Genomic DNA, 288,358 nt, shown 5'->3' with positions numbered 1-288,358 from the left:
TCTCCTTCGACACGAAAAGGGAGAATTCTTGGTACTGTTTTGTTTGTCTTGACCATAATGGTGATCGCAGTAGTAGCTTGGACTATAGAACAATTGTTTCCTGTACGAGAACACCTACTGCCCACCACTCCAAGCCCATCTGAACATTTTCATTTTACTTTGCCTTATCATGAAGAGAGACATAGACAGACTTATTTGAATAACAGTTTTATTCAGATTTTGCATCATACTCACAACATGACCAACACATCAAATTGTTGGGTATGTGGAATGTTGCCCGGACATCAGAAGAGGGGAGGAACTCCACTCATTCCTCTCCCGTTTTCTCATAATGGTTCTTGCAATGCTTGGTACACTCTTCTTTTCACTTTACGATGGCCAACGAAAGGTGGACTACTCTTTCGATTGAACAAGATATGTTTCAATGACAAAGATGGTTATCCACAAGCTGAAGGAACTAAATTTGAATGGGAAGAATATCGTCCGGACAATGTTTCTGCACCTCGTGTCTATACGAATCAAAGACTTATAAATGTAACGAGCTTACATGTGATAACGGTTATTGATACAAAAGCAGATCTTTGTATTAGAAATAAAGGTACAATCCCTGTAGGCCGCAGCAAATGTAATATTACACTTACCTTTGATACGCCAAATGGAATTGCATTTGTAGCTTCACGTAATACATATTTCATTTGTGGAAATAAGGGATACCATCGTCTGCCATTGGGATGGTTAGGAACATGTTACATAGCTTTTGTATTGCCACCTGTATTTATTGCTCCTCCTATGTATCACAATGATTACGTTCTGTATCATGATTTCGTTCTAAACAGAGTTAAAAGAACATTAGATCTTGATGGAATAGACCAAACTGATACCACTTTACAGCAATATGTAGATTTCAATTTGGGTTTATTTTCATTTGTAGGAGCTGCACTGAATAGCAGAAAGATAAGGCGGCTTACACGTGTGGTGGAAGCCGTCGCTAATGAAGCTGCCTCTGCTTTAGGGAATATTACTGAAGAATTGCAAATTACCAGAATTGTGACGCTCCAGAACCGGATGGTTCTAGACGTGATACTAGCTGATCGGGGCGGAGCATGCCGCATTATCGGAAGTAGTTGCTGTGTGTATGTGCCAGATAATTCACCTTCCGTGTATGATTCAATTACGAAACTGCATAAGATAGCTGCTGAGATCCACCCAGAAAATGGAACATGGACCTTTTCTGGTTGGTTCTGGACCCTACTCAGTACTTGGGGTTGGAAATTATTAACCATTCTATGTATTTTCATTGGAGTATTGTTTTCCCTTTGTTTATGTATTCAATGTGGCCCAACATTATGTTCTGTATGTATTACAGCCTGTATCCCATCCAAACGTGCTATTATTAAGCAAGAGAGACTGGTCAACGATGAAGTGCTGAAAATAATGGCCGTCAATATTGATGATGAGAATCCTGATTACGTTCGTTATGAGGTAGCTTTTGCTAAACGCTAAAAGGGCTGTCTGTCGTGTTTTGGCAGCTCCTGAGTTAGCGTTTAGCACAGCTACACGGCCTTTTTAGTTAACTTGACCAAAACGAACGGGGGCCATTTTGAATCCTTCTGGCTTCCATGTTATATGAACACGCTGCCTCGTGGTCAGTGTGCCCTTTCATCCTTTCTCGATACCCATGGTCATCTATTCTGCTCGGCAACAGGCTATTTTTAGTACTGGTCAAGCGCACATGCGCACTATGCATCAACTGGTCATTTTTTAGGAATGTTAGCACAAACTGACCAGTGCTACTGAACTCCTCCCACATGCTGGCTGTGTTCCAAAAATGACCTTATATGTACCTAAAATGTGTAACTTGTAAACGCCTACCTTTTTATTGCCATTAAACTGTATAAAAGAGGTCGCGCACCGATGTTCGGTGTGCTACTTCTTACATTGCCGAAGGGTGCTGTAGGAATATACCACCACCCCATGGGGTCCTAATAAACTTGTCTTTTGCATTTTCCAGTGTCCGTGCCAACTTCTATACTAAGGTGTTCGTGAGTTTAGCAGAGTATGTAGGCCTGATTTGAACCCAACACCACAGCATCATCGGCTCCAGGTGTTGCACCTACGTGACAGACAACTCGCCTTCAGTCTACAAAGCAATCGAACACCTCCACAGACTGTCCTCAGAGGTTCACCAGGAACAGGAAAGATGGTCGCTTGGAAGCTGGCTTTGGGACACTTTGAAGGACTGGGGATGGAGGTTGTTTACATTTATATTGATACCAATCATGATACTGTGTGGGTGTTGCTTAGGTATTCAATGTTTGCCACCTTTGTGTTCACTCATTTCCAACTGTACGTGCCCTAAGACTTTGGACTTTAAAACTGAGCACATGAGTCCCCTCTACGAGATAGAAGTACGTGGTCTTATGGGGATCGATCCGAATTGACAAGCTGGCGAGACATGTTAAAAGGGAGGACTGTGGAATTTTAGTTCGTGAACTGAACATCATCTGCGCCATCTTGCCCCTTCCTCAGACTCACGTATGAACATACACGACAGCCATTTTAGGTACCATGGTCTCCCCGTTCACGATCGCTCATCAGCGCACTTCCTTGACCCTGCAATCATCCCCCATGCACCCTGGCTGCCCCCGCTCTCACATGCGCAAGTCATGAAGTCTCCCCTTCCACATGACTCTGTCTCTGAGAATCACACCCCGCGCCTGACCAACACCTCCTTTCCTTCCATGAATACCCCTCTTTTGATAAACCCTTCCTCTACGCTCGATTGTCCACACCAATCCTTCCTTTCATGAATATCTCTCCTTTGATGACCCCTTCCTCTGAGCCTAATTGTCTACACGGACCGCTGGTCATCCCTTAGCCTGAGGATACAGTTTATTGCCCACTACTGTATGCACTCGCCCCTCTTCAAAGGAGCTACTATTGATCACGACCTCCCCACCCCCTGAGATTCGATCAGGCGCACACATTCCAAAGGAATCGGCAGAACACTCAGCTGCGTGATAGCCCCCTCCTATTGTATGAGGGGTAAGGGCCTCTACTGTAGCCATGTGTTGAAATGGGCCGGATCTGGGGGGGGGTACCGGGGATGTCATCTTCATACTTCACAATGTCTTTATTGTAATAAAGAGTGTTCACATGTCTTAAACTAGTGTATAAAAGACCAGGCCTCAGAGAGGCTAAAGAGAGCACCTCGAGACGATGCCTTGTTGTCCGATCTGACGTGTTCTGCTCTGTTCGAATAAAACTTGTTTCCTGTCTTCCTGTCTCCAGCGCCTGCCTCTTTATTTGATAACTCGTAATGGTATCAGAGGCGTTTAACGCCGGGCAAAATTAACTTAAAAGCATCGACTGAATCGCCTGACCATTTTTGTATTTGATTTTTATCAATGGGGAATTAGTCCCTGTTTCTGAGGTGCATTTTTGCCATTGGCTTACATAGGCGGCCTGCAAGGCAGCTGTATTGCGTGTTTTGGGAAGCTGTAGGGGGTGTTCTAGATTTTTGGAGTGGGTTTAGGGGCCTTGGAGCACTGCTGGGAATGTCTAATTTTGTCTCAAAATAGCAGTTTGGTCGTAGGTTGAGAGGAAAGGGGAATTAGGCCCTGTTTCTGAGGTGTTTTTTTGCCATTGGATACATTGGCGGCCTGCAAGGTAGCTGTATTGCGTGTTTTTGGGAAGCTATTGTGGAGAAGTGTGGCTCAGGGGTTAGAGGCGGCAGACCCGGAAGCTGAGATCGGTCCTGGACCAGGGTTCAATTCCCCGCCTCGGCGGGTCTTGGGCTAAAAATTCCACGGACTCGATAATTCTCGCCCCGGTGCCTCCTCGACTCACGGGTTCACACTCTGCGACTCTGGGCAACAGCTTGCTTAATCTCCACAACGGCCCCTCGCGGTGGGATGCCTGACTTTAACTTTGTGGATACCCTGCTATCTCACAGGGGAATATTAGGAAGAGTTCCCTAATGCAAGCGCCGGGAAACCCACTGCGGGTAGCTGTGCGCTATATAAGCTCAACTACATTTACATTTACATTTACATATTTGGGGCTGTTCTAGATTTTTGGGAGTGGGTTTAGGGGTGTGGGAGCACTGCTAGGAAGGTCTCATTTTGTGTCAAAATAGCAGTTTGGGCGTAGGTTGAGGGAAATGGGGAATTAGGCCCTGTTTCTGAGGTGCATTTTTGCCATTGGCTTACTTTGGTGGCCTGCAAGGTAGCTGTATTGCGTGTTTTTGGGTGGCTATTTGGGGGTGATCTAGATTTTTGGGAGTGGGTTTAGGGGTCTGGGAGCACTGCTGGGAAGTTCTAATTTTGTGTCAAAATAGCAGTTTGGGCGTAGGTTGAGGGGAAAGGGGAATTAGGCCCTGTTTCTGAGGTGCATTTTTGCCATTGGCTTACATTGGCAGCCTGCAAGGTAAATGTATTGTGTGTTTTTGGGAAGCTATTTGGGGGTGTTCTAGATCTTTGGGAGTGGGTTTAGGGGTCTGGGAGCACTGCTGGGAAGGTCTAATTTTATGTCAAAATAGCAGTTTGGGCGTAGGTTGAGGGGAAAGGGGAATTAGGCCCTGTTTCTGAGGTGCATTTTTGCCATTGGCTTACATAGGCGGCCCGCAAGGCAGCTGTATTGTGTGTTTTGGGAACCTGTTTGGGGGTGTTCTAGATTTTTGGAGTGGGTTTAGGGGTCTGGGAGTACTGCTGGGAACGTCTAATCTTGTCTCAAAATAGCAGTTTGATTGAAGGTTGAGGGGAAAAGGGAATTAGTCCCTGTTTCTTAGGTGCATTTTGACCATTGGCTTACATTGGCGGCCTGCAAAGTTGCTGTATTGCGTGTTTTTGGGAAGCTATTTAGGGGTGTTCTATATTTCTGGGAGTGGGTTTAGGGGCCTGGGACACTGCTGGGAAGGTCTAATTTTGTGTCAAAATAGCACTTTGGGCGTAAGTTGAGGGGAAAGGGGAATTAGGCCCTGTTTCTGAGGTGCATTTTTGCCATTGGCTTACATTGGCGGCCTGCAAGGTACCTGTATTGCGTGTTTTTGAAAAGAAATTTGGGGGTGTTCTAGATTGTTGGGAGTGGGTTTAGGGGCCTTGGAGCACTGCTGGGAATGTCTAATTTTGTCTCAAAATATCAGTTTGGGCGTAGGTTGACGGGAAAGGTGAATTAGGCCTTGTTTCTGAGGTGCATTTTTGCCATTGGCTTACATTGGCGGGTGGCAAGGTAGCAGTATTGCGTGTTTTTGGTGGGCAATTTGGGGGTGTTCTAGATTGTTGGGAGTGGGTTTAGGGGCCTGGGAGCACTGCTGGGAAGGTCTAATTTTGTCTCAAAATAGCAGTTCGGGCGTAGGTTGAGGGGAAAGGGGAATTAGGCCCTGTTTCTGAGGTGCATTTTTGCCTTTGGATTGTATTGGCGGCCTGCAAGGTAGCTGTATTGCGTGTTTTTGGAAGCTATTTGGGGTTGTTCTAGATTTTTGGGAGTGGGTTTAGGGGTCTGGAAGAACTGCTGGGAAGGTCTAATGTTGTGCCTAAATATCAGTTTGGTCATAGGTTGAGGGGGAAAGGGGAATTAGTCCCTGTTTCTGAGGTGCATTTGTGCCATTGGCTTACATTGGCGGCCTGCAAGACAGCTGTATTGCGTGTTTTGGGAAGCTGTTTGGGGGTGTTCTAGATTTTTGGGAGTGGGTTTAGGGGTCTGGGAGCTATGCTGGGAAGGTCTAATTTTGTCTCAAAATAGCAGTTTGGTTGTAGGTTGAGGGAAAAAGGGAATTAGTCCCTGTTTCTGAGGTGCATTTTGGCCATTGGCTTACATTGGCGGCCTGCAAAGTAGCTGTATTGTGTGTTTTTGGGAAGCTATTTGGGGGTGTTGTAGATTTTTGGGAGTGGGTTTAGGGGTGTGAGAGCACTGCTGGGAATGTCTCATTTTGTGTCAAAATAGCAGTTTGGCCGTAGAATGAGGGGAAAGGGGAATTAGGCCCTGTTTCTGAGGTGCATTTTTGCCATTGGCTTACTTTGGTGGCCTGCAAGGTAAATGTATTGTGTGTTTTTGGGAAGCTATTTGGGGGTGTTCTAGATTTTTGGGAGTGGGTTTAGGGGTCTGGGAGCACTGCTGGGAAGGTCTAATTTTGTGTCAAAATAGCAGTTTGGGCGTAGGTTGAGGGGAAAGGTGAATTAGGCCTTGTTTCTGAGGTGCATTGTTGCCATTGGCTTACATTGGCGGCCTGCAAGGTAGCAGTATAGCGTGTTTTTGGGTGGCTATTCGGGGGTGATCTAGATTTTTGGGAGTGGGTTTAGGGGTCTGGGAGCACTGCTGGGAAGGTCTAATTTTGTGTCAAAATAGCAGTTTGGGCGTAGGTTGAGGGGAAAGGGGAATTAGTCCCTGTTTCTGAGGAGCATTTTTGCCATTGGCTCATATTGGCGGCCTGCAAGACAGCTGTATTGCGTGTTTTGGGAAGCTGTTTGGGGGTGTTCTAGATTTTTGGGAGTGGGTTTAGGGGTGTGAGAGCACTGCTGGGAAGGTCTCATTTTGTGTCAAAATAGCAGTTTGGCCGTAGATTGAGGGGAAAGGGGAATTAGGCCCTGTTTCTGAGGTGCATTTTTGCCATTGGCTTACATTGGCAGCCTGCAAGGTAAATGTATTGTGTGTTTTTGGGAAGCTATTTGGGGGTGTTCTAGATTTTTGGGAGTGGGTTTAGGGGTCTGGGAGCACTGCTGGGAAGGTCTAATTTTGTGTCAAAATAGCAGTTTGGGCATAGGTTGAGGGGAAAGGTGAATTAGGCCTTGTTTCTGAGGTGCATTGTTGCCATTGGCTTACATTGGCGGCCTGCAAGGTAGCAGTATTGCGTGTTTTTGGTGAGCAATTTGGGGGTGTTCTAGATTGTTGGGAGTGGGTTTAGGGGTCTGGGAGCACTGCTGGGAAGGTCTAATTTTGTGTCAAAATAGCAGTTTGGTCGTAGGTTGAGAGGAAAGGGGAATTAGGCCCTGTTTCTGAGGTGTTTTTTTGCCATTGGATACATTGGCGGCCTGCAAGGTAGCTGTATTGCGTGTTTTTGGGAAGCTATTTGGGGGTGTTCTAGATTTTTGGGAGTGGGTTTAGGGGTGTGAGAGCACTGCTGGGAAGGTCTCATTTTGTGTCAAAATAGCAGTTTGGCCGTAGATTGAGGGGAAAGGGGAATTAGGCCCTGTTTCTGAGGTGCATTTTTGCCATTGGCTTACTTTGGTGGCCCGCAAGGTAAATGTATTGTGTGTTTTTGGGAAGCTATTTGGGGGTGTTCTAGATTTTTGGGAGTGGGTTTAGGGGTCTGGGAGCACTGCTGAGAAGGTCTAATTTTGTGTCAAAATAGCAGTTTGGGCGTAGGTTGAGGGGAAAGGGGAATTAGGCTTTGTTTCTGAGGTGCATTGTTGCCATTGGCTTACATTGGCGGCCTGCAAGGTAGCAGTATTGCGTGTTTTTGGTGAGCAATTTGGGGGTGTTCTAGATTGTTGGGAGTGGGTTTAGGGGTCTGGGAGCACTGCTGGGAAGGTCTAATTTTGTGTCAAAATAGCAGTTTGGGCGTAGGTTGAGGGGAAAGGTGAATTAGGCCTTGTTTCTGAGGTGCATTGTTGCCATTGGCTTACATTGGCGGCCTGCAAGGTAGCAGTATTGCGCGTTTTTGGTGGGCAATTTGGGGGTGTTCTAGATTGTTGGGAGTGGGTTTAGGGGCCTGGGAGCACTGCTTGGAAGGTCTAATTTTGTGTCAAAATAGCAGTTTGGGCGTTGGTTGAGGGGAAAGGGGAATTAGGCCTTGTTTCTGAGGTGCATTGTTGCCATTGGCTTACATTGGCGGCCTGCAAGGTAGCAGTATTGCGTGTTTTTGGTGAACAATTTGGGGGTGTTCTAGATTGTTGGGAGTGGGTTTAGGGGTCTGGGAGCACTGCTGGGAAGGTCTAATTTTGTGTCAAAATAGCAGTTTGGTCGTAGGTTGAGAGGAAAGGGGAATTAGGCCCTGTTTCTGAGGTGTTTTTTTGCCATTGGATACATTGGCGGCCTGCAAGGTAGCTGTATTGCGTGTTTTTGGGAAGCTATTTGGGGGTGTTCTAGATTTTTGGGAGTGGGTTTAGGGGTGTGGGAGCACTGCTGGGAAGGTCTCATTTTCTGTCAAAATAGCAGTTTGGGCGTAGGTTGAGGGAAAACGGGAATTAGGCCCTGTTTCGGAGGTGCATTTTTGCCATTGGCTTACTTTTTTGGCCTGCAAGGTAGCTGTATTGCGTGTTTTTGGGTGGCTATTTGGGAGTGATCTAGATTTTTGGGAGTGGGTTTAGGGGTCTGGGAGCACTGCTGGGAAGGTCTAATTTTGTGTCAAAATAGCAGTTTGGGCGTAGGTGGCCGGGAAAGGGGAATTATACCCTGTTTCTGAGGTGCATTTTTGTCATTGGCTTACATTGGCAGCCTGCAAGGTAAATGTATTGTGTGTATTTGGGAAGCTATTTGGGGGTGTTCTAGATCTTTGGGAGTGGGTTTAGGGGTCTGGGAGCACTGCTGGGAAGGTCTAATTTTGTGTCAAAATAGCAGTTCGGGCGTAGGTTGAGGGGAAAGGGGAATTAGGCCCTGTTTCTGAGGTGCATTTCTGCCTTTGGCTTACATAGGCGGCCTGTAAGGCAGCTGTATTACGTGTTTTGGGAAGATGTTTGGGGGTGTTCTAGATTTTTGGAGTGGGTTTAGGGGTCTGGGAGTACTGCTGGGAACATCTAATCTTGTCTCAAAATAGCAGTTTGATTGAAGGTTGAGGGGAAAAGGGAATTAGTCCCTGTTTCTGAGGTGCATTTTGACCATTGGCTTACATTGGCGGCCTGCAAAGTAGCTGTATTGCGTGTTTTTGGGAAGCTGTTTAGGGGTGTTCTATATTTCTGGGAGTGGGTTTAGGGGCCTGGGGCACTGCTGGGAATGTCTAATTTTGTCTCAAAATATCAGTTTGGCCGTAGGTTGAGGGGAAAGGTGAATTAGGCCCTGTTTCTGAGGTGCATTTTTGCCATTGTCTTACATTGGCGGCCTGCACGGTAGCTGCATTGCATGTTGTTGGGAAGCTATTTGTGGGTGTTCGAGATTTCTGGGAGAGGGTTTAGGGGTCTGGGAGCACTGCTGGGAAGGTCTAATTTTGTGTCAAAATAGCAGTTTGGGCATAGGTTGAGGGGAAAGGGGACTTAAGCCTTGTTTCTGAGGTGCATTTTTGCCATTGGCTTACATTGGCGGCTTGCAAGGTAGCAGTATTGCGTGTTTTTGGTGGGCAATTTGGGGGTGTTCTAGATTGTTGGGAGTGGGTTTAGGGGCCTGGGAGCACTGCTGGGAACGTCTAATTTTGTCTCAAAATAGCAGTTCGGGCGTAGGTTGAGGGGAAAAGGGAATGAGTCCCTGTTTCCGAGGTGCATTTTGGCCATTGGCTTACATTGGCGGCCTGCAAAGTAGCTGTATTGCGTGTTTTTGGGAAGCTATTTGGGGGTGTTCTAGATTTTTGGGAGTGGGTTTAGGGGTGTGAGAGCACTGCTGGGAAGGTCTCATTTTGTGTCAAAATAGCAGTTTGGCCGTAGAATGAGGGGTAAGGGGAATTAGGCCCTGTTTCTGAGGTGCATTTTTGCCATTGGCTTACTTTGGTGGCCCGCAAGGTAAATGTATTCTGTGTTTTTGGGAAGCTATTTGGGGATGTTCTAGATTTTTGGGAGTGGGTTTAGGGGTCTGGGAGCACTGCTGGGAAGGTCTAATTTTGTGTCAAAATAGCAGTTTGGGCGTAGGTTGAGGGGAAAGGTGAATTAGGCCTTGTTTCTGAGGTGCATTGTTGCCATTGGCTTACATTGGCAGCCTGCAAGGTAGCAGTATTGCGTGTTTTTGGTGGGCAATTTGGGGGTGTTCTAGATTGTTGGGAGTGGGTTTAGGGGCCTGGGAGCACTGCTTTGAAGGTCTAATTTTGTGTCAAAATAGCAGTTTGGGCGTAGGTTGAGGGGAAAGGGGAATTAGGCCTTGTTTCTGAGGTGCATTGTTGCCATTGGCTTACATTGGCGGCCTGCAAGGTAGCAGTATTGCGTGTTTTTGGTGAGCAATTTGGGGGTGTTCTAGATTGTTGGGAGTGGGTTTAGCGGTCTGGGAGCACTGCTGGGATGGTCTAATTTTGTGTCAAAATAGCAGTTTGGTCGTAGGTTGAGAGGAAAGGGGAATTAGGCCCTGTTTCTGAGGTGTTTTTTTGCCATTGGATACATTTGCGGCCTGCAAGGTAGCTGTATTGCGTGTTTTTGGGAAGCTATTTGGGGGTGTTCTAGATTTTTGGGAGTGGGTTTAGGGGTGTGGCAGCACTGCTGGGAAGGTCTCATTTTGTGTCAAAATAGCAGTTTGGCCGTAGGTTGAGGGGAAAGGGGAATAAGGCCCTGTTTCTGAGGTGCATTTTTGCCATTGGCTTACTTTGGTGGCCTGCAAGGTAACTGTATTGCGTGTTTTTGGGTGGCTATTTGGGGGTGATCTAGATTTTTGGGAGTGGGTTTAGGGGTGTGAGAGCACTTCTGGGAAGGTCTCATTTTGTGTCAAAATAGCAGTTTGGGCATAGGTTGCCGGGAAAGGGGAATTAGGCCTTGTTTCTGAGGTGCATTTTTCCCTTTGGCTTACATTGGCAGCCTGCAAGGTAAATGTATTGTGTGTTTTTGGGAAGCTATTTGGGGGTGTTCTAGATTTTTGGAGTGGATTTGGGGTCTGGGAGTACTGCTGGGAACGTCTAATCTTGTCTCAAAATAGCAGTTTGATTGAAGGTTGAGGGGAAAAGGGAATTAGTCCCTGTTTCTGAGGTGCATTTTGACCATTGGCTTACATTGGCGGCCTGCAAAGTAGCTGTATTGCGTGTTTTTGGGAAGCTGTTTAGGGGTGTTCTATATTTCTGGGAGTGGGTTTAGGGGCCTGGGGCACTGCTGGGAAGGTCTAATTTTGTGTCAAAATAGCACTTTGGGCGTAAGTTGAGGGGAAAGGGGAATTAGGCCCTGTTTCTGAGGTACATTTTTGCCATTGGCTTACATTGGCGGCCTGCAAGGTACCTGTATTGCGTGTTTTTGAGAAGCTATTTGGGGGTGTTCTAGATTGTTGGGAGTGGGTTTAGGGGCCTTGGAGCACTGCTGGGAATGTCTAATTTTGTCTCAAAATATCAGTTTGGCCGTAGGTTGAGGGGAAAGGTGAATTAGGCCCTGTTTCTGAGGTGCATTTTTGCCATTGTCTTACATTGGCGGCCTGCACGGTAGCTGCATTGCATGTTGTTGGGAAGCTATTTGTGGGTGTTCTAGATTTCTGGGAGAGGGTTTAGGGGTCTGGGAGCACTGCTGGGAAGGTCTAATTTTGTGTCAAAATAGCAGTTTGGGCATAGGTTGAGAGGAAAGGGGAATTAGGCCTTGTTTCCGAGGTGCATTTTTGCCATTGGCTTACATTGGCGGCTTGCAAGGTAGCAGTATTGCGTGTTTTTGGTGGGCAATTTGGGGGTGTTCTAGATTGTTGGGAGTGGGTTTAGGGGCCTGGGAACACTGCTGGGAAGGTCTAATTTTGTCTCAAAATAGCAGTTCGGGCGTAGGTTGAGGGGAAAAGGGAATTAGTCCCTGTTTCTGAGGTGCATTTTGGCCATTGGCTTACATTGGCGGCCTGCAAAGTAGCTGTATTGCGTGTTTTTGGGAAGCTATTTGGGGGTGTTCTGGATTTTTGGGAGTGGGTTTAGGGGTGTGAGAGCACTGCTGGGAAGGTCTCATTTTGTGTCAAAATAGCAGTTTGGCCGTAGAATAAGGGGAAAGGGGAATTAGGCCCTATTTCTGAGGTGCATTTTTGCCATTGGCTTACTTTGGTGGCCCGCAAGGTAAATGTATTGTGTGTTTTTGGGAAGCTATTTGGGGGTGTTCTAGATTTTTGGGAGTGGGTTTAGGGGTCTGGGAGCACTGCTGGGAAGGTCTAATTTTGTGTCAAAATAGCAGTTTGGGCGTAGGTTGAGGGGAAAGGTGAATTAGGCCTTGTTTGTGAGGTGCATTGTTGCCATTGGCTTACATTGGCAGCCTGCAAGGTAGCAGTATTGCATGTTTTTGGTGGGCAATTTGGGGGTGTTCTAGATTGTTGGGAGTGGGTTTAGGCACCTGGGAGCACTGCTTTGAAGGTCTAATTTTGTGTCAAAATAGCAGTTTGGGCGTAGGTTGAGGGGAAAGGGGAATTAGGCCTTGTTTCTGAGGTGCATTGTTGCCATTGGCTTACATTGGCGGCCTGCAAGGTAGCAGTATTGCTTTTTTTTGGTGTGCAATTTGGGGGTGTTCTAGATTGTTGGGAGTGGGTTTAGCGGTCTGGGAGCACTGCTGGGAAGGTCTAATTTTGTGTCAAAATAGCAGTTTGGTCGTAGGTTGAGAGGAAAGGGAAATTAGGCCCTGTTTCTGAGGTGTTTTTTTGCCATTGGATACATTGGCGGCCTACAAGGTAGCTGTATTGCGTGTTTTTGGGAAGCTATTTGGGGGTGTTCTAGATTTTTGGGTTTGGGTTTAGGGGTGTGGGAGCACTGCTGGGAAGGTCTCATTTTGTGTCAAAATAGCAGTTTGGCCGTAGGTTGAGGGGAAAGGGGAATAAGGCCCTGTTTCTGAGGTGCATTTTTGCCATTGGCATACTTTGGTGGCCTGCAAGGTAACTGTATTGCGTGTTTTTAGTGGCTATTTGGGGGTGATCTAGATTTTTGGGAGTGGGTTTAGGGGTCTGGGAGCACTGCTGGGAAGGTCTAATTTTGTGTCAAAATAGCAGTTTGGGCGTAGGTTGAGGGGAAAGGGGAATTAGTCCCTGTTTCTGAGATGCATTTTTGCCATTGGCTTATATTGGCGGCCTGCAAGACAGCTGTATTGCGTGTTTTGGGAAGCTGTTTGGGGCTGTTCTAGATTTTTGGGAGTGGGTTTAAGGGTGTGAGAGCACTGCTGGGAAGGTCTCATTTTGTGTCAAAATAGCAGTTTGGCCGTAGATTGAGGGGAAAGGGGAATTAGGCCCTGTTTCTGAGGTGCATTTTTGCCATTGGCTTACTTTGGTGGCCCACAAGGTAGCTGTATTGCGTGTTTTTGGGGGGCTATTTGGGGATGATCTAGATATTTGGGAGTGGCTTTAGGGGTCTGGGAGCACTGCTTGGAAGGTCTAATTTTGTGTCAAAATAGCAGTTTGGGCGTAGGTTGCCGGGAAAGGGGAATTAGGCCTTGTTTCTGAGGTGCATTTTTCCCATTGGCTTACATTGGCAGCCTGCAAGGTAAATGTATTGTGTGTTTTTGGGAAGCTATTTGGGGGTGTTCTAGATTTTTGGGAGTGGGTTTAGTGGTCTGGGAGCACTGCTGGGAAGGTCTAATTTTGTGTCAAAATAGCAGTTTAGGCGTAGGTTGAGGGGAAAGGTGAATTAGGCCTTGTTTCTGAGGTGCATTGTTGCCATTGGCTTACATCGGCGGCCTGCAAGGTAGCAGTATTGCGTGTTTTTGTTGAGCAATTTGGGGGTGTTCTAGATTGTTGGGAGTGGGTTTAGGGGTCTGGGAGCACTGCTGGGAAGGTCTAATATTGTGTCAAAATAGCAGTTTGGTCGTAGGTTGAGAGGAAAGGGGAATTAGGCCCTGTTTCTGAGGTGTTTTTTTGCCATTGGATACATTGGCGGCCTGCAAGGTAGCTGTATTGCGTGTTTTTGGGAAGCTATTTGGGGGTGATCTAGATTTTTGGGAGTGGGTTTAGGGGTCTGGGAGCACTGCTGGGAAGTTCTAATTTTGTGTCAAAATAGCAGTTTGGGCGTAGGTTGAGGGGAAAGGGGAATTAGGCCCTGTTTCTGAGGTGCATTTTTGCCTTTGGCTTACTTTGGTGGCCCGCAAGGTAAATGTATTGTGTGTTTTTGGGAAGCTATTTGGGGGTGTCCTAGATTTTTGGGAGTGGGTTTAGGGGTCTGGGAGCACTGCTGGGAAGGTCTAATTTTGTGTCAAAATAGCAGTTTGGGCGTAGGTTGAGGGGAAAGGTGAATTAGGCCTTGTTTGTGAGGTGCATTGTTGCCATTGGCTTACATTGGCAGCCTGCAAGGTAGCAGTATTGCATGTTTTTGGTGGGCAATTTGGGGGTGTTCTAGATTGTTGGGAGTGGGTTTAGGGGCCTGGGAGCACTGCTTTGAAGGTCTAATTTTGTGTCAAAATAGCAGTTTGGGCGTAGGTTGAGGGGAAAGGGGAATTAGGCCTTGTTTCTGTGGTGCATTGTTGCCATTGGCTTACATTGGCGGCCTGCAAGGTAGCAGTATTGCGTGTTTTTGGTGTGCAATTTGGGGGTGTTCTAGATTGTTGGGAGTGGGTTTAGCGGTCTGGGAGCACTGCTGGGAAGGTCTAATTTTGTGTCAAAATAGCAGTTTGGTCGTAGGTTGAGAGGAAAGGGGAATTAGGCCCTGTTTCTGAGGTGTTTTTTTGCCATTGGATACATATGCGGCCTGCAAGGTGGCTGTATTACGTGTTTTGGGAAGATTTTTGGAGTGGGTTTAGGGGTCTGGGAGTACTGCTGGGAACGTATAATCTTGTTTCAAAATAGCAGTTTGATTGAAGGTTGAGGGGAAAAGGGAATTAGTCCCTGTTTCTGAGGTGCATTTTGACCATTGGCTTACATTGGCGGCCTGCAAAGTAGCTGTATTGCGTGTTTTTGGGAAGCTGTTTAGGGGTGTTCTATATTTCTGGGAGTGAGTTTAGGGGCCTGGGGAACTGCTGGGAAGGTCTAATTTTGTGTCAAAATAGCACTTTGGGCGTAAGTTGAGGGGAAAGGGGAATTAGGCCCTATTTCTGAGGTGCATTTTTGCCATTGGCTTACATTGGCGGCCTGCAAGGTACCTGTATTGCGTGTTTTTGAGAAGCTATTTGGGGGTGTTATAGATTGTTGGGAGTGGGTTTAGGGGCCTTGGAGCACTGCTGGGAATGTCTAATTTTGTCTCAAAATATCAGTTTGGCCGTAGGTTGAGGGGAAAGGTGAATTAGGCCCTGTTTCTGAGGTGCATTTTTGCCATTATCTTACATTGGCGGCCTGCACGGTAGCTGCATTGCATGTTGTTGGGAAGCTATTTGTGGGTGTTTTAGATTTCTGGGAGAGGGTTTAGGGGTCTGAGAGCACTGCTGGGAAGGTCTAATTTTGTTTCAAAATAGCAGTTTGGGCATAGGTTGAGGGGAAAGGGGAATTAGGCCTTGTTTCTGAGGTGCATTTTTGCCATTGGCTTACATTGGCGGCTTGCAAGGTAGCAGTATTGCGTGTTTTTGGTGGGCAATTTGGGGGTGTTCTAGATTGTTGGGAGTGGGTTTAGGGGCCTGGGAGCACTGCTGGGAAGGTCTAAATTTTGTCTCAAAATAGCAGTTCGGGCGTAGGTTGAGGGGAAAAGGTAATTAGTCCCTGTTTCTGAGGTGTTTTTTTGCCATTGGATACATTTGCGGCCTGCAAGGTATCTGTATTGCGTGTTTTTGGGAAGCTATTTGGGGGTGTTCTAGATTTTTGGGAGTGGGTTTAGGGGTGTGGGAGCATTGCTGGTAAGGTCTAATTTTGTGTCAAAATAGCAGTTTGGTCGTAGGTTGAGAGGAAAGGGGAATTAGGCCCTGTTTCTGAGGTGTTTTTTTGCCATTGGATACATTTGCGGCCTGCAAGGTAACTGTATTGCGGGTTTTTGGGTGGCTATTTGGGGGTGATCTAGATTTTTGGGAGTGGGTTTAGGGGTCTGGGAGCACTGCTGGGAAGGTCTAATTTTGTGTCAAAATAGCAGTTTGGGCGTAGGTTGAGGGGAAAGTGGAATTAGTCCCTGTTTCTGAGGTGCATTTTTGCCTTTGGCTTATATTGGCGGCCTGCAAGACAGCTGTATTACGTGTTTTGGGAAGCTGTTTGGGGGTGTTCTAGATTTTTGGGAGTGGGTTTAGGGGTGTGAGAGCACTGCTGGGAAGGTCTCATTTTGTGTCAAAATAGCAGTTTGGCCGTAGATTGAGGGAAAAGGGGAATTAGGCCCTGTTTCTGAGGTGCATTTTTGCCATTGGCTTACTTTGGTGGCCCGCAAGGTAGCTGTATTGCGTGTTTTTGGGGGGCTATTTGGGGATGATCTAGATATTTGGGAGTGGGTTTAGGGGTCTGGGAGCACTGCTGGAAAGGTCTAATTTTGTGTCAAAATAGCAGTTTGGGCGTAGGTTGCCGGGAAAGGGGAATTAGGCCTTGTTTCTGAGGTGCATTTTTCCCATTGGCTTACATTGGCGGCCTGCAAGGTACCTGTATTGCGTGTTTTTGAGAAGCTATTTGGGGGTGTTCTAGATTGTTGGGAGTGGGTTTAGGGGACTTGGAGCACTGCTGGGAATGTCTAATTTTGTCTCAAAATATCAGTTTGGCCGTAGGTTGAGGGGAAAGGTGAATTAGGCCCTGTTTCTGAGGTGCATTTTTGCCATTGTCTTACATTGGCGGCCTGCAAGGTAGCTGCATTGCATGTTGTTGGGAAGCTATTTGTGGGTGTTCTAGATTTCTGGGAGAGGGTTTAGGGGTCTGGGAGCGCTGCTGGGAAGGTCTGATTTTATGTCAAAATAGCAGTTTGGCCGTAGATTGAGGGGAAAGGGGAATTAGGCCTTGTTTCTGAGGTGCATTTTTGCCATTGGCTTACATTGGCGGCCTGCAAGGCAGCTGTATTGCCTGTTTTGGGAAGCTATTTGGGGGTGTTCCAGATTTTTGGGAGTGGGTTTAGGGGTGTGGGAGCACTGCTGGGAAGGTCTCATTTTGTGTCAAAATATCAGTTTGGTCCTAGGTTGAGGGGAAAGGGGAATTAGGCCCTGTTTCTGAGGTGCTTTTATGCCATTGGCTTACATTGGTGGCCTGCAAGGTAGCTGTGTTGCGTGTTTGTGGGAAGCTATTTGGGGGTATTCTAGATATTTGGGAGTGGGTTTAGGCATCTGGGAGCACTGCTGGGAAGGTCTAATTTTGTGTCAAAATAGCAGTTTGGCCATAGGTTGAGGGGAAAGGGGAATTAGGCCCTGTTTCTGAGGTGTATTTTTGCCATTGGCTTACATTGGCGGCCTGCAAGGTAGCTGTATTGCATTTTTTTGGGGAAGCTATTTGGGGGTGTTCTAGATTTCTGGGAGTGGGCTTAGGGGTCTGGGAGCAGTGCTGGGAAGGTCTAATTTTGTGTCAAAATAGCAATTTGCCGCTCGCTTCTCATTGTGTCCGTGACTCTGCCTGTGACCCACCATCGCCCTGCTGAACTGCGAGGAAAGGCGTTTTTGGTAAAGGGCGACTGAAAGGCTGCTGTAACAGGGGCTGGGACTGCGAGACCCAGGGTTCCGCGCAGGATCATCATAGCGCACCTGGAGTCTCTTCCCGCCCCTGCTCCTCCCTGATTGGCTGACCGGCTGTTTTAACTCCTCGCGGCCCCCGCTTCGCGGGAGCCGCTCGCTTCTCATTGTGTCCGTGACTCTGCCTGTGACCCACCATCGCCCTGCTGAACTGCGAGGAAAGGCGTTTTTGGTAAAGGGCCACTGAAAGGCTGCTGTAACAGGGGCTGGGACTGCAAGACCCAGGGTTCCGCTCAGGATCATCATAGCGCACCTGGAGTCTCTTCCCGCCCCTGCTCCTCCCTGATTGGCTGACCGGCTGTTTTAACTCCTCGCGGCCCCCGCTTCGCGGGAGCCGCTCGCTTCTCATTGTGTGCGTGACTCTGCCTGTGACCCACCATCGCCCTGCTGAACTGCGAGGAAAGGCGTTTTTGGTAAAGGGCGACTGAAAGGCTGCTGTAACAGGGGCTGGGACTGCGAGACCCAGGGTTCCGCGCAGGATCATCATAGCGCACTGGAGTCTCTTCCCGCCCCTTGCTCCTCCTATAAAAACGTACCACTGACGCATAGCGGGACACGTGTGCGGGACGCCGGACGAAGCCCGGACAAAGGGCGGACAGTCTAAGACAGTCCAAGACTGGCCACGACTGGACTGGGCCAGGACTCTATCATCTATTGTGCTGTGAGTTAGCCGCCTTCTCGTTTAGTTGTTATAACTGTTTACGTTCCTAAAACCTGATAATCCTGCTATTGAAAAGAAATTTTTCTTCCGTCTTAGGTTTGAGTGGTTCTGATATGTCGAGGCAGAAGACCCCAATCACCCCTGCCAATACAATGGACAATTATTTAGTCCAAGTGGTGACAAAAATTAACAGTGTACGAAGGTCTTCCCTGGGGCTTAGCGACTCACCACCATGTGCGCAACTAGTAGGCTCTCCACCATTTGCCCAACTAGTAGACCTTGGTGCAAGCCAATTGGACTCAGCCGAAATAAATGTCATTGATTTGCATGAGGAAGAGACCAATGATTGTATAGCGCTAAATGTTTCTTTGGCATCTATTGTTCCACAACTCGATACAAATGTCGACTCACTGATTGGGGATGAGTTAAACATATCTTGTAATGAGCCAGGGATAGACAAGGAAAGCATCTCTCCCCCAATGCCTGTACCTGCACCAAGAGTAACAAGAGGGTCTACAAAAGCCCCCCCCAAAAGAGAAGGACTTAGGTCTAGCAGGAATAAACCAACAAATCCACCTAGAAATAAACACAAGAGCTCCTCAGAAGGGATAGGGGAGGAAGGGAATGGCAATAATGGATGGGATGACATGTTATCGAGTAAGTTCATGGGCATGTTGGAATCCAAGATATCTCGGTTAATCAAACCACTCATATCTAAAATAGATCATTTAACTGATAAAGTTAACAAATTGGAGACCCTCCTAAAAACAACAAATGATAGTGTGGGAGAGATACCGAACCTGGTTCTAAATAAAATTGATGAAAAGCGAGTTTTGGGAAACACAGTAGGGGGAAATATCCCTGAAGGAATAGAAGATATTCCAGTTCCTATTCAACCAACTAGTACCAGACCTAGCAATGTCCCTAGCAACTATATAACCCTAGATCCTTTGCAAAACCAAGGGAATACCTTATCCCCCGACTCTAACACTGAAACAAGTCCTATGGAATTAATTGTAGAAGCTTCACCATTAATATTAGTACTTGCCAATGTCCCACCTCTAAAAACAGGCCAGGGTGAGTCGCCAGATTCCTTATTAAACAAAGCTTCGCAGTGGTTGAGTAATAACATGCATATATCTCCCCGGGGAAAAGAAAAGCTTTTAGACGACTTGCTATCAGCGAGACGGGTAAAGTGGATAGGGACTAAACCGAAGAAATTCGCAGGTGATTGCGTGGTATTAAACCTTAAGGGCCCTGAGGTACTACCGGACATTTTGCATAACATTTTCCCTCCACAACGTAGAACGGCTGAAATAATTCCGCTAATGTTAGATTTTTTCTATACTAGAAGAGGTCTTGTAGCCAAGCCAAGTATACTGAGTACTAAGTGGTCAGTAGTGGGAAATAGAAGGGCCAGGGTAGATCCCACCTGTGATTGGGGACTAAACATGGTAAATCGCTACTCGGCTTTATCTGATTTAAATGAATGCGACTGACTCGCAAGTTATGAACCTGTCTCTTTTAGAAAACAGACAATTCCAAATAATGAAAGAGCAGAAAATATGAGTTGTACCCAGCCAAATAACCGGAAAATAGGCTCTAGGGAACCCCACATTTTTGTCCAGGGAGGGACAAAGTTAGAACTTAAAAGTATAAACAGAGTCAGTAAGGCAAATGAAAATAAAATAATATTGATGGATGGTGAAACACCAACTGCTGAATGCGAGGCACCTATAAATAATGCTGAGAAATGTCAGGTGTCACAGCACCAAGAGACATTACTACTGTCCCTTGTCTCATGGAATATAGCAGGCCTAGCAAATAAAATATCTACTCCAGAGTGGGGGGATTTCATTGACCAATATGATATAATTATGTTACAAGAAACTTGGTCATCGACCCCAACATTTCGCCAGGGGTATCTAAACTTCCATATGCCAGCAACTAGAAATCGTGTGGGGCGCCCCTCAGGAGGCTTGCTAATCTGGATACGACAGTCATTGAATTGTTCTATAAAACAAAGATCTGTACCATCAAGTGATATCATAACACTGGATATCAATTGGGGAAATGGCCACAAACTTGTCTTGTATAATATTTATGCCAGGGGAGTTGGTAGTGGCAAATCTTCAGAGGCTGTAACAATTGTAGACCAGAATATTGAAATGATAACAGCAAAATCCCATGTGATAGTAGGCGGAGACTTAAACGCCACTTTTGAACCCCTAGGTGAAGAGGATAGGATCCTATCTGAGGAGGAGGATGCCAAGTGAGGCATACCCCAGCTAGAGGTGCCTGTTATTAAAAAATGGAGCTCAGTGGCAATCCAGCTAAAGAGTCTCTGTTTAGCAAAAGGTTTAAGAGCAGTAAACGGGCGTTCGCCCTCTGATTTAGAGGGGAATAATACGTTTGATAATGGTCGAGCAGCTAGCAGAATTGACTATTTACTATTGGATGTAAGGGCTTGGAGTAAAATGGTAGATATGGTTGTGAAAAAGAGATTAGAAAGCGATCATAACCCCTTATGCCTGACCCTTCACCCTTATAATGAGAGTACAGTGTCTACTAATAAAAATGAAATGATCACGCAAGATGTGGTTTGTTCAAACAATCAACGACATTTGAAATGGAGAATGTTACTAGAAGATGTTGCAAAACTTGAGACTCTCAAAAAAGTAGTAGTCGACCAAGTAAACAACATCAAGTCCCATTGTGGAAAGTCTAACTTCCAAAATTACATGATGGAGGCCCACAAAAATCTCTTTTGTAACATTCAAAGTTTTTTTATTAAAACAGTAGATTCTAGTAAAACTAAAAAGGAGCAACCCAGGCAAGGGTGGTATGATAAGAGCTGTAGGCTGGCACGATCTAACTTAAGTACAGAATTGAGAAGAGGCAATGCCATAGCAGTAAGGAGGGCTAGGGATAATTATAGACAGACCCAGAAACAGGCTAGGAAACGCTGGGATGAGGAATGCTGGCAGGACTTGAAGGAGGCCTGTGTTGCTAAGGACTCCAAGCGCTTTTGGTCCCTGGTAAAATGGGAAAGGGGAGGGATAGCTGCCCAGCCACAAAACTACGTTGCTAAATGTAAATGGACTGAATTTTTCCAACCACAGTATGCTCGAAACCCAGCCTATATCTCCATTAAACCTCCGCCACCTGTCTTTTTTAAGCATCAAATATTTAGTGAAATGGATGTTAGCAAAGCATTAGACTGTATAGCGGGGGGAAAAGCCCCGGGTATGGATGGAATCCCGGCTGATGTATTTTTATCAGACCGGAAATCCTGGTGTACCTATTTTGAAATGCTGGCTAATGCTGTGGCGATGGGAGGGGAGGTACCTGCATCATGGAAGGGAGCAGAAATTGTCCCCATATTTAAAAAAGGGGACAAAACTCTAGCTAAAAATTATAGACCCATCAGTCTAATTGACACAGCCCAAAAACTGATGGGGTGCTTAGTCCAAAACAAACTGCAGCAATGGATTGATGAAAGGGATATATTGTCACCATATCAGGCAGGATTTCGACCCCTGACTAGTAGTGTTGACCAAGTCTTATACTTCATAGCTATCTATTGGAGAAATGTCGCACTAAAAAAGGGGTCATTGTATGCTGTGTTTGTGGATCTAAAAGTAGCGTTTGATCTGGTCCCTAGAGAAAAATTGTGGCAGACCCTGGCCGATGTAGGATTAAGCCAGGAACTCCTCACCCTCTTAGTTCGCCTCCATGAAAATAATTTTGCCAAGATTAGGTGGGGCAAGCAGGGGGAAGTTACAGACCCGTTCCCAGTGGAACGAGGGGTAAGACAAGGATGTGTCATAGCACCAACATTATTTTCAATTTACATAAATGGCATAGTCGACCATCTAAAGAAACTTTCAAGTGATGCGCCAATTATAGCAGGCTCTCGTGTCCCCGTCCTTATGTTTGCGGACGACACGCTTTTACTCTCATGCACGCCGAGCGGTCTCCAAAAAGTGGTAGACGCCTTTGGAGAATTCAGTGATAAAAGGGGTCTTGAACTGAATACCACGAAAACTAAATTTATGTGTTTATATCAACATTCCACTTTTAAAGGTGTAATAAAATACAAAGGCACCCCCCTAGAGAAAGTGGATGCTTTTTCCTACTTAGGTATCATCCTACAGGGGAATATGAAGTGGAATTCTCACATAAATACGACAGTTTTGAAGTTCAACCAGCTCGCGGGCGCAGTTGCTTTAAAACATCGAGCCTCGCTAACTAAGCCAGTAAATTGTGCGCTTGAAATTTATAATATGAAAGTATTGAGTGCCTGCCTATATGGTTCTGAATTGTGGGGGCTCTCAAACTTGGGAGAGCTGGCACGTGCAGAAAATAGATTCTTGCGAGGGCTTGTAATGGTCCCCCAAAGCACACCCACAATTCCACTGAAATTGGACCTTGGCAGGAAAAATATTGAGGATATTGCCAGGCTACGGCCACTTTTATATTGGAGACGCTTGATGGTGACCCCAGAGCTAAATCATTATGCTTTGGCCCTGGCAGACGTTGTTAAGTTCGATCGCTTTCATTGCATTGAATGGCTAAAAGATCTGCGGGGACTTCTTGTAAAGTTAAAACTGGACCATTTATGGGGCTCTAATGATGTGGCCAGTTTTCCTACAAAAGCACAACTGAAAGAATTATATTGGGAAATGGTGTATACAACAATGTTCTGTAGTGGATCCCAATCAAAATTGTCATCTCGTTTTTTAGATATAAAAATGTATCCGGTATGTGAACTATATTGGGATATAATTGAACGACCATATGACAGGAAGCTATATTTTCAGTTCCGTATAGGAACATTAACTGTGAATGCGTTCAAGAAACACTGGTCCCCATTGTGGGATGAACATTGTTATTTTTGTAAAGACCAAGTAGAGCACATCTCCCATTTGTTATTCTGTTGCCCATTGTATACCAGCCCTAGGCGTAAATGGCTAAAACCAGTGTGCCTAAACATTGGTACCCGCAGTCAATCGATAGCCCTTAGAATATTGGAATCCGATTGTTCAGCTCCATTTGTAGTTGCCATAGCAAAATTTCTTGCCTGGGCTTGGGTAATCCGCACTCGTACTCTTACGTCAAATATAGTAAAGTGAAATATGGCTGCTAATATAAATCTTCCATGTCAAATGAATTACCACTTCTAAAAATAATTGTCTTATGAATTTTGGAAAAATGTATTTGTATCCTTTTGTATAGCATTCGACTGTCAATGGTTAATACGTGTTTTAGGATGTATTTTTAGATATAGTATTTATTGTATTAGGGTTAGGAGGATGCTTTTATGACAAATGTCGAATAAAGCTTTGAAATTTGATTTGCATTTATTTGGGGAAGCTATTTGGGGGTGTTCTAGATTTCTGGGAGTGGGCTTAGGGGTCTGGGAGCAGTGCTGGGAAGGTCTACTTTTGTGTCAAAATAGCAATTTGGTCGTAGGTTGAGGGGAAAGGGGAATTAGGCCCTGTTTCTGAGGTGCTTTTATGCCATTGGCTTACATTGGTGGCCTGCAAGGTAGCTGTATTGCGTGTTTGTGGGAAGCTATTTGGGGGTATTCTAGATATTTGGGAGTGGGTTTAGGCATCTGGGAGCACTGCTGGGAAGGTCTCATTTTGTGTCAAAATAGCAGTTTGGCCGTAGGTTGAGGGGAAAGGGGAATTAGGCCCTGTTTCTGAGGTGTATTTTTGCCATTGGCTTACATTGGCTTACATTGGCGGCCTGCAAGGTAGCTGTATTGCATTTTTTTGGGGAAGCTATTTGGGGGTGTTCTAGATTTCTGGGAGTGGGCTTAGGGGTCTGGGAGCAGGTGCTGGGAAGGTCTAATTTTGAGCCAAAATAGCAATTTGGTCGTAGGTTGAGGGGAAAGGGGAATTAGGCCCATTTTCTGAGGTGCATTTGTGCCATTGGCTTACATTGGCGCCCTACAAGGTAGCAGTATTGCGTGTTTTTGGGAAGCTATTTAGGGGTGTTCTTGATTTCTGGGAGATGGTTTAGGGGTCTGGAGCACTGCTGGGAAGGTCTAATTTTGTGTCAAAATAGCAGTTTGGTTGAAGGTTGAGGGGAAAAGGGAATTAGTCCCTGTTTCTGAGGTGCATTTTGACCATTGGCTTACATTGTCGGCCTGCAAAGTAGCTTGTTTGCGTGTTTTTGGGAAGCTATTTAGGGGTGTTCTAGATTGTTGGGAGTGGGTTTAGGGGCCTGGGAGCACTGCTGGGAAGGTCTAATTTTGTGTCAAAATAGCAGTTTGGGCGTAGGTTGAGGGGAAAGGGGAATTAGGCCTTGTTTCTGAGGTGCATTGTTGCCATTGGCTTACATTGGCGGCCTGCAAGGTAGCAGTATTGCGTGTTTTTGGTGAGCAATTTGGGGTGTCCTAGATTGTTGGGAGTGGGTTTAGGGGTCTGGAAGCACTGCTGGGAAGGTCTAATTTTGTGTCAAAATAGCAGTTTGGTCGTAGGTTGAGAGGAAAAGGGAATTAGGCCCTGTTTCTGAGGTGTATTTTTGCCATTGGCTTACATTGGCGGCCTGCAAGGTAGCTGTATTGCATTGTTTTTAGAAGCTATTTGGGGGTGTTCTAGATTTCTGGGAGTGGGCTTAGGGGTCTGGGAGCAGTGCTGGGAAGGTCTACTTTTGTGTCAAAATAGCAATTTGGTCGTAGGTTGAGGGGAAAGGGGAATTAGGCCCTGTTTCTGAGGTGCTTTTATGCCATTGGCTTACATTGGTGGCCTGCAAGGTAGCTGTATTGCGTGTTTGTGGGAAGCTATTTGGGGGTGTTCTAGATTTTTGGGAGTGGGTTTAGGGGTCTGGGAGCACTGCTGGGAAGGTCTCATTTTGTGTCAAAATAGCAGTTTGGCCGTAGGTTGAGGGGAAAGGGGAATTAGGCCCTGTTTCTGAGGTGTATTTTTGCCATTGGCTTACATTGGCGGCCTGCAAGGTAGCTGTATTGCATTTTTTGGGGGAAGCTTTTTGGGGGTGTTCTAGATTTCTGGGAGTGGGCTTAGGGGTCTGGGAGCAGTGCTGGGAAGGTCTAATTTTGTGTCAAAATAGCAATTTGGTCGTAGGTTGAGGGGAAAGGGAAATTAGGCCCATTTTCTGAGGTGCATTTGTGCCATTGGCTTACATTGGCGCCCTACAAGGTAGCAGTATTGCGTGTTTTTCGGGAAGCTATTTAGGGGTGTTCTTGATTTCTGGGAGATGGTTTAGGGGTCTGGAGCACTGCTGGGAAGGTCTAGTTTTGTGTCAAAATAGCAGTTTGGTTGAAGGTTGAGGGGAAAAGGGAATTAGTCCCTGTTTCTGAAGTGCATTTTGACCATTGGCTTACATTGTCGGCCTGCAAAGTAGCTTGTTTGCGTGTTTTTGGGAAGCTATTTAGGGGTGTTCTAGATTTCTGGGAGTGGGTTTAGGGGTCTGGGAGCACTGCTGGGAAGGTCTAATTTTGTGTCACAATAGAAATTTGGGCGTAAGTTGAGGGGAAAGGGGAATTAGGCCCTGTTTCTGAGGTGCATTTTTGCCATTGGCTTACATTGGCGCCCTACAATGTAGCAGTATTGCGTGTTTTTGGGCAGCTATTTGGGGGTGTTCTAGATTTTTGGGAGTGGGTTTAGGGGTCTGGAGCACTGCTGGGAAGGTCTAATTTTGTGTCAAAATAGCAGTTTGGGCGTAGGTTGAGGGGAAAGGGGAAGTAGGCCTTGTTTCTGAGGTGCATGTTTGCCATTGGCTTACATTGGCGGTCTGCAGGGTAGCAGTATTGCGTATTTTTGGTGGGCACTTTGGGGGTGTTCTAGATTGTTGGGAGTGGGTTTAGGGGCCTGGGGGCACTGCAGGGAAGTTCTAATTTTGTCTCAAAATAGCAGTTTGGCCGTAGGTTGAGGGGAAAGGGGAATTAGGCCCTGTTTCTGAGGTGCATTTTTGCCATTGGCTTACATTGGCGGCCTGCAAGGTAGCTGTATTGCGTGTTTTTGAGAAGCTATTTGGGGGTGTTCTAGATTGTTGGGAGTGGGTTTAGGGGTCTGGGAGCACTGCTGGGAAGGTCTAATTGTGTGTCAAAATAGCAGTTTGGTCGTAGGTTGAGGGAAAAGGGGAATTAGGGCTTGTTTCTGAGGTGCTTTTTTGCCATTGGCTTACATTGGCGGCCTACAAGGTAGCTGTATTGCGTGTTTTTGGGAAGCTATTTGGGGGTGTTCTATTTTTATTTTTTTATTTATTTTTAGTGTTTTCTATAGCGCGAACATGACCCTGCACAGGGTATCAGAGCGCTTTACAATAGCATATAAACAACATTCTTAACTTTACATGTTACTAGCCATAGGTGATTACGTATTAGCAAATCCGTAAGAGCTAACATAACCAAAAAGTTCACATATAGATTTCTATAAAGTCTTTGGAACTTAAATGAGATAAAAACTAGTATAACATTTCAACCTAGTACAGTGAGTTGCTTGTGTGGAAATTCTACCCGCCAGGCAGAATGAAATAAAAGAAGTACAGTTATAAGGATTTAAGGGAGAAATTTCCTCATATAAAACGATTTTGCTTCCTTTTTAAATTTTGCGATGGTTGGAATTCTTCTCAACTCCGGGGGGAGGGCGTTCCAAATTCTCGGTGCCGCCCCTGAGAATGCTCGGTCATAAGTTCTTTTCTTATGGAAGCGCGCCGGTTTCAGTAGTAGATCAGCATTGCTCCTGGAGGAACGGGACCCTCCCGACAACGTGAGTTTCTTGGCGAGGTAGACTGGATATTTGTTGTGAATTGCTTTGTGTGTGACACATGCCAGCTTGAACTGGATTCGTGCTTCGAAAGGAAGCCAGTTGAGAGCTTTCAAGTGGGGGGAGATATGGTCAACTTTTTTGGATCCCGCTATGAGTCTTGTGGCTGCATTAAGGCATGCTTTCAATGGGGCTGTTGAGATCTTAGGGAGCCCGGCTAAGGTTGTGCAACCGTATTCAATCCTTGAGATGACCAATGCCTGAACTGCTGTTTTGAGGTCTGCTTTGTTTAAGAAAGGCTTTAGTTTTCTTAAGTAGCTTAAGTGGAACCTGGCGTTTTTTGCCATTGTGTTGATATGTACAGACATATTAAGGTTTTTGTCCAGAGTGATACCCAGAGATTTAGTTGACTCCACAATCTTCGGAGTGCACTTTAGAGCTGTGATGAGGTTGGACCATTCTAGATTGTTGGGAGTGGGTTTAGGGGTATGGAAGCACTGCTGGGAAGGTCTAATTTTGTGTTAAAATAGCAGTTTGGTCGTAGGTTGAGAGGAAAGGGGAATTAGGCCCTGTTTCTGAGGTGTTTTTTTGCCATTGGATACATTGGCGGCCTGCAAGGTAGCTGTATTGCGTGTTTTTAGGAAGCTATTTGGGGGTGTTCTAGATTTTTGGGAGTGGGTTTAGGGGTGTGGGAGCACTGCTGGGAAGGTCTCATCTTGTGTCAAAATATCAGTTTGGTCCTAGGTTCAGGGGAAAGGGGAATTAGGCCCTGTTTCTGAGGTGCTTTTATGCCATTGGCTTACATTGGTGGCCTGCAAGGTAGCTGTATTGCGTGTTTGTGGGAAGCTATTTGGGGGTATTCTAGATATTTGGGAGTGGGTTTAGGCATCTGGGAGCACTGCTGGGAAGGTCTAATTTTGTGTCAAAATAGCAGTTTGGCCATAGGTTGAGGGGAAAGGTGAATTAGGCCCTGTTTCTGAGGTGCATTTGTGCCATTGGCTTACATTGGCGCCCTACAAGGTAGCAGTATTGCGTGTTTTTGGGAAGCTATTTAGGGGTGTTCTAGATTTCTGGGAGTGGCTTTAGGGGTCTGGAGCACTGCTGGGAAGGTCTAATTTTGTGTCAAAATAGCAATTTGGGCGTAAGTTGAGGGGAAAGGGGAATTAGGCGCTGTTTCTGAGGTGCATTTTGACCATTGGCTTACATTGTCGGCCTGCAAAGTAGCTGTATTGTGTGTTTTTGGGAAGCTATTTGGGAATGTTCTAGATTTTTGGGAGTGGGTTTAGGGGTCTGGACCACTGCTGGGAAGGTCTAATTTTATGTCAAAATAGCAGTTTGGGCGTAGGTTGAGGGGAAAGGTGAATTAGGCCTTGTTTCTAAGGTACATTGTTGCCATAGGCTTATATTGGCGGCCTGCAAGGTAGCAGTATTGCGTGTTTTTGGTGGGCAATTTGGGGGTGTTCTAGATTGTTGGGAGTGGGTTTAGGGGCCTGGGAGCACTGCTGGGAAGGTCTAATTTTGTGTCAAAATAGCAGTTTGGGCGTAGGTTGAGGGGAAAGGTGAATTAGGCCTTGTTTCTGAGGTGCATTGTTGCCATTGGCTTACATTGGCGGCCTGCAAGGTAGCAGTATTGCGTGTTTTTGGTGAGCAATTTGGGGGTGTTCTAGATTGTTGGGAGTGGGTTTAGGGGTCTGGAAGCACTGCTGGGAAGGTCTAATTTTGTGTCAAAATAGCAGTTTGGTCGTAGGTTAAGGGTAAAGGGGAATTAGGCCCTGTTTCTGAGGTGCATTTTTGCCATTGGCTTACATTGGTGGCCTGCAAGGTAGCGGTATTGCGTGTTTTTGGGAAGCTATTTGGGGGTGTTCTAGATTTTTGGGAGTGGGTTTAGGGGTCTGGGAGCACTGCTGGGAATGTCTAATTTTGTGTCAAAATAGCTGTTTGGTCGTACGTTGAGGGGAGAGAGGAATTAGCCCCTGTTTCTGAGGTGCATTTTTGCCATTGGCTTACATTGGTGGCCTGCAAGGTAGCTGTATTGCGTGTTTTTGGGAAGCTATTTGGGGGTGCTATAGATTTTTGGGAGTGGGTTTAGGGGTCTGGGAGCACTGCTGGGAAGGTCTAATTTTGTGTCAAAATAGCATTTTGGGCGTAGGTTGAGGGGAAAGGTGAATTAGGCCTTGTTTCTGAGGTGCATTGTTGCCATTGGCTTACATTGGCGGCCTGCAAGGTAGCAATATTGCGTGTTTTTGGTGAGCAATTTTGGGGTGTTCTAGATTGTTGGGAGTGGGTTTAGGGGTCTGGAAGCACTGCTGGGAAGGTCTCATTTTGTGTCAAAATAGCAGTTTGGTCGTAGGTTGAGAGGAAAGGGGAATTAGGCCCTGTTTCTGGGGTGTTTTTTTGCCATTGGATACATTGGCGGCCTGCAAGGTAGCTGTATTGCGTGTTTTTAGGAAGCTATTTGGGGGTGTTCTAGATTTTTGGGAGTGGGTTTAGGGGTCTGGGAGCACTGCTGGGAAGTTCTAATTTTGTGTCAAAATATCAGTTTGGTCCTAGGTTGAGGGGAAAGGGGAATTAGGCCCTGTTTCTGAGGTGCTTTTATGCCATTGGCTTACATTGGTGGCCTGCAAGGTAGCTGTATTGCGTGTTTGTGGGAAGCTATTTGGGGGTATTCTAGATATTTGGGAGTGGGTCTAGGGGCCTGGGAGCACTGCTGGGAAGGTCTAATTTTGTGTCAAAATAGCAGTTTGGGCGTAGGTTGAGGGGAAAGGTGAATTAGGCCTTGTTTCTGAGGTGCATTGTTGCCATTGGCTTACATTGGCGGCCTGCAAGGTAGCAGTATTGCGTGTTTTTGGTGAGCAATTTGGGGGTGTTCTAGATTGTTGGGAGTGGGTTTAGGGGTCTGGAAGCACTGCTGGGAAGGTCTAATTTTGTGTCAAAATAGCAGTTTGGTCGTAGGTTAAGGGTAAAGGGGAATTAGGCCCTGTTTCTGAGGTGCATTTTTGCCATTGGCTTACATTGGTGGCCTGCAAGGTAGCTGTATTGCGTGTTTTTGGGAAGCTATTTGGGGGTGTTCTAGATTTTTGGGAGTGGGTTTAGGGGTCTGGGAGCACTGCTGGGAAGGTCTAATTTTGTGTCAAAATAGCTGTTTGGTCGTACGTTGAGGGGAGAGCGGAATTAGCCCCTGTTTCTGAGGTGCATTTTTGCCATTGGCTTACATTGGTGGCCTGCAAGGTAGCTGTATTGCGTGTTTTTGGGAAGCTATTTGGGGGTGCTATAGATTTTTGGGAGTGGGTTTAGGGGTCTGGGAGCACTGCTGGGAAGGTCTAATTTTGTGTCAAAATAGCATTTTGGGCGTAGGTTGAGGGGAAAGGTGAATTAGGCCTTGTTTCTGAGGTGCATTGTTGCCATTGGCTTACATTGGCGGCCTGCAAGGTAGCTGTATTGCGTGTTTTTGGTGAGCAATTTGGGGGTGTTCTAGATTGTTGGGAGTGGGTTTAGGGGTCTGGAAGCACTGCTGGGAAGGTCTCATTTTGTGTCAAAATAGCAGTTTGGTCGTAGGTTGAGAGGAAAGGGGAATTAGGCCCTGTTTCTGGGGTGTTTTTTTGCCATTGGATACATTGGCGGCCTGCAAGGTAGCTGTATTGCGTGTTTTTAGGAAGCTATTTGGGGGTGTTCTAGATTTTTGGGAGTGGGTTTAGGGGTGTGGGAGCACTGCTGAGAAGTTCTAATTTTGTGTCAAAATATCAGTTTGGTCCTAGGTAGAGGGGAAAGGGGAATTAGGCCCTGTTTCTGAGGTGTATTTTTGCCATTGGCTTACATTGGCGGCCTGCAAGGTAGCTGTATTGCATTTTTTTGGGGAAGCTATTTGGGGGTGTTCTAGATTTCTGGGAGTGGGCTTAGGGGTCTGGGAGCAGTGCTGGGAAGGTCTAATTTTGTGTCAAAATAGCAATTTGGTCGTAGGTTGAGGGGAAAGGGGAATTAGGCCCTGTTTCTGAGGTGCATTTGTGCCATTGGCTTACATTGGCGCCCTACAAGGTAGCAGTATTGCGTGTTTTTGGGAAGCTATTTAGGGGTGTTCTAGATTTTTGGGAGTGGGTTTAGGCGTCTGGGAGCACTGCTGGGAAGGTCTCATTTTATGTCAAAATAGCAGTTTGGCCGTAGGTTGAGGGGAAAGGGGAATTAGGCCCTGTTTCTGAGGTGTATCTTTGCCATTGGCTTACATTGGCGGCCTGCAAGGTAGCTGTATTGCATTTTTTTGGGGAAGCTATTTGGGGGTGTTCTAGATTTCTGGGAGTGGGCTTAGGGGTCTGGGAGCAGTGCTGGGAAGGTCTAATTTTGTGTCAAAATAGCAATTTGGTCGTAGGTTGAGGGGAAAGGGGAATTAGGCCCTATTTCTGAGGTGCATTTGTGCCATTGGCTTACATTGGCGCCCTACAAGGTAGCAGTATTGCGTGTTTTTGGGAAGCTATTTAGGGGTGTTCTAGATTCCTGGGAGTGGGTTTAGGGGTCTGGAGCTCTGCTGGGAAGGTCTAATTTTGTGTCAAAATAGCAATTTGGGCGTAGGTTGAGGGGAAAGGTGAATTAGGCCTTGTTTCTAAGGTACATTGTTGCTATTGGCTTACATTGGCGGCCTGCAAGGTAGCAGTATTGCGTGTTTTTGGTGGGCAATTTGGGGGTGTTCTAGATATTTGGGAGTGGGTTTAGGCGTCTGGGAGCACTGCTGGGAAGGTCTAATTTTGTGTCAAAAGAGCAGTTTGGCCATAGGTTGAGGGGAAAGGGGAATTAGGCCCTGTTTCTAAGGTGTATTTTTGCCATTGGCTTACATTGGCGGCCTGCAAGGTAGCTGTATTGCATTTTTTTGGGGAAGCTATTTGGGGGTGTTCTAGATTTCTGGGAGTGGGCTTAGGGGTCTGGGAGCAGTGCTGGGAAGGCCTAATTTTGTGTCAAAATAGCAATGTGGTCGTAGGTTGAGGGGAAAGGGGAATTAGGCCCTGTTTCTGAGGTGCATTTGTGCCATTGGCTTACATTGGCGCCCTACAAGGTAGCAGTATTGCGTGTTTTTGGGAAGCTATTTAGGGGTGTACTAGATTTCTGGGAGCGGCTTTAGGGGTCTGGAGCACTGCTGGGAAGGTCTAATTTTGTGTCAAAATAGCAATTTGGGCGTAAGTTGAGGGGAAAGGGGAATTAGGCCCTGTTTCTGAGGTGCATTTTGACCAGTGGCTTACATTGTCGGCCTGCAAAGTAGCTTGTTTGCGTGTTTTTGGGAAGCTATTTAGGGGTGTTCTAGATTTCTGGGAGTGGGTTTAGGGGTCTGGGAGCACTGCTGGGAAGGTCTAATTTTGTGTCAAAATAGAAATTTGGGCGTAAGTTGAGGGGAAAGGGGAATTAGGCCCTGTTTCTGAGGTGCATTTTTGCCATTGGCTTACATTGGCGCCCTACAAGGTAGCAGTATTGCGTGTTTTAGGGAAGCTATTTGGGGGTGTTCTAGATTTTTGGGAGTGGGTTTAGTGGTCTGGAGCACTGCTGGGAAGGTCTAATTGTGTGTCAAAATAGCAGTTTGGGCGTAGGTTGAGGGGAAAGGGTAAGTAGGCCTTGTTTCTGAGGTGCATTTTTGCCATTGGCTTACATTGGCGGTCTGCAAGGTAGCAGTATTGCGTATTTTTGGTGGGCACTTTGGGGGTGTTCTAGATTGTTGGGAGTGGATTAAGGGGCCTGAGAGCACTGCTGGGAAGGTCTAATTTTGTCTCAAAATAGCAGTTTGGCCATAGGTTGAGGGGAAAGGGGAATTAGGCCCTGTTTCTGAGGTGCATTTTTGCCATTGGCTTACATTGGCGGCTTGCAAGGTAGCTGTATTGCGTGTTATTGAGAAGCTATTTGGGGGTGTTCTAGATTGTTGGGAGTGGGTTTAGGGGCCTGGGAGCACTGCTGGGAAGGTGTAATTGTTTGTCAAAATAGCAGTTTGGTCGTAGGTTGAGGGAAAAGGGGAATTAGGGCGTGTTTCTGAGGTGCTTTTTTGCCATTGGCTTACATTGGCGGCCTGCAAGGTAGCTGTATTGCGTGTTTTTGGGAGGCTATTTGGGGGTGTTCTAGATTTTTGGGAATTGGTTTAGGGGTCTGGGAGCTCTGCTGGGAAGGTCTAATTTTGTGTCAAAATAGCAGGTAGCTGTATTGCGTGTTTGTGGGAAGCTATTTGGGGGTATTCTAGATATTTGGGAGTGGGTTTAGGCGTCTGGGAGCACTGCTGGGAAGGTCTCATTTTGTGTCAAAATAGCAATTTGGTCGTAGGTTGAGGGGAAAGGGGAATTAGGCCCTGCTTCTGAGGTCATTTGTGCCATTGGCTTACATTGGCGCCCCACAAGGTAGCAGTATTGCGTGTTTTTGGGAAGCTATTTAGGGGTGTTCTAGATTTCTGGGAGTGGGTTTAGGGGTCTGGAGCTCTGCTGGGAAGGTCTAATTTTGTGTCAAAATAGCAGTTTGGTTGAAGGTTGAGGGGAAAAGGGAATTAGTCCCTGTTTCTGAGGTGCATTTTGACCATTGGCTTACATTGTCGGCCTGCAAAGTAGCTGTATTGCGTGTTTTTGGGAAGCTATTTAGGGGTGTTCTAGATTTCTGAGAGTGGGTTTAGGGGTCTGGGAGCACTGCTGGGAAAGTCTAATTTTGTGTCAAAATAGCAGTTTGGTCGTAGGTTGAGGGGAAAGGGGAATTAGGGCCTGTTTCTGAGGTGCTTTTTTGCCATTGGCTTACATTGGCGGCCTGCAAGGTACCTGTATTGCGTGTTTTTGGGAAGCTATTTGGGGGTGTTCTAGATTTTTGGGAGTGGGTTTACGGGTCTGGGAGCACTGCTGGGAAGGTCTAATTGTGTGTCAAAATAGCAGTTTGGGCGTAGGTTGAGGGGAAAGGGGAATTATTCCCTGTTTCTGAGGTGCATTTTTGCCGTTGGCTTACATAGGCGGCCTGCAAGGCAGCTGTATTGCATGTTTTGGGAAGCTGTTTGGGGGTGTTCTAGATTTTTGGAGTGGGTTTAGGGGTCTGGGAGTACTGCTGGGAAGGTCTAATCTTGTCTCAAAATAGCAGTTTCATTGAAGGTTGAGGGGAAAAGGGAATTAGTCCCTGTTTCCGAGGTGCATTTTGACCATTGGCTTACATTGGCGGCCTGCAAAGTAACTGTATTGCGTGTTTTAGGGAAACTGATTACGGGTGTTCTAGATTTCTGGGAGTGGGTTTAGGGGTCTGGGGCACTGCTGGGAAGGTCTAATCTTGTGTCAAAGTAGCAATTTGGGCGTAAGTTGAGGGGAAAAGGGAATTAGTCCCTGTTTCTGAGGTGCATTTTGACCATTGGCTTACATTGGCGGCCTGCAAGGTACCTGTATTTCGTGTTTTTGAGAAGCTATTTGAGGGTGTTCTAGATTGTTGCAAGTGGGTTTAGGGGCCTGGGAGCACTGCTGGAAAAGTCTAATTTTGTCTCAAAATATCAGTTTGGGCGTAGGTTGAGGGGAAAGGGGAATTAGGCCCTGTTTCTGAAGCGCTGTTTTTCCATTGGATACATTGGCGGCCTAAAGGTAGCTGTATTGCGTGTTTTTGGGAAGCTATTTGGGGGTGTTCTAGATTTTTGGGAATGGGTTTAGGGGTCTGGGAGCAATACTGAGAAGGTCTAATTTTGTGTCAAAAAAGCAGTTTGGTCGTAGGTTAAGGGTAAAGGGGAATTATTCCCTGTTTCTGAGGTGCATTTTTGCCATTGGCTTACATTGGCGGCCTGCAAGGTAGCTGTATTGCGTGTTTTTGGGAAGCTATTTGGTGGTGTTCTAGATTTTTGGGAATGGGTTTAGGGGTCTGGAAGCACTGCTGGGAATGAGTAATTTTGTCTCAATATATCAGTTTAGGCGTAGGTTGAGGGGAAAGGTGAATTAGGCCCTGTTTCTGAGGTGCATTTTTGCCATTGGCTTACATTTGCCGCCTGCAAGGCAGCTGTATTGCGTGTTTTGGGAAGCTGTTTGGGGGTGTTCTAGATCTTTGGAGTGGGTTTAGGGGTCTGGGAGTACTTCTGGGAAGCTCTAATCTTGTCTCAAAATAGCAGTTTGATTGAAGGTTGAGGGGAAAAGGGAATTAGTCCCTGTTTCTGAGGTGCATTTTGACCATTGGCTTACATTTGCGGCCTGCAAGGTAGCTGTATTGCGTGTTTTTGGGAAGCTATTTGGGGGTGCTCTAGATTTTTGGGAGTGGGTTTAGGGGTCTGGGAGCACTGCTGGGAAGGTCTAATTTTGTGTCAAAATAGAAGTTTAGTCGTAGGTTGAGGGGAAAAGGGAATTAGGGCCTGTTTCTGAGCTGCTTTTTTGCAATTGGCTTGCATTGGTGGCGTGCAAGGTAGCTGTATTGCGTGTTTTTGGAAGCTATTTGGGGTTGTTCTAGATTTTTTGGAGTTTGTTTAGGGGTCTGGGACCACTGCTGGGAAGGTCAAATTTTGTGTTTAAATAGCAGTTTGGTCGTAGGTTGAGGGGAAAGGGGAATTAGTCCCTGTTTCTGAGGTGCATTTTTGCCACTGGCTTACATTGGCGGCCTGCAAGGCAGCTGTATTGCGTGTTTTGGGAAGCTGTTTGGGGGTGTTCTAGATTTTTGGGAGTGGGTTTAGGGGTCTTGGATTACTGCTGGGAAGGTCTAATCATGTCTCAAAATAGCAGTTTGCTTGAAGGTTGTGGGGAAAAGGGAATTAGTCTCTGTTTCTGAGGTGCATTTTGACTATTGGCTTACATTGGCGGCCTGCAAAGTACCTGTATTGCGTGTTTTTGGGAAACTATTTACGGGTGTTCTAGATTTCTGGGAGTGGGTTTAGGGGTCTGGGAGCACTGCTGGGAAGGTCTAATTTTGTGTCAAAATAGCAGTTTTGGCGTAAGTTGAGGAGAAAGGGGAATCAGGCCCTGCTTCTGAGGTGCATTTTTGCCATTGGCTTACATTGGCGGCCTGCAAGTTACCTGTATTGCGTGTTTTTGATAAGCTATCTGGGGGTGTTCTAGATTTTGGGAGTGGGTTTAGGGGTCTGGAAGCACTGCTGCGAACGTCTAATTTTGTGTTTAAATAGCAGTTTTGGCGTAGGTTTAGGGGAAAGGGGAATTAGGCCCTGTTTCTGAGGTGCATTTTTGCCATTGGCTTACATAGGCGGCCTGCAAGGCAGCTGTATTGCGTGTTTTGGGAAGCTGTTTGGGGGTGTTCTACATTTTTGGAGTGGGTTTAGGGGTCTGGGAGTACTGCTGGGAAGGTCTAATCTTGTCTCAAAATAGCAGTTTGATTGAAGGTTGAGGGGAAAAGGGAATTAGTCCCTGTTTCTGAGGTGCATTTTGACCATTGGCTTACATTGGCGGCCTGCAAAGTAGCTGTATTGCGTGTTTTTGGGAAGCTATTTAGGGGTGTTCTAGATTTCTGGGAGTGGGTTTAGGGGTCTGGGGGCACTGCTGGGAAGGTCTAATTTTGTGTCAAAACAGCAATTTGGGCGTACGTTGAGGGGAAAGGGGAATTAGGCCCTGTTTCTGAGGTGCATTTTTGCCATTGGCTTACATTGGCGGCCTGCAAGGTACCTGTATTGCGTGTTTTTGAGAAGCTATTTGGGGGTGTTCTAGATTGTTGCGAGTGGGTTTAGGGGCCTTGGAGCACTGCTGGGAATGTCTAATTTTGTCTCAAAATATCGGTTTGGGAGTAGGTTGAGGAGAAAGGTGAATTAGGCCCTGTTTCTGAGGTGCATTTTTGCCTTTGGCTTACATTGGCGTCCTGCAAGGTAGCTGTATTGCGTGTTTTTGGGAAGCTATTTGGGGGTGTTCTAGATTTTTGGGAGTGGGTTTAGGGGTCTGGGAGCACTGCTGGGAAGGTCTAATTTTGTGTCAAAATAGCAGTTTGGGCGTAGGTTGAGGGGAAAGGGGAATTAGGCCCTGTTTCTGAGGTGCATTTTTGCCATTGGCTTACATAGGCGGCCTGCAAGGCAGCTGTATTGCGTGTTTTGGGAAGCTGTTTGGGGGTGTTCTAGATTTTTGGAGTGGGTTTAGGGGTCTGGGAGTACTGCTGGGAAGGTCTAATCTTGTCTCAAAATAGCAGTTTGATTGAAGGTTGAGGGGAAAAGGAAATTAGTCCCTGTTTCTGAGGTGCATTTTGAACATTTGCTTACATTGGCGGCCTGCAAAGTAGGTGTATTGCGTGTTTTGGTAAGCTATTTAGGGGTGTTCTAGATTTCTGGGAGTGGGTTTAGGGGCCTGGGGGCACTGCTGGGAAGGTCTAATTTTGTGTCAAAATAGCAATTTGGGCGTAAGTTGAGGTGAAAGGGGAATTAGGCCCTGTTTCTGAGGCGCTTTTTTTGCCATTGGATACATTGGCGGCCTGCAAGGTAGCTGTATTGCGTGTTCTTGGGAAGCTATTTGGGTGTGTTCTAGATTTTTGGGAGTTGGTTTAGGGGTCTGGGAGCACTGCTCGGAAGGTCTAATTTTTTGTCAAAATAGCAGTTTGGCCGTAGATTGAGGGGAAAGGGGAATTAGGCCCTGTTTCTGAGGTGCATTTTTGCTATTGGCTTACTTTGGTGGCCTGCAAGGTAAATGTATTGTGTGTTTTTGGGAAGCTATTTGGGGGTGTTCTAGATTTTTAGGAGTTGGTTTAGGGGTCTGGGAGCACTGCTGGGAAGGTCTTATATTGTGTCAAAATAGCAGTTTGGTCGTAGGTTGAGGGGAAAGGGGAATTAGGCCCTGTTTCTGATGTGCATTTTTGCCATTGGCTTACATTGGCGCCCTGCAAGGTAGCAGTGTTGCGTGTTTTTGGGAAGCTATTTGGGGGTGTTCTAGACATTTTGGGAGTGGGTTTAGGGGTCTGGAGCACTGCTGGGAAGGTCTAAAATAGCAGTTTGGGCGTAGGTTGAGGGGAAAGGGGAATTAGGCCTTGTTTCTGAGGTGCATTTTTGCCATTGGCTTACATTGGCGGCTTGCAAGGTAGCAGTATTGCGTGTTTTTGGTGAGCAATTTGGGGGTGGTCTAGATTGTTGGGAGTGGGTTTAGGGGCCTGGGAGCACTGCTGGGAAGGTCTAAAATAGCAGTTTGGTCGTAGGTTGAGGGGAAAGGTGCATTAGGCCCTGTTTCTGAGGTGCATTTTTGCCATTGGCTTACGTTTGCAAGCCGCTCCCAGCAGCTCTCCCAGACCCCTAAACCCACTCCCAAAAATCTAGAGCAACCCCAAATAGCTTCCAAAAACACGCAATACAGCTACCTTGTAGGCCACCAATGTAAGCCAATGGCAAAAAAGCACCTCAGAAACAGGGACTAATTCCCCTTTCCCCTCAACCTACGACCAAACTGATATTTTGACACAAAATTAGACCTTCCCAGCAGTGCTCCCAGACCCGTAAACCCACTCCCAAAAATCTAGAGCACCCCCAAATAGCTTCCCAAAAACACGTAGGTGTGTTATGGCCAGCTTCCAGGTGCTGTGCTTCCACAGTATCTTCTCCATGTCTCCTTGTAGGTGTCAATGGCCTGCTTCCGCAGTATCTTCTTCATGTCTCCTCGTAGGTGTCTATGGCCTGCTTCCAGGTGCTGTTCTTTCGCAGGATCTTGTCCATGTCTGCCCGGTGAAGAGCCCTCATCCTGGCAACTTGATTGCGGAGTAGAAGACGAGGTGATAGCAGTCTCGGTTCGCGTCGCTGGTGCTGAAGCCCCCCGTGGCTCTGGGGGTCCCCGCTCTCAGGATGGAGCTCAGCTTCTCTCAACCCCCAGCGGCGCTTTCCTGCTCTTGGGATTTATTTTGATTTCTTTGTAGTAGCCCAATCGCTGCTGCCCCCGATGGCCAGGTGTTTTCTTGATGTACCAGGAGATCCTTTCCAGAGGAGGCGAATCCATGACAGACTGCTCTCCCACTTGCAATACTTTACATTATGATGATTTGAACTTTGCTGAGTTTTTTTATTGTTTCTTTCCTTTAACTGAGCGTTGCACTCTGATTTATTAACTAATTGATATTGAATGCATGTACCGGCTCCCATGTTCTGTCCTCCACCCCATATCCCTTCCACTCTACCAGATATTGCACCTTCCCTCTTACTATCCTAGAATCAAGAAGCACTTGTACCTCACATTCCTCCTGACCGTCTATCTCTACAGGAGGCGGACGTTCAGGTATCCCCATACTGGAGGGACATGGTTGCAACAGGGAGACATGAAAGACTGGATGGATATGCCAACTTTCTGGTAATGATATCCTCATAGCCACGGGGTTAATCACTTCTTCTATTCCATAGGGACCGATGTATCTGAGTTTCAGTTTTTTCACCCCTTTTACCTGAACAGAAAATCAAAAACCCCGCCAGAGCGAATTAGGAGGTCCCACTGGGGGATCCTTGCATAGAGGTAACAAGAGACTAGGGACACCTGTCTGAGCAATGCGAATATGAATAGAAAACTCAGGCCACTGTTCTAGAAAAATACATATGTTTTATTTACAGTACATCAAAGGGATACATTCTAGGTAGGCATAAAATCATGGAGTTTCCTAGGTGCAAGGGTTTATGGAAAGCACGAAATTACAGATCCCACATACTCCCTCAGTGACTCCAGGCAAACATTCACTATCACTGCTTCAGACATTCAGATCATTCATACTCCAATCTAACATGAACTCATGGCAGTCTAGGGAAAAATGATATTAAATAATAACCACTAGAGGTTGTAATAGAGGTATGGAGGCGAACAGCGGTAGATGGTGTATTGGAACTTGTGCTGCATAAGTGCCATCCATGAGAGTTGCGCCAACGCGCGTTTCGATGCTGAGCCTAATGGGGCTGCATCTTCATCAGGGCGAAGGAGACCAGGAGGGGCAGGGGACTAGGCACTGATGGATACACTGTGGGTAAAAAGGATAGATTTAAGATGCTGTATAGTTAGAGTTAATCATCAGACATTGCTAAACATTTTTAAAAAAACACATCACATGGAAACTTTTTCTAAGTCTGACTAAGAGAGCCGAGTACTTAGTTTGTATAAATAGCAGCCTTGATATATCAGAAGATAGTTCATTTCAAGTTTTTTTATCATACACATTATTCACTCCAATAGGGAACATTTCGCTTCTCAGACAGGTGGGCGTCACTTGGGGGGATATCCAAAGTAGATTCAAGAAAAGTGTGTTCACCAATCCACACATAGATTCAAACAACCAAATCACACATTCAGGATCATGGATACACCACGGGCAGTGGCGGGCACTAGCACATACAGTGAGATGGGGGAAATAAGAGTTATTATTAGCTTAAGGATGATAGTTAAAAGATGCAAGATACAGGGGTGAATTAAAATTAAAATTACCTATTTAAGGGATGTGCTTATGGAAAGCTTGCTATTGCAATGGTAACTTCAGTAGGCTCGGGCCGACCGGGTGGGGTCCATGGCGGTCCTATCAAAAAGGTAGGGGATATCAGAAAGGCTGAGTTCGAATAAGAGACCGACCAGGTCAGATTTCCATCAGGGGTTGGCCTTTCATTTTACCTGATAAGCATATGGAGGCACTCCGCTAGGCAAACTCAGAAGGTATCGTCAGTACGGTCGTGCACGAGGGGTCCTGCAAATCAAGGAAGGACCTCAGATTAATTAGATGCACATCATACATGTATAGTGGATGAATTGGCATAGTATCAGGTTTCAGGGTGGGGGAATGATCGGAAATCGGGGTGACCGGTAAAAGGAGGGTTTTGGTTGATGGCCGCAAAACCATACGATGATGTCCTCGCTGAGTTTACCGAATCCTGAAAACGTCGTTAGTACCCCTGATTTAGAGAAAATACACCAGCGTTGCAAGATTGGTAATGCAGTTGCTAGCTCCAATATGTCAATTTACCTGATGGATGGGGCAGCGGGGAGCGTCGCGGGACGGGGTCTCTACAGCGCTCCGAACTGGCGGGACGGGTCGAGGATAGGGGGATCAAACTAGAGGTCCTGGAACAGATAAAGGAAACTCTGGTGTATATACGTGAAAATTACATGTCAGGAGGATGGGCATAAGCACTCCAGTCTAAGGTGCTCCAATACCTGCAAATTGCGAACTAGGCAGAGTCGTCTCCAGCTAGCGCGTAGGTAATCGGGGTTCAAAGAGTCGCGGATGGAAACCTATAGTGGAGGGAGAGCCTTAGGTTAATAAATCAGTTCCACAGTTAAGGTCACGTCTAGAGCTGTCATCTAGCTTACCTCATACGAGAGCGTGCAACGCGGACCGCAGGCCGGCTTCTTCTGTGGGTCCCAGGGGTGCAGGGACACGCGGGTCCGGACCAAGGGCATAAATGAGGAAGCGGATGGTATGGTAGAACATAGGAGCGCTCTGCTGGGGGGTGATCGAGGTTCACAGGATCGCGGATGGGGTCCTGTATAGAGGGAGAGCCTTAGGTTAATAGATGTGTTCCACGGCAAAGGTGCCGGTCACATCTGCTGCTATCATCTGGCTTACCTCATGGGCGGGCGAGCATCGTGGACCGCGGTGCGGCGTCTTCAGTGGGTCCCGGGAAAGTAAGGACAGGATGATCCGGTCGATAGGCTTAAATAGGGAGGCGGCCGGTAAGATTGGGCACAGGTGTGCTCGGCTGGATTGTCGGCACTACCGCGGATCAGAGAGGTTAGATCGGCGGCCATGTTGGAACGGGTAGGTTCGTTCCGGAGATGAAGTCCCGAAACGAGCGAAGCAGGGAGGTGTGGCAGTTCCGATAGGGCAGGGGTGGGTCTCTTATGTCAACACAGTGCTGAAGTCTCTGAATCCCACTGATACGTATTGGTAGGAGAGAAGGGTGGCTCAAAAAGGAAAAAACGCCCGGAAATCGGTTTAGAGGTCATAGAAACAGAACGATAAAAGCCAAGGTTTTAAATTTATAATGAAGATGAGAAAACCTAGGACACATCACGAGTATTAAACAAAACCCCGAGGTGGTGAATTTATTAAAGGAAGAGGAGTAGTCTAGGGTATATAAAGAAACAAACCGTGAACATCCATTATACATCGTCATGGTCATAGTCAGAGGACCTCCTAACGTGAAGTTCAAGGAGCTGCATCTGCAAATATAGGGGTCGGCGGATAGCTGTTCCGGCCCCTTATAGGATGGCATTTTGCCAAGGGCATTCCTCATTGTTGCCTTTGGACACAGAGTTGAACATAAAGATCCAAAACACTTCTCTTTTTTTGCGGAGGTTCACTGGATCAATTCCGGTCTTTGCCTCAATTTTCTTCAGAATGAACCATCGGAGATCTTTTTCCGTGTGGTTCTGACTCAGCCAGTGGGTGACCAGGGGTGCAGATGTTTTCTGATTTCTGATATTGGACTTATGTTCCCCAATTCTCAGGCGACATTCGCGCCCGGTTTCTCCAACATATGGGAGATTGCACGGACATAGGATGATGTAGACCACATTCGCCGTCCTGCAGTTAGTCATTTTTTTGTTCCTAGCTACCGATATGGTTCGTTCAGTGGTGGTAACTGATTCACCAACTATGGCGTGGGGACACGCTTGGCATGAGCCACACTTATGATTGCCATAAATGGGGTCCAAGTTGGTAATGGATTTCTGAATTCTGTTGGGATTTTCCAATATCTTTCCTCTAACCAGATGATTTCTCAGGTTCCTGTTCCTTTTGAATGCGAATATTGGTCGTCTGAGAGGGGGACGGTCCTTCTCCAGATTGAGTAGATGCCAGCTCGAGTTGACGATCTGCCGAATTTTGTGGTTCATGTTGCTGTGACGAGTCACATACACCAATTGTTCCAAGGAGTCAGATTCCTTCGCTGCGAACATTGCTTTTCGATTGGCATACCTTGCCCTTTTGAATAACTCTCTAACCAATTTTCTTGGATAGCCGCGGTGTATTAATTTTTCTTTCAGGATATCAGCCTGAAGAAGGTAATCACAAACATTGGTGCAGTTCCTTCTGATGCGGAGGAATTGGCTGTATGGGATGCTGTCTCGTTGGTTCCTGGGGTGAAAACTGGAGTATTGAAGCAAGGTGTTTCTGGCTGTAGGCTTGGTGTATAATGATACCTTAAGATGGTTATCCTGGTGTTCAACCCATAGGTCCAAAAATTCAATCCTCTCGGAGCTGAAATGAGTGGTGAATCGTAAATTGGGGTCGGCTGCATTTAACCATGCTATGAATTCCTCCAGGGAGGTGTGGTCCCCTTCCCAAATTAGGAAAATGTCGTAAATGAAGCGACGCCATCCCCGGACATTCTCATAGAATGGGGCCACTTCATTGAAAATATTTGTGCGCTTGAATTCTCCCATGTACAGACAAGCTATACTCGGGGCACAGCTAGCCCCTATACTGACTCCAGTAGTTTGTTTGAATAGGGACTTGTTAAATTCAAAATAGTTCTCATGCAGGACTAATTCAAGACATTGTAAGATGAATTCAGAGTTGGTTATGTCGGGTTTGGTGCTTAGGATATTTTCGATCGTTTCATATGCCCCTCTTTGGGGGATATTCGAGTAGAGCGATTCAACATCGAGGGTAACCAGAAGTTCTCGATTCGGAAAAAAGTCAGTTCCTTCCACCAAATTAATGAAGTGTCCTGTATCTTTCACATAGGACTTGAGCCCCGTAACCATCGGTTGGAGAAATTTGTCTATATACTTAGACAGGGGCTCAGTTGCCGATCCGATGGTGAATACTATAGGTCGCAGGGGGGGTCCTCGCAGTTCTTGTGGGTTTTGGGGACCCCATAGATAATGGGTATCCTAGTATGAGTTGGTGTGAGGAATTCAGCCTCCGCCTCGCAGATCCAATTGCGGTCCACCGCGTGAGTGACTATGCTAACTATCTTTTGCTTAAGGGTGGATTCAGGATTTCTGGTAATCTTCTGGTAATGTCCAGATAGACTGAGAAGGTCATTCATCTTTTCGATGTAGTTGGTTGTTTCAAACATGACAATGCCCCCGCCTTTATCACAAGGCTTGATGGTGATATTATTGTCATCTTTTAGTTCTCTGAGTATTACATCTTCATCATGGTGGAGATTGGACTCTGGCATGGGGACATATTTGATCATTTTCTCCACCTTGGACATCACAGTTTTTTCAAAAATGTCAATCTCAGGTCCCAGCATGTCGAGGGAGGGGGTAAAGGTAGATGGAGGTTTCAAACCAGATCTGTTCTCAGAGTCCCTGTTGTTGGGTTTATCTAGAAAGAATTTTTTTAGGCGAATCTTTCTGAAGAAAAGGTGTAGATCTTTGGTGAATTCGAACTTATCGAAGTTGGCAGCAGGTATAAATGAGAGACCCCGGGTCAATAGATCTATGGCCATCGGGTTAACTTCTTTTTTGGTGAGGTTGAACACCGGGATCCCTTTTATGTTTTCCAATATTGATGGCTGCGGGTTTGGACATACATTTGGGGTTGTCCTCGTCCCGTGCGGTAATTCCTGGTGTGTTGTCCCCCCGGTGGTTGACGTTGATTGCCCCGGCGATTCCCTAAAAAATGATTCTGAGGGTTGCCACGTTCATATCCTCCATTTCTGTTAGTTCGGTTGGTACTGTACCCTTGATCGTAGTTAGGGTTATATTGATCTTGGTTTTCCCCTTCTGAGTCCGTGGTATCTGAAAAGGTGGTGACCCTTTTGTGACCCCATCCAGGGGCTAAGGTTCGGGAGTTTCCATCCTCCTGGACAGAGTAATAACCAGGGGATAAGTAAGGATAGGCTCGTTCTTGGGTGTACATTCGAATGTCCTTGCGGAGTTTGTCGGTTTTTCTCTTTAGTAAATACTCCGTGAAGGAGTCCAGCTCCTGATGTATTTCCTCAAGTTTGCTTTTGCCCAGATCGTTTCATATGCCCCTTCTTTGGGGGATATTCGAGTAGAGCGATTAAATCTATCCTTTTTACCCACAGTGTATCCATCAGTGCCTAGTCCCCTGCCCCTCCTGGTCTCCTTTGCCCTGATGAAGATGCAGCCCCATTAGGCTCAGCATCGAAACGCGCGTTGGCGCAACTCTCATGGATGGCACTTATGCAGCACAAGTTCCAATACACCATCTACCGCTGTTCGCCTCCATACCTCTATTACAACCTCTAGTGGTTATTATTTAATATCATTTTTCCCTAGACTGCCATGAGTTCATGTTAGATTGGAGTATGAATGATCTGAATGTCTGAAGCAGTGATAGTGAATGTATGCCTGGAGTCACTGAGGGAGTATGTGGGATCTGTAATTTCGTGCTTTCTATAAACCCTTGCACCTAGGAAACTCCATGATTTTATGCCTACCTAGAATGTATCCCTTTGATGTACTGTAAATAAAACATATGTATTTTTCTAGAACAGTGGCCTGAATTTTCTATTCATATTCGCATTGCTCAGACAGGTGTCCCTAGTCTCTTGTTACCTCTATGCAAGGATCCCCCAGTGGGACCTCCTAATTTGCTCTGGCGGGGTTTTTGATTTTCTGTTCAGTTACATTTCTTCCCCATTTCCTGCCAGCATTATAAAGTCCCCCCGGGGAACCCCCTTCTATCTCCATTTTTCACCCCTTTTAGTCGTATGTTTTTGGTAGCTAACCAAACCTTGTCTCCTACATGGTAAATGGGTTCTGGAGACCTCTTTTTGTCTGCATAGATTTTCTGTGTTTGCTGGGCCGTGAGAAGATGTTTTTTAGCATCTAGTAAGACAGCTTTGAGATGAGCGTGGTGTTCTTGTATGCTAGGATGCTTAGTGTGAATAGGCCATTCAAAGGGGAGCATGTTAGGATGGTATCCATTCAAGCAAAAAAAAGGCGAACATCCCAGCGTTGTGTGTTCTGAGTTATTGTACGTGATTTCTGCTGTCCATAACAAGGGATACCAGTCTGAAGAATTCTGGAGTGTGAAACAGCGGAGGTATTGTTCTAACGTTTGGTTCAGGCGTTCTGTTTTCCCATCAGTTTGAGGATGGTAACTACTCGATAGTCTGGCATCAATGTGCATGGTTTCACAAAGGGCCTTCCAGAAACGGGATATGAATTGGGAACCTCGATCCGTGATCAAGACATTCGGGATTCCGTGCAACCTAATCACGTTCTGCAGAAACACCAAAGCCAGTTCAAAGGATGTAGGTAACCGTTTGAGGGGTATAAAGTGTCCCATTTTGGATAGATGGTCTATGACCACTAAAATGGTGGTATACCCTTCACATGGTGGCATCTCTACGATGAAATCCATCGATAACGTGTGCCAAGGTTTAGGGGTTAAAGGAGGCCCGTAGGTTTGTTGTGATTGGATTTTTCTTGTGCACATACCGCACAGTTCTGTAAGTATGTTGAAGTGTCTTTTCTCAACGTGGGCCACCAAAAGGACCGTTCAATGTTGGCTATGGTTTTATATCTACCCAGGTGTCCTCCCACTGTTGAGTCATGTGCCCATGCCAGCACCTGGTTTTGTAGGAGTCTGTTGGGGAGATATAGCGCTAGGTAGTGGTAAAGTAAGTCCTCCTTTTTCGTACGGCATGTCGGTAGCTCCAATATCCAAGCATCGTGATCAATCCCTGCTACGGCCACTTTTAAATCCTCAATGAAGTCCTGGGGAGTGATCAAGGCTGTCGATGAGGTAGGAAAACATGTTTCAGGAAGGATAGAGTGGGGATCAGGATTTTCTGGTAGTGACAGGTTTTCGGGATCTTGAAGGCGAGACAACGCATCAGCCTTGCCGTTCTGTGGTCCGGGTTTATACTTTATAATGAAATCATAGTCAGAAAAGAAAAGAGTCTATCTCAACTGACGAGGTGTTAAAGCCTTTGCAGTTTTCAAAAATAGTAGATTGCGATGATCAGTGTAGATCTCTATGACGTGATGTGGTCCCAGAAGATAATGCCTCCACTCCTCGCACCCTCTCTTTATTGTGAGGAGCTCCTTGTCTGTTATCGAGTAATTTACTTCGCTCTGGGTAAGTTTTTTCGAGTAATAAGCCACCGGGTGTATCTGTCCTGTATTAGGACGGCGCGGATACAATACACCTCCTAGAGCGTATTGTGAGGCGTCGGTTTCCATAATGAACGGAAGGCGAGGATCTGGGTGTCGAAGAATGGGAGCTTGGATGAATCGTTCCTTGAGTATCGTAAATGACTCCTCGCCGCTTTCCCCCACTGGAAAGGTGTATTCTTTCGTAACAGGCTGGAGATGGGGTGAATGATTTTTGAGAAGTCCTTGATATAACGCCTGTAATAATTGTCGAACCTCAGGAAGCTTTGGATTGATTTTACATTTTGGGGTGTTTTCCATTGGGTGATAGCCTCCACCTTGCCCGTTTCCATCTGGAATCCCTGTGCATTTATAACATATCCCAAGAAGGCCACCTCTTGTACATGGAACAAGCACTTTTCCAATTTAGCATAGAGGGAGTGTATTCGGAGTCGTTCCAGGATGGTTTTTACATGAAGAACATGCTCTTGTAAACTGGATGAATAAACAAGTATATCATCGATGTACACTATGCATATTGTCTCGAGCAAGCCCCGGAGCACTTCATCCATAAGGTATTGAAAGGCTGCCGGGGCGTTGCAGAGTCCGAAAGGCATTACTCTGTACTCGAATAATCCGAACTTTGTTCGGAAGGCGGTTTTCCACTCATCGCCGTGTTTGACACGTACCAGATGATAGGCCCCTCGTAGGTCTAGTTTGGTGAAATAACGAGCCCCTTTTAGTTGGTCAAGTAAAACAGGTATCAAAGGCAAAGGGTTGCGATTCTTTACGGTGATCCGGTTGATTGCTCTGTAATCAATGCAGTTGCGTAACTCGTCGCAGTCCTTCTTCGAAATAAAGAAGAGAGGCGAGGAAGCCAGGAAAGAAGAGTGTCTTATGAAGCCTGAAGCAAGGTTCTCATCTAGATAGTTTCGTAGGTAATGCGTCTCTGGTTCCGTTAGGGCAGGGTTTCCCAAACTGTGGTCCGCGGACCCCCAGGGGTCCCTGACACATTCCCAGGGGGTCCGCAGGCTGCAGTTTTAAAAGCACTGCAAAGTATATTGTTTAATTAGCTGTTTTCAAAGAACAATAAAAGTGTCAAGATTACCACAGTGATTCATTTCTCTGCTGGAGAGACATGAGAGTTGTGTCCAGTGGCAGCTGTGACTGAACTAATGTAGCACAGAGGGTTAATATGCCTACTGCATAGAACGTGTACCATGCCTTTTAAAAAACAGTATTTGATATGCATAGGTCAGTGGGTTACTGCTTTTGTCAGAGATTATTTTGTTACAGTGCACTTCACAATCGTAATCTAGCACAGTGACAAAAATCTGTCATCAAACAGCTGCATGCAAACTGCAAGGTACAAGTTAGTGACTTGTGTTTTTTCTCAGTCTTTCAGTATCCTGATGCTTCTAAAAAGGTTTATTTGGGTGGAAATACATTTTTATTGTTAAAGTCAATGCTAACCACTGTGTTATGTTCTGAATCCTGAGTTTGTGCTTCTCCAGACCAGCATTCTTTGAGTTTGTGCTTCTCCAGACCAGCCTCCTTGGCTTAACAACACACTCCACTACTTCAGAGACGCAGGGCTGCACCATATTTACAAGAATATGGTTCAGCCCTGCGTTTCTCCTGCGCTGGCGCTACACTTAACAGGGGAACATTGTTTATGTACAGGAAGGTCCCCCTTCCTGCAAATAAACAATCTTGAAATGTAATTTTGTCACTTCTATCTGTGCTGCTTAATGCAGCACACATGTAAGTTACAAAATGTAATTTTTTTTAAAGATTGTTGATGTGCAGGAAGGGTTGCCTTCCTGAACCTAAACAATCCAAGGTATTTTGCAAAAATAAGGAGAAATTAAGCATTTCTCCTTGTTTCGCCAAGTTAAGACCAGGTTTTCCCTGGTCTTACTTTTGGCGCTGCTTCCCATTTATGCTGCTCTTGTAATTAGGGGATAGCGTCAAAATCAATGGATATTGCAGGGGAAACGCCCACCGCAACACCCGCTGCCCACCCCTTTCACGCTAATCATTTTTGTGAAAGGGGGTCTTATTTATAAGGAACTGTTAAGCCACGTTAAGTGGCTTAACGTTGCCTTGTAAATAAGGCAAAGCCCCTATCACCACGGGAACGTCTCAAAAAGTGATGTTCCCATGGTGATAGGGGCTTGTAAATATGCGCCTAAAATCATTAGTAATTCGAGTATTTGTTTTGTGTGCACGTGTGTTAATTTTTTTTGAATTACTGTTTTAATGTTTGAAATTTAAATCCTACAAATTGCTTGGGGGTCCCCGGCTTCCAGTGGTGACTCAATGGGGGTCCTCAGGAGTCAAAAGTTTGGGAACCGCTGCGTTAGGGCATAAACCCGACTGCAGGGAATTTCTGCCCTGGGAATAAGATCGATAAGGCAGTCATAGACTCGATGCGGTGGTAGTTGCGTAGCCTTCTGTTTATCAAAGATACTCTGGTACTCCTCATAGTCACTAGGCAATGAAGTAGTGCAACAATAATCAGGAGTATTACACGTGGTGCTAGAAGGAAGGCCTGAGAATCCTCGAGGAGAGTAGCCGGTACCGTGTCCTGTTTGATGCAGTGTTCTCTGCAATACTGGGAATTCAATACCACTGTGCGAGCCACCCACCCTACCACAGGATCATGTAAGGTAAGCCAGGGCATTCCTAATATGAGGCTAAATTAGGGGCGTCTATGACGTTGAATTGTATCTGTTCGAGATGGTTTTCACCGAATCGCATCAAGAGTGGGACGGTATGGTACGTAACAGGCCCAGATGTCAGTGCTGTTCCATCTACTGCACGTACGTTAGTTGGGGCCTTTTTCTTCTCCCATGCAATGCCGATGGTTTTGGAATAGTGTAGATCAATGAAGTTACTCGTGGCCCCGGAGTCCAGAAAGGCTGTCACAGCTATGGTTTGGTCATTGCTCGTTTGCAAGAAGACGCTCACAGTTATATGGGCGACTGCAGTCTGTAACGTATTGGCAATCATAGATGAGATCGTAGTTTTGTGGCCTATCGAATCAGGGATCCCTTTCTGACTCAGGCCTAGTAGTTTTACGACAATTCTTTGGTTCCTATGGATGCTTGTCCTCGAGGGGTGGTACCTTTATCAGGCAACTGAGCACGGGCACGGCATTCTCGAATGAAGTGGCCTCCTTTTCCACAATAAAGGCACAACTTAATTTTCCTCCTTCTCTCTCTTTCCTCCGAGGTAAGAGGCCCTCTGATCCCCCCTATCTGCATGGGTTCAGGTTGCCGGGATACATCTTCTGTCGGGGGCTTAGGTCTGGGGAGGAAGTACCGGGTTTCTCCCTTGGATCGGTCTCCTTTTCTTTCTTGAACCCTATGATCAAGTTGGACTGTTAAGTCGATCAGTTTTTCGCAATACCACTTGCGAAAGGACGTCTTTCAGTTCGCCCCTCAACCCCTGGTAAAAGAGAGAGGCCCTTTTTTCCTGTGGCCAGTCAGTTTCCACAATCAACCGGTTGAATGTGGTAATGTAGGTAAGTAGGTCTTGAGACCCCAGTCTGAGAGTCATCAATTCCCGATCCAGGGTGAGCATGTGGGATTTCCGGGCAAAAAGTTTTTCATTTCTAAACAGAAACCGGGGAAATCGTGCAACACTGGATCATTGCATTCCATCAAGGGGATAGTCCAGCTCGCAGCATTACCGCCCATATAGGACATCATAAACGTGGTTTTAGCGGCGTTGTCCTGAAACACTGCAGGCTTGCAGAGGAAATGTAAACGGCCTTGGTTTAAGAACGTCTCGCACTTCTTGGGTCTCCGTAGACTCGCTCGGGAGGGGCTAAGGGTATCCCTGTGTTTTGGATGACATGTACAGTGGCAACAGAGTCAGGCGGTAAAGGTGGGGTAGAAGTGGTAGTGAAAAAGCCCCCCATAGGTGTAGAAGCTTGGGCTTGTGTGGTAGGTGTAGGAGGCGGCAAAGTTGCTTCTCTGATATAAGACCCCCTACCCTGCCTAGATATTCCTGCCACTTCCCTTCTCAAAGTGCCCATTTCTTTCCTTAATTCCTGATTTTCTAAACGGGAGGTTTGGACCTCCTGCTGCAGAGCGGTTAAGCTCTCCAGTAAAGAAGCCAAGACCACATTGGTGTCCATCGTTCAGGCTGGACGTCTTCCTTGGGCTCGACAATCTGTCACAGTTGTCAGCAGCTCCAGGCAAGATGTACGCCACTAACCTGTCTATCACAGCCAGCAGGACCGATGTCGTGAAGAGAAGCCCCCTTCTTACCCTAGACACTCCCCTTCCCTCAACGTAATTAAAACACTGTGGAAACAGGCAGTCCCCAAGGGAAAAGGGAAGTGGATAAAATAATAAAGATGTCCTGTTGCCTCACAGGTCTGGTGAAGAGCGCTGGCTTGTTGTCTGGGACTCTGCATGTAAGATAAGGCAGAAAGACAGTAAGACACACAGAATACATGCACACATGAAGATCAACACCTTGAGGTCATATGCGAACACACTTACATCCCAGTCCTGGAGTTTTTATCGTAAAAGAATCTCAGCAGGAAAGCTAGGTAAAAAAGGCTTCAAATGTTCATCCTGATACAGCGCCCTTAAGAGTCAGATAATGTTTCAGAACAATGTAATGAGATTAACGGCTCTATTCCGTCATAGAACACGAAGGCAGGTTAGCTCACACCTGTGGCCCCTAGCAAGCGCAGCCGATACTAGAACCAGAAACGTGCAGCGCGGTACATAAATGGGGAAAACAAACACAAGGGAGCTACTCCTCTGTTACTTATCCCAAATGTCTCGGTCTTCCAAAAACAACCTGGGCAGAAGACCGGCAAAGCACACAGAGACACGGAGCCCCTATCTGCGGGCTGCTCCGTGGTTTCGAATCCCAAATGTCTCGGTCTCAAATGAAATCAGGGCGGAAGACCGGCAACGCACACTAGACGCGGAGCCCCTAGCTGCGGGCTGCTCCGCTGTTGATTGTGCGAAGGTACGGTTGGTTTCAGGGCAGACGGGATGGCGCCAGAAAACACGCAAGACCTGAATCTGCGGGCGTATCCGTGAATATTCACCCAACAGCTGTAATCTCCCCCACGCTGTTTCCGAGAGGAGAGCTCAGACAGGAGCGGTGTGCCACTCTCGGAACAGCGATTACCTGTCTTGAAGCTCTGTCACTCGCTGGCCATGGCGTCCTCCGGAATAGCAAGCAGGCATGGTGCAGTCTCAGGGGAACGTAGAAACGGTCTGCATTCCTCCAGTGGGGAAGCACCATCCGCTAAGCAGCTGCAGGATCGGATTGTCGAGCACCGTGTTTTTACTGAGGCGGTGCTATATGGCAAACAGGGAGGGGTCAGCTGTTTGCTTCCGGGTGAAGCACCTCTAAGCCTTCTGGGATTGGTAGTTCTCTGGGGGTATCGACGGATTCTCATAGGCACACTCAAACCAGAGAAGGGTGTTGGGTGTCTGGTACTCGCTTTAACCCTTCCACCTCTCTGCAAGCTAGCGATTGCGACAGGTTGCTGGCGCTGGGCGCGGTCGGGCTTGCCTTAGGCGTGCCTTGGGCGCGTCAGCGGTGCGTCCGCTGAGCGGCCTCCATATGAGCGGATGTGGGAGGGAGGAGAAGCTGGGAGGCGGGAACGGGGCGGCAAATGGGATTGCAGGGGGGCGGGCCGCAGGGACGCAGCAGCGGGAAAAATGGGTGGGGGCCGAAGGAGCACTGGGCACAGGAAGAAAAAACAAGTTTAGGCAAGAAAGCAAGTACAGGCACAGAGGAATAAAAACAAATCTGGGCAAGAAAACAAGTACAGGCACAGAGTAATAAAAACAAGTCTGGGCAAGAAAACAAGTACAGGCACAGAGGAATAAAAACAAGTCTGGGCAAGAAAGCAAGTACAAGCACAGAGGAATAAAAACAAGTCTGGGCAAGAAAGCAAGTACAGGCACAGAGGAATAAAAACAAGTCTGGGCAAGAAAGCAAGTACAGGCACAGAGGAATAAAAACAAGTCTGGGCAAGAAAACAAGTACAGGCACAGAGGAATAAAAACAAGTCTGGGCAAGAAAGCAAGTACAGGCACAGAGGAATAAAAACAAGTCTGGGCAAGAAAGCAAGTACAGGCACAGAGGAATAAAAACAAGTCTGGGCAAGAAAGCAAGTACAGGCACAGGGGAATAAAAACAAGTCTGGGCAAGAAAGCAAGTTAGGCAAAGGGGAAAATACAAGATTAGGCAAAAACAATGCAGGCAGAGCCATGCAGCAGCATGGGGAGCGACCTGCCTGCAACCTCTCCATAATGCATCACTTTATTTCTACTTAGGGAACCACCCCTTGAACTGTTGTGGCCTGTAAGTCCCCCGATAAAAAAGGACCCAAGTACTGGCCCTACTTATCGGCTGGCCAAGATGCTGCAGTCGCCATCCTTTCAAAATTATTGAAAAAAAATAGTCTGGGTCTTCCCCACTCAACTATCGTTGTAAGACTACAAAGGAAAGGGTGGTGGGGCCTCTCTGGGGTCCAAGAGCCTCTGTGATTTTGTCCATAGCTGCACCATGAGTTTGACTCTGCCCTGTGAGTACGTGTTGTAGTTTGCCCCGATCTTCTTCGACCACTGTCAGGTAGCGCTCCATCACTTTTCCCAGATGTTCCTGGTTTTCCGCCATTTTTGCTAGGGCAGCCTCCATGGGGCCTTTCAATCCCACTTCTGACACCACTTGTGGGAGGGCAGGTTTGATAAACAGGCGAGGAGGCTGTATGTATTTGCCAAAAGGACGATTTTTATTGTCAATAGTAGAAGTGGTATGTTGTTCAGGATGTTTTTCTGCTTGTTCCTCTTCCGATGTGATCTTGGTTGGGCTTGATGGGGATTCAGAGGTCGATGTTCTTGGCTCCTCTTCTTCGTTGTCAAGGTTGTCTCCCCGGAGGCTCATAAGAGAGGAAAAGAGGGAGCCGTCAGACACAGGTTTTTAAAAGTCAATCTGTATTTTATACCCATCACCACACCTTGAAATGCTCACCGGTTTTCTCTTTATGTGCTGGTTGGGGGGGGAATCTTTATACAGTACGTATGGGACCTTTTAGTGCTCGGTCTAACAGAGTGCCTTGAAAAAGAATCGCAATACGAAATGAGACTCGTTATCTGTAACGCTGGTTAAATAGAGTAATTGCAAATATAAAATGAGGCTCGTTATCTGTTACGTTGGGTAAATAGAGTAATTGGAAATAAGAAATGAGACTCGTTATCTGTTACACTAGGTAAATAGAATGCCACCTGTTCAGGCAACCAATATATGTGAGCGTACAACACATGGGCACTTTCAAAACAGAACCCCTAGTTCCTTGCCCGTATCCCTTTCCGTGTTAGACACCCGCTTCCCTCGTACCCACTCCCTGGTCCCTCGAGACACTATCACTCCTCTCCTGAGTTGCTGCCGCTCTCCAACATCCTCCGGCGGACACCACCACTCCTCGCACCACCGCTCGTCCGGTTCTGCGCCTCCTTCTCCCAGGGCGTCCTCGTTCCTTGGGTCTCCTTCGGTCGTCTGCTTGCTGGGTCCGTCTTCTTCCTTGCGCTCTCCCAAAACTGTTCCTGCTGCTCCCGCACCATAGTCTGAAACCCCTCCTGTTCGTATACTCCTCCTTTCATTGGGCTCCGACAAGGTCTTCATGTCGACGTCTCGCTGTGGACAGACAGGATAGGGGAATGGATTTTGTAGTTCTTCGTAGTCCTGCATGTCCCGAACATGAAAAGTAGTACGGGCTCTAAGGGAAAGGTCCTCCCATGGTGGCACACTGGCGAGCCCCTCCTGTTTTTCTCACATCCCCCTTCCCTTGCTGTCCTTCTACTAGGATTCTGTTCTTGGGGAAACCTATACAGTAGTATTCAACATTTCCTTGTTCGCTTCCTTTTCTGCGTCTTGTTTGGAACCGGTATGGTTGCAGGGAAAGAAACCATCTGAGGACTCTCTCATTGTGGCCTTTGATCCTGACTATCCAATCTAGGGGGGGCGTGATCGGTATGTAAGGTGAACTCCCGACCTTCAAGATGATAGCGCAAGGTGTCTATGGCACATTTAATGGCTAGTGCTTCTTTTTCTATAGTGGCATAATTCATTTCTCTTGGGAAACGTTTGCGGCTGATATATAGGATTGTTTTTTCCCCTAGGGGTGTCTCTTGTGGTAAGACAGCTCCTAGTCCCTGATCTGAGGCATCTCTTTGAAGGACAAAGGGGAAGGAATAGTCTGGACTAGCAAATTCAGTTTTCGAAGTCAGTGATGTTTTCAGGGACTCAAAGGCCTGTATTATATCCAAATGAGGATGTTTGAGTACATTTTCGGTTTTGACATTTTTTTGGAGCAGATTAGTCAAAGGGGCTGCCATTTGTGGGAAACTAGGGATAAACTGGAGGTAATATCCGAGCTACCCTAGAAAAGCTCGTAGATCCTTCTTGGATCGGGGTGAGGGTATTGCAGTTTGTTTAGAAAATTGTGGTCTTATAACCCCCTCCCCTAATAGATATCCAAGGTATCAAACGGTCTGGGCTGCTAGTTGGATTTTAGCTTGATTTATCTTGAGACTGTTTCGTCCTAAGGTCTGCACTACTCTGGAGAGATGCAACAGGTGCTGTTCCTAGGTATCGCTATAGGTGATTATATCATCAATATATGCGCCTGGGTATTTCTCATGGGGTTGCAATACTACATTCATAGCTCTCTGAAACCTTGCTGGCGCCCCATGTAACCCAAAGGGTAGCACCTTAAATATAACCCACCTTGATATAACCCATCCGGGGTAGAAAATGCTGTTTTTTCCCTTTCCTGTTTTCTGAGGGGCACCTACCAATATCCTTTGCATAAATCTAAGGTACTGATATATTTAGCTATGCCTATTCTCTCGACCATTTCATTCACCCTGGGAAGGGGATAGGTGTCAAATTTTGAGATTTTATTGACTTCTCTGAAGCCGATGCAAAATCGCACCGATCCATCTGGCTTTCACACAAGAGCAATGGGTGAATTCCACTCACTCATAGAGGGTTCAATTTTATTCATTTGAAACATCTTTTGGATTTCTTCTCTTATGGTCTGCCAGTGCCGACGAGCCTCAGGAATACGGTAGGGTCTCAGGCGAACCTGTTTCCCCGGAGATGTTTTTATAACATGTTCAATGAGTGTGGTCCTGCCAGGAGAGGTAGAAAAGGTATCCTAAAGGTGTCACAATACTTGTGATCGACTGCTTCGTAGTACAGGACTGAGATCTGGATCTATACATCGGTCAAACAAGGGAGTCTGTACTTCCGCCATGCTTACGGACACCTGCAAGGGACCCTCCCTAGCAAATTAATATGATATACTTGAGAGGTATGTCTAGCCAGATCTGTGTCGACACGGTAAGTCACAGGAGTTACCTGTTCAACTATAGTGTATTGGCCCTGCCACTGCCCCAATAACTTATGATCCGATGAAGCCATCATTAGCAGTACCGAATGCCCCTCTTGGAAAGACTTCTCTTTGGTCTTTTTATCATATTGCCCTTTCTGTGCCATCTGGGCTTCCTCCAAGTTGCTCCGAACGATAGCCCTGATCTGGCCCAGGTGGGTACGCAAGTTGGACACATCTTCCGTCAGGGGTATTGAATCATTTTGTCGAATACAAGACGATAAATATGAACATTGCCGGCGCCATCTTGTGTAACGAAGGCCCCCACGAGCGCGTAAAGCGGCAACCATTTTAGTCTCTGCAGCCATTTCCCACCTTGCTGGTCACCTGCACATCACTCCGGCCGCCCTCATCCCCCCCGCGCTCTGACTGAACCCGAGCACACATACCGGGGTCGTAAAACCATGTCAGCATGACAATACCCTAGAGACACTTCCTGCACCAAACCCACTTGTTCTTTCATCCTCTGCGCGCGATCAGGCCCCTCTGATAACCTCCGCCACTGCACCTGGCTATTCAATCCGGTCCCAGGTGCTAACTAACCCCTGCGGACCTAGTTTACTGCCGGCGTAACGACAGAACTTGCTTCACCAACAAAGGGGCCGGAATTTAATCAGTGACCCGACCCCATTGATCTGACCGATCCCACGTGCTTTACGTTCTGTCGGAATGTCCAGCTGCGAGATATCGATCATCTGTAAGATCCGGGTGGAGGGGAACATTTGCTGCTGGATATGTGTGGGAACTAGCTTAAGGAGGGGATTCCAAGGATGTTTCACTATGTAATAAAATGATGCCAGGAATGTTTGACCATGCAATAAACTAGCGAAAGAAACATATAAAAGGCCAGGCCTTAGAGATGCAGTTAGAGCACCTCCTGACGATAGCCCCGGTGTCCGAAGTGATGTACTCTCCTCTAGAGCAATAAACGTGTTCTTCGCCTTCCAACTCCCAGCGCCTGCCTCGTTATTTTGATCGCTAATCTTAAGGTGAATTAGAGGTGGTTTGCACCAAGCGGCATCGAAAGTCTTGGGAGTCTCGCTGCTTTTCATCAATTGGCGCACCAACGGTGGGGCCCATCAGTGACACGTGGGTCCGGTGAGAGAGGTACTAACGACGGAGTGAACATCTAAAACGATCGGGAAGTGCACCTGCCTGAAAGAGACCCTCGTCTGGAGGCCGATTAACTGAACTTCACCGGTTCCGAACAGACCTCTCTCGAGTGACCTGCGGTCCTGACTGAGACCTTACAGGAAGGTCGCATTTTTGGAGTGAGAGGACAAACGGGCGCTGAAGGGGATGACAAAGAAACTGTCCATAACGTCCGGGTAAGGTTGTGATATACAACAAAACTGATTGTCTGATTGTATTGAAATTGTTTGCTCGAATACTAGTATTCCGCTCGTTGAAGTTATTGGTAGTAATTGAGACATTCCCTGCTTGCAAACAAATGTAGAATAGGAATATTCCCTCTTTGCAGGCAGCGAAGGACAGGTAGTGCGGACCTTTATCCACGACCTATTGAGATATTCATATTGACCGCTTGTACGTCATGCCTGTCTTCTCAAAATTGTTTGATTGTTTTGGACCGGACCGTTTGTTAGAGGTCAGTCATCCAGCACCGCCGGAAGGCATCCCTAACAAGGACATGTATGTCAAATATGGAGTAGCCATTGTTGCTTACAGCAAACTATGGCACAAATATACTAGAAAGGACTGGGTAAATCAGTGGCCACTGACGGGATCTTTCGATCTCGCTAAAATAGAAATCTTAGAAATAGCGCTGTTTAAAAAGAAAACTGCGCCAGCCATGCTCGACAACTTCGGCCTCTGGCGAAAAGAAGCAATACAAAGAAAGAAAAGAGATGAAGCCAGACAGGAGAAGGAAACACGAAAGTCTGCTTAACAGAACTGTAAAAAGTTAGAAGATGATATCAAAGAAAGAGAGAACGATAAAAGAGATCAAGAAGCGAAAATATCAGGCCGGTGCCCTGTTAGAACGCCTTCAACTCTGTACCCAGAGTTACCGGCTAAGCAAAGAATAACCGATGACCTTTTATTGGGTCCCCCGATTATCCCCTTATGTCCTTAATCATTCTGTAGTACAGCAACAAGAACAGCAAGGTACCAGCGGAGACGCCACGATCGTTTCCGCTCCAATCGAGCCACTTGCACCAAGTTCCTCATCAACGAACATATTAGTGGTAATAGGACCAATAGAAAAAGGATTACCCAGTGTTCCACGGTTAAGTACGCATGAGCGGGCAAACATTGACAAGATAGTCAAAACCCTTGTGAATAGGAGAGAAACAGAAGAGTATGTGACAGACATATGCAATTCTTATGACGCGAGCCACAAGCGATTCTTCATTGTGCGCTTCTGCTACTACGCACTTACTGCCTATGAAGAGAAATACCAGGATGTAGGAACAGGGAGGCTAATGGCTCTTTATAGAAAAGTGGACATAGGAGATGAGAACGACAGCGAGGTAATGTAATGTATGTATACTTTTAAAGCGCACTGTTACCTCGTTACGTGGCGTCCTGGCGCTGTATACCGCTGGGGAACCCGTCCTGGCTTTCCCTGTGAGAGGGCACCCCAAGGTGAAGCCAGGCATCCCCGGCGTTGCTGGGGCCGTTGTGGAGATTAAGCAAGCTATTGCCCAGAGTTGCAGAGTGGGACCCATGGTTAGCGTAGGCACCTAAGCGAGAATTATCGAGTAGAGGTAGAAGAACTCTTCTTGTCCACGTTAGAAGTATTCCACCATCTCCTAGAACAGGGGCGGATAGAGGCAGACAGAGCATCGAAGCCAATAACTCCCCCAATAGAGAAGCCAGATAACATGATGCCGATAAAAGAGGCTGCCCCGTATTGGGTCCCTCCTAGAGGACAAGGGACTCATGACGACATAAATCACCAGGACGCTAAAGGGAGGGTGGTGTACAATTGGGTGTATCAGCCATGGTATAGGCAGGACATCCTGACATTCCGTAAATCTCTTCCAAATTTACAGAAGAATCCCACTGCCTTTTACACTGAACTAAGTACCGCTTTGGGGTCCTAGATAATGACACTTGCCGACATTGACTTGTTCTTCGGGTTATGTTTGCCGGCCGATGTGTGGAAGCAGATCAGGAAGATAAACCCCACAGAATTGTTCGGTCATACCTGGGAACAACTCGACACATTAGACAAGCAGCGGAATCCTGGCCAAAAACCAGTTAAAGCTATATTGGACCTCCCCGATAAAATAGTGCAGAAAGTAAAAACATTGATACCAGAGAAAAAGATAGACTGGTTCATAGTGACAGCGTGTCGCCAGAAACCACAAGAGGATGTTTCCGAGTATTTCTCGAGATTTGAAACAGTTTTCTCCGATTACAGTGGACAGGACATGTCCACTGCGACCGGACACCACTTATTCGTGCAGAATTATGTTAAAGGATTACTACCGGAGGTATCCCAAAAATTACAGACTAGCGAAAGTAGTTGGGCAGCCTCTAAGCCAGCGGCTATTCTCCAAATTGCCCAGTATTATGAGCATCAGAAGAACAAGAATGACAGAGCAACAGAAAAGAAAAAGAAAGACTTGAAGGAAAGAGTAATGATAGCCCAACTCCAAGGGGTGAATACAGGACGGGAACCATATAAAGGAGGATACCAACAGAATGTCCCTAGAGTACAGCCGCCTAGAAATGACTCAGTGACACCATATGTACGACGCCAGGACTTAGGACAAGACCAATGTGCATTCTGCAAGGAATACGGGCACTGGAAATCTCAGTGCCCAGCCTTATTAGGGGCTAGTAGAGGCAGAGGGATGAGAGAAATATCAAATGAACAGGGAGGAAAAGGACGTGGAAGAGGGTATGCGAACGAAGCTAGCAAAGGAAGGCCAGGAAGAGTGAACGCGTTTGACCGCCCTAGACAGAACGAGTGCCAACAGACAGATTACGACAATATAAATGACTTTGCATAGGACAGCCAGGGGAAAGGGGGGGGGGGGTCCAGTCAAGCTCTATGTTGATCAGCAAGGTCCTTATGTTACTGCAAAGGTCCTGGCCACAGAGTCGCCATTTTTGGTAGACACAGGAGCAACACGTAGTAAGCTATCCAAACGACTGATTCCAAGGGCATCCTTGTCTGGCTCACATGTAACCTCAATAGGATTTGACGGTATACCCTCCACCAACCCTTTGTCCAGACCGATCCCCTTCAAACTTGAAAACAATGTTATCGACATGACGTTCCTTCTCTCCTCCAACACTCCAGACGCCATTATGGGTCTCGATCTACTGAAACATTTCCGTGCGACTATCAGATGTTCGCCAGACGGAGTACGAGTCATCTTATATGACAATCACCAACACCCGAGAGATAATCCATCCCAACACATGTATCCCATTTCTGAGACAGACATGTCCCTACTAGACACTTTACCCTTGCATCTGTGGGCTAGGGCTGATTCAGACGTAGGACGAATGATGATTGACCCAGTACACGTGACAATAAGACAAGTCGCAACCTTACCGAAAATACCCCAGTATAAGATATCGCCAGAGGGCGAGAAAGCCTTGACAGAAATCATACAGTCACTAGTAGAGGCAAGAGTGGTAGAAGAGGTAGTGTGCAATGTTTGTAATAGTCCTATTTTACCGATCATAAAGAGATAGGAGAGGGAGATGGAAAAGCCTACCGCTTCATCCTCGACCTGCAGGAAATAAACTAAATAGTAGTACCACAGTACCCGGTAGTTTCTGACATCACCACTATCCCGACCCTAATTCCGTCAACTGCTACCACTTTCACAGTTATTGATCTAAAAAATGCCTTCTTCTCCATACCCATTCACCCAGACAGTGGCTATCTTTTAGGATTCACTTAAAGATCCCGCTCATATAGATTTTGTCGAGCACCCCAGGGGTACACAGAGAGCCCGAGCATCTATAGCCAGGCGCTCAAGAGACAGTTAGATGCTGTTCAATTACCGGACGGAGTGGTGTTGATACAGTATGTGGATGATATCCTTCTAGCAGCAGACACCACCCCACTAGCTGTCACAGCCACCATCCAACTTCTACACTTCCTTGCAGACAACGGCCACAAAGTTACTCGAAAGAAATTACAGTTCTGCCAGCCACAAGTGACCTATTTAGGTCATCTATTATCGAAAGAAGGAAGAAGACTCTCACCCGATAGAATCCAGGCAATTCTAGACACTCCCATTCCCAAGAATTAGAAACAAGTCTGCTCTCTGATAGGCCTCACCTCATTCTGCCGACAGTGGTTACCAAACTTTAGTCTCACTGTGAAACCCCTTCTCTCCCTCCTAGCCAAAGACACCCCCTCACCTTTCCCCTGGACACCCGAATGCCAGTCCGCATTCAGAGAATTGCGAGATGCCCTTTGTTCGGCACCTGTTCTAGGAACCCCAGACTACTCCAAACCATTCTTCCTCTACACACATGAAAGGGAGGGATGCGCATTGACCGTCTTAACACAGTCGATTGGTCACAAACATTGCCCATGCGCATACTTCTCTGCCACCCTCGACCCAGTAGCTAGAGCGCTGCCAGCATGCGTGCGCGCTGTGGCGGCCGCAGCCGTATCCATACGCCAGAGTGAGGGAATAGTGCTCTTCAACCCCATCACAGTGTTAGTACCCCACGCAGTCGACACACTACTGAACCAGACCAAGACCCAACATCTGACTAGCGCATGACTGACAGGCTACGAGCTAACCTTGCTAGCACCACCCATCACGCTGAAATTATGCACCACTCACAATCCTGCTACATTGTTACCCCTACCCGAGACTGACCCTGGTGTGACTCCACTGGACGATTGCGTAACCCTCACTGACGAACAGACGAAGAGTAGAGTAGATCTCCGAGACACTGCCTTCCCAGAACCAGATGGGGAACTATGGGTAGACGGCTCGTGCCTCTAACTTCCCGATGGCACCACCTCAGCAGCATATGCCGTAACCACAGCCCGAGCCATCCTAGAGACAGCCCGCATTGCCCAACGATCCGCCCAAGCAGCTGAGCTCATTGCCCTTACACAAGCATGTATTTTAGCGGCTGGCACGACAGTCAACATATACACTGATAGCCAGTACGCCTTTGGGGTGGTTCATCATTTTGGGCTCCTTTGGAGGGAAAGAGGGTTCCTGACATCGCACGGTACACCCATCCTACATGGAGATCTAGTCTCAGCATTAACGGAAGCAGTCCTCCTCCCCAAGCAGTTGGTAGTAATTAAGTGCCAGGCTCACAAGAAAGTGACCGATCTCATTGGCCAGGGAAACACACTAGCTGACATTACTGCCTGAACCACAGCCCAGGACAGAACCACGACACGGATGTACATGACCAGGTCACAAGCAGAACAATGGACTGATGCTAGAACGACTGTAAGGGACATACAAACGACAGGCACACAGGACAAACTGACTGAATGGGCTCGGGTGGGACTAAAAGACGAGGAAGGCTGTTGGAGGACAAAAGACGGGGACAGATGGCTGCTACCAAATGCCTATCTGATCCCTATATTGACCATGGCACATTTACCAGCTTACATAGGATCTGCCCCCATGACCGAACTGATCACCAGAGTATGGCATAACAGCAAGATAGCAGAATCAGCAAAACGCCTAGTACAGCAATGTATAGTATGTCTGCAACACAACCAAGGGAAGGAAACCGTAATACCGCAGGGAGGGTTTGGAGTCCCCGACCATCCCTTTGAAGTCCTCCAAATGGACTACATCCAGCTAGAAGGTGCCGCGGTCTTAAATACATACTGGTGATCGTGTGCGCTTTTAGTAAATGGGTGGAGGCTTACCCCACCAGCGACAACACCGCCTTAGCCACAGCGAAGGTGTTACTAAAAGAATTCTTCCCCCGATATGGCCTTTATAGAATTTTATGGAGTGACAATGGCCCCCACTTCATAGCAGAAGTTATACAAAACATATTGAAGAGGTTGGGGGTGAAGCAAATGTTCCACGCCGTTTTCCACCCCAATCAGCGGGCCTGGTAGAGAGACACAACGCCACACTAAAACTGAAGCTAGCAAAAATAGTTGCCACACCTGGGTTGAAATGGCCTGACGCCCTCCCACTGGCATTGCTGTCAATGCGTCCACCCCAACCAAACACCGACTGACCCCCTATGAAGTGGTCTTTGGCAGGCCCATGAACATTTGGGTGGCACCAAAGCCTACTTCCATCCACGATGTCCCGGATATACTAATGTCTGATTACTTGTACAAATTAACGAACAAACTAACTCTTATCCACCAACAGGTGCTGCATGCCATTCCAGACGTGTCCAGGGGCCCAGGACATGAAATCCAGCCTGGGGACTTCGTGCTGACTCAAAATTTCCAGAGGTCGAAGAGTCTAGAACCCAGGTGGACGGGCTCCTGGCAGGTCCTGATTACCACCCGAACTTCCCTTCGAGTGGAAGGAAAGTAGAACTGGGTGCATGCGCACCACTGCAAGAAGATACCTCCAACACTGACGGCCCCCGGAGAAGTGAACAGCCAAGAAGAGCTCCTGACCAAAGACCGACCAGCCCTGCGTTGTTACCCACAAACAGAGACACTTGAATTGGCAGAGTCTCCCAACCCCACTGTACCATCCAAGGAGGGGTACAATTTGAGATCGACGAAAGGAGAGTGCTCCGACAAGCAGGCCACAAACTGAGTCAAAAGTCTCAGATCGGTAGCTAACACTACAAGGCTACCGGGAGATACGCTAGACGAAAGTATGTGGTCCTGCCAGTCGTTGAGTCTCTTGAAGGTGATGGAAGATCCCGGACGACCGAAGAACCACCGCGACGGCTCCAAACTTGCCAAACTGCACAGTGCAAAGACAATAAATCTTGTGGCAGCATCTCTCACGTGCCTCTTGCTGATTGTTGCCATCTGGTAGCTTGAAGAAAATGCTCCCGCTTACAGGAAAATGTCACCCACCATGCAACCCACCACCAAGAAAGAACACTACCTGGTGTCACTGTCACCGCGCCTCCGAGAACGACGCAAAGAGTTCTGGAACAATTCTTTTGTACAATTATTGCACCAGCACAATCTTGCCGCAAATGCCACGAACTGTTGGATCTGTGGGTTGCTACCTCACGCCACTGAACATTCCATTCCTTTCATCCCTTCACCCTTCTCTGTTCATGGATCCTGCCTTGCCTGTTTAATGCTCCTGCAAGAGAGCTACAAAGACAATGCCACGTCCGATGGGACCATCAAACAGTTTTACAATGAGTTCTGGTTGAACAAAACGGGGAAAACCTCTGCTCCCTTCTGCCCTCTGACTTCGAATGGAACCTTTCCTATGAACATTCCTGCCAAAGAAAGAATTGAAATGCAGTTGTACCACAACCCAGCCAGACCTACCTTTTCCTATCTGAAGAAACGAACTGCCTCAACATTGACAGTGGCCCTATCTCAGGCCTTGTCTGCATCGAAGGCCACGGGTCTAAGATCGTAGGTCACAGCTCTTGCCAGATAACGTAGGACTCTGAACACTGCCGACCCCCCTTCATTTGTTGCATCACCCAACATGTACTTTATCTGTGGTACCAAAGCCTACACCTGGCTCCCAAAAGGCTGGGGGGGCATTTGCTACATTGCCTTTGTTCAGCCATCAACCTACACAGCATCTGCAATCCATCACAGAGAAAGGCGGTCCAAAGACACAGAACAAGCAGACTCCGCTGCATCACAGGTCTTTGATGCAGCAAAAGGACTCGTCCCGCTATGGAGCCCGATGGCAAACAGCCTAGCCATCCGACACCTATCACTAGCAGTAGAAACAGCCTTGAACGTCACAGCTGGCATCCTCACCAACAACACAGCTGAGCTTCAGGCGGTCCGCTTGGTAGCTTTGCCGAACCGTCTTGTTCTAGACATGGTACTAGCAGACCGTGGAGGAGCATGTTGCATCATCGGTGCCAGCTGCTGCACTTTCGTCCCTGACAGCTCGCCTTCAGTCTACAAGGCAATTGAACATCTCCACAGGTTGGCATCAGAGATCCACCAAGGACCAGAGACTTGGACACTGGGAACCTGGTTTTGGGGCATATTAAAGGAATTGGGTTGGAAGATATTGATGGTCCTCTTGGTTCCGATCTTAGTAATATGTGGCTGTTGTCTGGGGATACATTGTATACTGCCCCTGGGTTCTCTTTGTTTGCATTCTCTGCGCTCTAAGACTTTGGACACTCAATGCGAAAACATGAGAGCAATGTACAACAGAGAGGTACAGGACATTATGGACATTAACTTAAACTGACAAGCTGGCCCCTATATGTTCAAAGGGGCGACTGTCGAATATAAGACGATAAATATGAACATTGCCGGCACCATCTTGTGTAACGAAGGCCCCTACGAGCGCGTAAAACGGCAACCATTTTAGTCTCTGCAGCCATTTCCCACATTTCTGGTCACCTGCGCATCACCCCGGCCGCCCTCATCCCCCCCGCGCTCTGACTGAACACGAACACACATACCGGGGTCGTAAAACCATGTCAGCATGACAATACCCTAGAGCCACTTCCCGCACCAAACCCACTTGTCCTTTCATCCTCTACGCGCGATCAGGCCCCTCTGATAACATCCTCCACTGCACCTGGCTGTTCAATCCGGTCCCAGGCGCTAACTAACCCCTGCAGACCTAGTTTACTGCCCACGTAATGACAGAACTTGCTTCACCAACAAAGGGGCCGGAATTTAATCAGTGACCCGACCCCTTTGATCTGACCGATCCCACGTGTTTTAGGTCCTGTCGGAATGTCCAGCTGCGAGATATCGATCATCTGTAAGATCCGGGTGGGGGAACATTTGATGCTGGATATGTGTGGGAACTAGCTTAAGGCGTGGTTCCAAGGACGTTTCACTATGTAATAAACTGATGCCAGGAATGTTTGACCATGCAATAAACTAGCGAAAGAAACATATAAAAAGCCAGGCCTCAGAGATGCAGTTAGAGCACCTCCTGACGATAGCCCCGGTGTCCGAAATGATGTACTCTCCTCTAGAGCAATTTTGGAAGTAGGGGACCCCTATATAATAATACACTTGCTATACATAGGGAAAAACAGTAAGTTTGAAAAAGGTCAATAGCCAAGTGAACACATTCAAATGAAAAAATTGCAGAAACTAAAAATATAATTTACAACCCACAAGACAAAGACTGATCACCAACTTAATGGATAGATTTTTTCATTTTATTATTCAAAAAATATATTTTGTGTTCCTTTTTTTTACCTTTTTTTCTGATTTACAACATTTACAGAAATTCATTAAAAAACATATAACAGACAAACATATAGCGTTAGACATGGCAGATGATGGAGGCAATGCGGTAGATGAACACTACGCGCGTTTCGGCTGGGCAGCCTTCCTCAGGTGACCGTCTACTGCAATACAGAAACCAGACTTGGGGAGAGGTATATAAAAAACGCTAGTTCTCATAAACTCATTATCCAAATAATAATGATTAACTGCTAAGGTAAACCCGACAGCAGATACATAGGATGATGATTCCTCATAAATACGATGTATCTCAGAGCCGTCTTCTTTGAAAAATTTGTAATAGGCCAAAGAATGAAAAGCACATCAGGATGGCATGATATTTGCAATATTCATGTTGGTTAAAAGTTCTACGTCAGTCTAGTTAAGACGACTACACACCGACCAGGAGCCAGAGAGTTGCTAATATACTGTTGAACACATATCTCACAAATGGAGAAGCAGACACAGAATATGGCCCTCGTGGTTCTAAACGCCCTTGTTGTTCCTCGTAGTTATGGACGCCATGTGTGAAATCGCGCCTGGCATCGGCCAGCACTCTACTCTAGAGCAATAAACTTGTTCTTCGCCTTCCAAATTCCAGCGCCTTCCGCGTTATTTTGATCGCTAATCTTAATGTGAATTAGAGGTGGTTTGCACCAAGCGGTATCGAAAGTCTTAGGAGTCTCGCTGCTTTTCATCAGTTTGGTTCCGTTTCCCATCTTTAGTGGGCCATTTCTAACAAGGTACGTGGTTTATGACCATTTAACAATTCAAAGGGCGAATATCCGGTGTTTTTTTGTTCCTTACACCGGATAGCAAGTAATGCCAGGGGCAGCATATCTTCCCATTTCCTCGACTCCAGTGCTAAGAGTTTCTTAAGGGTGGTCTTGATGGTGGCATTGTACCTTTCAACTAATCCGTCTGCCTGCGGATGATAGGCAGCTGTTCTAATCTGTTTAACTCCTAACTGCGCACAGACCTGTTTCATCAATTGGGACACGAATGGAGTCACCTGATCGGTCAAGATCTCCTTTGGGAATCTTACCCTGGAAAAAACAGTTATCATGGCCCTGGCTATGTTAAAGGCTTCGGGTCGTCGTAGGGGTATGGCCTCCGGAAAACAAGTGACGTAGTCTACCATAACGAGGACATACCGGCAACCACTGCGGGAAGGTACTAAAGGTCCTATTATATCCATACCTAAACGACGGAAAGGCTCATCTATAATTGGGATTGGCTGTAGAGGTGCTCTGGGAGGATGGTTTATGCGGTTTCTTTGGCACCCCGGGCATTCCCTACAGTAACTCTTTACTTGTTGGTATATCCCTGGCCAATAGAACCGCTCCATAATCTGTTTCTCTGTTTTATCTGCACCAAAATGTCCTCCTAATAAGTGGCTGTGGGCTAGATACAGCACTTTTCCCTAAATGGGCCGGGAATCAACAATTGAGCTTTCTGAGTGAGGTTCCCTTTCCTCTATAACAACCACTTTCTCTTAAAGAAGTAAGGACCTACGTGATGTGGATCTTCGTCCTCTAGTGCCCGGTTCCAAGCTTCTTGCAATACTGGATCTTCTCGCTGCGCAGCGTGGAAATTTCTATCAGTTTCCCAGGGATTCTCGTCTTGTAGGATGGGTAACACCAACAGGTTCCTCCCTTTTTCGTCTCACCATGAACACAACGTAGAGCTACAGTTTCGTTGATTGGACCAATACGGGATCCCAGGTCTTGAGGTCGGACTACGCTGTGCAGACACCCTGTATCAGCCAGAACAGTCAATGGATGTCCATTCACGGACACTGTGCAACGATAAGGGGGTAGATTTTTTTCAGAGGGAGAGCAATAGTAGTTGCAGGCCATCCCTATTTCCATAGGTTCTTCTTTTTGAGGACAAAATTGGACGATGTGTCCCGTCCCTCCACACTGGAAACATTGGGGACCCATAGACGGGGGTCGGATAATTGGGGCTCCGGGTACAATGGTTAAGGGCTCAGGTTTCCTAACTAACGGTGGACGAGGAGACCGATGTGTTCCGGGGTCCCCTGTTTTTCCCGTAGGTTCCTCTCGCCCCTTTTGAATCTCCTGTGCTCTATTATAGGCACTGGCAATTACCACTGCAGTTTCAAGAGTGCGATTAGCCTGTTGACGTACCCACTTTTGAATAGTAGGATGACGAGAGGACAAGTATTGCTCCAAATATATTTTGGCCATAATCCCATCCTTATCTGTTGTAGCTGGTTTTAACCAGCGATCAGCCATATCTTTTACCCTACAATACAATGCTCTGGGTATCTCTTGGGGACCTTCCTTCATTTGCCGTAGTTTTATCCGATAGGACTCAACGTCTACACTCAAACTCTATCAATCCATCAATCAGGCAACCAATATACGTGAGCGTACAACACACGGGTACTTTCAAAACTGAACCCCTAGTTCCTTACCCGCATCCCTTCCCGTGTTTGCCGCCGCTTCCCTCGTACCCACCCCCTGGTCCCAGGAGACTCTATCACTCACCGGCTCTGCCGCAACTCTCCTGAGTTGCGGCCGCTCTCCAGCATCCTCCGGCAGACACCACCACTCCTCGTACCACCGCTCGTCCGGTTCCGCGTCTCCTTCTCCCAGGGCGTCCTCGTTCCTTGGGTCTCCTTCGGTCGTCCGCTTGCAGGGTCCGTCTTCTTCTTCCGCTCTCCCGACACTGTTCCTGCTGCTCCCACGCCAAAGTCTGAAACCCCTCCTGTTTGTTACCTCCTCCTTTCATTGGGCTCCGACAAGGTCTTTCGGGGTTATACCCACCTACTCCCGGGTTCAAGTCAACGTCTTGCTGTGGAGAGACAGGATAGGGGAATGGATTTTGTAGTTCTTCGTAGTCCTGCGTGTCCCGAAGGTGGAAAGGAGTACGGGCTCTAAGGAAAAGGTCCTCCCATGGCGGCAAACAGGTGAGCCCGTCCTGTGGTGCAAGCCAACGAATTGAGAGAGAGCCGAGCCAAGGGTCTCTGGCTTCAGTCTCGGAACCAACATGCAGAAGGACCCATTTTATTACCTAAGATTATATGACTGCATTTAGAGGCACTTATCTGATGTTTTTTAAATATGAACTTTTAAACGTTCATGCCTCTGCTCGCCCCTTCACCCTCCAATGAAGTTGTCGTTTATGAAATATGAGGCAAAGCACCTGTCTCGTTCACCCTATATGTGGTCTTTTTTATTTTTGTGTGCTGAGCAACATTATAGTAGGGGCCACTGGAATTATACTATTGTCTTCCGCTATTTAGAGATTTACCACATAATCCATTATCTTCTCCATAGCGTGTAGATTTTAGCAAACATATATTTTTTTTCTACACATCCATATTGTCAATGACTAAGCTCCTCGAGATCCAGTTCGTCTCTCCCATCCCAGAGTAAACTCTAAGTTGCTTTTTACTTGTGAAAGCGTTAGGAGGTTACTTTTTTATAAGCCGTTCAAATTGTATAGTCACATCAGGGCCACAAGAACCCCCGCCCCACATGCCCAAACCCGCAAATAACACAAAGACACAAGTGTTTGGTTTGGGAAAATTGCTGCAGGTTTATTACATACAACATATGTAATGACGGTGGGTAGACTTACGGGCGATCCTAGGGCAGGCCGCATTCTCGCAACCTGCCCGCCTGTTGAGCCAAACAACACAGTGGCGAACCACCCAACTGTTGCACAATTACCATAATTATACTGACACGCCCATTTGCGGGGCGTGACTAGGCAAACCCCCGGTTGCACAGGCCCACAACCACCCGAAGGACTACTGGGGTGCCGACACGAATTCCTGCACCTCCCATGAGGTTACAGGTTAGGCTCTGAGGTAATGCTCTGGCACCCCCATGTGCCCGCTGACGTCCAGCGTTTGCACCTCTCTTCTTCCGGATCGCCCAGTAACTCCGCCACAGCCCGTGCGGTGGTACCCGCTGCCGCACGGGCCCCCCCACCACTGCTACTCCTCATTACCTGCAACCTTTGCTCATCAATGCTTCTTAAGATCTAGGAGGAACAGGTCTAAGCCTGCGGGCGTGAGAGAACACCATCCTCCTCGAGGTAACCCTTGACCTTGTCCTGAAACATCTTGTGTTTGCTGAAACCCAGGCCCCTCCGTTGGGGGAATCTTTTCACGGCCCCCACCACTTAGATTTTAGGGAAACCTGTAACCTTTGCTCTGCAGAGCATTTTAACGGTCTAAAGAACAAGACCAAACAGCAGCTGAGCGGTGGACCCTTTCCACCCCGAAGTGACCTGATCCTGACATGAACATTACATGCCTGAAGTCACCCAGGCCCCTCTGCCCCTAATCTGCAGATACCCCGGGTGTTTTAATGCTATGCAGCCAGGGTGTAACCTAACCCGGTTACCTGAAGTCATACCACCAGGTAATGACAAAGTGATGAGGAGGGGCCCCACTACTGAAGGTGCTTCGAAACAACAATAGGCGTTCCAGCACCTGCCCAACAACTCAACCACACCCTTTCACAACAAGCGACAGCAGGCGATACCCAGCAAGTCACACTCCTGCTGTACGCCGTTCTCCGCATAACATGGAGAAAGTGTGCTTACAATGATGCTTGAGCAGCGATACTCGAAAGAGCACAGGGGCATCGAAGTGATAAATACATATTATACTATATACCTGGGCGATGGTTTTGCATATGCCACACGGGATTGAACAGGTATTAACAGCAGGCATCACCAGCCCTTTCGGGTTTAGTCTGGCAGCAGCTTAGGCCACGCTACCTGTAGATAGCTTGTCTGTAAGAATGACTTAAGACCACCAGCAGGGATTGCTGGGACAGAACCAAGTGCCCCGGTAAGATCCCGACCTGCGACCAGACACGCCCGCTGACACCACAAGCCCACTGACATTAGTCAGCAAATACCCCAGGGAACGAATCCCTCTACAGCAATAGTGTAGACTAACCATGGTTCTAGAGGTAATACCCCTGGAAAGAGCCCAAGAGATAAGGGGACCTCCCCTGCTGATATCGCTCCCTGATCAAACCATAGCAGAACCAGCGCATGACACTGATACCCACCACACACCTTCGCACAAAGCATCCGCAGACAACACCCAGTAATGTACTACTTCTGGTGAAATGCTAGGCACAAAACAACTGTAAACTGTGCCTCGTGTACGCTTGAGCAACTATCCTCAGGCAAAGTACTGCAGGCTATTTTAAGTGATCGGTGCAAAATAGTATAGCTTGAGTGGTGCACTCGCATTTAGGTAAACAGCCAAAACACATGGCCCCAGGAGGCCGGAGACTGCTAGACCCGGACTGCTTAGATCCGGAGACTGCTTGGACCCTGCTGCCAACAATAAGTAGCTTTCTAAAAAGTTGACTGACGACCCCCGCCAAGGGATGAGTAGGCTGAACCAAAGAGTTCCACTTCTGAACTTAAGCAGCATATACCCCCCGGGCAGAAACCCTCTACATCAATAGTGTAGACTATCCCACATGCGTGAAGGAGGAGGGCAGGGGAACCTATCCCTGCAAAAGGGGCCGAAGCTGTTGCCCCAACAATTTCGCCGGCCAAGGCCACACACGCTGACATAGGACTGTGTAGATCCTACGCTGAGCACACTATTTACTTGAGACTGACGGGGGTAAAGCTATCCCTTTGTGCTAAGAAGTAGTGCAGCTGAGTTCCAAGCGGATCATACTCTGATCGCAGAGAGGAGCTATAAGCACGCCCAGTCATCTCAGACGCGACAGGGCTGTGTAGCATGACCTAACTCTTAACGTCAATGCCTGCACCGACATCCCACTTATTCCAAGTAAACTGGCATAGCGAGCCCGAGATACCAGACCGCCACGAGAGTGGGGGGGGGGTCCTGTATTGCTGCCCTCAAGGCTCGTACCCTAAAGAGCCCCAACGCATGCATGATTCGTGCAACAGAAACTATCGCAGACCAAGGCCCAGGCACCACCGCTTCAGGGTGAGACTGACGTGCATAGTGCTTCCGTTTGAGCGCTTGTGCTTCTAAACTCATAGAATACAGGCGATGAATGTAGGAAAATACAGAGTATCTGTTCCTTGACTAGTGGGGTGTACTTTCCTTAATGCAACAGGACTAAAGGGGAGAAACGCAGGCACCACATGATCACATGCTTTTCGCCCGGAGACACCTTGATCCCTGCTAACTCTAAGATCGCATATCTGAGTAGACCTGACACCACCAAAATGAGGGATTGCATAGACTGGTACAGGGCGCCACCAGGACTTGGAGGCAACAACCCCAAGCCTGCTCAAATTGGGAGGAGACTGACCTCCAGTATCTGACAAAGGCATGCCCCCGCCTACCGGGCGGTCAACCCCTATCCTGCCCTAGTTAGAGGCTCCCGGGACCTGCTGCCAAAGTGACCTCAGGAGAGGAACGAACCATGTTTGCAGCCGAAAATGGCTAGCCCTCCCCCAGCGAGTGCGGCAAAGGCATGCCTGAAAAGGAGAGACTGACAAGTAATAAAGTTGCAATGCCTATGCTATACCATGCCCCACATAGCATGTCTGAGAAAGTACCGCAAGGAGCCTGCTGAACACGAGAACCGGCTACTGTCTCTTGCAATGAATGCTCCCCAGACTTGCACACCAGTTTGGTCCCTTGGTAACTTTCTGACCTGTAAAGCATTAAACCTCTACATGTACATTGAAGCTTATGAAATTACCCGAAAGTCACGGGTCCTGCTGAGGAAAAGTAGAAAATGACTCAGTCTCCCCACCAGGGATCTATCCAGCAGTTTGCATAATAAAGCAGCAAAGGAATTGACAGCCAATCTGTAAAATCAAAAGACATCTTTATTATAATTAATTATGAGGCTTCGTCGTCCAACCGTAGTTCTACAGCTGAAAGAGGGAGCCTCCTGAGCTTTCTCAGGCAGGCTTTTTATACAAAAAGTTTGGCCCTTGGCTCACATTCTTGCTTTGAAACACATCATTGTAGGTCACTCCCATGTTACTAACAAAGCATGTTATAATTACAAATACCAGTTTGCTTGCCCAAACTGTCCAACCCATCTTCCATCATGAACATATGTCAAACTTCACATATTTTCCTGTGCAGGCCGGAGTAAATCACAATAGAACTGGTTTCCTCCCCATCATATAAACGGTCACCTCCCCATTGTAAAAGCCCAGAAGCAGAGAAACGGAGCCAGGTGTGGAAGATAGAAATGTAGGATAAGGGATGCTTGTGGGTCATAAACAGGCATGGCTACTGTATTTGGCGTTCTAATCTTGCTCAGGCCAATGTACACAACAAGTTGCTCAGATCTTTAATATAGATTGACTAGAGGGCATGGACTGGTTTGGTGAGGCCAACATCACGTAGGCAGATTCAGCCTGTTCAGGTCAAATGGGAGTCAGGGAGAACTCAAGCTAAGGGGTACGTGTCCTTTAATACTTGCTCTACCAGAATCATTGGCTCATGTATATGCCTATGTAAAGGGCAACACCTAAGATGGCTGCTGTTCACAACATAGAACCTGTGGGCTCAGAATGAATTTGTCAATAACTTCTGCATTCATCATTGTATCGTGATGAAAATACACACACATATAAAACTTGCCATTTTCGTTTCTCTGATATCAAAATCATAGCAGAATAATGATATTTTAAACACAGGTTCAGATTTCAAAGAACCTCAGACGCCCCTTTTGCCCTTACATAGGCAATAACCTATACTCACGCTAGTCTGGGTCCAGATCTATATTTTATAAAAATCCTCAAGATGTTACTGAAGCATAATCCTATTACCTAGCGTCTCTCTCGGGACAGGTCTCCCTACACACGCAGTAGAACAAAGGCCATATATGGCAGGACAAAAATAGGGAGTGCCTCTATCTGTAGTATGTGGTACAAGACCGCACACCCAACAATAAGTGATGTCCAACTACTAACTGGTGTTGATGAAAACGATACAAAAGGAATTATCAGTAAACTCTGATCTCCTAACTATCCGTGTTCGGGTAACATCTGGAAAGATGCAAAGAAGTAGAAGAAAGACATAGGTGTGGGAGGTGGGTGCAGATGTGAATTGGGCAGGAAAAAAAAAACAATCCTACCCATAAAAGACAACGCCATGTTTAAAACACACTAGAAAACACGTCATTAGGAACATATAAACAAAGCAGTGACCGCTATTACAAATGAATCATAATTTTCCACAACCCTAAGCAAACGTAAATCCTAAAATTATCTAGTACATTTTAGGTATTCTTATGCATTTCTGTAATTCATCATATGTTCAAGTGAAACAGTGGTGACTCTCATTAATGCTCTGAGGTGAAAAGGGGGTACTCTTTCACAGAAAATGGACGTTATTCTGCTTCTACTAAAGAGAATAGTACTTTAAAACAATGCTAGCAAAGCTGCAAAAATTAGTTTCCAAACTCCAATTCTAGACAAGCTCACAGAAAATACCCAGAGTCCGTCAAAGCCTCTACTGGCAGGCTTCTATTGTGCATCAAATCCGCTTCCAGTGTCTTCTTCGCGTTGGGCCTCTTCATTCAGGCTCTACATGACTCAGTGTCCGTTGGAGTGCCCTCTTGGCAAACACTCATAGCTCAATTACAAAGTCTCAATGTCTCAAGGCAGTGCACTCATCTCTCTCCTTTGTGGCAGACACTACAGACAGTGTGCTCTTCATGGATCATGAGCACAGATCATCTCGTGCAAACTCAAGTAAAAGAGCAACAAACTTCAACACTTTCAGGCTCCAACACTTTCACTCAGTGTCAGAGAACGCTCAAGCTGCTCTCTCACGGGCACCAGAATGTAGTGCCTTTTTCCAAACTCATATTCTCAGGTGCACTGCCTTTCCGCTGGAGCAAAGAAAAAGAGGTGTGTGTGGGGAAAGGCCAAAAACTCAGGCTAAGGGGGGTCAGGGGACCGCGCGCTGTCAGAGGTTCAAGCACATGACAGTTTGAACAAGTTGAACAAAGTAGATGACAGTTCTGCCATCAGAAGCAGGGATCCTCCGCATCTTTGCACTGAACTTCTGAGGCAAAACAGAAAATCAGCTCCTTTTTTTTTTTCTTTCCTTTTACAACGCCTTCTGATGAAACAAATGGCTTGCTTAGGAGGTACCACTGGAGGCACGCTGATGATCGCTGTCCATGCTGATGACCGCTGCCCACGCTGCTGATTGCTGTTCACGCTGCTGATTGCTGTTCATGCTGCTGATTGCTGTCAGGAATTGCAGGGCCAAGAAGTCTGTAGTCGTCTGTCATGTTTACTGATGGGGACCAGGCTTTTTCTTGATCACCGGTCTGCAGGGTAACATTCTTCCTTTTTGACTCTGGAAGATTCCCGCAGAACCTAGTGATATAGGAAGTGTAACACAATTGTTAGTTTCCTTCAAGTCAGATATAAAAACAGTTCATGGGTTGGCTTTTTGGCAAGAGGACTGCAAGCAAGTGGCCTGTAATCTGCAAAGGAGTGGCAATACACCATGGGAACCTAAATGGATGCCCTCACACAGTGGCATTATCTAATGGGATACATTATTTAATGGGGTACATACATATTCTCCTTAATGATGAAGCCTAGGTGTTCCTAAACTCCTTATCTAGAACATCTCAAATAGAGAAATGACATAATACACATTATCAAGGACATGAAGAAAAGTCCCTTTTTAAAACAATGTGCATCAAGTGCGCTATGTAATACAAAGGCTACTGATCAACTGTGCAGACAAGACGACCAGAACTAGAGAGTTCTGGTATCTGCATGATTAGAACACATCTTATTAAAAATTGATATAGCAGAAACAGAAGAGAACTGAAAAATTAAAAATAGACATTAAAAATATGTCGTACTAAAAAGAATGTAAACTTGAGATATTTCCTATTGAGATGGAAAACTTGTATTGGGTCAATCAACCAGGCTATCACTATCCTGACAGTCAGACTGAAAAGGCATTTGAAGTAGGCCTAAAGAAAATTCTTGAGAACCAGTCTGGTCACACAAAAAGGGAATGGTATGTAGCATTAGGGGGGGTTCCTAATACATCACTGCAGTCTAGAAGTGTGAACATGAACAATACACCCATAATAATAAATGGGCTGACTGGTGAAAGGAAGATGGAGAAGGGAAAATGGAAGTAGAACACAACTAAAAATCTTCAATAACTAAACATGATGCAACATTAGTCAGGTAAGAAGCAAAAAGAAAAATCTATAGGAAGGACAAGAGTTTGCTTGGGTGGCCTAAGGGGTGTGACACAGCACCAAGAGCACGGGGATACATGAAAGACCAATGTTACAGAAATTTAACTCTACCGCTGACAATCTATACCCTACACGGTAATTCCAACTAATGTTCAGTTGTCTCTTCAGGGAAAGAAAAAAAATGAATCCATAGGTTAATCAAAAAATGCGATCAAAAAATGCGATATCGAAATTAGGCCACCTTTAGTCACGGATCTATAATTCCATCCTTAGGCCCAATCAAGGATACATAAATGCAGAGCTGCCTGTCCTTAAGGGAAAAGGGCAGTAAGTGACTAACAACGGGTGGCACACTTTGATCCAGTATATCATTTTAGTTTTCTTAAATATCATTACAGCCAAATTTAGGCATGCACTGGAAAAACTGCTGACTTACTCGCTCACAGTATGAGATCCATATCTGTGAAATTTATCTTAATACAATATTCATCCAATGTATTGTGAAATAACACATATCGTCATATGTGTTCCTTCACAACGCAGGGGATTAAAAACAAAAATACACATATCAAGCCATCTCAAGCCATAAGATATACTTGCTGTATATCAAGCACAAGGAAAAAACAGCCCAGACAAACAAACAGCATATATGAATAAGCGGTCATGCATAATACCATACTATACTATAAACCTGCAGCCCAATCTCAATTGTCAAGTCTAACCCTCCTTTTGACAGCAGGGCATCAGGTAATTGATACTCTGCAGTCAAATATAATGTCGCTGTGTCAAATAACGTGTTTCAGTGGGCCAAATGTACAAATGAAAACATAAACACACACATGTTTCTCTTACAAAAAATTGTCTCTTCAACCAGCCAACTCACGTGTCTTGTGAATTAATCCATGAATCATCTGTAGGAAGAAGCAGAAAAAGATACACGACACACACATTTTTCATAACACAACATCAATTATAACCCTTTTTATCAGACTACAAAACATGACACAATGTGACATACAAAAAAACTTCTCATTATTTACCTGTAACTTTTTGTCCATGTACCTTGCAAAAACGCCCATTCTCACTCAGGCCTAAGGCCTTTAAGTTGCAGAATTTTGGGGAAGGGCTTCTACTTATTGCCTATCTAAAACTCAATGTAACACTTCGTTTTTCTTTCTGTCAAATAAACTTAACTAAAAAAAATTAGTTCCTAGCATGGAGACACACATATACCAGTTCTACAGATCATTTAGCAGAATGTTTGATATTTTTTTTCCAAAGAAATCACTTTTGCATTTGCCCTTTTTAAATCATGTTCCCTCATTTTACACAGTGCTTAATTTGTAAGACATGAAGTGCAGGTGCTACAATTTTGCATGAGGAATACCTTTCCTATTTGTTTATTATCTCAGATGTGCGCTTTTAACGCAGATGTAATGTGAATGCGGCAAATGAGAACAAGCCAGCCTGCAATGAATGAAGGTTACAGATTTAAATCATATACAATCAACAACATCTCATATAAAGCGCTTGTGTGCAGCATTTTGAAAGCAACTGGGAGCTATGCAAACCACGTGTGGGCTCTAGAATCCTTCAGGGTACTGACAAATGAGGCTGCAGTTTTCCAAATTAAATAGTGTTCCTTTTATTATTATCAGCGGGATGCAATGCTGTGTCAGCCCTGCCGTATTTCTAATGTGAGATAAATGTGTTGATGACATAATTTACCGAACAACAAGCGTTTTGTAGGAACATGCTGGAGCTATTATTTATTTTTTTGGCTAAAATGCAATCCTCATTTGCTGTACATGTGCCCTGCATCCTCTGCTCATTTTAGTTTAAAAACAAAAACCCCATCCCAGCTAATGTCAAATTTGTAACGCTTTAAGAAGACACTTTTAAATTATGAACATGAGCAGGAATTACATTTATGGAGCAAGTCAGGCTATTCAAGTGACCTCAGGTCAGGACCGTGGCAGGGGCAGTGATTTAAATACAAAGAGGCAGCTGAAGTTAGCATCAGATGCATGTTTACCCGTGTCATGCTGCATTCCACAGGCGAGGCCCTAATTAAAAGGTCACAAATGTCAACAAGACAGCCTTACAAGATAACATCTCGGCCGCTACTGCTGGAACACGTTATACAGGTTCTGCCAGTCCCCTGCTCATGGTAACTGAAGCTGACGAAAGCCAGTAAGTTTAAACACCTGCAATATTTCACTCTATTTAAAACAATAATTTCTCTCTCTTTTTTTTCTTTTGCGCTAAAATTCATCTCCCTACTCTTATATTATTAACCTAGATTTACTGAATAAATCACCAAACCTAATAACACACATACTAGTCTTTTTAGAATAAAAGCTTCTTGTAATTCTATGACACATTGACTCGCTGAATCATAAGAAGGCACAACCTGCAAACATATATATTAAGATCTAAATGTATGTATTTACTAAAGAGACACTTTAAAAAGGGGCCCTGAAACTATTTAAACAGTCTATTTATCTGAAAATCGACTTTGGTATTCTAGATACTAAGAAATAAATATCCTACAATTTTATTGCATAGTGGGTATTACTAGAATGTCTACTACCTAATTTATGAGTCATACATTTGAAAATACTACGTTATACCTTATAGAAATGAGCTTGTTTGCGCCTAGGGTAAGGGAAATTGCGCACAGAAGTGTTTGGCCATGTTTGTGGTACAACATAACTTAAATCAAACATTTTAATGCTAGGGGGTCATAGTATGAGTGTTAAGCTTCACAAATATTAAAAAACGATTTTTGTAGTACTTGTTTTTAATAATTATTTTTCATAATTAACAATTATTTTCTCCTAATGAAACCTAATTATTGCTATTTGTGACTGTTCTACATGTAAAACGCTCACTATATCCCTAGCCTATTATTTAGATACATATTAACACACAAGCTTAGGCGCAGCTGCCTAACTGGGAATGCGTGAGATTACTGCGCCATATTTATTTAAAAAGGACTGTTTGCAAAATTCCACCACCCGTGTTTAACTAAAGAGGTGCTGGCTGAATGAACATTCTTATTAGATATACTGCAGCTGAAAAGACTTGGCTGTGAACATCTAACACCGTGCGTCTAAAGAACAGGCAATTTCGTTTTTTTCATTTTTTTTTCTTTGGAGCCTTATTTACATCTATTGAACGTGACCCATACACATACATACATTGAGCTCATTCCAGACACAAAACAGAAGGGGGTCAAACACTCAGGCCACACAAAACAGCGTGCTCTAACCATTTCTTGTAAATAGCGCCGTCGCAATTTACAACAAAACCCACAAACAACATAGACATTTAAACACACATTTTAACCCATAGGTCAACACTTAGGACAGAAACAAGGAACAGCCTACAGACTGTGCTCAAAAATAACCTGCCAATACTAGTTGTAAACCATATTTACAACAAAAACGTTTTTGTTCCTATTTTTTTCGTTTTTTTTTTGTTAAATTCTTCAACAGATTTCCAGAAGGCTGCAAAAGGGACAGCCTCACAGACCTTTAAAGAGAGCTCATAAATTGGAGTTCCAACCGGAGGTATCAGACGCGAATCCTCCAACCGGGAATCCTTTGTTGCAACCTAGTCAGTACTAATACAAAACAAAATACCGCGACCAGGCATCTGCGCTCACTGGTCGGGTTTCAAACTTCATGGGGCTATCTCCAACGATATACACGCAAATGTACGTGACCCACGGTTTTTGAATACTGCAGTGTTCAAATAAAACTAAGGAACCAATACTGAGGAAGATTATCCAACTACAGCAACCGGCGATAATCTGAACCACAGCAACCAAACCAAAGGCCTACCAAACGAACCAAATGTACCGGTACCCAAACCAAAGCGTCACATTTCTGCGACCAATAAATAACTAAGGACTGCGTCACATTTCTGCGACCAATAAATAACCAAGGACCGCGTCACATTTCTGCGACCAATAAATAACTAAGGACTCAGAACCAAAAAGGACTGGGAGCGACCCACTTTTATTCTTCAACTAAAGCAGATGGAGAAAATATCTCTTCATTAACTGCCTATACAAATTGCAATTTGCATATACACGAATATTTGTCCAAATTATAACTGTCAATTCCCCACTGCACTAACAGTCTGTTAAAAAATACTTACAGCAAAAAAAAAGAATGGGTTCCTTAGTCAGGAGTGACATCTTTAGGAGAGTTTTAAGTCAAAAAAATCAAAAAACATACTGGGCCGCAGAGACAAATAATCCCCCAGAAAACCCTGTGCCCAGAGTACCTCTTTTTGGTAGAATTCTGTCTTGTCTTCCCCAGTAGTTTTTCCATCCTTTGACAAAACACTACTGAAGATAACCACTCCATGATAAGGCCCCGAGTTGGGCAGCCAACTGAAGAAAAGTAGAAAATGACTCACTCTCCCCACCAGGGATCTATCCAGCAGTTTGCATAATAAAGCAGCAAAGGAATTGACAGCCAATCTGTAAAATCAAAAGACATCTTTATTATAATTAATTATGAGGCTTCGTCGTCCAACCGTAGTTCTACAGCTGAAAGAGGGAGCCTCCTGAGCTTTCTCAGGCAGGCTTTTTATACAAAAAGTTTGGCCCTAGGCTCACATTCTTGCTTTGAAACACATCATTGTAGGTCACTCCCATGTTACTAACAAAGCATGTTATAATTACAAATACCAGTTTGCTTGCCCAAACTGTCCAACCCATCTTCCATCATGAACATATGTCAAACTTCACATATTTTCCTGTGCAGGCCGGAGTAAATCACAATAGAACTGGTTTCCTCCCCATCATATAAACGGTCACCTCCCCATTGTAAAAGCCCAGAAGCAGAGAAACGGAGCCAGGTGTGGAAGATAGAAATGTAGGATAAGGGATGCTTGTGGGTCATAAACAGGCATGGCTACTGTATTTGGCGTTCTAATCTTGCTCAGGCCAATGTACACAACAAGTTGCTCAGATCTTTAATATAGATTGACTAGAGGGCATGGACTGGTTTGGTGAGGCCAACATCACGTAGGCAGATTCAGCCTGTTCAGGTCAAATGGGAGTCAGGGAGAACTCAAGCTAAGGGGTACGTGTCCTTTAATACTTGCTCTACCAGAATCATTGGCTCATGTATATGCCTATGTAAAGGGCAACACCTAAGATGGCTGCTGTTCACAACATAGAACCTGTGGGCTCAGAATGAATTTGTCAATAACTTCTGCATTCATCATTGTATCGTGATGAAAATACACACACATATAAAACTTGCCATTTTCGTTTCTCTGATATCAAAATCATAGCAGAATAATGATATTTTAAACACAGGTTCAGATTTCAAAGAACCTCACTGCTGAACGGGCAAGTAAGCACATGGTTTAGGTGGTTCCTGCATAGGTAACAGACTACCAGACAAAGGTCTGTCCGCCCACGCATAACTATATGCGTTCACTGTGATGGGACAAGACCCACATAGTCGCACCCTAACAAGGTCGAATCCGAATGACAGAAACCAGGAGCAGGTCAACTACCTACATTCACATAATGCGAGGGACAGGTAGAAACTGTATTACTTATTTTGAATATGAGTCAAAATGACTGCCGCGGGTAGGGAGGTTCTCCAGCGTGGTTCCGCATAACACACAGAAGCTCCTGAAAATGAGGCTGTCCCCTCACCTAACAGTATGCGTACACTGTGATGGGCAAGGCCCTCAATGCCGCACATAACCAAGGGCAAGTCTGATTGACAGCGGCTAAAAGCAGGTCAACCCCCTACCTTCACGAATGGGAGGGAACAGGATGCAAAATCTAACAGTAAGTAAGATGACTGCTGCCCTGTTACTTTGCTCCTGAATTAACATGCCCTCGCTATTGTTAGTAAGGAGCCCCCTAATCTAGTATATATATTCCCCTAGGCCCAGGAAAGTCCCCATCGGGGAGTTCAGGTGATTTGGAAGTCTGCCACAACAACATGTTGACAACATGCTACCCTCTCTCTGGGTTTGGACCGCTAGTGAAACTGCGCCCCACCATATCTAGCATAAGACACCCCAGGAGAGATGGCCCGAAGGGCAGTCATAAATGAATAACTCTCACGACCAGGAGACTGGGTGTGAACATAACGATCACAACAATACTTGCCGGCAGCCACAACCAGAGGCCTACCAGAGGCTACCCGAGGGCGTCTACAGGCGCGTGCCCGCACGTGCTCTTATTCTCACTAGCTTAACATGCCAGGGTAATAGTCATGCTTGCATGCCCTGCTTAGTCCGGCTGACCCAGCTGTGGTTGGCCAACCCCTGGCAAATGGCGCTAGCAGCTGCCCCAGGAAGCCGATGCGAAAACTGGTTTTCCCATATGGTTAGGGGGTTACTTGCCATCTTTATTCCTGATAATAGTAGAAAGAACACAGCACTATTCTCTGTCATACCTGGGGCTAAGGTTATGTATTATTAGTAATAGAAGCAGGGCACGACGGAAGGATCGCTTTCAAAAAGTCTATAATGAACCACTCCAGGCCTCCATTACCAGTGAAACTGTCCTGCTAAACTCCTGATGCCGATGGCCGGATATCCAATATTTATCTTAGGTAATATGATCGTGTGCATGTCATTTGCCACCTGAATGCCACACATAGTAATGGAGTGGTTGGACAACTTATAGTAATGTGGTAAATAAATAATTAAATACCTGTACTATTTTTCGGAATAATTAATTAACAGATAGCTCAATAAATAAGAGTCAAGATTCGAGGTAGCTGGAGTTTGCAGGTTTTAATACAGCATAAAGGACAGCAACAGGACAACCTGCACGGGAATAGGATGGCAGGGCCCGGCAGCTGCCGGGGCAGGATCTGGGATGAGCATAAGGGAATAACTTTTAATAACAGTGCACAATATTTATAGTTAAACAATTGCATTACATTCAGTGTAGTAGGCGTAGCAGTGGGCGGGGTTTGTAGCAGTCGCGAAAGATAAGGCAGAAAGTAGGTGTAACAAGAGGCGTGTAAATAGACATGTGATGTAAACGTAACAGAATATGTCATAAATGGGGCGGAAACATGGAGGGGGCTACCTAAGGAGCCGGGACCTCTGATCTAGTGGTGCGCGCAAGCTGGCAATGACGTGTTACTAGGAGGAACTGGGGGCTATGACTTCTGCGCTAGAAGAGGAGACGAAAGTCTGGAGAGTCAGAGCGACATGTACCTAAACACTATCTAGTATCTGATGTTTAGAGAACATGTTGATAGAATCCAAAAGTTATCAGGGCAAAGGCTAACAGACTCTAAGACTGGTGCATGCATTATTCTACATGTAGTGCGGGTGCAAGGAAAATGAAATGAACATTAATACAGTATTTCTCTTACATGGAGACGTAAAGGCTAAACGATGACTGAAACTATTGATGCGATTCAGTAGCTTTAGGAATGCAGAGAAGGAGTGCTGGACTGATAACTAGAATCATAACATACTCTTGGCAGACTGGCAGGCAGAGCCAGGCCGAGCCGGGCACTGTGAGGCAGGAAGTAAGTGAAGGGTCAGGGATACAGGTGGGGGCTGCATCGCTCCTCGGAGAGGGTTCAGGAGACAGGAGCTGAATCTGGGTCCGGGCCCTTTTGAGGCCTAGAAACGGGGACTTTTACTGAATTAACGTGCACACTATGAAACGTGGCAACATAGCTTTACATAGACCTAATACTCGTAGCTTTCACGAGAACTGGAAACTGGCATACTAGAGATGGACACAACTGTAATTGCGTCTTTAATCGGTCATAAGGGAATACATATGCATATTGATCATGCACATATAACATAAGATGGGGAACACGTAGGGACACAGAACATGGCAAAATTTACTTTTCCACATTCCCTCCTTGTCACTACGTTTCCATCAGGAAACATCAATATTCATGATACCATCTATCATTTCATACAGTATCATTTGCTCGTCTCGAATTGTCTTGGAACGGGATCTAGAGCGGGGCTTAGGACTAGGACTTGGAATACAGGATGTAGCACAAATGCCGCAAATCGCAGGGCCACATTGTAAACAGAGGCAGCAACTGAAAATGATCATTACTGCTATACCTAGGAATGACAATACTTTCCATCCCCAGGCAGAAATTATACTCCAGAGCCAACCGGACCATGTCCAGGTGCCTGGATTCTGGTGTAACTGATGGGCAATTTTATGAAGTCTGGTTATAGCTGAATAAACAGACGGCGCGTTATTAGGAATGAAAATGCAGCAACTAGATCCGATGACTCTACATGCTCCTCCTCTATCGGCTAGTATGACGTCAAGAACGAGAAGATTTTGCAAAATGACAAATCTCATAGCAGATTGCTCTTCGGTTAAGTTACCTAGAGCAGAAGTAGTCTCATTCACTACTGCTTCAAGGGTTCTGGTTAACCTACGGATTAACTTACTATTCTGGACGGGGCCTAAAAAGAAGAAGAAACCTTTATTGAAGTCTTGATATTGTTCTAGAGCAGTTTCAGTTTGATCGACAATTGGGGACTCGATCTCCCTTCTATGTCTAATGTGTACTAGATGTGTGTTTCTATGATAATCGGATGGGGCTAGAAAAACTGGTGGCAGTAGGAAGGCAATGTAACAGGTTCCATCCCAATCGAGGGGCAGACGAACATATGCGGTCTGACCACAAACAAAAAAAGAATGACGTGAGGCTTTGAAAATAGATTTCCCACTGTCACTATACTTGACAATAGTAGTACAATCACTATGTCCTACATGTGCGGAACCATTCTTTCGGACACATAATTCGCCTTTGACTGGTAGTACTGAAATGGCAGGTAAATCTGGAGTAGTATCAGACTGAACATTCAGGACCATAAAGTTCGAAGAATAATTTCCTAAATTATAAACTTCATTTTCTAGATCTAACCCTGTTCTATGGGTGAGACCTTGCTTGTCTGGAAAACATGTATTATTAAGAAGGGACATATCGGTTGAGGATGACGTTAACGTGGACCATGCTCCACACGAACCATTATGTGAAAACGGATAAGGAAAGAGTGGCAGAACTCCCTTCGGTGTCTGGAAAGGGGGGAGTCGACCACACACCCAACAATTAGTAGCATTGCTGGTCTGGTGTGAATAGTGTAACATACGGATGAATGTGTTATTTCTCATAGCAAGACGATAGGATAGCTCGTGAGGAGGCAGATCACTAAATGTGTGCTCTACTGTAGCATTAGAAAACGTATTTACATGAGAAATTGGAAAACATAAATGCAATGCATAACTTGTGCAGGTAACCATCAAACTCAAAAATAGAAGAAAACATAAAATAACGATACATCTGATAGAGTTTTGACTAACTCTCTCACTATGGGGGTCTATCTCATACATGTCAGAAACCTGTCTAACCGTTTCACCCGAGGGGGACTTAGACAATTAAACTGGCTGACTTATTTTACTAGACCGGAGTTTCTGTTTATACTCCTGCTGCGGAGTTTTCTCTAACAGGGAGGGCTTTATATCAATGTCAGTAGCGGGACAGTCCTTGAGAATAGTATTTTGGCAGTCTTTAGAAGAAAGGTAATCCTTGGAAATGTTCTTGGAAAAAGTCTTAGTTTGCAATCCATGGAACTTCTTGACGTGAGACAGATGGACCCAACCCTTACGGCCCTCCAACTTCACGGCCGTACGGGTGGTCAGAAGGACAAGTTGAGGCTGCTTCCAGCGGGGCTCCAGCGGACTTGAACGATCAAAATTCCTCACGAGGACCAAACTTCCTGGAACGATTTCATGCGGTTTCACCTCGGTATTGTCTGGAAATGCGGCGACAACCTGTGAATGACAAGAGTGTAGGGCAGACATCAAGGAAGCTAGGTAATCTGTCAGCATATTACTGGAAACATCTGTAATACTTCAGGGTCTAGGTGTACCCCACATATTCGGGGGGCGGCCGAATACGACCTCATACGAGGACAGACCTGATCTGGAATGTGCGACCATGCGCATATAAAATAGGGCGACTGGCAGAGCTACTAGCCAGTCCACACCTTTCTCTTTACAGACTTTGGCGATGCGGATTTTCAGGGTCTGGTTATGTCTCTCTACGAGACCTGCTGCTTCAGGATGGCGTACACAATGAAACTTCCACTGGTACCCTAACAGAAGGGAAACATGCTTCATTAACTCAGATGAGAATGGCTGGCCGTTGTCAGAATACACGACCCTAGGGAGTCCATAACGGGGGAAAAATTCACGAACCAGCTGCTTGGCAGTGGTCGCGGCTGTGTAATCTGGGACTGGATATGCCTCTGTCCACCTGGACAAAGCGCATACAACTACAAGGACATACTTGAAACCTCGACATCGCTCCATCTGAATATAATCCATCTGGAGGACCTCAAAAGGGTGGTCAGGAGGCTGGAATCCCCCTTGTTCCACCGGGACACTTTTACCTGGATTGAACTGACAACATATCATACAGGTACGGACTTTCTGCTTGGCTGCAGCTCGTAAATGCTTGTTGAACCAAATGTTCTGGATACTGTCTAACATAGCTTTTTTCTCCTAAATGTGCAGGACTATGTGCGGTATTAATAATGACTTGAACCATTGAGTCGGGGAGAAACCATGTGGCTTTTCCCTTCGTCAACCATCCCTGATCTGTCTGGACCCCTCCTTGTTCGGACCATTTCTTGATTTCATCGGGAGTAGCATGTGACTGGATATCTATGACATCTTGAGTAGGGTCCTTAACTGTCATACATGTAGTCGGATCTGGAGTGTGTGTCTGTGTCGTGTTAACTGGAATGTCTGGAGTCTGAGCTGTGAGCTTGGCTGTTTGATCTGCTAGATCATTACCTTGGGAAATAATGTCAGTTACTTTCGTGTGTGCTTTGCACTTCATGATAGCGATAGCTGTCGGTAAATGTATTGCTTCTAACAGAGCTTGAATGAGGAGACCATGCTGAATCTTGGTTCCATGAGAAGTCATAAAACCTCTTTCTTGCCAGAGCACTCCAAAGTCGTGTACGACTCCGAATGTATAACGTGAATCTGTGTAGATATTAACTTTCAGGTTCTTGGCACGTATGCAGGCTTGGGTCAGAGCGACTAGCTCTGCTGCTTGAGCGGACAAAGTGTCAATACGGTGTGTCTCTATAACTTCAGTTTCAGTAGTCACTGCATACGCGGCTACTAGTTCTCCTGTACTTGTTCTCATACATGAACCATCCACATAAAGTGTCAGGTCGGGATCTGGTAACGGAATATCTGTCAGGTCTTGTCTTGGCTTTGTCATGGTGTTAACAACTTCCACACAGTCATGTGTGGCAGGATTTGAAGTAACAGACGGTAACAGTGTAGCAGGATTTAAAACGTTGCAGCGTCTGATTTCTATGTGTGGCTGGAACAGTGTCAGTTCATAACCTGTTAAACGTGCAATTGTCAAGTGCTGAGTCTGTGTTCGGTTTAAAAGAACTTCCACGGAGTGTGGAACTTGTACTGTCAGGGAATGTCCTAACACTATGGAATCACTTTGTCTAATAGCTAGTGCTGTGGCTGCAACTGACTTGAGGCACGCAGGCAGAGCCTGGGCTACTGGATCTAATGTGCTCGAAAAATAAGCACAAGGCTTGTATTGTCCTGCTTGATCTTGTGTGAGAACAGATAATGCTGTACCTTCACGTTCTGTGACAAAAAGTGTAAAAGGCTTACTGTAGTTCGGTGTAGCTAGAACGGGTGCTTGGCATAAGGCTTTCTTTAATTCATTAAAAGCAAGTGTATGTTCAGATGTCCAAGGGAGGACAGTCGATACGGCTGCCTCCTGTGTCGTTAACCGTATCAGTGGCTTGGCTAGAAATGCATACTGGGGAATCCATTGTCTGCAATAAGAAGTGAGGCCCATAAAAGCTCGTACCTCCTTCTGGGTCTTGGGCTGAGGAAGACTCGCTATTAACTGGATACGGTCAGGTGTCAACTGCCTACCCCTCTTGGACAGTAAGTGGCCTAAATAGATCACTTGCTGGACACAGAATTGAAGCTTCGAAGGGGACACCTTGTGCCCCATTTCGGCTAGGAAATACAGAACTGTAAGTGACGCTCGCTCGCAGTCACGTTCAGAGCGGGCTGTGATCAGTAGATCATCGACATACTGGAGCAGGGCAGTGTCAGTTGGCATGTGAATATTGTCTAGTTGTCTCTTGAGTGCTTGACTGTAAATACTAGGGCTTTCTGTGAAACCTTGAGGAGCTCGTGTGAATTTATAGCTCCTTCCATTTAAACAGAATCCCAAAAGGAACTGGCTGTCTGGATGAATGGGGACACTGAAAAATGCATTCTTGAGGTCTATGACTGTGAAAAACGTAGCTTCAGAATCAATGGCTGTCAATAGGGAAGAAATATCTGGGACAACTGGGTACTGGGGAATGATACATTTATTAAGTTCTCGAAGGTCAATCACTAATCGATATACTGGAGGTGCATTTGGATCAGTACGTTTCATGACTGGAATGATAGGAGAATTACATATATTGGAGTCAGTTTCTACAACCACTCCTTGAACAATAAGCTCGTCAATAATTTTGGATAAGGCTGCTACAGCCTCAGGTGGCAATCTGTACTGTCTGATTCGTGGTAACACTACACCTGGTTTCAGAGTCACACGATGGGGTGTGATTTGCATAAAACCAACATCAGTTGGACCTTGCGCCCATAAATGCTGCGGAACATTTAACAATCTTGGATCAAAATCACGTAATACATAGTGACCCTTGAAGTCACGTAAAAACAAACGTATTCCTTCTGGGGAGCAGCAAATAACTGCACCTAATTCTTTCAGTGTCTTAATGCCTAACACATTTTCTGGACATGACTTTGTAAGTAACAGATCAGTAGTTCGGGACAATGGACCTACTTCTAGAGTAACTGGTTTGGAAATCTCGTTAACTATTGGCTTTCCTGAAAATCCAAGGGAAATATTTCTAGAGCCTGAGAGCGGAGCCCCTGGAACCTCGTCGTGACTGATAGTAGTCCTACTTGCCCCTGTATCTATCAGAAACTTTCTGTCTTTCCCTAATACTTGACTGTGAACATAGGGACACTCTTGATCTACAGGTATCTCGATGAGAGGCAAGCCTACCTCCCTCTCTAGGCTGTTTCATGAATACTGCTGGTATTCTGGATACTCGGACTGTGCATACTGGTACATTTGCTGTGTAACATGCTGTGTTGCAGCAATAGGCTGCGGTATTGTAACTGTCTGTTGTGCATTCTGTGGTAACTGAGAAGTCTGTGAAACTTGTTCTTGTCTAGGCGGACGTGGTCTTTCTTTAGTCTTACCGGTAGCTATGTTGTGTTTCAGAACTGCACACTCGTTTATAAAATGACCTGGCTGTTTACAATAATTGCAGGTCCCTTTAACAGGAACTGCAGGATGACTGGCTTGATTCATACCCCTCTTCTGACTGTCTTGAGGAACAGATTGTGCAACTAATACTTTCATTTTTGTGTCTTTCATACGTTTCCTTTCATGATCTTGCTCTTCTCTGATTCTATTCTGGTGGTACTGGAGCATCTGTAACATTTGGGACGGAGTATTAGCTTGCCATGTACTTTCGACTTTCAAAACTCGATTTTTAACTTGTGGACTTGAATTCTCGACTAGTTTAGTAACAAAAAGATGAGGGTATGACTCGCTACTCGTCTTGAGACCACTGTTGATACTGAAACATTTCTCAAACCTAGAATAAAAATCACTAGTATCTTAGTCTTGTTTCTGTTTACAGGCTGAAATTGCATCCCAGTCTTCCTTTTTCGTGGCTAGTAATCTTGGCAAAACTTGTATTAATAGTTCGGGCAATTCTTTACATTTGTCTCCTAGACCGGTACCTGGTACTCGTATATTATCTTCAGCTTCTAGAGCTGCCCAATCTATCTTTTTCTCTCCCACCTCCCATTCTTTTTCTTTGAGTTTTTCATATATGCCCGCAGGCAACAGAACCTTTAACATTTTAATTATATCTGGATACGTGTATTCTCCCATACGGAGCATGTCTTTTAATTCACGGTGGAACCCTGCTGGATCTTTATCGTGACAGGGAATTAACTTCTTCATCTCTAAGAGTTCCATCTTGGTAATCGGGGTGTAAACAAATACTCGTTGCATTTCACCACCCTGTGTCCTAACTGGGTGTACTTCTCGTAACGGATGCTGTCTGTCTATGTAAAATGGTTTACTTTCTGGAGGTGAGACATGAACAAAATGCGGGTTCAGGAATGTTCTATATTTGTGGCGCTGTTCTAGAATTATACTAATTAAATCGGTACCTAGACCTTTCCATCTGTACTGTAGTAACTCGTTCAGAACATCATGTAACGGACCTGGATCAGAATGCTGACCCTCATACAGAGTAATGAGGTGCTAGATCATATACATACCCACCAGTCGCTGCTCGGCTGGGGGCAGTTTCAGAAACATTTGTGCCACTATTTCGTCTGGAAAAGTGGTAGAATCAGTAGTCCATCGGACTGCTGATCGGACTAGTTCTTGTTCATGCATGGTACTAAGTTCACTATAACCGATTCGTGATTTCAGAATGTGATCGGTAGCTTGAAATACTTGCTCTAGATTCTCTTGTTCTGGTGCTGGAAGAGAGAAAACTTTCTTGTGTTCTAGACGTGAATGTCGGTCGGAAAGTCTAGTTCTACCTACATACGCTATTCTGGAAGGATTCTCGTCTTCTGCTTCCTCAGTATCAGAGTTACTTTCTTTCTCGCTTACTAGTGCTTCTTTGCGTTGTTCGTGTAACCTTATTATTTCTTTACGTATTTTCTTGTACATACTCTCTATACTACTGAGTGTCTTGTGTCTTCCCTCGGCTATATGATCACTCCATTTCGTCAGAGCTCTCATTTCGGTCGGATCTTTAGTCGGATAATCTTGTTCTCTTATTAAACAATTTATTAGAAACTTTAATAGCATGAGCTGAGTCTCAGCTTTCCTTAGAGACATGACTTCGCCAATACTTTCTGGATCATCCCCTGTACGGATGAAACGATATATTCTGTCTAGATCTTCTTTCATATTTGGTAGGGTGTCCAAATACTCGGTCACCCGTCTTACGCGTAATGAATATATAACCATACTATCATCACCTGGGACCGGATCATAACGGCATTCGGTAAGAGCTCGCCTGATATCTGCAACTGACTGATGTTTGGGCGTGCGCTGTAACGCACGTTCATGTAACTCGGCTAATATTACACGTTTGTGTGGCGGCGGGGTACCAGGAGGACCTCCCCCCGCGGCCCCTAAACTGGAATCGTCGACTGATACTCTTCGTGCTGGCAGAGTGACCGATGTAGAGGGTACTTGTAATGTGGGCTGGACCGGGGGTACCGTAACGGGTGCCCCGGTGGCTGGAGGAGCAGAAATTACATTATTTGCAGGAGCTGGCGGAACAGGATTTGCATATTCTGGGACTGTGTCGTCCAAATAGGACGAGAGAAAAATATCAGCTGCGGTCGGTTTGTGACGTAGCTTGGTCGGAACTAGTGGTGGCGGGAAACTACTGGATGCCTCCGGGGTTGCTTTTGGCAAGCCCTCGGCAAGAAGAGGGTACATACCCTTAATAAGGGCATTCCTCTGTCTGTCTGACTGTTCGACTTTAACTCGTTCACCTACTTCGATTAACTCCCTTTCCTGGGCTCTTTCTATGGATTCTCTACTTAATTCTGTTTTTCTGATTTCTTTTTCTGTTCTTTTATGAGATTCTTTGCGCCATAACTCGATGGCATCTTTCTGTGACTGTCTGGCTTTCTTTTTCCATAATACTTCTTCTACTCGCATGATGCACTCGGCATCCCATGTGCCTGATACAGGCCATCTATACTTTTCTTCTAATTCCTTGGTATACTCGACCCATAGATCTAGATATAATATGGCATTTATGCCATGCTTGTGATACATAAAATGACCTGGACTGTCCCTAGGCGGGACAGGAACTGCTTCCTCGAGCAGACATTTTCTAGTTTTTAACTGACGTAACTTGGAGAACAGAGGCATGGCTGAACTAGAGTCTAGACACAATACAATACACAATGAACACGATGATTACTGAAAAACAACACATTCATACCACGACATTGAAAACACATTGAAGAACATTTAAAATAACAGTTCGGACAGAAACATTACCTGGAATACTGAGAACAGAAACACATGAATTTTCTCGAGAACAGAACTTACTAGAATTACTAGATGCACTGCTGAAACAGTACGAAACATACCGGTCTCATAAAGAGACACGTCAGGACCCGCATCCACTTAGGTGGACACTTCGTGTTGGATTTGCGTACCCAAACCCACGGACCAGAGACAAATTAATTGACCCTGTCTAGATACTACCCCAGCAACGGTACTCACCGGGCAGCAAAAACGGAAGGCCTCGGACTGGACTGGACTGCTACGACGACGGACTACGAACTTCGGACTTCAGTTACGGGTGGGCCTCCGGATACCTCGGACCTTGGACTCTCGGCTTGGGCTCTGGTCGGGACTCGCCGCGTTCCTCCACCGCCTCGTCTGGATGCTGGACCGCAACCTCCGTCTCCTCCGTGGGCCTGAGGGATACTTGAAGCAGAAATATCTGCACGTGCACGGTATGGTTCCGTCACGGCTGCAGAGGATCAGGGGGCCTGCGTGGCTTCTCCGGCGCGTGGGGAAAGGGCAAGTCCCTATTCGGGCACCATTATGTGGTAAATAAATAATTAAATACCTGTACTATTTTTCGGAATAATTAATTAACAGATAGCTCAATAAATAAGAGTCAAGATTCGAGGTAGCTGGAGTTTGCAGTTTTTAATACAGCATAAAGGACAGCAACAGGACAACCTGCACGGGAATAGGATGGCAGGGCCCGGCAGCTGCCGGGGCAGGATCTGGGATGAGCATAAGGGAATAACTTTTAATAACAGTGCACAATATTTATAGTTAAACAATTGCATTACATTCAGTGTAGTAGGCGTAGCAGTGGGCGGGGTTTGTAGCAGTCGCGAAAGATAAGGCAGAAAGTAGGTGTAACAAGAGGCGTGTACATAGACATGTGATGTAAACGTAACAGAATATGTCATAAATGGGGCGGAAACATGGAGGGGGCTACCTAAGGAGCCGGGACCTCTGACCTAGTGGTGCGCGCAAGCTGGCAATGACGTGTTACTAGGAGGAACTGGGGGCTATGACTTCTGCGCTAGAAGAGGAGACGAAAGTCTGGAGAGTCAGAGCGACATGTACCTAAACACTATCTAGTATCTGATGTTTAGAGAACATGTTGATAGAATCCAAAAGTTATCAGGGCAAAGGCTAACAGACTCTAAGACTGGTGCATGCATTATTCTACATGTAGTGCGGGTGCAAGGAATATTAAATGAACATTAATACAGTATTTCTCTTACATGGAGACGTAAAGGCTAAACGATGACTGAAACTATTGATGCGATTCAGTAGCTTTAGGAATGCAGAGAAGGAGTGCTGGACTGATAACTAGAATCATAACATACTCTTGGCAGACTGGCAGGCAGAGCCAGGCCGAGCCGGGCACTGTGAGGCAGGAAGTAAGTGAAGGGTCAGGGATACAGGTGGGGGCTGCATCGCTCCTCGGAGAGGGTTCAGGAGACAGGAGCTGAATCTGGGTCCGGGCCCTTTTGAGGCCTAGAAACGGGGACTTTTACTGAATTAACGTGCACACTATGAAACGTGGCAACATAGCTTTACATAGACCTAATACTCGTAGCTTTCACGAGAACTGGAAACTGGCATACTAGAGATGGACACAACTGTAATTGCGTCTTTAATCGGTCATAAGGGAATACATATGCATATTGATCATGCACATATAACATAAGATGGGGAACACGTAGGGACACAGAACATGGCAAAATTTACTTTTCCACAGTAAGATACCATGGGACAGGATGTTACGTATTAGCCTCGACTTCCCCCTATGCCGGGCTCCCGAACCGGACCAAATTGGCGCACAGGGGGGGGAGATGGATGTGAAAATATTCTTAACTGCACATCCTACAAAATGAGCAATACTGGTGACGTTAAGGCTTGTGCACTCGCACCTGTTCATTGAAACTTATAGGGAAGGCACAACCGATGCGGGGTGAAATTATAAAGCAGTAACATGCCTTACGGGTTAGCACCGCACGGCTGATCCCATTGAAATCGTGTAGTGCCCTTCCTTATAAATAGCTTGTCAATTTCGTAACAGGGTTACATGGGAGCAAACCAGAATAGTTATTTCAGGCAACCAGAATACCTCATGAGTATCTGTGCAACACTTTCAGTTTGGGGCCCGGGCCTCTTGGTTTGTGCTTTTCTGCTAGGCTGACATGGCTACTTTACACACCTCATTTTCCGGGCTAGTGGCATCTTGAAAATTCCGATTAAGGGGAAGAGGCCTAACTATTTGAAACTAGAACTGAGGAACTGAGCTAGGGGGCTTGCTCCCAAGCCGCCCCTGAAAATGGCCGCACTGGACGCCCTTACCCTTATGCGCCGGACATCACACAATGATGTCCCTAAAAATGGCCGCACCCGGCCGCCATTACGCACGTGCACCGGAATAGTAGGAAACTGCCGAAGACCAGCACCATCCCCGCGCTTGCTCGTATATGCATGTACTTTATCAAACCACACTGCGGTATAGAAATCACGTCGTTCCAGATGGGTGGGAGACTGACCCAAGTGTGCCAGCACAACAAACCTACAACCGATGTGCCGAGAAAGGCCCGAAAATAGCCGCCACCCCAACAACGAGATGACTGAATAATGGGCTCGGAGTGGAACACTAATGACGCAGAGTTAATATATTACCCGTCAGTGACGAGTATGTATGCTGGGATGACCACGTAATTTGAATATCTAACTGAATTAGCGCCGTGGTCAGAAGCGTTTCAAAAGAAACCACAGCAGGCACCGCCGAATTTCGGCGCCGATAGCCCGAGGCTAGTGCTAATGGGAATTACCTCATGCCTCTACCCCCTCCCTTCGAGCCAAGTCCGGGACAGCAGCAATAACAACAACATGCCGAAAATAACTCTGTATTCCCCGTGGCGGTTAGCAGCATGGAACCGGCGACACCCGCCTGTGATCGCCTCGTGCCAAGGTACCCGCGGGACTGCGCTCGGCACAATACCACCACCACCCGTGCTCCCGCCGAACCCCAGACAACTTGCCCCCAAAGTTTAGGAGGCCGTGACCCATATGCACAACACTCACTGCCCCCAGAAGGGCGAAACAGCCCGACGCACCCGCTGCCCGACCTAGCATGCGCTTGATTCTGCTGAGCCGCAACGGGTCAACGCCCCAGGCAGCCAAGGCCTCAAAGCCCACTCTCTCAACGCCGCTGGGCCGCTAATCTGGGGAACGAGGCTGCCCTCCCCCCAAGGGGACCACGCCAGGATATAGGAGCAACGGGACCCAGCAGACTCCTCGGACACATACCGCACAAGCAAATGACCCCTGCTGCCATCATCCAAAACACACCTTCCCGTTACTCGCGCACAAACCAGACACAATGTTACTAGCGTATCTCACGACAAACGACGCAGGGCAAGTCACCCGCCGAGACGGTGCACCATACGATCTGATCGTGTAGCAGGGGGAACCCCAGCAAGAAATGTTTAAAGGCCCCCCGCCCGGCAACGAGTCGGAAACATGATCCCGTAAGACCAAATGGCCGCCAGGAGGTGATTGGGGGCGGTCGGCCATTAACCTCCAGGCCAAGGCCCTATTTCGACTCAGCCACTGGTCCGGACAGATGATGCCACCCCACGCCGCATACCTGCCGATGAATGCGCGGGGAGCCACAATAAAAGGCCTGTGTTCGCATTTGAGCAATGGTAGGGGACGTGCCACGCTCAACTTGTGACCATGCGCCCCTGGGCAATGCCCTAACGTGATAGAAAACAAATGAAATGAAGAGCTGTGACACACAGTGAGCAGTAACGAACAAATTCAAACCGGGCTGAAGATTGGATCCCTGTCGCACTCCAGACCAATTTCACACTAATTGAAGCACAAAAACATTGAGAAACATGCACGCTATATCATCAGCGCCCGGCAGAGCCAGGGGAATTCGTATTTCAAAACCAGCATGTACACAACAAGTTCCTGAGCAGGGGAACGAACCTTCTATACCAAATGCTGCAGCCTGCACGTGAAATAAAATTAGTTCTAAACACCACGCTAGCAAGCGTTGAAACTGCAGAACGATTCCATGCTATTAAGGGGGGGGCGTTCTAAGACAGGCCTGCCTGAAAGGGTCCTGGCCGAAAATTACAACAGCTAACGCCTGCGCACGTGTTACCCATCTGCTCCCCCTTCTTATTTCTTAACGCGCTGTGCCTGACCATAAATAAAAACGGACTCGCAGCCTTGCAATAGTTATATGTATCCGATCCTCATCATACTCTTTGCATACCGTGTACAGAGGTAGGGGAGGAGGACAGCGCCTCGATTGCCCCACAGAAACGCGAGACGATGGAGTAATAGTACCCCAGGAGGGAGACGTAATGAAGGCACCGAGAAACAACCAACTGCTCCGTAGGAACACGCACTCACGAGCTAAGGTAAGCGCCTCGCATGCCACGCAGAAAACGAGACGCTGGAGTAATAGTACCCCTGGAGGGAGACAACAAACAACTGCTCCGATGGGACAATAACTCCCGAGCACAACATGACTAAGGGCAAGGACTGCTTAAAAGTCCCATGCATTAAACAAAGTGTTACCCAACGAGGAGGGGGTGGGGGGGCCGCCGGGGCCGCACCAGTGACCCACATGCCCCCGAACAAGACAATTGCCTAAACGCATCTCCGTGGGAACGCGGCCCACCCAAGTCCTCCCCACTCACCACAGGCAACACGAACCGTCGAACGCCGGGAAACACGTCGCAAGACCGGACCTCTGGCCGGCGACCAGAGGCGAGACAAAAGAGTGTCCCAACGTGGAACTGCGACGTCCGGGGCGGCAAAGAGGCCTCCCCAACGGGGCAGGGGTCTGAAGTACTCCAGACGGCCCCTCCCAGCCGCCCCGGACGTGCATCACTTACCAGTCTCCACCAACCAGGGGAGACTGCCTCGGGTGAGGAAACTAGTGCGTCATGCGGGGGCGGGACAGCCCTCCGTGACTAGGAGCCCGCCCTCCTAATGGCCACTGCGTGGCCTCGGGCAGTCGTATTCTAGCAATAAATCTGTTTACTTCCTTTAAGGTAAACCTTGGAAAGCGACGTTGGCTAAATCTGAATTCGTATTATATTGGTTTCTTTGGTGTGCTGTGCTCCTCACTGCTCCACTCCAGGGCAGCAGTGACGTGGGGTTGGTTTTGATGTAGCGCCACGTCTACTGATGTAGCGCCAACCCTGCTGGATCTGCCCACTCCGATGGCGTGTGGAGTGAGGCTGCCCGCTCCCTGCCTCCCATCAAGTCCTTGGGGCTTCGGCGGAGCGGGCAAGGCCCTTGGGGAACCAGCAGCTCCCCGAATCCCACGGCAGCGCCCCGAGGCAGCCGCAAATGATGCCCCAGAACAGTGCAGCCTGAAGCCATCGCCTCAAGGCGCCTTGCGAGGTCTGATGAGCAGCATGGTGCCTGCCTCACCCTGGTTACAAGATAGCAATGCTCAAGCTCAGCCCGCAGGGTAATAATGTCCTTAACAGACTCTATCATAATACAAGGAGTCACTTGTCCGCGTGTGACGTAGTATTGCAGCCAATGCACTTCCGGCGCAGCCTAAGGCATCATCACAGCAAAAGCAGATGTCAGCAAAGCTGCAGCCACGTGGGGGTTCAGCATTGTTTTGAAGGGAAAGCTCAGCCTGTGCTTGAATAATGGCTCGAACCAATAACATTGCAAGAATGAGCCCCGTCAGCTGACAGTATCACAGCAATGCTGCGACAGCAATGACGTCAATGCTACTGGGCACTGAGCGTTTCCAGGACTGGAAACTCAAGTTGTGAAAACGAGGTAACCCGGCGTGTACCGCCCACCCCCCACCCCCCCCGTGGTGGCATGTGCAGAGAGGACAAGGTTTGAATGGGCCTTTAGAGTGCTGACGAGTGTGGCCCGGGGCAGTGTGAGTGGTTGGCAATCCAAGCATTTGGTCGCATTATTAAAGATTGAGCTATTGGCATTGCTAAATAATGCAACACCATAGCTGAACCTTTAATAACGCGAGAGCGGGTATGAGAGCGCTTTACATGTCACCACACATTCCACCTCAGCACTCATTCCCTTTGGGGGGCTCGGGAGGTGAGGTGATTTGCCCAGAATCACAGGATGTGTGAGCGACACTCCCGGGAGCGGTGTGAGCGGTTACTCTGCAGGTATTTAAAGGCCCGAGCCGAGCGCAGCTGACCCTGGTTGAGGCTCCGCGCTGGATTCCTTGTTCGCGTGTGGACCCAGACCATGCGCCTGCTCGGACCCTGCTCCTGGTGCTCCTGGTGCTCCTGCTCCTGCTGCTCCCGGTGCTCCTGCTGCTCCCGGTGCTCCTGCTGCTCCCTGTGCTCCTGCTCCCGGTGCTCCTGCTGCTCCCGGTGCTCCTGCTGCTCCTGCTGCTCCCTGTGCTCCTGCTCCCGGTGCTCCCGCTGTGCCTGTGCTCCCGCTGCTCCCGGTGCTCCCGCTGTGCCTGTGCTCCCGCTGCTCCCGCTCCCGGTGCTCCCGCTGTGCCTGTGCTCCCGCTGCTCCCGGTGCTCCTGCTCCTGCTCCCGGTGCTCCCGCTGCTCCCGGTGCTCCTGCTGCTCCTGCTGCTCCCGGTGCTCCTGGTGCTCCTGGTGCTCCTGCTCCTGCTCCTGCTCCAGGTGCTCCCGCTGCTCCCGGTGCTCCTGCTGTGCCTGCTCCTGCTGTGCCTGCTGCTCCGCCTCTGAGCCCCAGATGGCCGCAGCCGACCCCTGGCCCGTGCGCCTGCCGGCGGCTGCTCCTCCGCGTCATCGAGGAGGTGCCCCTGACCCCGGGGGCCCAGGAGCTGCTGCGCCTCAACGCCCAGGAGCTGCTGCGGGCCGTCCGCCGCCTGCCCGCCCCCCGCCAGCCCCAGCAGGTGGCCCCGCTGCTGGAGGAGGCCTGTGGCCTCGGGCTGCTGCCCCCCGCCGCCCAGCAGGCCCTGGCACAGAGCCTGCTCCAGCGCCCGGACCTGCCCCACTGCCAGCGGGTGCTGTGGGCCGCGCACCGGGCGGCGGAGAGGGAGCGGCGGCTGCTGGCCCTGGCCGGCCCGGGGTCCCTCCGGAACACCTTATACCTGCACCTGGAGGACCTGCTGTGCGGCCTCTACGTGCCCCAGCTCAGCCAGCAGGGGGCCTACACGGCCACCCTGACTGACGCCGCCGGAACCTCCACCCAGCACCGCGTGGACCTGGCCTTCGGGGAGCGCAGGAGCCGGGTGGGCCTCTACCTGGCCTGCCTGCTGGACCCCCCGGACGCGCAGGCCCTGGCGGCCGGCCGGGCCCCCCTGAAGGCCATCATGGGGGCCACTCAAGCCACCGCCCCCGGAGGGGTCACCACACCGGAGGGCGGCCGGGACTGCCTGCTGCTGGTGGTCTCCACTGCTGAGCCCCCCCAGCCGCTGCGGACGCTGCTGGCGCGCCATAGCAGCGGGGGCTCCAGCAGGGAGCTTTATGAAGAGGATTGGAGGCTGCCCCCCCGGGAGGTGCGGGCCTCTCTCGTGGCCGTCATGCCACCCTGGCGATGACGCTTTGAACTGTATATATTGTATATATGTCAATAAATCCGTGTTGAGTGCACCTCGAGTCCGTGGCCGGTCCTTTGTCGCAGCTCTGCCCGTGGAGCTGCCGAGAGTGTTGCAAAGCTGGAGGGAAGGGCCGTCCCTGCTCTGCCAGTGTGGGCGCTGCCATGAGAGGACAGCCTGGGCTGGAGGGCAGGGCCGTCCCTGCTCTGCCAGTGGGCGCTGCCATGAGAGGACAGCCTGGGCTGGAGGGAAGGGCCGTCCCTGCTCTGCCAGTGTGGGCGCTGCCATGAGAGGACAGCCTGGGCTGGAGGGAAGGGCCGTCCCTGCTCTGCCAGTGGGCGCTGCCATGAGAGCACAGCCTGGGCTGGAGGGAAGGGCCGTCCCTGCTCTGCCAGTGTGGGCTCTGCCATGAGAGTACAGCCTGGGCTGGAGGGAAGGGCCGTCCCTGCTCTGCCAGTGGGCGCTGCCATGAGAGCACAGCCTGGGCTGGAGGGAAGGGCCGTCCCTGCTCTGCCAGTGGGCGCTGCCATGAGAGGGCAGCCTGGGCTGGAGGGAAGGGCCGTCCCTGCTCTGCCAGTGGGCGCTGCCATGAGAGGACAGCCTGGGCTGGAGGGAAGGGCCGTCCCTGCTCTGCCAGTGTGGGCGCTGCCATGAGAGGACAGCCTGGGCTGGAGGGAAGGGCCGTCCCTGCTCTGCCAGTGTGGGCGCTGCCATGAGAGCACAGCCTGGGCTGGAGGGAAGGGCCGTCCCTGCTCTGCTAGTGGGCGCTGCCATGAGAGGGCAGCCTGGGCTGGAGGGCAGGGCCGTCCCTGCTCTGCCAGTGGGCGCTGCCAGGAGAGGACAGCCTGGGCTGGAGGGAAGGGCCGTCCCTGCTCTGCCAGTGTGGGCGCTGCCATGAGAGGACAGCCTGGGCTGGAGGGAAGGGCCGTCTCTGCTCTGCCAGTGGGCGCTGCCATGAGAGCACAGCCTGGGCTGGAGGGAAGGGCCGTCCCTGCTCTGCCAGTGTGGACGCTGCCATGAGAGCACAGCCTGGGCTGGAGGGAAGGGCCGTCCCTGCTCTGCCAGTGTGGGCGCTGCCATGAGAGGACAGCCTGGGCTGGAGGGAAAGGTCGTCCCTGGCTCTGCCAGCGTGGGCGCTGCCATGAGAGGACAGCCTGGGCTGGAGGGAAGGGCCGTCCCTGCTCTGCCAGTGTGGGCGCTGCCATGAGAGCACAGCCTGGGCTGGAGGAAAGGGCCGTCCCTGCTCTGCCAGTGTGGGCGCTGCCGTGAGAGGACAGCCTGGGCTGGAGGGAAGGGCCGTCCCTGCTCTGCCAGTGTGGGCACTGCCGTGAGAGCACAGCCTGGGCTGGAGGGAAGGGCCGTCCCTGCTCTGCCAGTGTGGGCGCTGCCGTGAGAGGACAGCCTGGGCTGGAGGGAAGGGCCGTCCCTGCTCTGCCAGTGTGGGCGCTGCCGTGAGAGCACAGCCTGGGCTGGAGGGAAGGGCCGTCCCTGCTCTGCCAGTGTGGGCGCTGCCATGAGAGGACAGCCTGGGCTGGAGGGGAAGGGCCGTCCCTGCTCTGCCAGTGTGGGCGCTGCCATGAGAGGACAGCCTGGGCTGGAGGGAAGGGCCGTCCCTGCTCTGCCAGTGTGGGCGCTGCCATGAGAGCACAGCCTGGGCTGGAGGGAAGGGCCGTCCCTGCTCTGCCAGTGTGGGCGCTGCCATGAGAGGACAGCCTGGGCTGGAGGGGAAGGGCCGTCCCTGCTCTGCCGGTGTGGGCGCTGCCATGAGAGCACAGCCTGGGCTGGAGGGAAGGGCCATCCCTGCTCTGCCAGTGGGCGCTGCCATGAGAGCACAGCCTGGGCTGGAGGGCAGGGCCGTCCCTGCTCTGCCAGTGTGGGCGCTGCCATGAGAGGACAGCCTGGGCTGGAGGGAAGGGCCGTCCCTGCTCTGCCAGTGTGGGCGCTGCCATGAGAGCACAGCCTGGGCTGGAGGAAAGGGCCGTCCCTGCTCTGCCAGTGTGGGCGCTGCCATGAGAGCACAGCCTGGGCTGGAGGGAAGGGCCGTCCCTGCTCTGCCAGTGTGGGCGCTGCCATGAGAGCACAGCCTGGGCTGGAGGGAAGGGCCGTCCCTGCTCTGCCAGTGTGGGCGCTGCCATGAGAGTACAGCCTGGGCTGGAGGGAAGGGCCGTCCCTGCTCTGCCAGTGGGCGCTGCCATGAGAGGACAGCCTGGGCTGGAGGGAAGGGCCGTCCCTGCTCTGAAAGTGGGCGCTGCCATGAGAGGACAGCCTGGGCTGGAGGGAAGGGCCGTCCCTGCTCTGCCAGTGTGGGCACTGCCATGAGAGCACAGCCTGGGCTGGAGGGAAGGGCCGTCCCCTGCTCTGCCAGTGTGGGCGCTGCCATGAGAGGACACCCTGGGCTGGATGGAAGGGCCGTCCCTGCTCTGCCAGTGTGGGCGCTGCCATGAGAGCACAGCCTGGGCTGGAGGGAAGGGCCGTCCCTGCTCTGCCAGTGGGCGCTGCCATGAGAGTACAGCCTGTGCTGGAGGGAAGGGCCGTCCCTGCTCTGCCAGTGTGGGCGCTGCCATGAGAGCACAGCCTGGGCTGGAGGGCAGGGCCGTCCCTGCTCTGCCAGTGTGGGCGCTGCCATGAGAGGACAGCCTGGGCTGGAGGGAAGGGCCGTCCCTGCTCTGCCAGTGTGGGCGCTGCCATGAGAGCACAGCCTGGGCTGGAGGAAAGGGCCGTCCCTGCTCTGCCAGTGTGGGCGCTGCCATGAGAGCACAGCCTGGGCTGGAGGGAAGGGCCGTCCCTGCTCTGCCAGTGTGGGCGCTGCCATGAGAGCACAGCCTGGGCTGGAGGGAAGGGCCGTCCCTGCTCTGCCAGTGTGGGCGCTGCCATGAGAGCACAGCCTGGGCTGGAGGGAAGGGCCGTCCCTGCTCTGCCAGTGTGGGCGCTGCCATGAGAGGACACCCTGGGCTGGAGGGAAGGGCCGTCCCTGCTCTGCCAGTGTGGGCGCTGCCATGAGAGTACAGCCTGGGCTGGAGGGAAGGGCCGTCCCTGCTCTGCCAGTGGGCGCTGCCATGAGAGGACAGCCTGGGCTGGAGGGAAGGGCCGTCCCTGCTCTGAAAGTGGGCGCTGCCATGAGAGGACAGCCTGGGCTGGAGGGAAGGGCCGTCCCTGCTCTGCCAGTGTGGGCACTGCCATGAGAGCACAGCCTGGGCTGGAGGGAAGGGCCGTCCCCTGCTCTGCCAGTGTGGGCGCTGCCATGAGAGGACACCCTGGGCTGGATGGAAGGGCCGTCCCTGCTCTGCCAGTGTGGGCGCTGCCATGAGAGCACAGCCTGGGCTGGAGGGAAGGGCCGTCCCTGCTCTGCCAGTGGGCGCTGCCATGAGAGTACAGCCTGTGCTGGAGGGAAGGGCCGTCCCTGCTCTGCCAGTGTGGGCGCTGCCATGAGAGCACAGCCTGGGCTGGAGGGAAGGGCCGTCCCGGCTCTGCCAGTGTGGGCGCTGCCATGAGAGTACAGCCTGGGCTGGAGGGAAGGGCCGTCCTTGCTCTGCCAGTGTGGGCGCTGCCATGAGAGCACAGCCTGGGCTGGAGGAAAGGGCCGTCCCTGCTCTGCCAGTGTGGGCGCTGCCATGGGAGCACAGCCTGGGCTGGAGGGAAGGGCCGTCCCTACTCTGCCAGTGTGGGCGCTGCCGAGAGTGTTGCAAAGCTGGAGGGAAGGGCCTTCCCTGCTCTGCCAGTGTGGGCACTGCCATGAGAGTACAGCCTGGGCTGGAGGGAAGGGCCGTCCCTGCTCTGCCAGTGGGCGCTGCCATGAGAGGACAGCCTGGGCTGGAGGGAAGGGCCGTCCCTGCTCTGCCAGTGTGGGCACTGCCATGAGAGCACAGCCTGGGCTGGAGGGAAGGGCCGTCCCCCGCTCTGCCAGTGTGGGCGCTGCCATGAGAGGACACCCTGGGCTGGAGGGAAGGGCCGTCCCTGCTCTGCCAGTGTGGGCGCTGCCATGAGAGGACAGCCTGGGCTGGGGGGAAGGGCCGTCCCTGCTCTGCCAGTGGGCGCTGCCATGAGAGTACAGCCTGGGCTGGAGGGAAGGGCCGTCCCTGCTCTGCCAGTGTGGGCGCTGCCATGAGAGCACAGCCTGGGCTGGAGGGAAGGGCCGTCCCTGCTCTGCCAGTGTGGGCGCTGCCATGAGAGGACACCCTGGGCTGGAGGGAAGGGCCGTCCCTGCTCTGCCAGTGTGGGCGCTGCCATGAGAGGACACCCTGGGCTGGAGGGAAGGGCCGTCCCTGCTCTGCCAGTGTGGGCGCTGCCATGAGAGGGCAGCCTGGGCTGGAGGGAAGGGCCGTCCCTGCTCTGCCAGTGTGGGCGCTGCCATGAGAGTACAGCCTGGGCTGGAGGGAAGGGCCGTCCCTGCTCTGCCAGTGTGGGCGCTGCCATGAGAGCACAGCCTCGGCTGGAGGGAAGGGCCGTCCCTGCTCTGCCAGTGTGGGCGCTGCCATGAGAGTACAGCCTGGGCTGGAGGGAAGGGTCGTCCCTGCTCTGCCAGTGTGGGCGCTGCCATGAGAGTACAGCCTGGGCTGGAGGGAAGGGCCGTTCCTGCTCTGCCAGTGTGGGCGCTGCCATGAGAGCACAGCCTGTGTCCTGGCGTGGTCCACGCACCCTGCCTCAGTGGCTAGAGACGGGGGGCGCTCGCATGTGTCCTGGCGTGGTCCACGCACCCTGCCTCAGTAGCTAGAGACGGGGGGCGCTCGCATGTGTCCTGGCGTGGTCCACGCACCCGGCCTCAGTAGCTAGAGACGGGGGGCACTCACGTGTCCTGGCGTGGTCCACGCACCCTGCCTCGGTGGCTAGAGACGGGGGGCGCTCGCATGTGTCCTGGCGTGGTCCACGCACCCTGCCTCGGTGACTAGAGACGGGGAGCGCTCACGTGTCCTGGCGTGGTCCACGCACCCTGCCTCGGTGGCTAGAGACGGGGGGCGCTCACGTGTCCTTGCGTGGTCCACGCACCCTGCCTCGGTGGCTAGAGACGGGGAGCGCTCGCATGTGTCCTGGCGTGGTCCACGCACCCTGCCTCGGTGGCTAGAGACGGGGGGTGCTCGCATGTGTCCTGGCGTGGTCCACACACCCTGCCTCGGTGGCTAGAGACGGGGGGCGCTCGCATGTGTCCTGGCGTGGTCCGCGCACCCTGCCTCGGTGACTAGAGACGGGGAGCGCTCACGTGTCCTGGCGTGGTCCACGCACCCTGCCTCGGTGGCTAGAGACGGGGGGCGCTCACGTGTCCTGGCGTGGTCCATGCACCCCGCCTCGGTGGCTAGAGACGGGGAGCGCTCACATGTCCTGGCGTGGTCCACACACCCTGCCTCAGGAGCTAGAGACGGGGGGTGCTCGCATGTGTCCTGGCGTGGTCCACGCACCCTGCCTCAGTGGCTAGAGACGGGGGCGCTCGCATGTGTCCTGGCGTGGTCCACGCACTCTGCCTCGGTGGCTAGAGAAGGGGGGACTCGCATGTGTCCTGGCGTGGTCCACGCACCCTGCCCCGGTGGCTAGAGACGGGGGGTGCTCGCATGTGTCCTGGCGTGGTCCACGCACTCTGCCTCGGTGGCTAGAGACGGGGGGGCGCTCGCATGTGTCCTGGCGTGGTCCACGCACCCTGCCCCGGTGGCTAGAGACGGGGGGCGCTCGCATGTGTCCTGGCGTGGTCCACACACCCTGCCTCAGTAGCTAGAGACGGGGGGTGCTCGCATGTGTCCTGGCGTGGTCCACGCACCCTGCCTCGGTGGCTAGAGACGGGGGGCGCTCGCATGTGTCCTGGCGTGGTCCACGCACCCTGCCTCGGTGGCTAGAGACGGGGCGCTCGCATGTGTCCTGGCGTGGTCCACGCACCCTGCCTCGGTGACTAGAGACGGGGAGAGCTCACATGTGTCCTGCCCTGCAGCCACCTCCACGCCAGAGTGCCTTCAGGACCTTTCTGTGGGAGGGTTCTTTCCCTCGTCCCCTCCGGTGTTACTCCCAGGCCCCCACCCCTCCCACCTCTCTCCAGGCCTCTTATCTGATTACCCTCTCTCCATATCTGTTCTGCAGCTAAATCCTCTTCTCTTTAGGTCGCATCCCTCTCGCAGTGCACTGTCAACCTTTCGCCTGGAAATCCTAACCTTCAGCGTTAAAGCATTCCTGTTTCTTGTTCCTTTGGTTAAAGCACTCCATGAGACTGCATGTGATCTCCCTCGTGTGCTTTTATTCCTCCTCACTCTCAGTCCATGTTGTCTCTTCACCCCGCCCACTTCTGCCACCAGCTCAACCATTATTAGGTCTCGCCTAGTTATTGCGTAAGCAATCGCTATGCGAGAGATTTAGAAGGGGAACAGGAAAATGCTGCCAAAGACCTTTGCAATGCGGTTTATGGCCAGTGCATGTGAGGCATTCACGCGCGAAGCTGGCATCTGGCATCGCACTTGAAAGCAGCAGACTGCTTTCACCAGCGTGCTCGGCCTCACTTCCTGCTCCCCCTTTTACAGCAATTAACTTTCGTTATCGCTCGCACCCCATATGCTCGTTCCTCCCACCCTCCCTTTAATGTCCGCTTTTCTTGTTGTTTGGATGTCTAGTATGCTTTTACTGCTCTTTGTCCCACTCACTTCACCCACGACACTATTGTCCCTCCTCCCTTCAAACCCATCCCACTGTGCTGTCCTAACCTCACAATCATATGTTTTTCCCCACTTTTTTATTTGGAAGGTCTAACAGCTGCCATTTAGCTCCACTACATCAATAACACTATTGCCGAAGTACGTGACGTCTGCCATCTAAGACCAATCAGTTAAAAGAAAATGGTATATGGTGCCTGTCATGTCAAGATTAGCAGCAGCTGCATCATCTCACCTTTGTTTTTTGCCGATGCAATGCAGCGTCGCTGTAAAGCATTTTGCTGATTAAAAGCATCTGCAACAATCGTTAGCAAAGTCAGTGGATGCCAAAGGCAAGCCCTATTGGGCTTACCAACGCTTTTTTATTGTTAGTTGCCTAAAGGCTGCTTCTGCATAGTGGTATGTTCTTTCAGATAACCGCACGCCCCCACCTTTTGATGGCCGCACTGCCCCCCAATGCTTGCTGTTACAACCTACGCCCATGTGTACTGCACTCAAGAACAAACTGAACCTACAGCAGAGAGCTCTCTCAAAGTTTGCATCCGCAGCTATGGGGCTCTTTTCAGAAGAGCTGATGTGAGATGGTCACAAGTGCCAGAATTGACCAGTGCATAGCTCTAACAGGTGGGTCCTTCCCTGCTAGGTCTTGGCCAGGATCTTCTTTACTGACTTCACACTCCATCCAGAAGGTCAGGACTGGCAGAGCCCTCTGTGACGTTTGACTCTTAATACTGAAATTAACCAGGTCAGCAAGCAGAGGTGCCCCTGACCAGAGTTCCTACTCTGTGGGTACTCTACCGCCCTCAGTCTACCTCCCTCACTCTACGGCCCTCAGTCTACCGCCCTCACTCTACCACTCTACCGCCCTCCTTCCTTAACTCCCTGTTCTCTTCTCCTGTGCTGATCTGCTGCTCTCTTCCACCCCACCTCCTTCTCTAACTCCCTGTTCTCTTCTGCTGTTATGCTGCTCTCTTACACATGCATAAACCCACATACAACCACACACATACAATCTCACACATGCATACAACCACACACCCACAACCACACACCCACTCTGTCTATCGCCCTCACTCTACCTATCTGTCTATCGCCCTCACTCAACCGCCCTCACTCTACCATCATGTCTAATTTACTCTTTTTTTTTTCTGCACACTCGTGTCCTCTTATTTGTTCTCTCTAGCAACACCCTCATCACACTCTCCTAACGTCTTCCTTCTCCCGCATGTGACCCTACCTGCACCCTCTCGGATCCATCTTCATTCTTTTCTGCTTTTCCCTGTTTCCGCCACAGACTCCACTCCTTTGTGTCTCTTTCCTACTTAACTTTTCCTCCTTTATCCTTTCTCCTTTAATCCCATTTCCACCTTCTCGCAACCCCTTCGAGCACTGTTATCCTAACATTTGTGTTTCTCTCTCTCTTATGATTCTGCTCTGCCACCAATTATTTCGGACCTACACCCTCACTCACCCTCACTCACCCTCACTCACTCTCACTCACCCTCACTCACCTTCACTCACTCACCCTCACTCACCCTCACTCACTCACCCTCACTCACCCTCACTCACCCTCACTCACTCACCCTCACTCACTCACTCACTCACCCTCACTCACTCACCCTCATTTACTCACCCTCACTCACCCTCACTCACCCTCACTCCACTCGCCTTCACACACCCCCTCGCCTTCACACACCCCCTCACCCTCACACACCCCCTCACCTACACCCACCCTCACGCCCTAACCCTCACCCACCCTCATGCCCTAACCCTCTCCCCCTCATACCCCCACATCCATACACCCTCTCGCCCCCTTACCCTCTCGCCCCTAACCATCTCGCCCCCTCACACACACACACACCCTCACCCTCTCACCCCTAACCCTCTCGCCCCTCACACCCACCCTCATCCCCCTACTTACCCTCACCCCCTCTCAGCCCTTACCCTCACCCCCCACTTACCCCCGCGCACACCCTCACCCCCCGCGCACACCCTCAACCCCCGCGCTCACCCCCCCGGCTCACCCTCACCCCCCCGCACCCTCTCGCTAGAATAGCAAAGGTCTTCCCCAAAGAGACAGCAATGCATTGTTGTGCATATGAAAACTCTAGGAACTGTGTTCCTGAGTATAATGTGGAGGCCGGGTCAGACATTTGACTACAAAGAGCTTGCTCAACAGTTTCGGCAGAACCAGAATAAAACCAGACCATTTCTACCCTACAACTTCACTTGGCCCCCACTGCACTTCAGCAACCTCAGCAAGGCACACAGACTTTCTATCTACAGATTCCCAGGGCTAGCCCGACTGTGCTTCAGCACCCTCAGCGAGGCACACACACTTCTATGTACACATTCCCAGGGCTAGTCCAACTGCACTACAGCAACCTCAGCGAGGCACACAGACTTGCTATCTACACATCCTCAGGGCTAGCCCCACTGCTCTTCAGCACCCTCAGCGAGGCACACACACTTTCTATCTACACATTCCCAGGGCTAGCCCCAGTGCGCTTCAGCAACCTCAGCAAGGCACACACTCTTTCAATCTACAGATTCCCAGGGCTAGCCCCACTGCGCTTCAGCACCCTCTGCGAGGCACACACTCTTTCTATCTACACATTCCCAGGGCTAGCCCCACTGCGCTTCAGCACCCTCGGCGAGACACACACTCTTTCTATCTACACATTGCCAGGGCAAGCCCCACTGCTCTTCAGCAACCTCGGCGAGGCACACACTCTTTCTATCTACACATTCCCAGGGCTAGCCCCTCTGCTCTTCAGCACCCTCAGCGAGGCACACACACTTTTTATTTACACATTCCCAGGGCTAGCCCCAGTGCGCTTCAGCAACCTCAGCAAGGCACACACTCTTTCTATCTACACATTCCCAGGTCTAGCACCACTGCTCTTCAGCAACCTCAGCGAGGCATACACTCTTTCTATCTACACATTGCCAGGGCTAGCCCCACTGAGCTTCAGGAACATCGGCGAGGCACACACACTTTCTATCTACACATTCCCAGGGCTAGCCCCACTGCGCTTCAGCACCCTCAGCGAGGCGCACACACACTTTCTATCTACACATTGCCAGGGCTAGCCCCACTGCTCTTCAGCACCCTCAGCGAGGCACACACTCTTTCTATCTACAGATTCCCAGGGCTAGCCCCACTACGCTTCAACACCCTCGGCGAGGCACACACACTTCTATGTACACATTCCCAGGGCTAGCACCACTGCGCTTCAGCACCCTCGGCGAGGCACACACACTTCTATGTACACATTCCCAGGGCTAGCCCCACTGCCCTTCAGCACCCTCAGCAAGGCACACACTCTTTCGATCTACAGATTCCCAGGGCTAGCCCCACTGCTCTTCAGCAACCTCGGCGAGGCACACACTCTTTCTATCTACACATTCCCAGGGCTAGCACCAATGCGCTTCAGCACCCTTGGCGAGGCACACACTCTTTCTATCTACACATTGCCAGGGCTAGCCCCACTGCTCTTCAGCAACCTCAGCGAGGCACACACACTTCTATGTACACATTCCCAGGGCTAGCACCACTGCGCTTCAGCACCCTCGGCGAGGCACACACTCTTTCTATCTACACATTGCCAGGGCTAGCCCCTCTGCTCTTCAGCACCCTCAGCGAGGCACACACACTTTCTATCTACACATTCCCAGGGCTAGCCTCACTGCTCTTCAGCAACCTCGGCGAGGCGCACACTCTTTCTATTTACACATTTCCAGGGCTAGCCCCACTGCCCTTCAGCACCCTCCGCAAGGCACACACTCTTTCTATTTACACATTCCCAGGGCTAGCCCCACTGCCCTTCAGCACCCTCCACAAGGCACACACTCTTTCAATCTACAGATTCCCAGGGCTAGCCCCACTGCTCTTCAGCACCCTCAGCGAGGCACACACTCTTTCTATCTACACATTGCCAGGGCTAGCCCCACTGCGCTTCAGCACCCTCAGAGAGGCACACACTCTTTCTATCTACACATTCCCAGGGCTAGCCCCACTGCTCTTCAGCACCCTCAGCGAGGCACACACTCTTTCTATCTACACATTGCCAGGGCTAGCCCCACTGCGCTTCAGCACCCTCAGAGAGGCACACACTCTTTCTATCTACACATTGCCAGGGCTAGCCCCACTGAGCTTCAGGAACCTCGGCGAGGCATACACACTTTCTATCTACACATTCCCAGGGCTAGCACCACTGCGCTTCAGCACCCTCGGCGAGGCACACACACTTCTATGTACACATTCCCAGGGCTAGCCCCACTGCCCTTCAGCACCCTCAGCAAGGCACACACTCTTTCGATCTACAGATTCCCAGGGCTAGCCCCACTGAGCTTCAGCAACCTCGGCGAGGCACACACTCTTTCTATCTACAGATTCCCAGGGCTAGCCCCACTGCTCTTCAGCACCCTCAGCGAGGCACACACTCTATCTACACATTGCCAGGGCTAGCCCCACTGCGCTTCAGCACCCTCAGAGAGGCACACACTCTTTCTATCTACACATTCCCAGGGCTAGCCCCACTGCTCTTCAGCAAGGCACACACTTTTATATACACATTCCCAGGGCTAGCCCCACTGTACTTCAGCACCCTCAGCGAGGCATACACTCTTTCTATCTACACATTGCCAGGGCTAGCCCCACTGAGCTTCAGGAACCTCGGCGAGGCATACACACTTTCTATCTACACATTCCCAGGGCTAGCACCACTGCGCTTCAGCACCCTCGGCGAGGCACACACACTTCTATGTACACATTCCCAGGGCTAGCCCCACTGCCCTTCAGCACCCTCAGCAAGGCACACACTCTTTCGATCTACAGATTCCCAGGGCTAGCCCCACTGAGCTTCAGCAACCTCGGCGAGGCACACACTCTTTCTATCTACACATTGCCAGGGCTAGCCCCACTGCGCTTCAGCACCCTCAGAGAGGCACATACTCTTTCTATCTACACATTCCCAGGGCTAGCCCCACTGCTCTTCAGCAAGGCACACACTTTTATATACACATTCCCAGGGCTAGCCCCACTGCACTTCAGCACCCTCAGCGAGGCATACACTCTTTCTATCTACACATTGCGAGGGCTAGCCCCACTGAGCTTCAGGAACCTCGGCGAGGCACACACACTTTCTATCTACACATTCCCAGGGCTAGCCCCACTGCGCTTCAGCACCCTCAGCGAGGCACATACTCTTTCTATCTACACATTCCCAGGGCTAGCCCCACTGCTCTTCAGGAACCTCAGCAAGGCACACACTCTTTCTATCTACACATTCCCAGGGCTAGCCCCACTGCGCTTCAGCAACCTCCGCGAGGCACACACTCTTTCTATCTACACATTCCCAGGGCTAGCCCCACTGCGCTTCAGCACCCTCAGCGAGGCACACACTCTTTCTATCTACACATTCCCAGGGCTAGCCCCACTGCGCTTCAGCACCCTCAGAGAGGCACACACTCTTTCTATCTACAGATTCCCAGGGCTAGCCCCACTGCTCTTCAGTAACCTCGGCGAGTCACACACTCTTTCTATCTACACATTCCCAGGGCTAGCACCACTGCGCTTCAGCACCCTCAGCGAGGCACACACTCTTTCTATCTACACATTCCCAGGGCTAGCCCCACTGCGCTTCAGGAACCTCAGCAAGGCGCACACACTCTTTCTATCTACACATTCCCAGGGCTAGCCCCACTGCACTTCAGCAACCTCAGCGAGGCGCACACACTCTTTCTATCTACACATTCCCAGAGCTAGCCCCACTGCGCTTCAGCAACCTCAGCGAGGCGCACACACTCTTTCTATCTACACTTTCCCAGGGCTAGCCCCACTGCGCTTCAGCACCCTCAGCAAGGCACACACACTTTCTATCTACAGATTCCCAGGGCTAGCCCCACTGCTCTTCAGCACCCTCAGGGAGGCACACACACTCTTTCTATCTACACATTCCCAGGGCTAGCCCCACTGCGCTTCAGCACCCTCAGCAAGGCACACACACTTTCTATCTACAGATTCCCAGGGCTAGCCCCACTGCGCTTCAGCACCCTCAGCAAGGCACACACACTTTCTATCTACAGATTCCCAGGGCTAGCCCCACTGCTCTTCAGCACCCTCAGCGAGGCGCACACACTCTTTCTATTTACACATTCCCAGGGCTAGCCCCACTGCGCTTCAGCACCCTCAGCAAGGCACACACACTTTCTATCTACAGATTCCCAGGGCTAGCCCCACTGCGCTTCAGAACCCTCAGCAAGGCACACACACTTTCTATCTACACATTCCCAGGGCTAGCACCACTGCGCTTCAGCACCCTCAGCGAGGCACACACTCTTTCTATCTACACATTCCCAGGGCTAGCCCCACTGCGCTTCAGGAACCTCAGCAAGGCGCACACACTCTTTCTATCTACACATTCCCAGGGCTAGCCCCACTGCGCTTCAGCAACCTCAGCGAGGCGCACACACTCTTTCTATCTACACATTCCCAGGGCTAGCCCCACTGCGCTTCAGCACCCTCAGGGAGGCACACACACTCTTTCTATCTACACATTCCCAGGGCTAGCCCCACTGCGCTTCAGCACCCTCAGCAAGGCACACACACTTTCTATCTACAGATTCCCAGGGCTAGCCCCACTGCGCTTCAGCACCCTCAGCAAGGCACACACACTTTCTATCTACAGATTCCCAGGGCTAGCCCCACAGCGCTTCAGCACCCTCAGCGAGGCGCACACACTCTTTCTATCTACACATTCCCAGGGCTAGCCCCACTGCGCTTCATCACCCTCAGCAAGGCACACACACTTTCTATCTACACATTCCCAGGGCTAACCCCACTGCTCTTCAGCACCCTCGGCGAGGCACACACACTTTCTATCTACAGATTCCCAGGGCTAGCCCCACTGCGCTTCAGCACCCTCAGCAAGGCACAAACACTTTCTATCTACACATTCCCAGGGCTATCCCCACTGCGCTTCAGCACCCTCGGCGAGGCACACACACTTTCTATCTACACATTCCCAGGGCTAGCCCCACTGCGCTATAGCAACCTTTGAAAGGAACAAGCAGATGGGCCAACTTGCACCATAGTGGCGTGAAAGAATGCTCCTCCTTTCCTGACTGCCCCACTTATGATGCGCAGGCCTGACTGCCCCCCTCCATTTGTGAGCAACATGAGGTGCTGCCTTTGCAGATTGCCCCAGTCTGTGAGAAAAAAAGACCACGAAAAAGAGAAGATATATCTATTTCAAGGCTCTACCTCATCTTTGCTTTGAGTCACATTTAGTGCGTTTTGTTCAGTATCCAGTCTTTTTAACTACCCCAGAGCACAAAATATATGTGGATTATCAGCATGCAGTCAGGCAAGTTGGGTGTCTTCTGACCATAAATCCAGTTAGGAGAGCTACCTGTTTTTCAAAATACATTTTGTTGTATTTTATCTTGGGGAGAGGACGTGACATTATGGCCAGAGATGCAGACTTTGAAACTGCGGAACCCGGTTCAAGTCTGGGTATCGGCTCAGCAGCCTGTGATTCTGGACACATCACTTCATCTTCCTGGGCCAAAAAAGTAAATAAATGTGATCTTGTGTAATGTAACAGGTGTCTCGAATTCCTATGGGTCGATTTCCTGCTATATAAAGCTGTAAAAAGAATCGCATACAACCATGACCTCATAGTATAGAAAATGACATGGGTTAAAATTATACATATCCAGTAGCTCCTGATATGAACCTTTGAAGGATGAAGAGCAGGACCTGCAGAGATTCAAACCGTGAAATCCGGGTTGCGTTTGGCCTTTTGCAGCAGATGTCTTGACTCCCTGAAATACCCTACATTAGGCTGGTTTTGATAAAACCACGCCTGAACTTTGTATAACATAGCTTATATTAATATCACTGTTTTACTTCAAAACTCTGATTGTACAGGTTTATCAGAGCCAGCGGTGCGAAGATAGATCGCAGCTGATTTGATCCGGGTCACCGAGGCTAAGCATGTCCCCCCCATCATGAAATATAGTGTGTCATAAGCCCCTGGATTTGAGGTAGAGACATCGGGTAAATAAAGGACCTTCATTCATCTCACTTTTCTTCCGCTAGCTTCTCATGCGAAAGTGACCCAATTAAGACCATGGCGGCGGACCCTGCTTTCGATGTAATGCCCTTTTGAATGAGGTCGCTAAGCAAGGGATCTAAGAGGCCTCTACATGTCGCAGACCACTAAGAGAGGCCCTGATACTTGATAGCTAAATGTTTCCTAAACCATTAGAAGCCATATGTATGCCAAAACGAAACAACATTTGAATGATATTTAACAAATATATGACTTCTCTCTGCCATCCTCCGCATAGGGCCAACAGAGCTGAAAGAAGTTAACATTTGAATGAGATAACTGATTTGTGTATTCATTCTAGCATCCCCACTCACGGCCAGGAGTAACAATGCCTTTTGAGTGCGCGTGCAATGAGTCCTGGTTTACGATTTGCCTCATCTTTCAGACAGGGTATGCATTACGTTCTGCAGCGGGTAAAGAGGTAGTGGTAGGCTCAGGGTTTTATAGAGAGAATGGGTACAGAAAGGTGTTTTGAGATGGAGTCGAATTAGATCTAGCTGAGGTAGAGAGCGAGAGGGGGCTTCTACGTATAAATGTAGCAATATGTTGAGAGAGAGCGAGAAGAGATGGCCTGAAGTAAGGGCAGAAACTTCAGACAGAAAGATGATTGGTTTAATTTAATTCACCTGCCTCCTAACGCAAGGGTAACGTGTGAGCAGGCGGGGTAAACATGCTCGGATTCAGTGACTTCTGCATGCCCATCTGTCACACTTAAAATAATCTTTTATATGGACTCCATTGTTAATGTTAATGTTAAAAAGATTTTATATAGCGCACGGCTACTCCGGGGAGTGTCCCGGCGCTTTAATAAAAACTAGGAGACAGACAACGGGGCGAAAAGGGATCAGACATACGGACCTACTGGACAAAAAGCCAAGACTTTAGCTCCCTCCTAAAACCTAAGAGACTTGCGTTAAGTCTCTTGGACACTGGCAGAGAGTTCCAGAGCTTGGGCGCCAGATAGTGGAAAGAGCGTCCACCAATTCTGGCCCGTCTGATTGATGGAAGTAGAGCCAGAGCCAGGGAAGCTGACCTTAGCGTCCTCGTAGGCAGATAGAATGCCAAACGATTCCTAATGTATTTAGCTCCTGTGCCATGAAGCTCCTTAAAAGTCAGTGAGAGAGCCTTGAAGATCACTCGTTTTTTAATGGGGAGCCAGTGGAGATTTTTTAATAAAATAGTCGCACTGTGTTGGACTTGGGCCTTCTGGCAGGTTCACCCCTGAACTTTTTGCCTTAAAGTATAGTGATTTCTGGTCTTTGCGCACTTTGAGTGCATGTGGTGAGACAGGCCTGCCCTCCCATAGGAATGCATGGGGAATGTATGTGTCCCTGGTAGTTCCTGATGCGTGGGGAGTGCAGGCTCGAGTTTGGTATGTGTGAACTCGTGAGAGTGAATGCTGCGCAACGGTATGTGCGGCTTGTATGTGTCTAGTGGGGAAGGGCCAATACTAGACATAGCTGTACGTGTGCTGTGAGGGTGCTGGAGCGTGATTGGCTGGAGCTGGCTGGCATGCCAGGCTCCAGGAAGTCTGGATGGGTCTGCCCGGTGGTGAGTGTGAGATTAGCATGAGTGATGTGTGGGAGGAGTGTACCTGTGTCCTGGATGGGCTGGGTTTTCCCCACACAATGCTGGCTCCGCCCCCCTGTGGTGTGTCTGATGCCCCTAGCCCAGCCAGTGAATAGAGAGGGTGGTTGAGCCATCAACAGTACTCCCAGACCAGCTGCGACTGGTTCTTCCCCCACCCTGCACCCTGAGACAAAGGGTTGCTCTGGATAAAAAGAGGCTGTGACCTCTTGTTAAATGTTCTTGTTCTAACACTTGAATCTTGCCAGGGGCGTGCTGCTGCTTGGGCCCAGGGGAGGGCTTGCCTCGCTGGGCCCTGCCCAGCCCCTGGACTGCTGATGCCCACCTCCTGAAGGACTTTGTGGCGCTCTGTGTGCCCTAGCGCTGGAGAGCGCTTTATTTCGCCCTTGCGCTTGGAAGCGCTTTCTTTGCTGTTCCTGGGCCCCTAGCGCTTGAGAGCGCTGTAATTAGCGGTTTATTTCTTGTTAGCGCAGGGAGCGCTTCAATTGTGCCAGCGAGTGCCCACCTCGCATTTTATTTAAGGAGGAGCCGGTGCCCACCCGGCATCTGCGCAGCACTTAGTGCCAGCTGCAGCGTTTAGGCCCCCCTGTTCTGTCCCTCAACTGCCCAGCAAGTAGTGGGCAGCTGCCACGTTTAGGTCTTGGCGCAGTGGCGCAACCTGGACTTTGTGAGTTCTGCGCTAAAGGTGATTTATGCGCTAACTGAGGTTTAGATGCTGTTATTATCTATGTCCTATTGCTTTGGGTGCTAGGAAATGTACAATGTGTAGTATGTTTTGTGCACCCTGTGTTCTGCACCTCTGAATGTGTTGTTGATGCATCATGTGCCTTGTTCCTTACACAGCTTAACGTGTGTTGATGCGTCATGTGTTTCTCTTACACCTCTGAATGGGTAGATTATTCATCATGTGTTCTCCTGCGCTGCACCTCTGAATGTGTTGATAATGCATCATGTGTTTTCCTTCCTTACACCTCTGAATGAATGTTATGCATTGCATCATGTGTTATGTTCTTACACCCCTACAGGTATTGTGATACTTAGGTGGTTGTTTTCTCCCTAGTACAGGTGGTGCTAGTGAGGTCCTGGTTACCAGTGATTACTGGTGGTATGCTATTTTGTACTAAAGTAATTTCATATTCTAAGTGCTATTTTTACTAAGTGTTACTTCTAAAAGTGCTGATTCCTGACAGTGGTCCAGGTGGCCCTGTCTTGTAAATATCCCCTGTAAATTCTGCCCGTGCCTCTGGCACATTGTAAAGTGTGTGTTTTATCTAATGTGTTTTGGTGTAATACAAAGGCTATTTTTATATAACCTTGTGTGGAGTTTCCTTTGTGGTGGGTCCTGGGAGTTGTTGCTGGGGTGCATGCGCAAATACTTAACTTACATCGCCTCCAAGTTTAGCCTTGCTGCTCGCGCCACGTTACCTAGAGGGTGAGTAGGGGTTATCTTGGCGTGTAACTCCCTTGCCCTGACTTGGGAGTGGTGGTCTCTGACTGACTTTGGCGAAAGCCCTGGCCAGCCGGGGATCCCATTTCCAACACACTGGTTCTGCGATGAAGCCCATAAATGGCCCTGGCGGCAGCATTCTGCACGACCTGCAGGCGAGAAAGAAGAAACTCCGGCAGGCCCAAGTAAAGAACATTGGAGTAGTCCAAACGACAGCCAATGAGCGCCTGGACAGTAACCTTCCGGTGGCAGAGGGCCAGCAGAGGAAGAAATTTTCTCAGCATCTTAATAATGCCGAAGCATTTGCCAACAAGACCCAACACCTGAGGCTTCAAGGTAAGACCGTCGTCTATCTGGACTCCCAGATTCTTGGCCCTGGAGGATACAGCTGCAGGGGGAAACATAGCCGGCGGCCAACAGGTCAGCCATCTGGGGTCGGCGGGACAGCCAAAAAACAGCAACTCCGACTAGTCGGAGTTACATTTCAGGATGTGCCGTTCGAACCAATCAAAAACTGCTCCCAGACATCCTCTGATCTGCTCCCCATCGAAATCGGACCCCTTCAGACTGGTAAAAAGAAGCTGGGTGTCATCAGCGTAGGACACGATCTGGGCACCGAAGGACTCCGCCAGAGCTGCCAGGGGTGCCATATAGATGTTAAACAGTGCAGGGCTCAGAACAGAGCCCTGAGGCACCCCTACCTCAAGAGGTGGCATCTCGGCGAAGAAAGGAGGGGCCCAGACTGTTTGCCGATGGCCAGCAAGGAAGGACTTAAACCAGTTAAACACCGCTCCCCGCAGCCCAATCTCCCTGAGTCTTAAAAGGAGACTGCCGTGGGGAACAATATCAAAAGCCGCCGACAAGTCCAACATAATCAGCATGGCCTTACCTCCCGCATATAACACCTCTCTGATGGCATCCGTCACCTCCAGTAGGGAAGTCTCTGTACTCATGTTGGCCCGAAAGCCCGACTGAGTATCATGGAGGATGTTATTGCTCTCCAGGAAGTTCGTAAAAGAGGAGTGAACGTGCTTCTCCACGACTTTAGCCAAAGCCAGGAGGAGGGAGATAGGCCTATAGTTGGCGTGCAACAGAGGGTCAAGATTGGGCTTCTTCAGAAGCGGCAGTATCAGGGCATGTTTCCAGGCCTGAGGAACAACTCCCAGATTCAGCGAACCGTTGAGCACAGGATTTATAAGCTCATTCATGACAGGAGCCATTTTTGCCAAAACCTTCTCTGGACATGGGTCCAATGGAGAGCCCGATTTAAGTTTAGAAATCAGATCCAAAGAGGAGGCGAGAGAAAGAAAAGGGAAAGTAACCAAGACCGGACCATCCTCCGGGAGTGATACAGAAAGAGGGGCATATATATCAGAGGGTAGCATCGAAGTGGAAAGAGGAAATGAGTCTTGGATGGTCTTGATTTTAGACGTGAAAAAAGTAGCCATAAGAGACACCCAGGATTCCGAGTGATGAAGTGTGGGCATGGCCGAGCTGGGGGAGATGAATTCCTTAACAATAAGGAATATTTCCCTACTGACCATGGCAGCAGCTTCTATTCTACGAGCCAGGTAGGCTTTCTTTTCCACCAGTATGCTACTATGATATTCCTTGATGGCCTCCCTGTAAACGATTTTGTCCAAGGGGTCATAGAAGCGTCGCCAGGCTCTTTCCTCTTTCTTACAACTGCGGCGCAAAGCAGCCAGGGAGGTTGAAAACCAAGGGGCAGAAGTTCAAACGCTGTTATTGCGGACAGTAGAAAAAGGGGCTAATGCTGCAAAACGCTCCGTCAGCCAGCTCTGCAGGCGGTCGATATCGACCTCAAGACTGCCTGACAACTGACAGGGATGTACAATGAGAGCTTGAGCTAGCATGTCCGGTAACACTCGACTAAAAGCTCTTGACGTTTGACGCCCAGACTCGGAAGGTCGAGCAGTGGACTTTTTAATCAGAGAAAGCTGAAATTTGATGAGATAATGATCAGACCATAAGACCGGTTCAGGGGGCAGTACAACAATAGGAATTGTAGAAAACACCTGGTCCAGGGTATGTCCTTTATTGTGTGTGGGCGTGGTGATATAGGGAATAAGGTCTAAAGGGGCAGTAGCATCCAATAGTTTGATGGTATCAGCATCAGAGCTTATGTCCATATGAACGTTGAAATCCCCCAACAGAAGACACTGATCAGTTTTTAGGTCTCGCCTGTCAATGCGCATGCGCATTGAGCAGAGCGAGACTATGGGGGCTTAAACAAAGCTTACCTACACTGGCGATTCACTGGTGATTTGATGAAGTGCATGTGCACTTTTAACTCAATGCCCAAGCGCAATTAGTTAAAATGCGCGTGCACAGCATCAAATCGTCAGCTTAGTGCCGCCAGCAGCTCTTCCCGCTCCGCCCCCTGCTGCATCAAAGGCTTGGCGCTGTGCCTCAGCCCAGCCATTCTCCTCCCCTAATTACCCCCTGCTGCATCAAAGGCTTTTTCACGGCCGGCCGGTCGTGCTTTCAGTTCACGGCCGGCCGACCGTGTCTCCTTTTCTTTTTTTTTTTTCATTAATTGAATGTCTTCCAGCAAGCTCTCCTCATCCGTAGCTTTAGGTGTGATGACAGCATTTCCTTATAAGATTACTGCTCTCTTGGGAATATATGAGGGCAGGAAGCCTTCTGAATTCGGTTGATCATTATCAGAGTGTTTTGGTGAAAATACGGGACTTTTCTTATGCGTGCTGCTACAAAAAGAGCTCAGCTCTCCTTAGCTACGGGAAAGCTGTTTGGCTTACTTCTGCTCGCTCAGCCAGCAATTGTGCCATGTGGTGTGTTTTTAGCTTTACTAGCTCATTGGTGTGTACTGGCTTGCCACTTTGCTGGAATAAAGTACCAGCCATAACGCTGAATACGACTTTCTTTTAATTAGTTCACCAGTTTGCTGCCAAGTGAATTTGAGAGTAATAGTGGCAATCATGTTTGAAACTGCATAACGTGAGCGGAATAAGCTTGCAAGCCGCAATCACCCCACATCCACCACATCCACCACCACATCCACCACCACATCCACATCCACCACCACCGCATCCACCACCACATCCACCACCACATCCACCCTCACCCTCACCCTCACTCACCCTCAACCCCTCACCCTCAACCCCTCACTCACCCTCACTCTCACTCACCCTCACTCTCACTCACCCTCACCCTCACTCACCCTCAACCCCTCACCCTCACTCACCCTCACCCTCAACCCCTCACCCTCAACCCCTCACCCTCACTCACCCTCAACCCCTCACCCTTACTCACCCTCACCCTCAAACCCTCACCCTCAACCCCTCACCCTCACCCTCCCTCACCCTCACTCACCCTCACCCTCACTCACCCTCAACCCCTCACCCTCACTCACCCTCACTCACCCTCACTCACCCTCAACCCCTCACCCTCAACCCCTCACCCTCACTCACCCTCACCCCCTCACCCTCACTCACCCTCAACCCCTCACCCTCACCCACCCTCACCCTCACTCACCCTCACCCTCACTCACCCTCAATCACCCTCACCCTCACTCACCCTCACTCACCCTCACTCACCCTCACTCACCCTCACTCACCCTCACCCACCCTCACCCTCACTCACCCTCACTCACCCTCAACCCCTCACTCACCCTCAACCCCTCACCCTCACTCACCCACCCTCACCCTCACTCTCACTCACCCTCAACCCCTCACCATCACTCACCCTCAACCTCACCCTCACTCACCCTCACCCTCACTCACCCTCAACCCCTCACCCTCACTCACCCTCACCCTCACTCACCCTCACCCTCACCCACCCTCAACCCCTCACCCTCACTCACCCTCAACCCCTCACCCTCACTCACCCTCAACCCCTCACTCACCCTCACCCTCACTCACCCTCAACCCCTCACCCTCAACCCCTCACCCACCCTCACCCCCTCACCCTCACTCACCCTCAACCCCTCACCCTCACTCACCCTCACCCTCACTCACCCTCACTCACCCTCAATAACCCTCACCCTCACTCACCCTCACTCACCCTCACTCACCCTCACTCACCCTCACCCTCACCCTCCCTCACTCACCCTCACCCTCACTCACCCTCAACCCCTCACTCACCCTCACTCACCCTCAACCCCTCACCCTCACTCACCCTCACCCACCCTCACCCACACTCACCCACCCTCACCCACACTCACCCTCAACCCCTCAACCTCACTCACCCTCAACCCCTCAACCTCACTCACCCTCACTCACCCTCAACCCCTCACCCTCACCCTCACTCACCCTCACCCTCACTCACCCTCAACCCCTCACCCTCAACCCCTCACCCTCAACCCCTCACCCTCAACCCCTCACCCTCAACCCCTCACCCTCACTCACCCTCAACCCCTCACCCTCACTCACCCTCAACCCCTCACCCTCACTCACCCTCACCCTCACTCACCCTCACCCTCACTCACCCTCACCCTCACTCACCCTCACTCACCCTCACTCACCCTCACTCACCCTCACCCTCACCCACCCTCACCCACCCTCACTCACCCTCACTCACCCTCACTCACCCTCACCCTCAACCCCTCACCCTCACTCACCCTCACCCTCCCTCAACCCCTCACCCTCACTCACCCTCAACCCCTCACCCTCACCCACCCTCAACCCCTCACCCTCAACCCCTCACTCACCCTCACTCTCACTCACCCTCACTCACCCTCACTCACCCTCAACCCCTCACCCTCACCCTCACTCACCCTCACCCACCCTCAACCCCTCACCCACCCTCACCCTCACCCTCACTCACCCTCAACCCCTCACCCTCACTCACCCTCAACCCCTCACCCTCACTCACCCTCACTCACCCTCAACCCCCTCAACCCCTCACCCACCCTCACTCACCCTCACTCACCCTCACCCACACTCACCCTCACCCTCAACGCCTCACCCACCCTCAACCCCTCACCCTCACTCACCCTCAACCCCTCACCCTCACCCTCACCCTCACTCACCCTCAACCCCTCACTCACCCTCAACCCCTCACTCACCCTCACTCTCACTCACCCTCACTCACCCTCAACCCCTCAGCCTCACCCTCACTCACCCTCAACCCCTCACCCTCACCCTCACCCTCACTCACCCTCAACCCCTCACACTCACTCACCCTCAACCCCTCACCCTCACTCACCCTCAACACCTTACCCTCACCCTCTCACCCTCACCCCCTCACCCTCAACCCATCACCCTCACTCACCCTCAACCCCTCACCCTCAACCCCTCACCCTCACTCACCCTCACAACACATATTGTGTTACAATAGGTGTCACATTTGCGAAAGATAAAACTATCTAGAGATGTAGCATAACGACCAGAGCTGCCATATAAGTCACGTAAATACAAAACATGTTGCATTCCAAATGCTATAGGTGTCACATTCGCAAAAGTTATAACTATTGGCATTGTAAATGACAAAGCCGTCAATTTAGCAATTTTAACAACGAAAAAATAAATAAAATATGTCATTTACAAGACCAATAACTACAACTTTTCTAATGCGAGACCTATTGCATTCCAACCCCACTCATCCACGCAACGCCACTCACACACGCAACGCCACTCACACACGCAACGCCACTCACACACGCAACGCCACTCACACACGCAACGCCACTCACACACGCAACGCCACTCACACACGCAACGCCACTCACACACGCAACGCCACTCACACACGCAACGCCACTCATCCACGCAACGCCACTCATCCACGCAACGCCACTCATCCACGCAACGCCACTTATCCACGCAACGCCACTCATCCACGCAACGCCACTCATCCATTTGCAAAACGAAAAATGTCAAACTCTTCTATTGCGAGACCTATTGCATTTTCAATGCTTGTTAAACATATCGCCGCAACGGCTGCATGAAGGTCTTCATAAAAAGAACCTAAGGGTCCTGGGGGTCGGTAGACGGACAGAGACAAAGAGAACCCCAAAGAATCGCATCCCGAAATAACATCAGTGGGGATTAAAACACAAGGGAAGCTTTTGTCGACTATCAGGGCTATCCCACCTCCTCTGCCCTGAGACCTGTCTTTCCTAAAGATGACATAATTTGGAGGAATGGCTGCCGCCAGATCAGGGCCAGAACAAGGCCGGAGCCAAGTCTCAGTAAGGAAAAGACATGAAGGTTTAGAGTCAGCTAGAAGGTTATAGATATCCTGACAGTGTTTACTAAGAGATCTCGTATTTAGCAAGAAGCAGGATAAAAAATTAGGCATGTCGCGGGAAGGCGGAACCGCAGATCCAGCCAAACCCCATACAGAGGCAGAGCAGCGTTTTTTGTAGGCGAACCTCCCAGGGAAGATTTTCTGACAGTTGCCTGCATTTCCTCGTAGGGTAAGAAGCTCCGCGGCGGTGTAGGTACACATACTTTAAGATGAGCGACCGAAAGGAGAGTGGTAGGAAAGCACCGCCCGCACCCGTCCACTTCCGTGACGCTGACGGGTGCAGAAGGGCTTTCCTTAGGCGCTCCTTTGGTGCGATAGCGCTGCGTGGAGAAAAACACCCCTAGTTTTATATCAGTCAGGCTATAGGTGGAAAGACCGCCCCCCTGGTCCACCGACCAGCGTGCCAGCAGTCCTCCCGAAGATGGCCGCTGATGCACAGTGCAGCCTCCCAGCCCCAGAATGCCGTGCGGGCCCTAATCAGCCCAACAGGTATGGGGAAGGTGATCATAATTTTCCACCGCGATGCTGTGCCACCCAGCAAGGCGAGGAAGTGCGGTGAGGAAGGTGCAAGGGCAGGAGACCACCCGGCTAGTTCGCCTCAAGTGGGGGAAAAAAGGAAAGCAAGGAAAGAGGCAGTATGCCGTCAGGTGAAGCCGAGATAAGAGAAGCACAGCGCTAGTAGTCAACGCATTAGCTAGAACAGTACTGCGCTATCCCAAACGCGCTCACAATCTGCGCGCGGTAGCACTCTTGCAAGCACACAGGGTGAAATAAAATATACAGTAGAAAGCGCTATCGGTCAGCGCGAATAACAGTTGAGTTAAAAAGCACAGCAGTGATCCTAAATGCCACGATCCCAGACGCACCCAGCATCCACCTCCTATTGCAGCAAGGGGGGTACTACAGCCATTGTTATAGCGGGCTTGTTCTGACCACTTCACCATGGGCTGCTTGGAAGGTGGAGCCCCGGGTAATTCTTCTTTTTGCAGGTGTGTTAAAGCAGCTCTGCTCATGATGCCCCCTTCCTCGTCCCCTGCTTTTCATGGTTGCTGACTGTGCCCCTTCCATTCTGCACTTCCTGTGCTCACACCCTCTTGTGCACACCTCCCGTTCCCCACCCCTACCAACATACAGCCGTCCCTTATGATCCCATGCACTTATCCACCCCTCACAGCACCCCATCTCCCCAGTAAACAAACCCTGTAGCTCAGTGTCCAGTGGTCCCAGGACTGAGCCTCCCCAATGCAGGCTATTCAGGTGTCCTGTGCTCAAGGACAAGGCCCAGGGGTTTGGGCCTTGGAGTATCTGAGGTTATTAGGGAATTGTGTGTAGGGAGGAAAGCTAGGGCTCACAGAAGGCACTGAAGAATTTCACGAGAAACAGAGACCGTTTGGGGGGAGGGGGGGTCTGCCGATTCCCCCTGCGAGGATAGTGTTGTCTCTGTATTTGTGCACTGTGCTGTCCTGCTCATTCGCTCTCTTGTCTGACAGTAGCAAAAAGACCTGGGTGCTCTCTGTCCTATGGGGTCAGGGGGAAATGGCGACTAACCTCCCCCCCCAGCCCAAGTTCAGCCGCACCACTTTACGTACACAAAGGAAAAGAAAAACTGCGTAACATCGTAGCACATGAGGGTGCCTAAATATAAAAGCAAAGACAAAATACTTATGTATCCAGTGAAGGGAGAGAGACGCAGGTAGTTAGTTTGCAGCGTCAGGTAATCGCCATCCTTTAAGGTCAGAGTGAGGGGGGGAGTCCATTAGGGTATTGATGTCTAGGATGGTTGACCTTGGTCGGTAAAGTATTGGTTGAGGAGTGTTGGACTTGGGCCTTGTGGCAGGTTCACCCCTGAACTTTTTGCCTTGAAATTATAGTGATTTCTGGTCTTTGCGCACTTTGACACTATGGCGCAGTGTAAAGTGCGTGCTCGCCCTGAGTGCGTGTGTGAGATTGGCCTGCCCTCCCATAGGAATGCATGGGGAATGTCTGTGTCCCTGGTAGTTCCTGATGCGTGAGGTGTGCATGGTCAAGTTTGGTATGTGTGAACTCGGGGGGGGTGAATGCTGCGAGATGGTGTATGCGGCATGTATGTGTCTAGTAGGGAAGCGCCATTTCTAGACATGGCTGTACGTGTGCTGTGAGGGCGAGTGTACCTGTGTCCTGGATGGGCTGGGTTTTCCCCACACAATGCTGGCTCCGCCCCCCTGTGGTGTGACTGATGACCCAAGCCCTGCCAGTGAATAGAATGGGTGGTTGGGCCATCAAGAGTGCTCCAGAACCAGCTGCGACTGGTTCTGCCCCCACCCTGCACCTAAAGACAAAGGGAAAAGGTGTATAAAAGAGGGGCTGTGACCCCATGAAAATGTTCTTGTTCCCAACTTGAATCCCTCAGCTGCCCAGCAAGTAGTGGGCAGCTGCTACGTTTAGGTCTTGGCGCAGTGGCGCAACCTGGACCCTGGACTTTGATGTAAGTTCATGTTACTGTGATTTCTGCAAAGTGCTCTTTGCTGCACCTCTGAATGTGTTGTTGATACATTATGTGCCCTGTTCCTTACACCGCTGAACGTGTGTTGATGCGTCATGTGTTCCTTACACCGCTGAATGTAGGTTCTGCATCATGTGTTTTGTCCCCAGGTCTATGCCCCTACTTGTATTGTGATACTGAGGTGGTTGTTCTTGCTAGTGCAGGTGGTGCTAGTAAGGTCCTGGTTCCCTGCGTGACCTGTTCCTAGGGTGGTTAGGATTGCGTAGGGGGTACTTACCAGTTACCAGTGGGTACTGGTTGTGTGCTTTATGTCCTATTTTGTGTTACAGTGATCTTCTGTTATAAGTGATCCCAAGGGCTTGATACTAAGCTTGCCCCCTGACCAGAGTCCCAGGACCAGTGGACTCTATGGTGCCTTCCCTGCCAAATTGATGGGACTTGTCTGATCTCCCTGGGCCCCTGGGGCCTCGCTGAAGTGTGCCTTGCTCGTTCCCCTCGGCAGCTCGTGCCGGTAGCCCGTCCAAGCCTCGAGGAGCGCCGCTCTCCCCTGAGCCGCGCCGCTTCGCTGGGTCGCCCGCATCCTGCCTCCCCCTCCTCTTCTGAGCCGCACACATTGGTCGCCCCAGAGAAACGCTTGTACCGTGCCGGCAGCCCGTCCAAGCCTCGAGCAGCGCCGCTCTCCCCTGAGCCGCGCCGCTTCGCTGGGTCGCCCGCTCAAGCTTACTAAGGAGGTCACTCGCATTATCCCGTGCAACCAGGACGGAAGGTACTGTCTGATAGGCTATGTTCTAAGTTCTAGGCCTACAAGTATTGTATGGTTACTTCTAAAAGTGCTGATTCCGGACAGTGGTCCAGGTGGCCCTGTCTTGTAAATAATCCCTTGTAAATTCTGCCCGTGCCTCTGGCACATTGTAAAGTGTGTTTTATCTAATGTGTTTTGGTGTAATACAAAGGCTATTTTTATATAACCTTGTGTGGAGTTTCCTTTGTGGTGGGCCTTTGGTTGTTGTTGCTGGGGTGCGTGCGCAAATACTTAGCCTACATCGCCTCCAAGTTTAGCCTTGCTGCTCGCGCCACGTTACCTAGAGGGTGAGTGGGGGTTATCTTGGCGTGTAACTCCCTTGCCCTGACTTGGGTGTGGTGGTCTCTGACTGACTTTGGCGAAAGCCCTGGCCAGCCAGGGATCCCATTTCCAACATTGGCGGCAAGCGGTGGGATAAGGATTTGTGTTTGCGTTGTACCACAGTAGCAGCTGGCTACACCACAAAACTCTGCATTTTAGATAAAAACATTTTGGGGATTATTGTTGGAGTTTGCTAAAAATGTCATTTCTGTGGAAATGTGTTTCTTGTGCACTTGAGTTAGGTTTCCCTAGCTCGGGAGGGTAGATCATCCCCCTAAGTGCAGTGTGTTTTCTGGATTTCACAGAAGGGTGGGATCCAGTGGTGGCAGCATGAGTGTGTCCAGTGCATTTGTCCCCCGTCCCTGCCCTGGAGTAATGGTACCTGTGTCAAGTGTGGTCAGGTTGAGAAGTCAGGGGTGGTAGAAACTGCCTTACCAGTCTGGGGAGGGGTGTGTGTGGATGAATGGTGTGTGGCACTGGATGTGTTTGTGAGTTCTCTGGATGGGGAGCTTGCTGAATGCTTGTTTTGTTCAGATACCTAAAGTCCTGTGTGTTAAACTTTTCCCAAGAACGTCTGCAGATAGTGGAGCCTGCTTTTTGATTTCTGTGGTCTGTTGAGAGACAGAATTTTGGAGTTGGTAATGTTCTGGGAGGAGAGAGGCATAGGGGATGGAGTGATTCCAAAAGGAGTGTCTGAGGTGTCTTCCAGCCCAGCGTGGTGGAGGAGGTTCAGTGTAGCCCAGCTAGGTCTCGGTGTAGGGGCCCACGTCCTGTCTCAAGAAGAGAAGGAGTGGGTGGGACTGCGTGTCTCCAGGTGCCCGAAACCCAGTGTCAGGGCCTGGATTGTTTCTGAAGGGAACATCAGGTCGGGGGCCTAGGCTGTACCAATAGGTCATTTGAGGAGGATCTTCCAGAGTGTCTGGAGAACGTGGAACCTCTGTAACCAGGGTTCCAGTAGTTCTGGTGACTGGCAGTACCGCTCAGTTGGGAGGGTGCAGAAGTCCAGATGAAGGGGTGCGAGGGGGATAGGTTCCCCAGTGGAAAAGCCAGTGGGTCAGGGGCCAGCCAGAAGGGTTGTGTCGCCAGTGAGTGACCATGGTGGTGCCACTTCTGTCCTGAGTGTCAGGCAGACTTGTACACGACACATTAGTTATGTGTCACCCTCAAGGAAGTCCTGGTGCGCCAGGCATCTGACCAAAGGGTACGTCCCTCGGTTGGGGAGCCAGTAGCCGGTGTTTCCGGATCTGGATGTAAGGGCAACTGTATGTAGTGTCCTGAAGTTAGAAGAGGGAACTCCTGCCTGAAGAGAAGGAACCGGGTAAGCTGTATGGGGTATTGACCTGCAGTGGTTGCCTTGCTGCTGAAGGAAGAGAGAAAGTCTTAGATTTTTGTTTTCAACTTGTAGAAGTCCTGGTGCGCCAGGCATCTAACCAAAGGGTAGCGTCCCTAGGTTAGGGAGCCAGGTTCAGGTGGTTGCCTGTCCTGGACGGCAGGGCGACTGTAGCCAGTGTCCTGGCCGGTTTGTCTTCTAGGGGTACCCCTGTGAACACAGGTGGGGCTCATCTTAAGTGAAGAGACCCTGTGTTTCCCAGAAGGGGTGGTACAGGCCTAGCAGGGATCTTTAGGGTTCTTGGCTGAGTGTTGTGGTACTACCCTGAGAGCAGGTGGGGCCTACCTTAAGTGGAGGGACCCTGTTCTATAGTGGGAGGGTGCAGAACTCTGGAAGGGGGTCAGAGGGAGTCTGACCCCTGTGCATCCGGTGAATGTGGACTCCCGGTGGGAGAGTTGTGTTCTGGAGGGTGCTTCAGAAGTAGAGGTAGGGTGGGGCAATCTTGCCCGTGACCTCTGGTCAGCCTGAGGGTGCGGACCCTAGGTTGAAGGATCAGTGGTAGTTTGGAACTACACTGAGAAAGGGAGTGGAGAATGGCTAGTGCAGGCCAGGGGTTACTACCCCCCACTCTGTGGATTGGCAAGGACCAGTGGTATCTAGGTGGCCTAGGGCCTGGTCCTAGCCGTGGACAACTAAGGAGTACCAGTGGGGTAGCCTAGTTGGGCCTGGTTTTTTTTTAGTATGTGCTTGTCTTATGGATCAAAGTGGCGTAGAACCGGAGGGTGTCCCTGCAGTGCGGGCCCGCGTCCGTGTTCTATCGCCCCAAGCAGGGAAGTCCATCACGGTGGTGATTGGCCTACCCTGCGTTTTGGCTGGAAGGGGGTTGTGTTGGACTTGGGCCTTGTGGCAGGTTCACCCCTGAACTTTTTGCCTTGAAATTATAGTGATTTCTGGTCTTTGCGCACTTTGACACTATGGCGCAGTGTAAAGTGCGTGCTCGCCCTGAGTGCGTGTGTGAGATTGGCCTGCCCTCCCATAGGAATGCATGGGGAATGTCTGTGTCCCTGGTAGTTCCTGATGCGTGAGGTGTGCATGGTCAAGTTTGGTATGTGTGAACTCGGGGGGGTGAATGCTGCGAGATGGTGTATGCGGCATGTATGTGTCTAGTAGGGAAGCGCCATTTCTAGACATGGCTGTACGTGTGCTGTGAGGGTGAGTGTACCTGTGTCCTGGATGGGCTGGGTTTTCCCCACACAATGCTGGCTCCGCCCCCCTGTGGTGTGACTGATGACCCAAGCCCTGCCAGTGAATAGAATGGGTGGTTGGGCCATCAAGAGTGCTCCAGAACCAGCTGCGACTGGTTCTGCCCCCACCCTGCACCTAAAGACAAAGGGAAAAGGTGTATAAAAGAGGGGCTGTGACCCCATGAAAATGTTCTTGTTCCCAACTTGAATCCCTCAGCTGCCCAGCAAGTAGTGGGCAGCTGCTACGTTTAGGTCTTGGCGCAGTGGCGCAACCTGGACCCTGGACTTTGATGTAAGTTCATGTTACTGTGATTTCTGCAAAGTGCTCTTTGCTGCACCTCTGAATGTGTTGTTGATACATTATGTGCCCTGTTCCTTACACCGCTGAACGTGTGTTGATGCGTCATGTGTTCCTTACACCGCTGAATGTAGGTTCTGCATCATGTGTTTTGTCCCCAGGTCTATGTCCCTACTTGTATTGTGATACTGAGGTGGTTGTTCTTGCTAGTGCAGGTGGTGCTAGTAAGGTCCTGGTTCCCTGCGTGACCTGTTCCTAGGGTGGTTAGGATTGCGTAGGGGGTACTTACCAGTTACCAGTGGGTACTGGTTGTGTGCTTTATGTCCTATTTTGTGTTACAGTGATCTTCTGTTATAAGTGATCCCAAGGGCTTGATACTAAGCTTGCCCCCTGACCAGAGTCCCAGGACCAGTGGACTCTATGGTGCCTTCCCTGCCAAATTGATGGGAATTGTCTGATCTCCCTGGGCCCCTGGGGCCTCGCTGAAGTGTGCCTCGCTCGTTCCCCTCGGCAGCTCGTGCCGGTAGCCCGTCCAAGCCTCGAGCAGCGCCGCTCTCCCCTGAGCCGCGCCGCTTCGCTGGGTCGCCCGCATCCTGCCTCCCCCTCCTCTTCTGAGCCGCACACATTGGTCGCCCCAGAGAAACGCTTGTACCGTGCCGGCAGCCCGTCCAAGCCTCGAGCAGCGCCGCTCTCCCCTGAGCCGCGCCGCTTCGCTGGGTCGCCCGCTGAAGCTTACTAAGGAGGTCACTCGCATTATCCCGTGCAACCAGGATGGAAGGTACTGTCTGATAGGCTATGTTCTAAGTTCTAGGCCTACAAGTATTGTATGGTTACTTCTAAAAGTGCTGATTCCGGACAGTGGTCCAGGTGGCCCTGTCTTGTAAATAATCCCTTGTAAATTCTGCCCGTGCCTCTGGCACATTGTAAAGTGTGTTTTATCTAATGTGTTTTGGTGTAATACAAAGGCTATTTTTATATAACCTTGTGTGGAGTTTCCTTTGTGGTGGGCCTTTGGTTGTTGTTGCTGGGGTGCGTGCGCAAATACTTAGCCTACATCGCCTCCAAGTTTAGCCTTGCTGCTCGCGCCACGTTACCTAGAGGGTGAGCTGGGGTTATCTTGGCGTGTAACTCCCTTGCCCTGACTTGGGTGTGGTGGTCTCTGACTGACTTTGGCGAAAGCCCTGGCCAGCCAGGGATCCCATTTCCAACAAGGAGAAGAAGTTTCAGGTCCTTCTTAGAGCAAGACAAGGAGAGGTTGCATCTGGGGTCGATAGGGAGTGCGTTCCACATCCTGGGTACGTTGCCAGAGAAGGACCTGTATTGGGTCGTTTCTTTTTCATTTTTGGAGGGATGAGTAGAAGTGAGTTGGTGCTTCTCAGAGTTCTGGATTTTTATACTTTTGTAGTGTAGTTCCTATATTCCCAATAGGCTCTGCGCATTGGAATAACATAAACGATAGTTTAGACGTAGGATTTAGGTCGACTAGGTCTCTATTGAATATGTTAGACTTAATTATGAATACCAGCTAGCTCAGAGGTCACTAGAAACTTTCTTGAATAAACAAGAAGGGATTAGTTTCTGACAACTTTGTTCCCCAAGAATAAGAAATATATCTTCAGAGTCACGGAAACAATAGATGGCTATTTCACTCAGTCAATCGTGCATGCTTCGTTTCACCAGGGTTTTTGCAGAGAAATAGAGAGACGGGCGTTTTCAATAAAAAGGTTATTTATTGAGCAGTCTTCTTTCTCATGCAAGAGAAGTGAATTGCTACAATCGTAATACTTGCTATGAAGTAAAGTGCGTACAGTAAAAAGAGTATTATGAAATATTACTGTAAAAGCATGATATGGTTTCTAAGCCATAAGATACATAAAATAGATCAAATACATACAATGATAAATAATGACTAAAAGTACTCGACTGGTGCATCTAAAATACGCCTACCCCGGTGTACCTAACCTAAGTCTAGTACAAGGGAAGAAGTAAGTGAGGTGTAGCTTGAGTTAAATAGTTTCTGCCAAGAATCTATCCAAGAATTCTCTAAGGGTCTAATCAGCTCCGTACCTTGGTTATAGAATTAAGGATGTCTTGTATCTCTCCCTCAGGACTCGATCTCCCAGTAACCCGCAAGGGTAGCAGGGAAACACTGGAGCTGGATTTCTCGGCAGGAGAAAAGACAGCGTCTCTCGCAGTGCGTCAGCTGGAGGGTCGGCTTCCTTCGGCACTCGCTACAGCAGGGCGTCGGGCAAGTAGTTAGTCGATCTGCTCCAAACCACTGTGTGTTTGCTAGGGCAGTTGTGGGTATATTTATACCTGGAAGGTGCCGAGTTTGACGTAAGGGTGATGTTGGAAAGGCGACCCCGGGGGAGGCAGAAGATGTCTGACTGACCACCCCCAGGCCCACCTCTCCGTCGAGAAGTAGCCGAGCGTTACCGAGAGGCCTCCTGAATGAGGATCCTCTCCTAGGATCGTACAGCAGAGTAATCACAACACTACAGACGGACACCACACAAGAGGTCAAGTTCTTAAGCTTTTATAGGTAATAAAGGTTGCTGGTTCTTGGTAGTATTTACAGGCTGATCGAGGGATCCGTAAAGTCTCGTAAAGGGGAGAAAGGTAGCGGGACAGTCTTACTCGGGGCGGAGGAAGGGATACCCTACGCACAGCTCTCAATCCTCGAGCTGGGGGGTTCCTAGAGGTCGAGCCGCGGCAGCGCCAGCAGGCTCTCAGATGGCTCAACAAGGTAGGCCGCGGCAGCACCAGCAGGCTCTCAGATGATTCAGCAAGGTAGGCCGCGGCAGCGCCAGCAGGCTCTCAGATGGTTCGACAAGGTAGGCCGCGGCAGCGCCAGCAGGCTCTCAGATGGTTCAGCAAGGTAGGCCGCGGCAGCGCCAGCAGGCTCTCAGAAGGTCGTCGGGTTACGGGGAGGATGAGTTCGTCTGGTGTCGGCCATGACGGCGTCAGCAGGGCTTCCAGTCCAGGATACAACTGGCGTCCCACTCCGGGGCTGGCCCAGATATAGGACGGGGGTCCTTTTGTGGAAAAGTAAATTTTGCCATGTTCTGTGTCCCTACGTGTTCCCCATCTTAAGTTATATGTGCATGATTAATATGCATATGTATTCCCCATGACCGATTAAAGATGCAATTACAGTTGTGTCCATCTCTAGTATGCCAGTTTCCAGTCTTCGTGAATACAACGAATATCAGGCCTATGTAAAGTTATGTTGCCACGTTTTACAGTGTGCACGTTAATTCAGTAAAAGTCCCCGTTTCTAGGCCTCAAAAGGGCCCGGACACCAGATTCAGCTCCTGTCTCCTGAACCCTCTCCGAGGAGCGATGCAGCCCCCACCTGTATCCCTGACCCTTCACTTACTTCCTGCCTCACAGTGCCCGGCTCGGCCTGGCTCTGCCTGCCAGTCTGCCAAGAGTATGTTATGATTCTAGTTATCAGTCCAGCTCTCCTTCTCTGCATTCCTAAGCTACTGAATCGCATCAATAGTTTCCGTCATGGTCTAGCCTTTACGTCTCCATGTAAGAGAAATACTGTATTAATGGTCATTTAATATTCCTTGCACCCGCACTACATGTAGAATAATGCATGCACCAGACTTAGAGTCTGTTAGCCTTTGCCCTGATAACTTTTGGATTCTATCAACATGTTCTCTAAACATCAGATACTAGATAGTGTTTAGGTACATGTCGCTCTGACACTCCAGACTTTCGTCTCCTCTTCTAGCGCAGAAGTCATAGCCCCCAGTTCCTCCTAGTAACATGTCATTGCCAGCTTGCGCGCACCACTAGGTCAGAGGTCCCGGCTCCTTAGGTAGCCCCCTCCATGTTTCCGCCCCATTTATGACATATTCTGTTACGTTTACATCACATGTCTATGTACACGCCCCTTGTTACACCTACTTTCTGCCTTATCTTTCGCGACTGCTACAAACCCCGCCCACTGCTACGCCTACTGTACTGAATGCTATGTATTTTGTTTAACTATATATATATTGTGCACTGTTATTAAAAGTTATGCTTTTTGTCCCGATCATGCCCCCCGGCAGCTGCCATCCTATTCCCGTGCAGGTTGTCCTGTTGCTGTCCTTTATGCTGTATTAAAACCTGCAAACTCCAGCTACCTCGAATCTTGACCCTTATTTATTGAGCTATCTGTTAATTAATTATTCCGAAAAATAGTACAGGTATTTAATTATTTATTTACCACATAATGGCGCCCGAATAGGGACTTGCCCTTTCCCCACGCGCCGGAGAAGCCACGCAAGCCCCCTGACCCTCTGCAGCCGTGACGGAACCATACCGTGCACGTGCAGATATTTCTGCTTCAAGTATCCCTCAGGCCCACGGAGGAGACGGAGGTTGCGGTCCAGCATCCAGACGAGGCGGTGGAGGAACGCGGCGAGTCCCGACCAGAGCCCAAGCCGAGAGTCCAAGGTCCGAGGTATCCGGAGGCCCACCTGTAACTGAAGTCCGAAGTTCGTAGTCCGTCGTCGTAGCAGTCCAGTCCAGTCCGAGGCCTTCCGTTCTTGCTGCCCGGTGAGTACCGTTGCTGGGGTAGTATCTAGACAGGGTCAATTAATTTGTCTCTGGTCCGTGGGTTTGGGTACGCAAATCCAACACGAAGTGTCCACCTAGGTGGATGCGGGTCCTGACGTGTCTCTTTATGGGACCGGTATGTTTCGTACTGTTTCAGCAGTGCATCTAGTAATTCTAGTAAGTTCTGTTCTCGAGAAAATTCATGTGTTTCTGTTCTCAGTATTCCAGGTAATGTTTCTGTCCGAACTGTTATTTTAAATGTCATTTCAATGTGTTTTTCAATGTCGTGGTATGAGTGATCAGTCTCAAGTCATTATTGTGTTTATCGTGTATTGTATTGTGTCCAGATCCCAGTTTACGTCATGCCTCTGTTCTCCAAGTTACGTCGGTTAAGAACTAGAAAAGGTCTGCTCGAGGAAGCAGTTCCTGTCCCGCCTAGGGACAGTCCAGGTCATTTTATGTATCACAAGCATGGCATAAGTGCCATATTATATCTAGATCTATGGGTCGAGTACACTAAGGAATTAGAAGAGAAATATAGATGGCCTGTATCAGGCACATGGGATGCCGAGTGCATCATGCGAGTAGAAGAAGCATTATGGAAAAAGAAAGCCAGACAGTCACAGAAAGATGCCATCGAGTTATGGCGCAAAGAATCTCATAAAAGAACCGAAAAAGAAATCAGAAAGTCAGAATTAAGTAGAGAATCCTCAGAAAGAGCCCAAGAAAGGGAATTAATCGAAATAGGTGAACGAGTTAAAACCGAACAGTCAGACAGACAGAGGAATGCCCTTATTAAGGGTATGTACCCTCTTCTTGCCGAGGGCTTGCCAAAAGCAACCCCGGAGGCATCCAGTAATTTCCCGCCACCATTAGTTCCGACCAAGCTACGTCACAAACCGACCGCAGCTGATATTTTTCTCTCGTCCTATCTGGACGACACAGTCCCAGAATATGCAAATCCTGTTCCGCCAGCTCCTGCAAATAATGTAATTTCTGCTCCTCCAGCCACCGGGGCACCCGTTACGGTACCCCCGGTCCAGCCCACAGTACAAGTACCCGCTACATCGGTCACTCTGCCAGCACGAAGAGTATCAGTCGACGATTCCAGTTTAGGGGCCGCGGGGGGAGGTCCTCCTGGTACCCCGCCGCCACACAAACGTGTAATATTAGCCGAGCTACATGAACGTGCGTTACAGCGCACGCCCAAACATCAGTCCGTTGCAGATATCAGGCGAGCTCTCACCGAATGCCGTTATGATCCGGTCCCAGGTGATGATAGTATGGTTATATATTCATTACGCGTAAGACGGGTGACCGAGTATTTGGACACCCTACCAAATATGAAAGAAGATCTAGACAGAATATATCGTTTCATTCGTACAGGAACAGATCCAGAAAGTATTGGCGAAGTCATGTCTTTAAGGAAAGCTGAGACTCAGCTCATGCTATTAAAGTTTCTAATTAATTGTTTAATAAGGGAACAAGATTATCCGACTAAAGATCCGACCGAAATGAGAGCTCTGACGAAATGGAGTGATCATATAGCCGAGGGAAGACACAAGACACTCAGTAGTATAGAGAGTATGTACAAGAAAATTCGTAAGGAAATAATAAGGTTACACGAGAAACGTAAAGCAGCACAAGTAAGCGAGAAAGAAAACGACTCTTCTAGTGAAGAGGTAGACGATGAGAATCCTTCCAGAATAGCGTATGTAGGTAGAACTCGACTTTCCGACCGACATTCACGTCTAGAACACAAGAAAGTTTTCTCTCTTCCAGCACCAGAACAAGGTTCTCTAGAGCAAGTATTTCAAGCTACCGATCACATTCTGAAATCACGAATCGGTTATAGTGAACTTAATACCATGCACGAGCAAGAACTAGTCCGATCAGCAGTCCGATGGATTACTGATTCTACCACTTTTCCAGACGAAATAGTGGCACAAATGTTTCTGAAACTGCCCCCAGCCGAGCAGCGACTGGTGGGTATGTATATGATCCAGCACCTCATCACTCTGTATGAGGGTCAGCATTCTGATCCAGGTCCGTTACATGATGTTCTGAACGAGTTACTACAGTATAGATGGAAAGGTCTAGGTACCGATTTAATTAGTGTCATTCTAGAACACCGCCACAAATACAGAACGTTCCTGAACCCGCATTTTGTTCATGTCTCACCTCCAGAAAGTAAACCATTTTACATAGACAGACAGCATCCGTTACGAGAAGTACACCCAGTTAGGACACAGGGTGGTGAAATGCAACGAGTATTTGTTTACACCCCGATTACAAAGATGGAACTCTTAGAGATGAAGAAGTTAATTCCCTGTCACGATAAAGATCCAGCAGGGTTCCACCGTGAATTAAAAGACATGCTCCGTATGGGAGAATACACGTATCCAGATATAATTAAAATGTTAAAGGTTCTGTTGCCTGCGGGCATATATGAAAAACTCAAGGAAAAAGAATGGGAGGTGGGAGAGAAAAAGATAGATTGGGCAGCTCTAGAAGCTGAAGATAATATACGTGTACTAGGTACCGGTCTAGGAGACAAATGTAAAGAATTGCCCGAACTGTTAATACAAGTTTTGCCAAGATTACTAGCCACGAAAAAGGAAGACTGGGATGCAATCTCAGCCTGTAAACAGAAACAAGACGAAGATACTAGTGATTTTTATTCTAGATTCGAGAAATGTTTTATCATCAACAGTGGTTTGAAGACGAGTAGTGAGTCATACCCTCATCTTTTTGTTACTAAACTAGTCGAGAATTCAAGTCCACAAGTTAAAAATAGAGTTTTGAAAGTCGAAAGTACATGGCAAGCTAATACTCCGTCCCAAATGTTACAGATGCTCCAGTATCACCAGAATAGAATCAGAGAAGAGCAAGATCATGAAAGGAAACGTATGAAAGACACGAAAATGAAAGTATTAGTTGCACAATCTGTTCCTCAAGACAGTCAGAAGAGGGGTATGAATCAAGCCAGTCATCCTGCAGGTCCCGTTAAAGGGACCTGCAATTAGTGTAAACAGCCAGGTCATTTTATAAACGAGTGTGCAGTTCTGAAACACAACATAGCTACTGGTAAAACTAAAGAAAGACCACGTCCGCCTAGACAAGAACAAGTTTCACAGACTTCTCAGTTACCACAGAATGCACAACAGACAGTTACAGTACCGCAGCCTATAGCTGCAACACAGCATGTTACACAGCAGATGTACCAGTATGCACAGTCCGAGTATCCAGAATACCAGCAGTATTCATGAAACAGCCTAGAGAGGGAGGTAGGCTTGCCTCTCATCGAGATACCTGTAGATCAAGAGGGTCCCTATGTTCATAGTCAAGTATTAGGGAAAGACAGAAAGTTTCTGATTGATACAGGGGCAAGTAGGACTACTATCAGTCATGACGAGGTTCCAGGGGCTCCGCTCTCAGGCTCTAGAAATGTTTCCCTTGGATTTTCAGGAAAGCCAATAGTTAACGAGATTTCCAAACCAGTTACTCTAGAAGTAGGTCCATTGTCCCGAACTACTGATCTGTTACTTACGAAGTCATGTCCAGAAAATTTGTTAGGTATTAAGACATTGAAAGAATTAGGTGCAGTTATTTGCTGCTCCCCAGAAGGAATACGTTTGTTTTTACGTGACTTTAAGGGTCACTATGTATTACGTGATTTTGATCCAAGATTACTGAATGTCCCGCAGCATTTATGGGAGCAAGGTCCAACTGATGTAGGTTTCATGCAAATCACACCCCATCGTGTGACTCTCAAGCAAGGTGTGGTATTACCACGAATCAGACAGTACAGATTGCCACCTGAGGCTGTAGCAGCCTTATCCAAAATTATTGACGAGCTCATTGCTCAAGGAGTGGTTGTAGAAACTGACTCCAATGTATGTAATTCTCCTATCATTCCAGTCATGAAACGTACTGATCCAAATGCACCTCCAGTATATCGATTAGTGATTGATCTTCGAGAACTTAATAAATGTATCATTCCCCAGTACCCAGTTGTTCCAGATATTTCTTCCCTATTGACAGCCATTGATTCCGAAGCCACATTTTTCACAGTCATAGACCTCAAGAATGCATTTTTCAGTGTTCCCATTCATCCAGACAGCCAGTTCCTTTTCGGATTCTGTTTAAATGGAAGGAGCTATAAATTCACACGAGCTCCTCAAGGTTTCACAGAAAGTCCTAGTATTTACAGTCAAGCACTCAAGAGACAACTAGACAATATTCACCTGCCAACTGACACTGCCCTGCTCCAGTATGTCGATGATCTACTGATCACAGCCCGCTCTGAACGTGACTGCGAGCGTGCGTCACTTACAGTTCTGTATTTCCTAGCCGAGATGGGGCACAAGGTGTCCCCTTCGAAGCTCCAATTCTGTGTCCAGCAAGTGGTCTACTTAGGACACTTACTGTCCAAGAGGGGTAGGCAGTTGACACCTGACCGTATCCAGTTAATAGCGAGTCTTCCTCAGCCCAAGACCCAGAAGGAGGTACGAGCTTTTATCGGCCTCACTTCTTATTGCAGACAATGGATTCCCCAGTATGCATTTCTAGCCAAGCCACTGATACAGTTAACGACACAGGAGGCAGCCGTATCGACTGTCCTCCCTTGGACATCTGAACATACACTTGCTTTTAATGAATTAAAGAAAGCCTTATGCCAAGCACCCGTTCTAGCTACACCGAACTACAGTAAGCCTTTTACACTTTTTGTCACAGAACGTGAAGGTACAGCATTATCTGTTCTCACACAAGATCAAGCAGGACAATACAAGCCTTGTGCTTATTTTTCGAGCACATTAGATCCAGTAGCCCAGGCTCTGCCTGCGTGCCTCAAGTCAGTTGCAGCCACAGCACTAGCTATCAGACAACGTGATTCCATAGTGTTAGGACACTCCCTGACAGTACAAGTCCCACACTCCGTGGAAGTTCTTTTAAACCGAACACAGACTCAGCATTTGACAATTGCACGTTTAACAGGTTATGAACTGACACTGTTCCAGCCACACATAGAAATCAGACGCTGCAACGTTTTAAATCCAGCTACACTGTTACCGTCAGTTACTTCAAATCCTGCCACACATGACTGTGTGGAAGTTGTTAACACTATGACAAAGCCAAGACAAGACTTGACAGATATTCCACTACCTAACCCCGACCTGACACTTTATGTGGACGGTTCATGTATGAGAACAAGTACAGGAGAACTAGTAGCCGCGTATGCAGTGACTACTGACACTGAAGTTATTGAGACACACCGTATTGACACCCTGTCCGCTCAAGCAGCAGAGCTAGTCGCTCTGACCCAAGCCTGCATACGTGCCAAGAACCTGAAAGTTAATATTTACACAGATTCACGTTATGCATTCGGAGTCGTACACGACTTTGGAGTGCTCTGGCAAGAAAGAGGTTTTATGACTTCTCATGGAACCAAGATTCAGCATGGTCTCCTCATTCAAGCTCTGTTAAATGCAATACATTTACCGACAGCTATCGCTATCATGAAGTGCAAAGCACATACGAAAGTCACTGACATCATCTCCCAAGGTAACGATCTAGCAGATCGAACAGCCAAGCTCACAGCCCAGACTCCAGACATTCCAGTTAACATGACACTGACACACACTCCGGATCCGACTACATGTATGACAGTTAAGGACCCCACACAAGATGTCATAGATATCCAGTCACATGCTACTCCCGATGAAATCAAGAAATGGTCCGAACAAGGAGGGGTCCAGACAGATCAGGGATGGTTGACGAAGGGAAAAGCCACATGGTTTCTCCCCGACTCAATGGTCCAAGTCATTATTAATACCGCACATAGTCCTGCACATTTAGGAGAAAAAGCCATGTTAGACAGTATCCAGAACATTTGGTTCAACAAGCATTTACGAGCTGCAGCCAAGCAGAAAGTCCGTACCTGTATGATATGTTGTCAGTTCAATCCAGGTAAAAGTGTCCCGGTGGAACAAGGGGGATTCCAGCCTCCTGACCACCCTTTTGAGGTCCTCCAGATGGATTATATTCAGATGGAGCGATGTCGAGGTTTCAAGTATGTCCTTGTAGTTGTATGTGCTTTGTCCAGGTGGACGGAGGCATATCCAGTTCCAGATTACACAGCCGCGACCACTGCCAAGCAGTTGGTTCGTGAATTTTTCCCTCGTTATGGACTCCCTAGGGTCGTGTATTCTGACAACGGCCAGCCATTCTCATCCGAACTCATGAAGCATGTTTCCCTTCTGTTAGGGTACCAGTGGAAGTTTCATTGTGTACGCCATCCTGAAGCAGCAGGTCTCGTAGAGAGACATAACCAGACTCTGAAAATCCGCATCGCCAAAGTTTGTAAAGAGAAAGGTTTAGACTGGCTAGTAGCTCTGCCAGTCGCCCTATTTTATATGCGCATGGTTGCACATTCCAGATCAGGTCTGTCCCCTTATGAGGTCGTATTCGGCCGCCCCCCTAATATGTGGGGTACACCTAGACCCCGAAGTATTACAGATGTTTCCAGTAATATGCTGACAGGTTACCTAGCTTCCTTGATGTCTGCACTCCACTCTTGTCGTTCACAGGTTGCCGCCGCATTTCCAGACAATACCGAGGTGAAACCGCATGAAATCGTTCCAGGAAGTTTGGTCCTTGTGAGGAACTTTGATCGTTCAAGTCCGCTGGAGCCCCGCTGGAAACAACCTCAACTTGTCCTTTTGACCACCCGCACGGCCTTGAAGTTGGAAGGCCGCAAGGGCTGGGTCCATCTGTCCCACGTCAAGAAATTTCATGGCATCCGGAAAAAGACTTTTAATGACAATTCCAAAGACTTTTCCATTTCTAAGGACTGTCCCGCTACAAACTTTGATTCCAAGCCTCCCCTGTTAGAGGAAACTCCGCAGCAGGAGTATAAGTTAAAACTCCGGTCTAGTAAAATAAGTCAGCCAGTTTAATTGTCTAAGTCCCCCTCGGGTGAAACGGTTAGACAGGTTTCTGACATGTATGAGATAGACCCCCATAGTGAGAGAGTTAGTCAAAACTCTATCAGATGTATCGTTATTCTATGTTTTCTTCTATTTTTGAGTTTGATGGTTACCTGCACAAGTTATGCATTGCATTTATGTTTTCCAATTTCTCATGTAAATAAGTTTTCTAATACTACGCTAGAGCACACATTTAGTGATCTGCCTCCTCACGAGCTATCCTATCGTCTTGCTATGCGCAATAACACGTTTATCCGTATGTTGCACTATTCACACCAGACCAGCAATGCCACTAATTGTTGGGTGTGTGGTCGACTCCCCCCTTTCCAGACACCGAAGGGAGTTCTGCCACTCTTTCCTTATCCGTTTTCACATAATGGTTCGTGTGGAGCATGGTCCACGTTAACGTCATCCTCAACTGATATGTCCCTTCTGAATAGTACATGTTTTCCAGACGAGAAAGGTCTCACCCATAGAACAGGGTTAGATCTAGAAAATGAAGTTTATAATTTAGGTAATTATTCTTCGAATTTTATGGTCCTGAATGTTCAGTCCGATACTACTCCAGATTTACCTGCAATTTCAGTACTACCAGTCAAAGGCGAATTATGTGTCCGAAAGAATGGTTCCGCACATGTAGGACATAGTGATTGTACTACTATTGTCAAGTATAGTGACAGTGGGAAATCTATTTTCAAAGCCTCACGTCATTCATATTTTGTTTGTGGTCAGACCGCATATGTTCGTCTGCCCCTCGACTGGGATGGAACCTGTTACATTGCCTTCCTACTGCCACCAGTTTTTCTAGCCCCATTCGATTATCATAGAAACACACATCTAGTACACATTAGACATAGAAGGGAGATCGAGTCCCCAATTGTCGATCAAACTGAAACTGCTCTAGAACAATATCAAGACTTCAATAAAGGTTTCTTCTTCTTTTTAGGCCCCGTCCAGAATAGTAAGTTAATCCGTAGGTTAACCAGAACCCTTGAAGCAGTAGTGAATGAGACTACTTCTGCTCTAGGTAACTTAACCGAAGAGCAATCTGCTATGACATTTGTCGTGCTCCAAAATCGTCTCGTTCTTGACGTCATACTGGCCGATAGAGGAGGAGCATGTAGAGTCATCGGATCTAGTTGCTGCATTTTCATTCCTAATAGCGCGCCGTCTGTTTATTCAGCTATAACCAGACTTCATAAAATTGCCCATCAGTTACACCAGAATCCAGGCACCTGGACATGGTCCGGTTGGCTCTGGAGTATAATTTCTGCCTGGGGATGGAAAGTATTGTCATTCCTAGGTATAGCAGTAATTATCATTTTCAGTTGCTGCCTCTGTTTACAATGTGGCCCTGCGATTTGCGGCATTTGTGCTACATCCTGTATTCCTAGTCTTAGTCCCAGTCCTAAGTCCCGTTCCAAGACAATTCGAGACGAGCAAATGATACTGTATGAAATGATAGATGGTATCATGAATATTGATGTTTCCTGATGGAAACGTAGTGACAAGGAGGGAATGTGGAAAAGTAAATTTTGCCATGTTCTGTGTCCCTACGTGTTCCCCATCTTATGTTATATGTGCATGATTAATATGCAGATGTATTCCCCATGACCGATTAAAGATGCAATTACAGTTGTGTCCATCTCTAGTATGCCAGTTTCCAGTCTTCGTGAATACAACGAATATCAGGCCTATGTAAAGTTATGTTGCCACGTTTTACAGTGTGCACGTTAATTCAGTAAAAGTCCCCGTTTCTAGGCCTCAAAAGGGCCCGGACACCAGATTCAGCTCCTGTCTCCTGAACCCTCTCCGAGGAGCGATGCAGCCCCCACCTGTATCCCTGACCCTTCACTTACTTCCTGCCTCACAGTGCCCGGCTCGGCCTGGCTCTGCCTGCCAGTCTGCCAAGAGTATGTTATGATTCTAGTTATCAGTCCAGCTCTCCTTCTCTGCATTCCTAAGCTACTGAATCGCATCAATAGTTTCCGTCATGGTCTAGCCTTTACGTCTCCATGTAAGAGAAATACTGTATTAATGGTCATTTAATATTCCTTGCACCCGCACTACATGTAGAATAATGCATGCACCTGTCTTAGAGTCTGTTAGCCTTTGCCCTGATAACTTTTGGATTCTATCAACATGTTCTCTAAACATCAGATACTACATAGTGTTTAGGTACATGTCGCTCTGACACTCCAGACTTTCGTCTCCTCTTCTAGCGCAGAAGTCATAGCCCCCAGTTCCTCCTAGTAACATGTCATTGCCAGCTTGCGCGCACCACTAGGTCAGAGGTCCCGGCTCCTTAGGTAGCCCCCTCCATGTTTCCGCCCCATTTATGACATATTCTGTTACGTTTACATCACATGTCTATGTACACGCCCCTTGTTACACCTACTTTCTGCCTTATCTTTCGCGACTGCTACAAACCCCGCCCACTGCTACGCCTACTGTACTGAATGCTATGTATTTTGTTTAACTATATATATTGTGCACTGAGGTTCCGTGACGGTTTTAACCCGTGTTTATAACATTGTCGCAAATACATAATTTTGGTATCAGTGAACCGCAAATGATCCATTTAGTATACCCTGGTGTTTTCGCTATACTACGAGCAAGAGCACTCCTGTTATGAACACATTTCTGATCTACCCGTGGCATCCATCTTAGAACACGGAAGCCATTTTGTATTCCTTGCCCTCACATAGTCAATGGACACGCAATGACCTCTTCTCAATTAAGGACACGTAGGCTTTAACCGGCGATTCACCTTGCCAGTGACACGTGCACCTTAGGCCAGCAACGCTGTGGCAGCATGACTCGGCAAGAGCTGCCTCCCCAGCCTGAGGCCAGTCCTGCTATACTGGTTCTTGTGTCCGTTGGCCTGATCATGATTAGGCGGCCGGAGCTGGTAGCCTTGCCCATTTACAACCTACAAACATCTCTTATCCTACTGTTCTATCTTCTGCACCTGGCTCTGCTCCTTTCCTTCTGGGCCTTTATTAGGGGGAGGTAACGAAATTTACGATGAGGCGGTCCGGGTCTTGAATGAGAAATTGACATGGGATTATGATGGAATAGTGGGAACCCCTCATTCGTAATGTTTTGACATCAGATACTGTTAACGATTCCTGTGCAACGCCAAATATTTATTGTTTAAGACACGAATGTTTAGAACTGTGGTAACATGTAAAGAATTTGCCCCGAGCAGAATATTTAGTATTTAAGGAGTAATCCTCTTTGTACAAATTGAACAGGCTCCTAGACACTGCCCGTGTGCAGTTTCTGTGACTTCTGTGTCCCTGCAGTAATAAACCTTTGGTCTTTGACGCCACCATCGAGAAGCCCGTGTTTCTGTTTGTTTGTGCACCGAGACAGGTAGAACTCCGGGGTCTTCGGGTGTTATCCCTGACACCTCTGGACAGAACCAAAAAGTCCAGAACTCCAGCACTGTTATTAAAAGTTATGCTTTTTGTCCCGATCATGCCCCCCGGCAGCTGCCATCCTATTCCCGTGCAGGTTGTCCTGTTGCTGTCCTTTATGCTGTATTAAAACCTGCAAACTCCAGCTACCTCGAATCTTGACCCTTATTTATTGAGCTATCTGTTAATTAATTATTCCGAAAAATAGTACAGGTATTTAATTATTTATTTACCACACTTTGATGTCCGGACCCTCGCGCCTGGGGGCCAGAGGGGCCGGGTTGATGGTGTCCAGACACCCAGCAGGGGGGCGGAGCCAGCGCCCAGGGAGGCCGGAGGGCGATCGATACCAGGCGTCCGGGGACGTCTGGAGGCCCATCGTAACTCCTCTTCCTCCGGGATCTGTCGAGTGGCCACTCGACCACCTGGGTGGATCTTGGTGCCTCGATGTCGGGGCTTCGCTGGGGCCTGGGCCGGGACCGCGGGGTTGTGACGTGGTGGGCCCAAGATGGAGTCGGGCACGGCCTCGTGCTTAGGTCGCGATGGGCCTACGCTGGGGTCAGGCCGGTGGTGGGGGTCCGGTATGGTGACCGGACCAGCAATGTTGGGGCGTGCAGTGTCGGGCAAAAGGGCTGCCCGAGGCTGGGTGGAGGGCAGATGTCGTCCTGGGCCCGCCATGCGGGGAGGGGTAGGACCACGCCAGGAGGCCGGGTCCAACACGCGTCCCCCCCAGCTGAAGGCAGGGGAGAGTCACCCATCCTCTTGGGGGTTCTCCTCACCGAGGCGGAAGAATCTGGACAGGCCGTCAGCATTGGCGTGGTCGTTGCCGGGGCGATGCTCCACAGTGAAGTCCATCCCCTGCAGGGAAATGGACCAGCGCAGCAGTTTCGGGTTTTCTCCCCGCATCTGCATCAACCAACGCAGGGGCTGGTGGTCGGTCTGGACTCGGAAGTGGGTGCCGAAGAGGTAGGGCCGGAGCTTCTTGAGGGCCCACACCACGGCGAAGGCTTCCCTCTCGATGGTGCTCCAGCGTTGCTCTCTCGCCAGTAGGCGTCGGCTGATGAAGGCCACAGGCCGGTCGATTCCTTTGGGGTTAACTTGGGACAGGACCGCCCCGATGCCGTGCTCCGAGGCGTCGGTTTGGACCACAAACTCTCGGCTGTAGTCGGGGGCCTGGAGCACAGGGGCGGTGCACATGGCCGTCTTTAGAGTCTCAAAGGCTGTTTGGCACGCAGGGGTCCAGTGCACCTTCTGTGGTAGTTTCTTGGAGGTGAGTTCCGTGAGGGGCCTCACAATGGTCCCATAGCCCTTTATAAAACGCCTATAATATCCAGTGAGCCCCAGGAAGGCTCGGACGGCGGTCTGGGTGACCGGGGGCTCCCAGGCCCGGATAGCGTCTATCTTTGGTTGGAGGGGAGCCACTTGGCCGCTCCCCACTTGGTGTCCCAGATAGGTCACGGACCCTTGGCCTATCTGGCACTTACTGGCTTTGATGGTGAGTCCGGCCTGCCGAAGGGCCGTCAGGACCGTCCAGAGGTGGGTCAGGTGCTCACCCCAGTGGAGGCTGTATACAGCAATGTCATCGAGATAGGCGGCGCTGTACTCCTCTAGTCCGGCCAGCACCTGGTTCACTAGCCTCTGGAAGGTTGCTGGGGCGTTCTTCATGCCGAAGGGCATCACTTTGAAGTGATAGTGGCCATCTGGGGTCGAGAAGGCCGATCGCTCTTGTGCACCAGGGGTAAGGCCGATCTGCCAATACCCCGCCGTGAGATCGAAGGTGCTGAGGAATTTGGCGGCCCCCAAGCGATCGATCAGTTCATCTGCCCTGGGGATAGGATGGGCGTCTGTCCTGGTGACTGCATTCAGTCCCCTGTAGTCAACACAAAACCGGAGCTCCGGAGCGGTTCCGGGGGCGGCCGCTTTAGGGACCAGGACAACGGGACTGGCCCAGGGGCTGTTGGAGGGTTCGACTACCCCCAGAGCTAACATCTTGGCCACTTCTGCTTGGATGCAGGCCCGAACCCGGTCGGGGACTCGAAAAGCTCAGTGTTTTACAGGCGGGCTGTCTCCGGTGTCCACATCGTGGACACACCACCGGGTGACCCCCGGAGTGAGGGAAAACAGATCCGCAAACTGCCCCAGCAGCTTCCGGCAGTCTTGTTGCTGCTCTGGGGTCAGGGTAGAGGAGAGCCGGACCCCTTCGAAGGAGCCGTCTTTCTTGGAGGTGCTGAGGAGATCTGGTAGGGGTTCGGAGTCGTCTTCAGCTCCGTCATCGGTCGCTAGCAGCAGGCTCAGTTCAGTGCGGTTTGAGCCGGTTAGCGTGTAGAACCCGGAGGGGGTTCCTGGGGGGCTCCATGTCCACTAAGTAGGTGACGGGGCTCTTGCGCTCCACCACTTTGAAGGGCCTCGTCCATTTGTCCTGGAGGGCACAAGGTTCGACCGGGGACATGACCCAGACCTGCTGGCCTGGCTCGAATTCGATGGACGAGGCGTTCTGGTCATACCAGCGTTTCATCTCCTCCTGACTAGCCTCCAGGTTGGCCTCGGCAAGTTCCCGGAACTTCCGAGTCTGATTGCGGAGTGTCAGGAGGTACCGGTAGACATCCGGTGGGGCATCTCGAACTGCTGTCTCCCAGCCTTCTTTGACCAGGCTGAGGGGGCCTCGGACCGGGTGTCCGTACAAGAGTTCAAAAGGACTGAACCCCAAGGACTTCTGGGGTACCTCTCGGTAGGCGAACAGGAGGCAAGGCAGCAGGACATCCCATTTGCGCCGGAGTGGCTCTTCTAGGCCCTTGATCATCCCCTTCAGTGTTCTGTTAAATCGTTCCACTAGTCCATTCCCTTGGGGATGATATGGGGTGGTGAACTTGTAGGCAACCCCACACTGTTGCCATAGGGACTTCATATGCTTCGAGATAAAGTTGGAGCCCCGATCACTCACGACTTCTCGGGGGAAGCCGACTCGGGAGAAGATGCTCATGAGGGCTCGGCCCACCATGGGGGCTGTGACGGTTCGGAGGGGGATGGCTTCAGGATAGCGGGTGGCATGGTCCACCAGGACGAGGATGAAGCGGTGCCCCTGCGAGGTGCGAGGGTCCAGGGGCCCCACAATGTCTATTCCTACTTGCTCGAAGGGGGTGGTCACCACGGGAATTGGCTGGAGCGGGGCTTTGACTTTCCCCCCGCTCTTCCCGCTGGCTTGACAGGTCGGGCAGGTCCTGCAGTGGTTATGCACATCGTTGCGGATTTTCGGCCAGTAGAAATGGGTCACCAGGCGGCTGTAAGTTTTGTCCTGCCCCAGGTGCCCGGCGAGGGGCACATCATGTGCTAAGTTTAGGAGGAAGTCTCTGAATCGGAGGGGCACGACCAGCACCCGGCTGGCCCCTAGTTCGGCAATCTTCTGCTCACTGTAGAGAAGGTCGTGGTCCCAATAGACCCAGTGGGACCCCGCGGGGTCTCGAGCGGCCTGAGTAGCAGCTTGCTGTCGAATCCCCTCAAGGGAGGGGCAGGTTTTCTGTTCCTGCCGGAACTGTTCGCGAGTGGGACCCCCTTCTTGGCGCCATTGAGCGAGTTCGGGGAGGTGTTGGAGCTCGGGGAGATCTTCTTGGTCGGGCCCTTGGGAGCCGTGTTCGAGGCCAGCGTCCTCGGGGACGACGGGTGGTGGCGGTGCGGGCCACTCCGGCTCTTCGGTCGGAGCTTCCCACGCTGGGGTGGAGGCTCGGGCGGACATGGAACGGGTGGTCGCACAGACCCACTCGGGAAGGCCTAGCATCCCCAGGTGCTCTCTCCTTTCGACGCCCGCCCATGGGGAACTTTCCAGGTCGTTCCCAAGGAGGCAGTCCACGGGGGCATCGTCGCGGACAGTCACTTTTAGCACGCCCGACACTCCCCCCCACTCGAAGGGGATGCGGGCCATCTGGCACAAAGTCTCTGAGTTATCAGCGGACCGGACTGGGCACAGGACGTTAGGAAGGATCTGTTCGGGGGTCACCAAGTGGCAGCGGACGGCTGTCACGCTGGCTCCAGTGTCACGGAGGGCTTCGGTTCGGCGACCATTGATGGTGACCCACTGGCGGTATTTCTGGGTGTTGCCAGGGATCGGGCCTCGGGGGATCAGGTCGTGAGTCCCCAGGCAGGCTAAGGTCATGGCGGCGGGCTCCCACTCGGCCGGCTCGGGCCGTTGTCCTCCTCCTCACATCCTTCTTCACCCAGGGCAGCGGCCATTATCTGGCGGGCTGGGGGACCGGTGGTGCCGGGTCGCTGGTTCATCGGGCAGAGGGGGTCATTCGCGTAATGACCCTGTCGCTGGCATCTGTGGCACGTAACATTCGGGCGGGGCCCTGGTCTGGCTGGGGGGCCCCCTCTCTGGCCCAAGGGCGGCGACGTGGAGGCAGGGGAGGACCCCTGGGGGGCGTCCCGTCCCCGGCTCTGGCCTATTCCACCGCCTCGGGGTCGGTGGTTCCCCGGCCGTAGTCTCCTATCGGACTCCGGGGAACTCGGGTGCTCGCCCATCTATCCGCCTCAACAGCGAGTTTTCGTGGCTCAGTCAATTTGCTGTCGAGGAGGTGTTGCCGGAGTTCGATGAAGCAGTTATTGGACAGATGTTCCCACAGAATGAGGTCGACCAACTGCTGGAAGGTGGTGACCTGACAACCCCGAGTCCACCCCTCGAAGGCTCTGCTGTAATAGTTCACGTACTCCACCCACGTGGTACCGGGAATTTTTTTGCAGTCTCGGAATCGCTGCCGGTACATCTCGGGGGTGAGTCCGTAGCGAGTGAGGAGGGCGGTCTTCATGTGTTCGTACGAGGTCATCTCGGTATCCGGGAGCTCCAGCAGGGCGTCCCGCCCCTCGTTAATGAACTTCCCCCATAGGCCGGCGCCCCAGTCCTTGAGGGGTACTCGATGGGCGGTCATGGCGACCTCGTAGGCTTTGAACCACTGTTGGATGTCGTCGTTCTTATAGTACTCTTTGACGACATCCTTGGGTAGGTGCACCTTTGTGTCCACCGGGGGAGGTGAGGTCTTCCCCCCGGAGAGGCCAGTCTCGTTTGCCTTGGCTTTAAATTCCATTTCTTTGAGGACACGCTCGTGCTCGAGCATGAGTTTTTTCTCCTCGAGGTCTCTCTGTCTTCGTTTTTCTTCCAGGTCTCCTTCTAACCGTAGCTGCTCGAGGGCTAACTTCCTTTCTGCCAGTTGGATCTCTCCTTCTTGTCGGAGTCGAGCGAGCTCCAACTCGTGGAGCCGGTTCCTCTCTCGTTCTCGGGCGTCTTCGTGGGAGAGGCCCGTGTCTGGGTTCGTGGGTCTCCCTCCCGCTGGGTTCGTCTCGGCCTCCGGGCGTCCGTTTGGGCCCGGGTTATCTTCATTCGGATGTGGCACCTCGCCGGCGTCCACCCAGGCCTGCAGGGCCGATTTGAAGTCCTCTTTGGTGCTTAAGCCAGTGGTAGCGATGCCTAGGTCTTTGCAGAATTGCTTTAGCTCCTTGTGACTGTAGTCTTCCATTTTCTCTTTCTGGAATTCTGTGCTCATGGTCGTAGTGGGTTTTTCTTGGTAGTGAGTGAATTACTCTCTGTATGATCTGCGTGGGCTCGGATCCCACCGCTGCCACCAATGTTGGAAAGGCGACCCCGGGGGAGGCAGAAGATGTCTGACTGACCACCCCCAGGCCCACCTCTCCGTCGAGAAGTAGCCGGGCGTTACCGAGAGGCCTCCTGAATGAGGATCCTCTCCTAGGATCGTACAGCAGAGTAATCACAACACTACAGACGGACACCACACAAGAGGTCAAGTTCTTAAGCTTTTATAGGTAATAAAGGTTGCTGGTTCTTGGTAGTATTTACAGGCAGATCGAGGGATCCGTAAAGTCTCGTAAAGGGGAGAAAGGTAGCGGGACAGTCTTACTCGGGGCGGAGGAAGGGATACCCTACGCACAGCTCTCAATCCTCGAGCCGGGGGGTTCCGAGAGGTCGAGCCGCGGCAGCGCCAGCAGGCTCTCAGATGGTTCAACAAGGTAGGCCGCGGCAGTGCCAGCAGGCTCTCAGATGATTCAGCAAGGTAGGCCGCGGCAGCGCCAGCAGGCTCTCAGATGGTGCAACAAGGTAGGCCGCGGCAGCGCCAGCAGGCTCTCAGATGGTTAAGCAAGGTAGGCCGCGGCAGCGCCAGCAGGCTCTCAGATGGTTCAGCAAGGTAGGCCGCGGCAGCGCCAGCAGGCTCTCAGAAGGTTGTCGGTTTACGGGGAGGATGAGTTTGTCTGGTGTCGGCCGTGACGGCGTCAGCAGGGCTTCCAGTCCAGGATACAACTGGCGTCCCACTCCGGGGCTGGCCCAGATATAGGACGGGGGTCCTTTGATGTCCGGACCCTCGCGCCTGGGGGCCAGAGGGGCCGGGTTGATGGTGTCCAGACACCCAGCAGGGGGGCGGAGCCAGCGCCCAGGGAGGCCGGAGGGCGATCGATACCAGGCGTCCGGGGACGGCTGGAGGCCCATCGAAACTCCTCTTCCTCCGGGATCTGTCGAGTGGCCACTCGACCACCTGGGTGGATCTTGATGCCTCGATGTCGGGGCTTCACTGGGGCCTGGGCCGGGACCGCGGGGTTGTGACGTGGTGGGCCCAAGATGGAGTCGGGCACGGCCTCGTGCTTAGGTCGTGATGGGCCTACGCTGGGGTCAGGCCGGTGGTGGGGGTCCGGGATGGTGACCGGACCAGCAATGTTGGGGCGTGCAGTGTCGGGCAAAAGGGCTGCCCGAGGCTGGGTGGAGGGCAGATGTCGTCCTGGGCCCGCCATGCGGGGAGGGGTAGGACCACGCCAGGAGGCCGGGTCCAACACGTGGACATAATAACGTCACTAGGAACTCGAAGTTCTTTACATGCTTCAGGAGTTCTGGAACAAATCAATACTGAAGCAGGGGGAAGTCCCGTACTGCTGAAGGCTGGTTGTCTTCAAGAACTCGTTGTACTATAGGAGCTTAGTGGAAGTAGCCATGCCGTATTTGGACTGCATTGGCTGTGTCTAAATATGGTTATGATTCTAATGCCTATATAAGGATATGATAAGTTATACCTATATAAGGGCATGAATCGGGAAAATTACACTAGAGTCTTCGATACGTTTACAACACTTTTACTACTTTGCTGTTTAGGTAGTTGGGGGATTGGGCGTGAAGGGCCTTGTGAGTGATGCAGGCCTGTTTGTAAATACATCTACCCTCTATGGGAAGCCAGGGGAGATATGTTCAAATCTTTTTACACCTGTTCTGAGTCGAGCTGCCATGTTAAGGACTGACCTTAGTGAGGCTAGGAGACCCTGTTAGGATATCATTTCCATAGTCTGTTTAGAAAGGACTAAGGATTGTAGGATTGTCTTGAGGCGTTTTAGAGAGTAAAGCGCACGTTTTGGTCCTTCATTGACAAGTTCTTATCCAGGGTAATGCCACGTGACTTTACCGAGTCGGATAGGACGAGGCAGCAGTTTAGAGCATCAATCTCCTTGAGCCAGTCTTGAATTTGGTCGTGGTTACTTTTCGGAGAGACCAGTATTAATTCTGTTTTGTCTGGGTTCAGTTTTAAGTGGTTTGTGTTAAACCAGGTTTGCATCTTGGTTAGCGTGACATTGAGGTGTTGGACGTCACTGGGTGATTTGATTTTGTAGTAGATTTGTGTCATCTGCATATAGGTGGTATTGAACCCCTGCTTGTTTCAAAATAATTGCGAGAGGTTCCATGAAGATTTTGAAGTTTGACTCCTGTTCGTACAGAGAGGCAGGAGTTGATTTTAATCAGTTTGCGAACGGTGCTGCAAGAAGGAAGTGAACCATTAATGGCAGCGTGCCTCTTTAGACTCTCAATTAAAGCTCGGTGGCTGATTGTGTCAAATGCTGCTGCTACGTCAATAAGGATGAGGAGGCAGGCTTCATTGATCCATGCTCGTGTACATAAATAAATGTGTCTTCACTGCACCTCGAGTCGCATCGGCAGTCTCTTTAGATAAAGCCACCTTCATTGATCCGTCAAACGATGAAAACATTTGATGTCCCTACACCTCGCTGTCAATTCCACAGTTCCTACTGTCGGGCTCGCAAACTCAATCTATTCCTCTCACCTATAAGGGAGAGTGAAACATAACCAATATCCCACAGCCTATTAAGGCCACTTGGGCGAAACACGTGTCGGCTGTCCTTCTAAACTGTGAAAAATGAAATAAAACTTAGCACGTTAAAACTTTCAAAGAACGCCTGGATTTTCTTATGAACCTTTGTTGACAAGCAAGGAGACATATGCTGGAGTTACTGCCTTGCTCCCACATCAGTAATGGAATTAGCACATGCCCAGTTCTGTCACCGCTCACTCGTCCCTGCCTCTTGATTTGAGAGTTGAAGTTTGGGACCTCTAAGAGAGCTTGCTGCCTGAATTCATAAGAATCGATCAGCCATTCACTCAAACTGCTGCCACATAAAATGAGAAGATTTCCAAACCAGGACTCCTGCACGCAGCTCTCAGTGAGGCAAGACAGAGACGAGTGGGTCTTTTGGAAGCAGCAGAGCATATCGGGACATGACTTCTGCGTAAGTGACGTATTCACCCATCCAGCATCCCATACTGAATATGAATGGAGAGCTTGATGCCATCATCTCGCGGGCCCTACACATGATGGGAGTCACCTTTCATTTCTTTTGCTAGATTGAGGGTCCTGAGGCACAAAACAAAGAGTCAGGCGCTTTCAATGCACCCAGGGGGATGGGGCCTTGCACGGATGTCACCGCTGGTTATTATAGCATTCCGTGAAGGAATCATTGGACCGCGGGAAACAAGCAATCTGCAGCGCACGATCCTAAAAACCAGCACTTCATATAGTAAAGCACTTCCTGCTCTGTCTGATGTATACCCTGTAGAAACCCCGGGACATGGAGGGCCTGGAGCAAAGCTGCCTCACACACAACAGACCAGCAATTCTCACAGTGACAGGCCCCCCTCCGACCATGGTCCATCTGCCTCGAACCCGCAGCACACGGTCCTAAAAACCAGCACTTCATATAGACAGTGCTTTAAATGGAAAAAATAAGTACAGGTACTCAACAAATTGAGATGTTAGTTAGGAGACGGGGCTTGGGGCGGGGTTAGCGGTGTGGCGATTGGCAGTCCAAAGGGATCCGGCCAGGGGCACACATTTAATGTGATTGAGATTTAATTAGTGTGCAGATGTGCATATGGGTACAAAATATGTTCTTCTTTATTTTGATTATTCCATTTCCCTTATACATACAAAAGGGTACATTTATTATTAAAGTGGGCTTTTCATGGTGCAACACCTTGATCACATATGACTCGCACAAGATATTTTCCTTAACATTTTTGGAAAGGTTTAACTATGGGTAACCCTCTAGTCTCATTTCCACCTAGCAGACATCACCAGCCCCTCCTAGATGACACAGCCTTGCCTCAATGCTCCTTACGTGTTGTAAAGTCTGATTCCTTCTTTCTGGAGTCGAGCAGCTGCTGAAAGCTTGAGCCAGGATGCCTGGCTCTGATTCAATCCCAGTCCTCATGCATCCTCAAGCCAAAAATGAACTGAACTTTGATGGTGCATCTGCCTGCCAACCAAACTCTAATTTCATGTGCAAAGAATAAAGACAAAATACTGGACTTTGTTGTAATACAGGAGAGAAAGCAAAAAATAGCCTTCTGGAGGCTGCATTGCACAATGTGAAAGGAGAAATGCTGGGATTAATTCTGGCTTCCGCACATGACCAAATTGTGTGATCATAGACAAATATTTCATCTCACCAAGCCTCCTTTTTCTTCCTTTGCATATATGATAGTGTAGGAGAGTAGGGTCTGCTATCCTATGGTCACCCCAAGTTTTGCTTTTTGCTTCACTGGTTTTCGACTTACTGAGGCTGTGGGCCTGCTAATCAGACCCCCAGCCTGCTGTTCTCTCTCTAAATTCACATACATGTACCATAGGTACATACCACAATTGGAAAATGGACTGCTTGTCAGCCCCTGTACCATGCACTATAGGTGCTCAGGGCATAGATGCCACCAAGGCCTTCCAGGGGCTGAAGCATAGCTTTTGCCACCCCTGGCTGGTTCTTAAATTGACACAACTGGCTGATCACTCAGCTGGGGCAAGTGGGTGTAGTCACCCCTTGCTTAGATATAGTATACCTATATCTAAACCTATATCTGGACACATATAAACCTGTGAGCCACTCCTATGGAAGGCCTTATCAATCCTGGAGGCAGCGTGCGTGGTTTAATGTGAGATGGAGCTCTAGCATGAGCTGAGCCTTTCTGCAGCCGTCGGGAACAACTCCCTAAGCTGTTCCGGGATAATGCCATACCATATACTATTAAGTGCATTATAATCTTCGCGCTTATATAGCAACTTTGGTTTGGCTTTATCAAAACAAGTCGTGTAAGGTGTCACACGATTTTGAATACTATCCCCTCGACAGTCCTAGCGACGGGGGTAGCATTCCACCCCTCTAGAGGGAGAAGACATGTTACTTTACTGAAACGCGGTTGATTTTTAAAAGAGCCCCAGATCCACAAAATGGATGCTTCTGCCACAGACACGAGTCTGACCTCCTGCTGCTGACCGAAACTCAGCAGAGGAGGCCTGGACAAAGGCTTTCCTGTCGCAGGGAGGTGTTACACCACCCCAGACAGGAGATAGTGAATTGTAGCAGGGAGGTTTTGAAGAAACCAGACACTGCCTGCGGAGCACAAGGCTGCCACTTGCATAATCCGGCCAAACTGGTTCTGGGGCACACCAGCCCCTGTCCCAGCGCAGCCTGGATCAAAGGAAAGTTTTGTATCCACCCCCTTCCTGGGTCCCACCCATCGGAGGGCACCTAGCAGGTAATCCAGCCCCCTAGATTGGTATAAGAATGGGAGCAGTGCCAACGCACTCAGATTATCCTGATGAAACATTTGAAATGAAACTCTGGACCCTTCGACATCCTACTCAACGTAGAAGACTGAAGAATCTCCCTTGTGGTCAAGGAGTGACCACCCTGTGCAAACAGGCACCATCCAGCACCTAGACGTCTGCTTTGTTGCAGTTCCCGCCGGAACTCGAGCGACAGAGATCAACAAGATTAAGCTTGCCTGACTTCTTATAGCCCAATCCACAGTCCCTGCAGAGCTGAGACCCGTGGAGGCGACCGGAAGCGTGGGGCACGCCATCTTGAAAAGACCTTGAGACGCTGACTGTGCAGCCCAGGAGTGACCCTCGAAGCTGTACACCGGGATTTGAGAAGCCCCAACGCTGAGCCATTTTTGCATCAAAGCGCACCCCTCTACACTCGACGAGTGCTGTGTGGGGTCCTTCTGCTTTCTTTTGCTCAATGCATTGGCCCGGTCACTTCCCAGCTGGCTTGTGGCCCCTGTGCAAACGAAAACCTAAATTCGACTTGTGATTCTGGTTGCTTCAGACTTGCACCTGCTCCTCTGAAAAGGAGCACCCACTCTGACCCTCCTGGTCTGAGTGAGAAGCAATCGTCCAATCCCGCGTGGATTGCTCTTGCCAAGTGTTGTTTGCTCTGATCTTGAAGACGACAGCGCCGACGGTGAGAACCTGCATGGGACAGCTTGTGACCCGCACCTGGTCATCGCAGATGTCCCAGAGCTCACGTGGCAGCGGAGAGAAGCTCCTCAACAACCACCTGATTGCGCCCGACATTGCCTGGTTCTGTCCTGGTTCCACCCTGGTCACTGCTGAGTGACCCAGACTCTGTCCCCTCTGCTTTCAGGTACTTTACGACTCTGATCCACCCTTGGATCACACCGGACACTTCTCCTTCACATCGCCTGCAGCATCTTCAGCTTCAAGCACCATCAACCTGCGTGACGAAACCCGACGCCACTTCGACCCTATGCACCCGCTTCCTGTGGGTGAGGTAACTCAGCAACGCCGGTGTTCCCACACTGGTACACACCTCTAGGGCCTGTGTCTAAAGTTTTGTCCTTCTAGGTTCAGCGGAAGTATCCTTAAACTCTATTTGTGTAACTTTTACGCACCATTGACTTTGCATTGGTGCATGCGTGTGCTTTAAGCGCTAACCCCGAATCCCGCGGGCTTTTCCCGACTTCAGCATTGCTTTTCCCGACTGCTCCCAGCGATTACCTAGGCCCTAGGCCTAACCACTGTTCGATTGGTATCTCTTATACCACTTTCTTAATATATGGTTTGAGTGGCCACCCGCCCTCATCCATAATTGTGCAACTTTCATATGTTATACTGTGCTTTTGATTTAACGCTTGTGCCCCTTTGCTCATAAAGAGTACTGGGGATTAATTTAGAAATAAACACATATATTTTTATAATATAAAAGGCTGCTTAGTCTATGCTACCACTAGGATAGCATGTCTAATAAGGTTGACTTACAACCAGACAGCATAAGGTATTGCAGAATTGGAAACATCATATATCAGGCCAACTTCTCACAGATAGTATACACAAATGCATGAATTCAGGATGTGTGCCGTGCAATCACATCTTGTGTTAGATTCAATACACTATAATGTTGCTTCATTCATGAAAAGAAAATAGGCCATATACGATATATACATGAAAAGTGGCTTGCTTCCTAGATAACTAGTGGCATTGTCGTCACGGTGGGAGCACAAACGCCTCTCAAGGCGGTGATATAAACGTGTGCACCAAGGTGAAATGATTCCAGATTAAATTATTTTATTTATGTCAATGATAATGTTTTCAAGGCTTGACTTAATTATGTACAGGATTTTAAGGCCAAGACAGACTTCCTTGTTAATTGGTTGGTCTGCCCACCTCTATCCCTCCCAGAGCCCCTCCAATAACCCAATAGAAAACGGCCACAAAAATACAAAATACAATTGTGTTCAAACATTGCGTAGAAAGAAGATCCGCACTAAAGAGAGAGTGGCCTTACACTTGCTACAAGCACACCGTTTCTCCTCTGCTTCAATGGGGTGATGCAGGAGTCCTAATGTCGATGAAAGTCCTTGTACAGTAAACGGGGCAGTGTTTCTCACGTTTTAACAGTGTTTGACAAATGCACGTAGTTTATATCAGCAACTATTTGTTTATGTTTCAGTAACTTAAATGACCGTAGTACGGGTCTGCTGTCGGTAATTCAGCCAGCAAAAGTCCCACTGAAGGCAGATTTACCCCATCCGAGTAGAACCTGCCCATTTTACACGACCCCATCTGTAAATCACGCCCAGTTATCCTACAATGGATATTACTTTAACCAGATTCAGCTAGTGGAAGCCGTCTGTGAAGGACCATGCAGCACTGATGGTTGCAAATGGTCGACTGGCGCCCCCCTTGAGATGTCTCAACGCCCCCCCCCCCTCCAGGGGGGCGCGCCCCACAGTTTGAAGACCACTGCACTAGAGTAACAAAGTCAGGAAGTGTCTGGGAGTGAATTAACGAGGTCTAATAACCTACAATAAACACTATACAGCCTTGGTATCGGGCACCCCACGCTTCCTTAAAACCAGCTGCGCTCTTAGGAACCAAAACTTTGGGCCCAGATTTTTTTTGCATTGAATCGTACGATATAAACTCAAAAGCAGGAGCATCGATTAGAACCCAAGAATGCGTCTGCTGAACTTAAAAGTTTGAGCGCAGGCTGGCATCCCCTTCATCTCTCTTGGTGGGGCCGTCTTGACACAATCAAAATGATGCTACCTCCAATAGCTTTGTATATCCTCTCCAACATCCACTACCTATTCCATCTAAATTCTTTCAGAGGTCAATTGAATTCTGATCTCCTTCCTATGAAATAATAAAAAATCAAGAATGGCGTTACAGAAATTAGTAAAACCAAAATCTGAGGGCGGTGTCAATTTCCCCCATTGCGCCAATTATCACAAGTTACGCCAACTAACAAATTGGATTACCAATCAGACCGAGGATAAACCTCCCTGGGTCGATCTGGAGACCTCATTTTTAGTTCCCTTCTCACTTCAGGAATATCGCTCCTTCACCCACAAACGCTCTCTGCTCCCATGATTAAGCAACCCTGTAAATTACTATCTATTGCACATAATTTACATACTTTTCTCAATTCTACAATCTGGCACAACAAACAAATCCTTCTTAACAAAACACCTATATACTGGAAGAGCTGGAGACACAGGGGTCTGCTCTGGGTTCATCAACTTTTTGATCAGGGCTCCCCTTTTCAATGTACGCAATTACAGTCCCTATATCATCTACCTTCTTCCTTTAATCCTACATTTTTGATCTTGCAGAATGTAATTCTTTATACTTATGCTAAACTCAAATCTTCCTCTTCACCAACCCCCCCTTCCCTTGGCATAATCTTCTCTGCATAACCCCCAAAGCGTCCACCATTTATTCCCATTTAATGGTTCCCCTGAGCTCCAGATAAAACTAAAGTAGAACTGTTGTGGGAATCTGATTTGGGAGTGAATTGACCTATTTCCTTTTGGAACAGAATTTGGACGAAAATCAGGAAATCATCTAGAGCAGCCCGCACAACACAAACACTTTTTTTTCTTTATAATCGATTATTTTTGACACCTGCATACCTAAATAAAATTCACAACACAAATCTTAATACATTCTGGACATGCTCCCAGGTTAACGCTGATCTTCATCATCTGTCCACATGTTTTTATATTTTGTAGGCATCAAATTAACACTAATTTTCACACCACAATCCCCCTCTACTTCACAAATGTTTTCCCAGGCAGTCTAACACTGGACTGGGAGGGAGGCCGATCCCAATTGCTACCTATTGACTTATTAATAGCCGTAGTTTTTCAGCAGACATCAAAGAACTGGAAACATTCCTCTAAATGATCTTATTTTGTGTGGTGGTGTGCCGTATGTCACAACCATCGCCTTGATGCAGCATTTGTCCACCCCTGACCCACTGGTTCTTTCCCCCTCTCGCCCCTCCTTCTGGACTTCTGCACCCTCCCAACTGGAGGGGGACTGCCAGACACCAGAACTACTGGAGCTCTGTTTACAGAGCCTCCACATTCTCTAGCCACTGGGGGATCCCCCTCAGAGGGTCACTCATCCGGACAGCCTAGGCTCCCCACCTGGTGTTCCCTTAAAGAACCATCCAGGCTCTGAGACTGAGGTTGGGCACTACCGGGACGAAACCCATTCTCATTCCTTCCCCTTAAAGACAGGACGTGAGACCCTAAACCCCTCTCACTACTACAGGACCTAGCTGGACTACTCTGCACCACTCCCACCCCTCTGGGCTGGAAGATACCTGAGCCACTCCCCACAGGATCACACCCCAATGCCTCTCCAGACCCTCTGGAATCCACCACAAGGTCTGCCTCCAATGTGAGCTCCCTGGGGTCAGAGAACTCACTCTCAAACAGGTGTTGGCATAGCTCTGGAAAACTGGGACTTAAAGTATGCTCTCCCAGAATTGGATTACACAGCCCCCTAGCAGGGGTAACCAAACTATCCTTCACCTCTCCATCCAGTGCCTCACACACATACTCCACACCATTCTTCTGAGACTGGCCAGACAGTAGCGGACTGTCTCTGTCACACAACCCACACTCTTCTGGGTGGTCTTTACACTCACCCACCAGGACCTCAACCATGGGGGAATCCCTCCCACCACTAGGACCAGGAACTCCTAAGCCAGCTGCCCTATTCCCTTCAGGGACGCTGCGCACTACTGGAGCTACCTAATGCCCTTGAACCTCCTGGTGTCAGGTGCCATATCTCTAGGTGCGCGCACTATGCTGTCAGCACTAGATACCTGAATGTTGCTGCCACCAGCTGAGCTGGACTCCACCTCCAACTCAGCAAAGCTCAATCTGTGAGCTACACACATCTCTGGATGTTGGGCTGAAGCCCTCCTGGCTTCAAGCTCCAAATCAAGTTCTCTCATCCTCAAGTAGTGATCTCTTTGGCGTTTTTGCGCCTCCATGGCTAACCTCTGCTTTTGCTTTTCCATTTCCATTTGTCCAGCTAACTTTGCCATCTCCATTTCATGTGCCCTGGTTGCTGCCCTGTCTGCCATCTCCTCTGGCGACAGACATCTGGTTGCTGCCTTTTCCATCATCACTGAACCAGGCATGACGTCTTCAAAAACACATGGAGATCTCCCAGCAAAATTATAAAAATGGAAATCTGTGGCTGCGTTATAGGTCTGCTCTCACTATGTGGTGATCAGCAATTCATTGTATGTAAACTACAAATGCAAATTCGCAAATCCTCACTGCTGCGTCCAATGTTAGAATTGGGGGTCTCTGGTTGGCGCAAGTATGCACTTGTGACAAGCAGGGACCCTCTCCTCTAAGTCAGGGCGAAGGATGACCCCTTAGAATTACCCTTGCTCACCCTCTAGGTGCGTGGAGTGAGCAGCCAAGGCTATTCTCCAGGCGTTGCTGAGTTAAGCATTTGTAATCACACACACAGTAAATTTACCAATCCCCCCACAAATGGACAACAGGCTGTAAATATACGTCTTCTTTATGTAAAAATATATCTACGCATGCAAGTATTTATCACAAGACCATTGATAACGTTTTGCTAAGCCACAAGGTTGCAAATAGGCAAGTGTTCTCTTTGTTGCAATTCAAATGTTTCTTCTTGATTGTAAGCTGCTTCCTTCTAATCTTGTTTACTTACAATAGTCTTATTGTGGCAGTTCAGTTACTCTTTTAACTAAAGGATGGTGCCACAGTCTTTGCTATACAATATTTGAGGCCTTCTGCCCCGTTCCTTGAAGGTACGGCGCTCCCAAGCGCCTCTGTGCGCTTCGTAGCGCTCTTCTATGCCTCGTTCGGCTTGTACGGAAGTGCCCCACTAAACCTCGCGTATGGAGCAGTCAATGGGGGCCCAGGAGTACGAGGCATACCAGCCTCTGATGATCGGCGGAACAAGCACACAAGTTCCAGGCGCACAGCGAGGCGTACCAGCCTCGGGGAAGCCTGCAGTATGGCGCGCACAGGTCCTCAGCGCACAGCAAGGCGTACCAGCCTCGGGGAAGCCTGCAGTACGGCGCGCACAGGTCCTCAGCGCACAGTACGGCGCTGTAGGAAGGTGGCTACCAGACTATGGTTACCCCAGATTTTTTGCCTTGTGTTTAGCAGGTTTTCGACCTAGTTGGCCTGGTTCCCTGCTAATCAGGGCCCCAGGCTATCTGCTCTCTCTGTAAAATGGATTCCATGTACCCTAGGTGCATAACTAGATTGGCTTGGGTCACCTTATCAGCCCCTGTACAGAGCACTATAGGTGCCCAGGGCATAGGTGCATCCAAGGCCTATCAGGGGCTGCAGCATATCTTTTGCCACCCCTGGCTGGCTATCTAAAATTGACACAACTGGCTGATCACTCAGCTGGGGCAAGGTGGTGTAATTACCCCTTGCTTAGATATAGTATGCCTATATCTAAACCTAACTGGACACATATAAACCTATTAGTCACTCCTATGGCAGGCCTTAACAATCCTGGAGGCAGAGTGCTTGGTTTTATGTGAGATGGTGCTCTAGCATGAGCTGAGCCTGTCTGCAGCTGTCGGGACCAATTCCCTTAGCTGTTCCGGGATAATGCCAAACCATATACTCTTAAGTGCATTATAATCCACGCGTTATATATTAACTTTGGTTTGGCTTTATCAAAACACGTGTAAGGTGTCATACGATTTGGAATACTACCCCCTCGCCAGTCCTGGCGACGGGGGTAGCATTCCACCCCTCTAGAGGGAGACGACATGATACTTTGCTAAAACGCGGTTGATTTTTAAAAGAGCCTTAGATCCACAAAATGGATGCCTCTGCCACAGACACGGGTCTGACCTCCTGCTGCTGACCGAAACTCAGCAGAGGAGGCCTGGACAAAGGGTTTCCTGTCGCAGGGCGGTGTTACACCACCCCAGACAGGAGATTGTGGATTATAGCAGGGAGGTTTGAAAGAAACCAGACACTGCCGGGGGAGCACAAGGCTGCCCCTTGCATAATCCGGCCAAACCGGTGCTGGGGCACACCAGCCCCAGTCCCAGCGCGGCCTGGATCAAAGGAAAAGGGTGTATCCACCCCCTTCCTGGGTCCCACCCATAGGAGGGGACCTAGCAGGTAACCCAGCCCACCAGATTCGTATAAGAATGGGAGCAGTGCCAACGCACTCAGATTATCCTGATGAAACATTTGAAATGAAACTCTGGACCCTTCGACATCCTACTCAACGTAGAAGACTGAAGAATCTCCCTTGTGGTCAAGGAGTGACCACCCTGTGCAAACAGGCACCATCCAGCACCTCGACGTCTGCTTTGTTGCAGTTCCCGCCGGAACTCGAGCGACAGAGATCAACGAGATTAAGCGTGCCTGCCTTCTTATAGCCCAATCCACAGTCCCTGCAGAGCTGAGACCCGTGGAGGAGACCGGAAGCGTGGGGCACGCCATCTTGAAAAGACCTTGAGACGCTGACTGTGCAACCCACGAGTGACCCTCGAAGCTGTACACCGGGATTTGAGAAGCCCCAACCCTGAGCCATTTTTGCACCAAAGCGCACCCCTCTACACTCGACGAGTGCTGCGTGGGGTCCTTCTGCTTTCTTTTGCTCAATGCATTGGCCCGGTCACTTCCCAGCTGGCTTGTGGCCCCTGTGCCAACGAAAACCTAAATTCGACTTGTGATTCTGGTTGCTTCAGACTTGCACCTGCTCCTCTGAAAAGGAGCACCCACTCTGACCCTCCTGGTCTGAGTGAGAAGCAATCTTCCAATCCTGCATGGATTGCTCTTGCCAAGTGTTGTTTGCTCTGATCTTGAAGACGACAGCGCCGACGGTGAGAACCTGCATGGGACAGCTTGTGACCCGCACCTGGTCATCGCAGATGTCCCAGAGCTCACGTGGCAGCGGAGAGAAGCTCCTCAACAACCACCTGATTGCGCCCGACATTGCCTGGTTCCGTCCTGGTTCCACCCTGGTCACTGCTGAGTGACCCAGACTCTGTCCCCTCTGCTTTCAGGTACTTTACGACTCTGATCCACCCTTGGATCACACCGGACACTTCTCCTTCACATCGCCTGCAGCATCTTCAGCTTCAAGCACCATCAACCTGCGTGACGAAACCCGACGCCACTTCGACCCTATGCACCCGCTTCCTGTGGGTGAGGTAACTCAGCAATGCCGGTGTTCCCACACTGGTAAACACCTCTAGGGCCTGTGTCTAAAGTTTTGTCCTTCTAGGTTCAGCGGAAGTATCCTTAAACTCTATTTGTGTAACTTTTACGCACCATTGACTTTGCATTGGTGCATGCGTGTGCTTTAAGCGCTAAACCCGAATCCCGCGGGCTTTTCCCGACTTCAGCATTGCTTGTCCCGACTGCTCCCAGCGATTCCCTAGGCCCTAGGCCTAACCACTGTTCGATTGGTATCTCTTATACCACTTTCTTAATATATGGTTTGAGTGGCCACCCGCCCTCATCCATAATTGTGCAACTTTCATATGTTATACTGTGCTTTTGATTTAACGCTTGTGCCCCTTTGCTCATAAAGAGTACTGGGGATTAATTTAGAAATAAACACATATATTTTTATAATATAAAAGGCTGCTTAGTCTATGCTACCACTAGGATAGCATGTCTAATAAGGTTGACTTACAACCAGACAGCATAAGGTATTGCAGAATTGGAAACATCATATATCAGGCCAACTTCTCACAGATAGTATACACAAATGCATGAATTCAGGATGTGTGCCGTGCAATCACATCTTGTGTTAGATTCAATACACTATAATGTTGCTTCATTCATGAAAAGAAAATAGGCCATATACGATATATACATGAAAAGTGGCTTGCTTCCTAGATAACTAGTGGCATTGTCGTCACGGTGGGAGCACAAACGCCTCTCAAGGCGGTGATATAAACGTGTGCACCAAGGTGAAATGATTCCAGATTAAATTATTTTATTTATGTCAATGATAATGTTTTCAAGGCTTGACTTAATTATGTACAGGATTTTAAGGCCAAGACAGACTTCCTTGTTAATTGGTTGGTCTGCCCACCTCTATCCCTCCCAGAGCCCCTCCATTAACCCAATAGAAAACGGCCACAAAAATACAAAATACAATTGTGTTCAAACATTGCGTAGAAAGAAGATCTGCACTAAAGAGAGAGTGGCCTTACACTTGCTACAAGCACACCGTTTCTCCTCTGCTTCAATGGGGTGATGCAGGAGTCCTAATGTCGATGAAAGCCGTTGTACAGTAAACGTGGCAGTGTTTCTCACGTTGTAACAGTGTTTGACAAATGCACGTAGTTTATATCAGCAACTATTTGTTTATGTTTCAGTAACTTAAATGACCGTAGTACGGGTCTGCTGTCGGTAATTCAGCCAGCAAAAGTCCCACTGAAGGCAGATTTACCCCATCCGAGTAGAACCTGCCCATTTTACACGACCCCATCTGTAAATCACGCCCAGTTATCCTACAATGGATATTACTTTAACCAGATTCAGCTAGTGGAAGCCGTCTGTGAAGGACCATGCAGCACTGATGGTTGCAAATGGTCGACTGGCGCCCCCCTTGAGATGTCTCAACGCCCCCCCCCCCCCCCTCCAGGGGGGCGCGCCCCACAGTTTGAAGACCACTGCACTAGAGTAACAAAGTCAGGAAGTGTCTGGGAGTGAATTAACGAGGTCTAGTAACCTACAATAAACACTATACAGCCTTCGTATCTTCGTGGGAGTAGTGCCAATGCAACTCAGATTATCCTGACGAAACATAAGAAACGAAACTCTGGACCCTTCGACTTCCTACTCAACGTAGAAGACTGAAGAATCTCCCTTTTGGTCCAGGAGTGACCACCCTGTGCAAACAGGTACCATCCAGCACCTCAACGCCTGCTTTGTTGCAGTTCCCGCCGGAACTCGAGCGACAGAGATCGACGAGATCAAGCTTGCCTGCCTTCGTACAGCCCGATCCACAGTCCCTGCAGAGCTGAGACCCGTGGAGGCGACCGGAAGCGTGGGGCATGCCATCTAGAAAAGACCATGAGACGCTGGCCGTGCAGCCCACAAGTGACCCTCGAAGCTGTACACCAGGGTCTGAGAAGCCCCAACCCTGAGCTACTCTTGCACCGAAGCTCACCCCTCCACACTCGACGAGTGCTGCGTGGGGCCCTTCTGCTTGTGTTGGCTCGATGCATTGGCCGGGTCACTTGCCAGCTGGCTTGTGGCCCCTGTGCCAACGAAAACCTAAAACCGACTTGCGATTCTGGTTGCTCAAGACTTGCACCAGCTCCTGTGAAAAGGAGCACCCGCTCTGACCCTCCTGGTCCCAGTGAGAAGCAATCTTCCGGTCCTGCGTGAATTGCTCTTGCCAAGTGTTGTTTGCTCCAATCTTGAAGCCGACTGCGCTGACGGCGAGAGCCTGCATGAGACAGCTCGTGACCCGCTCCTAGACGTCACAGATGCCCCAGAGCCCACGTGACAGCGGAGAGAAGCTCCTCAACAACCACCTGATTGCGCCCGACATTGCCTGGTTCCGTCCTGGTTCCACCCTGGTCACTGCTGAGTAACCCAGACTCTGTCCCCTCTGCTTTCAGGTACTTTACGACTCTGATCCACCCTTGGATCCCACCGGACACTTCTCCTTCCCATCGCCTGCTGCATCTTCAGCTCCAAGCACCAAGAACCTGCGTGACGAAACCTGACGCCACTTCGACCCTATGCACCCGCTTCCTGTGGGTGAGGTAACATTGCAACGCCAGTATTCCCACACTGGTACACACCTCTACGGTCTGTGTCTAAAGTTTTGTCCTTCTAGGTTCAGGGGAAGGTTCCTTAAACTCTACTTGTGTAACTTTTACGTACCATTGACATTGCATTGGTGCAAGCCGCACTTTACGTGCTGCACCCGAATCCCGCGGGCTTTTCCCGACTTCAGCATTGCTAGGCCCGACTGCTCCCAGCGATTCCCTAGGCCCTAGGCCTAACCACTGTTCGATTGGTATCTCTTATACCACTTTCTTAATATATGGTTTGAGTGGCCACCCGCCCTCATCCATAATTGTGCAACTTTGTATGTTATACTGTGCTTTTGATTTAACGCTTGTGCCCCTTTGCTCATAAAGAGTACTGGGGATTATTTTAGAAATAAACACATATATTTTTATAATATATTCTTGTGTGGTGTCCTTTTATTGATATTACAGGATTGTATGTGGTAAAACAGCTTGCTTAACACAACCTCTCAAGTTAAGCCTTTAGGCTGCTTAGTCCATGCTACCCCTAGGATAGCTTGTCTAACAAGGTTGACTTACAACCAGACACCATAAGGGATTGTTTGGACTGATACAAGGTGGTTCCAGAATTGGAAACATCATATATCAGGCTAACTTCTCACATTGGTGCGCAGCGGTGCGGATTTGAGCTTGCTGTTGTTTTACCATTGCAATCTTTTTATCAAATTGAAAGATCACATCAAGTACCTTAGGTACATATAAATCAAAAGCTTAGCATATTAAGTTCTACTGAACTTAGTAGTTGTAGATTAAAGGGATTAGCACACCCTGACTACAACTCACTAGCAAGGTACAGTAGGTAAACACATCACTTGCACCTCACTAGCAGTCATGTCCGACACAGGAAGAGCTTCAGGCTCTGCCCCTGTGACAGTTGACCTTACCAAGGCAACTTACAGCTATGACAAACTTAGCCACAAAGACTTGGGTGCCTTGTGCACTGCAAGGGGGCTAAAAAGGGGCAGAGCCCCTACCATTCCTTCCCTGATAGCCATCCTGGAACAGGATGACTTAGAAACAGCCAAGGCAGCTTCCTTAGCTTTAGGAGATGGAGTGAACACCCCTGAGAATGAGATCACTCCAGAAGAGGAGGAAGAGGGTTCATAGGTAGATGAGCCTGAGGATCAGGATCAAGGGGATAACCAGGTACATGTGGGGAGGCTTAGCCAAACCAACTTGGACCTACTTGGAAATGGAGGGGGCAGCATCCCCCCAGAGTACAAAGCAGAACTGTTCCAGGCAATAGAAGGGTGAGATCTCCCTCAGTGGATTCTCACATTTCTAGTGTCTCAAGAACCTCTCAAAGGGGAATGACTACCTACCAGAGAAGAGAGCATAAGGCCAGGATGAGAGCTGTAGAACTCCAGATAGAGAGGGAAGAGTTATCCCTGGCCCAAGCTAAACTTGCTTTAACAAGAGAACAAAAGTTGTGTGGCTTAGATGCCACTGGTGGCAGCAATAATATTCCTAGAGAGAAAGACAGGCCCTATAATACTAGAAACCTGACAAAGATTGTGCCCCCCTACACAGAAGGGGATGACATCCACAAGTGGATAACTGCTCTTGAGAGAGCCTGCATGGTACAGCAGGTTCCTGCGGAACAATGGGCAGCAATCTTATGGTACTCCTTTTCAGAGAAAGGGAGAGATAAGCTCCTCACTGTCAGACATGAGGATGCTAAAAACTACAAAGTCCTGAAGAGTGCTCTAATGGATGGGTTTGGCTTAACCACTGAACAGTACAGGTTGTTGTTCAGAGACACCCAGAAGACACAGATTCAGGACTGGACTGATTTTGTAGATTGTGCAACTAAGGCTCTGGAGGGTTGGCTACATGGCAGCAAAGTACATGACTTTACAGGATTGTATAATTTGATTATGAGGGAGCAGATCCTAAGTAATTGTCAGAACCAGCTCTTACAACAGCACCTGGTGGACTCTGATTTGACCTCTCCCCAAGAATTGGGAAAGAGGGCAGATAAATGGGTCAGAACCAGGATTAGGCCTAATAATCAGGACAGTAACCAGAAGAAGGAGTCTACCAAGCCTCAAGATAAGGGTGGGGATAAAAGTAAAGAAAAGACTTCCCCAGGGCCCCAAAACTCCAAGAAGGGGGGTGGGTCCCAAGACACTTCATCAACTGAGAAAAAGCCTTATTGTCATGCCTGTAAACAGGTTGGGCATTACAAAACAGACAGCTGTTGTCCCAAGAATGGCAATAAAGAGAATATACCTCCAAAGCCAGCTCCAACACCTCCTGTTACTGTCAGCAGTAATTCCCCAGGAAGTGGGAGCACACCCAGGAATCTGGGTGGGTTTACTTTTGGAGCCCAGGTGGACCCTGGCCTATCCAGGTCCCCATCAATAAATAATCTTGTTTAAGAGACTGGCATGGGGTTTGCCAACTTCTCTGATTGCCCAAATACCTTGAGCAAATATAGACAAGAACCCATCATCAATGGTTTGAAAGTTGAAGCCTTTAGAGACACAGGGGCTAGCATCACCATGGTGGCTGACTGTATAGTTCCCTCTAAGCAACTTTTACCTGGTGCCACATACCAGGTAACAAACATTGATGGAATCCAAACAAATCATCCCATGGCAGTAGTAAGTCTCAGCTGGGGAGGTGTCACTGGCCCAAAGAGAGTGGCAGTGTCATCAAACTTGCCTGGAGACTGCCTACTGGGTAATGATTTAGAAATCTCAGTCTGGGCTGAGGTTGAACAGGAAATCCATTCTAGAATGGTAAACTCCAATGGAAAGGTTAGTGGGGATGTACTGGCTATAGCCCCAATCCATGATGTCCTTCCTGAAAAGGTTGGTAGGGGGCTGTGCAAGACTCAGCCCCATCTTTAACAGAAGCTCTTCCAAAACAGAATAGCAAAGCTGTTATGATAACAGCAGAAACCCAAACTGAGTCTCCTCCTGAAAAGGTTGGTGGGGCTGTGATGGCCACAGCCCAAACTCAAACAGATATGTGTGTTGTGAAGCCTGATATGATGGATCCCTCCACCCAAACTGAGAGCATAGAGGAGGAAGAGAAATCTCCCCCTCACCAGACATATGGACAGGATCAGCCTCCTCAGGGAACTGATCTTACCCCTGATGAAGGGACTGCCCCAGAGGTTGTTAGGCCTGGCCTGACAGAGCCCCTGATGGCAGTGGACCCGTCTCAGGTGGGACCCAGTATGGAGCAGGTAACCTGCCCCTCTCTACCTTGCCTTAGTCAGCCCAGGGCTGCAGGGGACAAGAAGGACAGTGAGACCCAGAGGGCCCCCTGTCAAATAAAGCACCCCCATCAATAGATTAGGGGCACCAAAACTAGTAGCCCTAGTGAGGAGAAAACTTTAAAAACTCCTGAGGGAACCCCCTTAAAAGTAGTTAGGGACCTCCCACAGATGGATTCTGTTGGGCACAGCCAAACCTGGGACCCAAAGGGCCCCAACCTGAACTGTCCCTCCAGCAAGCCAAACAGAGGGACCCAGCCTCCAGCTTTAGGTAGCCAGAGGTTGACCCTGAGAGCACAGTTAAACTCAGTTGAAGAGAGAAGGGCACACATGGTGGAAGATAATTGGAGGAAGCTGAGCCCTAAATTAGTGGAGCCTCACTTCAATACTCCATATCCAAACCAGCCTTTAACTTTGCATAAACACACCCAAGGTAGTGATTCCCTATGGTGGAGACCCTCTAATACCCCAAGGGTGAGGGACTGCTTAGTGGAACAAGAGACAGGGGGTACCCATGCTAGTGCAGGTACTTCCTTATATGGCCACTCAGGCAATATAGGCTTACCTGGCCAAGGATAGCCTTATCTCCTTTCGTTTGGGGGTGGGGGTAGGAAGGTGGCTACCTGACTATGGTTACCCCAGATTTTTTGCCTTGTGTTTAGCTGGTTTTCGACTTAGTTGGCCTGGTTCCCTGCTAATCAGGGCCCCAGGCTATCTGCTCTCTCTGTAAAATGGATTCCATGTACCCTAGGTGCATAACTAGATTGGCTTGGGTCACCTTATCCGCTCCTGTACAGAGCACTATAGGTGCCCAGGGCATAGGTGTATCCAAGGCCTATCAGGGGCTGCAGCATATCTTTTGCCACCCCTGGCTGGCTATCTAAAATTGACACAACTGGCTGATCACTCAGCTGGGGCAAGGTGGTGTAATCACTCCTTGCTTAGATATAGTATGCCTATATCTAAACCTAACTGGACACATATATACCTATCAGTCACTCCTATGGCAGGCCTTAACAATCCTGGAGGCAGAGTGCTTGGTTTTATGTGAGATGGTGCTCTAGCATGAGCGGAGCCTGTCGGCAGCTGTCGGGACCAATTCCTTAGCTGTTCCGGGATAATGCCAAACCATATACTCTTAAGTGCATTATAATCCTCGCGGTTATATGTTAACTTTGGTTTGGCTTTATCAAAACATGTTGTGTAAGGTGTCATATGATTTGGAATACTACCCCCTCGCCAGTCCTGGCGACAGGGGTAGCATTCCACCCCTCTAGAGGGAGACGACAAGTTACTTTGCTAAAACACGGTTGATTTTTAAAAGAGCCTTAGATCAACAAAATGGATGCCTCTGCCACAGACACGGGTCTGACCTCCTGATGCTGACCGAAACTCAGCAGAGGAGGCCTGGACAAAGGGTTTCCTGTCGCAGGGCGGTGTTACACCACCCCAGACAGGAGATAGTGGATTGCAGCAGGGAGGTTTGAAAGAAACCAGACACTGCCTGGGGAGCACAAGGCTGCCCCTTGCATAATCCGGCTAAACCGGTTCTGGGGCACACAAGCCCCAGTCCCAGCGTGGCCAGGATCAAAGGAAAGGGGTGTATCCACCCCCTTCCTGGGTCCCACCCATAGGAGGGGACCTAGCAGGCAATCCAGCTCACCAGATTCGAATAAGAGTGGGAGCAGTGCCAATGCAACTCATATTAGCCTGACGAAACATAAGAAACGAAACTCTGGACCCTTCGACATCCTACTCAACGTAGAAGACTGAAGAATCTCCCTTGTGGTCTAGGAGTGACCACCCTGTACAAACAGGTACCATCCAGCACCTCAACGCCTGCTTTGTTGCAATTTCCTCTGGAACTCGAGCGACAGAGATTGACGAGATCAAGCTTGCCTGCCTTCCTACAGCTCGATCCACAGTCCCTGCAGAGCTGGGACCCATGGCGGCGACCGGAAGCGTGGGGCACGCCATCTTGAAAAGACCACAAGACGCTGACTGTGCAGCCCACGAGTGACCCTCGAAGCTGTACACCGGGGTCTGAGAAGCCCCAACCCTGAGCTACTCTTGCACCGAAGCTCACCCCTCCACAATCGACGAGTGCTGCGTGGGGCCCTTCTGCTTGTGTTGGCTCGACGCGTTGGCCTGGTCACTTGCCAGCTGGCTTGTGGCCCCTGTGCCGACGAAAACCTAAAACCGACTTGCGATTCTGATTTCTCCAGACTAGCACCAGATTCTGTGAAAAGGAGCCCCCACTCTGACCCTCCTGGTCCGAGTGAGAAGCAATCATCCGATCCTGCGTGGATTGCTCTTGCCAAGTGTTGTTTGCTCCAATCTTGATGCCGACTGCGCCGACGGCAAGAGCCTACACGGGACAGATTGTGACCCAGTCCTGGACGTCACAGATGCCCCAGAGCCCACGTGACAGCAGAGAGAAGCTCGACAACCACCTGATTGCAGCTGACATTGCCTGGTTTCGTCCTGGTCACTGCTGAGTGACCCAGACTCTGTCCCCTCTGCTTTCAGGTACTTTACGACTCTGATCCACCCTTGGATCCCACCGGACACTTCTCCTTCCCATCGCCTGCAGCATCTTCAGCTCCAAGCACCAAGAACCTGCGTGACGAAACCCGACGCCACTTCGACCCTATGCACCCTCTTCCTGTGGGTGAGGTAACATTGCAACGCCGGTGTTCCCACACTCGTACCCACCTCTAGGGTCTGTGTCTAAAGTTTTGTCCTTCTAGGTTCAGCGGAAGTGTCCTTAAACTTTACTTGTGTAACTTTTACGCACTATTGACATTGCATTGGTGCAAGCCGCAATTTACGTGCTGCACCCGAATCCCGCGGGCTTTTCCCGACTTCAGCATTGCTAGTCCCGACTGCTCCCAGCGATTCCCTAGGCCCTAGGCTTAACCACTGTTCGATTGGTATCTCTTATACCACTTTCTTAATATATGTTTCGAGTGGCCACCCGCCCTCATCCATAATTGTGCAACTTTGTATGTTATACTGTGCTTTTGATTTAACGCTTGTGCCCCTTTGCTCATAAAGAGTACTGGGGATTATTTTAGAAATAAACACATATATTTTTATAATATATACTTGTGTGTGGTGTCCTTTCATTTGATATTACAGGATTGTATGTGGTAAAACAGCTCGCTTAACACGACCTCTTAAGTTAAGCCTTTAGGCTGCTTAGTCCATGCTACCCCTAGGATAGCTTGTCTAACAAGGTTGACTTACAACCAGACACCATAAGGGATTGTTTGGACTGATACAAGGTGGTTCCAGAATTGGAAACATCATATATCAGGCTAACTTCTCACATTGGTGCGCAGCGGTGCGGATTTGAGCTTGCTGTTGTTTTACCATTGCAATATTTTTATCAAATTGAAAGATCACATCAAGTACCTTAGGTACATATAAATCAAAAGCTTAGCATATTAAGTTCTACTGAACTTAGTAGTTGTAGATTAAAGGGATTAGCACACCCTGACTACAACTCACTAGCAAGGTACAGTAGGTAAACACATCACTTGCACCTCACTAGCAGTCATGTCCGACACAGGAAGAGCTTCAGGCTCTGCCCCTGTGACAGTTGACCTTACCAAGGCAACTTACAGCTATGACAAACTTAGCCACAAAGACTTGGGTGCCTTGTGCACTGCAAGGGGGCTAAAAAGGGGCAGAGCCCCTACCATTCCTTCCCTGATAGCCATCCTGGAACAGGATGACTTAGAAACAGCCAAGGCAGCTTCCTTAGCTTTAGGAGATGGAGTGAACACCCCTGAGAATGAGATCACTCCAGAAGAGGAGGAAGAGGGTTCATAGGTAGATGAGCCTGAGGATCAGGATCAAGGGGATAACCAGGTACATGTGGGGAGGCTTAGCCAAACCAACTTGGACCTACTTGGAAATGGAGGGGGCAGCATCCCCCCAGAGTACAAAGCAGAACTGTTCCAGGCAATAGAAGGGTGAGATCTCCCTCAGTGGATTCTCACATTTCTAGTGTCTCAAGAACCTCTCAAAGGGGAATGACTACCCACCAGAGAAGAGAGCATAAGGCCAGGATGAGAGCTGTAGAACTCCAGATAGAGAGGGAAGAGTTATCCCTGGCCCAAGCTAAACTTGCTTTAACAAGAGAACAAAAGTTGTGTGGCTTAGATGCCACTGGTGGCAGCAATAATATTCCTAGAGAGAAAGACAGGCCCTATAATACTAGAAACCTGACAAAGATTGTGCCCCCCTACACAGAAGGGGATGACATCCACAAGTGGATAACTGCTCTTGAGAGAGCCTGCATGGTACAGCAGGTTCCTGCGGAACAATGGGCAGCAATCTTATGGTACTCCTTTTCAGAGAAAGGGAGAGATAAGCTCCTCACTGTCAGACATGAGGATGCTAAAAACTACAAAGTCCTGAAGAGTGCTCTAATAGATGGGTTTGGCTTAACCACTGAACAGTACAGGTTGTTGTTCAGAGACACCCAGAAGACACAGATTCAGGACTGGACTGATTTTGTAGATTGTGCAACTAAGGCTCTGGAGGGTTGGCTACATGGCAGCAAAGTACATGACTTCACAGGATTGTATAATTTGATTATGAGGGAGCAGATCCTAAGTAATTGTCAGAACCAGCTCTTACAACAGCACCTGGTGGACTCTGATTTGACCTCTCCCCAAGAATTGGGAAAGAGGGCAGATAAATGGGTCAGAACCAGGATTAGGCCTAATAATCAGGACAGTAACCAGAAGAAGGAGTCTACCAAGCCTCAAGATAAGGGTGGGGATAAAAGTAAAGAAAAGACTTCCCCAGGGCCCCAAAACTCCAAGAAGGGGGGTGGGTCTCAAGACACTTCATCAACTGAGAAAAAGCCTTATTGTCATGCCTGTAAACAGGTTGGGCATTACAAAACAGACAGCTGTTGTCCGAAGAATGGCAATAAAGAGAATATACCTCCAAAGCCAGCTCCAACACCTCCTGTTACTGTCAGCAGTAATTCCCCAGGAAGTGGGAGCACACCCAGGAATCTGGGTGGGTTTACTTTTGGAGCCCAGGTGGACCCTGGCCTATCCAGGTCCCCATCAATAAATAATCTTGTTTAAGAGACTGGCATGGGGTTTGCCAACTTCTCTGATTGCCCAAATACCTTGAGCAAATATAGACAAGAACCCATCATCAATGGTTTGAAAGTTGAAGCCTTTAGAGACACAGGGGCTAGCATCACCATGGTGGCTGACTGTATAGTTCCCTCTAAGCAACTTTTACCTGGTGCCACATACCAGGTAACAAACATTGATGGAATCCAAACAAATCATCCCATGGCAGTAGTAAGTCTCAGCTGGGGAGGTGTCACTGGCCCAAAGAGAGTGGCAGTGTCATCAAACTTGCCTGGAGACTGCCTACTGGGTAATGATTTAGAAATCTCAGTCTGGGCTGAGGTTGAACAGGAAATCCATTCTAGAATGGTAAACTCCAATGGAAAGGTTAGTGGGGATGTACTGGCTATAGCCCCAATCCATGATGTCCTTCCTGAAAAGGTTGGTAGGGGGCTGTGCAAGACTCAGCCCCATCTTTAACAGAAGCTCTTCCAAAACAGAATAGCAAAGCTGTTATGATAACAGCAGAAACCCAAACTGAGTCTCCTCCTGAAAAGGTTGGTGGGGCTGTGATGGCCACAGCCCAAACTCAAACAGATATGTGTGTTGTGAAGCCTGATATGATGGATCCCTCCACCCAAACTGAGAGCATAGAGGAGGAAGAGAAATCTCCCCCTCACCAGACATATGGACAGGATCAGCCTCCTCAGGGAACTGATCTTACCCCTGATGAAGGGACTGCCCCAGAGGTTGTTAGGCCTGGCCTGACAGAGCCCCTGATGGCAGTGGACCCGTCTCAGGTGGGACCCAGTATGGAGCAGGTAACCTGCCCCTCTCTACCTTGCCTTAGTCAGCCCAGGGCTGCAGGGGACAAGAAGGACAGTGAGACCCAGAGGGCCCCCTGTCAAATAAAGCACCCCCATCAATAGATTAGGGGCACCAAAACTAGTAGCCCTAGTGAGGAGAAAACTTTAAAAACTCCTGAGGGAACCCCCTTAAAAGTAGTTAGGGACCTCCCACAGATGGATTCTGTTGGGCACAGCCAAACCTGGGACCCAAAGGGCCCCAACCTGAACTGTCCCTCCAGCAAGCCAAACAGAGGGACCCAGCCTCCAGCTTTAGGTAGCCAGAGGTTGACCCTGAGAGCACAGTTAAACTCAGTTGAAGAGAGAAGGGCACACATGGTGGAAGATAATTGGAGGAAGCTGAGCCCTAAATTAGTGGAGCCTCACTTCAATACTCCATATCCAAACCAGCCTTTAACTTTGCATAAACACACCCAAGGTAGTGATTCCCTATGGTGGAGACCCTCTAATACCCCAAGGGTGAGGGACTGCTTAGTGGAACAAGAGACAGGGGGTACCCATGCTAGTGCAGGTACTTCCTTATATGGCCACTCAGGCAATATAGGCTTACCTGGCCAAGGATAGCCTTATCTCCTTTCGTTTGGGGGTGGGGGTAGGAAGGTGGCTACCTGACTATGGTTACCCCAGATTTTTTGCCTTGTGTTTAGCTGGTTTTCGACTTAGTTGGCCTGGTTCCCTGCTAATCAGGGCCCCAGGCTATCTGCTCTCTCTGTAAAATGGATTCCATGTACCCTAGGTGCATAACTAGATTGGCTTGGGTCACCTTATCCGCTCCTGTACAGAGCACTATAGGTGCCCAGGGCATAGGTGTATCCAAGGCCTATCAGGGGCTGCAGCATATCTTTTGCCACCCCTGGCTGGCTATCTAAAATTGACACAACTGGCTGATCACTCAGCTGGGGCAAGGTGGTGTAATCACTCCTTGCTTAGATATAGTATGCCTATATCTAAACCTAACTGGACACATATATACCTATCAGTCACTCCTATGGCAGGCCTTAACAATCCTGGAGGCAGAGTGCTTGGTTTTATGTGAGATGGTGCTCTAGCATGAGCGGAGCCTGTCGGCAGCTGTCGGGACCAATTCCTTAGCTGTTCCGGGATAATGCCAAACCATATACTCTTAAGTGCATTATAATCCTCGCGGTTATATGTTAACTTTGGTTTGGCTTTATCAAAACATGTTGTGTAAGGTGTCATATGATTTGGAATACTACCCCCTCGCCAGTCCTGGCGACAGGGGTAGCATTCCACCCCTCTAGAGGGAGACGACAAGTTACTTTGCTAAAACACGGTTGATTTTTAAAAGAGCCTTAGATCAACAAAATGGATGCCTCTGCCACAGACACGGGTCTGACCTCCTGATGCTGACCGAAACTCAGCAGAGGAGGCCTGGACAAAGGGTTTCCTGTCGCAGGGCGGTGTTACACCACCCCAGACAGGAGATAGTGGATTGCAGCAGGGAGGTTTGAAAGAAACCAGACACTGCCTGGGGAGCACAAGGCTGCCCCTTGCATAATCCGGCTAAACCGGTTCTGGGGCACACAAGCCCCAGTCCCAGCGTGGCCAGGATCAAAGGAAAGGGGTGTATCCACCCCCTTCCTGGGTCCCACCCATAGGAGGGGACCTAGCAGGCAATCCAGCTCACCAGATTCGAATAAGAGTGGGAGCAGTGCCAATGCAGCTCATATTAGCCTGACGAAACATAAGAAACGAAACTCTGGACCCTTCGACATCCTACTCAACGTAGAAGACTGAAGAATCTCCCTTGTGGTCTAGGAGTGACCACCCTGTACAAACAGGTACCATCCAGCACCTCAACGCCTGCTTTGTTGCAATTTCCTCTGGAACTCGAGCGACAGAGATTGACGAGATCAAGCTTGCCTGCCTTCCTACAGCTCGATCCACAGTCCCTGCAGAGCTGGGACCCATGGCGGCGACCGGAAGCGTGGGGCACGCCATCTTGAAAAGACCACAAGACGCTGACTGTGCAGCCCACGAGTGACCCTCGAAGCTGTACACCGGGGTCTGAGAAGCCCCAACCCTGAGCTACTCTTGCACCGAAGCTCACCCCTCCACAATCGACGAGTGCTGCGTGGGGCCCTTCTGCTTGTGTTGGCTCGACGCGTTGGCCTGGTCACTTGCCAGCTGGCTTGTGGCCCCTGTGCCGACGAAAACCTAAAACCGACTTGCGATTCTGATTTCTCCAGACTAGCACCAGATTCTGTGAAAAGGAGCCCCCACTCTGACCCTCCTGGTCCGAGTGAGAAGCAATCATCCGATCCTGCGTGGATTGCTCTTGCCAAGTGTTGTTTGCTCCAATCTTGATGCCGACTGCGCCGACGGCAAGAGCCTACACGGGACAGATTGTGACCCAGTCCTGGACGTCACAGATGCCCCAGAGCCCACGTGACAGCAGAGAGAAGCTCGACAACCACCTGATTGCACCTGACATTGCCTGGTTTCGTCCTGGTCACTGCTGAGTGACCCAGACTCTGTCCCCTCTGCTTTCAGGTACTTTACGACTCTGATCCACCCTTGGATCCCACCGGACACTTCTCCTTCCCATCGCCTGCAGCATCTTCAGCTCCAAGCACCAAGAACCTGCGTGACGAAACCCGACGCCACTTCGACCCTATGCACCCTCTTCCTTTGGGTGAGGTAACATTGCAACGCCGGTGTTCCCACACTGGTACCCACCTCTAGGGTCTGTGTCTAAAGTTTTGTCCTTCTAGGTTCAGCGGAAGTGTCCTTAAACTTTACTTGTGTAACTTTTACGCACTATTGACATTGCATTGGTGCAAGCCGCACTTTACGTGCTGCACCCGAATCCCGCGGGCTTTTCCCGACTTCAGCATTGCTAGTCCCGACTGCTCCCAGCGATTCCCTAGGCCCTAGGCTTAACCACTGTTCGATTGGTATCTCTTATACCACTTTCTTAATATATGGTTTGAGTGGCCACCCGCCCTCATCCATAATTGTGCAACTTTGTTTGTTATACTGTGCTTTTGATTTAACGCTTGTGCCCCTTTGCTCATAAAGAGTACTGGGGATTATTTTAGAAATAAACACATATATTTTTATAATATATACTTGTGTGTGGTGTCCTTTCATTTGATATTACAGGATTGTATGTGGTAAAACAGCTCGCTTAACACGACCTCTTAAGTTAAGCCTTTAGGCTGCTTAGTCCATGCTACCCCTAGGATAGCTTGTCTAACAAGGTTGACTTACAACCAGACACCATAAGGGATTGTTTGGACTGATACAAGGTGGTTCCAGAATTGGAAACATCATATATCAGGCCAGCTTCTCACAACAGCCCAGACTGGGAAACTCATTTGGAACACCTTAGGAACTTATTTGACACTAGGACTCACTATGAATCCAAAGAAAACCACACTGGGGACACAGCAAATTGATTATTTGGGATACACTATCAGTGAGGGCACCCTGAAACCCCAAATAATCAAGTTAGAAGCCATTCAAAAGATTCCTACACCTACCACTCGAAGAGAAGTGAGGGCTTTTCTGGGATTAGTGGGGTATTACAGGAGATTTATTCCCCAATTGTCAGAGGTAGCAAGCCCCCTTACGGATCTGTTAAGAAACAAACCCTCCAGGGCCAAGATTCAATGGGGTCAAGCACAAGAAAAGAGTATTGAGACTTTAAAAGCCTTATTATGTCAAGCTCCAATATTAACCTGTCCTGATTATAGGAAATTGTTTGTTCTCCAAACTGATGCCTCAGACAGAGGGTTAGGAGCAGCCTTATCACAACCGGATTCCCAAGGTCTGCTTAAACCAGTGCTATTCTTAAGTCGAAAACTATTTCCAAGAGAAACCCGATATGCCACAATGGAGAAGGAATGTCTTGCCATTAAGTGGGCCATGGAATCATTGCAGTACTATTTGTTAGGACGCACTTTCTTCTTGGTAACAGATCATGCCCCATTGACATGGTTAGCCACTAACAAGGACACCAATGCTAAGGTTTTACGCTGGTTCCTGGCCTTACAACCTTTTTCATTTCAGACTTTGCACATGTCTGGAAAATTACAAGGAAATGTGGACTACCTATCCAGGTTCCCTGTATCAGAATGGCCCGACCGTCCATCCCAAGAAGAGAGGCAATGTAATATAGACTGCGCCGAGAACCCCAAGATGGCGCCCAGCTGGGCATCCGACAATGCAACACTCAGCGGTCTAGCGTTTCAGGAAGACGGGAGAGAGAACGACGGTTATCTCAGGTGGAGGAGTGAAAGATCATCAGGAGAAGCGCGGGAAGCAGCGGGAGAAAGAGCTGAAGAGAGGATAACGAGGGAGGAGACGTCGGAGGGTCCCCAGAGGTGAGAGGAGACGACCAGAACCCCAAAGTACACCGCGATAGTATCCGGCAGTTCCCTGAAGGCACAGGACGCCGAGATACCGACTGCTACGGTCACCAGGGACTGTAGCCCCAGGCGAGTAACGGGAAAAGAAGGGTGGAAACAGAGGTTGGAGCCAAAGGGGTGGTGGGGGTTTTGGCGCAAATAAGTGCATGGAATGATTCTCACCCTCCTTGTTACCTCCATTCATTCAGCCCACTGCCTTCCTTACCTCACTTGTGGTGATCCTAGAAAGCTGGCGAAGGGGAGCACCGTAGAAAATATAAATAAGTATAACAGATAAGTGACCGTAGTGTCCTTTCTTTTCTCGGTTTGCCTTGCCTCTTGGGGAAGTACCGGCCTGAGCAGCAGAGCGGAAACAGCGTGGACGACGAACTTTGCTCATCCTGAAAGACTGTAACTTAGAAAGGAAACTACTGGATTAAGTGGTTTATTCTTCGTGGTCTGTTCTGAAATAAATAGCCAATACTAACTAATTGATAGAGAACCGTGTCTCAATGCAAGGCCATAAACTCATTCTTTATCGATCTTACTTGGGTTAAAGTGGTAAAACCATCACAGATACCTATAACTAAACCTATATCTGGACACATATAAACCTGTGAGCCACTCCTATGGAAGGCCTTATCAATCCTGAAGGCAGAGTGCGTGGTTTAATGTGAGATGGAGCTCTAGCATGAGCTGAAACTGTCTGCAGCTTTCGGGAACAACTCCCTAAGCTGTTCCCGGATAATGCCATACCATATACTATTAAGTGCATTATAATCCTCGCGGTTATATAGCAACTTTGGTTTGGCTTTATCAAAACATGTCGTGTAAGGTGTCATACGATTTGGAATACTATCCCCTCAACAGTCCTGCCGACTGGGATAGCATTCCACCCCTCTAGAGGGAGAAGACATGTTACTTTACTGAAACGCGGTTGATTTTTAAAAGAGCCTCAGATCCACAAAATGGATGCTTCTGCCACAGACACGAGTCTGACCTCCTGCTGCTGACCGAAACTCAGCAGAGGAGGCCTGCACAAAGGCTTTCCTGTCGCAGGGAGGTGTTACACCACCCCAGACAGGAGATAGTGGATTGTAGCAGGGAGGTTTGAAAGAAACCAGACACTGCCTGGGGCGCACAAGGCTGCCCCTTGCATAATCCGGCCAAACCGGTTCTGGGGCACACCAGCCCCTGTCCCAGTGCGGCCTGGATCAAAGGGAAAGGGGTGTATCCACCCCCTTCCTGGGTCCCACCCATAGGAGGGGACCTAGCAGGTAATCCAGCCCCCTAGATTGGTATAAGAATGGGAGCAGTGCCAACGCACTCAGATTATCCTGGTGAAACATTTGAAATGAAACTCTGGACCCTTCGACTTCCTACTCAACGTAGAAGACTGAAGAATCTCCCTTGTGGTCAAGGAGTGACCACCCTGTGCCAACAGTCACCATCCAGCACCTCGACGTCTGCTTTGTTGCAGTTCCTGCTGGAACTCGAGTAACAGAGATCAACGAGATCAAGCTTGCCTGCCTTCTTACAGCCCGATCCACAGTCCCTGCCGAGCTGAGACCTGTGGAGGTGACCGGAAGCGTGGGGCACACCATCTTGAAAAGACCACGAGATGCTGACTGTGCAGCGCACGAGTGACCCTCGAAGCTGTACACCGGGGTTTAAAAAGCCCCAACCCTGAGCCACTTTTGCACCGAAGCTCACCCCTTCACACTCGACGAGTGCTGTGCGGGGCCCTTCTGCTTTCTTTGGCTCGACGCGTTGGCCAGGTCACTTGCCAGCTGGCTTGTGGCCCTAGTGCCGACAAAAACCTAAATTTGACTTGTGATTCTGGTTGCTCCAGACTTGCACCCGCTCCTCTGAAAAGGAGCACCCACTCTGACCCTCCTGGTCCGAGTGAGAAGCAATCGTCCAATCCCGCGTGGATTGCTCTTGCCAAGTGTTGTTTGCTCCGATCTTGAAGCCGACAGCGCCGATGGTGAGAGCCTCCATGAGACAGCTCGGGACCCGCTCCTAGACGTCACAGATGCCCCAGAGCCCACGTGGCAGCGGAGAGAAGCTCCTCAACAACCACCTGATTGCGCCCGACATTGCCTGGTTCCGTCCTGGTTCCACCCTGGTCACTGCTGAGTGACCCAGTCTCTGTCCCCTCTGCTTTCAGGCACTTTACGACTCTGATCCACCCTTGGATCACACCGGACACTTCTCCTTCACATCGTCTGCAGCATCTTCAGCTTCAAGCACCATCAACCTGCGTGACGAAACCCGACGCCACTTCGACCCTATGCACCCGCTTCCTGTGGGTGAGGTAACTCAGCAACGCCGGTGTTCCCACACTGGTACACACCTCTAGGGTCTGTGTCTAAAGTTTTGTCCTTCTAGGTTCAGCGGAAGTATCCTTAAACTCTCTTTGTGTAACTTTTACGCACCATTGACTTTGCATTGGTGCATGCGTGTGCTTTAAGCGCTACACCCGAATCCCGCAGGCTTTTCCCGACTTCAGCATTGCTTGTCCCGACTGCTCCCAGCGATTCCCTAGGCCCTAGGCCTAACCACTGTTCGATTGGTATCTCTTATACCACTTTCTTAATATATGGTTTGAGTGGCCACCCGCCCTCATCCATAATTGTGCAACTTTCATATGTTATACTGTGCTTTTGATTTAACGCTTGTGCCCCTTTGCTCATAAAGAGTACTGGGGATTAATTTAGAAATAAACACATATATTTTTATAATATAAAAGGCTGCTTAGTCTATGCTACCACTAGGATAGCATGTCTAATAAGGTTGACTTACAACCAGACAGCATAAGGTATTGCAGAATTGGAAACATCATATATCAGGCCAACTTCTCACAGATAGTATACACAAATGCATGAATTCAGGATGTGTGCCGTGCAATCACATCTTGTGTTAGATTCAATACACTATAATGTTGCTTCATTCATGAAAAGAAAATAGGCCGTATACGATATATACATGAAAAGTGGCTTGCTTCCTAGATAACTAGTGGCATTGTCGTCACGGTGGGAGCACAAACGCCTCTCAAGGCGGTGATATAAACGTGTGCACCAAGGTGAAATGATTCCAGATTAAATTATTTTATTTATGTCAATGATAATGTTTTCAAGGCTTGACTTAATTATGTACAGGATTTTAAGGCCAAGACAGACTTCCTTGTTAATTGGTTGGTCTGCCCACCTCTATCCCTCCCAGAGCCCCTCCATTAACCCAATAGAAAACGGCCACAAAAATACAAAATACAATTGTGTTCAAACATTGCGTAGAAAGAAGATCTGCACTAAAGAGAGAGTGGCCTTACACTTGCTACAAGCACACCGTTTCTCCTCTGCTTCAATGGGGTGATGCAGGAGTCCTAATGTCGATGAAAGTCCTTGTACAGTAAACGGGGCAGTGTTTCTCACGTTTTAACAGTGTTTGACAAATGCACGTAGTTTATATCAGCAACTATTTGTTTATGTTTCAGTAACTTAAATGACCGTAGTACGGGTCTGCTGTCGGTAATTCAGCCAGCAAAAGTCCCACTGAAGGCAGATTTACCCCATCCGAGTAGAACCTGCCCATTTTACACGACCCCATCTGTAAATCACGGCCAGTTATCCTACAATGGATATTACTTTAACCAGATTCAGCTAGTGGAAGCCGTCTGTGAAGGACCATGCAGCACTGATGGTTGCAAATGGTCGACTGGCGCCCCCTTGAGATGTCTCAACGCCCCCCCCCCCGCCCTCCAGGGGGGCGCGCCCCACAGTTTGAAGACCACTGCACTAGAGTAACAAAGTCAGGAAGTGTCTGGAAGTGAATTAACGAGGTCTAATAACCTACAATAAACACTATACAGCCTTGGTATCGGGCACCCCAAGCTTCCTTAAAACCAGCTGCGCTCTTAGGAACCAAAACTTTGGGCCCAGATTTTTTTTTGCATTGAATCGTACGATATAAACTCAAAAGCAGGAGCATCGATTAGAACCCAAGAATGCGTCTGCTGGACTTTAAACATTGAGTGCAGGCTGGCATCCCCTTCATCTCTCTTGGTGGGGCCGTCTTGACACAATCAAAATGATGCTTCCTCCAATAGTTTTGTGTATCCTCTCCAACATCCACTACCTATTCCATCTAAATTCTTTCAGAGTTCAATTCTATTCTGATCTCCTTTTTATGGAATAATAAAAAAATCAAGAATGGCGTTACAGAAATTAGTAAATCCAAAATCTGAGGGCGGTGTCAATTTCCCCCATTGCGCCAATTATCACAAGTTACGCCAACTAAAAATTGGATTACCAATCAGACCGAGGATAAACCTCTCTCCTCTCTGGGTCGATCTGGAGACCTCATTTTTTGTTCCCTTCTCACTTCAGGAATATCGCTCCTTCACCCGCAAACGCTCTCTGCTCCCATGATTAAGCAACCCTGTAAATTACTATCTATTGCACCTCATTTAGTTGTGCATAATTTAGATACTTTTCTCAATTCTACCATCTGGCACAACAAACAAATCCTTCCTAACAGGAAACCTATATACTGGGAGAGCTGGAGACACAAGGGTCTGCTCTGGGGTCACCAACTTTTTGATCAGGGCTCCCCTTTTCAATGTATGCAATTACACTCCCTATATCATCTACCTTCTTCTTTTAAACCTACATTTTTGATCTTGCGGAATGTAATACTTGATACTTACGCTAAACTCAAATCTTCCTCTTCTCCAACCCTTGGCATAATCTTCTCCGCATAACCCCCAAAGCGTCCACCATTTATTCCCATTTATTGGTTCCCCCTGAGCTCCGAGATAAAACTAAAGTAGAACTGTTGTGGGAATCTGATTTGGGAGTGAATGGCTTTATTTCTTTTTGGAACAGAATGTGGACGAAAATCAGGAAATCATCTGGAGCCGCCCGCGCAACGCAAACACTTTTCTTTCTTTATAACAGATTATTTTTTACACTTGTATATCTAATAAAATTCACAACAGACATGGTAATACTTGCTGGACATGCTCCCAGGTTAACGCTGATCTTCATATGTTATTCACCTGTCCACATCTTTTTATATTTTGGGGGCATCAAATTAACACTATTTTTCACCCCTCAATCCCCCTCTACTTCACAAATGTTTTCCCAGGCAGTCTAACACCGGACAGAGGGGGGGGAGGGGGGGCCGATCCCAAGTATTACTTATTGATTTATTAAAAGCCGAAGCTTTTCATCAGATATCAAAGAGCTGGAAACATTCCTCCAATGGTCTTATTTTGCGTGGTGGTGGCGGTGTCACAACCAGCGCCTTGAGGCAGCATTTGTCCACCCCATCTCTCTTGCAACAAAAAGACTCCACCTCTGGGGCCTTTCACACAATATCCAGACGATACTGGGAGAGAACTTCTTTCCCCGATCTCTCACAACAAGAAGCCCCCGGACCTCCCACTGCTCGGTGTACAGTGAGGCTTCATTCATCATTTCCTATAATGTCTTAAGATTGTTTCATTCACAAGTGTTGTTATCTACACGTCATGTGATCCTGCGACTACACGCGTCCTCTTCTATAATTCCGGGTATTATTTTCATGTGTAGTTGATCATTAATACTTTTTATTGAACTTTCTTGCATGTGTGCATTAACAAATAATTGCTATATGAAGTATTGTTTAGAACCATATTAATATTTCTAAATAAACCTCTCCTTGAAGTTTAAAAACATTTTTTTAGAACCCAAGAATACACTTTACAAGTTGACAGCTCGGCCATCGCAGCCTTTGTTGGTTTTACACCCATTAGTAGTTCTGTAAACGTCACTCCCCCCCCCCTGCAGTGTAACCACCCGCTCAACAACGTGTAAAAAAGAATCGAACAGATGACGTGATTGTATTAACACATTGAACCTTGAAACAAACACACTTAACACTTTGTTTTTTGCGAGGAAAAAACTAAAAACCTCTGACCTAACACGTTTCATTTCTAATAAAAAAAAGTGTGTCAAACTCTTCAAAAGAGCTAAAGAAACTAATGTTGTTTAATTATTCTCATATCAAAAGAAGGACAACGTCCACGCGCCAAAAAGCGTCTGAACATATAAATAATTCCCATCACATTATCCACCCACCCGCCTCCAACATTTCAAGCAACTAACCCGCGAAGGCTGAAGCTGCTGCTTTTAAAGGCACAAAAAAAAAAAACACATTCCCTCAGTGCAGGAAGTGATGTCACTGAAGGCCCAGCCAATGGAAGCACGAGAAAGAGTTCAAACTGGCGCCAAACTCACCTGGCATTAATTATGCAAATGAGGCAGGTACATAGGCGGCGGCTCCGAAGCGCTCTGGTTTGATCCCTCAGTAGCGCCTCGAGTGTGTCCGTGTCAGGGACACAGCGCACGGAGCCCCACGGCGCCCAGAAGCCCAGCACGGAGCCCTCCCGAAGCCCACCACGGAGCCCTCCTGAAGCCCAGCACGGAGCCCAGAAGCCCAGCACGGAGCCCCACGGCGCCCAGAAGCCCTGCACGGAGCCCCACGGCGTCCTGAAGCCCTGCACGGAGCCCCACGGAGCCCTGAAGCCCTGCACGGAGCCCCACAGCGCCCAGAAGCCCAGCACGGAGCCTCACGGCGCCAAGAAGCCCTGCACGGAGCCCCACGGCGTCCTGAAGCCCTGCACGGAGTTCTTTCATGGTGAGTAGCGCCTCCGAGGGGGTCATCAGGGCCGGAGTGGCCGGTAGATGCGCCCCCCCCCCCCCCTGACCTGGGGGTCCGTCGCGGCCCTTGAACTTTCTATAATCCTCCCGTCCATCTCCCCCCAGGGCCGGCGTCAGTCTGGTGGGGGGGGGGGGCTCCATGCCTGGGGGGCCACACTTACAAGACTGACCCTGCCTGCGCTTCATCAGTCTCAATGTCAGGAGTCGAAATGTCGTTTTCAGGGTCTTTAGAAGTGTAATTGAGTTTTGGGGCTGGAGGTGGGCAGCAAACACGTGAACAGGGAGAGCGAGCCGAGCTCTGGCTCGGCTCGAAGAACCCATGGACGGTCCGAGCCCTGAAACATCACGTAACATATGATACACTTTTTAAAATGTTGATGAGACTGTTTCTTTAACACGGGAAAGCTTTGATCTAATTATGTCACAATCTAGCGCTGCACTAAGAAGCACTTGTTAAAAGTGTTAGGGCCTTATTTATGAAGGCCTTGCGCCGCCGGGGCGCCACTTTTAACATGGTAAAAAGAGACGCCCCGGCGGCGCAAGGCCTTCATAAATAAGGCCCTTAGGGGCAGATTTATGAAGGCCTTGCGCCGCCGGTGCGTCACTTATTACCATGTTAAAAGTGACGCCCCGGCGGCGCAAGGCCTTCATAAATCTGCCCCTAGCATGAGCTTTTAGTCAGTCGTTCCTCGCTGCCTCACACTGGGGGCGGCGCTATCAGTGAACCAACAGGCGAGACAGGTGCCAAGTGGACCCTGTATGTGCCCAGATTATTATAGCGCAACATTCGTATTTTTAATTCACACAATAGCTTTTGTATAGGTGGTTTTCTGATTTATGGATTTGAAAAGTGCTTTCATGCGCATATATGAAGGAAATCGAGTTTCGGTGAAATCCAATATTTGCCCGAAGCTCCCGCAGCTTCAGTGGAGAAGCTGCGATGGATCCAGGTTTTGTGGTCATTTTGGACAAATCATCGCTGAATGGCTGTTTGTCTCCTATGTCGATGCTTTGTTTTTACCTCCTAAGGTTTCTATAGTGTGACCTCTAGCTGAGCTATCGAAGCGCTTCACATGAACAGCAGTCACATTGTACAAGGTCACATTCATGTCTTTGAGGCACTTGAGATTTGCCAGAGTGACAGGATGCTGAGCCAATCAATGACTCGAACCGAGCTCGACCAGTTCCAAAGTTGCAAGCTCTGGCTGGTATGCCACATCCTGGGTAGATGGAGGGTGGCGGGCAGAACGCACATAATAGCTCGGCCCACTGAGCCCGACACTCCAGCAGGACCTCAAGCGGGGCCAGGGCCAGAGCCAGGCTCGAGCCAGGGCCAGGCTTCAGGCTCGAGCCAGAACCAGGGTCAGGGCCAGGCTCGAGCCAGAGCCAGGCTTCATGCTCGAGCCAGAACCAGGGTCAGGGCCAGGCTCGAGCCAGAGCCAGGCTTCATGCTCGAGCCAGAACCAGGGTCAGGGCCAGGGCCAGGCTCGAGCCAGGGCCAGGCTTCAGGCCAGGCTCGAGCCAGAGCCAGGGCCAGAGCCAGGCTCGAGCCAGGGCCAGGCTTCAGGCTCGAGCCAGAACCAGGGTCAGGGCCAGGCTTCAGACTCGGGCCAGGCTTCAGGCTCGAGCCAGAGGCAGGGCCAGGCTCGAGCCAGGGCCAGGCTTCAGACCAGGCTCGAGCCAGAGCCAGGCTCGAGCCAGAGCCAGGCTTCATACTCGAGCCAGAACCAGGGTCAGGGCCAGGCTTCAGACTCGGGCCAGGGCAGGGCCAGGCTTCAGGCTCGAGCCAGGTCAGGCTCCAGCCTTGGCGAAGCTTTCAGCGCCCGTCTTCCTAGTGCCAGATGTCCAGGCTTCGGTGTGGTACCGGGACCTCCTTCACCTTAAGCTGCTCTTGCAGTCGGCTCGGAGTGCTGCTGCTGCTGGAGCCGAGCCTGCTGGAAGTGATGAGCTGTGCTGTGGAGTATGGGCCTCAGCTGCCGCTCTAAAGTAACTCTCCAGATGCTGTGCGCCTGTTTGAAGCAGAGATGATGCACATCTTGGGATTACAGATGTGACAAATATTGGACCCACAGTGGCCCAAACAAACCCTTGGCCCATCCAGACCAAAACTCCTAGAACCGGGCCTGGTCCGCAGCGGGGGCTGGGGGGGCCACACTTACAAGACTGACCCTGCCTGGGGGGGGGGGCGGGGGCGCTGCATGCTTGGGGTGGGGGCTCCATGCCTGGGGGGCCGGGGAGTCTATTCCTGGAGGGTCACACTCACAAGACTGACCCTGCCTGGGGGTCCCATACCTGGGGGGCCGGGGGGAGATGTCTCCATGCCTCGGGGGGGGGGGGGGGGCGAGGATGTCTTCATGCCTGGGGGCGGGGGTGCACGCACGGAGGAAGATCACACGCAAACTAGCACCACGAATTGAACATTAGACCTAGAAAGGAAGTCCACAGAAAAAGGATTTAATTGCACAATAATGAATGAAAAAGCAACTTGCATTTCAAATGCAGTAAATGCCCGGGAGGGGGGGTGGAGGCTGCATTGTGACAAGATACTGTCTTTGAGAGAGCTCAGGGTGTGCAGGCGCCTGCTGCAGACCTCTCAGCCCCCCCTCCTCTCAGCCCCCCCTCCTCTCAGCCCCCCTCCCCCCCTGCCCCCCTCTACTGCATATACTAGTGATTAGAGTTATCTCTATATACATAGGGAAGGGAGACGAATGGATATACTCTAAGAGTCACATAGGAATGGTAGAGTACAAAGGTCTACGCATATACTAGTGATTAGAGTTATCTCTATATACATAGGGAAGGGAGACGAATGGATATACTGTAAGAGTCACACAGGAATGGTAGAGTACAAAGGTCTACGCATATACTAGTGATTAGAGTTATCTCTATATACATAGGGAAGGGATACAAATGTATATACTGTAAGAGTCACACAGGAATGGTAGAGTACAAAGGTCTACGCATATACTAGTGATTAGAGTTATCTCTATATACATAGGGAAGGGATACGAATGGATATACTGTAAGAGTCACATAGGAATGGTAGAGAGTACAAAGGTCTACGCATATACTAGTGATTAGAGTTATCTCTATAAACATAGGGGAGGGATACAAATGGATATACTCTAAGATTCACATAGGAATGGTAGAGAGTACAAAGGTCTACTGCATATACTAGTGATTAGAGTTATCTCCATATACATAGGGAAGGGGTACGAATGGATATACTCTAAGAGTCACATAGGAATGGTAGAGAGTACAAAGGTCTACGCATATACTAGTGATTAGAGTTATCTCTATATACATATGGAAGGGATATGAATGGATATACGCTAAGAGTCACATAGGAATGGTAGAGAGTACAAAGGTCTACGCATACACTAGTGATTAGAGTTATCTCTCTAAACATAAGGAAGGGATACGAGTTCCTTCGTTATGAAACGGGCTGGGTCCCATGTTATGTTATGGTATGGCCAGTCCAGGCCAGTTTCTGAGTGTGAGAGCCTGAGGAGCGCTTTGCAGGGGGGCGATTGAAGTTTTGTTCCACTGTCCTGGCCACTGCACCCCCCCCCCACATCATCCCCTCCCTGGAGTTCCACCTGGCCACAACAACAAGTCGTGACCCACTGACCCCACCAGACCCGATGGATGAGTGACGTCACCAGAGAGGCCCTGTGATGATCAAGGGGGCACAATTATACAGGCAAACCACTGCCAAAACACTTGTATGTCTTTAGCTAGGGGGGAGGGGGGGCACTGACTGTCAGGACTGGACCAATACGGCAATACCACTAAAGTTAACACTAAGCACTGCATACACAGAGTCATTATCTGGGCATTATAAATAAATACTACTGTCTGTAAAAACACACACTTGCTGCGCAATTGCTGTCGGACTCGGTCGGGTTCGAAGTTAAATACTGACTAGAACATGACCGTTGTTGGGCCGCCCCCTCCTGCTAGCCTCGCCCACACTAGTGGTCCTCTAGTGCCGTCAATCCAGTGGTAGCGCGGCCGCAACCAATGGCGGCCCTGGGAGGACATTTGGCAAGCCCTCGCCGTAGTAGTGACGCGTTACGCGCTCGCCGCCCGCCCCGCGCCCCCTACGCGCGCCCCTCGTCGTCGTGCGTCACGGCCAGGGGCAGCGGGAACAACTGGAAAAGAGATGAATTCAGGTGAGGAAAGAATAAAGACCCGGCCTAGAGTCAGGACCCTCCTGGGGTCTGATGGATCGTGGTATTACTTCCTGCAGGATATTGTCAGGATGGAGACCTTACACATTGACACAGACCTTGTCGGCGGGAGCTTGTTGGATGGAGTTGGGTTTTGGGCTCTCTGGCTCAGCTCATTGGCTGCTTTTGGGCTCTCTGGCTCAGCTCATTGGCTGCTTTTGGGCTCTCTGGCTCAGCCCATTGGCTGCTTTTGGGCTCTCTGGCTCAGCTCATTGGCTGCTTTTGGGCTCTCTGGCTCAGCTCATTGGCTGCTTTTGGGCTCTCTGGCTCAGCTCATTGGCTGCTTTTGGGCTCTCTGGCTCAGCTCATTGGCTGCTTTTGGGCTCTCTGGCTCAGCTCATTGGCTGCTTTTGGGCTCTCTGGCTCAGCTCATTGGCTGCTTTTGGGCTCTCTGGCTCAGCTCATTGGCTGCTTTTGGGCTCTCTGGCTCAGCTCATTGGCTGCTTGCAGTTTTTGGTCTGTGCCATCTATGGGTACTCCTCTGCCAGGATATTAAGGAGGCCACGAGCGGTCAGCGTGTACTTCCTGCCTGTCCCATCATGGACATCTGATCGCCAGAGACGCGGCCAGCCTGTACTTCCTGCCTGTCCCATCATGGACATCTGATCTCCAGACATTGCCTCCATGGTGGCTAGAAGCGGCCCGTGTGCTGCCGGTACTCGGCTTCAGCTACTATTTCCAGGCCATGGATCCATCCTCGCCTCATCTCCTTTATCCTTCGAGGGGGCTTCTTGGGACCACCTCAGGCACGGGCAGTTTCATTGGGTTTAGGGAAGGTTTAGTCTCAAAGAGGAACTTGTCCTTCACTGGTGAACTAGAAAGAGCTCGAACTGATCTCGGTTCTGTCCATCTGTTGGTTCATTTGCTTCTGCGCTTGACATGTTTGCTTTTGTTTCCAGGAACTCCATCACTGTATGATCCTGCATTACAAGACACTTAAGCTGACCTTTGCTGTTAGTTGGGTCGGATCTTGAGCTAAAAAAATACCAATGACTAAGGATAAAGAGGTTCAAAGCTGAACATAACTTGATGATGTGTTGGCTTTATGCCCTTCCGCTTGTGCTATACATGTGCTTGTGTCCAAGTTAGGGGCATCATGTGCGTTGTTTAAGGCTTGGATGTCTGCCCCCAATAAAGTTCCGACTTGTGAAGGCCTTGGGCGCATTTACTCTGCTATAGGACCGACTGGGCTCTGAGCTGTGTGTTTCTGAATTTTTGAAAGTTCGTTATTTTGTGACCTTCTTTTGGTGCAGTTATATTCCTGTCTTTTTTAGGTTCCTACTTTATTTTTGCTGTTCCTAATTCTATTAATACTAATTCCGGTAAATATGCGCCCAGCTGCATTGGTGAATGCAGGGTGTGGAAATAACACTGATCGTATTGGGCCATTAGTATGAGGTCTTATGGTTGGCTCAATCTGTATTAGCATATGAAACCATCATGCAAAACCAGATCCAACACCAGGGAGTAACAATATGAATGGCAGTGTCTCACACAGGAACATACAAAGGGGTTTCTTTTGGTGGTCCTCAGTTGTTTACTGTACATGTAGATACGTGGCTCTTTTTTAACATTATTATTTCTATTGCTTGTTTTAGTTAACGTGAACCACCATCATGGATCAACCTTTTATTTGACTAATTTTATTTGCCAGTCCATTTTATACTGCGGATTTTTCTTGTTACCTCACTTAGTTATTTCAATTGAAGCTCCAGCAAGAAAATACCAGGTAGAGAAGGGCTTAGAGTGATGGAGTTCTGTGCATTGTAATTTTGAAATACTTTAGCTGGAGTTAATCCTTGGCAAAGGGAGCTCTAAGTATTACTAATAGTACAGGCTTTGTGTGCTGGGTTTTGTTCTGATTGCTAGGTGTAATGTTTTCATAATTTTATTGTAATCATGAGTCCGCCGCCACAGACATTTGCACCAGTTTTAGTCCTTTTAGAGTGTCTCTTGTGTTAAGTCTATGCATAAAGATACGCATCTTTTATAACTACTTGTGTGGCGTCCTTTGTAGTGTCCTTCACTGTGTATGATCATAAATGCTTCACACGCTGCCTCTGAGATAAGCTTAGCTGCTCGTGCTACGTTACCACAGGGTTGAGCAGGTGTTATCAAAGGCTGTAGCCCCCTTACTCTGACTTAGGAAGAATGGTCCCCACTTGGACAATGGCCAGCCACTGCCAACTAGAGACCCCCATTTCCAACAAACAACCATTCCGATTTTGAGAAGAGTAAACATCTCAATGCCCATTAGATTCCCCCATGTTAGACTAATGTTCTGATTTGTTACCTTTGCCTCAAATTGTAAAGCGCTCTGATATCCTTCGGGTTCAAGTTCACGCTATATAAAACTTTATAAATAACTAAATGTAACTTTCATGATCGAGGTAACTGTTAGCAGCAATACTACGTGTCTCTCCTCGGAGACTCTGACATCTTTCCAGTGCTCACCGTATTTACCCGTACATATATAACTGACCGAATCCGATATTCTGATCCGAAGTGTTAAAGATGTCAAATCATCCCTCACACACCAGGCACCAGATTGTTGTCCTCGCACTCGCATAATGATGCAATTGATGTGCACGTGCACCGTAGGAACCTGTGGTTCACATCAATTGCATAGTTATGCCGCATTAAATATACGAGTGCGACCGGCTATACTCATCATCTGGGGATTCATTTGCTTTCCCTTTCTGCAGGTAAGTGCACCTCCTTCAAAACCCTAACTCCTCGTCCTATCATTCCTCTTAGTATTGTAAATTGCTCCTCATCTCTTACCTGTTTTTGTATAGTTACAAATCGTTAAAAATGTTGTAATCTGCTATATTTCAATGCTGTTGATTGTTTGCTGATTTTTGGTTCCTGTGACTGCAATTATTTTATACTCATGTAAAGCGCTCTGATACTTCTGGTCCAGCCAGCGCTATATAAAACCTCAAAGAGAAATAAATAAATAATAAAAGTTCAATTACCAGACAATCAGGCAGGTACCAACCTCTTTAGGGAGGACTGACTGGTGCAGCCGCACCTGGTGCTGACCTGGGGGGCGTTGTGTGAAGAAATAACTTCTGGGTTTAATAGCACCTGCTGCAAAGTACCTTGTGGGTAGTGTGTCCAGCAGTTTTCAGGCAACAATAAAAATGGCAAGTTAACTCTGGTGGTTAATGTTCCTGCTAGAGAGATCAGAGTTTGGGCTAGTGGCTAGTGACAGTTTTGACTCAACATAAAGTAGCACAAAGGGTTAATAAGTCTGCTGCAAAGAACATGTACCATGCAAATCACATAACTGTATTTTATGTGCGTAGCTCAGTGGGTTACTGCTTTTGCCACAGACATGTTTTTGTAACCAGCAGTTCCTAATATAACGCAATGACCAATAAACTGTCATCAAAGAGCTGCAGGCAAACTGCATGCTATAGGTTAGAACATTATTTTTTCCCCAGTTTCTCATTATAAAAAAATGCTGCTAAAAAAAGTTTGTTTGGGTAGAAATATATTCTTAATATTAAAGCCAACCCCAACCACTGAGGTACCTTTTTAATCCTGAGTTTGTGCTTCTCCAGAATTCATTCTTAAAATGTACTGCCTACCAGTGTGGGTGATAAGTGATTTCTACACCCTGCAATTCACATTGTCTTATGTATTATTTCATAAAGACTGATTTTACACACATATAATTAATTGTCTCCATATGTAATGGGTGTGTGTTGTAAAGTGCTCACACAACCTACACTGCCTGGTAAGAGTAGCGCTATGAAAAACAAATGAAATGCCTATGAGAATGGCTATGCAGAGAAGAAGGGCACTGTTGGAGGGTGTTGGCAAGGGATTCCTCGGAGAAGGAGATGATGGGGAGTGCCAAAAAAGACTGTTGCCCCTGGCGCCACCAGCGCTAAAGCCGGCTCTGCCTTCTTCATGTCAGAGTTTACTATTTGTACTCCTTTTCAAAGGGGTTAAAGACTGGGCCCCTGCACTTTAAACCCTTGACCCACGCAGGTGCTTATTTACATGTCACGACTAGTGCAAGCCCTGTCCATAAAGCAGGGTACAGTGTATTTAAACGGTTTGGCATATACTTTTAAGTTTTATATGCCCCAGAATAGGTGAGATTCAATTGCTACCCTTGTTCTGTGTGTGATTCTAGAATGTTTCACAATCCCATGACTTTAGTGATGTACAGGCAACATTGCAGGCAGCACCCACACTCTGAAAAGTGTCCCAGTGCCACTTGTCTGGGTGCCTTTGTGTGAATTTTTCATTCTTTCTGGCCAGGGGCCGTGTTAGACATTTCCATGCTTTCTGGTAACTTATGTGTGACGTTTCCATGCTTTCTGGCCGGGGTGCCTATGTTTGATATTTCCATGCTTACTGGTCTGGGTGCATATGTGTAACGTTTCCATGTTTTCTGGCCCGGTGTGACCAGGCCTGGGTGTGATGTTTCCAGTACTTCTGGCCTCTGTGCCCTAGGTGCTAGTTATAAGATGCTCTTGTGTGACATTGCCACAGTTTCTGCCCTCAGGATATAAAAATCATGTAATGTTTGCACATTGTCTTGAACATTTTATCCTCTGAACCTTTGCACAGTTGTTTGAAGTTAAGTGTTTTTTTAAATGTCTTTATACTATTTTATATTAATAATACATTTTGTGCTCGACATTTCATTTTTTAGCGTTCTCTGTAGGAATGTCTGTGATTTATGACTGGGTATCCTGGTGCTCCATAAGGTGATCATTTAGTATGCTTTAAAAGTTAATACAATCTAATATGTAATGAAAAATGTGTGAAAATGCATTGTTTTGGCCTTTCTGTCCCCAACATTTTCTTGGGGGCGAAAACCCCCCAGACTCCCCCTAGTAGTGGTTGCTCACTGCGCTTGCTCGCTACACACCATATGGGGGCTGGTCTCACTTTTACTTTGTTCTCTCTGATTCACTCCTTGTGTCTATTTTTGGTGCTCTCTGTAAGAATGTCTCTGGGTACGTATGACTGGGTGGGTAACCTGGTGCTCTTTAAGGTCATCACCTACTATTTACTGTGCTTTAAAAGTTGATACAATTAAATATGTAATTAAAAATGTGCTGTAAAATGCACCATTTTGGTGGGTTTTTTCCCAAAATTTCCCCCCCAAATTCCCTAGTAGTAATCAAGCTCGCTCGCACGCAACGCGCCGGACAGGGGCTGGTCTGACAATTTGCCAGGGCTGCTTTGAGTTCCCAGTCCGGGCCTGATCCAGGCTTTCAGGGCCTTGTAGTAATCCTCCTTGTTCTTGCACCCTGTACGTGGAACCTTGAATTTTTTGCAAAAGAACGTCAGTTCTTTTTTTGTGTAGTCATCCAACTTTGACGCATCCCATTCTATCTCCAACACCTCAGAGGCTACAGATATTGCCCTCTCCACGCTGTTTGTGCCAGGCATGGCTTCAAACAAAAGGGATCTTCTTCCAGCAAAGAAAAAAATTAAAAAGTCTGTGGCTAAGTTACTGGATTGTATCACTATGCAATGGTCAATAATCACTGCATGGACACTGCAAATGTAAATTCGTGATCCTTACCGCTGCGTCCAATGTTAGAATTGGGGCTCTCTGGTTGGCACAGGTATGTACTTGCGACAAGCAGGGACCCTCTTCTCTAAGTCAGGGCGAAGGATTACCCTCTAAAAATAACCCTTGCTTACCCTCTAGGTAGTGTGGCACAAGCAGTCAAGGCTAATCTTTAGAGCACATAGGGTTAAACATTTGCAGTATCACACACACTAACCACCAACCCACCACACAATGACACCAGACTGTATTCTTGTAAAAATATATCTCCTTTACATAGATTTAAAGCAGGCTTGTAAATACAGTCTTTGTACAGTTCAAAATGGTTCCAGTTGCTTGTTCAGGTTGCCACAGTTCTTGTTCAGCTTTAAAAATAGTTCTTACACTTCAAAAGGGGTGCCACAGTTCTTGAAGGCAATCTTTGGGTCCTTCTACCCAGTTCCAGGAGAGTACATTGCTCCCTAGCGCTTCTGTGCGCTTCTTTCGGTTCCTAATTCAAGGCCCAATCAACCCTCGCGCCTTTCACGTGAGCAGGTGTGCGCGGCGTACACTACAATGGCCGGAATGAGAAGTACCGGCCTCCCAGCCACAAGCGCACAATTCTCAGTGCACACTCCAGGCTTGATCAACTTAACTAGGATGATGAGCACAGAGTCTGGAAACTTCAAAAAGCGGACAGTCAAGTGTGGCAATCTTTTAGAAGTGGCCGCTCAAGGACTTGGGCATGGTTTGCAGTGTACCGACTCCCTTTGGGAGAGTTAGTGCACCTCGTAGGGCTGAGAGGTGTCCCGTAATACCACCGGCAAAAGGGCCTTGCGAACTCTCGCGTGTGTCGTGTGTCACGCGTAACGCGCGGTGAGAGTACGAGGCGTTCGGGTGGCTGTACGACTCGAACTGAGCTGCGGGATGGCTTCACGGAGTCTCACAGTTCAGAGCGCACAAAGCGGGGGGCCAACAGGGGACGAGGGGTGCGCGCCTCGCGGACTCCGTGTCCAGAGGGCGGCGGACCTCAATAGCAAAACAGTACCCTAGAGTACTTGAGAGGGGGGTTCCGGGGCGGACAATGCCGGTGTCGATTCCAGGTCCCACGTCGCGGTGTCTTCCTCTGTAGATTCGAGCTACGGCTCGGCTCAGGAGGGCAGCGTTGCATTGAGGGTCAGGTCTTTCGGCGAAGGGCTCCTGGTCTGGCAAGAGGGGGCAGGGCCCCGGGCAGCAGTGTGAGACGCGAACAAAGCCTCTCTACGCTCAGCGTGTATTCCTTCTCTCCCCGTGCCGCTGCAGTTTACGAACGGTTGCGCTGGGGCTTCAGGGCAACTTCTTCTTCTGTGGAGTTCTGCAGTTAGGCAGGCGACAGGTACGTTGCTTGGGCCAGCGAGGCTGGTCTTTGCGATGTCAGCTGGGGCCCGCCCGGCAGCTTCTCTTTCCAGGAGGAGTAGCGCCCACTGTTCCTGGGGCACAGTTCAGGGGGCAAGTTCCACAGCAAGCCCTTGGAGATTGTCTAATGCACAAGTAGTTCAAAAAGTCTTAGTCTTTTCCTTCCTCTCTCCTTCTGCAGCAAGGCACCCACCACAGGCCAGTCTCTCAGGATTAGAGACAATACTTCTCCATGCAGCTTTTTCCAGGCCCTTCTCTTCAGGCAGAGTTTCTTCTTGGCGTCAACAGGATCGGATTTACAAGGAGCAGGGCTCCTACTTTTATACAGCATTTTCTTTGTTCTTACAGGCCAGGGGGGCCTCTGCATAACTTCTTTCAGTCTCTGAGCACTTTGTTGGGTGTACTCTGGTGTCTTCTTTCAGTGCGAGGGGCAGGCACATCAGACGCTCCACAGGAGGTCGAGCCAGCATTGTAAGGACAGGGGCAGCCAGGAGTACCTTGTTGACAGTGCTTCTCCCTCCCTGGGCCAGGTGTCGGCTGAGTCATCAGTCACTCCCCAGGGGCGGAGCCAGCATTGTGATGGCAGAGCACAGCCCTATTCAGAGTCCACGGGCACTCCCACCTCCCACTAAGGTGTAATCCTGGCATTCACCACCTGTCATCCCCCAGCCCTGTCACTCACATATCCCAGACAGTCAGATACACATCCAAGCAGAGGCAGGCTGAAATGGTTAGGCAAGCAAATGCTAACACGAACTTTCTAAAAGTAGCATTTGCAAACACAGGATATTAAAATAAACTTTACTAAAAGAAGTATATTATTCTGAGTTCAGGCATATTAAACTTGACTTTCTACCATGTTCCCTGGGCCTGCTGGGATTATAGAGTGTAATAATTCCAGCAGCCCATCTCGGCCTAAGAGAACAGGTAGCCTTACAATAGTGAAATACGAATTTGGCAGTAATTCACTATAAGGACATGCCATACACATCAGGGCTTGTCCTACCTTACACTTACAGTGCACCCTGCCCTTGGGCCTACCATAGTGGTGACTAATATGAAGTAAAGGGAAGGTTTAGGGGCTGGCAAGTGTGTGCATGACAGTACCAGACTGCACACATTTTAAAAAGGCTGCTTCTGTGGGTGGCGCAACCAGCGCTGCAGGCCCACTAGCAGTATTGGTATTTACAAGCCCTGGCACTCCTGGTGCACTTTACTGGGGACTGACAGTAAATCCAATGAGCCAATCATGGAGATCAATTACAGGTACACTTTATATTGGGAGCACTTGCACTGCTGCACGGATTGGCTGTGGCGCAGTGCCCTGAGCAGCTAACACCAGCAAAACATCTGAGGCACATCAGCAAAAAGTGGAAGGGAGACTCACGCCAAGGTGCCAGGTCTAACGCACACACAGGGGGGGGCTGCCCTCTAAGCAGTCGATACTGCAGCTGTCAATCACCGGTGTGGCACCATGGAGGCCGGGTTCAATAGTCCGGATGTGCCGGCGTAGAGTGCAGTCATGTGACGTCAGGAGGAACTAGGCAGAAGCGGCGGGGGCATCTGAGAGAGTACAGGCGAGACTTGAGTCTCTCTCATGCCATGGCCGGGCCACAAGAGGGGGCATGAATGAACTTGTGCAATGGGCATATGGCAGCTGGCGCTCGCAAAATAGACTGCCGCGAATTGTGTGATCCAGATTCGATAGACCCCACCGGCCTTCTTGGGAGCTTGCAGCATTTCAGTTATGGCAACATTATTTATAAATATGGCAGAGCTCGCATGCAGTCTTGGCTAAACTCCAAATAGCATGTGAAGCTGTTTTTTACCAATTATAATCCCTTGAATAACAAATGAAAGGACACCACACGAGGTATATATCAAATATATATGTATTTATTTCTAACACAACCCCTCTGCACTCTTTGAGGTTAGAGGTAAAAGTACATCACAAGTTACTTAATTAGCATAGGATAAGTTGCACAATTTACAGTAATGCCCTAGAGGCCTCACAAACCATATACTAAAATAGGGGTATAAGAACCACGATAAATAGTGAGCAGGCCTAGGGCCTAGAGAATCGCTGGGGCTACACTAGACAACCAAAGGATAGGAGGTAGGAGACCAACGGGAGACACATCCAGTGTCTAAACAATCGCGAGTTGCCATTGACAAATGGGAACGTAAAAGTTACAAAGTTACAGTTTTAGGGCACTTCCGGATGGACTACGACAAAACCCCTTTAGACTAGGACACTTCAAGAGTCAAGACCCACGGGAGCACCGGAGTACTCGTGTTACCTCACCCAGGGAAGCCGGGTGCATAGGTGCTTTTTGATGTCTAGTTTTGTCAATGTTTTATATGGAAATCTGCAAAGAAGTGCTGCAGGCTACCAGAGGAAAAGTGTCCAGGTGGATCGAGAAACTGAAGAACCTGAAAGCAGAGAGGGCAGAGTCTGGGTCACTAGCCAGTGACCCGGAAGGAACCAGAAAGGAACCAGGCATTGTAGAGGAGATTTCAGGTGAAGAGGTAAAGCTTGTCTCTGCAGCCACGAGGACCAGGAGGTGTTGACGATGACCAGGAGCTGGATTCGAACTGTCCCACAAAAAGTCTAGTTGACTGCGGCATCGGTATCCAGATTGGACACAACAAGCTTTGGCAAACGCAACCCATGCAGGAAGTGAATATTGGCTTCGAGTCAGACCAGCACGGTCTTGGGCGCTTCTCCTTTGGAGGAAAGCTGGAGCAAGCCTGCAGCAACCAGGCCAGTGTTGTAAATTCAATAGAAAGTCTTCAGAGGGCAAACTAGCCAGCGGGCTAGCAACTGGAAAGACGTGTCAAGCTGAAATGCAGGAGCAGCCCCACGTGACACTCGTAAAGGGGTGAGTTTGGAGCAAACTGTGATCTGGTCTGGGGCTTCTCGTACCCCAATGCACAACTTCAAGTTACCTCAGGAGTCAATGCAGTTAGCAAAATGCAGGATGTCCAGGGTGTCCGGTTCCACATGTCTCGTGTCAACCACTGGTCTCAGCTTTACTGTGGATGTGGATCTGAGTCAGGGAAGTCTGGAAGTCCAGTTCCTGTGTCGCTGAGTCTTCGGATTCTGGCAGGAGCGTCGACAAAGCAGACCGGCAAGTTCCTGGTGGTGCCTGTTTGCACAGGGTGGTCACTCTTTGACCACAAGGGAGATGTCTTCAGTCTTCTCGTCGAAATAGAACGTCGAAGGTCCAAGAGTTCTGTATCAGTTTCATTCCAGGATAATCTAAAGTCCTGGGGACACAGCTCCTATCTTTATACTAAACTAAAGGGCTGGATTACCTGCTAGGTCCCTCCTATGGGTGGACCTGGGAAGGGGGTGGTTACACCCCTTTCCCTTTGTCCAGTTTTGCGTCAGAGCAGTGCTGGAGTGCCCCAGCAACTGGTTTGAACCGGGCTATGCATGGAGCACCTTGTGTGCCCCCGGCAATGTCTGGAAAAGCATCTTTCCATTCAACCCACCCTGCCCCAATACACTACAGGCTGTCTCGGGAGGTGCTAGCACCTCCCTCGACAGGAAACCTATTGTCCAGGCTCTTTGCTGGAGTTTCCCCCAGCAGCAGGAGGTTACTCGTGTCTATGGAAGCAGCATCCAATTTGTGATGCTGAAGCTCTGTTTAACTTTAATCGGGTAAAGCAGTAACTACACGTCTTCTCCCTCTAGAAGGGTGGAATGCTACCCCCGCCGCCAGGACTGGCGGGGGGGGGGGTAGTATTCCAAAGTGTTTGTCACCTTACACATGTTTTGATAAAGCCAAACTAAAGTTAGCATTAACCGCGAGGATTATAATGCACTTAAGAGCATATGGTATGGCTATATAATAGAACAGATCTAAGGAGATGGTTCCGAAAGCTGCAGAGGGGCTCAGCTCTTGCTATGGCACCCTCACACAAAACCAACACTCTGCCTCCAGGATTGTTAAGGCCTGCCATAGGAGTGACTTATAGGTTACTATGTGTCTATATATAAGGTAGATATAGATTTACTATATCTAAGTAAGGGGTGATTACACCACCTTACCCAAGCTGAGTGATCAGCCTGTGGTGTCAGTTTGGAGGGCCAGCCAGGGCTGGCATAATACATGCTGCAGCCCCTGGTAGGCCTTGGATACACCTATGCCCTGGGTACCTATGGTACACTATACAGGGGCTCACAAATGTGACCCAATACCCAATCTGGTATGTACCTAAAATACATGGTATCAATTTAGAGAGAGAACAGCTGGGCTGTGGGTCTGATTAGCAGGCCCACAGCCACACTAAAGTCGAAAAACCAGAAAATCACAGCAAAAGTGGGGGTGACCATAGGAAGCAGACCCTACTCCTACAATGTTCATGCCTCAAGGACACAGCGCCCAGAAGTCAGTCAGTAGTGCCTCTGAGGGGGTCATGTTTACGCCTCAGGGACACAGCGCCCAGAAGTCCATCAGTAGCGCCTCTGAGGGTCAGTGTTCATGCCTCAGGGACACAGCACCCAGAAGTCCGTGAGTAGCGCCTCTTAGGGTGTCATGTTGATGCCTCAGGGACACAGCGCCCAGAAGTCTGTCAGTAGCGCCTCCGAGTGTCATGTTCATGCCCCAGAGACACAGCGCCCAGAAGTCTTTCTATAGCCTTGCTGTGTCTCATGTTGTCCCCTTCTTTAAAGAGGCCACTTCGTGGTCTCTCCCAGCTGCATCTATTGAGCTAATGAATCCTTGCACCCCCACCCCCCTAGAGAGCGATGAGCTGATGTATCCTTGCACCCCACCCCCCTAGAGAGCGATGAGCTGATGTGTCCTTGCACCCCTCAGAGTGCAATGAGCTGATGTGTCCTTGCACTCCTCAGAGTGCAATGAGCTGATGTGTCCTTGCACCCCTCAGAGTGCTATGAGCTGATGTGTCCTTGCGCCCCCCCCTAGTGTTCTGACATGAAGTATCCTTGCACAGCCCCCCCCCCCCCCGAGTGCTAGCATTGAACTGCCCTTTCTGACTCCTTCCTCTGTGTCTGGGCCTCGTGTGCCAAGTCCTGATGTGGCCTGTGCATGCAGGGAACGCAGGCCTGTGGCTTTGACATGCTTTCAGCTGTTCTTAAAGAGAATCTCCATTCTTGTGCTTGAATAGACCACGAATGCGGTCAAACTGAGCCAGAGAGCGTCTCGAACCGGAACAGAAAGGAGTCCCGGGCACAACACTCAGCGTGGCCACATTAGAGAATTGGCTGAAAATGTGGCCCACGTTAGCAAAGTGGGCAGTTCTGACTTGGTAAGGACAGCTGTAGAAGTGCTCTGGCAGGGATGGAAGACAGCTTGGCTTTGAGCTTGCTGCAGGTAACATCGCAATGACCTGTCCCCAGCCCTCAGACACTGCCCCCACACTGACCTGTCCCCATCCCTTTTGCACTGCCTGGTCGCAGTGACCTGTCCCCAGCCCTCCGGCACTGCCTGGTCGCCCTGTGGGCCAGTCCGACACAGACACATGAGAAACAAACCAGGTGCTTTCTTTAATGGTCGTTTGCCATCAAAGCTTCTAACCTTTGTAAAAAGAGCGAGACGGCAGCAGAGCCCCGTAAGCAATCCCAAACTTTGCCTAACTTTATTGATTTCCAGAGAAGGAACCTGGAACCAGCTGGAACAGTGCACTCCTGTCTAGAGATCTCCCATAAACCTGTGGGACTGAGAGGGGGGCTTTCTATGGCCCCAATTACACTCAAACCCTGGATAGTTGCACTATCTGTGATACCAAAATATTGATGGCAACTCATTTGTGCAATGAACCATGCACTCCTGCATGTGTCCCAAGTGGATTTTGGCAGAGTTTGCAGGATGAAAAATGGCCGATAAATCATTTGATCAGTGGCGATGCTAAAGGAGGCAGTTGAGACCCATGCCCAGCTCTGTCAAGACTCTAACTGGGTTCCACCACCAAACACATTGAATATATCAAGGGGCAACAACACTGAAAAAACAAGCAATGGTAAATGCATTAGGTTTCGCCTGGGGGGGGAAATAATACGTTCAGAGGTGGTGGAGCAGAGTAATGAGTGCAGAGAGAATGGTCTGAGTCCTCTCTGTGCAAGAATGAAGGTTAAGTGTCGAGCGCAGAGAATGGTGTGAGTACTCTGTGCAAGAATGAAGGTTGAGAGGTGCAGAGAGCATGGTGTGAGTCCTCTCTGTGCAAGAATGAAGGTTGAGTGCAGAGAGAATGGTGTGAGTCCTCTCTGTTCAAGAATGAAGGTTGACTGCAGAGAGCATGGTGTGAGTCCTCTCTGTGCAAGAATGAAGGTTGAGTGCAGAGAGAATGGTGTGAGTCCTCTCTGTGCAAGAATGAAGGTTGACTGCAGAGAGCATGGTGTGAGTCCTCTCTGTGCAAGAATGAAGGTTGAGTGCAGAGAGAATGGTGTGAGTCCTCTCTGTGCAAGAATGAAGGTTGACTGCAGAGAGCATGGTGTGAGTCCTCTCTGTGCAAGAATGAAGGTTGAGTGCAGAGAGCATGGTGTGAGTCCTCTCTGTGCAAGAATGAAGGTTGAGTGCAGAGAGAATGGTGTGAGTCCTCTCTGTTCAAGAATGAAGGTTGACTGCAGAGAGCATGGTGTGAGTCCTCTCTGTGCAAGAATGAAGGTTGAGTGCAGAGAGAATGGTGTGAGTCCGCTCTGTACAAGAATGAAGGTTGAGCGCAGAGAGAATGGTGTGAGTCCTCTCTGTGCAAGAATGAAGGTTGATAAGGGTCGAGTGCAGAGAGAATGCTGTGAGTACTCTGTCCAAGAATGAAGGTTGATAAGTGTCTGAGGCAGAGAGAATGCTGTGAGTACTCTGTCCAAGAATGAAGGTTGATAAGTGTCTGAGGCAGAGAGAATGGTGTGAGTACTTTCTGTCCAAGAATGAAGGTTGATAAGTGTCTGAGGCAGAGAGAATGGTGTGAGTACTTTCTGTGCAAGAATAAAGGTTGATAAGTGCCTGAGTGCAGGGTGAAAGTGCTTCATTGCATGGGGATTGATGTGAGTTTGGTGCTGAATGAAAACTGAGTACAGGATGAGAGATGTAGCCCTGTCTAAGGTAAGATGTGTGTGAGTTACTTCCTGTCTGCTTTCAAAGAGAGGGGTAGGGACATACCCGAGTTTGCGAACAGTTGAAATGAAGCAGATGGAACTTTACCCCTTCCAAGATCAGCGTTTCGACCATAGCTGCGATCATGTAGAAACTATTTCATAGATTGAAATATGGAGTGAAAGTGCGTTGCAGTGTTCACCGGGGGTAAAGGCCAGTCTTCCAGAGAAGAGGCATTATGTGCTCAGTTTCCATAAGGGAGCCCACCAGGGTCTGCTTAAAAGGGTCCCCCGTGTGAATATATGTAGAGATTGAACCTATGTGAAATCTTCAAGTAGACTACACAAGATACCCAAAGATTTACAAAAAGAGGGGTTGAGATATAGGAACCGCCTCCTTCACTCCTAGTGATTTCACAACAGGGCAAAATGTGTGACTATCCTGTAGGAATGCAATTACAATTCAAAGTAACTAATGTGCAGTCTATTAACTAATCAATATCTGCTACTGCTGGTAGAACTATTAACGTTTCTCTTCTTTTTAATGCAGGTGGAATCAACAACGCCTTTACTCTCAACTGGAGCAACAACACAGGCAAGTTTTCGCTTATTGTGGAAGTTTTCGCTTATTGTTCTAATTATTTAAACCTAAGACTCTTCTAAAAGAACCCTCTGAATACGAACCATGAGTGCTATTTGGGGTCTGAGCAACGGAAACAAAGTTTCGAAAAACTGAGTAGTGTCTTTATATATTTTGAAGTTTGCTCCCAGAGCTGTACTTGCGTCACTGGAACTGTCTTGACTAATCTTTCAACTCTGCAAAGAAGCTGCTGGTGCAAGGACAGCTCGTGAATCTTCTAGCTCAGAACTCCTTTGAAAGCAGCTGAGAGGACTACCAACGGTTTAACAAAACAAATTCACTAAACTACAGTTTCTCTGGAGGAAACGCGGACTGAGCACCAAGCACTGCTGCAACAGTAATGGTCTGGCTGTGTCGGGGGCTCTGGCTGTGTCGGGGGGGCTGTGGGGGGGCTCTGGCTGTGTCGGGGGGGCTCTGGCTGTGTCGGGGGGGGCTCTGGCTGTGTCGGGGGGGGGCTCTGGCTGTGTCGGGGGGGGGCTCTGGCTGTGTCGGGGGGGGGCTCTGGCTGTGTCGGAGGGGGCTCTGGCTGTGTCGGGGGGGCTCTGGCTGTGTCGGGGGGCTCTGGCTGTGTCGGGGGGGCTCTGGCTGTGTCGGAGGGGGCTCTGGCTGTGTCGGGGGCGGCTCTGGCTGTGTCGGAGGGGGCTCTGGCTGTGTCGGGGGGCCTCTGGCTGTGTCGGGGGGGCCTCTGGCTGTGTCGGGGGGCCTCTGGCTGTGTCGGGGGGGGGGCCTCTGGCTGTGTCGGGGGGGGCCTCTGGCTGTGTCGGGGGGGGGGGCCTCTGGCTGTGTCGGGGGGGGGGGCCTCTGGCTGTGTCGGGGGGGGGGGCCTCTGGCTGTGTCGGGGGGGGGGGGCCTCTGGCTGTGTCGGGGGGGCCTCTGGCTGTATCAGGGGGGGCCTCTGGCTGTATCAGGGGGGCTCTGGCTGTGTCCAGCGTTGGCATAGTACATTGTTGGAAACGCATAGAGCTGGAAGTGCACAGGGCTGACGGTGTAGAAGGCACGGTGCAGTTCCTCTGCAGTGACAGGTTTCATTTGCTATGCTCACCAAAAGAGGACTTGAATGTTTGAGGAATGTTGCTCTAGAGTGTAGTGATGAAGGTCCACTCAGGAAGGTTGTATTCCAGGATGCTTTATTCATAAAGATAACAGGTTGTGAGGTACAGGACATCATGAAGATTTGTGGTAGATCAGAGCCCCACCAGGAGCTGCCTGTCAGCTGCTCAGCCCATGACCATCTGTCGCTCTGCTCCCTCAGTCCCAATATCCCGAGGCATCATCAGACTCCAACATGCCAATGAGTCAGAGCTCCGGCACTGGCAGAGCAGGGCTGGTAAAGCACCTTACAGTATAATATGCAGGATACTACATAGAGCCTATGACTTTTTCACAAATTTACCTTAAAGTTGTGTTTCAAAATGCACTCTTCGACTTGATTTTTTAGGTCTCGTGGTGAACTGCGCACATGCGCAGTCAAGCTCGCGAGATTTTATGTTTACAGAGTACTTTCACTAGCGAGGTTAAGCCCCGCCCCTCTTTTCCATGGGCTGGCGTCACTATTCATGCTAAACGGTGGCCAGCCATTGGAAAAGAGGTATTAGTGATATACTCTTTTCTCTTTTGAAGCCGTCCCACTTGGACTGGCTTCCTTGACTTATGTGTGTTATCATCTTTATGGGTCCAAACAGATGGCCCCATAAAGAAGATAAACCTTTTATGGCAGCCGTCCAAGTGGAACGGTTCTAAAAGAGAAAACTCGGCATTGTGATGAGCGCACTTTGGGTATAATCCTGGCACGCATGCTTTACTTTTAACATTAAAAGTAGAGCGCTGGTGCCACGATTATACCAAAAGTAAAGAAACAGAAAAAACATCTATTTCTTTACTTTTAGTATAATTGCGGCATTCGCGCTTTAATTTTAATGTTAAAAGTGAAAATCGGGTGCCGGCTGCCTGGCGAGCGTTTACCCTGACTGATACGGCTTGTTTTTAAGTCTCTACTGCTGATAAATGCACATCACACTATGCGCAGAGTGCAGTATGGTGGGTGCAGTATGGTTTAAAGCACCATAGCACCCATGCAAGCAGCAGAACACAAAAACACAAGAACTGGGGGCAGATAGAGGGTCCTGCCACCAGGACGTCCCCACCCTAGCCCCGCCATTGCGTGTGTGTCTGAGCCGTAACCATATACTGTTGTGAGCCGTTTCACAACCAAGTGTGCGGATGTTATTAGGCAATGCAACAACACTCGCCACCCTCCCAACCCAGGCTGCAAACAGATTTCCAGCTGAGCCCCTCAACTACTAACCCACTTCCTGCCCCCCCTCTCTGGCCCTGAGGGTGTATCCGGGGCAACTGAACCGCGTTCAGTGCAGTTCTGTCGGGGCACCTTAGTCTGAACACAAGCACAGCTGCCCATCAGAGGAACCTAAAGGACATTGGGGTGGGGTGATAGGGCAGCCCACAGATCTGGGGGCGGTTGGCTTTCTCCAACACCCCTGCCTATCAATCTGGGATTCAACCCCTTAGCTCCAGACGTCGGTCAGGTCAGACATTTGTCGCTCATTCCGAACGCACAAGTCTACCCCCAAAGTAACACAAGTCTGGTGGGTGTAATAATAATAATGGGGATATTTTATGTAGTGACACTACATGCACAATTGCCTGTGTGTGCTTCACTAGGACGCGTTGTTAATGCTCAACTGAATGTTGTAAGTTGTATCAAATACTGGAATGGTGACCGGCTCAGACGTGACACGGGGTGCAGTCAGTAGATCTGTGCAGCAAGTGCGCGACCGACCCTGCTATCTGTTCGGCGTGTGGTTTTGTACAGTAATTTAACAGGGAACCCAGCCTGCAGTACGGTATTTAACAGGAACGCATTTCTTTATTGAGTTTTCCTATGGGAGCGCTTCGCATTATATTGTGATAATCTAAGCGCTTCAAAGTATGAACCGTGATTAACGTTTACAACCAGTATAACAAGTTTGCAGGAGCCAATGTGCAGTGACTCCGGAACGGGAAATTACCTTTATTTTGCGGGTTAATTTTACTCCCAACTACGCATGGCTTACTCTGTTAAAATATCTCAAAGCGGGCCATAAATACAATTGCATATGAAACAGAAGCCTTCCCTGATACTGGAGAGAAACGACAAAATTCACACATACAATAGAAAGGGATGGGGGTCGAGAGAGCAGGAGAGAGAATGAGACATGGTAGAGATAAAATCCAGGGAAGAGAGAGTTCATGCAGAGAGACAGTATATAAGAGAGGGAGGGAGAGAGCTAGAGACTCAGAAAGAGGGCACAAAGGTAGTGAAAAGAAAAGAGGGAACATTAGAAAGAAAATAAGAGGAGCGTGTCAAAGGAAGGTGAAGCACAGGAGAATGACGGGGACACTGATAGAGAGGCAGACAGATAGAGTAAGTGAGAAGAATAGAGAGAGAAAGAACTAGTTCTTTTAATCATTAAGCAATGTTTATCTGTCCAGAAAAAACCTTTTAGTGTGTTTTTTTATACTTGTATGGTGCAGTTCTGTTATACTTTCGTGCTTTTAAGCAATTGTACAATCAGAATAAATTTTTAACTTTGGGCCCTCTGATGATATGGAGGTGTAAGAAGAGCTGAAATAGTAACGTCACTGCCACTGTTGGGGAGTTACAGTAGAAGAATCATGGAGTTGGAGGGGGAACTTTCTACCCATGAGGCTATAGGGTTTGGAGGGGGCAAACATCAGAAAACCACCTGATGCCAGCTAAGAACTGTCTAGCCACCACCGTTGCCTCCAGGGCGCGGGAACCTCCCCTGACGTCAGCGTGCACCGCCTCTCGTGGAGCGCGCGCACCGGACGTCACGTGAGTCGCGCCGCCGGCCGCTTTAAAGAAGCAAGCGGCGCGAACATGAGGCACTTTTCCATGGGGTGGTGGCGGAGCGGTTGTGAGGAGTGCAGGTAAGGAGGAGGGGCTGCTGGGGATTGTGGGGCTCGTGGCTGTGGGAGCGCGGGGCAGACTGTGACCTTTTGTTTAAGTATTGTTAATCAGAGCCCGTGAAGGGGCTCTGATTAACAGCAATACTTAAACAAAAGGTCACAGTGGGCAGTCAGGGGGGCGGGGCCGCAGGGTCACAGCGGCTGGGGAAACGAGTGGAACAGAAGGCAAAAAGGGCACAAAACCAAGGAAAAAAACGAGTGGAACAGAGGGCAGAAAGGCACAAAAAAACCAGTGGAACAGAGGGCAGAAGGGCACAAAAAATTAGGGAAAAACGAGTGGAACAGAAGGCAAAAGGGGAACAAAAACGAGTAGCACAGAGGGCAGACGGGCACAAAAAACTAATGGCACAGAGGCAAAATCCGGAATACAGAAATATAGGGGCAGCTAAGAACAGAAGGCAGAACGGGCAGAGACACGGGCAGCGGGGGGTACAGAAGGAAAGACCGGGCAGAGAGCAAGGGTACAGCGAGGGGAACAGAGGGAAGAAAAAATGGCATGGACCACGTACAGGCAGCGGGGAAGACGGACAACAGCAGTCAGACACAACAATGAAAATACAGGCAATACAATAAATTTGCAAACTGCCCTTAAGACCCTTATTGTGGCGTTGTATGTGTGAAAATGCACCATCTTTTCACTTTTTAAAGAAAACGTTTTGAGTGCCATTTGGCGCCACAGACACGCGCGGTTTGGTTACTGGCGCACATAGCAATGGTTGCAGAGCACAGAGACCCTCCACTGCCGCACACAGTACCAGGACTGAGATAACGAGTAAAGGCGTGACTGATGGTGGATTAAAGATGCATATGTAGAAACCATACTATCAAGCCCTGGTATTAATCACGGGCCACAAGCTTCAAAGAAAAACGTTTGATGCCAGCACTTGTTCGTTTACAAACTAAGCACTCTTTATTTTCCCAAGTAAAAATGAACCTTATGGCAGAAGTGATGAAAGAGGTAGCCGAATGGATGAAGAACAGCCGCCTGAAACTGAACTCGGACAAGACGGAAGTCCTCATCCTGGGATCCTTACCCTCCGCCTGGGACGATTCCTGGTGGCCCCCCGCCCTGGGCAGCGCACCCAAACCAACAGACCACGCACGTAACCTGGGCTTCATCCTGGGCTCCTCCCTCTCCATGACCAGACAAGTCAACGCCGTCTCCTCGTCGTGCTTCAACATCCTGCGCATGCTACGTAAGATCTTCCGGTGGATCCCCACCGAGACCAGGAAGACGGTCACCCAGGCCCTCGTCACCAGCCGTCTGGACTACGGCAACTCCCTCTACGCCAGAACCACCGCTAAGCTCCAGAAGAGACTTCAGCGGATCCAGAACGCCTCATCCTGGACATCCCCCGTCGCACCCACATCTCCGGACACCTGAGAGACCTGCACTGGCTCCCGGTCAACAAGAGAATCACCTTCCGACTCCTCACCCACGCACACAAAGCCCTACACAACCAAGGCCCGGGATACCACAACAGCCGCCTCAACTTCTACGCTCCCAAACGCCAGCTTCGATCGACCGGCCACGCCCTCGCCGCCGTCCCCCGCATCCGAAGAGCCACCACAGGAGGTCGGTCCTTCTCCTACCTCGCCGCCAAGACATGGAACTCCCTCCCGACCCACCTCCGCCTGACCCAGGACCACCTCGCCTTCAGGAAGCAACTCAAGACCTGGCTGTTCGAGCAGTAGCGGACCCCCCCTCCCTAGCGCCTTGAGACCCTTTGGGTGAGTAGTGCGCTATATAAATGCTGTGATTGATTGATTGATTGATTGATTGAAGTGGGCAAGATCTTTAAGGGGAGAGGAGTTGGCCTAACGGCTGGGGCACTCGGTTTAAGAACTTGAAGTGGACTAGTCTGTCTGCCATTGAGTGAAACCTTCTTAGTGACAGTGCAGCAGTAGCGCCATGTGTCCTCATCTAATACCATGCCTAAGTCGGTCTGCCACGCCAGCCGTGCCTTAGAGTGTGGGTACCGTGTAATTGTCTGTGTGAGCTCGTACAGACTGGACAGCAGCCCCCTAGGTGATGCGGTTTTGATTACATGTGTAAGCTCAGGGACCTCAGGGGGTTCCGTTATGTCCCCACCCAGCAAGTCACCCAAAGCGCTGCGCACCCTATGGAACTGAAATCGCGTCTGTAGCGGAGGCTCCTCGCTGGTGCCCAGCACCTGCTCCCACGTCTTAACCACTCCGTCAGCGAACAAGTCTCCAGCTGTGTTTACGTTCAGTTTATGCAAAGCTTCAATCACTCCCTTTTCCGTGAGTGGCGGTATCCATATGGCCCAGTCAACAGGCATCACAGGTGAGTACAGCAATGCCCCACCCTGCATCTGTAAGAGGCTGTGCCATGCATGATTGGTGGCTGTTATAGAGTCCAGTATGCCCGTTGTACGATCCATTGACTGGAAAATAGTGTGCTGGAGTGTGTCTGGTTGTGCAAAGATGGTCTCCATGCGAACATGAGGTATGTTTCTGTCTCCGTGTAGCCAAGTGTGTAAATGTGACGCCTGTGCCGCTCTGTAGTATGCCTCCAAGCCCGCCCATTGTGTAAGGCATAGTAAGTGTCCACCGGAGGCGAGGCTGACCGCCCGCCCAGGCTAGCTTTGTCATCAGTTGTTGCAGTCGTGTAAAAAATGATTTGGGGAGGACAATTGGTAAGGTAAGAAACAAGAACAAAAACCTAGGGAGCAAAACCATTTTCATGATAGATATGCGCCCCTTTAGGGACAGGGGAAGCTTGCTCCAATGAAGCACGTAGTCTTCTAGCTTACTAATCGCAGTGCCATAGTTGGCTATAAAGAGGATTTCCTAATCTGTGTGCAGATGTATCCCCAAATAGCAGACCGTATCCGTGGTCCACTGGAGAGGGTATTCCATTTGTGCTTGCTGCGTGAGCGGTGTAAGTGGAAAGGCGAGCGACTTGGTCCAGTTGACCTTTAGACCAGAGAGTGCCCCAAAGCGTACCACCTCCCTAAGTACTGATGATAAGTTGTTATCCGGGTCGCGGACGTACAGCAGGGTGTCATCTGCGTACATCGAAACTATAATCCTGTAGCCTGGGAAGCCTATGCCTTCGTTCCCGTGGTATTCCCGCAGAGCGCAAGCTAGCGGTACAGCCAACAGGGCATATAGGAGGGGCGAGAGGGGGCATCCCTGCCTAGTCCCTCTGCTAATAGGGAAGGGGTCCATGACCAGGTCTCCAATACGGAGCCTCGCACTCGGTTCGTGGTACAACGCTCCCAACCTTTGGAGAAATGGTTGTCCCAGGCCCATACGCTGCAGCACTACACGCATGAAGGGCCACTACAGAATCAAAGGCTTTCTCCATATCGAGAGACTGCCAGTGCCTTTCTATTTGGTCGAACATGTTGGATCACTTATAAACTAGGTTTCTGCCAGGGACAAACCCCGCCTGGTCCGGGGCTACCAGTCCGTTAACAAGCAGGGCCAATCGAGTGGCCAGGACCTTGGCAAATAGTTTGGTATCGACGTTCAGCAACGACAGGGGCCTGTATGAGCTGTACTCATCGTGTGGCTTTCCCGGCTTCAATATAGTAACCAAGATAGCCTCTCTCATAGATTTGTGGAAAAAGACTCTTTTTATCATAAGTTATGTCCCATCATACACCCTCTTCAGTCACGTCCCCGAGCCCATCGTGCTAAAACATGAACGCACGAGAACACGAGCACACGAACACGAACTAATCACGCGCTGATCATGCACCTCACGAAGTTGCACACGCACTCGCCCTCCCCTAAAGGCAACATTACATCTTCATGCTCAGGGCGATTCCGCGAACCAGTTTCCTCACTTAAACCGTGCATTTCTGTGGTCAAGCCAATGCCGAGAACAAGACCCCCCCATCTGTAACCATTTCCCTAAGATCAGACCGATTCCGAGAAGTAACCCCCGCTCTGTTGAACCACGACAACCAATTCCGAGAAGAAGAGCCCCCTGAATGCTGAAACACGACAAACAGACATCCTGTCACGACTCTCTTTCTCTTATCTAAGGAACCAGCCTAGCGTTATTTCTTCACACCTTTGACTCTCTTGTGCTTCCTTATTCTGAAACATGACTCAGCCTTATTTCTTCTACCACGTGCCCCTTTTTCACGACGTTATCTCCTTTTATGATCATGACTTCTGTTTCATTGCCACATATGATCCGGGCCTACATGACTTCTGTTTTATTGCAACATATGATCCGGGCATGCATTGAAGGGAAGTTCCTTCCTCTTTTCTTGTTATAAATACTGTGTGTTCAGAATGTAAAGTTAGAGATTCTTCCGATCCTCCCTAGGTGACGGAGCTCTCCCTTAACTCGAGTTACTGAATAAAGACCCTGAATTCGAACCACCACGGACTCTGCTCTTCATACTTGAATTTATTGTTTATAGAAACTCCGTTCAAGGTAAATTACTAAAATATTTACCACAGATTGTGGCATGCTGCCCTCTACACATGTCGTCAAAGAGGGTCGACAGATGTGGTAGCAGTTGGTCCTTGAAGGCTTTGTAGAAGCCTGCCGTTAGGCCGTCCGCCCCTGGTGCGCTGCCCGATTTCATACTGGCAAGCGCGTCCAGAATCTCGTCCCTTTCTGTTGGTTGCATGAGAAATTCCCTATCGGAGTTGGCCAGTGTGGGGATGTCTATATGACTTAAATAGTCAATAATGTCCTCTTTCATATCGCCGTCCTTATAGGAATACAGATCCGAGTAGTAATTTTTTAAAAGTCTCAGCTATTTCTCTATCATATGTGGTTGGCACTCCCTTAGCAGTGTTCACCATAGGGATGTGATGGCGCCGCCATGCTCCCTTCATAAGGTTGGCCAGCACTGCGCTCGGCTGCTCCCCCTCTCCATATACCCGAGCCGTGGAGTATTTGCTCATGTGTTTGATCTCCCTGTCCGCTTCCTCATGATACTCCGCCAGTAGGGTCCTAATTTCTGCGCTCACAGCGTCATCTGCGAAACAACTCTGCGCTCCAATTCCCCTCGTTTTTTCTCAAGGTCCGCCAATCTCTTCCTGATCGCTTTAAGTATGCCCGAGTGCTTTGACATCGCGACTCCTCTAATATAGGCCTTGAAGGCCTCCCAAACTACTTGGAAGCTCTCAACCGAGCCTATATTCTGTTAAAAAAACGTGTCTATGGCCTCAGCCAGCTCTCCCCTAAACACTGGGTCCAGTAGAGAGTTAGGCGGGAATCTCCATGTAAATGGCGGTATGATTTTGCCTGGGATGTGAATTTCCATAAGTACAGGTGAGTGATCAGACAGGGTTCTGGGCAAAACCCTGCAGTCCCTCACCCGGTCCAAGAGGGAGGAGGAAGCAAGCAGGTAGTCTATCCTAGTGTAGATGTTATGATATGCAGAGTAGTGCGTGTACCCCCCCTTGTCGCAGATTCCTGGACCGCCATACATCCCCCAAGTCCAGGCAGGTGATTGCGCTCTGCAGCTCCAAAGCAGCAGCTGCAAGTCTGCGGGGAGGGCCAGTTGATCTGTCCAAAGTAGGGTTCATAGTGAGATTGAAGTCCCCCCACCCCCCACAATAGCGAACTCCTTTGGCTAAGTCGTTTGATCTTGGCAGCAAGGGTCTTGTAGAATTCTGGCGAGTCAAAATTGGGGCCATTTGTGTTGACAACTGTAGGGTCTGCGGCAGGGCCATAACATCTAGATATAACAAATCCCCCATCAGGGTCCGTTTCCAGCGTTTGGATCTGCAGTTTGGATTTCGGGTTAACCCATGTCAAAACCCCTCTGGCGCTAGTAGTGAACCCCGCAGCAGAGATGTTACCCTCCAACCCTCTGCTTCGAAGCATGTGGTTGTGTGCAGGAAGGTGCGTCACCTGAAGTAGGGCTATGTCTTATGTGCTGGTGCTGCAGGTAGCCGACGACCTTCCTGACCTTACGGTGGTCGTTCAGACTGCGAACATTCCAACTTATATCGGTCAGTCTAGGTGTGTGTTGTTCCCCCGTCTGTGGTGGTGTCAGCCATTACGTCTTGGTATTGGATAGGAAGAAGGCATATTTCTGTCTGTGTAATCAATGGTCATAGAGTGCAAAGTCAGATTAAGCAATTTCCCCAAAGTAACTGAACAAACTTCCGTCAAACATGATAATACTGTTTGTGAACTCCTCAGAACTCCTCCATCCCCCTCCCACAGCAGACCAACCCCAACTCGGCCCGGCATGGTAACGTCCCCCTCCCAATTCTCCCCAAAAATGCTCAAAAAATCCCCAAAGGGGACCAACAGTGCACACAGCGCGAGGGCCGAGGTTGCCAGGTGGAACAGCCGTAACTTCAGGCAGCAGCTGCGTAGGCCCCGCCCCACCCACCAACGCTAGAGGAGGTTATGCCGGCGTGTGCAGTCAGGGCACAGATAGGCCACTATAACATATTTACAAACCGGCACACCCCACGACCAAAGCGTCCCAAGCTGTTGCTGATACATGAGCCGCGTCAGCCTGCAACTCTCATATGGCGGCTGAGCCGGTGTGCGTACTATAAGCGCAGCGACAACAGACAAATCAAAACAGTCTCACCAATATGTCGAGTCCTCGGGATTCCCATGGCCCCCTCTCTCAGAGGCATAAGCAGTGGGCGCTCGGATGTAGTGCTCCATGTAGCAGCGCCAAGTCCCAAGTCTGCATCAAGGGATGCTGCGAACAGTCAAGGGACCCACATTCAGCAAATCAGCGAGTCCATACAGTTTTACTAGTCCTGTTTGTCCAGTTGGCTGCCGGAGTCCTCCTCGCCATTCTGACTCCTAGGGCTACCCCTGCTTTCCTTTGTCCAAACTTTCAACGCCTTGTGTAGGTCTTTAGGATCCGTGAAGATGTGAATGACCTTGCCGATTGATTCTCAATTTTGCTGGGTATAGCATGGCGTAGTCCAGCCCGAGGTCACGGAGTTGTCTCTTGTACAGAGCAAAGTGTTTGTGTTCTTCTTGTACCTTTGCAGTGAAGTCCGGATACAGTGAGATGTCAGATCCCTCGAATTGCAGTGTCTTTTTCTCTCGGGCTATCCGCAAGGCTGTGTCTCTGTAATTTAGGAGCTTGGCGATGATTGGCCTTGGGGTGCTCCCGGCTTCGGGCGCGGGCCCAGCGTGCGATGTGCCCTCTCGACTATAAACATCGGCAAGAACGCTTCCGCTCCCAGCAGCATTAGCAGCAGTTTCTCAACGACTAGCTCCATTTTACCCGTTTGTGTGGTCTCCGACACTCCCGTGATTCGTATGTTCGATCTGCGAGAGCGGGCCTCCAAGTCCTCCGATTTGTCTTGTAGGACCTGTAGTATCCGGTCTTGCTGCTTTTGGACTTTGTCTTGTTCCGTTTGCGCCTCTTCCACTTCCGTTATGCGCCTCTCCGCCATGTCTAGTCGCTCAGCATGTTTTTCAACTCTTTCCGACATACACTCCATTCGATAGGAGAGGGCATCTATTTTGGAGCCCAGCGATGCTATGCTGTCTTGGAGGCCCTTTTCCATCGTTACCAGCAGTGTTTTAATGTCTGCGTAAAACGTGTCCTCGGCCCCTCTCGCCTGCGGGATAGACTCCATTACCTGTGCCTCCGGGGCCCTAGTGCGGCGCTGCTCGAAGGGTAACTTGGTTTGGGTTTTGTCACCCTTGCCCATTCTGCACCCAGGTCTCCGGGCAACTGCTGTCGCGTACTCCCGCTGTGTCTCGGCGATATATCACCGAGAGTTCAGTACATCCGCCCTCCAATCACTTGGCCGTTGTTATCTTGACCAGGTTACCAGGGTCGGCTCAGGCCCAATGGACTCAGTCTAGCAATCCTTCTAGGGCTGTTCCCGCTGCCGATGCAGCGCGGTGGGTCTCCCTTACCGCTGCGCCACAAGGCCGGCACCAGAGCCCGCCACAGAGAACCCACCGAGGCAGGCCACACTCACCGCCTGTTATTAAGTGCCGCTGTTCGTCCACATCTCCGTGCTGCTGCAGCATCCTAACTGAGAGCTCCCCAAGTCACCGCCGACACATATGCTCCCGAGGGTCCCAAATACCGGCTCTATGGGCCTTGAGTCGCAGTCTGCCGGGCTAGGAGGGTATCAAAAAATGTATGCGCTCCAGTGCCAGTGGCGCAGTTGGGGCACCACGTGTTCTCGTTGTGCAGGGGGTATGCGCAGGGGCTCCAAGAACCAGGCTCTCCGGGTTCTGAAGCGCAGCGCTAAGTATGGGCCCTCGATCCACCGGGCTGACGTCGCTCTGGTCTGCCGCGCGTACTGCGGCCAGCGTGGATAATCCATGTTGGGGATGAGCGGCCTAGATCTCCGGCGCTCAATCATCTGCCGCCCGAGTCGCTGTGGCTCGGAGTGCCCCCATTTCTCTCGTACCCGGCAGCGGAGATCTCCGGGCGTGTTTGCCCACCTCTGTGCCCCTTCAGGTCCTGTGCTGGCAGGATAGTTGGTGAGTTATTGTGGCGATGGCGCGGAGCATCTAGATCACACGTCCGCCATCGGCTGTGGCAAGCTCTGCGCCCCCTCCAGCACCCAAACTTAGTATAAGTATAGGAGCTGTGCCCCTAGGACTTTAGATTCACCTGGACGACATCTTGAAGCTGAAATCCCGGAACTTCGACATTCCATTTTGACTCGAAGACTAAGGACATCTCCCTTGTGGTCAACGACTGACCACCCTGTTCAAACAGGCATCACCAAGCAACTTGCCGGTCTGCAATGTCGAGGCTCCCGCCGGATCCCGAAGAGGCTGTGACACAGAACTTGGACTTACAGACATCTCTGACCACGACCCACATCCACCGCAAAGCTGAGACCCGTGGCAGACATGAGAGATGTGTACTTTAAGCCCCAGTCCCGAGCACTATCTGTACCAAAGCACAGGCCTGCACACTCCACGAGGGTACCGTGGAGCCTGCTGGTGCATTTCTGCTCGATGCGTCTTCCCGGTTCCTTGCCCGTTGGCTAGTGACCCCCTGAAAGACTTTCTTTTAACTTTCTGGCCTGGTTGCTCCAGGCTTGCTCCAGCATCCCTACAAAGAAGCGCCCCAGACCTTGCTGGTCTGCAACAGAGCTCATTTCGACTTCCTGCGTGGGTTGCGGTTACCAAGGCTTGTTGGGTCCAATCCAGATACCGACAGGGCAGTCAACTAGAATCCAGCGCCTGGTCCTCGTCGATGACTCCTGGACCACGTGGCTGAAGAAACAAGCTCACATTCACTTCGAAAGCATCCAACATCACCTGATTTCTTCCTGGTCACTGGCTAGTGACCCAGACTGTCCCCTCACCTTTCAGGTTCTTCAGATCTTTGATCCACTCTTGGATCTACCCGGACACTTTTACTCTGGTCGCCTGCAGCACTTCTTTACAGGTCTCCATTGAAAATGATGACAAAACCTGACACGAAAAGACACCTATGCACCCGGCTTCCCTGGGTGAGGTAACATGTGTACTCCAGGGCTCCCGTGGGTCTTGACTCTAGAAGTGTCCTAGTTTAAAAGGGTTTCATCCAAGTCCACCCGGAAGTGTCCTTAAACTGTATATTTGTAACTTCTTTGTTTTCCATAGAAAGTCAACACGGGCCCCCTTCATTGGCTGCACATGCTCCTCGGCAGGCACACGCCCCCCCGCCCCCACCGAGTTTACCTTTGTGCCTTGATTCTGATGATCCTAGTCCTGGTTCCAATTCAAATCCAGAATCCTGAATGCGTCCTAGACTCAGTCCCCAGCTGTAGTAACAACAAGCCAGAAAAGCTAAGAGAGGCAGCCCAGCCCTGCCTCCTCCGGGCTCTGATGGGCGCAGACGGGCCCACCCATGTCCCGGGCACTCCCGCGCTGCAGGATGCCCCAGTCTTTTTTAAGCGCCTCCAGGCACGGGTGGCCATCATGCTGGTGGCACTTGGGTGCACAAATGGTGGGAGTTAGTCTGCCCCAACACCAGACAATAACAATCGTCAACGGGCTCCTAACACTCAACTTGCAAAGAGCTGCTCAGTGCTCCTCCATCTGAGGTTGAGATACTGGGTGAACTGAGAAGAGAGCACCTAACATTCAGCACTGAGGAAACATCACAGGCACTGAAGCAATTGAAAAAAGAAGTGTCTCCTGGATTAGATGGCATTCCCGGGGATACGTATCTATCGCGTCCTGAGGTCTAGATGCCATACATATTAAGCAATGCATTCACGAGGGAGGATAGGGTTCTGATGCTGAGACTTGTTTACACTGACTCATATGCTAAGGCGAGGAGGATCCAGGGGGAGGACCATACGATCCAGAGCCCTATAAAGCGTGGCGTCACACAGGGCTGTGTGCTGGCTCCCACTCTGTTCAGTATCTGTATAAATGGAGCAGTAGACTGTCTTGTGCAGAGCAATCATGGTGCACCCAAAATATGTGGTCTACCTTTCCCAAGATTGTTTGCGGACAATACCGGGGTGGGGGGCCGCAGATGCCCTCCAGGAGCTTGGCGGCGCAGTGCCGCAGGGCCTTCCGTTCTGCCGCCTCCTTCTCACTAGGCAGTTGGTCCTCCCACAGGCGGTGGAGCGCCCGCCCGCAGGCCTTCTCCAGGAGGTTACGGATGTAAACTCTGGCCCCCAGGGGGTGGGCCGGCATCGAGGGGTCCAGAGGCAGCATGACGAGGGGTCTGGATCACAAGCAGGGTCTGCAGTAAAGAGGCCGGGGATCACAAGCTCAGTCAGCATGGAGGAGACTGAAGAGCTGGGTCAGTGGGCAGGGTCCCTGAGCCTTCACTACTCCCCCCGCACCCCCCCCTGGCATCAGAGAGTCTGAGCTGTCTGTGCTCCTGGTACAGTCAAGGGGGGATCAAGAAGTGAGGATCATGCACGGACGGGGGGGCAGGATGGAAGAAATGATGCATCGTTTGGAAAAAGAATCCTCTTTGGGAGGCGGGATGTGAAGAGGAGGAGAGAGTTGGAAAGCACCAGAGGCAGGTGGAAACAGCGAAAGGAAGGCCAGAAGTATGGATGGAAGGAAAGGTGAAAAGAAAGGGTTAAGGAGCAGGGAAGAAAAGGCTGCAATGTTGGATGGATGTAAAGGTGCAGCGATGGAAGGCTGGACTGTTAAGCACTGAAAGGATGAATGCATGAAAGGCTTTAACCCCTTCGGCGCTGATGACAAAGCCAGCTCATCATGGGCGTTACCTGCGCTACGCGGATGACGAGCTGGCTGTGTCATAAACAAGCCATTTTATTTTTTTCAGCGCACAGTGGGAAAACGCGGTAGCGCAGTAGGGGTTAAAGAAGTATGGATGGAAGAGAAAGGATACATGGGTGGGTGGAAAGAGCCAGGATGGTTCTTGGAAGGATGAATGCATGAATGGCTGTGTAGGGGAGTAGGGTTTGCTTCCTATGGTCACCCCACTTGCTGTGATTTTCTGGTTTTTCGACCATAGTGTGGCTGCGGGCCTGCTAATCAGACCCACAGCCCAGCTGTTCTCTCTCTAAATTGATACCATGTATTTTAGGTACATACCAGATTGGGTATTGGGTCACCTTTGTGAGCCCCTGTATAGTGTACCATAGGTACCCAGGGCATAGGTGCATCCAAGGCCTACCAGGGGCTGCAGCATGTGGATGGCCTACGCTCCAATTATGCCTGCTACCTCATACCTGTACTATACGTTATATGGGTACTATGTTATATACTATATTGGTGCTATGTACATGATCTTGTTGATCTACCTCCCTACTATGCCCCCTTGTTCCCCTACCCTCCACCTGCCTTTGTAAAGCGCTCTGTTATCTGCAAAGATCTTGTTCGCGCTATATAAAACTCTCAAAATAAAATAAATAAGTAAATTATGCCACCCCTGGCTGGCCATCTAAACTGACACCACAGGCTGGTCACTCAGCTTATGTAAGGCTGTGTAATCACCCCTTACTTAGATATAGTATATCTATATATACCTTATATATAGACACATTGTAACCTATAAGTCACTCCTATGGCAGGCCTTGACAATCCTGGAGGCAGAGTGCTTGGTTTTATGTGAGAGGGTGCCCTAGCATGAGCTGAGCTCCTCTGTAGCTTTCGGAACCATCTCCATATAGCTGTTCTATGATATAGCCATACCATATACTCTTAAGTGCATTATAATCCTCACGGTTAATGCTAACTTTGGTTTGGCTTTATCAAAACATGTTGTGTAAGGTGTCAAACACTTTGGAATACTACCCCTGCCAGTCCTGGCGGCGGGGGTAGCATTCCACCCTTCTAGAGGAAGACATGTAGTTACTGCTTTACCCGGTTAAAGTTAAACAGAGCCCCAGCATCACGAAATGGATGCTGCTGCCACACACAAGTGACCTGCTGGGGGAAACTCCAGCAAGGGAGGCCTGGACAATAGGTTTCTTGTCTAGGGAGGTGCCAGAACCTCCCCAAACAGCCTGTAGTGTATTGGGGCAGGGTGGGCTGAATGGAAAGATGCTTTTCCAGACCCTGCCTGGGGCTCACAAGGTGCTCCATGCATAGCCCGGTTCAAACCAGTTGCTGGGGCACCCCAGCCCGCTCTGGCGTGAAACTGGACAAAGGGAAAGGGGTGTAACCACCCCCTTCCCAGGTCCACCCATAGGAGGGACCTAGCAGGTAATCCAGTCACTAAAATCAGTATAAATATAGGAGCTGTCTCTACAGACTTTAGATTATCCTAGAATGAAACTCTGATACGAAACTCTTGGACCTTCGACGTTCTACACTGACTAAAAGACTGAAGACAACTCCCTTCTGGTCAAGGAGTGACCACCCTGTGCAAACAGGCACCACCAATAACTTGCCGGTTTGCTTTGTCGATGCTCCTGCCGGAATCCGAAGACTCTGCGAATTAGGAACTGGACTTCCAGACTTCTCTGAATCCGACCCACAGCAAAGCTGAGACCCGTGGCGGACACGAGACGTGGGACTGGACACCCCGGACTACCTGCATTTTGCTAACTGCTCCACTCCCGAGGTACCCTCACAGTTGTGCATTGGGGTATGAGAAGCTCCAAGCCCGAGCTCCATTTGCACCGAAGCTCAGCCCTCCACACTCCACGAGTGCTGCGTGGAGCCTGCTTCTGCATTTCAGCTTGATGCATCTTCCTGGTTGCTAGCTTGCTGGCTAGTTAGCCCTCTGAAGACTTCTTTTTGAATTTACATGACTGGCCTGGTTGCTCCAGGCTTGCTCCAGCTTCCATGCAAAGGAGAAGCTCCCAAGACCTTGCTAGTCTGACTCAAAGCCAATCTCCACTTCCTGCGTGGATTGTGTTTGCCATGGCTTGTTGGGTCCAATCGGATACCGACACCGCAGTCCACTAGATCCTTCGTGGGACAGCTTGAATCCAGCTCGTGGTTGTCGTCGATGCCTCCTGGTCCTCGTGGCTGCAGAGACAAGCTTCACCTCTTCACCTGAAATCTCCTCTACATTGCCTGGTTCCTTCCTGGTTCCTTCCTGGTCACTGGCTAGTGACCCAGACTGTCCCCTCTGCTTTCAGGTTCTTCAGTTCCTCGATCCACCCAGACACTTTTCTTCTGGTCGCCTGCAGCATTTCGCAGATCTCCATAGAAAACATCGATGAATCCTGACACCAAAAGCCACCTACGCACCCGGCTTCCCTGGGTGAGGTAACTCTAGTACTCTGGTGCACCGGTGGGTATTGACTATCCAAGTGTCCTAGTCTAAAGTGGTTTTGTCGTAGTCCATCCGGAAGTGCCCTAAATCTATAACTTTATAACTTTTATGTTCCCATTAGAAGTCATTGGTAACTCGCGACTGTGTTTAGACATGGGACACGTCTCCTGTGGGTCTCCTACTTCCTAACCTTTGGTCGTTTAGTGTAGCGCCAGCAATTCCCTAGTCCTATTCACTCTTTCTGTAGTGGCTCTTATACCACTATTTAAGTATATGGTTTGTGAGGCCCCTAGGGCAAAACTGTATTTGTGCAACTTATCGTATGCGATTTAAGTAACTTGTGATGTACTTCGATCTGACCTCATAACGAGTTCAGAGGGGTTGTGTTAGAAATAAATACATATATATTTGATATATACCTTGTGTGTTGTCCTTTCATTTGGTATTCAAGGGATTATAATTGGTAAAACAAACCGCTTCACATGCTCTTTGGAGTTTAGCCTAATACTGCTGGTCCATGCTACCACTAGGATAGCTGGTCTATAAGGTTGACTTTACAACCACCATCAATAAGGGTCTTTTAGACTGGTTCAGAGCTGGCAGTGCACAAGGGTCAATGCTGTGCTGTGTGGGTGAAGAGCTGGCAGCTCTGCACTGAAACATCACAGCATTCATCCTTGTGCACCGTCAGCTCTGCACCCACCGAGCACCGCATTCATCCTTGTACACGGCAAGCTCTGGCACAGCATTCATCCTTGTGCACAGTCAGCTCTGCACCCACACAGCACAGCATTCATCCTTGTGCACCGTCAGCTCTGCACCCACACAGCACAGCATTCATCCTTGTGCACTGTCCGCTCTGCACCCACACAGCACAGCATTCAACCTTGTACACTGCAAGCTCTGCATGCACACAGCACAGCATTCAACCTTGTACCCTGCCAGTTCTGCACCCACACAGCACAGCATTCATCCTTGTACACTGCCAGCTCTGTATGCACACAGCACAGCATTCAACCTTGTACACTGCAAGCTCTGGCACAGCATTCAGCCTCGTGCACTGCCAGCTCTGCACCCACAGCACAAAATTCATCCTTGTGCACTGCCAGCTCTGCACCCACACAGCACAGCATTCATCCTTGTGCACTGCCAGTTCTGCACCCACACAGCACAGCATTCAACCTTGTGCACTGTCAGCTCTGCACCCACACAGCACAGCATTCAACCGTGTGCACTGTCAGCTCTGCACCCACACAGCACAGCATTCATCCTTGTGCACTGCCAGCTCTGCACCCACAGCACACAATCGATCCTTGTGCACTGCCAACTCTGCACCCACACAGCACTCATCCTTGTGCACTGCCAGGTCTGCACCCACACAGCACAGCATTCATCCTTGTGCACTGCCAGTTCTGCACCCAGACAGCACAGCATTCAACCTTGTGCACTGTCAGCTCTGCACCCACACAGCATAGCATTCAACCTTGTACACTGCCAGTTCTGCACTCACACAGCATTCAACCTTGTGCACTGTGAGCTCTGCACCCACACAGCACAGCATTCAACCTTGTACACTGCCAGTTCTGCACCCACACAGCACAGCATTCATCCTTGTACACTGCCAGCTCTGTATGCACACAGCACAGCATTCAACCTTGTACACTGCCAGTTCTGCACCCACACAGCACAGCATTCAACCTTGTGCACTGTCAGCTCTGCACCCACACAGCACAGCATTCATCCATGTACACTGCCAGCTCTGCACCCACACAGCACAGCATTCAACCTTGCACACTGCCAGCTCTACATGCACCCAGCACAGCATTCATCCTTGTACACTGCCAGCTCTGCACCCACACAGCACAGCATTCAACTTTGTGCACTGCCAGCTCTGCACCCACACAGCACAGCATTCAACCTTGTGCACTGTCAGCTCTGCACCCACACAGCACAGCATTCAACCTTGTGCACTGTCAGCTCTGCACCCACACAGCACAGCATTCAACCTTGTACACTGCCAGTTCTGCACCCACACAGCACAGCATTCAACCTTGTGCACTGTCAGCTCTGCACCCACACAGCACAGCATTCATCCTTGTACACCGCCAGCTCTGCACCCACACAGCACAGCATTCAACCTTGTACACTGCCAGCTCTGCATGCTCCCAGCACCGCATTCATCCTTGTACACTGCCAGCTCTGCACCCACACAGCACAGCATTCAACCTTGTGCACTGCCAGCTCTGCACCCACACAGCACAGCATTCAACCTTGTGCACTGCCAGTTCCGCACCCACACAGCACAGCATTCATCCTTGTGCACTGCCAGCTCTGCACCCACACAGCACAGCATTCAACCTTGTACACTGCCAGTTCTGCACCCACACAGCACAGCATTCATCCTTGTACACTGCCAGCTCTGCACCCACACCACACAGCATTCAACCTTGTGCACTGTCAGCTCTGCACCCACACAGCACAGCATTCAACCTTGTACACTGCCAGTTCTGTACCCACACAGCACAGCATTCATCCTTGTGCACTGCCAGCTCTGCACCCACACAGCACAGCATTCAACCTTGTACACTGCCAGTTCTGCACCCACACAGCACAGCATCCAACCTTGTGCACTGTCAGCTCTGCACCCACACAGCACAGCATTCAACCTTGTGCACTGCCAGCTCTGCACCCACACAGCACAGCATTCAACCTTGTGCACTGCCAGTTCTGCACCCACACAGCACAGCATTCAACCTTGTACACTGCCAGTTCTGCACCCTTACAGCACAGCATTCAATCTTGTACACTTCCAGTTCTGCACCCACACAGCACAGCATTCAACCTTGTGCACTGTCAGCTCTGCACCCACACAGCATAGCATTCAACCTTGTACACTGCCAGTTCTGCACCCACACAGCACAGCATTCAACCTTGTACACTGCCAGTTCTGCACCCACACTGCACAGCATTCATCCTTGTGCACTGCCAGCTCTGCACCCACACAGCACAGCATTCAACCTTGTACACTGCAAGCTCTGGCACAGCATTCAGCCTCGTGCACTGCCAGCTCTGCACCCACAGCACAAAATTCATCCTTGTGCACTGCCAGCTCTGCACCCACACAGCACAGCATTCATCCTTGTACACTGCCAGCTCTGCACCCTCACAGCACAGCATTCAACCTTGTACACTGCCAGTTCTGCACCCACACAGCACAGCATTCAACCTTGTACACTGCCAGCTCTGCATCCACACTGCACAGCATTCATCCTTGTGCACTGCCAGCTCTGCACCCACACAGCACAGCATTCATCCTTGTACACTGCCAGCTCTGCACCCACACAGCACAGCATTCAACCTTGTACACTGCATGGTACACAGAAGGGATTTGTAGATGCTGTTTCTGTCCAGTGGGTGGAAGAGGCTTTGACCCATTTCGGAACCTGTTGTAATTTCTCTTGTGGGCCTAAAGCCATCCCCTTCTTTTGATTTGTTTGTGTCCATTAAAAATCCTTGCTTCCTAGTGATCACCCTTTGCCTCGTTGTCCCTCTTTTTTCCTTTCTGTTCCTCCCACGCAGCAGGAACTAAGTACTGTCTCATTCTGCTATGGTGTTTTGTGTATTTTTTTCTTGGTTTTCCTGGTCTGTTACTGTTTGCCTGTTTTCAGCTTCAGAGGCATAGCTGCTTACATGTAAATATAGCATTCCTCCCACCTTCTCTTAATGCCGCAGTTGTTAGTGCTGCATCCCTCAGTACCTCCCGCTCCGTAGATTGTATTTGTTTGGCCTTTTTGCACTTTTCATGTCCACCGTCAGTTGGGCTTCTTTTTGGTAGGATATTAGTTTTGTTTTTGGATTTCTTCTAAAGGGGATTGGGCTTGTTGATGTCTAGTCTTCCAAATGTTAGTTTTTCTGTCATGGTTTCACTCTGCTGATCAGGAAGTTGCTTGGTCACACTCCAACACCTCCTCCTGCCGGGCTCTGGTGCACTTCGTGGTCTGTGGTTTAACAGCCCCAGTCGATTCGTCGGGTGTGGCTCTCTTTAAACAACCACAAGATAGAGCTACCCTGCAACATGCCTAATCAAGGTGCCTGTTTTCACTCAGCTGTCCGTGAGCCCCAGCTCGGCTCAACTCGCAGGAAAATAATTTACATGCATCCCCAGACACATGTAAATAAAAAATAGAAGTTTCTAATTTGCAGCTGCTGCCTTCAAACTCTGTCGCTGAGCTTGAGAAGGGCCCGCAGCTGGGTCATCACGCGTGGCTCTTTAATAAACCGCGAGAGAGTGACCGCAGCCGCCGCGCCTCCCCATCTGTCTGGACTCATGCCTAATGAAGACGCCAGAGAGTGACCGCAGCAGCCGCGCCTCCCCATCTCTCTGGACTCATGCCTAATGAAGATGCCAGAGAGGGACGGCAGCAGCCGCGCCTCCCCATCTGTCTCTGGACTCATGCCTAATGACGCCAGAGAGTGACCGCAGCCGCCGCGCCTCCCCATCTCTCTGGACTCATGCCTAATGAAGATGCCAGAGAGGGACGGCAGCAGCCGCGCCTCCCCATCTGTCTCTGGACTCATGCCTAATGACGCCAGAGAGGGACCGCAGCAGCCGCGCCTCCCCATCTGTCTCTGGACTCATGCCTAATGAAGACGCCAGAGAGTGACCGCAGCAGCCGCGCCTCCCCATCTCTCTGGACTCATGCCTAATGAAGACGCCAGAGAGGGACGGCAGCAGCCGCGCCTCCCCATCTGTCTCTGGACTCATGCCTAATGAAGACGCCAGAGAGTGACCGCAGCAGCTGCGCCTCCCCATCTCTCTGGACTCATGCCTAATGAAGACGCCAGAGAGTGACCGCAGCAGCCGCGCCTCCCCATCTGTCTCTGGACTCATGCCTAATGAGGACGCCAGAGAGGGACCGCAGCAGCCGCGCCTCGCCATCTGTCTCTGGACTCATGCCTAATGAAGACGCCAGAGAGTGACGGCAGCAGCCGCGCCTCCCCATCTCTCTGGACTCATGCCTAATGAAGACGCCAGAGAGTGACCGCAGCCGCGCCTCCCCATCTCTCTGGACTCATGCCTAATGAAGACGCCAGAGAGTGACGGCAGCAGCCGCGCCTCCCCATCTGTCTGGACTCATGCCTAATGAAGATGCCAGAGAGTGACCGCAGCCGCGCCTCCCCATCTCTCTGGACTCATGCCTAATGAAGACGCCAGAGAGTGACCGCAGCAGCCGCGCCTCCCCATCTCTTTGGACTCATGCCTAATGAAGACGCCAGAGAGTGACCGCAGCAGCCGCGCCTCCCCATCTCTCTGGACTCATGCCTAATGAAGACGCCAGAGAGTGACAGCAGCAGCCGCGCCTCCCCCATCTGTCTCTGGTCTCATGCCTAATGAAGACGCCAGAGAGGGACCGCAGCAGCCGCGCCTCCCCATCTCTCTGGACTCATGCCTAATGAAGACGCCAGAGAGTGACGGCAGCAGCCGCGCCTCCCCATCTCTCTGGACTCATGCCTAATGAAGACGCCAGAGAGTGACCGCAGCAGCCGCGCCTCCCCATCTCTCTGGACTCATGCCTAATGAAGACGCCAGAGAGGGACCGCAGCAGCCGCGCCTCCCCATCTCTCTGGACTCATGCCTAATGAAGATGCCAGAGAGGGACGGCAGCAGCCGCGCCTCCCCATCTCTCTGGACTCATGCCTAATGAAGACGCCAGAGAGGGACCGCAGCAGCCGCGCCTCCCCATCTGTCTTTGGACTCATGCCTAATGAAGACGCCAGAGAGTGACCGCAGCAGCTGCGCCTCCCCATCTCTCTGGACTCATGCCTAATGAAGACGCCAGAGAGTGACCGCAGCAGCCGCGCCTCCCCATCTGTCTCTGGACTCATGCCTAATGAAGACGCCAGAGAGTGACCGCAGCAGCCGCGCCTCCCCATCTCTCTGGACTCATGCCTAATGAAGACGCCAGAGAGTAACCGCAGCCACGCCTCCCCATCTGTCTGGACTCATGCCTAATGAAGACGCCAGAGAGTGACCGCAGCAGCCGCGCCTCCCCATCTCTCTGGACTCATGCCTAATGAAGACGCCAGAGAGGGACGGCAGCAGCTGCTCCTCCCCATCTCTCTGGACTCATGCCTAATGAAGACGCCAGAGAGTGACCGCAGCAGCCGCGTCTCCCCATCTCTCTGGACTCATGCCTAATGAAGACGCCAGAGAGTGACCGCAGCTGCCGCGCCTTCCCATCTCTCTGGACTCATGCCTAATGAAGACGCCAGAGAGTGACCGCAGCAGCCGCGCCTCCCCATCTGTCTCTGGACTCATGCCTAATGAAGACGCCAGAGAGTGACCGCAGCAGCCGCGCCTCCCCATCTGTCTGGACTCATGCCTAATGAAGACGCCAGAGAGTGACGGCAGCAGCCGTGCCTCCCCATCTGTCTGGACTCATGCCTAATGAAGACGCCAGAGAGTGACGGCAGCAGCCGTGCCTCCCCATCTGTCTGGACTCATGCCTAATGAAGACGCCAGAGAGTGACGGCAGCAGCCGCGCCTCCCCCATCTGTCTGGACTCATGCCTAATGAAGACGCCAGAGAGTGACGGCAGCAGCCGTGCCTCCCCATCTGTCTGGACTCATGCCTAATGAAGACGCCAGAGAGTGACCGCAGCAGCTGCGCCTCCCCATCTCTCTGGACTCATGCCTAATGAAGACGCCAGAGAGTGACCGCAGCAGCCGCGCCTTCCCATCTCTCTGGACTCATGCCTAATGAAGACGCCAGAGAGTGACGGCAGCAGCCGCGCCTTCCCATCTGTCTGGACTCATGCCTAATGAAGACGCCAGAGAGGGACCGCAGCAGCCGCGCCTCCCCATCTCTCTGGACTCATGCCTAATGAAGACGCGAGAGAGGGACCGCAGCAGCCGCGCCTCCCCATCTGTCTGGACTCATGCCTAATGAAGACGCCGGTTATCACTCCGCTGTCATTCAGCCCACAGCTCGGCCTGTGAATGTCCTGTCATTTAGTTAATTTCTGGTAACTGATGGTATCCAATTTACGCACTCCTAGATGGCTGGCTGGTCACCACTGTTTACAGCTAACCAGTCACTGTTAACAGCTGATGCAATGTAGGTGGGAACTACGACCACATCCAATAAACAAACTTTTGTTCATTCATTTCAATAAAGATCCCCAAAATGGTAAACCTCTGTGCGAGACTCACATGCGGGCACAATTATGTCGTCTTAGCTTTCAACTTGGGCCATTTATTATAACACTGCACCAAATCTTGCCCCCCCCACACGTCTTGAAACCGATCACCCATTTTAATAAAACCTGCTTGCAGGCTTGTTCCTCGAAAGCTCCCCTTCCACCCCACGCTTTAAATATGATCTGTGCATTCATTCAGAGCAGGCTGGTCTTTCCCTGACTACCCCATGATCAACCACAAATCTTAGATGGGAATTACAAGAAATACCATGTCCCCCTCACCACTGACCTTGAATGGACTGAACTCTCCCTTAACCCATCATTTCTAATCTTCTGTGCACAGCTCCATTTTCCAGTATTGCACAGCCAACAAGTCAAGTCCAAGAGCTCACACCAATGTCATGCAAGTACATCAGCCAGATAGTTTTTTTTACATTCATTTCTTTGTTTACAGAACATTCATTAGTAAAAAGGACTTGGGTACAAACAAAACTATATTTCAAGAAAGCAGGTCTGTCTGTTACACATGCGGTCTGGAAAAAAATCAAAGTGTACTCTTATCAGGGGTTTAATGTTTGCATATTGAGAAATACTCAAATCTGATCACAGCGATAACAGTTGGCTTGTATTGCTGAGCGTTTAGTTGTGATGTCAGGGAGCAGTTTGATTTCTTCAACCGAGAAACCCACCATTTTCACTTAGAAACAGTTTGCGCAGCAAAAGGTAGAAAACGCAAGAACATTAATCGAGAAGATGAACCTTCATATTACACATCAAACAGCTTACCCAAAAATAGGTCAACGTCACATCAAAGCAAAACAAGCATTTGCAATGCAATAGGTCTCACATTTGCAAGAGTTTGAGCTATTTACATTGTAACTAATAAAGCCTTTTATTTATGTGTTTTGAAAACCTGCATGCGGTGCATAAGCACACACTTTGTACTTATAGTCCTTGCTTACGAGAAGCAAGGCTGGCAGCAAGAGGTGCAGTTACTGCCAGCCTTGCTTCTCGTAAGCAACTGCCATAAGTACAGAGTGCGTGTTTACGCACCACATGCAGGATTTCAAAACACAAATAAAAGGCAGTGTCATTTACAATGCCAGTAGATCAAACTCTTGCAAATTTAAGACCTTTTGAATTGCATTGTTTAATAGCTTGTCAGCATCTACAGTGATCCAGCGCCCTTACCAAAATTTTGCATAAATGACTCTATTTACTACCACTAAACTTACCATATATAGTACTAGGCCCATATCAACAACAGAGCGACTGAATCATGAGGCAATTAGATCTATATATGTTGTTTTAAACTATCCACAATAAACAAGACCAGCTTGTCATTTAGTAAGTTTATTTAAACATATTTATGAAAACTTAGGTTTTGGAACTTTATTAAACAAGCATAAAAAATGTCATAAAGAAAAGTTTATTCAGCATTTATAAAGAGCTAAATTCAAGAAATATTATTCATTAGCAGAAATAAGTGAAAATAAGCATTTCCAAACCCTAACTATTTCCCTGTCTCTACCCTCATTGCCTGAAAATAAAGTTTTGTAAAAATCTCCTTTCCTTACGTGTGTTCGTCCATCAGCAGAACACGTCCCTCTGGAATCAAAAGCGTAGGACCAAAGTCTGTTCTTTGAGCTAATTCTTATACCCTAAAACTAAAGCTAAACTAACTATTTTCACATTCCAACAGCTGAATTCTGGCTCTCCATTGGCTGAACCACCTAATGCCACATTAAATTGTGACATCTCCTAGCTCATGTCCGGGCCTTTTCACTAACCCATTGTTAATGCACGGAGTCCTGGCGACACTTCCTTAGGCTGCTACATTTTGTAGCCAAGATGTTCATTTAATACAAAAATGTCACGGCTCTTCCTCCCAACCTTGAGCCTGTCCGTTCCGAACTTCCCGCGGCACAATAGCAAACCTCTCCACAGTCGCCTTTGGCAGTTCTTTGCAAACCTTTTCACAATAAAAGTTTATATGCTTCTCATCTTTTCAAAATAAGTTTTCTCTTGTGACTTTAGTTCAGCCGGTCCCTTTTTCAGAAAGCGTCAATTTTCTGCGCCACTTCTTCTTGCGTCACTTTTTAAATGCATTATTTTTTTGCAGCCAACTCCAAGCTTCATTTGGAAAACTATTATTTAATCAAACATAAAACATAAATTAAGGAATTGACATTTGTTCTGTTACCCACCCCCTTTGCTAAATGTTAACCCATTAATTATGTTACCTAGCAAAAGCACATTTAAGCAGCATATACATTTGTCACAGAAAAGGGAAAACAAAAGCACATTTAAAAACACATGCTATTATTTTTGAGAGCAGCAGTTAGTGTATGACAAAGACAATAGACAATAATTATTGTATTTCTTTTGCATTTTGCACAAATAAGCATAATGTGAATCCCAAGTGTTCATGTTGCACAGTTTATTCTAGGTTGATTTAATAACATGCAGCAAACATATTAGTTTTATTAAACATTATGGAAGTCTGGCTTCACAAGCCTGAACAAAATATTGTTCATTAAACTGCTCCATCAACAGCATACACTGGCAACGCCAGAAAGTCAGCTAGCACTTTTAAAAAGGTGGCGCTATTGGCTTTGCCAATGTTTAAGTGTTATTTGTTTGAGCAGGCTGCATGCGCTCCTTATGGGCACGTTTTCGATAGTCGTGCTCGGTGTCGGCAGCCTTGCTCACTGCCTCCCCATGTGCCTGTCTGCAACCTGCCTGCCACAGGGGTGTCGGCCCAAAGCGCTCACCAAGGAGCCAGCTCGGACTTCGAGGCGCCTCTCACAGTTCTCTCGAAATGTCGGACTGGCGGAGCGTGCGCGCCAAGAAACAGGCTGCCCTTTAAAAATGATGGTAAATGGAGATTGGGCCCTTCAAGGCTGACGGGAGAGCTGTTCCTTTGGGTGGTTGTTTAGCTTAGTTTTAATTGTTCATGCGGGCTTTCTTGTGTCCATCCCTTTGTTCTCTTCGCACTCGGTGCCTTTTCTGGCGCCTCCTTCATGTTTTGATCTCCTTCCTTGGGGCCCCGCATTGTTAGCCGGCCCGCCTGGGGATGAGGCTGGAAGGGGCCCCATTGTGCTGGGTTCAGCTGGGAAGGAAGGGCCTCAGTAAACAGCCGTCTAAAGGCTGTACCACAGGCTTCCCTGACCCGGGCCAGACTCTGAGAAGGGGGTGGGAGGGGTGCGGTCTAGGCCTCAGGGGGTGTGGCCTCAGTGCCAGCAAGCAGTGGGCGGGGCCTATGAATGGGCACATACTCTAAAAATCAATATCCTGCCCCCGTGCTATACCCAGGGTCACTGGCATTATTCGATTGTGTGGTCGCTGCCTTTTTGCGCATCCTTATAGATTTGTCTCATTTTCCACATAATCTATCATTTGCTGCATAATCTGCAGATTTAACAAAGTTTCTAACTCAAATAGTTCAAATGTTACTAAAACACAGCAACACTTGTTACTGCGCAGTGGAAGGCCATTTGCATAGGTTGTCTGGTCACCTTTTTAGTTGCTTACTGCTATATTTAAGTGTTACACTGGTGCTCATGAGGTGCAACCAACGCCCAGACAGTGTAAAAATGACAAAATAATGAAGTAATACTGTCACAAAGTGCTGCATAATTTGCCAATTGTTGCCGCTTAATTTACTCAATGCTACTGCTTACTTTGGCCCTCCCCTGCTGCATAATCCCAGTGGCCCTGGCTATATCCTGCTTCTGTACCCCATGTGGTATGTGCAGAGATGTACCTATAGTAAGATTTACACATAGTAAGGATGTTCAGAAGGATTGATGGTAACAGGAGACCCTTCCGCTGCTCCTTGTGAGACTGCAGTGCATGGAGGTGACCGGAGCTCCCAGCAACGAAGAGGGCAGTGCACAGCGGCTGGAGTTTGTATGCAGCCCTCACCCCAAACAGAAGCTTATCAGGGTAGATTGGTGGGCTCTGCTCAGGGACTGGACATCTGAGTCCCGAAGGCGCTACACCCCAAAATGCTAAAAAGAAAAGTGGTAAAGTGGTCGGCCAGTGCTTAATTTGAGGCAGTGGTTTCCGGTGCTCTGCACTGAATTGTCAACACCAGAACTTATGTCAGACTGCCACTGGGTGGCGCTGTTTGTCTAATTTAGAGATGAGCATACCAGCATTTGTTTGTTAATTCAATATAGATTAAAAACGACTAATAGCTGTCGCACACGCCCTTATTATACCTTTGTGTGTCTTCAACAGTCTGAATTGTCACACTAGTAGAAGTGCGATGTCAGTAGTTGTGTTGGTGCTGTCATCGGCGGTGCAGGCAGGGGCAATGTGTGGTGCAAGCTGCAGTGTCCTCCTGACGAGGGCCCAGGCACTTACTGGTTTACAAATTAAGCAATGGGCCTTGCACAGCCAGAGTACATCCTGTCCTCTGCTCGCAGCCAGGGGACATGGAACAGCTCCCTAGAAACCAAAGCATTTTGTGGAACTAACATCAGTCAGTGAAGTGCAGGAGTGACTGTCCCGGCTGCACTGGAAGAGCAAGGGTTAATCTGGACCCTCAGGTGAGGCCTTTCCCCTGAGGCTTGAGGTAACCAATGGCTGGGCGGCAGTATTGTATGGGGGATGATGTCATTCAACTCTGGTGTCATGTGGTCATGATGGAGCAGAGGCAGATAAATTGATGTTGTGTACCCCTTGTGAAGTCATACTCTTATAACCATAACCATTTTAATCTTGTGAAGCTTGAATAACTAACCACCAAAGTTACACTTAGACATAAAATTACATGTGGGTACGAACTGCTATTTGCGAAAATTAATTAGTTAATAATTGTGAACGAGTCATATTAATATAGAGCTAAAGTATGAAAACCGCATGTTTGTTTTGCTTTATAAGTGAGTCTTATCGTGGCAAAAAGAAAATAAGTACATTAGGTAAGTATATAAAGCTCCATGCCTGCTTCTGCTGGGTAACTTACTAATGGGTGAGTTTAGATTGGTGGGTGGTTAAAAGAAAAAACTGTATTTCTATATTTTAACACTCTGTGTTTGTTTTCGCACTAGTTCTCATTGAGGATTGTGTGGCCTAGCGGTAATAAATGGCTGCTGACTGAGAGTCTTTACGCCTGCGCAATAGTGAATGGCTAAGTCATCGGGGAGCCTGGTACGTCCAGCGGGTGATGTCACGGTCAGCTTGACCCAGGAGTGCAAGAGGATGCCAAGAGTTGTTTTGCATCTGAGAACCTGGGAACGGAAAAGCGATGTAAGGAATGAACTGAAGGACAAAGTGTAAAAAAGAAACGGAGATGACATACATGGGAACGGACAAAATGACTGCGCATATTTTGAAAAACTGGTTCTACCAAGGATGGATGAGGGGATCTTTGTCACCCCATTGATGGACCAATCAGAATAAGTTGTGGACCCTAAAAGTTTAAACTTTAGTTATATAGCTAGAGAAAAAGGGTATAAAAGAGCTTGTTCCAAAAGGGTATAAAAGCTTGCTCCTGAATTTTACTTTGCACCACAACATGCTGTCGGTCTGAACTATTTTATGGTGCTAGAGACTTGAAATATTGTTGGACTTTAACTTTGGAGCAATGGAGATGACTGAATGCAGATTTTATTTTGAAGCTTGAAGGAGAATAGAGGCAGTTTGAGACTCGTGCAACTGTTATTTCTTTATGGCAGAGTTAGGTCATATCATTTCCATTCCATTTCTTTTTAACATGTACTAAATAAATGGCTAAATTATTTCTTGTCTGAATAAACTAATTCCCTTTTCCTAAATGAATAGATCAAGCTGATTTTAAAATGTAAAACTTGAGTTGTGATTTTATTTAAATTAAATGTCATGACAGAATAAAGTTAACTTTTTATGTGGATTACTATGATTAAGCTGGTCTTAGTCTCCAACTAACTTCTACAAGATGATCTATTGACCAGATTTTGAAGTGCCTTGGTGTAGAGTTTTCCAGGTAATAGGTTAGCACATGTTTAAAAGAGTCTATAAAGGTATATAATGTATAAAGTATAAACCTAGGTACCCCGCTAACCAGCAGCTCCACTTCTTTGTCACTGATTCAGATGTAATGTGTATGTGTGAGTGACTCACGGTGCTATGGGCCCCACCGATGAGTGAATAGTGGTTATATCCGAGTTAGGTGAAATGAGTAGTAAAGTTTGTTAGAGAGCCGCGCTGGATCAATCTCGGGTACCAAGACGCTCCGGTTGGATGGCTAGGTGCTGCCCTTGGGCTCCTGACTACATAAGAGTAACGTGGTTGAGCAGCGCAGACTTACTCCAGTAGGAGGTACCCACGACACAAGGCAGTACTCACAGCTGGACCTGTGAAAACACAATAGGTATTTTATTTACAAGTAACAAAATAGGGAGGTTACATTTGGGACTCACAAAAACAGAAGTGTGGGGCAACTGTTGCCTGGCGACAGCATAATATGTCACTTTTATTCGGATGTCTGACATGGTTTCTCTGATTTTCGTTGGGTTACGGAGCACTCCGTTTTCCTGTTTTTCCTCTGTTGTACACAATGGTGCTGCGGTTACTGGGTTTGTCAGTCCCTTGTGAATATAGCCTGTTTATGTTGGGTGGTTGGCCCAACTAACCGTGCACTGTTCACTCGGTGCTATGCACCTAAACTTATTTCATTTTTTCAACAAATAATAAACCTTATGTAGTCTCTCTTTTTTCTTTTTATTTACACCTTTTTATGTATCTTTGTCATGTGTATCAATAACCACATAATTTTTGTTTCTGCAGTTATTCACATTTCATATATTTTCAAAATGACAGTCAAAATAACATTAACATTGATATTCATGTAATAATTTACAGTGCCATTAGATGTACAATTTGTAAAAAAAGGCCCAATGCATTTCGGCACTACCAATGTGCCTTCATCAGGGGCGAACCTGTAAAAAATAAACAAAATAACCATGTAATTGCGATTGTTGGGTGCCCATGTATATGTTGAAGTGTGTACTATGATTATTCTCATACCTTGATGCGTTGTGCTCAATGCTCTAACCTGTATAAACAAAATGTGATATATATATTAAGCACTCCCTATCATACTTGTTGCCAACTATTGGTACCTACTATCAAAAAAACTCATCCAATAAGAATATAATCAATCGGCTTACCGCTGATATTGTGGCTTCAAACAAAACTCCCTAAGTGATAAACGAGAAACGTAGTGAATGTCCTGCTTACTTTTACTCCTTTAGTTGCTAGCATTACAACCGCTTTTAAGAAATATGCATACCTGATTATCCAGCACTATTTCTTTCTGTAAAATAAACAAACCGCAAATCCAATATTAAACACTCTGACCTTATGAACTGCAGAACAAGACTTGCCATCTTTAGTAATGCGTTCCCGCATACCTGTTTACTCCAACTGTCGCGCTACTCTCTCTGCAAAGTTCACAAAAACAAAGACACCTTCAGTATCTCACGTAACTGCCACCTGTCCTCACAAAGATATGTTGTACTCTATGATGCTGGAATCCAAGCTTACCTAGATTGCTACTCTTCCTCTCCGTATTGCAGCCTGCATGTACTCCCGTTAAGGTTGCAACCATTACCGCCGATGCCCCTATAACAAACAATGCTCCCGCGTTTCAGCTAGAGATCACTACCACTGAAGACGGACTGCTCTACCCTGTACCGCAATTTTACAAGCACCATCTGGGAACGGTATCCGCCTTCTCAATCTCCATCCACATCAGTAAAAACAAACACTAAACGCGTGTTCGGCGCTGTTCTTCGATGTTTAGTGTGATGTAAGAACAATAAGTGAATGCCCCGTTATTGTGTGATGTTCAAACATATCGTAGATAGCAAAAAATAGATTGTTTCGATTTGTCACAAAACCTTATTACAGCCTGATCTGAACATTATTTTAAATGTAATTCAACATCATATCTATTTTCTCAGTTGATGATTGCTAAATAATCACAATATTGCACTGCTGATAGAGAACCATTTTTTATACTATGACTCACCCTATAATTTGTTGTTAACTTCGCTCTTATATCCAATGTTCTTGATGTGTGAATTGTATTGCTGTTTACTCAAGAAGCTGCTAACTTGTCTCTACTAATTACTCAAGCAGCTGCTAACTTGTCTTTACTATTTAATCATATCAATGTGCAGTAGTACCTATTGGGACTAGATGGTTATATCTTCTCCGTGTGGATGTGTCTTTTTGGTGAATTATTGATCTCACTGTAATATATTTGTTTTGGTCTTTGTAGCTAAGTATCTAGTTGTACTGCCCGTTGTGAGATTCTTAGAATTATGCTCATAAGTAGCGTGTGAATGTGAATAACTGCAGAAACAAAAATTATGTGGTTATTGATACACATGACAAAGATACATAAAAAGGTGTAAATAAAAAGAAAAAAGAGGGACTACATAAGGTTTATTATTTGTTGAAAAAATGAAATGAGTTTAGGTGCATAGCACCGAGTGAACAGTGCACGGTTAGTTGGGCCAACCACCCAACATAAACTGACATGGTTTCTCAGCAGCCCTGGGTTCAAGGCTGGACAACTCAGTGAATTTGATAGGAAGTTGTGAATCCAGCAAAACAGTCACAATGTAAAACGTACCACCCAAAACGAACAAGGGTGCCACCCAAGCAGAGGCGCAGATTTCATGTGTTGAATGTCCATTAGCTCAAACCCTTGATGGGTGAAAGGGGCTACTGTGAACTAGGACATCTGTGCCTGGGGCACGTGACTGAGCTCAGACGTGGGACTTGGTCTCCCCGCAATCTGGGGCTGCTACGGATGGTGTAATGGGGTAAACAATCAAGGTATGTCCATGAGAGCACCAAACCTCATGGACGCGTATCCCAAAACCCCTCCATAACGGTCAAGCCTTTTACTTGGTGGGCGCATCCACTAGTCCGGGAGCAGCGACTTCACTGGACACAGGAAAACCAGTTGGAGCTGGGATTTAGGGAGCACACTTCACCTTCATAGGTAGTAACTCGGAAAGCAGAAACTTTAGATGGAAAATCTCAAGATCTAGGACTACAGTGACCGCCTTCATACAGGAAACTGCTGTATGGCCCAAAGTTGAGAGGGGAACCTCTGCGGACCCTAGAGCAGGGAGGGCAGAAACAAACTCCTATAGTCATGGAAAGTACCGAGATCAGGGCCAGACAGAACTTAAAACAGCCCTGGCAAAACTGATAAATTCACCTCCCATGTGCAGACGTGCTAATGTGCGCTAGAACCAGATTAACTCTTTCAGGCTGCTGCCGGGATCTCGTTACAATCACCATCACTCCTGGAGGCCGAAACCGGCCTCGAAGTGTAAAAACCGGCCTCGAAGTGTAAAAACCAGCCTCCTGGGGCTCCAGCCTCCGGGGGCTCCAGCCTCCGGGGGATTGCCCGGCTGGCCAGACAGTCCACGACTGAGAGGGTTGGGATGATGCAGTTACACCAGACATGCAGGCACACCAGACATGCAGGCATGGAATACCTCTTAGCAGGCCCTCAATCGTCTATCCACTCAAATCTTCGTGGCCTCGTTGTGGCTGCGGGGTCTTTAGGACTTCTGGGTTACTAGCTCCCTGAAGCTGGCCTCAGGCAGCTGGACCTTGCTCTCTATCCTACTGGTCGGATGTCTGCTCCTCTTCTGACACTGGCCAGTAGGCACTCCTTTCCTTCCAAGGAAGTTCCCAAAACATGGCTTCACTAGTTCTTAGCACCAGTCTTGAGTTCTTTGCTCTGGTCCAGAAAGATAGAGGGCCAGTTTCACAAAGGTACACCTATATTTTTGTGTAAGTTTACTTCTTTTCGATATTCACAAAGGTAAGCTTAGACCAAAAGTGTAACTTTACTACTTTTCGGTATTCACAAAGGTAAGTTTCTACTAGTAAAGTTAGACTCTGTGTCAAAGTTTCCCTTTGTGATAACCTAAAGTAGTAAAATTATAGAAAAATGTAAGTTTACCTTTGTGAATTCATCACCCACAGAGGAAGATAGGGCAGGGTATAGATGGAAAAGGCAAGAGTATGAGGGAGAGGGCAGGAGAGAAAGGCTTGAAGGAGTGCAGGCAGCAGCAGTGTCCACTTCCTGGTAAATGTCTCGCATAGTTGGTGAAAAGACTCTACCTTGGAAGACTTGCTTGGGGGTGATTGTATGCTTTTGGGACATCAGCAGGATAGAAGGCCAAGCAAAGCCCAGGCTTTTTTCAAAATGTCTATCTCCGTGTATATGTGAACGGACATGTGATAAGCGAACGATGTATAATTTTATACAACATGGTGTCCAACTGGTCATACTATGTCTTACTGGCAACCTTGTGTGATAAGTGTGCTGAATCTTATCATATGGGATGGTGTCCCACTGGTCATATCTGGGATATACTACACTGGGCCCTACTAGGCAGGAATGTGACACTTGATCATCAAACTCTACAGTCGCCTCCCATCTGTTGACCAATGAATGCCATGGAGCTGCCTCAAATTGATCAAAAGAAAAATACTCTTGTGGTGACTGGAAACCTCTGACTCTCTCAAAACCTGGCCTGAGGACCTAGGGTCACTGTAAAAACAATATTTAGGAGGTCCGAATCCTTGGAATTACCATGGACGCCAAGCTGTCAATTAATGCACATGTGGGAAAGGGAGCTAATTCAAGCTTAATCGCAATCAAAACACTGCAACTCATCTTCCCGCACCCAGGAGTCCCTCACAAGATTCACGCTCCCTTCTCACTTTGCCGTGTAGTTCCTATATTCCCAATAGGCTCTGCGCATTGGAATAATATAAACAGCAGTGTAGACGTAGGACTGAGGTCGACTAGGTCTCTACTGACTATATTAGACTTAATTTGTTTTGCCAGCTAGCTCAGAGGTCACTAGAAACTTTCTCGAATAAACAAGGAGTTTAACCTCCCTGGATAGACAAGAAGGGATTAGCTTCTGACAACCATAAAACATGACAACTTTGCTCCCTCAGAATAAGAGTGTATCTAGAGTCGTGTGAAAACAATAGACAGCTATTTCACTCAGTCAATTGTGCATACTTAGTTTCACCAGAGTGCAGAGAATAGAGACGGGCGTTTTCAATAAAAGGTGTTATTTATTCAGCAGTCTTCTTTCTCATGCAAGAGAAATGAATTGCCACAATTGCAATACTTATAGTAAAGTGCGTACAGTAAAAGTAGTATTATGGAATAATACTGTAAAAGCATTGATATGGTTTCTTAGCCATATGATACTTTAAAATAGATAAAATATATACATACATAAAAACATTGACTAACGTACTCAACTGGTGCTTCTAAATACACCTACCCCGGTGTACCTGACATAAGCCTAATACATGGGAAGGAATATATAAGTTGCAGTTTAAGTTAAGTTGGTTTTTGCCAAGAGTTCTGAATCAAGAATTCTCTTTAAGGGTTTAGTCAGCTCCGTACCTGGGTAATAGAAAGCAGGAGGTCTGGTATCTCTCTCTCAGGACTCAACAGCCCAGTAACCCGCAAGGGCGGCTGAAAACACCGGAGCTGGATTTTCTCGGCTGGAGAAAAAGTCAGCGTCTCTCTCAGTGCGTCAAAAGGGAGGGGCGTCGTCCGTGGGCTCTTGCATCAGCTGGGCTCTCGGGCAAGTAGAAAGCCGCTCTGCTCCAAACCACTGTGTGTTTGCTTAAGGCAACGTTAGAATATTTATACCTGAAAGGTGCCGGGTTTGACGTAAGGTTGGACATAAGACGTCACTAAGAACTGGCCGTTCTTTCAGTGCTCACAGGAGTTCTAGGACAAATTAAAACAGAAGCTTAGGGATTTCCCAGGTTGCTGGAGGTTTGCTTTGTTTAAAGAACGCGTTGTACTCTCTAGGAGTCTGGGGAAGTAGCCTTGCTTAATTTGGACTGCATGGGCTGACTAAATATGGATATGATTCTTATGCCTTTATAAGGATATTATTTATTATATAAAAACACCGAAATCCTAGGGCTCTAGATGAGGCACTATCTCAGTCTGTCATAGTGGTCAAAACTTTACCTGAATGACTACAAATTAATTAAAGAAAGTGGGACAAAAAAGCAAATAAAGTGTCTGTAGTGATTAATGAGAAGAACCCAAAAGGTATTCAGAGTATTCCCATCAACAAATTGCAATGATCAATATTATCATTTGGTCATCCTTCATAGGCAAAGAGGTCTCTTGATCATTGAGACCATCTTCTTACCTAGTACCATGGCTGGGTACTTCCCATAAACACTTTTTTAGCTAAATAGTATCAAAATGATGGGTTATAGTGCAGTGCAAAAAATTAAAGGTGGTCAATGATAAAACAGGATAGACAGGAGAGAAAACTTTATTGAGAATCTGCCATCTTTCTGATTAAAAACAAGAACAGTGCAAGATAGCAGTGTTAAACAAATAACTGCATTAAATCCAACATGTTTCAGTCTCAATGGGGAAGACCCAAGGCTTTCTTCAGGGCTTCTGTTCACAACGTTGGTACTGCAAAGTAAAAATGTCAAAGGAGAGATCTCAGTTGACCAAAGGAATAATAAAGTGAAAAATCAAAAGGATACTCTAAATCAGTAGCATGTCCTCCGTGTCTGTGGATGATTTAATGCATCTATAATCCCAAAACACAAAACAAACAAAATATTTGCAATGTACCACTTTTACAACTCAAGTGAGAAAAAATGAAAATTGAATATAACACTCACCCAGCATGACCGGCGATTTAGCCTCACCTCACCTGGACACATACTCAGGGATGATGAGACCACGCTCTAGAAAGTTAGGATACGGGTGCGTAGTGCAGGTAGGTAAAATGACTTAGTTACACTCTAATCTGCATCAGTATGAGCATTCCTAGCATTATCCTCAAGTTAATGTTAAAAAAATATCAAATCAATAAATCTCAGCATCTAAGGGCTCAAACCTCTAGTGGTCTCCCATTTACACTTCATGACTATACAAGCCTTGCAATCCACAAAAATGTGTAAACTACACAACCTGTTGTATATGAAAGTGAAGTGTCCACCAAGACAAACCACTCGATTAAGTGCCTCCCAAGGCTGTTCAACAACTACAAAATCGTCAGGGTAGCACTAAAACTTACCTGTCCATCGTTGCCTCTGGCAGGACCCGAGTCCAGGGGGAGGCAACGAACCAGACAGGTACGTGATATCAAATAGAGTGCACACGTAGTGCCATGGCCAATGAGCATCGCGCTACTGACAACCGAGAAAAAACCAGAACGCTTCACCTCCTCTTAATATTAGAACGTTCTCATTATTGTCTCGACCTTAATTTAGCAAGATGTAGTAATTGTAGCAGGGAAAAATGGCACGTTTTGCAAAAACTCACCCTGTTCCAAAAAGAGTCTGTTAGTGCTGAGACGGAAGGTCGGGTAAGCCGCGTAGTCCCGCAGGACTCCAAAGTGATGTCATTCGATTGACTCGTGTAGTTCTTTAGCTATGCGCATGCGCAGAATAGTCAACCGCGCTTGTATAGAAAGTAAAAGGCATGCTCAATGTCACTTATTCCAAACGGGTATTTCAAGATGTGCCCTAGCGTTACCCTCCTCGGCATGGTGTCATATTCGGTCAATTCAGTTAAAGTTTGGACCACTATGACAGACTGAGATAGTGCCTCATCTAGACCCCTTGGTTTTCGGTGTTTTTACATATTGATTAGGGGGTGTAAACCTAGGCCAGGTCTTTAAATACACTCAGACCCTCTCTCTACTAGTATGTTGTGGTATTATTTATTATAGCCATACAAGGGCATACATTGGGAATATCGAAATAGGGTCCTAGATAGAAATACAACACCCACTCCACGATCTAATGTCAATCATTACTAAAACTAAGCAATAGTAAACATATAACGATGCATGTGTGTTTTCCAACCCACCCCAAAATACATAAATCGCATTTGAAATGGTATATGATAAATACACGAAAATGAGTGTTGGTACTGTACGCTTTGCAAGCAGTGGTATCATTCAGTTAAAAATTCATATATCAGCTGAATGAATTGCGAAATTTACACATGATATGGCTCTGAATAAAGAAAAGAAGGTCGAGACAATTCCATCACATATTTATACAGATTCTGTACATATACTAGAGGCTGAGGTAAAATTTTGTCTCTAGAGTTCCTAAAATAGAAGCTCTGTTCTCTAAGAATTGTTCTACTTTAAGCAGAGTATATGTGCCAGAAAAAGGTAAATATTTTGGAAGTGAAAAAAATAATAATTTTGCTTTCGGGGGAAAAATAGTTCCAATTGTTTTCAGTAGCTGTGTTTATCAAAAACTGAAGGCCGAATTCAGAGTTCAGGGAACGCTGTGTGCTCGTTGCTTTAAAAGTTATTCTCGTTGTTCAGGGGAGAACATCATATCAGACAGACTCGCAAAAAATTGGTCTACAACATTAGGTGAAAGTTCGACCGAGTTTGAAAATGCCGAAACAGTGCATGTGTGAGAATGATTGCTATCATCGATGTCAGGATCAGCAATGCTCACAGAAGGTTGTACCTGTGTGATGCTGCTCTCATCTCGTACTCCACTGCCACATACTCGTAGTGGTGAACTCTCAACGAATGCCGTCATCAGAATGGGTAGCCGCTGGGGACAACACGATGCATGAGCCGTTACAGGACCTAGCAAGGTATCTGTATCCATTGGTACCGTTGATGGTAGTGTAAGACAGACGTCCAACACGCATTCTTCTCCGCATAGCATACATCGAAGCACAGGTAAGATGCAATTTTGTCAGATTGGTCTGAATGAAAAAAAACAGGTCATATTCAGATCGCTTAGCCGGGCTAATCCAAGGACTTTAGTGATGCGGTCCCGATAGCGTATAGCTAGGATCGTTGCTGGAGTCTTGTCTGCGGCTTGGCTTGCCATATCGAAGCAGAAGGATCAAAAATAAAATTCCTGCTACGAGTCCCAAAAGTAGAGGTAGGCCGCCAAAGACAGAATGGACAAATTTAGAAAAGATGCCCAGAACTGTTTCAAAGGGTGTTAACAGTCCCGAAAAAATTGTCTTAAATATATGTGATGCCACTGGTATCTGACATGTTTAAGATTTGGCTTAACATTTCTATGAAAGGCACAGGGCAATTTGTTAATAGGGAATGTATCTCTGCCGTTGTCCTTGCAGCTTGCAGATCATACGTTTCTTTGGACGAGGTCGAAGGCACAGTTGTCTGTAAAAGAATAGACTTCATTCTGCTTAAAGTATCAATTCGAATAGAAGAGATATTCAAATAAGGCCATATTGCTGCCTCCATGTCTGGAGTGCTGTTTGGATACAATACTTGCAAACAGCAAGTGACCATGGAACTAACGCTCACGAGGTAGGCTTTTCCTGGCACCATGCCACAACAGCTGTGGTCATTTATTAGAACATAGCTGCCGTTGGAGTGCCGTGCAGGTGACATGAAAGGTTATTCGAAGACCCTTCGCAGGCCCCATGCAAGTTAATACCTTGACACAGAAGTGTACCGCTTAATGATTTTTTACAATTGTTACCACTAAGAAATACCTCCTTTTTCTTTTTACTATAACATTTGTGTGTATAAGGTAATTTCCATGTTGACTTGATGTACCCTTTACCCAACCTTTCATACTGGCCCGCTGGTATATACTCTTGGCAATATTTAAACTGGAAAGTTGTTATCGGAATTGTAATTATTCCGTGTATTATCCATTCAATGACCGGTCTTTCTGACATTGTCAATGGTAATCTCCCAAGTTTTTCAATGCTCAGAATCGTATAGTCTGCTCCTTTTTGTGCCAAACTGATTTGTTTATCAGCAAGGTTAAAGATAGAGAATAATGACATTGTGTTGATTAAATGCCATGGCACGTAGCCTGAACGCAGATTTTGCAACGTCCAGCCAAGCTGTACAATAGAACGTAATTGGGACTGACCATGTTGTAACATTAGCAAGTCCTGCTCTATTATATCAATAGCAGATGATACAATACTGTCCAGTGAATATATTCTGGAGGACAGTCTTTAACCCATTGTCCACAACAGAAAGTGATTTTTCCAAATTAATACCATCAATTTCTCGTATTTTCTCTTCTGTTTCAATTTGCGTTACTTTCCAAGCCACTATGAAACGTTTTTGACGCTGTTTGCGTGGTCCCAGTATGAAATCACGCAAGTCAGCACCGTCTTTAAGTAAAGTCAAATGTTGCTTAATTTCTGCCAGTGTGGATTTTTGTAGCCATTCGAGGCATAGTTTCCCTATACTGTATGTTGTAACTATCCCTGGATGTTGTCTCTGGGAGTATCTAGGGTCTGGCCTGGTCATTTTGAACCCCTGTGTTTTGTTCAGGAATCTATCTTGACAGTTATTTATGTCTGTGGGCCAGAACAACCATTTTTTCCAATCAGGATGTGTTCTGTTTTGGTATAAAATATGGGATACGTCTATCTTCACATCTGTAGTGCTAATACGGTCAGGTGTGGGCTTCGGAATAGACGTTTGTTTAAGTCTTTTATCTTAGCTAGGCCAAGACAAGTAGTTTATTGAATGGTGTCATTCAAGAATATCAGTTGTTCTGGGATCATGCAGGCTCTAAATAATGCTTCTAAACCTTGGACCTGCCATTCTTTTGTACCCCAGATGGTTTTTGTTTCAATGTTGTTTTTCCAGAATTCAGAACCAAATGTAGTCATTTTTTCATAAAATGTTTCAGAATAAATCAATTTAGTATTTGTCAACATTATTTTCATTCCTGTCTTATTTAACATTTTAAAATAAAACGTTTCTGCATCACTTGTGTTAAACCCTGAGAAGTATGGGAATTTCTCATAAAATGTTTTTGAGCTGCTTTTAGGCGGTGTTGCACAATGTTCCCATTGGTTATAATTAAAAACATTTCTAGGTTGAGCAGTTTTATGCATATAGTGATGACCAAAAGGATTATAGCAATACATTTCTTCATAATTTGATGAACCCTGTAAATAATCATGTTCTGTAAATTTTGCTGACATTACTAAATCTGACATCATATTAATGTTTTCAAAGTCCCAATCATCAGAGAAAGTACTTGGTTTTACAAAGTCACTTAATGAAACATTGAATTGGTGTGGATATTTCAAGAGCTCAATCGGGCCATACATTTCGTAATCTGTTTTGTCCCATGCTACCCCACCGGGTATTTGATTGGCTGTTATGTTCACTGATGACAGTTCTCTTTTCTCGATGTGAGATGACTTGAGACTTTAGGACCAAGTTGATGTTCTGACTTGCTGTGTCCATTGTACTGTATTTTCCTTCAATGAATTTTCCCAAACATAGAACCATGATGAGCCAAAGCAGGAGGAAAAGTACACCTAACACAATCCAAAATTCAATCCGTGGTGAAATCAGATAGGTTTATTTTAGTTGATGAAAGAGTTCAGTTACTTTGTCTTTGAAATTTTTTGTTGCTTGCGTTTCTTCAGGCTCTCTTGGATCTTCAGAAAAGTCATCGAAATTGATGAAGTAGCCAGATGCAGTTCTGTCAATTGTTGGAATTGCTTCCGAATATTCATTTGCTTTTGGATTTTTCTTTGTTTCATTAGCATAGTTCGAGGCTACATCGTTGTAGACTGGTGTTTCTTGACAAACTGTTGCAATTTGGGTTTTAAGAGGCACAAGTTCCATGGCTTTATTGCATAGTCCTTTATTTATTCACTGCAGGTTTATCAAATGTGATTAGTCTCTCAGTTTGAACCTCTTGGATTAGCAAATTGTGGTACTCTATTTCTTGGGAGTCCACTGGGCCTACTACTTATTATTGGCTACATGATTGTGGTTTTACCAGGTCGATGGCTACAACTCGGTTCTCCTTTTTACCAGCAAGGGGCGGTAGTACAACTGATCTCGTTCCGATGACAGCTAAGACAGGTATACTGCTTTTCTGTAAGAAGGCCCATATTCCTTCTTCACCGCAATCTTCTCTCTGACCAGATCCCCAATCTTTGGAATCCAGACCGGTCTTGCTGGGACAGGTGGTTTTTCTTCAGTGGCTGTTGGCTGTTGCTTTAACTTTATGTTGCTCAGGTTTCGTCTTGTTTCATTTAAGTCCTGTAAAACAGCCAAACAGTCTTTGATATCAAAGCATTTTTCTTCTACCACTGAAGTGTGACTATCAAGATCCTGAATGTGCATTCTAGTACCGAACAATAGTTCGTATGGACTGAGACCTTTCAGAGAATTTCTTGGCAGATTATTAAGACTACGTTGGATACTTGTTAAATGTTGGACCCACCCATCACCCGAACCGAATACCCTCGCCGTTATAGATTGCTTTATGTCCCGTTTTGTTCTTTCCACAACCGCATTTCCCTCAGGATGGAATGGACAAGAGTACCTCAATGCAATGCCCATGCTGGCCATGACCTCCTTGTAAGCCCTAGAGTTATACGCAGGACCCTGGTCAGGATGTAGCATGCCAATTGCGTATGTGCCAATAAAGACTCGCAAATCTTTTATAACAGTTCTGGCGTCAGCCGAGCGCTGGTGTCTACATTTTAAGTGAATCTAGTCTTAAATATTATGGGGACGCATTTCTCCTGCTGGATTTTTGCGTATCGATAGCCTGATGCTTTCTAATAAAAGGGTCCTGGCAATACTCCGGTCGGTTCACAACTGCGATCTCTGTTGCAGTTTGGACAGCTCATTGCAAATCTGTAATGTTGCAGGCTCATCCCCAGCCACCAGTATTCTGATTGTAATTCTTTTAGAGATTCCTTGATCTCTTGGTGCCTTAGAGCCAATCCCTGTGTGCTGCTTCAATCAAGAAGACTCTCCTGTTCGTGTTTGGAATTACTCTATCCCCCACTCCAGGGATTTGAGCAAAAGGAACGGAGTTTGCATCTATTATGTATGTATTATTGAGTGGATAGTTCACAGGTAATGCTGCATAGTCGCCTTTCAAAGACGCTTTTACCGCCAGCATCGTTTCCCCGTCTATGTATTTTTCTGAATGCTTTTTTGTGGCTACGGAAGCCGGTTGCACCGCTTCTGCCGTGGCTCTGAGGGCCAATGAATTCTCTGCAACGTGAACGCCATCACGTTGATGACTCAGTGTATGTATCACGTGAGTCTTTTGTAGTTCTTTCTGCAAAAGAACTACTTGTTCCCAAAGCTTCTTATGCTTTATTGTGGCACCTGTGTCATCTTTGTAATCGTTTTGACCCAGTTCTGCAAGTCATTATTGTAAGACCTGACGCAGAAATGCGAATCGCACACTATTAGTGTGGGGAATTCGCGATCGGCATTTTCAAGTGCCATCTTTAAAGATCTAATTTCAGCTCGCTGAGTTAAGCAGTTTCTGAGTGATTCAGTTTTGATGACTATTGGTCTGAATTTACCAAAGCGCCAGCGACCCTTAACAATCGCGCACGCTGCGTTGTAGGATTTTTTCTCTACATCGTAGTGTTGTGCAAATCTGTCCATGTAGATTACACATGTGTACTGTTCGAGAGGCAGAATTTCGATTGGCAGAGGATATTCTTCATATTCTAGATTTTTCATTTTCGGGTCTAAATAGTATTTCACGTCTTCCTCAGCAAGAGAATTTTCCCATTGTATCCATTTCGGATCTAATGCCACAGCAGTCAAATTGCATGGACTTATTGAAGCCTCAAGGGCTGATTCTGATGTTAAAACAGTTAATCTTCGGCCTTGTGCTTGGGCTCTTACTTTTTGCTACAGCAGTTTGAACTGCTATTAGAATTTTTTCAATAGAACTGAATTTCTTTTTTTTTTTTATTATTGCAACTCAGAAAAAAAAAATATTTTCAGCAATGCAATAGCATACACATGAATCAGTCAGCGATACAGGATTTATCATTGCATGAAAAAAAAGAAAACAATCATTATAATGCAAAACAGAATACATGAGAGGTTTATATATCCTGAAGTATTGCAGGTAATAAAAGGATAATTCTAGTTGAAGATAAATAGAGGAGTAAGAATAAGAAGAAAGAAAAGACATTTAGGGCGAGGGAACAGGTTTCATCAGGAAAATGGCCATCAGAGACTGAGAGGTCCCCAGATCCTTTCCAGCCTCAATGTTGACTTCGGACCCCTTAGTCTAGCTAGGGAAGATTCCATACTAAATATTTCATTTAACAAAGCCCACCACTCAGCAATTAACGGAGGGTTAGGGGAAATCCAATCACGTGCGATTGTAAGTTTGGCGCAGGACAGCAAGATAGTGATAATATCCTAATGTGGAGAGTTAATTATATTAATATCCAATAGGACTGAGGAAGCTGTAAGTGATAAGAGGCAATTCATTTTTTAATTAATTACCTTACCCAGAATACTCCAGAACTCCAATAGCATTGGATATAAGTACAACATGTGTACCAAGTCCGCTGCTGCCAGAGCGCACTTACGGCATTTAGTTCGTTCATTTTTATTTGATGGGTTTCCAGCCCATTTAGAGATTCTTTCTGGAGTGTGATAGAGCATGCAAGTTGTTCTAAATTTTTGCAGTCTTAAACTAGATGAAGAAACGGCATTGTTAATATTGCACAATGAGTTGTTAATTATCGCCGTTGTGATGTTACTATCCAGAATCTTGCTCCATTTTTCTGCAATTTTATTGCATTCAGTATTTTTATAGGTATTAAGGCATTTATAGCCAGCGCTAATTAACCCCTTTTTTATATAAATAAATACAGTCCCAAAAATCCGTATCCGAGCTATTAAAAAGTTTCATCTTTCGTATAAGGAAGTCATGTATCTGTATGTATTTATATCTCATGCAGTCGATGGCTTTATAAAGAAGTTTTAATGTATCAAAGCTCGGGAATCCCTGTGCTCCATATAAGTCTCCTAAGGTCCTTATGCCAATTGATGACCAGGTGTTTATTGCACCAGTACTAAAGATTTCCGGAAGTCCCGGATTGCCCCACAGTGATAATTTAGGATGGAAAAAAGAAGTATGACAAAAGTCCAAGATGTTCCGCCATATTTTAACTAAATCCCTAGCGGTCTTAAACCTGACCCTTTTGAAGTAATTGGGATCATTCACCCTCCAGAGAAACATATTTGAGTCCATGTCTAACATAAAAGTATAAAAATAAAATTGATTGTCTTCATCTATCAGGTTAATTAGACATTGAAGACGTTCAATGAATGTTGACCAAAAATATAGCTTAAAGTCCGGAAAGTTTAATCCCCCTACATCCAAAGGCCCTTTTAACAGAGCCATTGAACGCCTATCTTTAGGATAGCTCCATATAAAGCTGCTAAATAAGCCGTCCAATTTTTTGAAAAAACAATTATTGAGAGCTAAAGGGATAGAACAAAATAAATATAAGAATTTTGGCAGTATGACCATTCGTATCAGATTGATTCTGCCTATCATGTTTAGAGGGATCTTGTGCCATTTTTTTAGTAGTATACCCTTAGTTTTGAGTAGGGCTTCATAATTTATTTTGATTATACTCTTTATATTAGAAATTTGAACCCCTAGATAAGTTGCAGTCTGGCATAGACCTACAGTTGGCACCACTGGTTTATAGTTCGATACAATTTGAGTTTTATTTAAATTCAATTTATACCCGGAGATCTCTCCGAATCGATTGGCCTCCTCTATGATACCCTTCATTGCTTCTGTAATATCAGTGGAATAAATAGCAATATCGTCGGCATAGGCCATAATTTTTAATGTGTGAGGGCCAAACTCGAATCAATCAATCAATCAAGATATTTATAGAGCGCACTACTCACCCGTAGGGTCTCAAGGCGCTAGGGGGGGGGGGGGGGTGCCGCTACTGCTCGAACAGCCAGGTCTTGAGCTTCTTCCTGAAGGAAGGGTGGTCTTGGGTCAGGCGCAGGTCGGGAGGGAGGGAGTTCCAGGTCTTGGCGGCCAGGTAGGAGAAGGACCTTCCTCCTGTTGTCGCTCTTCGGATGCGGGGGACGGCGGCGAGGGCGTGGCTGGTTGATCTGAGGTGGCGCTTGGGAGCGTAGAAGTTGATTCGGTTGTTGAGGTAGCTCGGGCCTTGATCGTGTAGGGCTTTGTGTGCGTGGGTGAGGAGACGGAAGGTGCTTCTTTTGTTGACGGGGAGCCAGTGCAGGTCTTTCAGATGTCCGGAGATGTGGCTGTTTCGTGGGATGTCGAGGATGAGTCTGGCTGAGGCGTTCTGGATCCGCTGGAGTCTCTTCTGGAGCTTGGCGGTGGTTCCGGCGTAGAGGGCGTTGCCGTAGTCCAGTCGGCTGGTGACGAGGGCCTGGGTGACAGTCTTCCTGGTCTCGGTGGGGATCCACCAGAAGATCTTCCGTAGCATGCGTAGGATGTTGAAGCATGACGAGGAGACGGCGTTGACTTGTCTGGTCATGGAGAGGGAGGAGTCCAGGATGAAGCCCAGGTTGCGTGCGTGGTCCGTCGGTTTGGGTGCGTTGCCCAGGGCGGGGGGCCACCAGGAGTCGTCCCAGGCGGAGGGCGAGCTGCCCAGGATGAGGACCTCCGTCTTGTCCGAGTTCAGTTTCAGGCGGCTGGTCGTCATCCACTCGGCTACATCTCTCATCCCTTCGTGCAGGTTGGCTCTGGCGGCGGCGGGGTCGTTGGTCAGGGAGAGGATCAGCTGGGTGTCGTCGGCGTAGGAGATTATGTTGAGGTTGTGTTGGCGTGCGATGGCCGCGAGGGGGCTCATGTAGACGTTGAAGAGGGTGGGACTCAACGAGGATCCTTGAGGGACGCCGCAGATGACTTCGGTGGCCTCTGACTTGTACGGTGGTAGGCGGACTCTCTGTGTTCTTCCGACGAGGAAGGAGGTGATCCATTCCAGTGCCTTCTCCTGGATTCCGACGTTGCCGAGGCGCTGCACTAGGGTGCGGTGGCAGACAGTGTCGAATGCCGCGGAGAGGTCCAGGAGGATGAGGGCCGCTGTTTCTCCGTTGTCCATCATGGTTCGGATGTCATCGGTGGCAGCGATGAGGGCGGTCTCGGTGCTGTGGTTGGCTCGGAAGCCAGACTGTGAGGGGTCGAGGGATCCATTTGTCTCGAGGAAGGCGGCCAGCTGTTTGTTGACGGTCTTTTCAATGACTTTGGCCGGGAACGGGAGGAGCGAGATGGGGCGGTAATTCTTGAGTTCGGTGGGGTCCGCTGTAGGTTTCTTGAGTAGAGCGCTGAGTTCTGCGTGCTTCCAGCTCTCCGGGAAGGTGGCGGTGTCGAAGGAGGTGTTGATAATGTCCCGCAGGTAGAGTGCGATGACAGCGTCGGCCTTGTTGAAGACGTGGTGAGGGCAGGGGTCGGTCGGAGATCCGGAGTGGACGGAGTTCATTGTGCGGATGATGTCTTCGGTGCTGATCGGGTTCCAGGCGCGGAGGGTGGTGGTGGGTGGCGTTGCTGCGGTTGTGGCGTGCGTTGGTTGGATGCTGAAGCTGTTGTGTATGTCCGCGATCTTGTTGTGGAAGTAGGAGGCGAGGGAGTTGCAGAGGTCTTGCGACGGGGTGATGTCGTTGTTTCCGGCGTTGGGGTTGGAGAGCTCTTTCACGATGTTGAAGAGTTCCTTGCAGTTGTGTGCGTTGTTGTCCAGCCGGTCCTTGTATGTATTTTTCTTTGTGGCGCGGATCAGTTGGTGGTGTTTCCGGGTGGCAAGCTTGAGGGTGTTCATGTTGTCCATTGTTGGTTCCCTTCTCCATACTTTCTCGAGGGCTCGGCAGTTCTTCTTGGAGCTCTTGAGTTCGTCGGTGAACCATGGGGTTTTTCTGCTGCTGGGTCTGTTGGGCGGGGTCCTCAGAGGGGCGAGTATGTCCGCGCAGTTGCTGATCCACTTCGTGAGGTTGTCGGCGGCCTGGCTGGGGTTCGCTGAGCCGGCAGAGGGGTGCTGGCTCAGGGAGGCGGTGAGCTGATCGGCTGTGATCTTGCTCCAGCTTCTTCGGGCAACCTGTTGCTGGTGGTGGTGGATCGTCGTTCTTTTGAAGGTGAAGTGGACGCAGCTGTGGTCCGTCCAGTGGAGTCCTGTTGCGTGGCTGAAGGCGATGTCTTTGCTGGATGAGAAGACGGCGTCGAGTGTGTGTCCGGCGAGGTGGGTGGGGGTGGGCACCAGCTGTTTGAATCCGAGGTTGGCGAGGTTGTCGAGCAGGGTGATGGTGTTGCGGTCGCTGTTGTTCTCCAGGTGGAAGTTGAGGTCCCCCAGGAGGATGTAGTCGGCGGAGGGGAGGGCATGCGGGCTGATGAAGTCGGCGATGTCCTCGCTGAATCGTGTGCGTGGTCCCGGGGGTCGGTAGATCAGGGTGCCTCTGAGGGTGGTCTTCGGGTCGGTGTGGATCTGGAAGTGCAGGTGTTCGGCGGTGGTTAGGGTGTCGTCGGTGTTGGTCGTGATGCGGATGGTGTCTCTGTGGATGATGGCGATGCCTCCTCCCATCTGGTTGGCGGTGCGGTCCCTTCGGGTGATCTTGTAGCCCTCTGGGATGGCGATGTCGGGCGCTGAGGAGGCGTTCATCCAGGTCTCTGTGAGGAAGGCGACGTCGGGGGCTGTGGTGTCGAGGAGGTTCCAGAGTTCGATGGCGTGTCTGTGGACGGAGCGGGTGTTGAGCAGGATGCACTTGAGGTGGTTGCTGCTGGTGTTCGGCTTGGTCGGTGCTGGTGTAGTGCAGGTCCGGATGCAGGTGAACTTGCAGGCATGGCAGCTGAAGGGTCCGTGGGTGTGCTTCGGGGCGGCTCGGTGACATCCCGGGATGCCGCTGGTGTTGAATGCGAGGAGTTCGGCGGCGTTGTAGGTTCGTCGGGTCGGCTTCCGTCGGTGGGGACCAGGGGTCCTGGCGCTGGGCGCGGTCCAGGTGCGGACGGGCGCAGACGGGCTTACCTTTGGCGCGCCTTCGGCGCACAATCGGCGCGCCCGCTGCGCGTCAACGCTGCGCGTTCGCACGGTCGCCATATATGGCGAAGTGCGCGGGTGGGCGGAGCAGCTGGGAGGCGGGAGCGGGGAGGGTACAGAAGGCAAAGTGGGCGGGGTTATCGGCGTTGGCGGGAACCGGGGAGCGGGGAGGGGGGACGAAGGGGCTAAGGCACAAGCACAAACAGAAGGCAAAAAAGCAGGTTAAAGGGGGACAGGCTACAAAAAACACTAAACAGCAGCAATGACGACGGGGGCAGGCAAAAAACACTAAACAGCAGCAATGACGACGGGGGCAGGTCGCGGACCGCGCCGCTAGAGGCAGGGGGCGTGGTCACGCGTCCGGAGCTCTGCTAGCGAGGCAGCAGGCAGCAGTCAGGGAACACGCACACAGCAGCTGGTGGCCGTGCGGCGCGGGGGTGTCCTAGGGCTAGGTCCCTCGAAAGGAGGGATATGGGGTTGAGATTTTAAAGCAAATAGAAATGGTTCCATTGACAAGGCAAATAATAATGGTGAGAGGGGGCATCCTTGTCGGGTGCCCCTAGCTATTGAAAATGGAGTTGATGTAATACTGGCATAGCTAATTTTAGCTGTAGGATTATCATATAAAGATTGAGTCCATTTCATAAATTTGCCATTAAAACCCAAATTAGACATTACCTGCCAAAGATATCCCCACCCCACTCGGTCAAAAGCTTTTTCTGCGTCCAGCAAAATCATGCCGAGTGGGGTGGATTCCTTGTCTGCAATATCAAAGGCAGTTATTGCCATGTTAATGTGTGCCGTAGTATCTCTGCCCATTACAAAACCGTGCTGATGCGGGCTGACAATTTTTGGTATATACGGGGCCAGCCGAGTGGCCAGTACCTTAGCAAATATTTTAGCATCAGCATTAACTAATGAAATAGGGCGGTAAGAGCCGCAATTATCAGGTGGTTTCCCATTTTTCAAAAAGAACACAAGATTAACCCTATTCCAGGAGCAGGGTGCCTTCCTGTGGTCCCCAATGTAATTACTAACTTGTTGGAGTAGGGAATCAATTTGTCAGAGCATAATTTATAAATCTCAATTGGTATTGTCTTCACCAGAGGCTTTTCCGGATGGTAAAGAGGATATCGCTTGTCTGATCTCCTGTTGGCTAATATTATTAGACAGGTGTTCCAAATCAAGGGGTTCAAATGTTCCTACATAATAATCCAGATATTTTTGAATAGCTGCCGAGGTGGGGCATACTTCTGGTGTATACAGCTTTTCATAAAACAGCGAGAATTGCTCTAGGATTTGAGATGGTTGGTCACATATTAAATTATTAGGGCCGCTAATGTATTTTATCCGAGTACTAGCCTTTTCATCTGCTATTTTATAGGCCAACAGCTTCCCTACCTTGTCTCCGCTTTCATACTGCGAGAAACGTGTTTTATGTAGTTTTAAACAGCTCTTTTCCCAGAAAATCGTTTTAAGTCTTGCCTTCAAACACCCTAATTGTAGCCCTAATGTAGTCACATTTTCGGGACACGAGCGGATAGCATCAGCTAGTTGAAGTTCTACATTCATAATATCGTTAGCCATTATTTTGTCTCTCCTTCGACGCTCAGTGTTTTGTTGATATAGAAACTGCTGCGTGAACCCGCGAATACTCCCTTACAGGCATCCCATACAATGAGGCAAGTGGTAGAATTAATATTAAGCTCAATAAAGTCTAGAATGTGCAGTTTAAGTTGGGAGATAAATAGAGTATTTGAGCACAAATGCCTGGGGAAGGAAAATGCTTGGGGCGCTGCGCGGTTCTCTTTAGTATCGCAAGAGAATAAAATAGGGTTGTGGTCAGAGTTTATTCGTGGACAAAGTTCTATAGTACTGTCTTTCAGCAGGTTATCTGTTGTCCAAACCATATCAATCCGTGTACAGTGTAGGAAGGTAGGTCCCTGACTATGGTTGCCCCCAACTTTTTGCCTGGTGTTTTGCTGGTTTTCTGACTTAGTTGACCTGGGGCCCTGCTATTCAGGACCCCAGGCCCACTGCTCTCTCTGTAAAATGGATTCCATGTACCTTAGGTACATATCTAATTGGATACTGAGTCACCTTATCAGTCCCTGTACAGTATACCTTAGGTATCCAGGGCATAGGTGTACCCAGGGCCTACCAGGGGCTGAAGCATGTATTATGCCACCCCTGGCAGGCCATCCAAATCTGACACAACTGGCTGCTTGACAGCTGGGGCAAGGTGGTGTACACACCCTTTGCTGTAGATATAGTATTCCTATATCTAACCCTAAAAAGGACACATATATTCCTATCAGTCACTCCTATGGCAGGCCTTATCAATCCTGAAGGCAGAGTGCTTGGAATAATGTGAAATGGTGCTCTGGCATGAGCTGAGCCCGTTTGCAGCTTGCGGAACCAAGTCCTGATAGCTGTTCCATGATAACGCTATACCATATACTCTTAAGTGCATTATGTACCTCGCGGTCATATGCTAACTTTGGTATAGCATTATCAAAACATGTCGAGTAAGGTGTCATACGAATTGGAATACTAACCCCTCGCCAATTCTGGCGACGGGGTTAGCATTCCACCCTTCTAGAGCGGCACGACATGTATGTAACTGAACCCCGGTTAAAGTTGAACATAGCCTCAGCTCCACAAAATGGATGCTGCCACCGAGACACAAGTCTGCCCTCCTGCTGCTGGGAGTCCTTCCAGCGAGGAGAGCTTGGACAGAGGGTTTACTGTCAGGGGCGGTGCTAGCACCATCCCAGACAGGGTTTTGTGTATCCCAGGTAGGCATGGCTTTAGAGGAAGGTGACTGCAAGTGGCACCCCGGTGCTCACTGTGCATAGGCCGGCTCAAACCAGTTCTGGGGGCACACCAGCCCCTGAGCTGGGGAGAGACCGGACAAAGGAGAGGGGTGTAACCACCCCCCTCCTGGTCCCACCCATGGGCAGGACCTAGTCGCGTACCAGCCCCTTTCTTTAGAATAAAGGTGGGAGCGGGGACCCTTCCAGATTAGATCATCTTTGAATCCTGAAACTACTTTCCACGAAAGGAACTCTCGACTTCTTCTCAAGATTTCTCCCTTGTGACTAAGGAGTAGTCACCCTGCATCAGCAGGCACCAACTAAGTACCTTGCGGTTTGCTGCACGTCCTTCCTCCGGAATCAGACCGACCAGCACGACGAGACCCAGACTCCCTGCCCTCTCTGACCTCTACCTACCTCTACAGCACAGCTGAGAACCGTGGGTGCGACGAGACCAGAGGACCCGGCGACCATCAGAACCAGCACGACACTGACCCAGCACGACCGCCGAGGGACCCTCGAGTGGGTGCACTGGGGTAAGAGAAGCCCCAATCCCAAGCAGCACGAGCACCGAAGTTCAGCCCCCCAGCATCCTCCAGATCTGTGTGGGGCCCTTTTGCTTCTGCGCTGCTTGCCACGTTGTCCGGTCACTTGCCCGTTGGCTAGTGACCCTCCAGACGACGTCCTACGTTGATTTCACCGCTGGTCTAGCTCCTCTAGACTGGCCCTGGTCTCCTCTTGAAGGGGAACTTCCTCGGACCCTCCTGGTCCAATCCAGATGCCATTTTGTGTCACCACGTGGGCTTGCCTTAGCCAAGGCTTGTTGCCTCCCTCACCGGGTCCAGCATCGCCAGCAGCAGACATCCGACGTGGGACAGCTCACAGACCTCCAGCCTGGTCGACATCCTCGCCCTGGTCCGTGCAGCAGCAGAATCCAGTGTCACCTCTTCACCTGGCTGAGTGACCTCGTCCGGTGCCAACCTGGTGCCCACCTAAGCACTGGCTAGTGATTCAGAACTTGGTCCCCTCTGCTTACAGGTATCCTTCTTCACTGATCCAGTCCTTGGATCAGCCCGGAACATCTTCACTGGTCGCCTGCCAGCAACTTCCACTTCAGGCTCCTGGTCCGTCAACGAGGATTCCCGACGACACTTGAACCCTATGCAGCCGCAGCCCCTGGGCTAGGTAAACCGAGTACCACGGTGCTCCAGCGTAGATCCACTCTCTAAGTGTCTAGATCCACTTTCGTTTTTGACCTACCTAGTCGGGTTCGCCCGAGAACACTAACTTTGCATTTACTAGCATCCATAGACTTTGTCCCGCATTACGCGTGAGAGTTACCACTCTGCACACGACGTCCCCAGGGCCCCTGCTTCTAATCTAAGGGTTCAGCAGTGTAGGCCCAGCAGTTCTAAAGCCTCTGAGAGTAGTACTTACCTGCTAGTAATTTCGCATTCCACTTATGTAGTATATGGTTTTCCGTGCCCCTCGGGCATTTGTGTAAATTGTGCGACTTTCAGTATTTCTTTAAGAGCTTTGTATTGTACTTAGCACCCTGACTCATAAAGAGTCCAGGGTTGTTGTGTTCTAAATAAATATCCTTTTATTTTCATAACAGCTTGTGTCCTTTCACTTGGTGTTCAAGGGGTATATGTGATGGTAAAACAGCTGGCTTAACACGCCCTCTAGAGTTTAGCCTTAGACTGCTCTTGTCCATGCTACTAGGATAGCTGGTCTATAAGGTTGACTTACAACCAATCATCAATAAGGGTTGTTTGGACTGATACAAAGTGCTCACTAGAATAGTGAACATTATATATCAGGCCAACTTCTCACAACAGAGCCTATGGGGAGCGGAATAATATGTGTAACCGAGCACATTGGGGCATGCACTGCGCCAAGCATCCTTGATATTATGAATACGGCCAAGATCTAATATGGCGGCGCGGGTTCTCCGCATTCGTTGGAATGAGTTATGCTTAATAGTGTCAATCTGATAGTTCATTATACAGTTAAAATCACCCATGATAACTAATTCCCCTTTCCACTGTAGTAATTCCATATTTAATTGATCGAAAATAAATGACTCAGAGTTTGAACCATAAATCACACAGAGAACCAGTTTGCATTTTCCGACTAATATTTGCGCTAAAGCCCATCTGCCATTCTTATCACAAGCAGTTCTACATATCTCAATCTTAAAGCGTTTGTCTTTTAGGAAAGTGACCCCTCTTATTGAAGCATTAAAAGTGGAACAAATAATCACATCATGTAAAACCTGAGTCGGGTCGGGGACAATCGATATTTGCCCGGCGGTATTGCCTCTGTGACCCTCGAATTATTTAGTAAATGAAGAGGCAGGCGCTGGAGACTGGAAAGCAGGAAACAAGGTTTTATTCTCTCCGGAGGAGAACACAGCAAAACAGACAGCAGGTATCGTTCTGAGGTGCTCTAACTTATGTTTGAGGCCTGGCCCCTTATATACAGGGTTTGCGGTTTTTATTACAGTTTACATACTCATGACAAAGCTTTGATGTACGGAAAGACATTCCCGGAACCCCCCCCCCCTCCGGGCCCGTTCCCACACACATTTACAGTAGAGGTCCCCACCCTGGTCACAACAGGTGATGAGTATCGCGCAGCTGGATATTCCGTCAATTCATGGAATGCGGGGTTCGATCGGATCTCATGGGGTGGGGGCTTTGATCAACCCGGGGATCCTTTGATGGGGGAAGCTTTCTATTGTACGGGGAGGGGCAAGGAATAGTATCGGCAGAGCTGGGTGTCGGCCTGGGAACGAGGAAGACAAACGGGCACACGGGGAAAAAGGGGTTTGCATCAAAGGGCCGGGGATCATAAAAGGGAAGAAGGGAGGTGTTGCGCTGGGAACAGGATGAGGGCCTGAGGCAGAGCAGCGCTGAAGAGGGGTTTATGATTCAAGACAGGTGCAAGCAGGGGGGTTGATCAGCGTGCAGGCTTGGTGAGGGCGAAGGGCTATGTCAGGGGCCAGCGGCATGCAAAAGGGTTTGTTCGGCTCAGGGCATCTTAAAATGGCGGGTGCGCATGACAAAAGTGTGGCATCAGGGGAAGAGGCAAGATGGCGCAGATAATGTTCACCAAACCGTACTAATTTTCCACAATCATAGCCCAATTGGCCAAGTAACTTCCTGTCTTTGTAGGCTATGTGTGTCTCAGACAAAAAAACTAAATTCGGGTCATGGAGGGCTAATTCTTCTCGGACAAGTCTTCTCTTATTTCTGCTGTTTAAACCTGCAACATTCCATGCAAGACATTTTATGCGCGCCATTTTAAAAAAAGAGATCAAATAAATCTTGTCATTCCGCAAGGCTGAAGTGTATAATAAAATGTTTTTGAAGTGAAACCATAATTTCGCTATCTGAGTTGCTTTTCCCATAGTATACTGCTCCCCCCACCAACCCCTCCCAACCCCCCCAAATCCCCAACCCCTCCCCCCTCACGGGAAGGAGCCCCCCCCCCCAACACTAGCTGCCGCTAGAATGGCAGCCAACCACCTGAGGAGCAGCCAGTGGTTCCTCCCCTAGCCCCACCCGAACAAAAAGACTCTACATGTGTCTAAAAAAAAAAAGAAAACTAGTGCGTGATTCAATGATAGAGAAAAAAAAAACTATTCATAAATGGATACTTGAGTCTAGAATATTATATTACGAGATCACTTATAGTTCTCTAAGTTTAGGAAAGTGACGCGAGGAAGCTCTCTGCTTCCTTTACATCTGTAAAGAAGTGAGTATGGCCATTTTTGATTATCTTGAGGCGGGCGGGCTCCTGTAGGAAAGCTTGTCCGCCATGTGACTTAAACGGATCTATAAGTTTACGTAATTGCCATCTCCTGTCCATGGTAGCCTTGCTAAGGTCCAATTTGACTAAAAAAGATAAATTCCCTACTGAGACTGGTAGATTCGGTCTAGCTTTGAATGATACTGCCTGCCTTAACAGATAGTTACCAAAGTGGATAAGGAAAGGGCGAGGAAATTGGTTATCCTTGTTCCTCTGAACCAATGGTAGCCGGTGGACTCTCTGAAGTTGGGAGTCCCAATCCCAATTAACGAGATCCGTGAAGGCTTTCTGGAGTAAGTCCACCATGAATGCCCTCGGATCCTCCCCTTCAACCCCCTCTGGGATACCGAAGAGCCTTAGATTAGATCGCCGTTGGCGATTCTCCAAGTCCTCAACTTTCAATTGAAGGGCCAAAAGCTGGGATTCATGTTCGCTAACCTTAGCATCAATTCTAGCTGAGCCCTCTTCCACCTGAACCACTCGCTGTTGCAAACCCTCTATTTCCTGGACTATCCCCCCCATCTTAGATGTAATCTCGAGCATAGCACTCTGGAGTTTGATGTTATCATCTTGCAGCTGTAAGAAATGTTCTTGCGCTTCTTTCCTGTGTCCAGTCAAAGTCTGTAAGATGATGTCCAGTGGGGAGTCGTGTGATTCTATCTCTGACTCTGAGAATTCATTAAGAGTGGTTATGCACTGAGGGATTGTGGAGATAGTTGTCGGCAGAATCGTAGGTGATTTTATCCAGACAGGAGAGCTATATGCAGTAGTCATATTAGCCATAGAGGTGCTATTAGGCAAGGTCTCAATCGTTGTAGAAGCCAGTGTGAGGTCTTTCTCTCCGGGGACCGGGTCATGGGCCCAGTCAGGTCAGTTACGCTCGTTAATCCAGTTTCTCCAACTGAGAGCAGTCTAGAAATACTTGCTGTATTAACTAAATCCTCCGGAGATAATGCAAGAAGGTCAGTACCATCAGGATCGGAAGGGCTTGTACCAGAGAGCGTGAGTATCATATTTTTCACCAGCCCCTTAGCTTGAATCCATTTCCTAAGAGGGCTTTCCTCAGCCAGGAGGTTTTTCCTTGTGAGTGGGTTTAAACTTACTACCAAGCCCATGGTTTTCGCCTTCTTGCCCCTTATTTTAGACTTAGACTTAGCCTTGTCCCTCCTGTTCGAAAGGTATTTCGCTGTGTCTGAGGGAGAGCCGGTCATTGTTAAGTCCTCTAATTCATCATTAGATATTTCACCTTCTACTGTACCCTCCGCAATACCCTCTAAAGCTGCCAACTCCTCCATTGTGCATAGTTCCCCATTCAGAGAGTTATTTGCCTCCGCGCTAGCGGCTAGTGAATCAACGCCGGACCCCCTCTCTAAGGGGAGATCTTCCATGGAAAAGTCAACTGAGTGGGCTCCCGTAGTGTAGTGTAGTTCCTATTATCCCAATAGGCTCTGCGCATTGGAATAATGCCTTCAATAGTAAAGGCCTAGACCAGACGTTAACTAGGTCTACTACTGTCGATATTAGACTTAAAGTTTTGGGTTTGCCAGCTAGCTCAGAGTTCACTAGAAACTTTCTCGAATGTTCAGGAAGGACTTAACTTCCCTGATTAGACAAGAAGGGATTTAGTTTCTGGCAACCATAGAACATGACAACTTTGCTCTCCCCTAATCAAGAGTAAATCTCGAGAGTCGTGTGAACAAAAGGCAATTTATTTTACTCAGTCAGTACGTGCATTCTTAGTCTCATCAGATTGTAGAGAAAAGGAAGAGACGGGCGTGTTCAATAAAAAGGTGTTATTTATTGATCAGTCTCTTTTCTCATACATGAGAAATGGATCAATATTATTGCAATACTTAAAGTTAAGTAGAGTGCATACATTAAAAGCAGAAGTATAAAATAATACTGTAAAAACATTGATATGGTTTCTGAGCCATAAGATGTTTAAAATGAATAAAATATATTACATACACATATACATTTGACTAAACGTACTCAACTGGTGTTTCTAAATACGCCTACCCCGTGTACCTGACCTAAGCCTAATACGTGGGCGGGAATAGAAAGTTACAGTTTAAGTTAAGTTTGTTTTTGCCAAGTGAATAACTAAAGAATTCTCTGTGAGGGGTTATTCAGTTCTGTACCTGGAAGTTAGGATGAATGAGGAATGGTATCTCTTTCTCTGGTCTCGATATTCCAGGCTGCCTGCGAGGGCTACCCGGAAGCGCCGGTGCTGGGTTTCTCGGCAGGAGAAAGCAGCTTCTCGTTCTCAGCGCGTCAGGAAGGCGGGGCTGCTGCCAGCGGGGTCTGCTCTGCTCTGGGCTTCGGCAAGTATGGCTGCTCCGTCTCGTCACCACGCGTGTGTTTGCATAGGGCAAGATCGGTAATATTTATACCTTTAAGGTGCCGAGATTGACGTAAGGATGGACATAGATACGTCAATAAGGATGTCATACGACTTGCTCGTTAGCACATTCTTTTGCTGAAGTTCTCTGTGAAATCAAAACAATGGCCGCACGTTTTTTCCAGGTTGTCATAGGTTTGATTTGTTATGAGAACTCCGTATGCCTTATCAGGGGCTGGAGGAATATTGCTTGTCTAATTAGATCGCAAGCGTTATGACCTAATCAGATAACACGTTCCTGTGCCGTAGTGTGACTGCGTCAGATAACGGTATCTGCATCAGGGGGGTTTTCCGCCTCATGGGCTGACTGCTAGTTAACTTGTTGGTTAGTTTAACCAGAATAGGGTCAGGAATAGGGGGATCGATTCAGAACCTATAGGAATACATCACACCCACTCCACGCTAACTATGGTCATATTTACTAATCTATGCATCGTATAACATAGTACAACTTACTATAGAGTATAGTGTATACCTTACCACCCCAAAATACATAAATGCATTTTGAAATTTTCAAATATACGGAAAAATTGCAGTCATATGTATTGTATGCACTTAAGCTGTGAATAAATGCTAAAGTAATCACGCATTTGTATACATTATTGCTATTTGGTATATGAGAAATTACACATGAAATGGCTCTTAATACAGAAAAAAAGTTCGAGACCATTCCATCACAGAATAAAATATTTATGAACATACCAGCGGGCAGCTAATGTCTATAAAGTATCTAAAAATAGAAATCTTAGTTCTCTAGGAATAGTTTCTTACTTTAAGCAGAAGATAAGTGTCCCAAAAAATTGAAAAAATAATTTGGGGCTGCTGAAAGAGTTGCTGTCCGTGAACTGGAGTGAAAATAGTTCATGTGACTTTATTTTTTTTAAGTTGAAGGCCGAATTCAGGGAACGCCGTGTGCGAGTTTGCTCAAAAGTCTCTATTTCTGCTCTGGTGAGAACATCATATCGTTTAGGCTTTCGAAAAAACTGTCAACAGTTTCCTGGGAAAGTTCCACTAACTCGGAAATAGGTGTAATCATGCATTCGTGCGCATGATTGTCTCCATTGACATTCTGATTCGCATTGCTGACAGAAGGTCGTACCTGATCGATGCTGCTTTCATCTTGAACTTCACTACCCATCAATCGTAGTGGTGAAGCTTCCACGAATGCCGTCATCAGGATTGGTAGCCTTTGAGGGCAGCACAAAGCATGAACCTTTATTGGGCTCAACAATGTTTCTGCATCCATTGGCGCATCCGATTGTAGCGTCAGACAGGTGTCTAACACGCATTCTTCTCCGCATAGCAGACACCTTAATACAGGTAAAGCGCATCTTTGCCACATTGGTCGAAATTATAGAAACCAAGTCATGTTCAGGTCTCTAAGCCGGGAGAGTCCCAGGATTTTTGATATCCGGTCCCGGTATCCAATGGCTAGGATTGTTTCTTCCCTTGTCGCAAGAGTTTTGTCTGTGACATGGGTTGCCATAACGAAAAATAAGGACTAAGAATAGGATTCCTGCAATTAGTCCCAGGATCAGGGGAAGTCCGCCAAAAATCGAATGGACGAAATCTGGAAAAATACCCAGTATGGCTTTGAATGGTGTTAATGCCATCGAAAATACTGTCTTAAATACCTTTGAGACCCCAGTGGTATCAGAAATATTTAAGATTTCATTAAGGATTTCCGCGAAATGTATGGGGGAATTAGTTGATAACAATGAATGTATCTCTGCAGTCGTCCTTGCGACTTGTAGATCATACGTTTCTTTTGATGACGTGAGCCTTGTAGGCGTCTGAAGAAGCACTGTTTTCATTCTGCTTAAAGTATCTATTCGAATAGAAGTAATTTTCAAATTGGGCCATGCCCTTGCCTCCCTGTCTGGAAAGGAGCTGGGGAACAATGAGCGTCCACAGCACTTGACCTTCGCAGTCGTAGTTACGAGATAAGGAGTCCCGGGCATAAGACTACAACATCTGCGATCTACAATTAGAATGTAACTCCCATAATAGAGTCTTTAAAAGAATGGTTCTATCTCTGTTGCAGGTGTGCCTTGCTGGTGACATGAAAGGTTGTATGAATTCCCTTCACAGGCTCCATGCAAACTAATTCCGTTACACAGAAGCGTGCCGCTTAGTGACATCACACAATTATGGCCACTAAGAAACACTTTCTGTCCTTTATTACTGACACTTGCATGTGAATAGGGCAGGTTCCATGTTGTTTTAATGTACCCCTTTCCCAATTTCTCGTACATGCCAGCCTGTATATATTTTTGGCAGTATTGAAACCTGAAGGTTGAGATTGGAATATTTATGATTCCATGTATTATCCATTCACTGACAGGTCGTTCTGACATTGTCACTGGTAATCTTTCGAGTTTTTCATTGCTCAAGATTGTATAATCAGCACCCTTTTGTGCCATACTGATTTGTCTATCAGTAAGGTTAAAGATTTGGAATAGTGACGTTGTGTTGATTAAACGCCAAGGCACATAGCCTGAACGCAGATTTTGTAACGTCCAGCCAAGCTGTACAATAGAACGCAATTGCGACTGACCGTGTTGTAGCAACAGTAAGTCCTGCGATAATATGTCGATTGCTGAAGACACAATGCTGTCCAAAGAAAAAATTCTGGAGGACAGAGTCATTAACCCATTGTCCACTACAGAAAGTGATTTTTCCAAATTAATACGGTCAATTTCCCGTATTCTCTCTGCTGTTTCAATTTGAGTAACCTTCCAGGCCTCATTGTATGCTGCATATACAGAGGCTGCTATGAAACGCTGTTGACGCTGTTTGCGTGGTCCCATTATGAAATCACGCAAGTCAGCACCATCAGTAAGTAAAGTTAGGTGTTGCTTAATTTCTGCCAGTGTGGAAGTTTGAAGCCATTGAAGGCACAATTTGCCCACACTGTAGGTGGTTATTATCCCTGGGTGATGTCTTTGGGGATATCTAGGGTCTGGCCTGGTCATTTTGAACCCCTGTGTTTTATTCAGGAATCTGTCTTGACAGTTATTAGTATCTGTGGGCCAGATCAACCATTGTTTCCAATCAGGATGTGTTCTGTTTTGGTTTAATATATGGTTTAAGTCTATCTCTTCATCTGTATCAGAGCTATTGCTAAACATTGTTGGCTTTGGAATAGACGGTTTATTTAGGTCTTTGATTTTGGCTAAGCCAAGACAGGTGGTTTGTTGAATAGTATCATTTAAAAATATCATTTGTTCTGGGATCATGCAGGCTCTAAATAGTGATTCTATACCCTGTACTTGCCATTCTTTTGTACCCCAAACACTTTTCAATTCAACATTTTGTCCCAATAATCAAAACCAAAAGTATTCATTTGTTCGAAGAATGAATCTGAATATATCAATTTTGTGTTGGTTATCATGGTCTTTGTCCCTGTCTTGTTTGACAATTTAAAATAAAATGTTTCAGCATTGCTTGTGTTAAAACCTGAAAAGTATGAATATTTGTCATAAACGGTTCTTGAGCTCCCTTTTGGAGGTGTAGCACAATGTTCCCATTGATTATAATTTAAAACATTTCTAGGTTGTGCAGATCTATGTAGAAAATGGTTACCATAGTGGTTATAGCAATACATACTATCATAATTTGTAGAACCCTGCAAATAATCATGTTTGGTAAATTTAGCAGACATTACTAAGTCAGACATCATATTATTAATGCTTTCGAAGTCCCAATCATCAGCAAATGAGCTCGGTTTCACAAAGTCACTCAAGGAGATCTTAATTTGGTGTGGATATTTCAGGATCTCGACCGGACCATAAATTTCATAGTCAGTGTTGTCCCATGCTACCCCACCCGGTATAGGATTGGCTGTGAAGTTGGCTGAAGAAAGTTCTCTTTTCTCGACGTGTGAAGATGTGTGTGGTTTGAGGATCAAGTTGATTTTCTGACTTGCTGTGTCCATTTTAGCATATTTTCCCTCAATGAAGCGTCCCAAAGTAAGTACCATGATGAGCCAAAGTATGAGGCTAAATGCACCAAAACCCACCCAAAATTCAATCCATGGGGAAATCAGATACGTTTCTTTCAGTTGTTTCAAAAGTTCTTTAGCTTTGTCTTTAAAGGTTTCTGATGATGGCTGTGTCTTTGATTCACTGAAGCCTTCAGAGGAATCATCGAAGTTTATGAAGTAGCCGGATGCAGTTCTGTCAATTGTTCCAATTGCTTCAGGATTTCTGTTTCTTGCATTTTCACTTGGTACTTCATTATAGATTGGTGTGTCTCTGCTAAATGTTTTTATTTGGGTTTTCAGAGGTCTAAGTTCCATTGCATTGTTGCATAGTCCTTGTTGTTCTTCTGTAGGCGTTTCGAATGTGATGAGCCTCTTTGATAGGACCTCTGTACTGGTAGCAAACCTTGGTGTTCTGCTACTCATTGGGAGTCCACTTGGCCTACTGTTTGTTATCGGCCACATGATTGTGGTTTTACCAGGTCGATGGATACAACTCGGTTCTCCTTTTTACCAGCAAGTGGCGGTAGTACAACTGATCTTGTCCCGTTGACAGACAAGACAGGAACTGCTTTTCTGTAAGAAGGCCCAAATTCCTTCTTTACCGCGATCTTCTCCCTGACTAGATCCCCGACTTTTGGAATCCAGACAGGTCTTGCTGGGACAGGTGGTGGTTCTTCAGTGGTTGTTGGCTGTTGTTTCAACTTTATGTTGCTCAGGTCTTTTCTTGTTTTGTTTAAGTCCTGCAAAATAGCCAAACGGTCTTTGATATCAAAGCTTTTTTCTTTCACCACTGAAGTCTGACTGTCAAGGTCAGAGATTAACATCCTAGTTCCGAATAATAATTCGTACGGACTGAATCCCTTCAGAGAATTTCTTGGCAAGTTATTTAGACTACGTTGGACACTTATTAGATGTTTGACCCACCCAGCTCCCGAACCTAATACCTTTGCCGTTATAGATTGCTTTATATCACGGTTTTTTCTTTCAACAATTCTGTTCCCCTCAGGGTGAAATGGACAAGAGTACCGCAAATTCACGCCCATGCCGACCATGGCCTCCTTATAAGCTCTAGAGCTAAAAGCAGGTCCGTGGTCCGAATGCAGCATGCCAATTGCGTATGTGCCGATAAAGACTCGCAAATCTTTTATAACAGTTCTGGCGTCAGCCGTTCGCTGGGGCCACATCCATATGAATCTCGTGCATGAGTCCACTGCGACCAAGATATATTTATAGTTACCATCCCTTTGTAAGGGACCGCAGTGGTCCAGATAAACACAGGCTAATGGTTTATCCGAGATTAGAAGGGGCGTCTGGGCTGGACGTCTCACCGTTGATACTTTCATTTTTTGACATATTTCACATTCTAGAACATAGTTCCTTGTTTGTCTTCTCATTTGTGGCCACCAGTATCTCTGCTTTAATAATGATACTGTAGCTGAGACGCCAGCATGTATAGAAGCAAGCCCTTCGTGTGCCGCTATTATTAGTCCTAACCTATGTTCCGTGTTTGGAATTGCCCTATCCCCCACTCCAGGGATTCGAGCAAAAGGAACATTGTTTGCATCAGTTATGTATGAGTATTTTACTGGAAAGCCTTTCGGGAGTGGTTCTATCGAATTCTTTTCTGAAGCGCTGACAGCCTGTAATATTTCGCTGTCTATTTTTGTTTTTGACCGAGTGATGGCAGCTACGGAAGCCGTTTGTACAGCTGCCTTCGCGGCCTCATCAGCCAATGAATTCCCTGCAACGTGAACGCCACCACGTTGATGACTCAGTGTATGTATCACGTGAGTCTTTGGTAGTTCTTTTTGTAATAGAACTACTTGTTCCCAGAGCATTTTATGCTTGATTGTGCCACCTTTCGCATCCTTGAAACCATTCTGAAGCCAGATCTGCAAGTATTCATTATAAGACTGAACGCAATAATACGAATCGCACACTATGAGTGTGGGGAATTCTCGATCGGTATTTTCAAGCGCCATCTTGAATGCTTGTAGTTCAGCTCGCTGAGCTGTACAATCTCCTAGAGATTGTGTTTTAGTGAGGGTTGGTTTAAATTTCCCTTCGTGCCAGCGACCTTTAACAATCGCACACGCAGCACTGTAAGCTTGTTTACCCCCTACTGCGGGTTGTGCTGATCCGTCTGTATATATTATACAGCCGTAATGTTCTAGAGGCAGAATTTCGGTCGGCGGAGGACATTCAAATTCATATTGGAGAAATTCTTGTGTTTTTAAGTTGGGATCAAATTCGTATGCCACGTCTGTTGCAGCAAGAGAGTTAGCCCATTGTATCCATCTTGGATGGAGCGCTTTAGCATTAGGAATGCTTGCTTTTGTTACAGCCTCTAAGGCTGGTATCGGTGTCATGATTATTATTCGTTTACCTTGTGCCAGGGCTCGTTCTTTTGCTATAGCTGTCTGTGTTGCAGTTAGAATTTTTTCCGTTGGGCTAAATTTCATTTCAGCCTTAGTGTACAAGTGTGATTTGAATGCAATTGGTACCTTATCTCCCTCATTAGAGGTCAGGTATGTGAATCCGCATCTTCCTGGGATGACTCGAATCACAAGATTGCGTGTGTTATCATGTGTTTCTAATTTTGTTTTAATTAGCATGTCTGTTTGTAAGGATCTCAACATTTCTGTGTGTATTTGAGTCCAATTGGATCTTTTAAAATCTGGGTTTATCAGATCATAAAGGGGTTTGACCCTTTCTGCGTAATTTGCAATGTATCTTCTTCCGAAATTTAGGAAGATTTTTTAAAGTTGAATTTGTAACCCTCTGCTGCGAACCCAAGTATTATGGTGTTCACTCTCTTCAAGTGAGTATCCAAGTCATCATCTGTTAAGTATATGTCGTCGACATAAGATAATGCTTCATCATCATATATTTGTAGTAATTCTGTTACTCTCGCTGAAAATACTCCCGGGCTGTTCTTGTACCCCTGGGCTAACCGACAGAATTGTTTTTGAGTGCCATTTATTGAGAATGCAGTTAAATATCTGCTCTCTGGTGCTATATTTTGACAAAAGAATCCATTAGAGATGTCTAATGTTGTTTTGTATTTTTTGCGCACTATATTATTCATTAGTGCAGCACTATGCGAGTTTTGCACTGCAAAAGTTTTGCAACATGTGTTAAGGTGTCGGTAATCCAAAACTAGACCATATGAATTGTCTGGTTTGGAGACCGGAAACAAAGGGTTGTTCATTTGTGAGGTGCAAGTTTCAATCACCCCCTGGTATTCTAGCTGATCTAGTATTTCTTTTACCTGTTTTTTAGCTTCTTGCTTAATTGGGTACTGCCTTTGTGCAGCAGGTTGTGATTTTAACTGGATTTTGTGAGGAGGTGAGTCCTCAACCCATCCTACATGATTTTTATATAAAGCAGGAGCTAGAGCTACTGCCCACTTTCTAGCAAGTGTATATTTTTTATGAATCGGGATGTGATTCGAGAAGGCAGGCATAATTATTTCTTCGCCATGAGGGCACTCCCTAACAAACTCTGGTGGCCAGTCTTTTTCAGCTAGAAGGATGTCATAGCCCTTGGAGAGATTATCCCAAAATAGTCCCCTTATTTTCCTAGTCTTATCTCCCTCTATACGTAATGTTTTTTTGTATATTTTGTGAGGTTTGCTAACTCTGGTGTCCGCAGTTTCCACTTGAAGATATTCATTCATGTCCACTGTCTCCAGATGATTCATAAGGACTTTGCGAGCTATGCTCACTTCTGCTGCGCTGTCTAGCATTGTCTGAGCCCATTCCCCGTTTTTCAGTTGTGTCCTCAGTATTCTCGGCATTGTTAACTACCTTGATACTGGCTACCTTCTTTTTTGGAAATTGTAATTTCTTTTTTAGCTGAGCAGGTTCCTTGTCTTTGGACTTGGCGTGCTCTTCTCTTTGTTCTGATCGTCCTCTTCTTTCCGATTTCTGCGAGGAAGTCTGAAAAGATTGAGAGGGACGTGTATCAATGTCTTGATATCTATCAGGCTTTTTTATATTATCCCTATTTCTAAGGTTATATCTTTCCCCAGAGGGGTCACTCTGGGGTGACCTTTGTCTTTGGTTTGGAGATTTATCTCTTCGCCTTGGAGACCTTCCCCTGGACTGGAATTTCTTTTCTTTATGATTGGATTGTTTGTTTCCATCCCAGTTCTTTTTTGGTGAATTATTATTAAAAAATATTTTTTCAGGACTTTCAGTCAGTTGCGGTTTTACTGGTATTCCACCTAAACTATCTCTACCTAGTTCCTCATAGGATTTTTCTATGATTCTGGCAATTTGAGCTGGTTGGTCTGCTATATCTGTCTCTTTTAACCTCTGGCGGATCGCCAAGTTTGCTGCTTCTCCCTTTATGTTGGCTAATAATATAGCCGAGACCTGCTTGAAGTCTTTTAGTAATTTCATACCAAGAGTTAAAGCGGGTTCTGGACCGTATTCGTCTTGAATTTGTTTTAGCACATCTGGTATTACCGAAATGGATGGAACACCGTGCGTTTTTGTGTAGATAGAAGCAAAGACTGTACCCCAAGTGTCACAGTCCTCAATGTGTGGTGCGATTCCCATTGGAAGACAGATAGTCAGAATCCTGTGTTTTTCTAACACGGTGGTGTCAGGAAACACCGCCTCTATTTGGGTGATTTTTTGTGCCAACCAGAATGGTATTTGTTCCCGTTTAGCCGGTACTTTACCTAGGCAAGACTGGATGTTCTGTGGTGTAATTTTGTTTGTGTTCCCCTGGTTAGGGGTCAGCTGTGGAATTTTAATCGCTGGCTGAATTGTTGAAGTCCGCATCACATACTGTACTAATTGTCTATGTATTTTTATTAATTGTTTTAGCTGAGTTAACAGCTCTGCTGTAGACATCCCGTTGATGTCTGGATGTGGTGTGTATCCGGCTAGGACCGGCCACGTTGCTCCTGGTCTACCTAAAGGACCGAGCCTGGTGATGTGATTGTTATGTTTTAGGGCGCCATCAAATAAGAGCAAATGCTCTTGAAATTTGAGTGGTACTTCCACCTCCTCGAAAGGAGTGTACTCATTAGGAGGTTCCTCTATTTTGTAATAGTGGAAGTACTTTGTCACAGCATTTGCTGCTGGAAAATGTATCCATGAATAGTATACCTCTGTCTGCCGATATTCGTGTGCCTCAATTACGAATATGACTGTGCCACCTCTAGGTGTCAGTCCATTTTCTATAAGTTTTAGGGTTATAGATCTCCTTTTAATGACCGGGATGAGTATTATATCCTCGTCTGCTGCCTGCATGGTAGCATCAGCTGCTGCGAGTTCAGTTGCTAATCTAACTGCCTCTCTTTCATCTTCATTGTCTGACATTTTACTGTCCAGAAGGTTATTTTGTTTGTTTGCAGATCAGGTTTCTTATGGAAACAGAGATTAGATGCACAATATTTTGGAACAGTGTATCCTTCAACGTTGACTATACCAAGAACCATACATAGGAGTTCCCTCCTGCGAGGTCTGGCGGATATAACCTTTCACCCACTCCAGACGTCTTGGAGTATTGTGGGAAAAGGGGTCTGAGTGAGAAAGCACGACTGAGTTACTCTAAATGTCTTACGTTAGTTTTATCGCCCTTTCCAAACGCGTTGGGCGCCATGTAGTGTAGTTCCTATTATCCCAATAGGCTCTGCGCATTGGAATAATACCTTCAATAGTAAAGGCCTAGACCAGACGTTAACTAGGTCTACTACTGTCGATATTAGACTTAAAGTTTTGGGTTTGCCAGCTAGCTCAGAGTTCACTAGAAACTTTCTCGAATGTTCAGGAAGGACTTAACTTCCCTGATTAGACAAGAAGGGATTTAGTTTCTGACAACCATAGAACATGACAACTTTGCTCTCCCCTAATCAAGAGTAAATCTCGAGAGTCGTGTGAACAAAAGGCAATTTATTTTACTCAGTCAGTACGTGCATTCTTAGTCTCATCAGATTGTAGAGAAAAGGAAGAGACGGGCGTGTTCAATAAAAAGGTGTTATTTATTGATCAGTCTCTTTTCTCATACATGAGAAATGGATCGATATTATTGCAATACTTATAGTTAAGTAGAGTGCATACATTAAAAGCAGAAGTATAAAATAATACTGTAAAAACATTGATATGGTTTCTGAGCCATAAGATGTTTAAAATGAATAAAATATATTACATACACATATACATTTGACTAAACGTACTCAACTGGTGTTTCTAAATACGCCTACCCCGTGTACCTGACCTAAGTCTAATGCGTGGGCGGGAATAGAAAGTTACAGTTTAAGTTAAGTTTGTTTTTGCCAAGTGAATAACTAAAGAATTCTCTGTGAGGGGTTATTCAGTTCTGTACCTGGAAGTTAGGATGAATGAGGAATGGTATCTCTTTCTCTGGTCTCGATATTCCAGGCTGCCTGCGAGGGCTACCCGGAAGCGCCGGTGCTGGGTTTCTCAGCTGGAGAAAGCAGCTTCTCGTTCTCAGCGCGTCAGGAAGGCGGGGCTGCTGCCAGCGGGGTCTGCTCTGCTCTGGGCTTCGGCAAGTATGGCTGCTCCGTCTCGTCACCACGCGTGTGTTTGCATAGGGCAAGATCGGTAATATTTATACCTTTAAGGTGCCGAGATTGACGTAAGGATGGACATAGATACGTCAATAAGGATGTCATACGACTTGCTCGTTAGCACATTCTTTTGCTGAAGTTCTCTGTGAAATCAAAACAATGGCCGCACAGTTTTTCCAGGTTGTCATAGGTTTGATTTGTTATGAGAACTCCGTATGCCTTATCAGGGGCTGGAGGAATATCGCTTGTCTAATTAGATCGCAAGCGTTATGACCTAATCAGATAACACGTTCCTGTGCCGTAGTGTGACTGCGTCAGATAACGGTATCTGCATCATGGGGGTTTTCTGCCTCATGGGCTGACTGCTAGTTAACTTGTTGGTTAGTTTAACCAGAATAGGGTCAGGAATAGGGGGATCGATTCAGAACCTATAGGAATACATCACAGTAGTAGCAACTGTTTCTCCTTCTATTTCTTCTGTAGAACCCCCCTCCAGAGACCCCTCTGTAGCTTCAGTATAGACAACCATATTGATTAAGTTTCCCTCAAGCTCCACTACGCTCTTTCCCCCTTTCAGTGGTTTAGCGTTAATGTCATTGGTAGCATTAGTAACTTTATTTGTGTCATTTGTGCCAATTTTAATGCTACTGTCTTTTGCAGGAGCTGATAAGGGTAAGGGCAGAGGTACAAGAGGGATCGGAGGTCGCAGAACTTTCTTACCGTGTACTATGGAAGCTGAAGAGGGGATAGCAGCACCAACTCCCCCTCCTGGAGATAGCACGGTTTCTACTGCCTTATCTCCTGCCTTATCAGTAGTGGCTGTAATCCCTGTAGGAAGAGCCCCCTCTCTCAATTTTCCATGGAATGTGGGGACTTGTGATATAGTTGTTCCTTCACTCGTTGGTACCACCTCATTGTTAGTTTTGTTTGTCCTGGTCGATCTGGGTGGGTTTTTTGGAGCCATCTGTAACTCACCAACTTGTGCAGCATCTGTGATCAGCTGTGAGCCAGGACGCAGCCCAAGACCAGACCAGGTGAGAGCCGAGCCGCTGATCAACCGGGGAAAGAGGTGCAGAGCAAGCAACAGGTAGGCACGAAGAAGCCTCTGCATTAATGTTAAGTTGTGGCAAAAAAAAGATTATGTACGTGGATAAACTCCGAAAGTGCTCGTAGACTTGAGAGAGTCATAATGCGCTTAATCTAAAAGAAAAAGTAGTACTTTGTGCCGTCTGGGCTGTAATAATCGCTTCCCTCGTCCCTCCCTTCCATCCCTCCCTCCCACCAGGTCTGGAACAGAGTGTTACCTTCCCACCTATCCCTTCCGTCCCTCTATCTTGTGATGTATTTCTATAGGTACTGTATCGATCCCCCTACTCCTGACCCTGGTTTGGTTAATAATTAACTAGCAGCCATCCAACGGTGCAAAAAACGTTATCTGATTGAGCCACACCACGGCACAGAAGCGCGTTATCTGATTAGGTCATAACGCATGCCATCTAATTAGGCAAGCACTATTCCTCCAGCCCCTGATAAGGCATACGGAGTTCTCAAAACAAATCAAACCTACCGCGACCTGGGATTTTCCCGTAGCCATTGTTTTGATTTCACCGAGAACTTCAGTAAAGAATGTGCGAACGAACCCGTTCGTATGACATCCTTATTGACGTATATATGTCCATCCTTACGTCAATCTCGGCACCTTTCAGGTATAAATATTACCGACATTGCCTTAAGCAAACACACGCGGTGGGGGCGAGATTGGAGCAGCGAGACTTGCCGAGGAGCCCAGCAGAGAGCGAAGCCCACAGGCGCTGCCCCGCCTTCCTGACGCGCTGAGAGAGAGACGCTGCCTTTCTCCTGCCGAGAAATCCAGCTCCGGCGTTTCCAAGCAGCCCTCTCAGGCAGCTGGAATATCGAGACCTGGGATACGAGATACCAGCCCTCCACCATTCTAGAACTCAGGTACAGAACTGAATAACCCCTTACAGAGAATTCTTGAGTCAGTCCCTTGGCAAAGCAAACTAAACTTAAACTATTACTTATCTACTCCCGCCCACGTATTAGGCTTAGGTCAGGTACACTGGGGTAGGCGTGGTTAGAAGCACCAGTTGAGTACGATTAGCCAATGTATATATGTATGTATCTATTTTATCCATTTTAAAACATCATATGGCTTAGAAACCATATCAATGCTTTTACAGTATTACTTTATAATTCTGCTTTTACTATATGCACTTTACTCAACTCTAAGTATTACAATAGTAGCGATCCATTTCTCTTGTACGAGAAAAGAGACTGATCAATAAATACCATCTTTTATTGAACACGCCCGTCTCTTCCTTTTCTCTACAATCTGGTGAAACTAAGAATGCACGTACTGACTGAGTAAAATAAGTTGTCTTTTGTTTTCATACGACTCTAGAGATAGACTCTTGATTAGGGGAGAGCAAAGTTGTCATGTTCTATGGTTGTCAGAAACTAAATCCCTTCTTGTCTATCCAGGGAGGTTAAAACCCTCCTTGCCTATTCGAGAAAGTTTCTAGTGAACTCTGAGCTAGCTGGCAAACACAAAACTTTAAGTCTAATATCGTCAGTAGAAGACCTAGTTAACCTCTGCCCTAGGTCTATACTATTGAAGGTATTATTCCAATGCGCAGAGCCTATTGGGATAATAGGAACTACACTACATGGCTCCCAAACGTTTGGAAAGGCGATAAAACTAACGCAAGACATTAGAGTAACTCAGTCGTGCTTTTTCACACAGACCCCCTTTTTTCCCATAATTCTCCAAAGACGTCTGGAGTGGGTGAAAGGTTATATCCGCCAAACCTCGCAGGAGGAGACTCCTATGTATGGTTCTTGGTTTATTCAACGTTGAAGGATACACTGTTCCAAAATATTGTGCATCTAATCTTTGTTTCCATGGAAACCTGATCTGTAAACAAAACAGAATAACCTTCCTGTCGGTAAAATGACAGACAGTGAAGAAGAAAGGGAGACAGCTAGAATAGCAGCTGAACTCCTAGCAGCTGATAATACTCTGCAGGAAAATGACCCGGATATAATACTCATCCCGGTCAACATAAGGAAATCTATAACTTTAAAACGTATAGAAAATGGACTGACACCAAGAGGTGGTACAGTCAGATTCGTAATTGAGGCACACGAATATCGGCAGACAGAGGTTTTCTATTCATGGATAAACTTTCCAGCAGCAAACGCTGTAACAAAGGTCTTCCACTATTACAAAACAGAGGAACCTCCTGATGAGTACATTCCTTTTGAGGAGGTGGAAATACCACTCAAATTCCAAGAGCACCTGCTCTTGTTTAATGGCGCCCTAAAACATAATAATCACATCACCAGGCTCAGTCCACTAGGTAGACCAGGAGCGACGTGGCCGGTCCCAGCTGGATACACACCACATCCAGACATTGAAGGAATGTCTGCAGCAGATCTTTTAGCACAGCTAAAACAATTAATAAAAATACATAGACAATTAGTCCAATATGTAATGCGGACTTCAACGGTCCAACCAGCAATTAAAATTCCACAGCTGACCCCTCATCAGGGGAACACAAATAAAATTACACCACAGAACATACAGTCCTGTCTAGGTAAAGTACCCGCAAAACGGGAACAAATACCTTTCTGGCTAGCACAAAAAATCACTCAAATAGAGGCGTGTTTCCAGACACCACCCCGGTGGAAAAACACAGGATTCTGACTATCTGTCTTCCTATGGGAATCGCACCACACGTGGAGGACTGTGACACTTGGGGAACAGTCTTTGCTTCCATTTACACAAAAACACATGGTGTACCATCCATGTCAGTAATACCAGATGTGCTAAAACAAATTCAAGATGAATACGGTCCAGAACCCGCTTTAACTCTCGGTATGAAATTACTGAAAGACTTCAAGCAGGTCTCTGCAATATTACTAGCCAACATAAAGGGAGAAGCAGCAAATGTGGCAATCCGCCAAAGGTTAAAAGAAACAGATATAGCAGACCAACCACCTGAAATTGCCATAATCATAGAAAAATCCTATGAAGAACTAGGAAGAGATAGTTCGGGTGGAATACCGGTAAAACCGCAACTAATTGAAAGTCCTGAAAAGGTATTTATTAAAAATAATTTAAACACTCAAAAAAAGAGCTGGGATGGAAATAAACAATCCAATCCTAAAGAAAAAAGATTCCAATCCAGAGAAGGTCTCCTCGGCGGAGAGAAAGATCTCCGAACCAAGGACGCAGGTCTCCCAAGAGGGAGCCCTCTGGGAAAAAATACAACCTTAGAAATAGGGATAATATAAAAAAACCTGATAGATATCAAGAAATTGATACACGTCCCTCTCAATCTTTTCAGACTTCCTCTCAGAAATCGGAAAGAAGAGGACGATCAGAACACAGGGAAGAGCACGTCAAGTCCAAAGACAAGGAGCCTGCTCATCTGAATAAAAAATTACAATTTCCAAAAAAGAAGGTAGCCAGTATTAAAGTAATCAACAATGCCGAGAATACTGAGGACACAGCTGAAAAACGGAGAATGGGCTCAGACAATGCTAGACAGCACAGCAGAAGTGAGCATAGCTCGCAAAGTCCTTATGAATCATCTGGAGACAGTGGACACGAATGAATACATTCAAGTGGAAACTGCAGATACCAGAGTTAGCAAACCCCATAAAATATATGAAATAACATTACGTATAGAGGGGGATAAGACTAGGAAAATAAGGGGTCTATTTTGGGATAATCTCTCCAAGGGCTATGACATCCTTCTAGCTGAAAAAGACTGGCCACCAGAGTTTGTCAGCGAGTCCCCTCATGGCGAAGGAATAATTATGCCTGCCTTCTCAAATCATATTCCAATACATAAAAAATATACACTTGCAAGAAAGTGGGCAGTAGCTCAAGCTCCTGCTTTATATAAAAATCATGCGGGATGGGATGAGGACTCTCCTCCTCACAAAATCCAGTTAAAATCACAACCTACTGCACAGAGGCAGTACCCAATTAAGCAAGAAGCTAAAAAACAGGTAAAAGAGATCCTAGATCAACTTGAATACCAGGGGGTGATTGAAACTTGCACCTCACAAATGAACAACCCTTTGTTTCCTGTCTCCAAACCGGACAATTCATATTGTCTAGTTTTGTACTACAGACACCTTAACTCATGTTGCAAAACATTTGCAGTACAAAACTTGCATAGTGCTGCACTAATGAATAACATAGTGCGCAAAAAGTACAAAACAACGTTAGACATCTCTAATGGATTCTTTTGTCAGAATATAGCACCAGAGAGCAGATATTTGACCGCGTTGTCAATAAATGGCGCGCAAAAAAAATTCTGTCGTTTGCCCCAGGGGTTCAAGAACAGCCCAGGATTATTCTCAGCGAGAGTAACAGAGTTACTACAAACCTATGATGATGAGGCATTATCTTATGTCGACGACATCTATCTAACAGATGACGACTTGGATACTCACTTGAAGAGAGTGAACACCATAAACTTGGGTTCGCAGCAGAGGGTTACAAATTCAACTTTAAAAAGTCAAGAATTGCCCATCTAACAGTCCTGTTTTTAGGATATGAACTATCAAGTGAAGGCAAAAGCCTGGCTGACAATTTCCTAGAGAAATGTGCTGTAATCCAAGCGCCTAGAACACTAAAAAACCTACAATCAATTCTAGGCTTCCTGAATTTCGGAAGAACTTACATTATAAATTACGCAGAAAGGGTCAAACCCCTTTATGATCTAATTAAACCAGATTTTAAAAGAAACAATTGGACTCAAAAACACACAGAAATTTTGAGATCTTTACAAACAGACATGTTAATTAAAACAAAATTACAAACACGTGACAACACACGCAACCTTGTGATTCGAGTCATCCCAGGAAGATGCGGATTCACATACCTGACCTCTAATGAGGGAGAAAAGGTACCAATTGCATACAAATCACACTTGTACACAAAAGCTGAAATGAAATTCAGCCCAACGGAAAAAATTCTAACCGCGGTACAGACTGCTGTAGCAAAAGAAAGAGCCTTAGCACAAGGTAAATGAATAATCATCGTAACACCGATACCAGCCCTGGAGGCGGTAACGAAGGCTAGCATTCCGAATGCTAAAGCACTCCATCCAAGATGGATACAATGGGCTAATTCTCTTGCAGCAACAGACGTGGTATACGAATTTGATCCCAACCTGAAAACACAAGAATTTCTCCAATATGAATTCGAATGTCCTCTGCCAACCGAAATTTTACCTCTAGAACATTACGGCTGTATAATATTTACAGACGGATCAGCACAACCCGCAGTAGGGGGTAAACAAGCTTACAGTGCTGCGTGCGCGATCAATAAAGGTCGCTGGCACGAAGGAAAATTTAAACCACTGGTCACTAAAACGCAATCTCTAGGAGATTGCACAGCTCAAAGAGCAGAACTACGAGCATTCAAAATGGCGCTTGAAAATACCGATCGAGAATTCCCCACACTCATAGGGTGTGATTCGTATTACTGCGTCCAGTCTTATAATGAATACTTGCAGATCTGGGCTCAAAACGGCTTTAAAGATGCAAAAGGAGGCACAATCAAGCATAAAATTCTTTGGGAACAAGTAGCTCTTTTGCAAAAAGAACTACAAAAGACTCACGTGATCCATACACTGAGTCATCAACGTGATGGCGTTCACGTTGCAGGGAATTAATTGGCTGATGAGGCCGCGAAGGCAGCTGTACAAACGGCTTCCGTAGCTGCCATCACCCGGTCAAAAACAAAAATAGACAGCGAAATATTACAGGCTGTCAGCGCAACAGTAAAAAAAGCGATAGAAACACTCCCGAAAGGCTTTCCAGTAAAGTACTCATACATAACTGATGCAAATAATGTTCCATTTGCTCGAATCCCTGGAGGGGGGGGATAGGGCAATTCCAAACATGGAACATAGGTTAGGACTCATCATAGCGGCACACGAAAGGCTTGCTTCTGTACATGCTGGCGTTTCAGCCACAGTATCATTATTAAAGCAGAGATACTGGTGGCCTCAAATGAGAAGACAGACAAGGAACTATGTTCTAGAATGTGAAATATGTCAAAGAATGAAGGTATCAACAGTGAGACGACCAGCGCAGACGCCCCTTCTAATCTCAGACAAACCATTAGCCTGTGTTTATCTGGACCACTGTGGTCCCTTACAAAGGGATGGTAACTATAAATATATCTTGGTCGCAGTGGATTCATGTACAAGATTCACATGGATGTGGCCCCAGCGACCGGCTGACGCCAGAACTGTTATAAAAGATTTGCGAGTCTTTATCGGCACATACGCAATTGGCATGCTACATTCTGACCAGGGTCCTGCTTTTAGCTCTCGGGCTTATAAGGAGGCCATGACCAGCATGGGCATTGCATTGCGGTACTCTTGTCCATTTCATCCTGAGGGAAACAGAATCATAGAAAGAAAAAACCGTGACATAAAGCAATCTATAACAGCAAAGGTATTAGGTTCAGGAGCTGGGTGGGTCAAACATCTAATAAGTGTCCAACGTAGTCTAAATAACCTGCCAAGAGATTCTCTGAGGGGATTCAGTCCGTACGAACTATTGTTTGGGACTAGAATGATGATCCAGGATCATGATAGTCAGACTTCAGTGGTTAAAGACAAAAGCTTTGATATCAAAGATCGTTTGGCTATTTTGCAGGACTTAAATGAAACAAGGAAAGACCTGAGCAACATAAAGTTGAAACAACAGCCAACAACCACTGAAGAAAAACCACCTGTCCCAGCAAGGCCTGTCTGGATTCCAAAAGTCGGGGATCTAGTCAGAGAGAAGATCGCGGTAAAGAAGGAATTTGGGCCTTCTTACAGAAAAGCAGTTCCTGTCCTGTCTGTCAACGGGACAAGATCAGTAGTACTACCGCCCCTTGCTGGTAAAAAGGAGAACAGAGTTGTATCCATCGACCTGGTAAAACCACAATCATGTGGCCGATAACAAATAGTAGGCCAAGTGGACTCCCAAGAAGTAGCAGAACACCAACGTTTGCTACAAATACAGAGGTTCAAACTGAGAGACTAATAACATTCGAAAACTCTACAGTAAATCAACAAGGACTATGCAACAAAGCAATGGAACTTAAACCTCTAAAAACCCAAATAAAAACATTTAGTCGAGACACACCAACCTACGATGAAGTAACAAATGAAACTTCTAGAACAAGAAGTAATCCAGAAGCAATTGGAACAATTGACAGAACGGCATCCGGCTACTTCATCAACTTCGATGATTTCTCTGAAGATCTGAGTGAATCTAAGAAACAGCCATCAATAAAAACTTTTAAAGATAAAACTAAGGAACTTTTTCAACAGCTGAAAGAAACCTATCTGATTTCTCCATGGATTGAATTTTGGGTGGCCTTAGGTGCATTTGTCCTCATACTTTGGTTCATCATGGTACTATGCTTGGGACATTTCATTGAGGGAAAATATGCTAAAATGGACACAGCAAGCCAGAAAATCAACTTGGTCCTTAAACCACACACATCTTCACACGTCGAGAAAAGAGAACTTTCTTCAGTCAACCTTACAGCCAACCCTATCCCGGCGGGGTAGCATGGGACAATACTGATTATGAAATCTATGGTCCGGTTGAAATCCTGAAGTATCTACACCAATTTAATATCTCATTGAGTGACTTTGTAAAACCAAGCACATTTGCTGATGATTGGGACTTTGAAAGTATTAATGATATGATGTCTGATCTTGTGATGTCTGCTAAATGTACAGAACATGATTATTTGCAGGGTTTGTCTATCTATGATGAGATGTTCTGCTACAACCACTATGGTAACCATTATCTACATAAATCTGCACAACCTAGAAATGTTTTAAATTATAACCAATGGGAACATTGTGCTACTCCTCCAAAAGGTAGCTCGAAAACATTTTATGATAAATATTCATACTTTTCAGGGTTTAACACAAGTAATGCAGAAACATTGTATTTCAAATTGTCAAATAAGACAGGTACAAAGACCATGCTTACAAACACAAAATTGATATATTCTGATTCATTTTTTGAGCAAATGAATACATTTGGTTTTGATTTCTGGAACAATAACATTGAAGCAAAAACTGTTTGGGGTACAAGAGATTGGCAAGTACAAGGTATAGAATCATTGTTTAGAGCCTGCATGATCCCAGAACAAATTATATTTTTGAATGACACTATTCAACAAACTACCTGTCTAAGCTTAGCCAAAATCTAAGATTTAAACAAACCGTCTATTCCAAAGCCAACAGTGAATAGTAATAGCTCTGTAGATGTTGAGATAGACGTAAACCATATATTAAACCAAAACAGAACACATCCTGAATGGAAACAATGGTTGATCTGGCCCACAGATACAAATAACTGTCAAGACTGATTCCTGAACAAAATACAGGGGTTCACATTGACCAGGCCAGACCCTAGATATTCCCAAAGACAACATCCAGGGATAATAACCACTTACAGTGTGGGCAAGCTCTGCCTTCAATGGCTACAAACATCCACACTGGCAGAAATTAAGCAACACCTAACTTTACTTACAGAAGGTGCTGAATTGCGTGATTTCATCATGGGACCACGCAAACAGCGTCAAAAACGTTTCATAGCGGCCTCTATATATGCAGCTTATAACGAAGCCTGGAAAGAAGCTCAAATTGAGACAGCAGAGAAAATACGGGAAATTGACCGTATTCATTTGGAAAAATCGCTTTCTGTTGTGGACAATAGGTTAATGACTCTGTCTTCCAGAATATATTCTTTGGACAGCATTGCGTCTTCAGCAATCGATATAATATCGCAAAACTTACTGTTGTTACAACACGGTCAGTCCCAATTGCGTTCTATTGTACAGCTTGGCTGGACGTTACAAAACCTGCGTTCAGGCTATGTGCCTTGGCGTTTAATCAACACAACGTCATTATTTAATATCTTTAACCTTACTGATAAACAAATCAGTATGGCGCAGAAGGGTGCTGATTATACAATCCTGAGCATTGAAAAACTCGAAAGATTACCATTGACAATGTCAGAACGACCTGTCATTGAATGGATAATACATGGGATAATAAATATTCCGATATCTACTTTCAGGTTTCAGTACTGCCAAAAATATATACAGGCAGGCCAGTATGAAAGGTTGGGTAAAGGGTACATTAAGTCAACATGGAACTTACCCTATACACATGCTTGTGTCAGTAATAAAGGCCAGAAAGTGTTTCTTAGTGGCAATAATTGCGCGAGGTCATTAAGCGGTACACTTCTGTGTCGGGGTATTAGTTTGCATGGAGCCTATGAAGGGACCTCAAATAACGTTTAATGTCACCAGCTAGGCACACCTGCAACACAAATAGAACCATTTTTTAGGAGACTCTCGAACGGGAGTTACATTCTAATAGTAGATCGCAGATGTTGTAGTTTGCTGCCCGGAAAACCTTATCTCATAACTGTGACTACAAAGGTCATGTGCTGTGAACGGGTATTGTTCCCCAGCGATTCCCCAGACAGGGAGGCAAGGTTATGGCCCAACTTGAAAATTGCTTCTATTCGAATTGATACTTTAAGCAGAATGAAGACAGTGCTCCTACAGACGCCGACCAGGCTAACGTCATCAAAAGAAATGTATGATCTCCAAGTTGCAAGGACAACGGCATAGATTCATTCATTGTTATCAACTAATTCCCCCATACATTTCGCAGAATTACTGAACGAAATCTTAAACATTTCTGATACCAGTGGTGTCTCAAGTGTATTTAAGACAGTGTTTTCGGGAGCCTTAACCCCATTTAAAGCCATCCTGGGTATCTTTCCAGACTTTGTCCATTCCATCTTTGGCGGACTTCCTCTCCTTTTGGGACTGGTGGCAGGCATCCTATTTTTGATCCTGTTATTTCGCTATGGCAAACCATGTCACAGACAAAACACCTGCGACAAGGGAAGAAACGATTCTAGCCATTGGCTACCGGGACCGCATAACTAGAGTCCTTGGACTAGCACGGCTACGGGACTTGAACATGACTTGGTTTCTTTCATTTAGACCAATGTGGCAACGTTGTGTTATGCCTGTATTAAGGTGCTTGCTATGCGGCGAAGAATGCGTGTTGGACACCTGTTTGACACTACAATCGGATGTGCCATTGGACGCAGAAACCTTGTTGGGTCCGGTAACGGCTCATGCATTGTGCTGCCCCCAGCGGCTACCTATCCTGATGACGGCATTCGTGGAGACTTCACCACTACGATTGAGGGGTAGTGAAGTACAAGATGAAAGCAGCATCGATCAGGTACGACCTTCTGTCAGCTATGCTGATCAAACCATCAATGAAGGCAATCAGGCTCATGAATGCATTGTGGAAAAGTAAATTTTGCCATGTTCTGTGTCCCTACGTGTCCTCCATCTTATGTTATGTGTGCATGATTAATATGCATATGTACTCCCCATATTTGATTAAAGACGCAATTACAGTTGTGTCCATCTCTGGTATGCCAGTTTCCAGTCTTCGTGAAAGCTACGAGTTTTAGGCCTATGTACAGCTACGTTGCCACGTTTCTCAGTGTGCACGTTATTTCATTGTAAAGTCCCCGTTTCTAGGCCTCAAAAGGGCCCGGACACCAGATTCAGCTCCTGTCTCCTGAACCCTCGCTGAGGAGCGATACGGCCCCCACCTGTATCCTCGACCCTTCACTTACTTCCTGCCTCATAGTGCCCGGCTCAGCCTGGCTCTGCCTACGAGTCTGCCAAGAGTATGTTATGATTCTAGTTATCAGTCCAGCCCTCCTTCTCTGCATTCCTAAGCTACTGAATCGCATCAATAGTTTCCGTCATTGTCTAGCCTTTACGTCTCTATGTAAGAGAAATACTGTATTTAATGATCATTTAATATTCTTCATCACGCACTACATGTAGAATAATGCATGCTCCAGTCTTAGAGTCTGTTAGCCTTTCCCCTCCTGACTTCTAGTTTATATCAACATGTTCTCTAAACATTAGATACTAGATAGGGTTTAGGTACATGTTGCCCTGACTCTCCAGACTTCAGTCTCTGCTCCTAGCACAGAGTTCATAGCCCCCAGCTCCTCCTAGTAACACGTCATTGCCAGTTTGCGCGCACCATTAGGTCAGAGGTCCCGGCTCCTTAGGTAGCCCCCTCCATGTTTCCGCCCCATTCATGACATATTCTGTTACGTTTGCATCACATGTCTATGTATACGCCCTGTTACACCCACTTTCACTCTTATCTTTCGCGACTGCTACGCGTCACGCCTTCTGCTCCACCCACTGCTACGCCTACTGTATTCACTGTAATGCTATTGTTTTAGTATATATATGTTGTACATTGTTATTAAAAGTTAGAGCTCTCTTCCCTTCCTGCCCCCGGCAGCTGCCATTCTGTTCCCGTGCAGGTTGTCCTGTTCCTGTCCTTTATGCTGTATTAAACCTGCAAAACTCCTACTACCTCGAATCTTGACTCTTATTTATTGAGCTATCT

The 288,358-nt window shown here is 48.2% G+C and overlaps 4 protein-coding genes, 1 long non-coding RNA gene and 1 pseudogene across 5 annotated transcripts; 4 read left to right on the top strand and 2 right to left on the bottom strand.

Annotated features, from left to right (window-relative positions):
- Nucleotides 1-89,719: 89,719 nt before the first annotated feature.
- On the bottom strand, nt 89,720-92,626 carry LOC147659405 (uncharacterized). The gene is given in 1 exon segment (XM_086951770.1): nt 89,720-92,626. A coding segment is annotated over 1 exon segment (2,907 nt).
- A 43,073-nt stretch (nt 92,627-135,699) lies between these two features.
- On the top strand, nt 135,700-138,606 carry LOC147659404 (uncharacterized). Its single transcript, XM_086951768.1, is given in 1 exon segment — nt 135,700-138,606. A coding segment is annotated over 1 exon segment (2,907 nt).
- Nucleotides 138,607-140,463: 1,857 nt separating this feature from the next.
- LOC147659403 (uncharacterized) lies at nt 140,464-181,036 on the top strand. Its single transcript, XM_086951767.1, has 2 exons — nt 140,464-141,410; nt 180,403-181,036. The coding sequence occupies exons 1-2, from the start codon at nt 140,464-140,466 to the stop codon at nt 181,034-181,036; spliced, it is 1,581 nt and encodes a 526-aa protein (XP_086807893.1).
- A 6,313-nt stretch (nt 181,037-187,349) lies between these two features.
- LOC147659402 (uncharacterized) lies at nt 187,350-237,291 on the top strand. The gene is made up of 3 exons (XR_015307269.1): nt 187,350-187,737; nt 206,519-206,563; nt 236,462-237,291. It is a non-coding gene; the product is annotated as an uncharacterized LOC147659402 (long non-coding RNA).
- Nucleotides 237,292-272,940: 35,649 nt separating this feature from the next.
- On the bottom strand, nt 272,941-274,605 carry LOC147659401 (uncharacterized). The gene is made up of 2 exons (XM_086951765.1): nt 273,487-274,605; nt 272,941-273,423 (listed from the first exon to the last, which is right to left on the bottom strand). The coding sequence occupies exons 1-2, from the start codon at nt 274,603-274,605 to the stop codon at nt 272,941-272,943; spliced, it is 1,602 nt and encodes a 533-aa protein (XP_086807891.1).
- Nucleotides 274,606-283,804: 9,199 nt separating this feature from the next.
- Nucleotides 283,805-286,848, top strand: LOC147659400 (uncharacterized; annotated as a pseudogene).
- Nucleotides 286,849-288,358: the final 1,510 nt, after the last annotated feature.

Source organism: Lissotriton vulgaris, unplaced genomic scaffold, assembly GCF_964263255.1.
Source record: "Lissotriton vulgaris unplaced genomic scaffold, aLisVul1.2 SCAFFOLD_369, whole genome shotgun sequence".
NCBI lineage: Eukaryota > Metazoa > Chordata > Amphibia > Caudata > Salamandridae > Lissotriton > Lissotriton vulgaris.
The sequence above is the reverse complement of the archived record's forward strand: the minus strand, read 5'-3'. Positions and strand labels throughout refer to the sequence as shown.

Excerpts from the sequence above, each read along its gene's own strand:
- LOC147659401 (XM_086951765.1), bottom strand. The coding sequence starts at position 274,605 with ATGTCAGACAATGAAGATGAAAGAGAGGCAGTTAGATTAGCAACTGAA. Across the intron at positions 273,424-273,486 it reads ATAGTTTAGGTGGAATACCA|AACTGGGATGGAAACAAACA; the intron begins GTAAAACCGCAA and ends TCACCAAAAAAG.
- LOC147659403 (XM_086951767.1), top strand. The coding sequence starts at position 140,464 with ATGACAAAGCCAAGACAAGACTTGACAGATATTCCACTACCTAACCCC. Across the intron at positions 141,411-180,402 it reads GAGCGATGTCGAGGTTTCAA|GAAATTGTTTGTTCTCCAAA; the intron begins GTATGTCCTTGT and ends TCCTGATTATAG.